Genomic DNA, 288,358 nt, shown 5'->3' with positions numbered 1-288,358 from the left:
TGCCATCTCCATAAAGATGGAAGTATCTACTCCATCATGTGTATAAACACGGAAATATTTACACCACCCTCTGTGTAAACATGGAAATATCAACACCGCTATCTGCATAAACATGGAAATATCTACACAGCCATCTGCATGTCCATGGAAATATCTACTCCACCATCTGTATAAACATGGAAATATCTACACAGCCATCTGTGTATAGATGGAAATATCAACACCGCCATCTGTACAAACATGGAAATATCTACACCGCTATCTCTATAAACATGGAAATATCTGCACTGCCATCTGTAAAAACATGGAAATACGTATAGAGTCATCTGTATAAACATGGAAATATCTACAATGTCATCTGTATACACATGGAAATATCTACACAGCCATCTGTATAAACATGTAAATATCTACACTGCTATCTCTATAAACATGGAAACATCTACACCGCCATCTCTATAAACATGAAAATATCCACACTGCCATCTCCTTAAACATGGAACTAACTACTCCGCCATCTGTATAAACATGGAAACATCTACACCGCCATCTGTGTGAATAAGGAAATATCTACAATGCCATCTGTATAAAGATATAAATATCTGCACCGCGAGCTGTAGAAACATGGAAATATCTACATCGCTATCTGTATAAACGTGGAAATACCAACACCGCTATCGGTACAAACATGGAAAAATCTACAACGCCATCTATATAAACATGGAAATATCTACACCGCTATGTCTATAAACGTGGAAATACCTACACCGCTATCTCTATAAACAGGGAAATATCTACACCGCTATCTGTATAAACATGGAAATATCTACACCGCTATCTGTATAAACATGGAAATATCTACACCGCGATCTGTATAAATAAGGAAATATCTACACCACGATCTGTATAAACATGGAAATATCTTCACCATGATCTGTATAAACATGGAAATATCTACACCGCTATCTGTATAAACATGGTAATATCTACACCACCATCTATATAAACATGGAAATATCTACACAACCATCTGTATAAACATGGAAATATCTACAATGCCATCTGTAGAAAGATGGAAATATCTACACCGCAATCTGTGTAAACATGGAAATATCTACAACGATATCTGTAAAAACATGGAAATATCTACACTGCTATCTGTATAAACATGGAAATATCTACACCACGATCTGTATAAACATGGAAATATCTACACCGCGATCTGTATAAACATGGAAATATCTACACCGCTATCTGTATAAACATGGAAATATCTACACAGCTATCTCTATAAACATGGAAATATCTACACCGCCATCTGTAAAAACATGGAAATACTTACAAAGTTATCTGTATAAACATGGAAATATCTACACCGCTATCTGTATAAACATGGAAATATCTACACAGCCATGTGTATATACATGGAAATATCTACACCGCTATCTATATAAACATGGAAATAACTACACCGCTATCTGTATAAACATGGAAATATCTACACCGCTATCAGTATAAACATGGAAATATCTACACCGCTATCTCCATAAACATGGAAATATCTACACCGCCATCTGTGTAAACATGGAAATACCTATACAGTCATCTGTGTAAACTTGGAAATATCTACAATGCCATCTGTATACACATGGAAATACCTACAATACCATCTGTTTACACATGGAAATATCTACACAGACATCTGTATAAATATGGAAATATCTACACCACCATCTGTATAAACATGGAAATAACTACACTGCCATCTGTAGAAAGATGGAAATATCTACACTGCTATCTCTATAAATATGGAAATATCTACACCGCCATCTCTATGAACATGAAAATATCTACACTGCCATCTCCATAAAGATGGAAGTATCTACTCCATCATGTGTATAAACACGGAAATATCTACACCACCCTCTGTGTAAACATGGAAATATCAACACCGCTATCTGCATAAACATGGAAATATCTACACAGCCATCTGCATGTCCATGGAAATATCTACTCCGCCATCTGTATAAACATGGAAATATCTACACAGCCATCTGTGTATAGATGGAAATATCAACACCGCCATCTGTACAAACATGGAAATATCTACACCGCTATCTCTATAAACATGGAAATATCTGCACTGCCATCTGTAAAAACATGGAAATACGTATAGAGTCATCTGTATAAACATGGAAATATCTACAATGTCATCTGTATACACATGGAAATATCTACACAGCCATCTGTATAAACATGTAAATATCTACACTGCTATCTCTATAAACATGGAAACATCTACACCGCCATCTCTATAAACATGAAAATATCCACACTGCCATCTCCTTAAACATGGAACTAACTACTCCGCCATCTGTATAAACATGGAAACATCTACACCGCCATCTGTGTGAATAATGAAATATCTACAATGCCATCTGTATAAAGATATAAATATCTGCACCGCGAGCTGTATAAACATGGAAATATCTACATCGCTATCTGTATAAACGTGGAAATACCAACACCGCTATCGGTATAAACATGGAAAAATCTACAACGTCATCTATATAAACATGGAAATATCTACACCGCTATGTCTATAAACGTGGAAATACCTACACCGCTATCTCTATAAACATGGAAATAGCTACACCGCTATCTGTATAAACATGGAAATATCTACACCGCGATCTGTATAAACAAGGAAATATCTACACCGCGATCTGTATAAACATGGAAATACCTTCACCATGATCTGTATAAACATGGAAATATCTACACCGCTATCTGTATAAAGATGGTAATATCTACACCACCATCTATATAAACATGGAAATATCTACACAACCATCTGTATAAACATGGAAATACCTACAATGCCATCTGTAGAAAGATGGAAATATCTACACCGCAATCTGTGTAAACATGGAAATATCTACACCGATATCTGGAAAAACATGGAAATATCTACACCGCTATCTGTATAAACATGGAAATATCTACACCACGATCTGTATAAACAAGGAAATATGTACACCGCGATCTGTATAAACATGGAAATATCTACACCGCTATCTGTATAAACATGGAAATATCTACACAGCTATCTCTATAAACATGGAAATATCTACACCGCCATCTGTAAAAACATGGAAATACTTACAAAGTTATCTGTATAAACATGGAAATATCTACACCGCTATCTGTATAAACATGGAAATATCTACACAGCCATGTGTATATACATGGAAATATCTACACCGCTATCTATATAAACATGGAAATAACTACACCGCTATCTGTATAAACATGGAAATATCTACACCGCTATCAGTATAAACATGGAAATATCTACACCGCTATCTCTATAAACATGGAAATATCTACACCGCCATCTGTATAAACATGGAAATACCTATACAGTCATCTGTGTAAACTTGGAAATATCTACAATGCCATCTGTAAAAACATGGAAATACTTACAAAGTTATCTGTAGAAACATGGAAATATCTACACCGCTATCTGTATAAACATGGAAATATCTACACAGCCATGTGTATATACATGGAAATATCTACACCGCTATCTATATAAACATGGAAATAACTACACCGTTATCTGTATAAACATGGAATATCTACACTGCTATCTGTATAAACATGGAAATACATATACAGTCATCTGTGTAAACTTGGAAATATCTACAATGCCATCTGCATACACATGGAAATACCTACACGGCAATCTGTGTATAGATGGAAACATCAACACCGCCATCTGTACAAACATGGAAATATCTACACAGTTATCTCTATAAACATGGAAATCACTACACGGCAATCTGTGTATAGATGGAAACATCAACACCGCCATGTGTACAAACATGGAAATATCTACACAGTTATCTCTATAAACATGGAAATCTCTACACTGTGGTCTGTATAAACATGGAAATATCTACACCCGTATCTGTATAAACATGGAAATATCTACACCACGATCTGTATAAAGATGGAAATATATACACCGCTATCTCTATAAATATGGAAATATCTGCACTGCTATCTCTATAAACATGGAAATATCTACAAAGCCATCTGTAGAAACATGGAAATACCTACACAGTCATGTGTAGGAACATGGAAATATCTACACTGCCATCTGCATAAACATAGAAATATCTACACAGCCCTCTGTATAAATATGGAAATATCTGCATAGGCATCTGTATAAACATGGAAATATCTGCACCGCTATCTGAATAAACATGGAAATACCTACACCGCTGTCTCTATAAACATGGAAATATGTACACCGCTATGTGTATAAACATGGAAATATCTGCACTGCTCTCTGTATAAACATGGAAATATCTCCACCGTTATCTGTATAAACATGGAAATATGTACAGTGCCATCTCTATAATCATTGAAATATCAACACTGCCATCTGTAAAACATGGAAATATCTACACAGTCATGTGAATAAACATGGACATATCTACACCACCATCTGTATAAACATGGAAATACCTACAATACCATCTGTATACACATGGAAATATATAGACAGACATCTGTATAAATATGGAAATATCTACAACGCCAGCTGTATAAACATGGAAATATCTACACTGCCATCTGTAGAAAGATGGAAACATCTACACCGCTATCTCTATAAATATGGACATATCTACACCGCCATCTCTATAAAGATGAAAATATCTACACTGCCGTCAACATAAAGATGGAAGTATCTACTCCGCCATGTGTATAAACTCGGAAATATCTACACCACCATCTGTGTAAACATGGAAAAATCTACACCGCCATCTGTATAAACATGGAAGTATCTACAATGCCATCTGTAGAAAGATGGAAATATCTACACTGCAATCTGTGTAAACATGGAAATATCTACACCGATATCTGTATAAACATGGAAATAACTACAATGCCATCTGTAGAAAGATGGAAATATCTACACCGCAATCTGTGTAAACATGGAAATATCTACACCGATATCTGTAAAAACATGGAAACATCTACACCGCTATCTTAATAAACATGGAAATATCTACACCTCTATCTGTATAAACATGGAAATATCTACACAGCTATCTCTGTAAACATGGAAATATCTACACCGCCATCTGTATAAACATGGAAATACATACAAAGTCATCTGTATCAACATGGAAATATCTACAAAGCCATCTGTAAAAACATGGAAATATCTACACAACCATCTGTATATACATGGAAATATCTACACCAGTATCTGTATAAACATGGAAGTAACTACACCGCTATTTGAATAAACAAGGAAACATCTACACCGTGATCTGTTTAAACATGGAAATATATACACAGATATCTCTTTATACATGGAAATATCTACACCGCTATCTGTATAAACATGCTAATAACTACACCGCTATCTGTATAAATGTGGAAATATTTGCACCGCTATCCCTATAAACATGGTAATATCAACACCACGATCTGTATAAACATGGAAATATCTACACAATGATCTGTGTAAACATGGAAATATCTACACCGCGATCGGTATAAACATGGAAATATCTACACCGTGATCTGTAGAAACATGGAAATATCTACACCGCCATCTCTATAAACATGGAAATATCTACACCAGTATCTGTATAAACATGGAAATATCCACACAGCTATCTCTATAAACATGGAAAAATAAACACCGCTATCTCTATGAACATGGGAATATCTAAAACGCCATCTCTGTAAACATGGAAATATCTACACCGCGATCAGTATAAACATGGAAATATCTACACCGCTATCTGTATAAACATGGAAATATCTCCACTGCTATCTCTATAAACATCGAAATATCTACACCGCCATCGGTATAAACATGGAAATAATTACAAAGTTATCTGTATAAACATGGAAATATCTACACCGCCATCTGTATAAACATGGAAATATCTACACAGCCATGTGTATATACATGGAAATATCTACACCGCTATCTATATAAACATGGAAAGAACTACACCGCAATCTGTATAAACATGGAAATATCTCCACTGCTATCTCTATAAACATCGAAATATCTACACCGCCATCTCTATAAACATGGAAATACTTACAAATTTATCTGTATAAACATGTAAATATCTACACCGCCATCTCTATAAACATGGAAATATCTACACAGCCATGTGTACATACATGGAAATATCTACACCGCTCTCTATATAAACATGGAAATAAGTACAGCGCTATCTGTATATACATGGAAATATCTACATCACCATCTAAATATCCATAGAAATATCTGCGCTGCCATCTGTATAAACATGGAAATATCTACATGGTCATCTGTGTATAGATGGAAATATCAACACCGCAATCTGTACAAACCTGGAAATATCTGCACCGCTATCTGTATAAACATGGAAATATCTACACCGCGGTCTGTATAAACATGGAAATATCTACACCGCTATCTGTATAAACATGGAAATATCTGCACCGCTATCTCTATAAACATGGAAATATCTACAAAGCCATCTGTAGAAACATGGAAAAACCTACACAGTCATGTGTAGGAACATGGAAATATCTACACTGCCATCTGTATAAACATAGAAATATCTACACAGCCCTCTGTATAAATATGGAAATATCTGCATAGGCATCTGTATAAACATGGAAATATCTGCACCGCTATCTGAATAAACATGGAAATACCTAAACCGCTGTCTCTATAAACATGGAAATATGTACACCGCTATGTTTATAAACATGGAAATATCTCCACCGATATCTGTATAAACATGGAAATATCTACAGTGCCATCTCTATAAACATTGAAATATCTACACTGCCATCTGTAAAAACATGGAAATATCTACACAGTCATCAGAATAAACATGGAAATATCTACGCCACCATCTGTATAAACATGGAAATACCTACAATACGATCTGTTTACTCATGGAATTATCTAAACAGACATCTGTATAAATATGGAAATATCTACACCGCCAGCTGTGTAAACATGGAAATATCTACACTGCCATCTGTAGAAAAATGGAAATATCTACACCGCTATCTCTATAAATATGGAAATATCTACACCGCCATCTCTATAAACATGAAAATATCTACACTGCCATCACCATAAAGATGGAAGTATCTACTCCGCCATGTGTATAAACACGGAAATATGTACACCACCCTCTGTGTAAACACGGAAATATCTACACCACCTTCTGTGTAAACATGGAAATATCTACATCGCTATCTCTATAAACGTGGAAATACCAACACCGCTATCGGTTTAAACATGGAAATATCTACAACACCATCTATATAAACATGGAAGTATCTACACCGCTATGTCTACAAACATCGAAATACCTACACCGCTATCTCTATAAACATGGAAATATCTACACCGCTATCTGTATAAACATGGAAATATCTACACCGCTATCTGTATAAACATGGAAATATCTACACCGCGATATGTATAAACATGGAAATATCTACACCGCTATCTGTATAAACATGGAAATATCTACACAACTATCTCTATAAACATGGAAATATCTACACCGCCACCTGTATAAACATGGAAATACCTACAAAGTCATCTGTATAAACATGGAAATATCTACACAGCCATCTGTATAAACATGGAAATATCTACAAAGCCATCTGTATATACATGGAAATATCTATACCGCTATCTGTATAAACATGGAAATATCTACACCGCTATTTGTATAAACAAGGAAATATGTACAACGTGATCTGAATAAACATGGAAATATCTACACCGCTATTTGTATAAACAAGGAAATATCTACACCGCTATCTGTATAAGCATGGAAATAACTACACCGCTATTTGTAAAAACAAGGAAATATCTACACCGTGATCTCTATAAACATGGAAATATCTACACCGCTATTTGTATAAAAAAGGAAATATCTACAAGGCCATCTGTACAAACATGAAAATATCTGCACCCCTATCTGTATAAACATGGAAATATCTACACCGCTAGCTCTACAAACATGGAAATATCTACACCGTGATCTATATAAACATGGAAATATTTACCACGCTATCTGTATAAACATGGAAATTTCTACACCGTTATCTGTATAAATATGGAAATATCTACAACGCCATCTGTATAAACATGGAAATATCTACACCGCTATTTGTATAAACATGGAAATATCTGCACCGCTATCTGTATAAACATGGTAATATCTACACCACCATCTATATAAACATGGAAATATCTACACCGCCATCTGTATAAACATGGAAATATCTTCAATGCCATCTGTAGAAAGATGGAAATATCTACACCGCAATCTGTGTAAACATGGAAATATCTTCACCAATATTTGTAAAAACATGGAAATATCTACACCGCTATCTGTATAAACATGGAACTATATACACCGTGATCGGTATAAACATGGAAATATCTACACCTCTATCTGTATAAACATAGAAATATCTCCACCGTTATCTGTATAAACATGGAAATATCTACACCGCTATCTGTATAAACTTGGAAATATTTACACTGCGATCTGTATAAACATGGAAATATCTACACCGCGATCTGTATAAACATGGAAATATCTTCACCACGATCTGTATAAACATGGAAATATTTACACCGCTATCTGTATAAACATGATAATTTCGACACCAACATCTATATAAACATGGAAATATCTACACCGCCATGTGTATAAACATAGAAATATCTACACCGCCATCTGTATAAACATGGAAATACCTACACCGCAATCTGGGCAAACATGGAAATATCTACACCAATATCTGTAAAAACATGGAAATAACTACACCGCTATCTGTATAAACATGGAAATATCTACACCGCGATCTGTATAAACATGGAAATATCTACACCGCCATCTGTATATACATGGAAATATCTACAGCGCTATCTCTATAAACATGGAAACATCTACACAGCTATCTCTATAAACATGGAAATATCTACACCGCCATCTGCATAAACATGGAAATACCTACAAAGTCATCTGTATAAACATGGAAATATCTACACAGCCATCTGTATATACATGGAAATATCTACACCGCTATCTGTATAAACATGGAAATATCTACACCGCTATCTGTATTAACGTGGAAATACCAACACCGCTATCGGTATAAACATGGAAATATCTACAACGCCATCTACATAAACATGGAAATATCTACACCGCTATGTCTATAAACATGGAAATACCTACACCGCTATCTCTATAAACATGGAAATATCTACACCGCTATGTCTACAAACATCGAAATACCTACACCGCTATCTCTATAAACATGGAAATATCTACACCGCTATCTGTATAAACATGGAAATATCTACACCGCTATCTGTATAAACATGGAAATATCTACACCGCGATATGTATAAACATGGAAATATCTACACCGCTATCTGTATAAACATGGAAATATCTACACAACTATCTCTATAAACATGGAAATATCTACACCGCCACCTGTATAAACATGGAAATACCTACAAAGTCATCTGTATAAACATGGAAATATCTACACAGCCATCTGTATAAACATGGAAATATCTACAAAGCCATCTGTATATACATGGAAATATCTATACCGCTATCTGTATAAACATGGAAATATCTACACCGCTGTTTGTATAAACAAGGAAATATGTACAACGTGATCTGAATAAACATGGAAATATCTACACCGCTATTTGTATAAACAAGGAAATATCTACACCGCTATCTATATAAGCATGGAAATAACTACACCGCTATTTGTAAAAACAAGGAAATATCTACACCGTGATCTCTATAAACATGGAAATATCTACACCGCTATTTGTATAAAAAAGGAAATATCTACAAGGCCATCTGTACAAACATGAAAATATCTGCACCCCTATCTGTATAAACATGGAAATATCTACACCGCTATCTCTACAAACATGGAAATATCTACACCGTGATCTATATAAACATGGAAATATTTACAACGCTATCTGTATAAACATGGAAATTTCTACACCGTTATCTGTATAAATATGGAAATATCTACAACGCCATCTGTATAAACATGGAAATATCTACACCGCTATCTGTATAAACATGGAAATATCTGCACCGCTATTTGTATAAACATGGTAATATCTACACCACCATCTATATAAACATGGAAATATCTACACCGCCATCTGTATAAACATGGAAATATCTTCAATGCCATCTGTAGAAAGATGGAAATATCTACACCGCAATCTGTGTAAACATGGAAATATCTACACCAATATTTGTAAAAACATGGAAATATCTACACCGCTATGTGTATAAACATGGAACTATATACACCGTGATCGGTATAAACATGGAAATATCTACACCTCTATCTGTATAAACATAGAAATATCTCCACCGTTATCTGTATAAACATGGAAATATCTACACCGCTATCTGTATAAACATGGAAATATTTACACTGCGATCTGTATAAACATGGAAATATCTACACCGCGATCTGTATAAACATGGAAATATCTTCACCACGATCTGTATAAACATGGAAATATTTACACCGCTATCTGTATAAACATGATAATTTCTACACCAACATCTATATAAACACGGAAATATCTACACCGCCATGTGTATAAACATGGAAATATCTACACCGCCATCTGTATAAACATGGAAATACCTACACCGCAATCTGGGCAAACATGGAAATATCTACACCAATATCTGTAAAAACATGGAAATAACTACACCGCTATCTGTATAAACATGGAAATATCTACACCGCGATCTGTATAAACATGGAAATATCTACTATGCCATCTGTATATACATGGAAATATCTACACCGCTATCTGTGTAAACATGGAAATATCCACACAGCTATCTCTACAAACATGGAAATATCTACACTGCCATCTGTATAAACATGGAAATACCTACACCGCTACCTGTATAAATATGGAAATGTCTACACTGCTATCTCTATAAACATGGAAATACCTACACCACTTGCACTATACACATGGAAATATCTACACCGCAATCTCTGTAAACGTGGAAATATCTACAACGCCATCTATGTAAACATGAAAATATCTACACTGCCATATTCAGAAACATGGCTGTATCTACACCGCCATCTGTATAAACATGGAAATATCTACACCACTATCTGTATAAAGATGGAAATATTTAAACCGCTATCTCTATAAACATGGAAATATCTACACCGCTATCTTTATAAACATGGAAATATCTACACCGCCATCTGTATTAACATGGAAATATCTACACAGTCATCTGTATAACCCTGGAAATATCTACACTGTCATCTATATAAACATGGAAATAGATAAAGAGAACTCTGTATAAACATGGAAATATCGGCACAGCAATCTGTATAAACATGGAAATATCTACACCGCTATCTGTATAAACATGGAAATATCTACACCGTTCTGTGTATTAACGTGGAAATATCTCCATTGCAATCTGTATAAACATGGACAAATACCCACCGCAATATATATAAACATGAAAATATCTACACCGTTATCTCTATACACATGGAAATATCTACACTGCCATCTGTACAAACATGGAAATATCTACACAGTCATCTGTAGAAACATGGAAATATCTACACCGCTATCTCTGTAAACATGGAAATAACTACACCGCTATCTCTATAAACATGGAAGTATCTACACCGTGAACTGTATAAACGTGGAAATATCAAAACCGCTATCTGTGTAAACATGGAAATATCTACACTGCAATCTGTATAAACATGGAAATATCTAAACCGCTATCTGTGTAAACATGGAAATATCCACAAAGCTATCTCTACAAACATGGAAATATCTACACCGCCATCTGTATAAACATGGAAATACATACAAAGTCATCTGTATAAACATGTAAATATCTAAACAGCCATCTGTATAAACATGGAAATATCTACAGAGCCATCTGTATATACATGGAAATATCTACACAGCCATCTGTATACACATGGAAGTATCTACACCGCTATCTGTATAAACATGGAAATATCTACACCGCTATTTCTATAAACAAGGAAATATCTACACCGCCATCTGTTTAAACATGGAAATATATACACAGACATCTGTTTATACATGGAATTATCTACACCGCTATCTGTATAAACATGCTAATAACTACACCGCTATCTGTATAAATATGGAAATATTTGCACCGCTATCCCTATAAACATGGTAATATCATTACCGCGATCTGTATAAACATGGAAATATCTACACCATGATTTGTATAAGCATGGAAATATCTACACCGCGATCTGTATAAACATGGAAATGTCTACACCGTGATCTGTATAAACATGGAAATATCTACAGCGCCATCTCTATAAACATGGAAATATCTACACCCCTATCTGTATAAACATGGAAATATCCACACAGCTATCTCTATAAACATGGAAAAATCAACACCGCTATCTCTATGAACATGGAAATATATACACCGTCAACTCTATAAACATTGAAATACCTACAGCGCGATCAGTATAAACATGGAAATATCTACACCGCTATCTGCATAAACATGGAAATATCTCCACTGCTATCTCTATAAAAATCGAAATATCTACACCGCCATCTGTATAAACATGGAAATACTTACAAAGTTATCTGTACAAACATGGAAATATTTACACCGCCATCTGATAAACATGGAAATATCTACACAGCCATGTGTATATACATGGAAATATCTACACCGCTATCTATATAAACTTGGAAATAACTACACTGCTATCTGTGTAAACATGGAAATATCTACACCGCCATCTACATATCCTAAGAAATATCTGTTCCGCCATCTGTATACACATGGAAATATCTACACGGTTATCTGTGTATAGATGGAAATATCAACACCGCCATCTGTACAAACATGGAAATATCTGCACTGCTATCTGTAAAAACATGGAGATATCTACACCGCAATCTGTATAAACATGGAAATATCTACACCGCTATCTGTATAAACATGGAAATATCTACACCGCTATCTCTATAAACATGGAAATATCTACAAATCCATTTGTATAAACATGGAAATACCTACACAGTTATGTGTAGGAACATGGAAATATCTACACTGCCATCTGTATAAACATGGAAATACCTACACAGCCCTCTGTATAAATATGGAAATATCTGCATAGGCATCTGTATAAACATGGAAATATCTGCACCGCTATCTGTATAAACATGGAAATACCAACACCGCTGTCTCTATAAACATGGAAATATGTACACCGCTATGTGTATAAACATGGAAATATCTCCACTGCTGTCTGTATAAACATGGAAATATCTACACAGCGATCTGTATAAACATGGAAATATCTACACCGTTATCTGTATAAACATGGAAATAACTGCACAGCTATCTCTATAAACATGGAAACACCTACACCGCCATCTGTATAAACATGGAAATACCTACAAAGTCATCTGTATAAACATGGAAATATCTACACAGCCATCTGTATATACATGGAAATATCTACACCGCTATCTGTATAAACATGGAAATAACTACACCGCTATTTGTATAAACAAGGAAATATCTACACCGCCATCTGTCTAAACATGGAAATATATACACAGACGTCTGTTTATACATGGAAATATCTACACCGCTATCTGTATAAACATGCTAATAACTACACCGCTATCTGTATAAATGTGTAAATATTTGCACCGCTATCCCTATAAACATGGTAATATCAACACAGCGATCTGTATAAACATGGAAATATCTACACCATGATCTGTATAAACATGGAAATATCTACACCGCGATCTGTATAAACATGGAAATATCTACACCGTTATCTGTATAACCATGGAAATATGTACACCGCCATCTCTAAAAAAATGGAAATATCTACACCCCTATCTGTATAAACATGGAAATATCCACACAGCTATCTCTATAAACATGGAAAAATCAACACCGCTATCTCTATGAACATGGAAATATCTACACCGCCATCTCTATAAACATGGAAATATCTACACCGCGATCAGTATAAACATGGAAATATCTACACCGCTATCTGTATAAACATGGAAATATCTCCATTACTATCTCTATAAACATCGAAATACCTACACCGCCATCTGTATCAGCATGGAAATAATTGCAAAGTTATCTGTATGAACATGGAAATATATACAACGCCATCTGTATAAACATGGAAATATCTACAGAGCCATCTGTATTTACATGGAAATATCTACACCGCTATCTATATAAACATGGAAATAACTACACCGCTATCTGTATAAACATGGAAATATCTACACCGCCATCTACATAACCATGGAAATATCTGCACCACCGTCTGTATAAACATGGAAATATCTACACGTTCATCTGTGCATAGATGGAAATATCAACACCGCCATCTGTACAAACATGGAAATATCTGCACTGCTATCTGTATAAACATGGAAATACCTATAGGGTCATCTGTGTAAACATGGAAATATCTACACCACCATCTGTATAAACATGGAAATATCTACAATGCCATCTGTATACACATGGAAATATCTACACAGACATCTGAATAAATATGGAAATATCTACAATGCCATCTGTATACACATGGAAATATCTACACAGACATCTGTATAAATATGGAAATATCTACACCGCCATCTGTATAAACATGGAAATATCTACACTGCCATCTGTAGAAAGATGGAAATATCTACACCACTATCTCTATAAATATGGAAATATCTACACCGCCATCTCTGTAAACATGAGAATATCTACACTGCCATCTCCATAAAGTTGGAAGTATCTACTCTGCAATGTGTATAAACACGGAAATATCTACACCAACATCTGTGTAAACATGGAAATATCTACAATGCCATCTGTATAAACATGTCAATATCTACACTGCTATCTCTATAAACATGGAAATATCTACACCACCATCTCTATAAACATGAAAATATCTACACTGCCATCTCCATAAACATGGAACTAACAACTTCGCAATCTGTATAAACATGGAAACAACTACACCGCCATCTGTGTGAATAAGGAAATATCTACAATGCCATCTGTATAAAGATATAAATATCTGCACCGCGAGCTGTACAAACATGGAAATATCTACATCGCAATCTGTATAAACGTGGAAATAACAACACCGCTATCGGTATAAACATGGAAATGTCTACAACGCCATCTATATAAACATGGAAATATCTTCACCGCTATCTGTATAAACATGGTAATATCTACACCACCATCTATATAAACATGGAAATATCTGCACCGCCATCTGTATAAACATGGAAATATCTTCAATGCCATCTGTAGAAAGACGGAAATATCTACACCGCAATGTGTGTAAACATGGAAATATCTACACCGATATCTGAAAAAACATGGAAATATCTACACCGCTATCTGTATAAAAATGGAAATATCTACACCGCGATCTGTATAAACATGGAAATATCTACACCGCGATCTGTATAAACATGGAAATATCTACACCGCTATCTGTATAAACATGGAAATATCTACACAGCTATCACTATAAACATGGAAATATCTACACCGCCATCTGTATAAACATGGAAATACCTACAAAGTGATCTGTATAAACATGGAAATATCTACACAGCCATCTGTATAAACTTGGAAATATCTACACCGCCATCTGGATATACATGGAAATATCTACACCGCTATCTGTATAAACATGGAAATAACTACACCGCTATTTGTATAAACAAGGAAATAGCTACTCTGTGATCTGTATAAACATTGAAATATCTACACACGTATCTGTATAAACATGGAAGTATCCACACCGCTATCTCTATAAACATGGAAAAAACACCGCTATGTCTATGAACATGGAAATATCTACAACGCCATCTCTATAAACATGGAAATATCTACACCACGATCAGTATAAACATCGAAATATCTACACCGCTATCTGTATAAACATGGAAATGTCTCCACTGCTATCTCTATAAACAGCGAAATATCTACAACGCCATCTGTCTAAACATGGAAATACTTACAAAGTTGTCTGTATAAACATGGAAATATCTATACCGCCATCTGAATAAATATGGAAATATCTACACAGCCATGTGTACATACATGGAAATAACTACACCGCTATCTGTATAAACATGGAAATATCTACAACGCCATGTCTATAAACATGGAAATAACTACACCGCTATGTCTATAAACATGGAAATATCTACACCGCTATCTGTATAAACATGGAAACATCTACACGGCTATCTGTACAAACATGGAAATAACTACACCGTGATCTGTAAACATGGAAATATCTACACAGCTAACACTATAAACATGGAAATATCTACACCGCCATCTGTATAAACATGGAAATATCTACACAGCCATCTGTATATAGATGGAAATATCTACACCAATATCTGTATAAACATGGAAATAACAACACCGCTATTTGTATAAACAAGGAAATATCTACACCGTGACTTGTATAAACATGGAAATATCTACACCGCTATCTGTATATACATGGAAATTTCTACACTGTTATCTGTATAAAGATGGAAATATCTACACCGCTATCTGTATAAACATGGAAATATCTGCACCGCTATCTCTATAGACATGGAAATATCTACAAAGCCATCTGTATAAACTTGGAAATACCTACACAGTCATGTGTAGGAACATGGAAATATCTACACAGCCATCTGTATAAACATAGAAATATCTACACAGCCCTCTGTATAAATATGGAGATATCTGCATAGGCATCTGTATAAACATGGAAATATCTGCACCGCTGTCTGTATAAACATGGAAATACCGACACCGCTGTCTCTATAAACATGGAAATATGTACACGGCTATGTGTATAAACATGGAAATATCTCCACTGCTGTCTGTATAAACATGGAAATATCTCCACCGTTATCTGTATAAACATGGAAACATCTACAGCGCCATCTCTATAAACATTGAAATATCTACACTGCCATCTGTAAAAACATGGAAATATCTACACAGTCATCTGAATAAACATGGAAATATCTACACCACCATCTGTATAAACATGGAAATACCTACAATACCATCTGTATACCCATGGAAATATCTACACAGACATCTGTATAAATATGGAAATATCTATGCCGCCATCTGTATAAACATGGAAATATCTACACGGCCATCCGTGTATAGATGGAAATATCTACACCGCCATCTGTACAAACATGGAAATATCTACACCGCTATCTCTAAAAACATGGAAATATCTGCACTGCCATCTGTAAAAACATGGAAATACCTATACAGTCATCTGTATAAACATGGAAATATCTACAATGCCATCTGTATACACATGGAAATATCTACACCGCCATCTGTATAAACATGTAAATATCTACACTGCTATCTCTATAAACATGGAAATATCTACACCGCCATCTCTATAAACATGAAAATATCTACACTGCCATCCCCATAAACATGGAACTAACTACTCCGCCATCTGCATAAATACGGAAACAACTACACCGCCATCTGTGTGAATAAGGAAATATCTACAAAGCCATCTGTATAAAGATATAAATATCTGCACCGCGAGCTGTATAAACATGGAAATATCTACATCGCTATCTGTATAAACATGGAAATACCAACACCGCTATCGGTATAAACATGGAAATATCTACAACGCCATCTATATAAACATGGAAATATCTACACTGCTATGTCTATAAACATGGAAATACCTTCACCGCTATCTCTATAAACATGGAAATATATACACCGCTATCTGTATAAACATGGAAATATCTACACCGCCATCTGTATAAACATGGAAATATCTACAATGCCATCTGTAGAAAGATGGAAATACGTACACCGCAATCTGTGTAAACATGGAAATATCTACACCGATATCTGTGTAAACATGGAAATATCTACACCGATATCTGTAAAAACATGGAAATATCTACACCGCGATCTGTATAAACATGGAAGTATCTACACCGCGATCTGTATAAACATGGAAATATCTACACCGCGATCTGTATAAACATGGAAATATCTACACCGCGATCTGTATAAACATGGAAATATCTACACATCTATCTCTATAAACATGGAAATATCTACACTGCCATCTGTATAAACATGGAAATACCTACAAAGCCATCTGTATAAACATGGAAATATCTACACAGCCATCTGTATAAACATGGAAATATCTACACAGCCATCTGTATATACATGGAAATATCTACAACGCTATCTGTATAAACATGGAAATAACTACACCGCTATTTGTATAAACAAGGAAATATCTACACTGTGATCTGTATGAACATGGAAATATTTACACCGCTATCTGTATAAACATGGAAATTTCTACACCGTTATCTGTATAAATATGGAAATATCTACACCGCTATATCTATAAACATGGAAATACCTACACTGCCATCTGTATAAACATGGAAATACCTATACAGTCATCTGTGTAAACATGGAAATATCTACACCACCATCTGTATAAACATGGAAATATCTACAATGCCATCTGTATACACATGGAACTACCTACACGGCAATCTGTGTATAGATGGAAACATCAACACCGCCATCTGTACCAACTTGGAAATATCTACACTGCTATCTCTATAAACATGGAAATATCTACACCGTGGTCTGTATAAACATGGAAATATCTACACCGGTATCTGTATAAACATGGAAATATCTACATCACGATCTGTATAAAGATGGAAATATCTACACCGCTATCTGTATAAACATGGAAATATCTGCACCGCTATCTCTATAGACATGGAAATATCTACAAAGCCATCTGTATAAACTTGGAAATACCTACACAGTCATGTGTAGGAACATGGAAATATCTACACAGCCATCTGTATAAACATAGAAATATCTACACAGCCCTCTGTATAAATATGGAGATATCTGCATAGGCATCTGTATAAACATGGAAATATCTGCACCGCTGTCTGTATAAACATGGAAATACCGACACCGCTGTCTCTATAAACATGGAAATATGTACACGGCTATGTGTATAAACATGGAAATATCTCCACTGCTGTCTGTATAAACATGGAAATATCTCCACCGTTATCTGTATAAACATGGAAACATCTACAGCGCCATCTCTATAAACATTGAAATATCTACACTGACATCTGTAAAAACATGGAAATATCTACAGTCATCTGAATAAACATGGAAATATCTACACCACCATCTGTATAAACATGGAAATACCTTCAATACCATCTGTATACCCATGGAAATATCTACACAGACATCTGTATAAATATGGAAATATCTATGCCGCCATCTGTATAAACATGGAAATATCTACACGGCCATCCGTGTATAGATGGAAATATCTACACCGCCATCTGTACAAACATGGAAATATCTACACCGCTATCTCTATAAACATGGAAATATCTGCACTGCCATGTGTAAAAACATGGAAATACCTATACAGTCATCTGTATAAACATGGAAATATCTACAATGCCATCTGTATACACATGGAAATATCTACACCGCCATCTGTATAAACATGTAAATATCTACACTGCTATCTCTATAAACATGGAAATATCTACACCGCCATCTCTATAAACATGAAAATATCTACACTGCCATCCCCATAAACATGGAACTAACTACTCCGCCATCTGCATAAACACGGAAACAACTACACCGCCATCTGTGTGAATAAGGAAATATCTACAAAGCCATCTGTATAAAGATATAAATATCTGCACCGCGAGCTGTATAAACATGGAAATATCTACATCGCTATCTGTATAAACATGGAAATATCTACACTGCTATGTCTATAAACATGGAAATACCTTCACCGCTATCTCTATAAACATGGAAATATATACACCGCTATCTGTATAAACATGGAAATATCTACACCGCCATCTGTATAAACATGGAAATATCTACAATGCCATCTGTAGAAAGATGGAAATACGTACACCGCAATCTGTGTAAACATGGAAATATCTACACCGATATCTGTAAAAACATGGAAATATCTACACCGCTATCTGTATAAACATGGAAGTATCTACACCGCGATCTGTATAAACATGGAAATATCTACACCGCGATCTGTATAAACATGGAAATATCTACACCGCGATCTGTATAAACATGGAAATATCTACACAGCTATCTCTATAAACATGGAAATATCTACACTGCCATCTGTATAAACATGGAAATACCTACAAAGCCATCTGTATAAACATGGAAATATCTACACAGCCATCTGTATAAACATGGAAATATCTACACAGCCATCTGTATATACATGGAAATATCTACAACGCTATCTGTATAAACATGGAAATAACTACACCGCTATTTGTATAAACAAGGAAATATCTACACTGTGATCTGTATGAACATGGAAATATTTACACCGCTATCTGTATAAACATGGAAATTTCTACACCGTTATCTGTATAAATATGGAAATATCTACACCGCTATATCTATAAACATGGAAATACCTACACCGCCATCTGTATAAACATGGAAATACCTATACAGTCATCTGTGTAAACATGGAAATATCTACACCACCATCTGTATAAACATGGAAATATCTACAATGCCATCTGTATACACATGGAACTACCTACACGGCAATCTGTGTATAGATGGAAACATCAACACCGCCATCTGTACCAACTTGGAAATATCTACACTGCTATCTCTATAAACATGGAAATATCTGCACTGTGGTCTGTATAAACATGGAAATATCTACACCGGTATCTGTATAAACATGGAAATATCTACATCACGATCTGTATAAAGATGGAAATATATACACCGCTATCTGTATAAACATGGAAATATCTGCACCGCTATCTCTATAGACATGGAAATATCTACAAAGCCATCTGTATAAACTTGGAAATACCTACACAGTCATGTGTAGGAACATGGAAATATCTACACAGCCATCTGTATAAACATAGAAATATCTACACAGCCCTCTGTATAAATATGGAGATATCTGCATAGGCATCTGTATAAACATGGAAATATCTGCACCGCTGTCTGTATAAACATGGAAATACCGACACCGCTGTCTCTATAAACATGGAAATATGTACACGGCTATGTGTATAAACATGGAAATATCTCCACTGCTGTCTGTATAAACATGGAAATATCTCCACCGTTATCTGTATAAACATGGAAACATCTACAGCGCCATCTCTATAAACATTGAAATATCTACACTGACATCTGTAAAAACATGGAAATATCTACAGTCATCTGAATAAACATGGAAATATCTACACCACCATCTGTATAAACATGGAAATACCTTCAATACCATCTGTATACCCATGGAAATATCTACACAGACATCTGTATAAATATGGAAATATCTATGCCGCCATCTGTATAAACATGGAAATATCTACACGGCCATCCGTGTATAGATGGAAATATCTACACCGCCATCTGTACAAACATGGAAATATCTACACCGCTATCTCTATAAACATGGAAATATCTGCACTGCCATGTGTAAAAACATGGAAATACCTATACAGTCATCTGTATAAACATGGAAATATCTACAATGCCATCTGTATACACATGGAAATATCTACACCGCCATCTGTATAAACATGTAAATATCTACACTGCTATCTCTATAAACATGGAAATATCTACACCGCCATCTCTATAAACATGAAAGTATCTACACTGCCGTTACCATAAACATGGAACTAACTACTCCGCCAAATGCATACACACGGAAACAACTACACCGCCATCTGTGTGAATAAGGAAATATCTACAAAGCCATCTGTATAAAGATATAAATATCTGCACCGCGAGCTGTATAAACATGGAAATATCTACATCGCTATCTGTATAAACATGGAAATACCAACACCGCTATCGGTATAAACATGGAAATATCTACGACGCCATCTATATAAACATGGAAATATCTACACTGCTATGTCTATAAACATGGAAATACCTTCACCGCTATCTCTATAAACATGGAAATATATACACCGCTATCTGTATAAACATGGAAATATCTACACCGCCATCTGTATAAACATGGAAATATCTACAATGCCATCTGTAGAAAGATGGAAATACGTACACCGCAATCTGTGTAAACATGGAAATATCTACACCGATATCTGTAAAAACATGGAAATATCTACACCGCTATCTGTATAAACATGGAAGTATCTACACCGCGATCTGTATAAACATGGAAATATCTACACCGCGATCTGTATAAACATGGAAATATCTACACCGCGATCTGTATAAACATGGAAATATCTACACAGCTATCTCTATAAACATGGAAATATCTACACTGCCATCTGTATAAACATGGAAATACCTACAAAGTCATCTGTATAAACATGGAAATATCTACAAAGCCATCTGTATGAACACGGAAATATCTACACAGCCATCTGTATAAACATGGAAATATCTACACAGCCATCTGTATATACATGGAAATATCTACAACGCTATCTGTATAAACATGGAAATAACTACACCGCTATTTGTATAAACAAGGAAATATCTACACTGTGATCTGTATGAACATGGAAATATTTACACCGCTATCTGTATAAACATGGAAATTTCTACACCGTTATCTGTATAAATATGGAAATATCTACACCGCTATATCTATAAACATGGAAATACCTACACTGCCATCTGTATAAACATGGAAATACCTATACAGTCATCTGTGTAAACATGGAAATATCTACACCACCATCTGTATAAACATGGAAATATCTACAATGCCATCTATATACACATGGAACTACCTACACGGCAATCTGTGTATAGATGGAAACATCAACACCGCCATCTGTACCAACTTGGAAATATCTACACTGCTATCTCTATAAACATGGAAATATCTACACTGTGGTCTGTATAAACATGGAAATATCTACACCGGTATCTGTATAAACATGGAAATATCTACATCACGATCTGTACAAAGATGGAAATATATACACCGCTATCTGTATAAACATGGAAATATCTGCACCGCTATCTCTATAGACATGGAAATATCTACAAAGCCATCTGTATAAACTTGGAAATACCTACACAGTCATGTGTAGGAACATGGAAATATCTACACAGCCATCTGTATAAACATAGAAATATCTACACAGCCCTCTGTATAAATATGGAGATATCTGCATAGGCATCTGTATAAACATGGAAATATCTGCACCGCTGTCTGTATAAACATGGAAATACCGACACCGCTGTCTCTATAAACATGGAAATATGTACACGGCTATGTGTATAAACATGGAAATATCTCCACTGCTGTCTGTATAAACATGGAAATATCTCCACCGTTATCTGTATAAACATGGAAACATCTACAGCGCCATCTCTATAAACATTGAAATATCTACACTGACATCTGTAAAAACATGGAAATATCTACAGTCATCTGAATAAACATGGAAATATCTACACCACCATCTGTATAAACATGGAAATACCTTCAATACCATCTGTATACCCATGGAAATATCTACACAGACATCTGTATAAATATGGAAATATCTATGCCGCCATCTGTATAAACATGGAAATATCTACACGGCCATCCGTGTATAGATGGAAATATCTACACCGCCATCTGTACAAACATGGAAATATCTACACCGCTATCTCTATAAACATGGAAATATCTGCACTGCCATGTGTAAAAACATGGAAATACCTATACAGTCATCTGTATAAACATGGAAATATCTACAATGCCATCTGTATACACATGGAAATATCTACACCGCCATCTGTATAAACATGTAAATATCTACACTGCTATCTCTATAAACATGGAAATATCTACACCGCCATCTCTATAAACATGAAAATATCTACACTGCCATTACCATAAACATGGAACTAACTACTCCGCCAAATGCATACACACGGAAACAACTACACCGCCATCTGTGTGAATAAGGAAATATCTACAAAGCCATCTGTATAAAGATATAAATATCTGCACCGCGAGCTGTATAAACATGAAAATATCTACATCGCTATCTGTATAAACATGGAAATACCAACACCGCTATCGGTATAAACATGGAAATATCTACAACGCCATCTATATAAACATGGAAATATCTACACTGCTATGTCTATAAACATGGAAATACCTTCACCGCTATCTCTATAAACATGGAAATATATACACCGCTATCTGTATAAACATGGAAATATCTACACCGCCATCTGTATAAACATGGAAATATCTACAATGCCATCTGTAGAAAGATGGAAATACGTACACCGCAATCTGTGTAAACATGGAAATATCTACACCGATATCTGTAAAAACATGGAAATATCTACACCGCTATCTGTATAAACATGGAAGTATCTACACCGCGATCTGTATAAACATGGAAATATCTACACCGCGATCTGTATAAACATGGAAATAGCTACACCGCGATCTGTATAAACATGGAAATATCTACACAGCTATCTCTATAAACATGGAAATATCTACACTGCCATCTGTATAAACATGGAAATACCTACAAAGTCATCTGTATAAACATGGAAATATCTACAAAGCCATCTGTATGAACACGGAAATATCTACACAGCCATCTGTATAAACATGGAAATATCTACACAGCCATCTGTATATACATGGAAATATCTACAACGCTATCTGTATAAACATGGAAATAACTACACCGCTATTTGTATAAACAAGGAAATATCTACACTGTGATCTGTATGAACATGGAAATATTTACACCGCTATCTGTATAAACATGGAAATTTCTACACCGTTATCTGTATAAATATGGAAATATCTACACCGCTATATCTATAAACATGGAAATACCTACACTGCCATCTGTATAAACATGGAAATACCTATACAGTCATCTGTGTAAACATGGAAATATCTACACCACCATCTGTATAAACATGGAAATATCTACAATGCCATCTGTATACACATGGAACTACCTACACGGCAATCTGTGTATAGATGGAAACAGCAACACCGCCATCTGTACCAACTTGGAAATATCTACACTGCTATCTCTATAAACATGGAAATATCTACACTGTGGTCTGTATAAACATGGAAATATCTACACCGGTATCTGTATAAACATGGAAATATCTACATCACGATCTGTACAAAGATGGAAATATATACACCGCTATCTGTATAAACATGGAAATATCTGCACCGCTATCTCTATAGACATGGAAATATCTACAAAGCCATCTGTATAAACTTGGAAATACCTACACAGTCATGTGTAGGAACATGGAAATATCTACACAGCCATCTGTATAAACATAGAAATATCTACACAGCCCTCTGTATAAATATGGAGATATCTGCATAGGCATCTGTATAAACATGGAAATATCTGCACCGCTGTCTGTATAAACATGGAAATACCGACACCGCTGTCTCTATAAACATGGAAATATGTACACGGCTATGTGTATAAACATGGAAATATCTCCACTGCTGTCTGTATAAACATGGAAATATCTCCACCGTTATCTGTATAAACATGGAAACATCTACAGCGCCATCTCTATAAACATTGAAATATCTACACTGACATCTGTAAAAACATGGAAATATCTACAGTCATCTGAGTAAACATGGAAATATCTACACCACCATCTGTATAAACATGGAAATACCTTCAATACCATCTGTATACCCATGGAAATATCTACACAGACATCTGTATAAATATGGAAATATCTATGCCGCCATCTGTATAAACATGGAAATATCTACACGGCCATCCGTGTATAGATGGAAATATCTACACCGCCATCTGTACAAACATGGAAATATCTACACCGCTATCTCTATAAACATGGAAATATCTGCACTGCCATGTGTAAAAACATGGAAATACCTATACAGTCATCTGTATAAACATGGAAATATCTACAATGCCATCTGTATACACATGGAAATACCTACACCGCCATCTGTATAAACATGTAAATATCTACACTGCTATCTCTATAAACATGGAAATATCTACACCGCCATCTCTATAAACATGAAAATATCTACACTGCCATTACCATAAACATGGAACTAACTACTCCGCCATCTGCATAAACACGGAAACAACTACATCGCCATCTGTGTGAATAAGGAAATATCTACAAAGCCATCTGTATAAAGATATAAATATCTGCACCGCGAGCTGTATAAACATGGAAATATCTACATCGCTATCTGTATAAACATGGAAATACCAACACCGCTATCGGTATAAACATGGAAATATCTACAACGCCATCTATATAAACATGGAAATATCTACACCGCTATGTCTATAAACATGGAAATACCTTCACCGCTATCTCTATAAACATGGAAATATATACACCGCTATCTGTATAAACATGGAAATATCTACACCGCCATCTGTATAAACATGGAAATATCTACAATGCCATCTGTAGAAAGATGGAAATACGTACACCGCAATCTGTGTAAACATGGAAATATCTACACCGATATCAGTAAAAAGATGGAAATATCTACACCGCTATCTGTATAAACATGGAAATATCTACACCACGATCTGTATAAACATGGAAATATCTACACCGCGATCTGTATAAACATGGAAATATCTACACCGCGATCTGTATAAACATGGAAATATCTACACAGCTATCTCTATAAACATGGAAATATCTACACTGCCATCTGTATAAACATGGAAATACCTACAAAGTCATCTGTATAAACATGGAAATATCTACAAAGCCATCTGTATAAACATGGAAATATCTACACAGCCATCTGTATATACATGGAAATATCTACAACGCTATCGGTATAAACATGGAAATAACTACACCGCTATTTGTATAAACAAGGAAATATCTACACTGTGATCTCTATGAACATGGAAATATTTACACCGCTATCTGTATAAACATGGAAATTTCTACACCGTTATCTGTATAAATATGGAAATATCTACACCGCTATCTCTATAAACATGGAAATAACTACACCGCCATCTGTAAAAACATGGAAATACCTATACAGTCATCTGTGTAAACATGGAAATATCTACACCACCATCTGTATAAACATGGAAATATCTACAATGCCATCTGTATACACATGGAACTACCTACACGGCAATCTGTGTATAGATGGAAACATCAACACCGCCATCTGTACCAACTTGGAAATATCTACACTGCTATCTCTATAAACATGGAAATATCTACACTGTGGTCTGTATAAACATGGAAATATCTACACCGGTATCTGTATAAACATGGAAATATCTACATCACGATCTGTACAAAGATGGAAATATATACACCGCTATCTGTATAAACATGGAAATATCTGCACCGCTATCTCTATAGACATGGAAATATCTACAAAGCCATCTGTATAAACTTGGAAATACCTACACAGTCATGTGTAGGAACATGGAAATATCTACACAGCCATCTGTATAAACATAGAAATATCTACACAGCCCTCTGTATAAATATGGAGATATCTGCATAGGCATCTGTATAAACATGGAAATATCTGCACCGCTGTCTGTATAAACATGGAAATACCGACACCGCTGTCTCTATAAACATGGAAATATGTACACGGCTATGTGTATAAACATGGAAATATCTCCACTGCTGTCTGTATAAACATGGAAATATCTCCACCGTTATCTGTATAAACATGGAAACATCTACAGCGCCATCTCTATAAACATTGAAATATCTACACTGACATCTGTAAAAACATGGAAATATCTACAGTCATCTGAATAAACATGGAAATATCTACACCACCATCTGTATAAACATGGAAATACCTTCAATACCATCTGTATACCCATGGAAATATCTACACAGACATCTGTATAAATATGGAAATAACTATGCGGCCATCTGTATAAACATGGAAATATCTACACGGCCATCCGTGTATAGATGGAAATATCTACACCGCCATCTGTACAAACATGGAAATATCTACACCGCTATCTCTATAAACATGGAAATATCTGCACTGCCATGTGTAAAAACATGGAAATACCTATACAGTCATCTGTATAAACATGGAAATATCTACAATGCCATCTGTATACACATGGAAATACCTACACCGCCATCTGTATAAACATGTAAATATCTACACTGCTATCTCTATAAACATGGAAATATCTACACCGCCATCTCTATAAACATGAAAATATCTACACTGCCATTACCATAAACATGGAACTAACTACTCCGCCATCTGCATAAACACGGAAACAACTACATCGCCATCTGTGTGAATAAGGAAATATCTACAAAGCCATCTGTATAAAGATATAAATATCTGCACCGCGAGCTGTATAAACATGGAAATATCTACATCGCTATCTGTATAAACATGGAAATACCAACACCGCTATCGGTATAAACATGGAAATATCTACAACGCCATCTATATAAATATGGAAATATCTACACCGCTATGTCTATAAACATGGAAATACCTTCACCGCTATCTCTATAAACATGGAAATATATACACCGGTATCTGTATAAACATGGAAATATCTACACCGCCATCTGTATAAACATGGAAATATCTACAATGCCATCTGTAGAAAGATGGAAATACGTACACCGCAATCTATGTAAACATGGAAATATCTACACCGATATCAGTAAAAACATGGAAATATCTACACCGCTATCTGTATAAACATGGAAATATCTACACCGCGATCTGTATAAACATGGAAATATCTACACCGCGATCTGTATAAACATGGAAATATCTACACCGCGATCTGTATAAACATGGAAATATCTACACAGCTATCTCTATAAACATGGAAATATCTACACTGCCATCTGTATAAACATGGAAATACCTACAAAGTCATCTGTATAAACATGGAAATATCTACAAAGCCATCTGTATAAACATGGAAATATCTACACAGCCATCTGTATATACATGGAAATATCTACAACGCTATCGGTATAAACATGGAAATAACTACACCGCTATTTGTATAAACAAGGAAATATCTACACTGTGATCTCTATGAACATGGAAATATTTACACCGCTATCTGTATAAACATGGAAATTTCTACACCGTTATCTGTATAAATATGGAAATATCTACACCGCTATCTCTATAAACATGGAAATAACTACACCGCCATCTGTAAAAACATGGAAATACCTATACAGTCATCTGTGTAAACATGGAAATATCTACACCACCATCTGTATAAACATGGAAATATCTACAATGCCATCTGTATACACATGGAACTACCTACACGGCAATCTGTGTATAGATGGAAACATCAACACCGCCATCTGTACCAACTTGGAAATATCTACACTGCTATCTCTATAAACATGGAAATATCTACACCGTGGTCTGTATAAACATGGAAATATCTACACCGGTATCTGTATAAACATGAAAATATCTACATCACGATCTGTATAAAGATGGAAATATATACACCGCTATCTGTATAAACATGGAAATATCTGCACCGCTATCTCTATAGACATGGAAATATCTACAAAGCCATCTGTATAAACTTGGAAATACCTACACAGTCATGTGTAGGAACATGGAAATATCTACACAGCCATCTGTATAAACATAGAAATATCTACACAGCCCTCTGTATAAATATGGAGATATCTGCATAGGCATCTGTATAAACATGGAAATATCTGCACCGCTGTCTGTATAAACATGGAAATACCGACACCGCTGTCTCTATAAACATGGAAATATGTACACGGCTATGTGTATAAACATGGAAATATCTCCACTGCTGTCTGTATAAACATGGAAATATCTCCACCGTTATCTGTATAAACATGGAAACATCTACAGCGCCATCTCTATAAACATTGAAATATCTACACTGCCATCTGTAAAAACATGGAAATATCTACACAGTCATCTGAATAAACATGGAAATATCTACACCACCATCTGTATAAACATGGAAATACCTACAATACCATCTGTATACCCATGGAAATATCTACACAGACATCTGTATAAATATGGAAATATCTATGCCGCCATCTGTATAAACATGGAAATATCTACACGGCCATCTGTGTATAGATGGAAATATCTACACCGCCATCTGTACAAACATGGAAATATCTACACCGCTATCTCTATAAACATGGACATATCTGCACTGCCATCTGTAAAAACATGGAAATACCTATACAGTCATCTGTATAAACATGGAAATATCTACAATGCCATCTGTATACACATGGAAATATCTACACCGCCATCTGTATAAACATGTAAATATCTACACTGCTATCTCTATAAACATGGAAATATCTACACCACCATCTCTATAAACATGAAAATATCTACACTGCCATCCCCATAAACATGGAACTAACTACTCCGCCATCTGCATAAACACGGAAACAACTACACCGCCATCTGTGTGAATAAGGAAATATCTACAAAGCCATCTGTATAAAGATATAAATATCTGCACCGCGAGCTGTATAAACATGGAAATATCTACATCGCTATCTGTATAAACATGGAAATACCAACACCGCTATCGGTATAAACATGGAAATATCTACAACGCCATCTATATAAACATGGAAATATCTACACCGCTATGTCTATAAACATGGAAATACCTTCACCGCTATCTCTATAAACATGGAAATATATACACCGCTATCTGTATAAACATGGAAATATCTACACCGCCATCTGTATAAACATGGAAATATCTACAATGCCATCTGTAGAAAGATGGAAATACGTACACCGCAATCTGTGTAAACATGGAAATATCTACACCGATATCTGTAAAAACATGGAAATATCTACACCGCTATCTGTATAAACATGGAAGTATCTACACCGCGATCTGTATAAACATGGAAATATCTTCACCGCGATCTGTGTAAACATGGAAATATCTACACCGCGATCTGTATAAACATGGAAATATCTACACAGCTATCTCTATAAACATGGAAATATCTACACTGCCATCTGTATAAACATGGAAATACCTACAAAGTCATCTGTATAAACATGGAAATATCTACAAAGTCATCTGTATAAACATGGAAATATCTACACAGCCATCTGTATATACATGGAAATATCTACAACGCTATCTGTATAAACATGGAAATAACTACACCGCTATTTGTATAAACAAGGAAATATCTACACTGTGATCTGTATGAACATGGAAATATTTACACCGCTATCTGTATAAACATGGAAATTTCTACACCGTTATCTGTATAAATATGGAAATATCTACACCGCTATATCTATAAACATGGAAATACCTACACCGCCATCTGTATAAACATGGAAATACCTATACAGTCATCTGTGTAAACATGGAAATATCTACACCACCATCTGTATAAACATGGAAATATCTACAATGCCATCTGTATACACATGGAACTACCTACACGGCAATCTGTGTATAGATGGAAACATCAACACCGCCATCTGTAACAACTTGGAAATATCTACACTGCTATCTCTATAAACATGGAAATATCTACACTGTGGTCTGTATAAACATGGAAATATCTACACCGGTATCTGTATAAACATGGAAATATCTACATCACGATCTGTATAAAGATGGAAATATATACACCGCTATCTGTATAAACATGGAAATATCTGCACCGCTATCTCTATAGACATGGAAATATCTACAAAGCCATCTGTATAAACTTGGAAATACCTACACAGTCATGTGTAGGAACATGGAAATATCTACACAGCCATCTGTATAAACATAGAAATATCTACACAGCCCTCTGTATAAATATGGAGATATCTGCATAGGCATCTGTATAAACATGGAAATATCTGCACCGCTGTCTGTATAAACATGGAAATACCGACACCGCTGTCTCTATAAACATGGAAATATGTACACGGCTATGTGTATAAACATGGAAATATCTCCACTGCTGTCTGTATAAACATGGAAATATCTCCACCGTTATCTGTATAAACATGGAAACATCTACAGCGCCATCTCTATAAACATTGAAATATCTACACTGCCATCTGTAAAAACATGGAAATATCTACACAGTCATCTGAATAAACATGGAAATATCTACACCACCATCTGTATAAACATGGAAATACCTACAATACCATCTGTATACCCATGGAAATATCTACACAGACATCTGTATAAATATGGAAATATCTATGCCGCCATCTGTATAAACATGGAAATATCTACACGGCCATCTGTGTATAGATGGAAATATCTACACCGCCATCTGTACAAACATGGAAATATCTACACCGCTATCTCTATAAACATGGACATATCTGCACTGCCATCTGTAAAAACATGGAAATACCTATACAGTCATCTGTATAAACATGGAAATATCTACAATGCCATCTGTATACACATGGAAATATCTACACCGCCATCTGTATAAACATGTAAATATCTACACTGCTATCTCTATAAACATGGAAATATCTACACCGCCATCTCTATAAACATGAAAATATCTACACTGCCATCCCCATAAACATGGAACTAACTACTCCGCCATCTGCATAAACACGGAAACAACTACACCGCCATCTGTGTGAATAAGGAAATATCTACAAAGCCATCTGTATAAAGATATAAATATCTGCACCGCGAGCTGTATAAACATGGAAATATCTACATCGCTATCTGTATAAACATGGAAATACCAACACCGCTATCGGTATAAACATGGAAATATCTACAACGCCATCTATATAAACATGGAAATATCTACACTGCTATGTCTGTAAACATGGAAATACCTTCACCGCTATCTCTATAAACATGGAAATATATACACCGCTATCTGTATAAACATGGAAATATCTACACCGCCATCTGTATAAACATGGAAATATCTACAATGCCATCTGTAGAAAGATGGAAATACGTACACCGCAATCTGTGTAAACATGGAAATATGTACACCGATATCTGTAAAAACATGGAAATATCTACACCGCTATCTGTATAAAGATGGAAGTATCTAAACCGCGATCTGTATAAACATGGAAATATCTACACCGCGATCTGTATAAACATGGAAATATCTACACCGCGATCTGTATAAACATGGAAATATCTACACAGCTATCTCTATAAACATGGAAATACCTACACCGCCATCTGTATAAACATGGAAATACCTACAAAGTCATCTGTATAAACATGGAAATATCTACAAAGCCATCTGTATAAACATGGAAATATCTACAATGCCATCTGTATACACATGGAACTACCTACACGGCAATCTGTGTATAGATGGAAACATCAACACCGCCATCTGTACCAACTTGGAAATATCTACACTGCTATCTCTATAAACATGGAAATATCTACACTGTGGTCTGTATAAACATGGAAATATCTACACCGGTATCTGTATAAACATGGAAATATCTACATCACGATCTGTATAAAGATGGAAATATATACACCGCTATCTGTATAAACATGGAAATATCTGCACCGCTATCTCTATAGACATGGAAATATCTACAAAGCCATCTGTATAAACTTGGAAATACCTACACAGTCATGTGTAGGAACATGGAAATATCTACACAGCCATCTGTATAAACATAGAAATATCTACACAGCCCTCTGTATAAATATGGAGATATCTGCATATGCATCTGTATAAACATGGAAATATCTGCACCGCTGTCTGTATAAACATGGAAATACCGACACCGCTGTCTCTATAAACATGGAAATATGTACACGGCTATGTGTATAAACATGGAAATATCTCCACTGCTGTCTGTATAAACATGGAAATATCTCCACCGTTATCTGTATAAACATGGAAACATCTACAGCGCCATCTCTATAAACATTGAAATATCTACACTGACATCTGTAAAAACATGGAAATATCTACACAGTCATCTGAATAAACATGGAAATATCTACACCACCATCTGTATAAACATGGAAATACCTACAATACCATCTGTACACCCATGGAAATATTTACACAGACATCTGTATAAATATGGAAATATCTATGCCGCCATCTGTATAAACATGGAAATATCTACACGGCCATCTGTGTATAGATGGAAATATCTACACCGCCATCTGTACAAACATGGAAATATCTACACCGCTATCTCTATAAACATGGAAATATCTGCACTGCCATCTGTAGAAACATGGAAATACCTATACAGTCATCTGTATAAACATGGAAATATCTACAATGCCATCTGTATACACATGGAAATATCTACACCGCCATCTGTATAAACATGTAAATATCTACACTGCTATCTCTATAAACATGGAAATATCTACACCGCCATCTCTATAAACATGAAAATATCTACACTGCCATCCCCATAAACATGGAACTAACTACTCCGCCATCTGCATAAACACGGAAACAACTACACCGCCATCTGTGTGAATAAGGAAATATCTACAAAGCCATCTGTATAAAGATATAAATATCTGCACCGCGAGCTGTATAAACATGGAAATATCTACATCGCTATCTGTATAAACATGGAAATACCAACACCGCTATCGGTATAAACATGGAAATATCTACAACGCCATCTATATAAACATGGAAATATCTACACCGCTATGTCTATAAACATGGAAATACCTTCACCGCTATCTCTATAAACATGGAAATATATACACCGCTATCTGTATAAACATGGAAATATCTACACCGCCATCTGTATAAACATGGAAATATCTACAATGCCATCTGTAGAAAGATGGAAATACGTACACCGCAATCTGTGTAAACATGGAAATATCTACACCGATATCAGTAAAAAGATGGAAATATCTACACCGCTATCTGTATAAACATGGAAATATCTACACCGCGATCAGTATAAACATGGAAATATCTACACCGCGATCTGTATAAACATGGAAATATCTACACCGCGATCTGTATAAACATGGAAATATCTACACAGCTATCTCTATAAACATGGAAATATCTACACTGCCATCTGTATAAACATGGAAATACCTACAAAGTCATCTGTATAAACATGGAAATATCTACAAAGCCATCTGTATAAACATGGAAATATCTACACAGCCATCTGTATATACATGGAAATATCTACAACGCTATCGGTATAAACATGGAAATAACTACACCGCTATTTGTATAAACAAGGAAATATCTACACTGTGATCTCTATGAACATGGAAATATTTACACCGCTATCTGTATAAACATGGAAATTTCTACACCGTTATCTGTATAAATATGGAAATATCTACACCGCTATCTCTATAAACATGGAAATAACTACACCGCCATCTGTAAAAACATGGAAATACCTATACAGTCATCTGTGTAAACATGGAAATATCTACACCACCATCTGTATAAACATGGAAATATCTACAATGCCATCTGTATACACATGGAACTACCTACACGGCAATCTGTGTATAGATGGAAACATCAACACCGCCATCTGTACCAACTTGGAAATATCTACACTGCTATCTCTATAAACATGGAAATATCTACACTGTGGTCTGTATAAACATGGAAATATCTACACCGGTATCTGTATAAACATGGAAATATCTACATCACGATCTGTACAAAGATGGAAATATATACACCGCTATCTGTATAAACATGGAAATATCTGCACCGCTATCTCTATAGACATGGAAATATCTACAAAGCCATCTGTATAAACTTGGAAATACCTACACAGTCATGTGTAGGAACATGGAAATATCTACACAGCCATCTGTATAAACATAGAAATATCTACACAGCCCTCTGTATAAATATGGAGATATCTGCATAGGCATCTGTATAAACATGGAAATATCTGCACCGCTGTCTGTATAAACATGGAAATACCGACACCGCTGTCTCTATAAACATGGAAATATGTACACGGCTATGTGTATAAACATGGAAATATCTCCACTGCTGTCTGTATAAACATGGAAATATCTCCACCGTTATCTGTATAAACATGGAAACATCTACAGCGCCATCTCTATAAACATTGAAATATCTACACTGACATCTGTAAAAACATGGAAATATCTACAGTCATCTGAATAAACATGGAAATATCTACACCACCATCTGTATAAACATGGAAATACCTTCAATACCATCTGTATACCCATGGAAATATCTACACAGACATCTGTATAAATATGGAAATAACTATGCGGCCATCTGTATAAACATGGAAATATCTACACGGCCATCCGTGTATAGATGGAAATATCTACACCGCCATCTGTACAAACATGGAAATATCTACACCGCTATCTCTATAAACATGGAAATATCTGCACTGCCATGTGTAAAAACATGGAAATACCTATACAGTCATCTGTATAAACATGGAAATATCTACAATGCCATCTGTATACACATGGAAATACCTACACCGCCATCTGTATAAACATGTAAATATCTACACTGCTATCTCTATAAACATGGAAATATCTACACCGCCATCTCTATAAACATGAAAATATCTACACTGCCATTACCATAAACATGGAACTAACTACTCCGCCATCTGCATAAACACGGAAACAACTACATCGCCATCTGTGTGAATAAGGAAATATCTACAAAGCCATCTGTATAAAGATATAAATATCTGCACCGCGAGCTGTATAAACATGGAAATATCTACATCGCTATCTGTATAAACATGGAAATACCAACACCGCTATCGGTATAAACATGGAAATATCTACAACGCCATCTATATAAATATGGAAATATCTACACCGCTATGTCTATAAACATGGAAATACCTTCACCGCTATCTCTATAAACATGGAAATATATACACCGGTATCTGTATAAACATGGAAATATCTACACCGCCATCTGTATAAACATGGAAATATCTACAATGCCATCTGTAGAAAGATGGAAATACGTACACCGCAATCTGTGTAAACATGGAAATATCTACACCGATATCAGTAAAAACATGGAAATATCTACACCGCTATCTGTATAAACATGGAAATATCTACACCGCGATCTGTATAAACATGGAAATATCTACACCGCGATCTGTATAAACATGGAAATATCTACACCGCGATCTGTATAAACATGGAAATATCTACACAGCTATCTCTATAAACATGGAAATATCTACACTGCCATCTGTATAAACATGGAAATACCTACAAAGTCATCTGTATAAACATGGAAATATCTACAAAGCCATCTGTATAAACATGGAAATATCTACACAGCCATCTGTATATACATGGAAATATCTACAACGCTATCGGTATAAACATGGAAATAACTACACCGCTATTTGTATAAACAAGGAAATATCTACACTGTGATCTCTATGAACATGGAAATATTTACACCGCTATCTGTATAAACATGGAAATTTCTACACCGTTATCTGTATAAATATGGAAATATCTACACCGCTATCTCTATAAACATGGAAATAACTACACCGCCATCTGTAAAAACATGGAAATACCTATACAGTCATCTGTGTAAACATGGAAATATCTACACCACCATCTGTATAAACATGGAAATATCTACAATGCCATCTGTATACACATGGAACTACCTACACGGCAATCTGTGTATAGATGGAAACATCAACACCGCCATCTGTACCAACTTGGAAATATCTACACTGCTATCTCTATAAACATGGAAATATCTACACCGTGGTCTGTATAAACATGGAAATATCTACACCGGTATCTGTATAAACATGAAAATATCTACATCACGATCTGTATAAAGATGGAAATATATACACCGCTATCTGTATAAACATGGAAATATCTGCACCGCTATCTCTATAGACATGGAAATATCTACAAAGCCATCTGTATAAACTTGGAAATACCTACACAGTCATGTGTAGGAACATGGAAATATCTACACAGCCATCTGTATAAACATAGAAATATCTACACAGCCCTCTGTATAAATATGGAGATATCTGCATAGGCATCTGTATAAACATGGAAATATCTGCACCGCTGTCTGTATAAACATGGAAATACCGACACCGCTGTCTCTATAAACATGGAAATATGTACACGGCTATGTGTATAAACATGGAAATATCTCCACTGCTGTCTGTATAAACATGGAAATATCTCCACCGTTATCTGTATAAACATGGAAACATCTACAGCGCCATCTCTATAAACATTGAAATATCTACACTGCCATCTGTAAAAACATGGAAATATCTACACAGTCATCTGAATAAACATGGAAATATCTACACCACCATCTGTATAAACATGGAAATACCTACAATACCATCTGTATACCCATGGAAATATCTACACAGACATCTGTATAAATATGGAAATATCTATGCCGCCATCTGTATAAACATGGAAATATCTACACGGCCATCTGTGTATAGATGGAAATATCTACACCGCCATCTGTACAAACATGGAAATATCTACACCGCTATCTCTATAAACATGGACATATCTGCACTGCCATCTGTAAAAACATGGAAATACCTATACAGTCATCTGTATAAACATGGAAATATCTACAATGCCATCTGTATACACATGGAAATATCTACACCGCCATCTGTATAAACATGTAAATATCTACACTGCTATCTCTATAAACATGGAAATATCTACACCACCATCTCTATAAACATGAAAATATCTACACTGCCATCCCCATAAACATGGAACTAACTACTCCGCCATCTGCATAAACACGGAAACAACTACACCGCCATCTGTGTGAATAAGGAAATATCTACAAAGCCATCTGTATAAAGATATAAATATCTGCACCGCGAGCTGTATAAACATGGAAATATCTACATCGCTATCTGTATAAACATGGAAATACCAACACCGCTATCGGTATAAACATGGAAATATCTACAACGCCATCTATATAAACATGGAAATATCTACACCGCTATGTCTATAAACATGGAAATACCTTCACCGCTATCTCTATAAACATGGAAATATATACACCGCTATCTGTATAAACATGGAAATATCTACACCGCCATCTGTATAAACATGGAAATATCTACAATGCCATCTGTAGAAAGATGGAAATACGTACACCGCAATCTGTGTAAACATGGAAATATCTACACCGATATCTGTAAAAACATGGAAATATCTACACCGCTATCTGTATAAACATGGAAGTATCTACACCGCGATCTGTATAAACATGGAAATATCTTCACCGCGATCTGTGTAAACATGGAAATATCTACACCGCGATCTGTATAAACATGGAAATATCTACACAGCTATCTCTATAAACATGGAAATATCTACACTGCCATCTGTATAAACATGGAAATACCTACAAAGTCATCTGTATAAACATGGAAATATCTACAAAGTCATCTGTATAAACATGGAAATATCTACACAGCCATCTGTATATACATGGAAATATCTACAACGCTATCTGTATAAACATGGAAATAACTACACCGCTATTTGTATAAACAAGGAAATATCTACACTGTGATCTGTATGAACATGGAAATATTTACACCGCTATCTGTATAAACATGGAAATTTCTACACCGTTATCTGTATAAATATGGAAATATCTACACCGCTATATCTATAAACATGGAAATACCTACACCGCCATCTGTATAAACATGGAAATACCTATACAGTCATCTGTGTAAACATGGAAATATCTACACCACCATCTGTATAAACATGGAAATATCTACAATGCCATCTGTATACACATGGAACTACCTACACGGCAATCTGTGTATAGATGGAAACATCAACACCGCCATCTGTAACAACTTGGAAATATCTACACTGCTATCTCTATAAACATGGAAATATCTACACTGTGGTCTGTATAAACATGGAAATATCTACACCGGTATCTGTATAAACATGGAAATATCTACATCACGATCTGTATAAAGATGGAAATATATACACCGCTATCTGTATAAACATGGAAATATCTGCACCGCTATCTCTATAGACATGGAAATATCTACAAAGCCATCTGTATAAACTTGGAAATACCTACACAGTCATGTGTAGGAACATGGAAATATCTACACAGCCATCTGTATAAACATAGAAATATCTACACAGCCCTCTGTATAAATATGGAGATATCTGCATAGGCATCTGTATAAACATGGAAATATCTGCACCGCTGTCTGTATAAACATGGAAATACCGACACCGCTGTCTCTATAAACATGGAAATATGTACACGGCTATGTGTATAAACATGGAAATATCTCCACTGCTGTCTGTATAAACATGGAAATATCTCCACCGTTATCTGTATAAACATGGAAACATCTACAGCGCCATCTCTATAAACATTGAAATATCTACACTGCCATCTGTAAAAACATGGAAATATCTACACAGTCATCTGAATAAACATGGAAATATCTACACCACCATCTGTATAAACATGGAAATACCTACAATACCATCTGTATACCCATGGAAATATCTACACAGACATCTGTATAAATATGGAAATATCTATGCCGCCATCTGTATAAACATGGAAATATCTACACGGCCATCTGTGTATAGATGGAAATATCTACACCGCCATCTGTACAAACATGGAAATATCTACACCGCTATCTCTATAAACATGGACATATCTGCACTGCCATCTGTAAAAACATGGAAATACCTATACAGTCATCTGTATAAACATGGAAATATCTACAATGCCATCTGTATACACATGGAAATATCTACACCGCCATCTGTATAAACATGTAAATATCTACACTGCTATCTCTATAAACATGGAAATATCTACACCGCCATCTCTATAAACATGAAAATATCTACACTGCCATCCCCATAAACATGGAACTAACTACTCCGCCATCTGCATAAACACGGAAACAACTACACCGCCATCTGTGTGAATAAGGAAATATCTACAAAGCCATCTGTATAAAGATATAAATATCTGCACCGCGAGCTGTATAAACATGGAAATATCTACATCGCTATCTGTATAAACATGGAAATACCAACACCGCTATCGGTATAAACATGGAAATATCTACAACGCCATCTATATAAACATGGAAATATCTACACTGCTATGTCTGTAAACATGGAAATACCTTCACCGCTATCTCTATAAACATGGAAATATATACACCGCTATCTGTATAAACATGGAAATATCTACACCGCCATCTGTATAAACATGGAAATATCTACAATGCCATCTGTAGAAAGATGGAAATACGTACACCGCAATCTGTGTAAACATGGAAATATGTACACCGATATCTGTAAAAACATGGAAATATCTACACCGCTATCTGTATAAAGATGGAAGTATCTAAACCGCGATCTGTATAAACATGGAAATATCTACACCGCGATCTGTATAAACATGGAAATATCTACACCGCGATCTGTATAAACATGGAAATATCTACACAGCTATCTCTATAAACATGGAAATACCTACACCGCCATCTGTATAAACATGGAAATACCTACAAAGTCATCTGTATAAACATGGAAATATCTACAAAGCCATCTGTATAAACATGGAAATATCTACAATGCCATCTGTATACACATGGAACTACCTACACGGCAATCTGTGTATAGATGGAAACATCAACACCGCCATCTGTACCAACTTGGAAATATCTACACTGCTATCTCTATAAACATGGAAATATCTACACTGTGGTCTGTATAAACATGGAAATATCTACACCGGTATCTGTATAAACATGGAAATATCTACATCACGATCTGTATAAAGATGGAAATATATACACCGCTATCTGTATAAACATGGAAATATCTGCACCGCTATCTCTATAGACATGGAAATATCTACAAAGCCATCTGTATAAACTTGGAAATACCTACACAGTCATGTGTAGGAACATGGAAATATCTACACAGCCATCTGTATAAACATAGAAATATCTACACAGCCCTCTGTATAAATATGGAGATATCTGCATATGCATCTGTATAAACATGGAAATATCTGCACCGCTGTCTGTATAAACATGGAAATACCGACACCGCTGTCTCTATAAACATGGAAATATGTACACGGCTATGTGTATAAACATGGAAATATCTCCACTGCTGTCTGTATAAACATGGAAATATCTCCACCGTTATCTGTATAAACATGGAAACATCTACAGCGCCATCTCTATAAACATTGAAATATCTACACTGACATCTGTAAAAACATGGAAATATCTACACAGTCATCTGAATAAACATGGAAATATCTACACCACCATCTGTATAAACATGGAAATACCTACAATACCATCTGTACACCCATGGAAATATCTACACAGACATCTGTATAAATATGGAAATATCTATGCCGCCATCTGTATAAACATCGAAATATCTACACGGCCATCTGTGTATAGATGGAAATATCTACACCGCCATCTGTACAAACATGGAAATATCTACACCGCTATCTCTATAAACATGGAAATATCTGCACTGCCATCTGTAGAAACATGGAAATACCTATACAGTCATCTGTATAAACATGGAAATATCTACAATGCCATCTGTATACACATGGAAATATCTACACCGCCATCTGTATAAACATGTAAATATCTACACTGCTATCTCTATAAACATGGAAATATCTACACCGCCATCTCTATAAACATGAAAATATCTACACTGCCATCCCCATAAACATGGAACTAACTACTCCGCCATCTGCATAAACACGGAAACAACTACACCGCCATCTGTGTGAATAAGGAAACATCTACAAAGCCATCTGTATAAAGATATAAATATCTGCACCGCGAGCTGTATAAACATGGAAATATCTACATCGCTATCTGTATAAACATGGAAATACCAACACCGCTATCGGTATAAACATGGAAATATCTACAACGCCATCTATATAAACATGGAAATATCTACACCGCTATGTCTATAAACATGGAAATACCTTCACCGCTATCTCTATAAACATGGAAATATATACACCGCTATCTGTATAAACATGGAAATATCTACACCGCCATCTGTATAAACATGGAAATATCTACACAGCTATCTCTATAAACATGGAAATATCTACACTGCCATCTGTATAAACATGGAAATACCTACAAAGTCATCTGTATAAACATGGAAATATCTACAAAGCCATCTGTATAAACATGGAAATATCTACACAGCCATCTGTATATACATGGAAATATCTACAACGCTATCTGTATAAACATGGAAATAACTACACCGCTATTTGTATAAACAAGGACATATCTATACTGTGATCTGTATGAACATGGAAATATTTACACCGCTATCTGTCTAAACATGGAAATTTCTACACCGTTATCGGTATAAATATGGAAATATCTACACCGCTATATCTATAAACATGGAAATACCTACACCGCCATCTGTATAAACATGGAAATACCTATACAGTCATCTGTGTAAACATGGAAATATCTACACCACCATCTGTATAAACATGGAAATATCTACAATGCCATCTGTATACACATGGAACTACCTACACGGCAATCTGTGTATAGATGGAAACATCAACACCGCCATCTGTACCAACTTGGAAATATCTACACTGCTATCTCTATAAACATGGAAATATCTACACTGTGGTCTGTATAAACATGGAAATATCCACACCGGTATCTGTATAAACATGGAAATATCTACATCACGATCTGTATAAAGATGGAAATATATACACCACTATCTGTATAAACATGGAAATATCTGCACCGCTATCTCTATAGACATGGAAATATCTACAAAGCCATCTGTATAAACTTGGAAATACCTACACAGTCATGTGTAGGAACATGGAAATATCTACACAGCCATCTGTATAAACATAGAAATATCTACACAGCCCTCTGTATAAATATGGAGATATCTGCATAGGCATCTGTATAAACATGGAAATATCTGCACCGCTGTCTGTATAAACATGGAAATACCGACACCGCTGTCTCTATAAACATGGAAATATGTACACGGCTATGTGTATAAACATGGAAATATCTCCACTGCTGTCTGTATAAACATGGAAATATCTCCACCGTTATCTGTATAAACATGGAAACATCTACAGCGCCATCTCTATAAACATTGAAATATCTACACTGCCATCTGTAAAAACATGGAAATATCTACACAGTCATCTGAATAAACATGGAAATATCTACACCACCATCTGTATAAACATGGAAATACCTACAATACCATCTGTACACCCATGGAAATATCTACACAGACATCTGTATAAATATGGAAATATCTATGCCGCCATCTGTATAAACATGGAAATATCTACACGGCCATCTGTGTATAGATGGAAATATCTACACCGCCATCTGTACAAACATGGAAATATCTACACCGCTATCTCTATAAACATGGAAATATCTGCACTGCCATCTGTAAAAACATGGAAATACCTATACAGTCATCTGTATAAACATGGAAATATCTACAATGCCATCTGTATACACATGGAAATATCTACACCGCCATCTGTATAAACATGTAAATATCTACACTGCTATCTCTATAAACATGGAAATATCTACACCGCCATCTCTATAAACATGAAAATATCTACACTGCCATCCCCATAAACATGGAACTAACTACTCCGCCATCTGCATAAACACAGAAACAACTACACCGCCATCTGTGTGAATAAGAAAATATCTACAAAGCCATCTGTATAAAGATATAAATATCTGCACCGCGAGCTGTATAAACATGGAAATATCTACATCGCTATCTGTATAAACATGGAAATACCAACACCGCTATCGGTATAAACATGGAAATATCTACAACGCCATCTATATAAACATGGAAATATCTACACCGCTATGTCTATAAACATGGAAATACCTTCACCGCTATCTCTATAAACATGGAAATATATACACCGCTATCTGTATAAACATGGAAATATCTACACCGCCATCTGTATAAACATGGAAATATCTACAATGCCATCTGTAGAAAGATGGAAATACGTACACCGCAATCTGTGTAAACATGGAAATATCTACACCGATATCTGTAAAAACATGGAAATATCTACACCGCTATCTGTATAAACATGGAAGTATCTACACCGCGATCTGTATAAACATGGAAATATCTACACCGCGATCTGTATAAACATGGAAATAGCTACACCGCGATCTGTATAAACATGGAAATATCTACACAGCTATCTCTATAAACATGGAAATATCTACACTGCCATCTGTATAAACATGGAAATACCTACAAAGTCATCTGTATAAACATGGAAATATCTACACAGCCATCTGTATATACATGGAAATATCTACAACGCTATCTGTATAAACATGGAAATAACTACACCGCTATTTGTATAAACAAGGAAATATCTACACTGTGATCTGTATGAACATGGAAATATTTACACCGCTATCTGTATAAACATGGAAATTTCTACACCGTTATCTGTATAAATATGGAAATATCTACACCGCTATATCTATAAACATGGAAATACCTACACCGCCATCTGTATAAACATGGAAATACCTATACAGTCATCTGTGTAAACATGGAAATATCTACACCACCATCTGTATAAACATGGAAGTATCTACAATGCCATCTGTATACACATGGAACTACCTACACGGCAATCTGTGTATAGATGGAAACATCAACACCGCCATCTGTACCAACTTGGAAATATCTACACTGCTATCTCTATAAACATGGAAATATCTACACTGTGGTCTGTATAAACATGGAAATATCTACACCGGTATCTGTATAAACATGGAAATATCTACATCACGATCTGTATAAAGATAGAAATATATACACCGCTATCTGTATAAACATGGAAATATCTGCACCGCTATCTCTATAGACATGGAAATATCTACAAAGCCATCTGTATAAACTTGGAAATACCTACACAGTCATGTGTAGGAACATGGAAATATCTACACAGCCATCTGTATAAACATAGAAATATCTACACAGCCCTCTGTATAAATATGGAGATATCTGCATAGGCATCTGTATAAACATGGAAATATCTGCACCGCTGTCTGTATAAACATGGAAATACCGACACCGCTGTCTCTATAAACATGGAAATATGTACACGGCTATGTGTATAAACATGGAAATATCTCCACTGCTGTCTGTATAAACATGGAAATATCTCCACCGTTATCTGTATAAACATGGAAACATCTACAGCGCCATCTCTATAAACATTGAAATATCTACACTGACATCTGTAAAAACATGGAAATATCTACAGTCATCTGAATAAACATGGAAATATCTACACCACCATCTGTATAAACATGGAAATACCTTCAATACCATCTGTATACCCATGGAAATATCTACACAGACATCTGTATAAATATGGAAATATCTATGCCGCCATCTGTATAAACATGGAAATATCTACACGGCCATCCGTGTATAGATGGAAATATCTACACCGCCATCTGTACAAACATGGAAATATCTACACCGCTATCTCTATAAACATGGAAATATCTGCACTGCCATGTGTAAAAACATGGAAATACCTATACAGTCATCTGTATAAACATGGAAATATCTACAATGCCATCTGTATACACATGGAAATATCTACACCGCCATCTGTATAAACATGTAAATATCTACACTGCTATCTCTATAAACATGGAAATATCTACACCGCCATCTCTATAAACATGAAAATATCTACACTGCCATCTGTATAAACATGGAAATACCTACAATACCATCTGTACACCCATGGAAATATCTACACAGACATCTGTATAAATATGGAAATATCTATGCCGCCATCTGTATAAACATCGAAATATCTACACGGCCATCTGTGTATAGATGGAAATATCTACACCGCCATCTGTACAAACATGGAAATATCTACACCGCTATCTCTATAAACATGGAAATATCTGCACTGCCATCTGTAGAAACATGGAAATACCTATACAGTCATCTGTATAAACATGGAAATATCTACAATGCCATCTGTATACACATGGAAATATCTACACCGCCATCTGTATAAACATGTAAATATCTACACTGCTATCTCTATAAACATGGAAATATCTACACCGCCATCTCTATAAACATGAAAATATCTACACTGCCATCCCCATAAACATGGAACTAACTACTCCGCCATCTGCATAAACACGGAAACAACTACACCGCCATCTGTGTGAATAAGGAAATATCTACAAAGCCATCTGTATAAAGATATAAATATCTGCACCGCGAGCTGTATAAACATGGAAATATCTACATCGCTATCTGTATAAACATGGAAATACCAACACCGCTATCGGTATAAACATGGAAATATCTACAACGCCATCTATATAAACATGGAAATATCTACACCGCTATGTCTATAAACATGGAAATACCTTCACCGCTATCTCTATAAACATGGAAATATATACACCGCTATCTGTATAAACATGGAAATATCTACACCGCCATCTGTATAAACATGGAAATATCTACAATGCCATCTGTAGAAAGATGGAAATACGTACACCGCAATCTGTGTAAACATGGAAATATCTACACCGATATCTGTAAAAACATGGAAATATCTACACCGCTATCTGTATAAACATGGAAGTATCTACACCGCGATCTGTATAAACATGGAAATATCTTCACCACGATCTGTATAAACATGGAAATATCTACACCGCGATCTGTATAAACATGGAAATATCTACACAGCTATCTCTATAAACATGGAAATATCTACACTGCCATCTGTATAAACATGGAAATACCTACAAAGTCATCTGTATAAACATGGAAATATCTACAAAGCCATCTGTATAAACATGGAAATATCTACACAGCCATCTGTATATACATGGAAATATCTACAACGCTATCTGTATAAACATGGAAATAACTACACCGCTATTTGTATAAACAAGGAAATATCTATACTGTGATCTGTATGAACATGGAAATATTTACACCGCTATCTGTCTAAACATGGAAATTTCTACACCGTTATCGGTATAAATATGGAAATATCTACACCGCTATATCTATAAACATGGAAATACCTACACCGCCATCTGTATAAACATGGAAATACCTATACAGTCATCTGTGTAAACATGGAAATATCTACACCACCATCTGTATAAACATGGAAATATCTACAATGCCATCTGTATACACATGGAACTACCTACACGGCAATCTGTGTATAGATGGAAACATCAACACCGCCATCTGTACCAACTTGGAAATATCTACACTGCTATCTCTATAAACATGGAAATATCTACACTGTGGTCTGTATAAACATGGAAATATCCACACCGGTATCTGTATAAACATGGAAATATCTACATCACGATCTGTATAAAGATGGAAATATATACACCGCTATCTGTATAAACATGGAAATATCTGCACCGCTATCTCTATAGACATGGAAATATCTACAAAGCCATCTGTATAAACTTGGAAATACCTACACAGTCATGTGTAGGAACATGGAAATATCTACACAGCCATCTGTATAAACATAGAAATATCTACACAGCCCTCTGTATAAATATGGAGATATCTGCATAGGCATCTGTATAAACATGGAAATATCTGCACCGCTGTCTGTATAAACATGGAAATACCGACACCGCTGTCTCTATAAACATGGAAATATGTACACGGCTATGTGTATAAACATGGAAATATCTCCACTGCTGTCTGTATAAACATGGAAATATCTCCACCGTTATCTGTATAAACATGGAAACATCTACAGCGCCATCTCTATAAACATTGAAATATCTACACTGCCATCTGTAAAAACATGGAAATATCTACACAGTCATCTGAATAAACATGGAAATATCTACACCACCATCTGTATAAACATGGAAATACCTACAATACCATCTGTACACCCATGGAAATATCTACACAGACATCTGTATAAATATGGAAATATCTATGCCGCCATCTGTATAAACATGGAAATATCTACACGGCCATCTGTGTATAGATGGAAATATCTACACCGCCATCTGTACAAACATGGAAATATCTACACCGCTATCTCTATAAACATGGAAATATCTGCACTGCCATCTGTAAAAACATGGAAATACCTATACAGTCATCTGTATAAACATGGAAATATCTACAATGCCATCTGTATACACATGGAAATATCTACACCGCCATCTGTATAAACATGTAAATATCTACACTGCTATCTCTATAAACATGGAAATATCTACACCGCCATCTCTATAAACATGAAAATATCTACACTGCCATCCCCATAAACATGGAACTAACTACTCCGCCATCTGCATAAACACAGAAACAACTACACCGCCATCTGTGTGAATAAGAAAATATCTACAAAGCCATCTGTATAAAGATATAAATATCTGCACCGCGAGCTGTATAAACATGGAAATATCTACATCGCTATCTGTATAAACATGGAAATACCAACACCGCTATCGGTATAAACATGGAAATATCTACAACGCCATCTATATAAACATGGAAATATCTACACCGCTATGTCTATAAACATGGAAATACCTTCACCGCTATCTCTATAAACATGGAAATATATACACCGCCATCTGTATAAACATGGAAATATCTACAATGCCATCTGTAGAAAGATGGAAATACGTACACCGCAATCTGTGTAAACATGGAAATATCTACACCGATATCTGTAAAAACATGGAAATATCTACACCGCTATCTGTATAAACATGGAAGTATCTACACCGCGATCTGTATAAACATGGAAATATCTACACCGCGATCTGTATAAACATGGAAATAGCTACACCGCGATCTGTATAAACATGGAAATATCTACACAGCTATCTCTATAAACATGGAAATATCTACACTGCCATCTGTATAAACATGGAAATACCTACAAAGTCATCTGTATAAACATGGAAATATCTACACAGCCATCTGTATATACATGGAAATATCTACAACGCTATCTGTATAAACATGGAAATAACTACACCGCTATTTGTATAAACAAGGAAATATCTACACTGTGATCTGTATGAACATGGAAATATTTACACCGCTATCTGTATAAACATGGAAATTTCTACACCGTTATCTGTATAAATATGGAAATATCTACACCGCTATATCTATAAACATGGAAATACCTACACCGCCATCTGTATAAACATGGAAATACCTATACAGTCATCTGTGTAAACATGGAAATATCTACACCACCATCTGTATAAACATGGAAGTATCTACAATGCCATCTGTATACACATGGAACTACCTACACGGCAATCTGTGTATAGATGGAAACATCAACACCGCCATCTGTACCAACTTGGAAATATCTACACTGCTATCTCTATAAACATGGAAATATCTACACTGTGGTCTGTATAAACATGGAAATATCTACACCGGTATCTGTATAAACATGGAAATATCTACATCACGATCTGTATAAAGATAGAAATATATACACCGCTATCTGTATAAACATGGAAATATCTGCACCGCTATCTCTATAGACATGGAAATATCTACAAAGCCATCTGTATAAACTTGGAAATACCTACACAGTCATGTGTAGGAACATGGAAATATCTACACAGCCATCTGTATAAACATAGAAATATCTACACAGCCCTCTGTATAAATATGGAGATATCTGCATAGGCATCTGTATAAACATGGAAATATCTGCACCGCTGTCTGTATAAACATGGAAATACCGACACCGCTGTCTCTATAAACATGGAAATATGTACACGGCTAAGTGTATAAACATGGAAATATCTCCACTGCTGTCTGTGTAAACATGGAAATATCTCCACCGTTATCTGTATAAACATGGAAACATCTACAGCGCCATCTCTATAAACATTGAAATATCTACACTGACATCTGTAAAAACATGGAAATATCTACAGTCATCTGAATAAACATGGAAATATCTACACCACCATCTGTATAAACATGGAAATACCTTCAATACCATCTGTATACCCATGGAAATATCTACACAGACATCTGTATAAATATGGAAATATCTATGCCGCCATCTGTATAAACATGGAAATATCTACACGGCCATCCGTGTATAGATGGAAATATCTACACCGCCATCTGTACAAACATGGAAATATCTACACCGCTATCTCTATAAACATGGAAATATCTGCACTGCCATGTGTAAAAACATGGAAATACCTATACAGTCATCTGTATAAACATGGAAATATCTACAATGCCATCTGTATACACATGGAAATATCTACACCGCCATCTGTATAAACATGTAAATATCTACACTGCTATCTCTATAAACATGGAAATATCTACACCGCCATCTCTATAAACATGAAAATATCTACACTGCCATTACCATAAACATGGAACTAACTACTCCGCCAAATGCATACACACGGAAACAACTACACCGCCATCTGTGTGAATAAGGAAATATCTACAAAGCCATCTGTATAAAGATATAAATATCTGCACCGCGAGCTGTATAAACATGGAAATATCTACATCGCTATCTGTATAAACATGGAAATACCAACACCGCTATCGGTATAAACATGGAAATATCTACAACGCCATCTATATAAACATGGAAATATCTACACTGCTATGTCTATAAACATGGAAATACCTTCACCGCTATCTCTATAAACATGGAAATATATACACCGCTATCTGTATAAACATGGAAATATCTACACCGCCATCTGTATAAACATGGAAATATCTACAATGCCATCTGTAGAAAGATGGAAATACGTACACCGCAATGTGTGTAAACATGGAAATATCTACACCGATATCTGTAAAAACATGGAAATATCTACACCGCTATCTGTATAAACATGGAAGTATCTACACCGCGATCTGTATAAACATGGAAATATCTACACCGCGATCTGTATAAACATGGAAATATCTACACCGCGATCTGTATAAACATGGAAATATCTACACAGCTATCTCTATAAACATGGAAATATCTACACTGCCATCTGTATAAACATGGAAATACCTACAAAGTCATCTGTATAAACATGGAAATATCTACAAAGCCATCTGTATGAACACGGAAATATCTACACAGCCATCTGTATAAACATGGAAATATCTACACAGCCATCTGTATATACATGGAAATATCTACAACGCTATCTGTATAAACATGGAAATAACTACACCGCTATTTGTATAAACAAGGAAATATCTACACTGTGATCTGTATGAACATGGAAATATTTACACCGCTATCTGTATAAACATGGAAATTTCTACACCGTTATCTGTATAAATATGGAAATATCTACACCGCTATATCTATAAACATGGAAATACCTACACTGCCATCTGTATAAACATGGAAATACCTATACAGTCATCTGTGTAAACATGGAAATATCTACACCACCATCTCTATAAACATGGAAATATCTACAATGCCATCTGTATACACATGGAACTACCTACACGGCAATCTGTGTATAGATGGAAACATCAACACCGCCATCTGTACCAACTTGGAAATATCTACACTGCTATCTCTATAAACATGGAAATATCTACACTGTGGTCTGTATAAACATGGAAATATCTACACCGGTATCTGTATAAACATGGAAATATCTACATCACGATCTGTATAAAGATGGAAATATATACACCGCTATCTGTATAAACATGGAAATATCTGCACCGCTATCTCTATAGACATGGAAATATCTACAAAGCCATCTGTATAAACTTGGAAATACCTACACAGTCATGTGTAGGAACATGGAAATATCTACACAGCCATCTGTATAAACATAGAAATATCTACACAGCCCTCTGTATAAATATGGAGATATCTGCATAGGCATCTGTATAAACATGGAAATATCTGCACCGCTGTCTGTATAAACATGGAAATACCGACACCGCTGTCTCTATAAACATGGAAATATGTACACGGCTATGTGTATAAACATGGAAATATCTCCACTGCTGTCTGTATAAACATGGAAATATCTCCACCGTTATCTGTATAAACATGGAAACATCTACAGCGCCATCTCTATAAACATTGAAATATCTACACTGCCATCTGTAAAAACATGGAAATATCTACACAGTCATCTGAACAAACATGGAAATATCTACACCACCATCTGTATAAACATGGAAATACCTTCAATACCATCCGTATACCCATGGAAATATCTACACAGACATCTGTATAAATATGGAAATATCTATGCCGCCATCTGTATAAACATGGAAATACCTACACGGCCATCCGTGTATAGATGGAAATATCTACACCGCCATCTGTATAAACATGGAAATATCTACACCGCTATCTCTATAAACATGGAAATATCTGCACTGCCATCTGTAAAAACATGGAAATACCTATACAGTCATCTGTATAAACATGGAAATATCTACAATGCCATCTGTATGCACATGGAAATATCTACACTGCCATCTCTATAAACATGTAAATATCTACACTGCTATCTCTATAAACATGGAAATATCTACACCGCCATCTCTATAAACATGAAAATATCTACACTGCCATCCCCATAAACATGGAACTAACTACTCCGCCATCTGCATAAACACGGAAACAACTACACTGCCATCTGTGTGAATAAGGAAATATCTACAAAGCCATCTGTATAAAGATATAAATATCTGCACCGCGAGCTGTATAAACATGGAAATATCTACATCGCTATCTGTATAAACATGGAAATACCAACACCGCTATCGGTATAAACATGGAAATATCTACAACGCCATCTATATAAACATGGAAATATCTACACCGCTATGTCTATAAACATGGAAATACCTTCACCGCTATCTCTATAAACATGGAAATATATACACCGCTATCTGTATAAACATGGAAATATCTACACCGCCACCTGTATAAACATGGAAATATCTACAATGCCATCTGTAGAAAGATGGAAATACGTACACCGCAATCTGTGTAAACATGGAAATATCTACACCGATATCTGTGTAAACATGGAAATATCTACACCGATATCTGTAAAAACATGGAAATATCTACACCGCGATCTGTATAAACATGGAAGTATCTACACCGCGATCTGTATAAACATGGAAATATCTACACCGCGATCTGTATAAACATGGAAATATCTACACCGCGATCTGTATAAACATGGAAATATCTACACAGCTATCTCTATAAACATGGAAATATCTACACTGCCATCTGTATAAACATGGAAATACCTACAAAGCCATCTGTATAAACATGGAAATATCTACACAGCCATCTGTATAAACATGGAAATATCTACACAGCCATCTGTATATACATGGAAATATCTACAACGCTATCTGTATAAACATGGAAATAACTACACCGCTATTTGTATAAACAAGGAAATATCTACACTGTGATCTGTATGAACATGGAAATATTTACACCGCTATCTGTATAAACATGGAAATTTCTACACCGTTATCTGTATAAATATGGAAATATCTACACCGCTATATCTATAAACATGGAAATACCTACACCGCCATCTGTATAAACATGGAAATACCTATACAGTCATCTGTGTAAACATGGAAATATCTACACCACCATCTGTATAAACATGGAAATATCTACAATGCCATCTGTATACACATGGAACTACCTACACGGCAATCTGTGTATAGATGGAAACATCAACACCGCCATCTGTACCAACTTGGAAATATCTACACTGCTATCTCTATAAACATGGAAATATCTACACCGTGGTCTGTATAAACATGGAAATATCTACACCGGTATCTGTATAAACATGGAAATATCTACATCACGATCTGTATAAAGATGGAAATATCTACACCGCTATCTGTATAAACATGGAAATATCTGCACCGCTATCTCTATAGACATGGAAATATCTACAAAGCCATCTGTATAAACTTGGAAATACCTACACAGTCATGTGTAGGAACATGGAAATATCTACACAGCCATCTGTATAAACATAGAAATATCTACACAGCCCTCTGTATAAATATGGAGATATCTGCATAGGCATCTGTATAAACATGGAAATATCTGCACCGCTGTCTGTATAAACATGGAAATACCGACACCGCTGTCTCTATAAACATGGAAATATGTACACGGCTATGTGTATAAACATGGAAATATCTCCACTGCTGTCTGTATAAACATGGAAATATCTCCACCGTTATCTGTATAAACATGGAAACATCTACAGCGCCATCTCTATAAACATTGAAATATCTACACTGACATCTGTAAAAACATGGAAATATCTACAGTCATCTGAATAAACATGGAAATATCTACACCACCATCTGTATAAACATGGAAATACCTTCAATACCATCTGTATACCCATGGAAATATCTACACAGACATCTGTATAAATATGGAAATATCTATGCCGCCATCTGTATAAACATGGAAATATCTACACGGCCATCCGTGTATAGATGGAAATATCTACACCGCCATCTGTACAAACATGGAAATATCTACACCGCTATCTCTATAAACATGGAAATATCTGCACTGCCATGTGTAAAAACATGGAAATACCTATACAGTCATCTGTATAAACATGGAAATATCTACAATGCCATCTGTATACACATGGAAATATCTACACCGCCATCTGTATAAACATGTAAATATCTACACTGCTATCTCTATAAACATGGAAATATCTACACCGCCATCTCTATAAACATGAAAATATCTACACTGCCATCCCCATAAACATGGAACTAACTACTCCGCCATCTGCATAAACACGGAAACAACTACACCGCCATCTGTGTGAATAAGGAAATATCTACAAAGCCATCTGTATAAAGATATAAATATCTGCACCGCGAGCTGTATAAACATGGAAATATCTACATCGCTATCTGTATAAACATGGAAATACCAACACCGCTATCGGTATAAACATGGAAATATCTACAACGCCATCTATATAAACATGGAAATATCTACACTGCTATGTCTATAAACATGGAAATACCTTCACCGCTATCTCTATAAACATGGAAATATATACACCGCTATCTGTATAAACATGGAAATATCTACACCGCCATCTGTATAAACATGGAAATATCTACAATGCCATCTGTAGAAAGATGGAAATACGTACACCGCAATCTGTGTAAACATGGAAATATCTACACCGATATCTGTAAAAACATGGAAATATCTACACCGCTATCTGTATAAACATGGAAGTATCTACACCGCGATCTGTATAAACATGGAAATATCTACACCGCGATCTGTATAAACATGGAAATATCTACACCGCGATCTGTATAAACATGGAAATATCTACACAGCTATCTCTATAAACATGGAAATATCTACACTGCCATCTGTATAAACATGGAAATACCTACAAAGCCATCTGTATAAACATGGAAATATCTACACAGCCATCTGTATAAACATGGAAATATCTACACAGCCATCTGTATATACATGGAAATATCTACAACGCTATCTGTATAAACATGGAAATAACTACACCGCTATTTGTATAAACAAGGAAATATCTACACTGTGATCTGTATGAACATGGAAATATTTACACCGCTATCTGTATAAACATGGAAATTTCTACACCGTTATCTGTATAAATATGGAAATATCTACACCGCTATATCTATAAACATGGAAATACCTACACCGCCATCTGTATAAACATGGAAATACCTATACAGTCATCTGTGTAAACATCGAAATATCTACACCACCATCTGTATAAACATGGAAATATCTACAATGCCATCTGTATACACATGGAACTACCTACACGGCAATCTGTGTATAGATGGAAACATCAACACCGCCATCTGTACCAACTTGGAAATATCTACACTGCTATCTCTATAAACATGGAAATATCTACACTGTGGTCTGTATAAACATGGAAATATCTACACCGGTATCTGTATAAACATGGAAATATCTACATCACGATCTGTATAAAGATGGAAATATATACACCGCTATCTGTATAAACATGGAAATATCTGCACCGCTATCTCTATAGACATGGAAATATCTACAAAGCCATCTGTATAAACTTGGAAATACCTACACAGTCATGTGTAGGAACATGGAAATATCTACACAGCCATCTGTATAAACATAGAAATATCTACACAGCCCTCTGTATAAATATGGAGATATCTGCATAGGCATCTGTATAAACATGGAAATATCTGCACCGCTGTCTGTATAAACATGGAAATACCGACACCGCTGTCTCTATAAACATGGAAATATGTACACGGCTATGTGTATAAACATGGAAATATCTCCACTGCTGTCTGTATAAACATGGAAATATCTCCACCGTTATCTGTATAAACATGGAAACATCTACAGCGCCATCTCTATAAACATTGAAATATCTACACTGACATCTGTAAAAACATGGAAATATCTACAGTCATCTGAATAAACATGGAAATATCTACACCACCATCTGTATAAACATGGAAATACCTTCAATACCATCTGTATACCCATGGAAATATCTACACAGACATCTGTATAAATATGGAAATATCTATGCCGCCATCTGTATAAACATGGAAATATCTACACGGCCATCCGTGTATAGATGGAAATATCTACACCGCCATCTGTACAAACATGGAAATATCTACACCGCTATCTCTATAAACATGGAAATATCTGCACTGCCATATGTAAAAACATGGAAATACCTATACAGTCATCTGTATAAACATGGAAATATCTACAATGCCATCTGTATACACATGGAAATATCTACACCGCCATCTGTATAAACATGTAAATATCTACACTGCTATCTCTATAAACATGGAAATATCTACACCGCCATCTCTATAAACATGAAAATATCTACACTGCCATTACCATAAACATGGACCTAACTACTCCGCCAAATGCATACACACGGAAACAACTACACCGCCATCTGTGTGAATAAGGAAATATCTACAAAGCCATCTGTATAAAGATATAAATATCTGCACCGCGAGCTGTATAAACATGGAAATATCTACATCGCTATCTGTATAAACATGGAAATACCAACACCGCTATCGGTATAAACATGGAAATATCTACAACGCCATCTATATAAACATGGAAATATCTACACTGCTATGTCTATAAACATGGAAATACCTTCACCGCTATCTCTATAAACATGGAAATATATACACCGCTATCTGTATAAACATGGAAATATCTACACCGCCATCTGTATAAACATGGAAATATCTACAATGCCATCTGTAGAAAGATGGAAATACGTACACCGCAATCTGTGTAAACATGGAAATATCTACACCGATATCTGTAAAAACATGGAAATATCTACACCGCTATCTGTATAAACATGGAAGTATCTACACCGCGATCTGTATAAACATGGAAATATCTACACCGCGATCTGTATAAACATGGAAATATCTACACCGCGATCTGTATAAACATGGAAATATCTACACAGCTATCTCTATAAACATGGAAATATCTACACTGCCATCTGTATAAACATGGAAATACCTACAAAGTCATCTGTATAAACATGGAAATATCTACAAAGCCATCTGTATGAACACGGAAATATCTACACAGCCATCTGTATAAACATGGAAATATCTACACAGCCATCTGTATATACATGGAAATATCTACAACGCTATCTGTATAAACATGGAAATAACTACACCGCTATTTGTATAAACAAGGAAATATCTACACTGTGATCTGTATGAACATGGAAATATTTACACCGCTATCTGTATAAACATGGAAATTTCTACACCGTTATCTGTATAAATATGGAAATATCTACACCGCTATATCTATAAACATGGAAATACCTACACTGCCATCTGTATAAACATGGAAATACCTATACAGTCATCTGTGTAAACATGGAAATATCTACACCACCATCTGTATAAACATGGAAATATCTACAATGCCATCTGTATACACATGGAACTACCTACACGGCAATCTGTGTATAGATGGAAACATCAACACCGCCATCTGTACCAACTTGGAAATATCTACACTGCTATCTCTATAAACATGGAAATATCTACACCGTGGTCTGTATAAACATGGAAATATCTACACCGGTATCTGTATAAACATGGAAATATCTACATCACGATCTGTATAAAGATGGAAATATCTACACCGCTATCTGTATAAACATGGAAATATCTGCACCGCTATCTCTATAGACATGGAAATATCTACAAAGCCATCTGTATAAACTTGGAAATACCTACACAGTCATGTGTAGGAACATGGAAATATCTACACAGCCATCTGTATAAACATAGAAATATCTACACAGCCCTCTGTATAAATATGGAGATATCTGCATAGGCATCTGTATAAACATGGAAATATCTGCACCGCTGTCTGTATAAACATGGAAATACCGACACCGCTGTCTCTATAAACATGGAAATATGTACACGGCTATGTGTATAAACATGGAAATATCTCCACTGCTGTCTGTATAAACATGGAAATATCTCCACCGTTATCTGTATAAACATGGAAACATCTACAGCGCCATCTCTATAAACATTGAAATATCTACACTGACATCTGTAAAAACATGGAAATATCTACAGTCATCTGAATAAACATGGAAATATCTACACCACCATCTGTATAAACATGGAAATACCTTCAATACCATCTGTATACCCATGGAAATATCTACACAGACATCTGTATAAATATGGAAATATCTATGCCGCCATCTGTATAAACATGGAAATATCTACACGGCCATCCGTGTATAGATGGAAATATCTACACCGCCATCTGTACAAACATGGAAATATCTACACCGCTATCTCTATAAACATGGAAATATCTGCACTGCCATGTGTAAAAACATGGAAATACCTATACAGTCATCTGTATAAACATGGAAATATCTACAATGCCATCTGTATACACATGGAAATATCTACACCGCCATCTGTATAAACATGTAAATATCTACACTGCTATCTCTATAAACATGGAAATATCTACACCGCCATCTCTATAAACATGAAAATATCTACACTGCCATCCCCATAAACATGGAACTAACTACTCCGCCATCTGCATAAACACGGAAACAACTACACCGCCATCTGTGTGAATAAGGAAATATCTACAAAGCCATCTGTATAAAGATATAAATATCTGCACCGCGAGCTGTATAAACATGGAAATATCTACATCGCTATCTGTATAAACATGGAAATACCAACACTGCTATCGGTATAAACATGGAAATATCTACAACGCCATCTATATAAACATGGAAATATCTACACTGCTATGTCTATAAACATGGAAATACCTTCACCGCTATCTCTATAAACATGGAAATATATACACCGCTATCTGTATAAACATGGAAATATCTACACCGCCATCTGTATAAACATGGAAATATCTACAATGCCATCTGTAGAAAGATGGAAATACGTACACCGCAATCTGTGTAAACATGGAAATATCTACACCGATATCTGTAAAAACATGGAAATATCTACACCGCTATCTGTATAAACATGGAAGTATCTACACCGCGATCTGTATAAACATGGAAATATCTACACCGCGATCTGTATAAACATGGAAATATCTACACCGCGATCTGTATAAACATGGAAATATCTACACAGCTATCTCTATAAACATGGAAATATCTACACTGCCATCTGTATAAACATGGAAATACCTACAAAGCCATCTGTATAAACATGGAAATATCTACACAGCCATCTGTATAAACATGGAAATATCTACACAGCCATCTGTATATACATGGAAATATCTACAACGCTATCTGTATAAACATGGAAATAACTACACCGCTATTTGTATAAACAAGGAAATATCTACACTGTGATCTGTATGAACATGGAAATATTTACACCGCTATCTGTATAAACATGGAAATTTCTACACCGTTATCTGTATAAATATGGAAATATCTACACCGCTATATCTATAAACATGGAAATACCTACACCGCCATCTGTATAAACATGGAAATACCTATACAGTCATCTGTGTAAACATGGAAATATCTACACCACCATCTGTATAAACATGGAAATATCTACAATGCCATCTGTATACACATGGAACTACCTACACGGCAATCTGTGTATAGATGGAAACATCAACACCGCCATCTGTACCAACTTGGAAATATCTACACTGCTATCTCTATAAACATGGAAATATCTACACTGTGGTCTGTATAAACATGGAAATATCTACACCGGTATCTGTATAAACATGGAAATATCTACATCACGATCTGTATAAAGATGGAAATATATACACCGCTATCTGTATAAACATGGAAATATCTGCACCGCTATCTCTATAGACATGGAAATATCTACAAAGCCATCTGTATAAACTTGGAAATACCTACACAGTCATGTGTAGGAACATGGAAATATCTACACAGCCATCTGTATAAACATAGAAATATCTACACAGCCCTCTGTATAAATATGGAGATATCTGCATAGGCATCTGTATAAACATGGAAATATCTGCACCGCTGTCTGTATAAACATGGAAATACCGACACCGCTGTCTCTATAAACATGGAAATATGTACACGGCTATGTGTATAAACATGGAAATATCTCCACTGCTGTCTGTATAAACATGGAAATATCTCCACCGTTATCTGTATAAACATGGAAACATCTACAGCGCCATCTCTATAAACATTGAAATATCTACACTGACATCTGTAAAAACATGGAAATATCTACAGTCATCTGAATAAACATGGAAATATCTACACCACCATCTGTATAAACATGGAAATACCTTCAATACCATCTGTATACCCATGGAAATATCTACACAGACATCTGTATAAATATGGAAATATCTATGCCGCCATCTGTATAAACATGGAAATATCTACACGGCCATCCGTGTATAGATGGAAATATCTACACCGCCATCTGTACAAACATGGAAATATCTACACCGCTATCTCTATAAACATGGAAATATCTGCACTGCCATGTGTAAAAACATGGAAATACCTATACAGTCATCTGTATAAACATGGAAATATCTACAATGCCATCTGTATACACATGGAAATATCTACACCGCCATCTGTATAAACATGTAAATATCTACACTGCTATCTCTATAAACATGGAAATATCTACACCGCCATCTCTATAAACATGAAAATATCTACACTGCCATTACCATAAACATGGACCTAACTACTCCGCCAAATGCATACACACGGAAACAACTACACCGCCATCTGTGTGAATAAGGAAATATCTACAAAGCCATCTGTATAAAGATATAAATATCTGCACCGCGAGCTGTATAAACATGGAAATATCTACATCGCTATCTGTATAAACATGGAAATACCAACACCGCTATCGGTATAAACATGGAAATATCTACAACGCCATCTATATAAACATGGAAATATCTACACTGCTATGTCTATAAACATGGAAATACCTTCACCGCTATCTCTATAAACATGGAAATATATACACCGCTATCTGTATAAACATGGAAATATCTACACCGCCATCTGTATAAACATGGAAATATCTACAATGCCATCTGTAGAAAGATGGAAATACGTACACCGCAATCTGTGTAAACATGGAAATATCTACACCGATATCTGTAAAAACATGGAAATATCTACACCGCTATCTGTATAAACATGGAAGTATCTACACCGCGATCTGTATAAACATGGAAATATCTACACCGCGATCTGTATAAACATGGAAATATCTACACCGCGATCTGTATAAACATGGAAATATCTACACAGCTATCTCTATAAACATGGAAATATCTACACTGCCATCTGTATAAACATGGAAATACCTACAAAGTCATCTGTATAAACATGGAAATATCTACAAAGCCATCTGTATGAACACGGAAATATCTACACAGCCATCTGTATAAACATGGAAATATCTACACAGCCATCTGTATATACATGGAAATATCTACAACGCTATCTGTATAAACATGGAAATAACTACACCGCTATTTGTATAAACAAGGAAATATCTACACTGTGATCTGTATGAACATGGAAATATTTACACCGCTATCTGTATAAACATGGAAATTTCTACACCGTTATCTGTATAAATATGGAAATATCTACACCGCTATATCTATAAACATGGAAATACCTACACTGCCATCTGTATAAACATGGAAATACCTATACAGTCATCTGTGTAAACATGGAAATATCTACACCACCATCTGTATAAACATGGAAATATCTACAATGCCATCTGTATACACATGGAACTACCTACACGGCAATCTGTGTATAGATGGAAACATCAACACCGCCATCTGTACCAACTTGGAAATATCTACACTGCTATCTCTATAAACATGGAAATATCTACACTGTGGTCTGTATAAACATGGAAATATCTACACCGGTATCTGTATAAACATGGAAATATCTACATCACGATCTGTACAAAGATGGAAATATATACACCGCTATCTGTATAAACATGGAAATATCTGCACCGCTATCTCTATAGACATGGAAATATCTACAAAGCCATCTGTATAAACTTGGAAATACCTACACAGTCATGTGTAGGAACATGGAAATATCTACACAGCCATCTGTATAAACATAGAAATATCTACACAGCCCTCTGTATAAATATGGAGATATCTGCATAGGCATCTGTATAAACATGGAAATATCTGCACCGCTGTCTGTATAAACATGGAAATACCGACACCGCTGTCTCTATAAACATGGAAATATGTACACGGCTATGTGTATAAACATGGAAATATCTCCACTGCTGTCTGTATAAACATGGAAATATCTCCACCGTTATCTGTATAAACATGGAAACATCTACAGCGCCATCTCTATAAACATTGAAATATCTACACTGACATCTGTAAAAACATGGAAATATCTACAGTCATCTGAATAAACATGGAAATATCTACACCACCATCTGTATAAACATGGAAATACCTTCAATACCATCTGTATACCCATGGAAATATCTACACAGACATCTGTATAAATATGGAAATATCTATGCCGCCATCTGTATAAACATGGAAATATCTACACGGCCATCCGTGTATAGATGGAAATATCTACACCGCCATCTGTACAAACATGGAAATATCTACACCGCTATCTCTATAAACATGGAAATATCTGCACTGCCATGTGTAAAAACATGGAAATACCTATACAGTCATCTGTATAAACATGGAAATATCTACAATGCCATCTGTATACACATGGAAATACCTACACCGCCATCTGTATAAACATGTAAATATCTACACTGCTATCTCTATAAACATGGAAATATCTACACCGCCATCTCTATAAACATGAAAATATCTACACTGCCATTACCATAAACATGGAACTAACTACTCCGCCATCTGCATAAACACGGAAACAACTACATCGCCATCTGTGTGAATAAGGAAATATCTACAAAGCCATCTGTATAAAGATATAAATATCTGCACCGCGAGCTGTATAAACATGGAAATATCTACATCGCTATCTGTATAAACATGGAAATACCAACACCGCTATCGGTATAAACATGGAAATATCTACAATGCCATCTATATAAACATGGAAATATCTACACCGCTATGTCTATAAACATGGAAATACCTTCACCGCTATCTCTATAAACATGGAAATATATACACCGTTATCTGTATAAACATGGAAATATCTACACCGCCATCTGTATAAACATGGAAATATCTACAATGCCATCTGTAGAAAGATGGAAATACGTACACCGCAATCTGTGTAAACATGGAAATATCTACACCGATATCAGTAAAAACATGGAAATATCTACACCGCTATCTGTATAAACATGGAAATATCTACACCGCGATCTGTATAAACATGGAAATATCTACACCGCGATCTGTATAAACATGGAAATATCTACACCGCGATCTGTATAAACATGGAAATATCTACACAGCTATCTCTATAAACATGGAAATATCTACACTGCCATCTGTATAAACATGGAAATTCCTACAAAGTCATCTGTATAAACATGGAAATATCTACAAAGCCATCTGTATAAACATGGAAATATCTACACAGCCATCTGTATATACATGGAAATATCTACAACGCTATCGGTATAAACATGGAAATAACTACACCGCTATTTGTATAAACAAGGAAATATCTACACTGTGATCTCTATGAACATGGAAATATTTACACCGCTATCTGTATAAACATGGAAATTTCTACACCGTTATCTGTATAAATATGGAAATATCTACACCGCTATCTCTATAAACATGGAAATAACTACACCGCCATCTGTAAAAACATGGAAATACCTATACAGTCATCTGTGTAAACATGGAAATATCTACACCACCATCTGTATAAACATGGAAATATCTACAATGCCATCTGTATACACATGGAACTACCTACACGGCAATCTGTGTATAGATGGAAACATCAACACCGCCATCTGTACCAACTTGGAAATATCTACACTGCTATCTCTATAAACATGGAAATATCTACACCGTGGTCTGTATAAACATGGAAATATCTACACTGGTATCTGTATAAACATGAAAATATCTACATCACGATCTGTATAAAGATGGAAATATATACACCGCTATCTGTATAAACATGGAAATATCTGCACCGCTATCTCTATAGACATGGAAATATCTACAAAGCCATCTGTATAAACTTGGAAATACCTACACAGTCATGTGTAGGAACATGGAAATATCTACACAGCCATCTGTATAAACATAGAAATATCTACACAGCCCTCTGTATAAATATGGAGATATCTGCATAGGCATCTGTATAAACATGGAAATATCTGCACCGCTGTCTGTATAAACATGGAAATACCGACACCGCTGTCTCTATAAACATGGAAATATGTACACGGCTATGTGTATAAACATGGAAATATCTCCACTGCTGTCTGTATAAACATGGAAATATCTCCACCGTTATCTGTATAAACATGGAAACATCTACAGCGCCATCTCTATAAACATTGAAATATCTACACTGCCATCTGTAAAAACATGGAAATATCTACACAGTCATCTGAATAAACATGGAAATATCTACACCACCATCTGTATAAACATGGAAATACCTACAATACCATCTGTATACCCATGGAAATATCTACACAGACATCTGTATAAATATGGAAATATCTATGCCGCCATCTGTATAAACATGGAAATATCTACACGGCCATCTGTGTATAGATGGAAATATCTACACCGCCATCTGTACAAACATGGAAATATCTACACCGCTATCTCTATAAACATGGAAATATCTGCACTGCCATCTGTAAAAACATGGAAATACCTATACAGTCATCTGTATAAACATGGAAATATCTACAATGCCATCTGTATACACATGGAAATATCTACACCGCCATCTGTATAAACATGTAAATATCTACACTGCTATCTCTATAAACATGGAAATATCTACACCGCCATCTCTATAAACATGAAAATATCTACACTGCCATCCCCATAAACATGGAACTAACTACTCCGCCATCTGCATAAACACGGAAACAACTACACCGCCATCTGTGTGAATAAGGAAATATCTACAAAGCCATCTGTATAAAGATATAAATATCTGCACCGCGAGCTGTATAAACATGGAAATATCTACATCGCTATCTGTATAAACATGGAAATACCAACACCGCTATCGGTATAAACATGGAAATATCTACAACGCCATCTATATAAACATGGAAATATCTACACCGCTATGTCTATAAACATGGAAATACCTTCACCGCTATCTCTATAAACATGGAAATATATACACCGCTATCTGTATAAACATGGAAATATCTACACCGCCATCTGTATAAACATGGAAATATCTACAATGCCATCTGTAGAAAGATGGAAATACGTACACCGCAATCTGTGTAAACATGGAAATATCTACACCGATATCTGTAAAAACATGGAAATATCTACACCGCTATCTGTATAAACATGGAAGTATCTACACCGCGATCTGTATAAACATGGAAATATCTACACCGCGATCTGTATAAACATGAAAATATCTACACCGCGATCTGTATAAACATGGAAATATCTACACAGCTATCTCTATAAACATGGAAATATCTACACTGCCATCTGTATAAACATGGAAATACCTACAAAGTCATCTGTATAAACATGGAAATATCTACAAAGCCATCTGTATAAACATGGAAATATCTACACAGCCATCTGTATATACATGGAAATATCTACAACGCTATCTGTATAAACATGGAAATAACTACACCGCTATTTGTATAAACAAGGAAATATCTACACTGTGATCTGTATGAACATGGAAATATTTACACCGCTATCTGTATAAACATGGAAATTTCTACACCGTTATCTGTATAAATATGGAAATATCTACACCGCTATATCTATAAACATGGAAATACCTACACCGCCATCTGTATAAACATGGAAATACCTATACAGTCATCTGTGTAAACATGGAAATATCTACACCACCATCTGTATAAACATGGAAATATCTACAATGCCATCTGTATACACATGGAACTACCTACACGGCAATCTGTGTATAGATGGAAACATCAACACCGCCATCTGTAACAACTTGGAAATATCTACACTGCTATCTCTATAAACATGGAAATATCTACACTGTGGTCTGTATAAACATGGAAATATCTACACCGGTATCTGTATAAACATGGAAATATCTACATCACGATCTGTATAAAGATGGAAATATATACACCGCTATCTGTATAAACATGGAAATATCTGCACCGCTATCTCTATAGACATGGAAATATCTACAAAGCCATCTGTATAAACTTGGAAATACCTACACAGTCATGTGTAGGAACATGGAAATATCTACACAGCCATCTGTATAAACATAGAAATATCTACACAGCCCTCTGTATAAATATGGAGATATCTGCATAGGCATCTGTATAAACATGGAAATATCTGCACCGCTGTCTGTATAAACATGGAAATACCGACACCGCTGTCTCTATAAACATGGAAATATGTACACGGCTATGTGTATAAACATGGAAATATCTCCACTGCTGTCTGTATAAACATGGAAATATCTCCACCGTTATCTGTATAAACATGGAAACATCTACAGCGCCATCTCTATAAACATTGAAATATCTACACTGCCATCTGTAAAAACATGGAAATATCTACACAGTCATCTGAATAAACATGGAAATATCTACACCACCATCTGTATAAACATGGAAATAGCTACAATACCATCTGTATACCCATGGAAATATCTACACAGACATCTGTATAAATATGGAAATATCTATGCCGCCATCTGTATAAACATGGAAATATCTACACGGCCATCTGTGTATAGATGGAAATATCCACACCGCCATCTGTACAAACATGGAAATATCTACACCGCTATCTCTATAAACATGGACATATCTGCACTGCCATCTGTAAAAACATGGAAATACCTATACAGTCATCTGTATAAACATGGAAATATCTACAATGCCATCTGTATACACATGGAAATATCTACACCGCCATCTGTATAAACATGTAAATATCTACACTGCTATCTCTATAAACATGGAAATATCTACACCGCCATCTCTATAAACATGAAAATATCTACACTGCCATCCCCATAAACATGGAACTAACTACTCCGCCATCTGCATAAACACGGAAACAAATACATCGCCATCTGTGTGAATAAGGAAATATCTACAAAGCCATCTGTATAAAGATATAAATATCTGCACCGCGAGCTGTATAAACATGGAAATATCTACATCGCTATCTGTATAAACATGGAAATACCAACACCGCTATCGGTATAAACATGGAAATATCTACAACGCCATCTATATAAACATGGAAATATCTACTCTGCTATGTCTGTAAACATGGAAATACCTTCACCGCTATCTCTATAAACATGGAAATATATACACCGCTATCTGTATAAACATGGAAATATCTACACCGCCATCTGTATAAACATGGAAATATCTACAATGCCATCTGTAGAAAGATGGAAATACGTACACCGCAATCTGTGTAAACATGGAAATATGTACACCGATATCTGTAAAAACATGGAAATATCTACACCGCTATCTGTATAAAGATGGAAGTATCTAAACCGCGATCTGTATAAACATGGAAGTATCTACACCGCGATCTGTATAAACATGGAAATATCTACACCGCGATCTGTATAAACATGGAAATATCTACACAGCTATCTCTATAAACATGGAAATACCTACACCGCCATCTGTATAAACATGGAAATACCTACAAAGTCATCTGTATAAACATGGAAATATCTACAAAGCCATCTGTATAAACATGGAAATATCTACAATGCCATCTGTATACACATGGAACTACCTACACGGCAATCTGTGTATAGATGGAAACATCAACACCGCCATCTGTACCAACTTGGAAATATCTACACTGCTATCTCTATAAACATGGAAATATCTACACTGTGGTCTGTATAAACATGGAAATATCTACACCGGTATCTGTATAAACATGGAAATATCTACATCACGATCTGTATAAAGATGGAAATATATACACCGCTATCTGTATAAACATGGAAATATCTGCACCGCTATCTCTATAGACATGGAAATATCTACAAAGCCATCTGTATAAACTTGGAAATACCTACACAGTCATGTGTAGGAACATGGAAATATCTACACAGCCATCTGTATAAACATAGAAATATCTACACAGCCCTCTGTATAAATATGGAGATATCTGCATAGGCATCTGTATAAACATGGAAATATCTGCACCGCTGTCTGTATAAACATGGAAATACCGACACCGCTGTCTCTATAAACATGGAAATATGTACACGGCTATGTGTATAAACATGGAAATATCTCCAATGCTGTCTGTATAAACATGGAAATATCTCCACCGTTATCTGTATAAACATGGAAACATCTACAGCGCCATCTCTATAAACATTGAAATATCTACACTGACATCTGTAAAAACATGGAAATATCTACACAGTCATCTGAATAAACATGGAAATATCTACACCACCATCTGTATAAACATGGAAATACCTACAATACCATCTGTACACCCATGGAAATATCTACACAGACATCTGTATAAATATGGAAATATCTATGCCGCCATCTGTATAAACATCGAAATATCTACACGGCCATCTGTGTATAGATGGAAATATCTACACCGCCATCTGTACAAACATGGAAATATCTACACCGCTATCTCTATAAACATGGAAATATCTGCACTGCCATCTGTAGAAACATGGAAATACCTATACAGTCATCTGTATAAACATGGAAATATCTACAATGCCATCTGTATACACATGGAAATATCTACACCGCCATCTGTATAAACATGTAAATATCTACACTGCTATCTCTATAAACATGGAAATATCTACACCGCCATCTCTATAAACATGAAAATATCTACACTGCCATCCCCATAAACATGGAACTAACTACTCCGCCATCTGCATAAACACGGAAACAACTACACCGCCATCTGTGTGAATAAGGAAATATCTACAAAGCCATCTGTATAAAGATATAAATATCTGCACCGCGAGCTGTATAAACATGGAAATATCTACATCGCTATCTGTATAAACATGGAAATACCAACACCGCTATCGGTATAAACATGGAAATATCTACAACGCCATCTATATAAACATGGAAATATCTACACCGCTATGTCTATAAACATGGAAATACCTTCACCGCTATCTCTATAAACATGGAAATATATACACCGCTATCTGTATAAACATGGAAATATCTACACCGCCATCTGTATAAACATGGAAATATCTACAATGCCATCTGTAGAAAGATGGAAATACGTACACCGCAATCTGTGTAAACATGGAAATATCTACACCGATATCTGTAAAAACATGGAAATATCTACACCGCTATCTGTATAAACATGGAAGTATCTACACCGCGATCTGTATAAACATGGAAATATCTTCACCGCGATCTGTATAAACATGGAAATATCTACACCGCGATCTGTATAAACATGGAAATATCTACACAGCTATCTCTATAAACATGGAAATATCTACACTGCCATCTGTATAAACATGGAAATACCTACAAAGTCATCTGTATAAACATGGAAATATCTACAAAGCCATCTGTATAAACATGGAAATATCTACACAGCCATCTGTATATACATGGAAATATCTACAACGCTATCTGTATAAACATGGAAATAACTACACCGCTATTTGTATAAACAAGGAAATATCTATACTGTGATCTGTATGAACATGGAAATATTTACACCGCTATCTGTCTAAACATGGAAATTTCTACACCGTTATCGGTATAAATATGGAAATATCTACACCGCTATATCTATAAACATGGAAATACCTACACCGCCATCTGTATAAACATGGAAATACCTATACAGTCATCTGTGTAAACATGGAAATATCTACACCACCATCTGTATAAACATGGAAATATCTACAATGCCATCTGTATACACATGGAACTACCTACACGGCAATCTGTGTATAGATGGAAACATCAACACCGCCATCTGTACCAACTTGGAAATATCTACACTGCTATCTCTATAAACATGGAAATATCTACACTGTGGTCTGTATAAACATGGAAATATCCACACCGGTATCTGTATAAACATGGAAATATCTACATCACGATCTGTATAAAGATGGAAATATATACACCGCTATCTGTATAAACATGGAAATATCTGCACCGCTATCTCTATAGACATGGAAATATCTACAAAGCCATCTGTATAAACTTGGAAATACCTACACAGTCATGTGTAGGAACATGGAAATATCTACACAGCCATCTGTATAAACATAGAAATATCTACACAGCCCTCTGTATAAATATGGAGATATCTGCATAGGCATCTGTATAAACATGGAAATATCTGCACCGCTGTCTGTATAAACATGGAAATACCGACACCGCTGTCTCTATAAACATGGAAATATGTACACGGCTATGTGTATAAACATGGAAATATCTCCACTGCTGTCTGTATAAACATGGAAATATCTCCACCGTTATCTGTATAAACATGGAAACATCTACAGCGCCATCTCTATAAACATTGAAATATCTACACTGCCATCTGTAAAAACATGGAAATATCTACACAGTCATCTGAATAAACATGGAAATATCTACACCACCATCTGTATAAACATGGAAATACCTACAATACCATCTGTACACCCATGGAAATATCTACACAGACATCTGTATAAATATGGAAATATCTATGCCGCCATCTGTATAAACATGGAAATATCTACATGGCCATCTGTGTATAGATGGAAATATCTACACCGCCATCTGTACAAACATGGAAATATCTACACCGCTATCTCTATAAACATGGAAATATCTGCACTGCCATCTGTAAAAACATGGAAATACCTATACAGTCATCTGTATAAACATGGAAATATCTACAATGCCATCTGTATACACATGGAAATATCTACACCGCCATCTGTATAAACATGTAAATATCTACACTGCTATCTCTATAAACATGGAAATATCTACACCGCCATCTCTATAAACATGAAAATATCTACACTGCCATCCCCATAAACATGGAACTAACTACTCCGCCATCTGCATAAACACAGAAACAACTACACCGCCATCTGTGTGAATAAGGAAATATCTACAAAGCCATCTGTATAAAGATATAAATATCTGCACCGCGAGCTGTATAAACATGGAAATATCTACATCGCTATCTGTATAAACATGGAAATACCAACACCGCTATCGGTATAAACATGGAAATATCTACAACGCCATCTATATAAACATGGAAATATCTACACCGCTATGTCTATAAACATGGAAATACCTTCACCGCTATCTCTATAAACATGGAAATATATACACCGCTATCTGTATAAACATGGAAATATCTACACCGCCATCTGTATAAACATGGAAATATCTACAATGCCATCTGTAGAAAGATGGAAATACGTACACCGCAATCTGTGTAAACATGGAAATATCTACACCGATATCTGTAAAAACATGGAAATATCTACACCGCTATCTGTATAAACATGGAAGTATCTACACCGCGATCTGTATAAACATGGAAATATCTACACCGCGATCTGTATAAACATGGAAATAGCTACACCGCGATCTGTATAAACATGGAAATATCTACACAGCTATCTCTATAAACATGGAAATATCTACACTGCCATCTGTATAAACATGGAAATACCTACAAAGTCATCTGTATAAACATGGAAATATCTACAAAGCCATCTGTATAAACATGGAAATATCTACACAGCCATCTGTATATACATGGAAATATCTACAACGCTATCTGTATAAACATGGAAATAACTACACCGCTATTTGTATAAACAAGGAAATATCTACACTGTGATCTGTATGAACATGGAAATATTTACACCGCTATCTCTATAAACATGGAAATTTCTACACCGTTATCTGTATAAATATGGAAATATCTACACCGCTATATCTATAAACATGGAAATACCTACACCGCCATCTGTATAAACATGGAAATACCTATACAGTCATCTGTGTAAACATGGAAATATCTACACCACCATCTGTATAAACATGGAAATATCTACAATGCCATCTGTATACACATGGAACTACCTACACGGCAATCTGTGTATAGATGGAAACATCAACACCGCCATCTGTACCAACTTGGAAATATCTACACTGCTATCTCTATAAACATGGAAATATCTACACTGTGGTCTGTATAAACATGGAAATATCTACACCGGTATCTGTATAAACATGGAAATATCTACATCACGATCTGTATAAAGATAGAAATATATACACCGCTATCTGTATAAACATGGAAATATCTGCACCGCTATCTCTATAGACATGGAAATATCTACAAAGCCATCTGTATAAACTTGGAAATACCTACACAGTCATGTGTAGGAACATGGAAATATCTACACAGCCATCTGTATAAACATAGAAATATCTACACAGCCCTCTGTATAAATATGGAGATATCTGCATAGGCATCTGTATAAACATGGAAATATCTGCACCGCTGTCTGTATAAACATGGAAATACCGACACCGCTGTCTCTATAAACATGGAAATATGTACACGGCTATGTGTATAAACATGGAAATATCTCCACTGCTGTCTGTATAAACATGGAAATATCTCCACCGTTATCTGTATAAACATGGAAACATCTACAGCGCCATCTCTATAAACATTGAAATATCTACACTGCCATCTGTAAAAACATGGAAATATCTACACAGTCATCTGAACAAACATGGAAATATCTACACCACCATCTGTATAAACATGGAAATACCTACAATACCATCCGTATACCCATGGAAATATCTACACAGACATCTGTATAAATATGGAAATATCTATGCCGCCATCTGTATAAACATGGAAATACCTACACGGCCATCCGTGTATAGATGGAAATATCTACACCGCCATCTGTATAAACATGGAAATATCTACACCGCTATCTCTATAAACATGGAAATATCTGCACTGCCATCTGTAAAAACATGGAAATACCTATACAGTCATCTGTATAAACATGGAAATATCTACAATGCCATCTGTATACACATGGAAATATCTACACTGCCATCTCTATAAACATGTAAATATCTACACTGCTATCTCTATAAACATGGAAATATCTACACCGCCATCTCTATAAACATGAAAATATCTACACTGCCATCCCCATAAACATGGAACTAACTACTCCGCCATCTGCATAAACACGGAAACAACTACACTGCCATCTGTGTGAATAAGGAAATATCTACAAAGCCATCTGTATAAAGATATAAATATCTGCACCGCGAGCTGTATAAACATGGAAATATCTACATCGCTATCTGTATAAACATGGAAATACCAACACCGCTATCGGTATAAACATGGAAATATCTACAACGCCATCTATATAAACATGGAAATATCTACACCGCTATGTCTATAAACATGGAAATACCTTCACCGCTATCTCTATAAACATGGAAATATATACACCGCTATCTGTATAAACATGGAAATATCTACACCGCCATCTGTATAAACATGGAAATATCTACAATGCCATCTGTAGAAAGATGGAAATACGTACACCGCAATCTGTGTAAACATGGAAATATCTACACCGATATCTGTAAAAACATGGAAATATCTACACCGCTATCTGTATAAACATGGAAGTATCTACACCGCGATCTGTATAAACATGGAAATATCTACACCGCGATCTGTATAAACATGGAAATATCTACACCGCGATCTGTATAAACATGGAAATATCTACTCAGCTATCTCTATAAACATGGAAATATCTACACTGCCATCTGTATAAACATGGAAATACCTACAAAGTCATCTGTATAAACATGGAAATATCTACAAAGCCATCTGTATAAACATGTAAATATCTACACAGCCATCTGTATATACATGGAAATATCTACAACGCTATCTGTATAAACATGGAAATAACTACACCGCTATCTGTATAAACTAGGAAATATCTACACTGTGATCTGTATGAACATGGAAATATTTACACCGCTATCTGTATAAATATGGAAATTTCTACACCGTTATCTGTATAAATATGGAAATATCTACACCGCTATATCTATAAACATGGAAATACCTACACCGCCATCTGTATAAACATGGAAATACCTATACAGTCATCTGTGTAAACATGGAAAGATCTACACCACCATCTGTATAAACATGGAAATATCTACAATGCCATCTGTATACACATGGAACTACCTACACGGCAATCTGTGTATAGATGGAAACATCAACACCGCCATCTGTACCAACTTGGAAATATCTACACTGCTATCTCTATAAACATGGAAATATCTACACTGTGGTCTGTATAAACATGGAAATATCTACACCGGTATCTGTATAAACATGGAAATATCTACATCACGATCTGTATAAAGATGGAAATATATACACCGCTATCTGTATAAACATGGAAATATCTGCACCGCTATCTCTATAGACATGGAAATATCTACAAAGCCATCTGTATAAACTTGGAAATACCTACACAGTCATGTGTAGGAACATGGAAATATCTACACAGCCATCTGTATAAACATAGAAATATCTACACAGCCCTCTGTATAAATATGGAGATATCTGCATAGGCATCTGTATAAACATGGAAATATCTGCACCGCTGTCTGTATAAACATGGAAATACCGACACCGCTGTCTCTATAAACATGGAAATATGTACACGGCTATGTGTATAAACATGGAAATATCTCCACTGCTGTCTGTATAAACATGGAAATATCTCCACCGTTATCTGTATAAACATGGAAACATCTACAGCGCCATCTCTATAAACATTGAAATATCTACACTGACATCTGTAAAAACATGGAAATATCTACACAGTCATCTGAATAAACATGGAAATATCTACACCACCATCTGTATAAACATGGAAATACCTACAATACCATCTGTACACCCATGGAAATATCTACACAGACATCTGTATAAATATGGAAATATCTATGCCGCCATCTGTATAAACATGGAAATATCTACACGGCCATCCGTGTATAGATGGAAATATCTACACCGCCATCTGTACAAACATGGAAATATCTACACCGCTATCTCTATAAACATGGAAATATCTGCACTGCCATCTGTAAAAACATGGAAATACCTATACAGTCATCTGTATAAACATGGAAATATCTACAATGCCATCTGTATACACATGGAAATATCTACACCGCCATCTGTATAAACATGTAATTATCTACACTGCTATCTCTATAAACATGGAAATATCTACACCGCCATCTCTATAAACATGAAAATATCTACACTGCCATCCCCATAAACATGGAACTAACTACTCCGCCATCTGCATAAACACGGAAACAACTACACCGCCATCTGTGTGAATAAGGAAATATCTACAAAGCCATCTGTATAAAGATATAAAGATCTGCACCGCGAGATGTATAAACATGGAAATATCTACATCGCTATCTGAATAAACATGGAAATACCAACACCGCTATCGGTATAAACATGGAAATATCTACAACGCCATCTATATAAACATGGAAATATCTACACCGCTATGTCTATAAACATGGAAATACCTTCACCGCTATCTCTATAAACATGGAAATATATACACCGCTATCTGTATAAACATGGAAATATCTACACCGCCATCTGTATAAACATGGAAATATCTACAATGCCATCTGTAGAAAGATGGAAATACGTACACCGCAATCTGTGTAAACATGGAAATATCTACACCGATATCTGTAAAAACATGGAAATATCTACACCGCTATCTGTATAAACATGGAAGTATCTACACCGCGATCTGTATAAACATGGAAATATCTACACCGCGATCTGTATAAACATGGAAATATCTACACCGCGATCTGTATAAACATGGAAATACCTACACAGCTATCTCTATAAACATGGAAATATCTACACTGCCATCTGTATAAACATGGAAATACCTACAAAGTCATCTGTACAAACATGGAAATAACGACACCGCTATTTGTATAAACAAGGAAATATCTACACTGTGATCTGTATGAACATGGAAATATTTACACCGCTATCTGTATAAACATGGAAATTTCTACACCGTTATCTGTATAAATATGGAAATATCTACACCGCTATATCTATAAACATGGAAATACCTACACCGCCATCTGTATAAACATGGAAATACCTATACAGTCATCTGTGTAAACATGGAAATATCTACACCACCATCTGTATAAACATGGAAATATCTACAATGCCATCTGTATACACATGGAACTACCTACACGGCAATCTGTGTATAGATGGAAACATCAACACCGCCATCTGTACCAACTTGGAAATATCTACACTGCTATCTCTATAAACATGGAAATATCTACACTGTGGTCTGTATAAACATGGAAATATCTACACCGGTATCTGTATAAACATGGAAATATCTACATCACGATCTGTATAAAGATGGAAATATATACACCGCTATCTGTATAAACATGGAAATATCTGCACCGCTATCTCTATAGACATGGAAATATCTACAAAGCCATCTGTATAAACTTGGAAATACCTACACAGTCATGTGTAGGAACATGGAAATATCTACACAGCCATCTGTATAAACATAGAAATATCTACACAGCCCTCTGTATAAATATGGAGATATCTGCATAGGCATCTGTATAAACATGGAAATATCTGCACCGCTGTCTGTATAAACATGGAAATACCGACACCGCTGTCTCTATAAACATGGAAATATGTACACGGCTATGTGTATAAACATGGAAATATCTCCACTGCGGTCTGTATAAACATGGAAATATCTCCACCGTTATCTGTATAAACATGGAAACATCTACAGCGCCATCTCTATAAACATTGAAATATCTACACTGCCATCTGTAAAAACATGGAAATATCTACACAGTCATCTGAATAAACATGGAAATATCTACACCACCATCTGTATAAACATGGAAATACCTACAATACCATCTGTATACCCATGGAAATATCTACACAGACATCTGTATAAATATGGAAATATCTATGCCGCCATCTGTATAAACATGGAAATATCTACACGGCCATCTGTGTATAGATGGAAATATCTACACCGCCATCTGTACAAACATGGAAATATCTACACCGCTATCTCTATAAACATGGAAATATCTGCACTGCCATCTGTAAAAACATGGAAATACCTATACAGTCATCTGTATAAACATGGAAATATCTACAATGCCATCTGTATACACATGGAAATATCTACACCGCCATCTGTATAAACATGTAAATATCTACACTGCTATCTCTATAAACATGGAAATATCTACACCGCCATCTCTATAAACATGAAAATATCTACACTGCCATCCCCATAAACATGGAACTAACTACTCCGCCATCTGCATAAACACGGAAACAACTACACCGCCATCTGTGTGAATAAGGAAATATCTACAAAGCCATCTGTATAAAGATATAAATATCTGCACCGCGAGCTGTATAAACATGGAAATATCTACATCGCTATCTGTATAAACATGGAAATACCAACACCGCTATCGGTATAAACATGGAAATATCTACAACGCCATCTATATAAACATGGAAATATCTACACCGCTATGTCTATAAACATGGAAATACCTTCACCGCTATCTCTATAAACATGGAAATATATACACCGCTATCTGTATAAACATGGAAATATCTACACCGCCATCTGTATAAACATGGAAATATCTACAATGCCATCTGTAGAAAGATGGAAATACGTACACCGCAATCTGTGTAAACATGGAAATATCTACACCGATATCTGTAAAAACATGGAAATATCTACACCGCTATCTGTATAAACATGGAAGTATCTACACCGCGATCTGTATAAACATGGAAATATCTACACCGCGATCTGTATAAACATGGAAATATCTACACCGCGATCTGTATAAACATGGAAATATCTACTCAGCTATCTCTATAAACATGGAAATATCTACACTGCCATCTGTATAAACATGGAAATACCTACAAAGTCATCTGTATAAACATGGAAATATCTACAAAGCCATCTGTATAAACATGGAAATATCTACACAGCCATCTGTATATACATGGAAATATCTACAACGCTATCTGTATAAACATGGAAATAACTACACCGCTATTTGTATAAACAAGGAAATATCTACACTGTGATCTGTATGAACATGGAAATATTTACACCGCTATCTGTATAAACATGGAAATTTCTACACCGTTATCTGTATAAATATGGAAATATCTACACCGCTATATCTATAAACATGGAAATACCTACACCGCCATCTGTATAAACATGGAAATACCTATACAGTCATCTGTGTAAACATGGAAATATCTACACCACCATCTGTATAAACATGGAAATATCTACAATGCCATCTGTATACACATGGAACTACCTACACGGCAATCTGTGTATAGATGGAAACATCAACACCGCCATCTGTACCAACTTGGAAATATCTACACTGCTATCTCTATAAACATGGAAATATCTACACTGTGGTCTGTATAAACATGGAAATATCTACACCGGTATCTGTATAAACATGGAAATATCTACATCACGATCTGTATAAAGATGGAAATATATACACCGCTATCTGTATAAACATGGAAATATCTGCACCGCTATCTCTATAGACATGGAAATATCTACAAAGCCATCTGTATAAACTTGGAAATACCTACACAGTCATGTGTAGGAACATGGAAATATCTACACAGCCATCTGTATAAACATAGAAATATCTACACAGCCCTCTTTATAAATATGGAGATATCTGCATAGGCATCTGTATAAACATGGAAATATCTGCACCGCTGTCTGTATAAACATGGAAATACCGACACCGCTGTCTCTATAAACATGGAAATATGTACACGGCTATGTGTATAAACATGGAAATATCTCCACTGCTGTCTGTATAAACATGGAAATATCTGCACCGTTATCTGTATAAACATGGAAACATCTACAGCGCCATCTCTATAAACATTGAAATATCTACACTGCCATCTGTAAAAACATGGAAATATCTACACAGTCATCTGAATAAACATGGAAATATCTACACCACCATCTGTATAAACATGGAAATACCTTCAATACCATCTGTATACCCATGGAAATATCTACACAGACATCTGTATAAATATGGAAATATCTATGCCGCCATCTGTATAAACATGGAAATATCTACACGGCCATCCGTGTATAGATGGAAATATCTACACCGCCATCTGTACAGACATGGAAATATCTACACCGCTATCTCTATAAACATGGAAATATCTGCACTGCCATGTGTAAAAACATGGAAATAACTATACAGTCATCTGTATAAACATGGAAATATCTACAATGATATCTGTATACACATGGAAATATCTACAGCGCCATCTGTATAAACATGTAAATATCTACACTGCTATCTCTATAAACATGGAAATATCTACACTGTGGTCTGTATAAACATGGAAATATCTACACCGGTATCTGTATAAACATGGAAATATCTACATCACGGTCTGTATAAAGATGGAAATATATACACCGCTATCTGTATAAACATGGAAATATCTGCACCGCTATCTCTATAGACATGGAAATATCTACAAAGCCATCTGTATAAACTTGGAAATACCCACACAGTCATGTGTAGGAACATGGAAATATCTACACAGCCATCTGTATAAACATAGAAATATCTACACAGCCCTCTGTATAAATATGGAGATATCTGCATAGGAATCTGTATAAACATGGAAATATCTGCACCGCTGTCTGTATAAACATGGAAATATCTCCACCGTTATCTGTATAAACATGGAAACATCTACAGCGCCATCTCTATAAACATTGAAATATCTACACTGCCATCTGTAAAAACATGGAAATATCTACACAGTCATGTGAATAAACATGGAAATATCTACACCACCATCTGTATAAACATGGAAATACCTACAATACCATCTGTATACCCATGGAAATATCTACACAGACATCTGTATAAATATGGAAATATCTATGCCGCCATCTGTATAAACATCGAAATATCTACACGGCCATCTGTGTATAGATGGATATATCTACACCGCCATCTGTACAAACATGGAAATATCTACACCGCTATCTCTATAAACATGGAAATATCTACACCGCTATCTCTATAAACATGGAAATATCTGCACTGCCATCTGTAAAAACATGGAAATACCTATACAGTCATCTGTATAAACATGGAAATATCTACAATGCCATCTGTATACACATGGAAATATCTACACCGCCATCTGTATAAACATGTAAATATCTACACTGCTATCTCTATAAACATGTAAATACCTACACCTCCATCTCTATAAACATGAAAATATCTACACTGCCATCCCCATAAACATGGAACTAACTACTCCGCCATCTGCATAAACACGGAAACAACTACACCGCCATCTGTGTGAATAAGGAAATATCTACAAAGCCATCTGTATAAAGATATAAATATCTGCACCGCGAGCTGTATAAACATGGAAATATCTACATCGCTATCTGTATAAACATGGAAATACCAACACCGCTATCGGTATAAACATGGAAATATCTACAACGCCATCTATATAAACATGGAAATATCTACACCGCTATGTCTATAAACATGGAAATACCTTCACTGCTATCTCTATAAACATGGAAATATATACACCGCTATCTGTATAAACATGGAAATATCTACACCGCCATCTGTATAAACATGGAAATATCTACAATGCCATCTGTAGAAAGATGGAAATACGTACACCGCAATCTGTGTAAACATGGAAATATCTACACAGATATCTGTAAAAACATGGAAATATCTACACCGCTATCTGTATAAACATGGAAGTATCTACACCACGATCTGTATAAACATGGAAATATCTACACCGCGATCTGTATAAACATGGAAATATCTACACAGCTATCTCTATAAACATGGAAATATCTACACATCTATCTCTATAAACATGGAAATATCTACACTGCCATCTGTATAAACATGGAAATACCTACAAAGTCATCTGTATAAACATGGAAATATCTACAAAGCCATCTGTATAAACATGGAAATATCTACACAGCCATCTGTATATACATGGAAATATCTACAACGCTATCGGTATAAACATGGAAATAACTACACCGCTATTTGTATAAACAAGGAAATATCTACACTGTGATCTGTATGAACATGGAAATATTTACACCGCTATCTGTATAAACATGGAAATTTCTACACCATTATCTGTATAAATATGGAAATATCTACACCGCTATATCTATAAACATGGAAATACCTACACCGCCATCTGTATAAACATGGAAATACCTATACAGTCATCTGTGTAAACATGGAAATATCTACACCACCATCTGTATAAACATGGAAATATCTACAATGCCATCTGTATACACATGGAACTACCTACACGGCAATCTGTGTATAGATGGAAACATCAACACCGCCATCTGTACCTACTTGGAAATATCTACACTGCTATCTCTATAAACATGGAAATATCTACACTGTGGTCTGTATAAACATGGAAATATCTACACCGGTATCTGTATAAACATGGAAATATCTACATCACGATCTGTATAAAGATGGAAATATATACACCGCTATCTGTATAAACATGGAAATATCTGCACCGCTATCTCTATAGACATGGAAATATCTACAAAGCCATCTGTATAAACTTGGAAATACCTACACAGACATGTGCAGGAACATGGAAATATCTACACAGCCATCTGTATAAACATAGAAATATCTACACAGCCCTGTGTATAAATATGGAGATATCTGCATAGGCATCTGTATAAACATGGAAATATCTGCACCGCTGTCTGTATAAACATGGAAATACCGACACCGCTGTCTCTATAAACATGGAAATATGTACACGGCTATGTGTATAAACATGGAAATATCTCCACTGCTGTCTGTATAAACATGGAAATATCTCCACCGTTATCTGTATAAACATGGAAACATCTACAGCGCCATCTCTATAAAAATTGAAATATCTACACTGCCATCTGTAAAAACATGGAAATATCTACACAGTCATCTGAATAAACATGGAAATATCTACACCACCATCTGTATAAACATGGAAATACCTACAATACCAGCTGTATACCCATGGAAATATCTACACAGACATCTGTATAAATATGGAAATATCTATGCCGCCATCTGTATAAACATCGAAATATCTACACGGCCATCTGTGTATAGATGGAAATTTCTACACCGCCATCTGTACAAACATGGAAATATCTACACCGCTATCTCTATAAACATGGAAATATCTGCACTGCCATCTGTAAAAACATGGAAATACCTATACAGTCATCTGTATAAACATGGAAATATCTACAATGCCATCTGTATACACATGGAAATATCTACACCGCCATCTGTATAAACATGTAAATATCTACACTGCTATCTCTATAAACATGGAAATATCTACACCGCCATCTCTATAAACATGAAAATATCTACACTGCCATCCCCATAAACATGGAACTAACTACTCCGCCATCTGCATAAACACGGAAACAACTATACCGCCATCTGTGTGAATAAGGAAATATCTACAAAGCCATCTGTATAAAGATATAAATATCTGCACCGCGAGCTGTATAAACATGGAAATATCTACATCGCTATCTGTATAAACATGGAAATACCAACACCGCTATCGGTATAAACATGGAAATATCTACAACGCCATCTATATAAACATGGAAATATCTACACCGCTATGTCTATAAACATGGAAATACCTTCACCGCTATCTCTATAAACATGGAAATATATACACCGCTATCTGTATAAACATGGAAATATCTACACCGCCATCTGTATAAACATGGAGATATCTACAATGCCATCTGTAGAAAGATGGAAATACGTACACCGCAATCTGTGTAAACATGGAAATATCTACACCGATATCTGTAAAAACATGGAAATATCTACACCGCTATCTGTATAAACATGGAAGTATCTACACCGCGATCTGTATAAACATGGAAATATCTACACCGCGATCTGTATAAACATGGAAATATCTACACCGCGATCTGTATAAACATGGAAATATCTACACAGCTATCTCTATAAACATGGAAATACCTACACTGCCATCTGTATAAACATGGAAATACCTACAAAGTCATCTGTATAAACATGGAAATATCTACAAAGCCATCTGTATAAACTTGGAAATATCTACACAGCCATCTGTATATACATGGAAATATCTACAACGCTATCTGTATAAACATGGAAATAACTACACCGATATTTGTATAAACAAGGAAATATCTACACTGTGATCTGTATGAACATGGAAATATTTACACCGCTATCTGTATAAACATGGAAATTTCTACACCGTTATCTGTATAAATATGGAAATATCTACACCGCTATATCTATAAACATGGAAATACCTACACCGCCATCTGTATAAACATGGAAATACCTATACAGTCATCTGTGTAAACATGGAAATATCTACACCACCATCTGTATAAACATGGAAATATCTACAATGCCATCTGTATACACATGGAACTACCTACACGGCAATCTGTGTATAGATGGAAACATCAACACCACCATCTGTACCAACTTGGAAATATCTACACTGCTATCTCTATAAACATGGAAATATCTACACTGTGGTCTGTATAAACATGGAAATATCTACACCGGTATCTGTATAAACATGGAAATATCTACATCACGATCTGTATAAAGATGGAAATACATACACCGCTATCTGTATAAACATGGAAATATCTGCACCGCTATCTCTATAGACATGGAAATATCTACAAAGCCATCTGTATAAACTTGGAAATACCCACACAGTCATGTGTAGGAACATGGAAATATCTACACAGCCATCTGTATAAACATAGAAATATCTACACAGCCCTCTGTATAAATATGGAGATATCTGCATAGGCATCTGTATAAACATGGAAATATCTGCACCGCTGTCTGTATAAACATGGAAATATCTCCACCGTTATCTGTATAAACATGGAAACATCTACAGCGCCATCTCTATAAACATTGAAATATCTACACTGCCATCTGTAAAAACATGGAAATATCTACACAGTCATCTGAATAAACATGGAAATATCTACACCACCATCTGTATAAACATGGAAATACCTACAATACCATCTGTATACCCATGGAAATATCTACACAGACATCTGTATAAATATGGAAATATCTATGCCGCCATCTGTATAAACATCGAAATATCTACACGGCCATCTGTGTATAGATGGAAATATCTACACCGCCATCTGTACAAACATGGAAATATCTACACCGCTATCTCTATAAACATGGAAATATCTACACCGCTATCTCTATAAACATGGAAATATCTGCACTGCCATCTGTAAAAACATGGAAATACCTATACAGTCATCTGTATAAACATGGAAATATCTACAATGCCATCTGTATACACATGGAAATGTCTACACCGCCATCTGTATAAACATGTAAATAGCTACACTGCTATCTCTATAAACATGTAAATACCTACACCTCCATCTCTATAAACATGAAAATATCTACACTGCCATCCCCATAAACATGGAACTAACTACTCCGCCATCTGCATAAACACGGAAACAACTACACCGCCATCTGTGTGAATAAGGAAATATCTACAAAGCCATCTGTATAAAGATATAAATATCTGCACCGCGAGCTGTATAAACATGGAAATATCTACATCGCTATCTGTATAAACATGGAAATACCAACACCGCTATCGGTATAAACATGGAAATATCTACAACGCCATCTATATAAACATGGAAATATCTACACCGCTATGTCTATAAACATGGAAATACCTTCACTGCTATCTCTATAAACATGGAAATATATACACCGCTATCTGTATAAACATGGAAATATCTACACCGCCATCTGTATAAACATGGAAATATCTACAATGCCATCTGTAGAAAGATGGAAATACGTACACCGCAATCTGTGTAAACATGGAAATATCTACACAGATATCTGTAAAAACATGGAAATATCTACACCGCTATCTGTATAAACATGGAAGTATCTACACCACGATCTGTATAAACATGGAAATATCTACACCGCGATCTGTATAAACATGGAAATATCTACACAGCTATCTCTATAAACATGGAAATATCTACACTGCCATCTGTATAAACATGGAAATACCTACAAAGTCATCTGTATAAACATGGAAATATCTACAAAGCCATCTGTATAAACATGGAAATATCTACACAGCCATCTGTATATACATGGAAATATCTACAACGCTATCTGTATAAACATGGAAATAACTACACCGCTATTTGTATAAACAAGGAAATATCTACACTGTGATCTGTATGAACATGGAAATATTTACACCGCTATCTGTATAAACATGGAAATTTCTACACCGTTATCTGTATAAATATGGAAATATCTACACCGCTATATCTATAAACATGGAAATACCTACACCGCCATCTGTATAAACATGGAAATACCTATACAGTCATCTGTGTAAACATGGAAATATCTACACCACCATCTGTATAAACATGGAAATATCTACAATGCCATCTGTATACACATGGAACTACCTACACGGCAATCTGTGTATAGATGGAAACATCAACACCGCCATCTGTACCAACTTGGAAATATCTACACTGCTATCTCTATAAACATGGAAATATCTACACTGTGGTCTGTATAAACATGGAAATATCTACACCGGTATCTGTATAAACATGGAAATATCTACATCACGATCTGTATAAAGATGGAAATATATACACCGCTATCTGTATAAACATGGAAATATCTGCACCGCTATCTCTATAGACATGGAAATATCTACAAAGCCATCTGTATAAACTTGGAAATACCTACACAGTCATGTGTAGGAACATGGAAATATCTACACAGCCATCTGTATAAACATAGAAATATCTACACAGCCCTCTGTATAAATATGGAGATATCTGCATAGGCATCTGTAGAAACATGGAAATATCTGCACCGCTGTCTGTATAAACATGGAAATACCGACACCGCTGTCTCTATAAACATGGAAATATGTACACGGCTATGTGTATAAACATGGAAATATCTCCACTGCTGTCTGTATAAACATGGAAATATCTCCACCGTTATCTGTATAAACATGGAAACATCTACAGCGCCATCTCTATAAACATTGAAATATCTACACTGCCATCTGTAAAAACATGGAAATATCTACACAGTCATCTGAATAAACATGGAAATATCTACACCACCATCTGTATAAACATGGAAATACCTACAATACCATCTGTATACCCATGGAAATATCTACACAGACATCTGTATAAATATGGAAATATCTATGCCGCCATCTGTATAAACATCGAAATATCTACACGGCCATCTGTGTATAGATGGAAATATCTACACCGCCATCTGTACAAACATGGAAATATCTACACCGCTATCTCTATAAACATGGAAATATCTGCACTGCCATCTGTAAAAACATGGAAATACCTATACAGTCATCTGTATAAACATGGAAATATCTACAATGCCATCTGTATACACATGGAAATATCTACACCGCCATCTGTATAAACATGTAAATATCTACACTGCTATCTCTATAAACATGGAAATATCTACACCGCCATCTCTATAAACATGAAAATATCTACACTGCCATCCCCATAAACATGGAACTAACTACTCCGCCATCTGCATAAACACGGAAACAACTACACCGCCATCTGTGTGAATAAGGAAATATCTACAAAGCCATCTGTATAAAGATATAAATATCTGCACCGCGAGCTGTATAAACATGGAAATATCTACATCGCTATCTGTATAAACATGGAAATACCAACACCGCTATCGGTATAAACATGGAAATATCTACAACGCCATCTATATAAACATGGAAATATCTACACCGCTATGTCTATAAACATGGAAATACCTTCACCGCTATCTCTATAAACATGGAAATATATACACCGCTATCTGTATAAACATGGAAATATCTACACCGCCATCTGTATAAACATGGAGATATCTACAATGCCATCTGTAGAAAGATGGAAATACGTACACCGCAATCTGTGTAAACATGGAAATATCTACACCGATATCTGTAAAAACATGGAAATATCTACACCGCTATCTGTATAAACATGGAAGTATCTACACCGCGATCTGTATAAACATGGAAATATCTACACCGCGATCTGTATAAACATGGAAATATCTACACCGCGATCTGTATAAACATGGAAATATCTACACAGCTATCTCTATAAACATGGAAATACCTACACTGCCATCTGTATAAACATGGAAATACCTACAAAGTCATCTGTATAAACATGGAAATATCTACAAAGCCATCTGTATAAACATGGAAATATCTACACAGCCATCTGTATATACATGGAAATATCTACAACGCTATCTGTATAAACATGGAAATAACTACACCGCTATTTGTATAAACAAGGAAATATCTACACTGTGATCTGTATGAACATGGAAATATTTACACCGCTATCTGTATAAACATGGAAATTTCTACACCGTTATCTGTATAAATATGGAAATATCTACACCGCTATATCTATAAACATGGAAATACCTACACCGCCATCTGTATAAACATGGAAATACCTATACAGTCATCTGTGTAAACATGGAAATATCTACACCACCATCTGTATAAACATGGAAATATCTACAATGTCATCTGTATACACATGGAACTACCTACACGGCAATCTGTGTATAGATGGAAACATCAACACCGCCATCTGTACCAACTTGGAAATATCTACACTGCTATCTCTATAAACATGGAAATATCTACACTGTGGTCTGTATAAACATGGAAATATCTACACCGGTATCTGTATAAACATGGAAATATCTACATCACGATCTGTATAAAGATGGAAATATATACACCGCTATCTGTATAAACATGGAAATATCTGCACCGCTATCTCTATAGACATGGAAATATCTACAAAGCCATCTGTATAAACTTGGAAATACCTACACAGTCATGTGTAGGAACATGGAAATATCTACACAGCCATCTGTATAAACATAGAAATATCTACACAGCCCTCTGTATAAATATGGAGATATCTGCATAGGCATCTGTATAAACATGGAAATATCTGCACCGCTGTCTGTATAAACATGGAAATATCTCCACCGTTATCTGTATAAACATGGAAACATCTACAGCGCCATCTCTATAAACATTGAAATATCTACACTGCCATCTGTAAAAACATGGAAATATCTACACAGTCATCTGAATAAACATGGAAATATCTACACCACCATCTGTATAAACATGGAAATACCTACAATACCATCTGTATACCCATGGAAATATCTACACAGACATCTGTATAAATATGGAAATATCTATGCCGCCATCTGTATAAACATCGAAATATCTACACGGCCATCTGTGTATAGATGGAAATATCTACACCGCCATCTGTACAAACATGGAAATATCTACACCGCTATCTCTATAAACATGGAAATATCTACACCGCTATCTCTATAAACATGGAAATATCTGCACTGCCATCTGTAAAAACATGGAAATACCTATACAGTCATCTGTATAAACATGGAAATATCTACAATGCCATCTGTATACACATGGAAATATCTACACCGCCATCTGTATAAACATGTAAATATCTACACTGCTATCTCTATAAACATGTAAATACCTACACCTCCATCTCTATAAACATGAAAATATCTACACTGCCATCCCCATAAACATGGAACTAACTACTCCGCCATCTGCATAAACACGGAAACAACTACACCGCCATCTGTGTGAATAAGGAAATATCTACAAAGCCATCTGTATAAAGATATATATATCTGCACCGCGAGCTGTATAAACATGGAAATATCTACATCGCTATCTGTATAAACATGGAAATACCAACACCGCTATCGGTATAAACATGGAAATATCTACAACGCCATCTATATAAACATGGAAATATCTACACCGCTATGTCTATAAACATGGAAATACCTTCACTGCTATCTCTATAAACATGGAAATATATACACCGCTATCTGTATAAACATGGAAATATCTACACCGCCATCTGTATAAACATGGAAATATCTACAATGCCATCTGTAGAAAGATGGAAATACGTACACCGCAATCTGTGTAAACATGGAAATATCTACACAGATATCTGTAAAAACATGGAAATATCTACACCGCGATCTGTATAAACATGGAAATATCTACACCGCGATCTGTATAAACATGGAAATATCTACACCGCGATCTGTATAAACATGGAAATATCTACACAGCTATCTCTATAAACATGGAAATATCTACACTGCCATCTGTATAAACATGGAAATACCTACAAAGTCATCTGTATAAACATGGAAATATCTACAAAGCCATCTGTATAAACATGGAAATATCTACAGAGCCATCTGTATATACATGGAAATATCTACAACGCTATCTGTATAAACATGGAAATAACTACACCGCTATTTGTATAAACAAGGAAATATCTACACTGTGATCTGTATGAACATGGAAATATTTACACCGCTATCTGTATAAACATGGAAATTTCTACACCGTTATCTGTATAAATATGGAAATATCTACACCGCTATATCTATAAACATGGAAATACCTACACCGCCATCTGTATAAACATGGAAATACCTATACAGTCATCTGTGTAAACATGGAAAGATCTACACCACCATCTGTACAAACATGGAAATATCTACAATGCCATCTGTATACACATGGAACTACCTACACGGCAATCTGTGTATAGATGGAAACATCAACACCGCCATCTGTACCAACTTGGAAATATCTACACTGCTATCTCTATAAACATGGAAATATCTACACTGTGGTCTGTATAAACATGGAAATATCTACACCGGTATCTGTATAAACATGGAAATATCTACATCACGATCTGTATAAAGATGGAAATATATACACCGCTATCTGTATAAACATGGAAATATCTGCACCGCTATCTCTATAGACATGGAAATATCTACAAAGCCATCTGTATAAACTTGGAAATACCTACACAGTCATGTGTAGGAACATGGAAATATCTACACAGCCATCTGTATAAACATAGAAATATCTACACAGCCCTCTGTATAAATATGGAGATATCTGCATAGGCATCTGTATAAACATGGAAATATCTGCACCGCTGTCTGTATAAACATGGAAATACCGACACCGCTGTCTCTATAAACATGGAAATATGTACACGGCTATGTGTATAAACATGGAAATATCTCCACTGCTGTCTGTATAAACATGGAAATATCTCCACCGTTATCTGTATAAACATGGAAACATCTACAGCGCCATCTCTATAAACATTGAAATATCTACACTGCCATCTGTAAAAACATGGAAATATCTACACAGTCATCTGAATAAACATGGAAATATCTACACCACCATCTGTATAAACATGGAAATACCTACAATACCATCTGTATACCCATGGAAATATCTACACAGACATCTGTATAAATATGGAAATATCTATGCCGCCATCTGTATAAACATCGAAATATCTACACGGCCATCTGTGTATAGATGGAAATATCTACACCGCCATCTGTACAAACATGGAAATATCTACACCGCTATCTCTATAAACATGGAAATATCTGCACTGCCATCTGTAAAAACATGGAAATACCTATACAGTCATCTGTATAAACATGGAAATATCTACAATGCCATGTGTATACACATGGAAATATCTACACCGCCATCTGTATAAACATGTAAATATCTACACTGCTATCTCTATAAACATGGAAATATCTACACGGCCATCTCTATAAACATGAAAATACACTGCCATCCCCATAAACATGGAACTAACTACTCCGCCATCTGCATAAACACGGAAACAACTACACCGCCATCTGTGTGAATAAGGAAATATCTACAAAGCCATCTGTATAAAGATATAAATATCTGCACCGCGAGCTGTATAAACATGGAAATATCTACATCGCTATCTGTATAAACATGGAAATACCAACACCGCTATCGGTATAAACATGGAAATATCTACAACGCCATCTATATAAACATGGAAATATCTACACCGCTATGTCTATAAACATGGAAATACCTTCACCGCTATCTCTATAAACATGGAAATATATACACCGCTATCTGTATAAACATGGAAATATCTACACCGCCATCTGTATAAACATGGAAATATCTACAATGCCATCTGTAGAAAGATGGAAATACGTACACCGCAATCAGTGTAAACATGGAAATATCTACACCGATATCTGTAAAAACATGGAAATATCTACACCGCTATCTGTATAAACATGGAAGTATCTACACCGCGATCTGTATAAACATGGAAATATCTACACCGCGATCTGTATAAACATGGAAATATCTACACCGCGATCTGTATAAACATGGAAATATCTACACAGCTATCTCTATAAACATGGAAATATCTACACTGCCATCTGTATAAACATGGAAATACCTACAAAGTCATCTGTATAAACATGGAAATATCTACAAAGCCATGTGTATAAACATGGAAATATCTACACAGCCATCTGTATATACATGGAAATATCTACAACGCTATCTGTATAAACATGGAAATAACTACACCGCTATTTGTATAAACAAGGAAATATCTACACTGTGATCTGTATGAACATGGAAATATTTACACCGCTATCTGTATAAACATGGAAATTTCTACACCGTTATCTGTATAAATATGGAAATATCTACACCGCTATATCTATAAACATGGAAATACCTACACCGCCATCTGTATAAACATGGAAATACCTATACAGTCATCTGTGTAAACATGGAAATATCTACACCACCATCTGTATAAACATGGAAATATCTACAATGCCATCTGTATACACATGGAACTACCTACACGGCAATCTGTGTATAGATGGAAACATCAACACCGCCATCTGTACCAACTTGGAAATATCTACACTGCTATCTCTATAAACATGGAAATATCTACACTGTGGTCTGTATAAACATGGAAATATCTACACCGGTATCTGTATAAACATGGAAATATCTACATCACGATCTGTATAAAGATGGAAATATATACACCGCTATCTGTATAAACATGGAAATATCTGCACCGCTATCTCTATAGACATGGAAATATCTACAAAGCCATCTGTATAAACTTGGAAATACCTACACAGTCATGTGTAGGAACATGGAAATATCTACACAGCCATCTGTATAAACATAGAAATATCTACACAGCCCTCTGTATAAATATGGAGATATCTGCATAGGCATCTGTATAAACATGGAAATATCTGCACCGCTGTCTGTATAAACATGGAAATACCGACACCGCTGTCTCTATAAACATGGAAATATGTACACGGCTATATGTATAAACATGGAAATATATCCACTGCTGTCTGTATAAACATGGAAATATCTCCACCGTTATCTGTATAAACATGGAAACATCTACAGCGCCATCTCTATAAACATTGAAATATCTACACTGCCATCTGTAAAAACATGGAAATATCTACACAGTCATCTGAATAAACATGGAAATATCTACACCACCATCTGTATAAACATGGAAATACCTACAATACCATCTGTATACCCATGGAAATATCTACACAGACATCTGTATAAATATGGAAATATCTATGCCGCCATCTGTATAAACATGGAAATATCTACCCGGCCATCTGTGTATAGATGGAAATATCTACACCGCCATCTGTACAAACATGGAAATATCTACACCGCTATCTCTATAAACATGGAAATATCTGCACTGCCGTCTGTAAAAACATGGAAATACCTATACTGTCATCTGTATAAACATGGAAATATCTACAATGCCATCTGTATACACATGGAAATATCTACACCGCCATCTGTATAAACATGTAAATATCTACACTGCTATCTCTATAAACATGGAAATATCTACACCGCCATCTCTATAAACATGAAAATATCTACACTGCCATCCCCATAAACATGGAACTAACTACTCCGCCATCTGCATAAACACGGAAACAACTACACCGCCATCTGTGTGAATAAGGAAATATCTACAAAGCCATCTGTATAAAGATATAAATGTGTGCACCGCGAGCTGCATAAACATGGAAATATCTACATCGCTATCTGTATAAACATGGAAATACCAACACCGCTATCGGTATAAACATGGAAATATCTACAACACCATCTATATAAACATGGAAATATCTACACCGCTATGTCTATAAACATGTTAATACCCTCACCGCTATCTCTATAAACATGGAAATATATACACCGCTATCTGTATAAACATGGAAATATCTACACCGCCATCTGTATAAACATGGAAATATCTACAATGCCATCTGTAGAAAGATGGAAATACGTACACCGCAATCTGTGTAAACATGGAAATATCTACACCGATATCTGTAAAAACATGGAAATATCTACACCGCTATCTGTATAAACATGGAAGTATCTACACCGCGATCTGTATAAACATGGAAATATCTACACCGCGATCTGTATAAACATGGAAATATCTACACCGCGATCTGTATAAACATGGAAATATCTACACAGCTATCTCTATAAACATGGAAATATCTACACTGCCATCTGTATAAACATGGAAATACCTACAAAGTCATCTGTATAAACATGGAAATATCTACAAAGCCATCTGTATAAACATGGAAATATCTACAGAGCCATCTGTATATACATGGAAATATCTACAACGCTATCTGTATAAACATGGAAATAACTACACCGCTATTTGTATAAACAAGGAAATATCTACACTGTGATCTGTATGAACATGGAAATATTTACACCGCTATCTGTATAAACATGGAAATTTCTACACCGTTATCTGTATAAATATGGAAATATCTACACCGCTATATCTATAAACATGGAAATACCTACACCGCCATCTGTATAAACATGGAAATACCTATACAGTCATCTGTGTAAACATGGAAAGATCTACACCACCATCTGTACAAACATGGAAATATCTACAATGCCATCTGTATACACATGGAACTACCTACACGGCAATCTGTGTATAGATGGAAACATCAACACCGCCATCTGTACCAACTTGGAAATATCTACACTGCTATCTCTATAAACATGGAAATATCTACACTGTGGTCTGTATAAACATGGAAATATCTACACCGGTATCTGTATAAACATGGAAATATCTACATCACGATCTGTATAAAGATGGAAATATATACACCGCTATCTGTATAAACATGGAAATATCTGCACCGCTATCTCTATAGACATGGAAATATCTACAAAGCCATCTGTATAAACTTGGAAATACCTACACAGTCATGTGTAGGAACATGGAAATATCTACACAGCCATCTGTATAAACATAGAAATATCTACACAGCCCTCTGTATAAATATGGAGATATCTGCATAGGAATCTGTATAAACATGGAAATATCTGCACCGCTGTCTGTATAAACATGGAAATACCGACACCGCTGTCTCTATAAACATGGAAATATGTATACGGCTATGTGTATAAACATGGAAATATCTCCACTGCTGTCTGTATAACCATGGAAATATCTCCACCGTTATCTGTATAAACATGGAAACATCTACAGCGCCATCTCTATAAACATTGAAATATCTACACTGCCATCTGTAAAAACATGGAAATATCTACACAGTCATCTGAATAAACATGGAAATATCTACACCACCATCTGTATAAACATGGAAATACCTACAATACCATCTGTATACCCATGGAAATATCTACACAGACATCTGTATAAATATGGAAATATCTATGCCGCCATCTGTATAAACATGGAAATATCTACACGGCCATCCGTGTATAGATGGAAATATCTACACCGCCATCTGTACAAACATGGAAATATCTACACCGCTATCTCTATAAACATGGAAATATCTGCACTGCCATGTGTAAAAACATGGAAATAACTATACAGTCATCTGTATAAACATGGAAATATCTACAATGATATCTGTATACACATGGAAATATCTACAGCGCCATCTGTATAAACATGTAAATATCTACACTGCTATCTCTATAAACATGGAAATATCTACACCGCCATCTCTATAAACATGAAAATATCTACACTGCCATCACCATAAACATGGAACTAACTACTCCGCCATCTGCATAAACACGGAAACAACTACACCGCCATCTGTGTGAATAAGGAAATATCTACAAAGCCATCTGTATAAAGATATAAATATCTGCACCGCGAGCTGTATAAACATGGAAATATCTACATCGCTATCTGTATAAACATGGAAATACCAACACCGCTATCGGTATAAACATGGAAATATCTACAACGCCATCTATATAAACATGGAAATATCTACACCGCTATGTCTATAAACATGGAAATACCTTCACCGCTATCTCTATAAACATGGAAATATATACACCGCTATCTGTATAAACATGGAAATATCTACACCGCCATCTGTATAAACATGGAAATATCTACAATGCCATCTGTAGAAAGATGGAAATACGTACACCGCAATCTGTGTAAACATGGAAATATCTACACTGATATCAGTAAAAACATGGAAATATCTACACCGCTATCTGTATAAACATGGAAATATCTACACCGCGATCTGTATAAACATGGAAATATCTACACCGCGATCTGTATAAACATGGAAATATCTACACAGCTATCTCTATAAACATGGAAATATCTACACAGCTATCTCTATAAACATGGAAATATCTACACTGCCATCTGTATAAACATGGAAATACCTACAAAGTCATCTGTATAAACATGGAAATATCTACAAAGCCATCTGTATAAACATGGAAATATCTACACAGCCATCTGTATATACATGGAAATATCTACAACGCTATCTGTATAAACATGGAAATAACTACACCGCTATTTGTATAAACAAGGAAATATCTACACTGTGATCTGTATGAACATGGAAATATTTACACCGCTATCTGTATAAACATGGAAATTTCTACACCGTTATCTGTATAAATATGGAAATATCTACACCGCTATATCTATAAACATGGAAATACCTACACCGCCATCTGTATAAACATGGAAATACCTATACAGTCATCTGTGTAAACATGGAAATATCTACACCACCATCTGTATAAACATGGAAATATCTACAATGCCATCTGTATACACATGGAACTACCTACACGGCAATCTGTGTATAGATGGAAACATCAACACCGCCATCTGTACCAACTTGGAAATATCTACACTGCTATCTCTATAAACATGGAAATATCTACACTGTGGTCTGTATAAACATGGAAATATCTACACCGGTATCTGTATAAACATGGAAATATCTACATCACGATCTGTATAAAGATGGAAATATATACACCGCTATCTGTATAAACATGGAAATATCTGCACCGCTATCTCTATAGACATGGAAATATCTACAAAGCCATCTGTATAAACTTGGAAATACCTACACAGTCATGTGTAGGAACATGGAAATATCTACACAGCCATCTGTATAAACATAGAAATATCTACACAGCCCTCTGTATAAATATGGAGATATCTGCATAGGCATCTGTATAAACATGGAAATATCTGCACCGCTGTCTGTATAAACATGGAAATACCGACACCGCTGTCTCTATAAACATGGAAATATGTACACGGCTATGTGTATAAACATGGAAATATCTCCACTGCTGTCTGTATAAACATGGAAATATCTCCACCGTTATCTGTATAAACATGGAAACATCTACAGCGCCATCTCTATAAACATTGAAATATCTACACTGCCATCTGTAAAAACATGGAAATATCTACACAGTCATCTGAATAAACACGGAAATATCTACACCACCATCTGTATAAACATGGAAATACCTACAATACCATCTGTATACCCATGGAAATATCTACACAGACATCTGTATAAATATGGAAATACCTATGCCGCCATCTGTATAAACATCGAAATATCTACACGGCCATCCGTGTATAGATGGAAATATCTACACCGCCATCTGTACAAACATGGAAATATCTACACCGCTATCTCTATAAACATGGAAATATCTGCACTGCCATCTGTAAAAACATGGAAATACCTATACAGTCATCTGTATAAACATGGAAATATCTACAATGCCATCTGTATACACATGGAAATATCTACACCGCCATCTGTATAAACATGTAAATATCTACACTGCTATCTCTATAAACATGGAAATATCTACACCGCCATCTCTATAAACATGAAAATATCTACACTGCCATTACCATAAACATGGAACTAACTACTCCGCCATCTGCATAAACACGGAAACAACTATACCGCCATCTGTGTGAATAAGGAAATATCTACAAAGCCATCTGTATAAAGATATAAATATCTGCACCGCGAGCTGTATAAACATGGAAATATCTACATCGCTATCTGTATAAACATGGAAATACCAACACCGCTATCGGTATAAACATGGAAATATCTACAACGCCATCTATATAAACATGGAAATATCTACACCGCTATGTCTATAAACATGGAAATACCTTCACCGCTATCTCTATAAACATGGAAATATATACACCGCTATCTGTATAAACATGGAAATATCTACACCGCCATCTGTATAAACATGGAAATATCTACAATGCCATCTGTAGAAAGATGGAAATACGTACACCGCAATCTGTGTAAACATGGAAATATCTACACCGATATCTGTAAAAACATGGAAATATCTACACCGCTATCTGTATAAACATGGAAGTATCTACACCGCGATCTGTATAAACATGGAAATATCTACACCGCGATCTGTATAAACATGGAAATATCTACACCGCGATCTGTATAAACATGGAAATATCTACACAGCTATCTCTATAAACATGGAAATATCTACACTGCCATCTGTATAAACATGGAAATACCTACAAAGTCATCTGTATAAACATGGAAATATCTACAAAGCCATCTGTATAAACATGGAAATATCTACACAGCCATCTGTATATACATGGAAATATCTACAACGCTATCTGTATAAACATGGAAATAACTACACCGCTATTTGTATAAACAAGGAAATATCTACACTGTGATCTGTATGAACATGGAAATATTTACACCGCTATCTGTATAAACATGGAAATTTCTACACCGTTATCTGTATAAATATGGAAATATCTACACCGCTATATCTATAAACATGGAAATACCTACACCGCCATCTGTATAAACATGGAAATACCTATACAGTCATCTGTGTAAACATGGAAATATCTACACCACCATCTGTATAAACATGGAAATATCTACAATGCCATCTGTATACACATGGAACTACCTACACGGCAATCTGTGTATAGATGGAAACATCAACACCGCCATCTGTACCAACTTGGAAATATCTACACTGCTATCTCTATAAACATGGAAATATCTACACTGTGGTCTGTATAAACATGGAAATATCTACACCGGTATCTGTATAAACATGGAAATATCTACATCACGATCTGTATAAAGATGGAAATATATACACCGCTATCTGTATAAACATGGAAATATCTGCACCGCTATCTCTATAGACATGGAAATATCTACAAAGCCATCTGTATAAACTTGGAAATACCCACACAGTCATGTGTAGGAACATGGAAATATCTACACAGCCATCTGTATAAACATAGAAATATCTACACAGCCCTCTGTATAAATATGGAGATATCTGCATAGGCATCTGTATAAACATGGAAATATCTGCACCGCTGTCTGTATAAACATGGAAATATCTCCACCGTTATCTGTATAAACATGGAAACATCTACAGCGCCATCTCTATAAACATTGAAATATCTACACTGCCATCTGTAAAAACATGGAAATATCTACACAGTCATCTGAATAAACATGGAAATATCTACACCACCATCTGTATAAACATGGAAATACCTACAATACCATCTGTATACCCATGGAAATATCTACACAGACATCTGTATAAATATGGAAATATCTATGCCGCCATCTGTATAAACATCGAAATATCTACACGGCCATCTGTGTATAGATGGAAATATCTACACCGCCATCTGTACAAACATGGAAATATGTACACCGCTATCTCTATAAACATGGAAATATCTACACCGCTATCTCTATAAACATGGAAATATCTGCACTGCCATCTGTAAAAACATGGAAATACCTATACAGTCATCTGTATAAACATGGAAATATCTACAATGCCATCTGTATACACATGGAAATATCTACACCGCCATCTGTATAAACATGTAAATATCTACACTGCTATCTCTATAAACATGTAAATACCTACACCTCCATCTCTATAAACATGAAAATATCTACACTGCCATCCCCATAAACATGGAACTAACTACTCCGCCATCTGCATAAACACGGAAACAACTACACCGCCATCTGTGTGAATAAGGAAATATCTACAAAGCCATCTGTATAAAGATATAAATATCTGCACCGCGAGCTGTATAAACATGGAAATATCTACATCGCTATCTGTATAAACATGGAAATACCAACACCGCTATCGGTATAAACATGGAAATATCTACAACGCCATCTATATAAACATGGAAATATCTACACCGCTATGTCTATAAACATGGAAATACCTTCACTGCTATCTCTATAAACATGGAAATATATACACCGCTATCTGTATAAACATGGAAATATCTACACCGCCATCTGTATAAACATGGAAATATCTACAATGCCATCTGTAGAAAGATGGAAATACGTACACCGCAATCTGTGTAAACATGGAAATATCTACACAGATATCTGTAAAAACATGGAAATATCTACACCGCTATCTGTATAAACATGGAAGTATCTACACCACGATCTGTATAAACATGGAAATATCTACACCGCGATCTGTATAAACATGGAAATATCTACACAGCTATCTCTATAAACATGGAAATATCTACACTGCCATCTGTATAAACATGGAAATACCTACAAAGTCATCTGTATAAACATGGAAATATCTACAAAGCCATCTGTATAAACATGGAAATATCTACACAGCCATCTGTATATACATGGAAATATCTACAACGCTATCTGTATAAACATGGAAATAACTACACCGCTATTTGTATAAACAAGGAAATATCTACACTGTGATCTGTATGAACATGGAAATATTTACACCGCTATCTGTATAAACATGGAAATTTCTACACCGTTATCTGTATAAATATGGAAATATCTACACCGCTATATCTATAAACATGGAAATACCTACACCGCCATCTGTATAAACATGGAAATACCTATACAGTCATCTGTGTAAACATGGAAATATCTACACCACCATCTGTATAAACATGGAAATATCTACAATGCCATCTGTATACACATGGAACTACCTACACGGCAATCTGTGTATAGATGGAAACATCAACACCGCCATCTGTACCAACTTGGAAATATCTACACTGCTATCTCTATAAACATGGAAATATCTACACTGTGGTCTGTATAAACATGGAAATATCTACACCGGTATCTGTATAAACATGGAAATATCTACATCACGATCTGTATAAAGATGGAAATATATACACCGCTATCTGTATAAACATGGAAATATCTGCACCGCTATCTCTATAGACATGGAAATATCTACAAAGCCATCTGTATAAACTTGGAAATACCTACACAGTCATGTGTAGGAACATGGAAATATCTACACAGCCATCTGTATAAACATAGAAATATCTACACAGCCCTCTGTATAAATATGGAGATATCTGCATAGGCATCTGTAGAAACATGGAAATATCTGCACCGCTGTCTGTATAAACATGGAAATACCGACACCGCTGTCTCTATAAACATGGAAATATGTACACGGCTATGTGTATAAACATGGAAATATCTCCACTGCTGTCTGTATAAACATGGAAATATCTCCACCGTTATCTGTATAAACATGGAAACATCTACAGCGCCATCTCTATAAACATTGAAATATCTACACTGCCATCTGTAAAAACATGGAAATATCTACACAGTCATCTGAATAAACATGGAAATATCTACACCACCATCTGTATAAACATGGAAATACCTACAATACCATCTGTATACCCATGGAAATATCTACACAGACATCTGTATAAATATGGAAATATCTATGCCGCCATCTGTATAAACATCGAAATATCTACACGGCCATCTGTGTATAGATGGAAATATCTACACCGCCATCTGTACAAACATGGAAATATCTACACCGCTATCTCTATAAACATGGAAATATCTGCACTGCCATCTGTAAAAACATGGAAATACCTATACAGTCATCTGTATAAACATGGAAATACCTACAATGCCATCTGTATACACATGGAAATATCTACACCGCCATCTGTATAAACATGTAAATATCTACACTGCTATCTCTATAAACATGGAAATATCTACACGGCCATCTCTATAAACATGAAAATACACTGCCATACCCATAAACATGGAACTAACTACTCCGCCATCTGCATAAACACGGAAACAACTACACCGCCATCTGTGTGAATAAGGAAATATCTACAAAGCCATCTGTATAAAGATATAAATATCTGCACCGCGAGCTGTATAAACATGGAAATATCTACATCGCTATCTGTATAAACATGGAAATACCAACACCGCTATCGGTATAAACATGGAAATATCTACAACGCCATCTATATAAACATGGAAATATCTACACCGCTATGTCTATAAACATGGAAATACCTTCACCGCTATCTCTATAAACATGGAAATATATACACCGCTATCTGTATAAACATGGAAATATCTACACCGCCATCTGTATAAACATGGAAATATCTACAATGCCATCTGTAGAAAGATGGAAATACGTACACCGCAATCTGTGTAAACATGGAAATATCTACACCGATATCTGTAAAAACATGGAAATATCTACACCGCTATCTGTATAAACATGGAAGTATCTACACCGCGATCTGTATAAACATGGAAATATCTACACCGCGATCTGTATAAACATGGAAATATCTACACCGCGATCTGTATAAACATGGAAATATCTACACAGCTATCTCTATAAACATGGAAATATCTACACTGCCATCTGTATAAACATGGAAATACCTACAAAGTCATCTGTATAAACATGGAAATATCTACAAAGCCATGTGTATAAACATGGAAATATCTACACAGCCATCTGTATATACATGGAAATATCTACAACGCTATCTGTATAAACATGGAAATAACTACACCGCTATTTGTATAAACAAGGAAATATCTACACTGTGATCTGTATGAACATGGAAATATTTACACCGCTATCTGTATAAACATGGAAATTTCTACACCGTTATCTGTATAAATATGGAAATATCTACACCGCTATATCTATAAACATGGAAATACCTACACCGCCATCTGTATAAACATGGAAATACCTATACAGTCATCTGTGTAAACATGGAAATATCTACACCACCATCTGTATAAACATGGAAATATCTACAATGCCATCTGTATACACATGGAACTACCTACACGGCAATCTGTGTATAGATGGAAACAACAACACCGCCATCTGTACCAACTTGGAAATATCTACACTGTTATCTCTATAAACATGGAAATATCTACACTGTGGTCTGTATAAACATGGAAATATCTACACCGGTATCTGTATAAACATGGAAATATCTACATCACGATCTGTATAAAGATGGAAATATATACACCGCTATCTGTATAAACATGGAAATATCTGCACCGCTATCTCTATAGACATGGAAATATCTACAAAGCCATCTGTATAAACTTGGAAATACCCACACAGTCATGTGTAGGAACATGGAAATATCTACACAGCCATCTGTATAAACATAGAAATATCTACACAGCCCTCTGTATAAATATGGAGATATCTGCATAGGCATCTGTATAAACATGGAAATATCTGCACCGCTGTCTGTATAAACATGGAAATATCTCCACCGTTATCTGTATAAACATGGAAACATCTACAGCGCCATCTCTATAAACATTGAAATATCTACACTGCCATCTGTAAAAACATGGAAATATCTACACAGTCATCTGAATAAACATGGAAATATCTACACCACCATCTGTATAAACATGGAAATACCTACAATACCATCTGTATACCCATGGAAATATCTACACAGCCATCTGTATAAATATGGAAATATCTATGCCGCCATCTGTATAAACATGGAAATATCTACACGGCCATCTGTGTATAGATGGAAATATCTACACCGCCATCTGTACAAACATGGAAATATCTACACCGCTATCTCTATAAACATGGAAATATCTGCACTGCCATCTGTAAAAACATGGAAATACCTATACAGTCATCTGTATAAACATGGAAATATCTACAATGCCATCTGTATACACATGGAAATATCTACACCGCCATCTGTATAAACATGTAAATATCTACACTGCTATCTCTATAAACATGTAAATACCTACACCTCCATCTCTATAAACATGAAAATATCTACACTGCCATCCCCATAAACATGGAACTAACTACTCCGCCATCTGCATAAACACGGAAACAACTACACCGCCATCTGTGTGAATAAGGAAATATCTACAAAGCCATCTGTATAAAGATATAAAGATCTGCACCGCGAGATGTATAAACATGGAAATATCTACATCGCTATCTGTATAAACATGGAAATACCAACACCGCTATCGGTATAAACATGGAAATATCTACAACGCCATCTATATAAACATGGAAATATCTACACCGCTATGTCTATAAACATGGAAATACCTTCACTGCTATCTCTATAAACATGGAAATATATACACCGCTATCTGTATAAACATGGAAATATCTACACCGCCATCTGTATAAACATGGAAATATCTACAATGCCATCTGTAGAAAGATGGAAATACGTACACCGCAATCTGTGTAAACATGGAAATATCTACACAGATATCTGTAAAAACATGGAAATATCTACACCGCTATCTGTATAAACATGGAAGTATCTACACCACGATCTGTATAAACATGGAAATATCTACACCGCGATCTGTATAAACATGGAAATATCTACACAGCTATCTCTATAAACATGGAAATATCTACACTGCCATCTGTATAAACATGGAAATACCTACAAAGTCATCTGTATAAACATGGAAATATCTACAAAGCCATCTGTATAAACATGGAAATATCTACACAGCCATCTGTATATACATGGAAATATCTACAACGCTATCTGTATAAACATGGAAATAACTACACCGCTATTTGTATAAACAAGGAAATATCTACACTGTGATCTGTATGAACATGGAAATATTTACACCGCTATCTGTATAAACATGGAAATTTCTACACCGTTATCTGTATAAATATGGAAATATCTACACCGCTATATCTATAAACATGGAAATACCTACACCGCCATCTGTATAAACATGGAAATACCTATACAGTCATCTGTGTAAACATGGAAATATCTACACCACCATCTGTATAAACATGGAAATATCTACAATGCCATCTGTATACACATGGAACTACCTACACGGCAATCTGTGTATAGATGGAAACATCAACACCGCCATCTGTACCAACTTGGAAATATCTACACTGCTATCTCTATAAACATGGAAATATCTACACTGTGGTCTGTATAAACATGGAAATATCTACACCGGTATCTGTATAAACATGGAAATATCTACATCACGATCTGTATAAAGATGGAAATATATACACCGCTATCTGTATAAACATGGAAATATCTGCACCGCTATCTCTATAGACATGGAAATATCTACAAAGCCATCTGTATAAACTTGGAAATACCTACACAGTCATGTGTAGGAACATGGAAATATCTACACAGCCATTTGTATAAACATAGAAATATCTACACAGCCCTCTGTATAAATATGGAGATATCTGCATAGGCATCTGTATAAACATGGAAATATCTGCACCGCTGTCTGTATAAACATGGAAATACCGACACCGCTGACTCTATAAACATGGAAATATGTACACGGCTATGTGTATAAACATGGAAATATCTCCACTGCTGTCTGTATAAACATGGAAATATCTCCACCGTTATCTGTATAAACATGGAAACATCTACAGCGCCATCTCTATAAACATTGAAATATCTACACTGCCATCTGTAAAAACATGGAAATATCTACACAGTCATCTGAATAAACATGGAAATATCTACACCACCATCTGTATAAACATGGAAATACCTACAATACCATCTGTATACCCATGGAAATATCTACACAGACATCTGTATAAATATGGAAATATCTATGCCGCCATCTGTATAAACATCGAAATATCTACACGGCCATCTGTGTATAGATGGAAATATCTACACCGCCATCTGTACAAACATGGAAATATCTACACCGCTATCTCTATAAACATGGAAATATCTGCACTGCCATCTGTAAAAACATGGAAATACCTATACAGTCATCTGTATAAACATGGAAATATCTACAATGCCATCTGTATACACATGGAAATATCTACACCGCCATCTGTATAAACATGTAAATATCTACACTGCTATCTCTATAAACATGGAAATATCTACACGGCCATCTCTATAAACATGAAAATACACTGCCATCCCCATAAACATGGAACTAACTACTCCGCCATCTGCATAAACACGGAAACAACTACACCGCCATCTGTGTGAATAAGGAAATATCTACAAAGCCATCTGTATAAAGATATAAATATCAGCACCGCGAGATGCATAAACATGGAAATATCTACATCGCTATCTGTATAAACATGGAAATACCAACACCGCTATCGGTATAAACATGGAAATATCTACAACGCCATCTATATAAACATGGAAATATCTACACCGCTATGTCTATAAACATGGAAATACCTTCACCGCTATCTCTATAAACATGGAAATATATACACCGCTATCTGTATAAACATGGAAATATCTACACCGCCATCTGTATAAACATGGAAATATCTACAATGCCATCTGTAGAAAGATGGAAATACGTACACCGCAATCAGTGTAAACATGGAAATATCTACACCGATATCTGTAAAAACATGGAAATATCTACACCGCTATCTGTATAAACATGGAAGTATCTACACCGCGATCTGTATAAACATGGAAATATCTACACCGCGATCTGTATAAACATGGAAATATCTACACAGCTATCTCTATAAACATGGAAATATCTACACTGCCATCTGTATAAACATGGAAATACCTACAAAGTCATCTGTATAAACATGGAAATATCTACAAAGCCATCTGTATAAACATGGAAATATCTACACAGCCATCTGTATATACATGGAAATATCTACAACGCTATCTGTATAAACATGGAAATAACTACACCGCTATTTGTATAAACAAGGAAATATCTACACTGTGATCTGTATGAACATGGAAATATTTACACCGCTATCTGTATAAACATGGAAATTTCTACACCGTTATCTGTATAAATATGGAAATATCTACACCGCTATATCTATAAACATGGAAATACCTACACCGCCATCTGTATAAACATGGAAATACCTATACAGTCATCTGTGTAAACATGGAAATATCTACACCACCATCTGTATAAACATGGAAATATCTACAATGCCATCTGTATACACATGGAACTACCTACACGGCAATCTGTGTATAGATGGAAACATCAACACCGCCATCTGTACCAACTTGGAAATATCTACACTGCTATCTCTATAAACATGGAAATATCTACACTGTGGTCTGTATAAACATGGAAATATCTACACCGGTATCTGTATAAACATGGAAATATCTACATCACGATCTGTATAAAGATGGAAATATATACACCGCTATCTGTATAAACATGGAAATATCTGCACCGCTATCTCTATAGACATGGAAATATCTACAAAGCCATCTGTATAAACTTGGAAATACCTACACAGTCATGTGTAGGAACATGGAAATATTTACACAGCCATCTGTATAAACATAGAAATATCTACACAGCCCTCTGTATAAATATGGAGATATCTGCATAGGCATCTGTATAAACATGGAAATATCTGCACCGCTGTCTGTATAAACATGGAAATACCGACACCGCTGTCTCTATAAACATGGAAATATGTACACGGCTATATGTATAAACATGGAAATATATCCACTGCTGTCTGTATAAACATGGAAATATCTCCACCGTTATCTGTATAAACATGGAAACATCTACAGCGCCATCTCTATAAACATTGAAATATCTACACTGCCATCTGTAAAAACATGGAAATATCTACACAGTCATCTGAATAAACATGGAAATATCTACACCACCATCTGTATAAACATGGAAATACCTACAATACCATCTGTATACCCATGGAAATATCTACACAGACATCTGTATAAATATGGAAATATCTATGCCGCCATCTGTATAAACATGGAAATATCTACCCGGCCATCTGTGTATAGATGGAAATATCTACACCGCCATCTGTACAAACATGGAAATATCTACACCGCTATCTCTATAAACATGGAAATATCTGCACTGCCATCTGTAAAAACATGGAAATACCTATACAGTCATCTGTATAAACATGGAAATATCTACAATGCCATCTGTATACACATGGAAATATCTACACCGCCATCTGTATAAACATGTAAATATCTACACTGCTATCTCTATAAACATGGAAATATCTACACCGCCATCTCTATAAACATGAAAATATCTACACTGCCATCCCCATAAACATGGAACTAACTACTCCGCCATCTGCATAAACACGGAAACAACTACACCGCCATCTGTGTGAATAAGGAAATATCTACAAAGCCATCTGTATAAAGATATAAATGTGTGCACCGCGAGCTGCATAAACATGGAAATATCTACATCGCTATCTGTATAAACATGGAAATACCAACACCGCTATCGGTATAAACATGGAAATATCTACAACGCCATCTATATAAACATGGAAATATCTACACCGCTATGTCTATAAACATGGAAATACCTTCACCGCTATCTCTATAAACATGGAAATATATACACCGCTATCTGTATAAACATGGAAATGTCTACACCGCCATCTGTATAAACATGGAAATATCTACAATGCCATCTGTAGAAAGATGGAAATACGTACACCGCAATCTGTGTAAACATGGAAATATCTACACCGATATCTGTAAAAACATGGAAATATCTACACCGCTATCTGTATAAACATGGAAGTATCTACACCGCGATCTGTATAAACATGGAAATATCTACACCGCGATCTGTATAAACATGGAAATATCTACACCGCGATCTGTATAAACATGGAAATATCTACACAGCTATCTCTATAAACATGGAAATATCTACACTGCCATCTGTATAAACATGGAAATACCTACAAAGTCATCTGCATAAACATGGAAATATCTACATAGCCATCTGTATAAACATGGAAATATCTACACAGCCATCTGTATATACATGGAAATATCTACAACGCTATCTGTATAAACATGGAAATAACTACACCGCTATTTGTATAAACAAGGAAATATCTACACTGTGATCTGTATGAACATGGAAATATTTACACCGCTATCTGTATAAACATGGAAATTTCTACACCGTTATCTGTATAAATATGGAAATATCTACCCCGCTATATCTATAAACATGGAAATACCTACACCGCCATCTGTATAAACATGGAAATACCTATACAGTCATCTGTGTAAACATGGAAAGATCTACACCACCATCTGTATAAACATGGAAATATCTACAATGCCATCTGTATACACATGGAACTACCTACACGGCAATCTGTGTATAGATGGAAACATCAACACCGCCATCTGTACCAACTTGGAAATATCTACACTGCTATCTCTATAAACATGGAAATATCTACACTGTGGTCTGTATAAACATGGAAATATCTACACCGGTATCTGTATAAACATGGAAATATCTACATCACGATCTGTATAAAGATGGAAATATATACACCGCTATCTGTATAAACATGGAAATATCTGCACCGCTATCTCTATAGACATGGAAATATCTACAAAGCCATCTGTATAAACTTGGAAATACCTACACAGTCATGTGTAGGAACATGGAAATATCTACACAGCCATCTGTATAAACATAGAAATATCTACACAGCCCTCTGTATAAATATGGAGATATCTGCATAGGCATCTGTATAAACATGGAAATATCTGCACCGCTGTCTGTATAAACATGGAAATACCGACACCGCTGTCTCTATAAACATGGAAATATGTATACGGCTATGTGTATAAACATGGAAATATCTCCACTGATGTCTGTATAAACATGGAAATATCTCCACCGTCATCTGTATAAACATGGAAACATCTACAGCGCCATCTCTATAAACATTGAAATATCTACACTGCCATCTGTAAAAACATGGAAATATCTACACAGTCATCTGAATAAACATGGAAATATCTACACCACCATCTGTATAAACATGGAAATACCTACAATACCATCTGTATACCCATGGAAATATCTACACAGACATCTGTATAAATATGGAAATATCTATGCCGCCATCTGTATAAACATGGAAATATCTACACGGCCATCTGTGTATAGATGGAAATATCTACACCGCCATCTGTACAAACATGGAAATATCTACACCGCTATCTCTATAAACATGGAAATATCTGCACTGCCATCTGTAAAAACATGGAAATACCTATACAGTCATCTGTATAAACATGGAAATATCTACAATGCCATCTGTATACACATGGAAATATCTACACCGCCATCTGTATAAACATGTAAATATCTACACTGCTATCTCTATAAACATGGAAATATCTACACCGCCATCTCTATAAACATGAAAATATCTACACTGCCATCCCCATAAACATGGAACTAACTACTCCGCCATCTGCATAAACACGGAAACAACTACACCGCCATCTGTGTGAATAAGGAAATATCTACAAAGCCATCTGTAAAAAGATATAAATGTGTGCACCGCGAGCTGCATAAACATGGAAATATCTACATCGCTATCTGTATAAACATGGAAATACCAACACCGCTATCGGTATAAACATGGAAATATCTACAACGCCATCTATATAAACATGGAAATATCTACACCGCTATGTCTATAAACATGGAAATACCTTCACCGCTATCTCTATAAACATGGAAATATATACACCGCTATCTGTATAAACATGGAAATATCTACATCACGATCTGTATAAAGATGGAAATATATACACCGCTATCTGTATAAACATGGAAATATCTGCACCGCTATCTCTATAGACATGGAAATATCTACAAAGCCATCTGTATAAACTTGGAAATACCTACACAGTCATGTGTAGGAACATGGAAATATCTACACAGCCATCTGTATAAACATAGAAATATCTACACAGCCCTCTGTATAAATATGGAGATATCTGCATAGGCATCTGTATAAACATGGAAATATCTGCACCGCTGTCTGTATAAACATGGAAATACCGACACCGCTGTCTCTATAAACATGGAAATATGTACACGGCTATGTGTATAAACATGGAAATATCTCCACTGCTGTCTGTATAAACATGGAAATATCTCCACCGTTATCTGTATAAACATGGAAACATCTACAGCGCCATCTCTATAAACATTGAAATATCTACACTGCCATCTGTAAAAACATGGAAATATCTACACAGTCATCTGAATAAACATGGAAATATCTACACCACCATCTGTATAAACATGGAAATACCTACAATACCATCTGTATACCCATGGAAATATCTACACAGACATCTGTATAAATATGGAAATATCTATGCCGCCATCTGTATAAACATCGAAATATCTACACGGCCATCTGTGTATAGATGGAAATATCTACACCGCCATCTGTACAAACATGGAAATATCTACACCGCTATCTCTATAAACATGGAAATATCTGCACTGCCATCTGTAAAAACATGGAAATACCTATACAGTCATCTGTATAAACATGGAAATATCTACAATGCCATCTGTATACACATGGAAATATCTACACCGCCATCTGTATAAACATGTAAATATCTACACTGCTATCTCTATAAACATGGAAATATCTACACGGCCATCTCTATAAACATGAAAATACACTGCCATCCCCATAAACATGGAACTAACTACTCCGCCATCTGCATAAACACGGAAACAACTACACCGCCATCTGTGTGAATAAGGAAATATCTACAAAGCCATCTGTATAAAGATATAAATATCTGCACCGCGAGCTGTATAAACATGGAAATATCTACATCGCTATCTGTATAAACATGGAAATACCAACACCGCTATCGGTATAAACATGGAAATATCTACAACGCCATCTATATAAACATGGAAATATCTACACCGCTATGTCTATAAACATGGAAATACCTTCACCGCTATCTCTATAAACATGGAAATATATACACCGCTATCTGTATAAACATGGAAATATCTACACCGCCATCTGTATAAACATGGAAATATCTACAATGCCATCTGTAGAAAGATGGAAATACGTACACCGCAATCAGTGTAAACATGGAAATATCTACACCGATATCTGTAAAAACATGGAAATATCTACACCGCTATCTGTATAAACATGGAAGTATCTACACCGCGATCTGTATAAACATGGAAATATCTACACCGCGATCTGTATAAACATGGAAATATCTACACAGCTATCTCTATAAACATGGAAATATCTACACTGCCATCTGTATAAACATGGAAATACCTACAAAGTCATCTGTATAAACATGGAAATATCTACAAAGCCATCTGTATAAACATGGAAATATCTACACAGCCATCTGTATATACATGGAAATATCTACAACGCTATCTGTATAAACATGGAAATAACTACACCGCTATTTGTATAAACAAGGAAATATCTACACTGTGATCTGTATGAACATGGAAATATTTACACCGCTATCTGTATAAACATGGAAATTTCTACACCGTTATCTGTATAAATATGGAAATATCTACACCGCTATATCTATAAACATGGAAATACCTACACCGCCATCTGTATAAACATGGAAATACCTATACAGTCATCTGTGTAAACATGGAAATATCTACACCACCATCTGTATAAACATGGAAATATCTACAATGCCATCTGTATACACATGGAACTACCTACACGGCAATCTGTGTATAGATGGAAACATCAACACCGCCATCTGTACCAACTTGGAAATATCTACACTGCTATCTCTATAAACATGGAAATATCTACACTGTGGTCTGTATAAACATGGAAATATCTACACCGGTATCTGTATAAACATGGAAATATCTACATCACGATCTGTATAAAGATGGAAATATATACACCGCTATCTGTATAAACATGGAAATATCTGCACCGCTATCTCTATAGACATGGAAATATCTACAAAGCCATCTGTATAAACTTGGAAATACCTACACAGTCATGTGTAGGAACATGGAAATATCTACACAGCCATCTGTATAAACATAGAAATATCTACACAGCCCTCTGTATAAATATGGAGATATCTGCATAGGCATCTGTATAAACATGGAAATATCTGCACCGCTGTCTGTATAAACATGGAAATACCGACACCGCTGTCTCTATAAACATGGAAATATGTACACGGCTATATGTATAAACATGGAAATATATCCACTGCTGTCTGTATAAACATGGAAATATCTCCACCGTTATCTGTATAAACATGGAAACATCTACAGCGCCATCTCTATAAACATTGAAATATCTACACTGCCATCTGTAAAAACATGGAAATATCTACACAGTCATCTGAATAAACACGGAAATATCTACACCACCATCTGTATAAACATGGAAATACCTACAATACCATCTGTATACCCATGGAAATATCTACACAGACATCTGTATAAATATGGAAATATCTATGCCGCCATCTGTATAAACATGGAAATATCTACCCGGCCATCTGTGTATAGATGGAAATATCTACACCGCCATCTGTACAAACATGGAAATATCTACACCGCTATCTCTATAAACATGGAAATATCTGCACTGCCATCTGTAAAAACATGGAAATACCTATACAGTCATCTGTATAAACATGGAAATATCTACAATGCCATCTGTATACACATGGAAATATCTACACCGCCATCTGTATAAACATGTAAATATCTACACTGCTATCTCTATAAACATGGAAATATCTACACCGCCATCTCTATAAACATGAAAATATCTACACTGCCATCCCCATAAACATGGAACTAACTACTCCGCCATCTGCATAAACACGGAAACAACTACACCGCCATCTGTGTGAATAAGGAAATATCTACAAAGCCATCTGTATAAAGATATAAATGTGTGCACCGCGAGCTGCATAAACATGGAAATATCTACATCGCTATCTGTATAAACATGGAAATACCAACACCGCTATCGGTATAAACATGGAAATATCTACAACGCCATCTATATAAACATGGAAATATCTACACCGCTATGTCTATAAACATGGAAATACCTTCACCGCTATCTCTATAAACATGGAAATATATACACCGCTATCTGTATAAACATGGAAATGTCTACACCGCCATCTGTATAAACATGGAAATATCTACAATGCCATCTGTAGAAAGATGGAAATACGTACACCGCAATCTGTGTAAACATGGAAATATCTACACCGATATCTGTAAAAACATGGAAATATCTACACCGCTATCTGTATAAACATGGAAGTATCTACACCGCGATCTGTATAAACATGGAAATATCTACACCGCGATCTGTATAAACATGGAAATATCTACACCGCGATCTGTATAAACATGGAAATATCTACACAGCTATCTCTATAAACATGGAAATATCTACACTGCCATCTGTATAAACATGGAAATACCTACAAAGTCATCTGCATAAACATGGAAATATCTACATAGCCATCTGTATAAACATGGAAATATCTACACAGCCATCTGTATATACATGGAAATATCTACAACGCTATCTGTATAAACATGGAAATAACTACACCGCTATTTGTATAAACAAGGAAATATCTACACTGTGATCTGTATGAACATGGAAATATTTACACCGCTATCTGTATAAACATGGAAATTTCTACACCGTTATCTGTATAAATATGGAAATATCTACCCCGCTATATCTATAAACATGGAAATACCTACACCGCCATCTGTATAAACATGGAAATACCTATACAGTCATCTGTGTAAACATAGAAAGATCTACACCACCATCTGTATAAACATGGAAATATCTACAATGCCATCTGTATACACATGGAACTACCTACACGGCAATCTGTGTATAGATGGAAACATCAACACCGCCATCTGTACCAACTTGGAAATATCTACACTGCTATCTCTATAAACATGGAAATATCTACACTGTGGTCTGTATAAACATGGAAATATCTACACCGGTATCTGTATAAACATGGAAATATCTACATCACGATCTGTATAAAGATGGAAATATATACACCGCTATCTGTATAAACATGGAAATATCTGCACCGCTATCTCTATAGACATGGAAATATCTACAAAGCCATCTGTATAAACTTGGAAATACCTACACAGTCATGTGTAGGAACATGGAAATATCTACACAGCCATCTGTATAAACATAGAAATATCTACACAGCCCTCTGTATAAATATGGAGATATCTGCATAGGAATCTGTATAAACATGGAAATATCTGCACCGCTGTCTGTATAAACATGGAAATACCGACACCGCTGTCTCTATAAACATGGAAATATGTATACGGCTATGTGTATAAACATGGAAATATCTCCACTGATGTCTGTATAAACATGGAAATATCTCCACCGTCATCTGTATAAACATGGAAACATCTACAGCGCCATCTCTATAAACATTGAAATATCTACACTGCCATCTGTAAAAACATGGAAATATCTACACAGTCATCTGAATAAACATGGAAATATCTACACCACCATCTGTATAAACATGGAAATACCTACAATACCAGCTGTATACCCATGGAAATATCTACACAGACATCTGTATAAATATGGAAATATCTATGCCGCCATCTGTATAAACATGGAAATATCTACACGGCCATCTGTGTATAGATGGAAATATCTACACCGCCATCTGTACAAACATGGAAATATCTACACCGCTATCTCTATAAACATGGAAATATCTGCACTGCCATCTGTAAAAACATGGAAATACCTATACAGTCATCTGTATAAACATGGAAATATCTACAATGCCATCTGTATACACATGGAAATATCTACACCGCCATCTGTATAAACATGTAAATATCTACACTGCTATCTCTATAAACATGGAAATATCTACACCGCCATCTCTATAAACATGAAAATATCTACACTGCCATCCCCATAAACATGGAACTAACTACTCCGCCATCTGCATAAACACGGAAACAACTACACCGCCATCTGTGTGAATAAGGAAATATCTACAAAGCCATCTGTAAAAAGATATAAATGTGTGCACCGCGAGCTGCATAAACATGGAAATATCTACATCGCTATCTGTATAAACATGGAAATACCAACACCGCTATCGGTATAAACATGGAAATATCTACAACGCCATCTATATAAACATGGAAATATCTACACCGCTATGTCTATAAACATGGAAATACCTTCACCGCTATCTCTATAAACATGGAAATATATACACCGCTATCTGTATAAACATGGAAATATCTACATCACGATCTGTATAAAGATGGAAATATATACACCGCTATCTGTATAAACATGGAAATATCTGCACCGCTATCTCTATAGACATGGAAATATCTACAAAGCCATCTGTATAAACTTGGAAATACCTACACAGTCATGTGTAGGAACATGGAAATATCTACACAGCCATCTGTATAAACATAGAAATATCTACACAGCCCTCTGTATAAATATGGAGATATCTGCATAGGCATCTGTGTAAACATGGAAATATCTGCACCGCTGTCTGTATAAACATGGAAATACCGACACCGCTGTCTCTATAAACATGGAAATATGTACACGGCTATGTGTATAAACATGGAAATATCTCCACTGCTGTCTGTATAAACATGGAAATATCTCCACCGTTATCTGTATAAACATGGAAACATCTACAGCGCCATCTCTATAAACATTGAAATATCTACACTGCCATCTGTAAAAACATGGAAATATCTACACAGTCATCTGAATAAACATGGAAATATCTACACCACCATCTGTATAAACATGGAAATACCTACAATACCATCTGTATACCCATGGAAATATCTACACAGACATCTGTATAAATATGGAAATATCTATGCCGCCATCTGTATAAACATCGAAATATCTACACGGCCATCTGTGTATAGATGGAAATATCTACACCGCCATCTGTACAAACATGGAAATATCTACACCGCTATCTCTATAAACATGGAAATATCTGCACTGCCATCTGTAAAAACATGGAAATACCTATACAGTCATCTGTATAAACATGGAAATATCTACAATGCCATCTGTATACACATGGAAATATCTACACCGCCATCTGTATAAACATGTAAATATCTACACTGCTATCTCTATAAACATGGAAATATCTACACGGCCATCTCTATAAACATGAAAATACACTGCCATACCCATAAACATGGAACTAACTACTCCGCCATCTGCATAAACACGGAAACAACTACACCGCCATCTGTGTGAATAAGGAAATATCTACAAAGCCATCTGTATAAAGATATAAATATCTGCACCGCGAGCTGTATAAACATGGAAATATCTACATCGCTATCTGTATAAACATGGAAATACCAACACCGCTATCGGTATAAACATGGAAATATCTACAACGCCATCTATATAAACATGGAAATATCTACACCGCTATGTCTATAAACATGGAAATACCTTCACCGCTATCTCTATAAACATGGAAATATATACACCGCTATCTGTATAAACATGGAAATATCTACACCGCCATCTGTATAAACATGGAAATATCTACAATGCCATCTGTAGAAAGATGGAAATACGTACACCGCAATCAGTGTAAACATGGAAAAATCTACACCGATATCTGTATAAACATGGAAGTATCTACACCGCGATCTGTATAAACATGGAAATATCTACACCGCGATCTGTATAAACATGGAAATATCTACACCGCGATCTGTATAAACATGGAAATATCTACACAGCTATCTCTATAAACATGGAAATATCTACACTGCCATCTGTATAAACATGGAAATACCTACAAAGTCATCTGTATAAACATGGAAATATCTACAAAGCCATCTGTATAAACATGGAAATATCTACACAGCCATCTGTATATACATGGAAATATCTACAACGCTATCTGTATAAACATGGAAATAACTACACCGCTATTTGTATAAACAAGGAAATATCTACACTGTGATCTGTATGAACATGGAAATATTTACACCGCTATCTGTATAAACATGGAAATTTCTACACCGTTATCTGTATAAATATGGAAATATCTACACCGCTATATCTATAAACATGGAAATACCTACACCGCCATCTGTATAAACATGGAAATACCTATACAGTCATCTGTGTAAACATGGAAAGATCTACACCACCATCTGTATAAACATGGAAATATCTACAATGCCATCTGTATACACATGGAACTACCTACACGGCAATCTGTGTATAGATGGAAACATCAACACCGCCATCTGTACCAACTTGGAAATATCTACACTGCTATCTCTATAAACATGGAAATATCTACACTGTGGTCTGTATAAACATGGAAATATCTACACCGGTATCTGTATAAACATGGAAATATCTACATCACGATCTGTATAAAGATGGAAATATATACACCGCTATCTGTATAAACATGGAAATATCTGCACCGCTATCTCTATAGACATGGAAATATCTACAAAGCCATCTGTATAAACTTGGAAATACCTACACAGTCATGTGTAGGAACATGGAAATATCTACACAGCCATCTGTATAAACATAGAAATATCTACACAGCCCTCTGTATAAATATGGAGATATCTGCATAGGCATCTGTATAAACATGGAAATATCTGCACCGCTGTCTGTATAAACATGGAAATACCGACACCGCTGTCTCTATAAACATGGAAATATGTACACGGCTATATGTATAAACATGGAAATATATCCACTGCTGTCTGTATAAACATGGAAATATCTCCACCGTTATCTGTATAAACATGGAAACATCTACAGCGCCATCTCTATAAACATTGAAATATCTACACTGCCATCTGTAAAAACATGGAAATATCTACACAGTCATCTGAATAAACATGGAAATATCTACACCACCATCTGTATAAACATGGAAATACCTACAATACCATCTGTATACCCATGGAAATATCTACACAGACATCTGTATAAATATGGAAATATCTATGCCGCCATCTGTATAAACATGGAAATATCTACCCGGCCATCTGTGTATAGATGGAAATATCTACACCGCCATCTGTACAAACATGGAAATATCTACACCGCTATCTCTATAAACATGGAAATATCTGCACTGCCATCTGTAAAAACATGGAAATACCTATACAGTCATCTGTATAAACATGGAAATATCTACAATGCCATCTGTATACACATGGAAATATCTACACCGCCATCTGTATAAACATGTAAATATCTACACTGCTATCTCTATAAACATGGAAATATCTACACCGCCATCTCTATAAACATGAAAATATCTACACTGCCATCCCCATAAACATGGAACTAACTACTCCGCCATCTGCATAAACACGGAAACAACTACACCGCCATCTGTGTGAATAAGGAAATATCTACAAAGCCATCTGTATAAAGATATAAATGTGTGCACCGCGAGCTGCATAAACATGGAAATATCTACATCGCTATCTGTATAAACATGGAAATACCAACACCGCTATCGGTATAAACATGGAAATATCTACAACGCCATCTATATAAACATGGAAATATCTACACCGCTATGTCTATAAACATGGAAATACCTTCACCGCTATCTCTATAAACATGGAAATATATACACCGCTATCTGTATAAACATGGAAATGTCTACACCGCCATCTGTATAAACATGGAAATATCTACAATGCCATCTGTAGAAAGATGGAAATACGTACACCGCAATCTGTGTAAACATGGAAATATCTACACCGATATCTGTAAAAACATGGAAATATCTACACCGCTATCTGTATAAACATGGAAGTATCTACACCGCGATCTGTATAAACATGGAAATATCTACACCGCGATCTGTATAAACATGGAAATATCTACACCGCGATCTGTATAAACATGGAAATATCTACACAGCTATCTCTATAAACATGGAAATATCTACACTGCCATCTGTATAAACATGGAAATACCTACAAAGTCATCTGCATAAACATGGAAATATCTACATAGCCATCTGTATAAACATGGAAATATCTACACAGCCATCTGTATATACATGGAAATATCTACAACGCTATCTGTATAAACATGGAAATAACTACACCGCTATTTGTATAAACAAGAAAATATCTACACTGTGATCTGTATGAACATGGAAATATTTACACCGCTATCTGTATAAACATGGAAATTTCTACACCGTTATCTGTATAAATATGGAAATATCTACCCCGCTATATCTATAAACATGGAAATACCTACACCGCCATCTGTATAAACATGGAAATACCTATACAGTCATCTGTGTAAACATGGAAAGATCTACACCACCATCTGTATAAACATGGAAATATCTACAATGCCATCTGTATACACATGGAACTACCTACACGGCAATCTGTGTATAGATGGAAACATCAACACCGCCATCTGTACCAACTTGGAAATATCTACACTGCTATCTCTATAAACATGGAAATATCTACACTGTGGTCTGTATAAACATGGAAATATCTACACCGGTATCTGTATAAACATGGAAATATCTACATCACGATCTGTATAAAGATGGAAATATATACACCGCTATCTGTATAAACATGGAAATATCTGCACCGCTATCTCTATAGACATGGAAATATCTACAAAGCCATCTGTATAAACTTGGAAATACCTACACAGTCATGTGTAGGAACATGGAAATATCTACACAGCCATCTGTATAAACATAGAAATATCTACACAGCCCTCTGTATAAATATGGAGATATCTGCATAGGAATCTGTATAAACATGGAAATATCTGCACCGCTGTCTGTATAAACATGGAAATACCGACACCGCTGTCTCTATAAACATGGAAATATGTATACGGCTATGTGTATAAACATGGAAATATCTCCACTGATGTCTGTATAAACATGGAAATATCTCCACCGTCATCTGTATAAACATGGAAACATCTACAGCGCCATCTCTATAAACATTGAAATATCTACACTGCCATCTGTAAAAACATGGAAATATCTACACAGTCATCTGAATAAACATGGAAATATCTACACCACCATCTGTATAAACATGGAAATACCTACAATACCAGCTGTATACCCATGGAAATATCTACACAGACATCTGTATAAATATGGAAATATCTATGCCGCCATCTGTATAAACATGGAAATATCTACACGGCCATCTGTGTATAGATGGGAATATCTACACCGCCATCTGTACAAACATGGAAATATCTACACCGCTATCTCTATAAACATGGAAATATCTGCACTGCCATCTGTAAAAACATGGAAATACCTATACAGTCATCTGTATAAACATGGAAATATCTACAATGCCATCTGTATACACATGGAAATATCTACACCGCCATCTGTATAAACATGTAAATATCTACACTGCTATCTCTATAAACATGGAAATATCTACACCGCCATCTCTATAAACATGAAAATATCTACACTGCCATCCCCATAAACATGGAACTAACTACTCCGCCATCTGCATAAACACGGAAACAACTACACCGCCATCTGTGTGAATAAGGAAATATCTACAAAGCCATCTGTATAAAGATATAAATGTGTGCACCGCGAGCTGCATAAACATGGAAATATCTACATCGCTATCTGTATAAACATGGAAATACCAACACCGCTATCGGTATAAACATGGAAATATCTACAACGCCATCTATATAAACATGGAAATATCTACACCGCTATGTCTATAAACATGGAAATACCTTCACCGCTATCTCTATAAACATGGAAATATATACACCGCTATCTGTATAAACATGGAAATATCTACACCGCCATCTGTATAAACATGGAAATATCTACAATGCCATCTGTAGAAAGATGGAAATACGTACACCGCAATCTGTGTAAACATGGAAATATCTACACCGATATCTGTAAAAACATGGAAATATCTACACCGCTATCTGTATAAACATGGAAGTATCTACACCGCGATCTGTATAAACATGGAAATATCTACACCGCGATCTGTATAAACATGGAAATATCTACACCGCGATCTGTATAAACATGGAAATATCTACACAGCTATCTCTATAAACATGGAAATATCTACACTGCCATCTGTATAAACATGGAAATACCTACAAAGTCATCTGTATAAACATGGAAATATCTACAAAGCCATCTGTATAAACATGGAAATATCTACACAGCCATCTGTATATACATGGAAATATCTACAACGCTATCTGTATAAACATGGAAATAACTACACCGCTATTTGTATAAACAAGGAAATATCTACACTGTGATCTGTATGAACATGGAAATATTTACACCGCTATCTGTATAAACATGGAAATTTCTACACCGTTATCTGTATAAATATGGAAATATCTACACCGCTATATCTATAAACATGGAAATACCTACACCGCCATCTGTATAAACATGGAAATACCTATACAGTCATCTGTGTAAACATGGAAATATCTACACCACCATCTGTATAAACATGGAAATATCTACAATGCCATCTGTATACACATGGAACTACCTACACGGCAATCTGTGTATAGATGGAAACATCAACACCGCCATCTGTACCAACTTGGAAATATCTACACTGCTATCTCTATAAACATGGAAATATCTACACTGTGGTCTGTATAAACATGGAAATATCTACACCGGTATCTGTATAAACATGGAAATATCTACATCACGATCTGTATAAAGATGGAAATATATACACCGCTATCTGTATAAACATGGAAATATCTGCACCGCTATCTCTATAGACATGGAAATATCTACAAAGCCATCTGTATAAACTTGGAAATACCTACACAGTCATGTGTAGGAACATGGAAATATCTACACAGCCATCTGTATAAACATAGAAATATCTACACAGCCCTCTGTATAAATATGGAGATATCTGCATAGGCATCTGTATAAACATGGAAATATCTGCACCGCTGTCTGTATAAACATGGAAATACCGACACCGCTGTCTCTATAAACATGGAAATATGTACACGGCTATATGTATAAACATGGAAATATATCCACTGCTGTCTGTATAAACATGGAAATATCTCCACCGTTATCTGTATAAACATGGAAACATCTACAGCGCCATCTCTATAAACATTGAAATATCTACACTGCCATCTGTAAAAACATGGAAATATCTACACAGTCATCTGAATAAACATGGAAATATCTACACCACCATCTGTATAAACATGGAAATACCTACAATACCATCTGTATACCCATGGAAATATCTACACAGACATCTGTATAAATATGGAAATATCTATGCCGCCATCTGTATAAACATGGAAATATCTACCCGGCCATCTGTGTATAGATGGAAATATCTACACCGCCATCTGTACAAACATGGAAATATCTACACCGCTATCTCTATAAACATGGAAATATCTGCACTGCCATCTGTAAAAACATGGAAATACCTATACAGTCATCTGTATAAACATGGAAATATCTACAATGCCATCTGTATACACATGGAAATATCTACACCGCCATCTGTATAAACATGTAAATATCTACACTGCTATCTCTATAAACATGGAAATATCTACACCGCCATCTCTATAAACATGAAAATATCTACACTGCCATCCCCATAAACATGGAACTAACTACTCCGCCATCTGCATAAACACGGAAACAACTACACCGCCATCTGTGTGAATAAGGAAATATCTACAAAGCCATCTGTATAAAGATATAAATGTGTGCACCGCGAGCTGCATAAACATGGAAATATCTACATCGCTATCTGTATAAACATGGAAATACCAACACCGCTATCGGTATAAACATGGAAATATCTACAACGCCATCTATATAAACATGGAAATATCTACACCGCTATGTCTATAAACATGGAAATACCTTCACCGCTATCTCTATAAACATGGAAATATATACACCGCTATCTGTATAAACATGGAAATGTCTACACCGCCATCTGTATAAACATGGAAATATCTACAATGCCATCTGTAGAAAGATGGAAATACGTACACCGCAATCTGTGTAAACATGGAAATATCTACACCGATATCTGTAAAAACATGGAAATATCTACACCGCTATCTGTATAAACATGGAAGTATCTACACCGCGATCTGTATAAACATGGAAATATCTACACCGCGATCTGTATAAACATGGAAATATCTACACCGCGATCTGTATAAACATGGAAATATCTACACAGCTATCTCTATAAACATGGAAATATCTACACTGCCATCTGTATAAACATGGAAATACCTACAAAGTCATCTGCATAAACATGGAAATATCTACATAGCCATCTGTATAAACATGGAAATATCTACACAGCCATCTGTATATACATGGAAATATCTACAACGCTATCTGTATAAACATGGAAATAACTACACCGCTATTTGTATAAACAAGAAAATATCTACACTGTGATCTGTATGAACATGGAAATATTTACACCGCTATCTGTATAAACATGGAAATTTCTACACCGTTATCTGTATAAATATGGAAATATCTACCCCGCTATATCTATAAACATGGAAATACCTACACCGCCATCTGTATAAACATGGAAATACCTATACAGTCATCTGTGTAAACATGGAAAGATCTACACCACCATCTGTATAAACATGGAAATATCTACAATGCCATCTGTATACACATGGAACTACCTACACGGCAATCTGTGTATAGATGGAAACATCAACACCGCCATCTGTACCAACTTGGAAATATCTACACTGCTATCTCTATAAACATGGAAATATCTACACTGTGGTCTGTATAAACATGGAAATATCTACACCGGTATCTGTATAAACATGGAAATATCTACATCACGATCTGTATAAAGATGGAAATATATACACCGCTATCTGTATAAACATGGAAATATCTGCACCGCTATCTCTATAGACATGGAAATATCTACAAAGCCATCTGTATAAACTTGGAAATACCTACACAGTCATGTGTAGGAACATGGAAATATCTACACAGCCATCTGTATAAACATAGAAATATCTACACAGCCCTCTGTATAAATATGGAGATATCTGCATAGGAATCTGTATAAACATGGAAATATCTGCACCGCTGTCTGTATAAACATGGAAATACCGACACCGCTGTCTCTATAAACATGGAAATATGTATACGGCTATGTGTATAAACATGGAAATATCTCCACTGATGTCTGTATAAACATGGAAATATCTCCACCGTCATCTGTATAAACATGGAAACATCTACAGCGCCATCTCTATAAACATTGAAATATCTACACTGCCATCTGTAAAAACATGGAAATATCTACACAGTCATCTGAATAAACATGGAAATATCTACACCACCATCTGTATAAACATGGAAATACCTACAATACCAGCTGTATACCCATGGAAATATCTACACAGACATCTGTATAAATATGGAAATATCTATGCCGCCATCTGTATAAACATGGAAATATCTACACGGCCATCTGTGTATAGATGGGAATATCTACACCGCCATCTGTACAAACATGGAAATATCTACACCGCTATCTCTATAAACATGGAAATATCTGCACTGCCATCTGTAAAAACATGGAAATACCTATACAGTCATCTGTATAAACATGGAAATATCTACAATGCCATCTGTATACACATGGAAATATCTACACCGCCATCTGTATAAACATGTAAATATCTACACTGCTATCTCTATAAACATGGAAATATCTACACCGCCATCTCTATAAACATGAAAATATCTACACTGCCATCCCCATAAACATGGAACTAACTACTCCGCCATCTGCATAAACACGGAAACAACTACACCGCCATCTGTGTGAATAAGGAAATATCTACAAAGCCATCTGTATAAAGATATAAATGTGTGCACCGCGAGCTGCATAAACATGGAAATATCTACATCGCTATCTGTATAAACATGGAAATACCAACACCGCTATCGGTATAAACATGGAAATATCTACAACGCCATCTATATAAACATGGAAATATCTACACCGCTATGTCTATAAACATGGAAATACCTTCACCGCTATCTCTATAAACATGGAAATATATACACCGCTATCTGTATAAACATGGAAATATCTACACCGCCATCTGTATAAACATGGAAATATCTACAATGCCATCTGTAGAAAGATGGAAATACGTACACCGCAATCTGTGTAAACATGGAAATATCTACACCGATATCTGTAAAAACATGGAAATATCTACACCGCTATCTGTATAAACATGGAAGTATCTACACCGCGATCTGTATAAACATGGAAATATCTACACCGCGATCTGTATAAACATGGAAATATCTACACCGCGATCTGTATAAACATGGAAATATCTACACAGCTATCTCTATAAACATGGAAATATCTACACTGCCATCTGTATAAACATGGAAATACCTACAAAGTCATCTGTATAAACATGGAAATATCTACAAAGCCATCTGTATAAACATGGAAATATCTACACAGCCATCTGTATATACATGGAAATATCTACAACGCTATCTGTATAAACATGGAAATAACTACACCGCTATTTGTATAAACAAGGAAATATCTACACTGTGATCTGTATGAACATGGAAATATTTACACCGCTATCTGTATAAACATGGAAATTTCTACACCGTTATCTGTATAAATATGGAAATATCTACACCGCTATATCTATAAACATGGAAATACCTACACCGCCATCTGTATAAACATGGAAATACCTATACAGTCATCTGTGTAAACATGGAAATATCTACACCACCATCTGTATAAACATGGAAATATCTACAATGCCATCTGTATACACATGGAACTACCTACACGGCAATCTGTGTATAGATGGAAACATCAACACCGCCATCTGTACCAACTTGGAAATATCTACACTGCTATCTCTATAAACATGGAAATATCTACACTGTGGTCTGTATAAACATGGAAATATCTACACCGGTATCTGTATAAACATGGAAATATCTACATCACGATCTGTATAAAGATGGAAATATATACACCGCTATCTGTATAAACATGGAAATATCTGCACCGCTATCTCTATAGACATGGAAATATCTACAAAGCCATCTGTATAAACTTGGAAATACCTACACAGTCATGTGTAGGAACATGGAAATATCTACACAGCCATCTGTATAAACATAGAAATATCTACACAGCCCTCTGTATAAATATGGAGATATCTGCATAGGCATCTGTATAAACATGGAAATATCTGCACCGCTGTCTGTATAAACATGGAAATACCGACACCGCTGTCTCTATAAACATGGAAATATGTATACGGCTATGTGTATAAACATGGAAATATCTCCACTGATGTCTGTATAAACATGGAAATATCTCCACCGTCATCTGTATAAACATGGAAACATCTACAGCGCCATCTCTATAAACATTGAAATATCTACACTGCCATCTGTAAAAACATGGAAATATCTACACAGTCATCTGAATAAACATGGAAATATCTACACCACCATCTGTATAAACATGGAAATACCTACAATACCATCTGTATACCCATGGAAATATCTACACAGACATCTGTATAAATATGGAAATATCTATGCCGCCATCTGTATAAACATGGAAATATCTACACGGCCATCTGTGTATAGATGGAAATATCTACACCGCCATCTGTACAAACATGGAAATATCTACACCGCTATCTCTATAAACATGGAAATATCTGCACTGCCATCTGTAAAAACATGGAAATACCTATACAGTCATCTGTATAAACATGGAAATATCTACAATGCCATCTGTATACACATGGAAATATCTACACCGCCATCTGTATAAACATGTAAATATCTACACTGCTATCTCTATAAACATGGAAATATCTACACCGCCATCTCTATAAACATGAAAATATCTACACTGCCATCCCCATAAACATGGAACTAACTACTCCGCCATCTGCATAAACACGGAAACAACTACACCGCCATCTGTGTGAATAAGGAAATATCTACAAAGCCATCTGTAAAAAGATATAAATGTGTGCACCGCGAGCTGCATAAACATGGAAATATCTACATCGCTATCTGTATAAACATGGAAATACCAACACCGCTATCGGTATAAACATGGAAATATCTACAACGCCATCTATATAAACATGGAAATATCTACACCGCTATGTCTATAAACATGGAAATACCTTCACCGCTATCTCTATAAACATGGAAATATATACACCGCTATCTGTATAAACATGGAAATATCTACATCACGATCTGTATAAAGATGGAAATATATACACCGCTATCTGTATAAACATGGAAATATCTGCACCGCTATCTCTATAGACATGGAAATATCTACAAAGCCATCTGTATAAACTTGGAAATACCTACACAGTCATGTGTAGGAACATGGAAATATCTACACAGCCATCTGTATAAACATAGAAATATCTACACAGCCCTCTGTATAAATATGGAGATATCTGCATAGGCATCTGTATAAACATGGAAATATCTGCACCGCTGTCTGTATAAACATGGAAATACCGACACCGCTGTCTCTATAAACATGGAAATATGTACACGGCTATGTGTATAAACATGGAAATATCTCCACTGCTGTCTGTATAAACATGGAAATATCTCCACCGTTATCTGTATAAACATGGAAACATCTACAGCGCCATCTCTATAAACATTGAAATATCTACACTGCCATCTGTAAAAACATGGAAATATCTACACAGTCATCTGAATAAACATGGAAATATCTACACCACCATCTGTATAAACATGGAAATACCTACAATACCATCTGTATACCCATGGAAATATCTACACAGACATCTGTATAAATATGGAAATATCTATGCCGCCATCTGTATAAACATCGAAATATCTACACGGCCATCTGTGTATAGATGGAAATATCTACACCGCCATCTGTACAAACATGGAAATATCTACACCGCTATCTCTATAAACATGGAAATATCTGCACTGCCATCTGTAAAAACATGGAAATACCTATACAGTCATCTGTATAAACATGGAAATATCTACAATGCCATCTGTATACACATGGAAATATCTACACCGCCATCTGTATAAACATGTAAATATCTACACTGCTATCTCTATAAACATGGAAATATCTACACCGCCATCTCTATAAACATGAAAATATCTACACTGCCATCCCCATAAACATGGAACTAACTACTCCGCCATCTGCATAAACACGGAAACAACTACACCGCCATCTGTGTGAATAAGGAAATATCTACAAAGCCATCTGTAAAAAGATATAAATGTGTGCACCGCGAGCTGCATAAACATGGAAATATCTACATCGCTATCTGTATAAACATGGAAATACCAACACCGCTATCGGTATAAACATGGAAATATCTACAACGCCATCTATATAAACATGGAAATATCTACACCGCTATGTCTATAAACATGGAAATACCTTCACCGCTATCTCTATAAACATGGAAATATATACACCGCTATCTGTATAAACATGGAAATATCTACATCACGATCTGTATAAAGATGGAAATATATACACCGCTATCTGTATAAACATGGAAATATCTGCACCGCTATCTCTATAGACATGGAAATATCTACAAAGCCATCTGTATAAACTTGGAAATACCTACACAGTCATGTGTAGGAACATGGAAATATCTACACAGCCATCTGTATAAACATAGAAATATCTACACAGCCCTCTGTATAAATATGGAGATATCTGCATAGGCATCTGTATAAACATGGAAATATCTGCACCGCTGTCTGTATAAACATGGAAATACCGACACCGCTGTCTCTATAAACATGGAAATATGTACACGGCTATGTGTATAAACATGGAAATATCTCCACTGCTGTCTGTATAAACATGGAAATATCTCCACCGTTATCTGTATAAACATGGAAACATCTACAGCGCCATCTCTATAAACATTGAAATATCTACACTGCCATCTGTAAAAACATGGAAATATCTACACAGTCATCTGAATAAACATGGAAATATCTACACCACCATCTGTATAAACATGGAAATACCTACAATACCATCTGTATACCCATGGAAATATCTACACAGACATCTGTATAAATATGGAAATATCTATGCCGCCATCTGTATAAACATCGAAATATCTACACGGCCATCTGTGTATAGATGGAAATATCTACACCGCCATCTGTACAAACATGGAAATATCTACACCGCTATCTCTATAAACATGGAAATATCTGCACTGCCATCTGTAAAAACATGGAAATACCTATACAGTCATCTGTATAAACATGGAAATATCTACAATGCCATCTGTATACACATGGAAATATCTACACCGCCATCTGTATAAACATGTAAATATCTACACTGCTATCTCTATAAACATGGAAATATCTACACGGCCATCTCTATAAACATGAAAATACACTGCCATACCCATAAACATGGAACTAACTACTCCGCCATCTGCATAAACACGGAAACAACTACACCGCCATCTGTGTGAATAAGGAAATATCTACAAAGCCATCTGTATAAAGATATAAATATCTGCACCGCGAGCTGTATAAACATGGAAATATCTACATCGCTATCTGTATAAACATGGAAATACCAACACCGCTATCGGTATAAACATGGAAATATCTACAACGCCATCTATATAAACATGGAAATATCTACACCGCTATGTCTATAAACATGGAAATACCTTCACCGCTATCTCTATAAACATGGAAATATATACACCGCTATCTGTATAAACATGGAAATATCTACACCGCCATCTGTATAAACATGGAAATATCTACAATGCCATCTGTAGAAAGATGGAAATACGTACACCGCAATCAGTGTAAACATGGAAATATCTACACCGATATCTGTAAAAACATGGAAATATCTACACCGCTATCTGTATAAACATGGAAGTATCTACACCGCGATCTGTATAAACATGGAAATATCTACACAGCTATCTCTATAAACATGGAAATATCTACACTGCCATCTGTATAAACATGGAAATACCTACAAAGTCATCTGTATAAACATGGAAATATCTACAAAGCCATCTGTATAAACATGGAAATATCTACACAGCCATCTGTATATACATGGAAATATCTACAACGCTATCTGTATAAACATGGAAATAACTACACCGCTATTTGTATAAACAAGGAAATATCTACACTGTGATCTGTATGAACATGGAAATATTTACACCGCTATCTGTATAAACATGGAAATTTCTACACCGTTATCTGTATAAATATGGAAATATCTACACCGCTATATCTATAAACATGGAAATACCTACACCGCCATCTGTATAAACGTGGAAATACCTATACAGTCATCTGTGTAAACATGGAAAGATCTACACCACCATCTGTATAAACATGGAAATATCTACAATGCCATCTGTATACACATGGAACTACCTACACGGCAATCTGTGTATAGATGGAAACATCAACACCGCCATCTGTACCAACTTGGAAATATCTACACTGCTATCTCTATAAACATGGAAATATCTACACTGTGGTCTGTATAAACATGGAAATATCTACACCGGTATCTGTATAAACATGGAAATATCTACATCACGATCTGTATAAAGATGGAAATATATACACCGCTATCTGTATAAACATGGAAATATCTGCACCGCTATCTCTATAGACATGGAAATATCTACAAAGCCATCTGTATAAACTTGGAAATACCTACACAGTCATGTGTAGGAACATGGAAATATCTACACAGCCATCTGTATAAACATAGAAATATCTACACAGCCCTCTGTATAAATATGGAGATATCTGCATAGGAATCTGTATAAACATGGAAATATCTGCACCGCTGTCTGTATAAACATGGAAATACCGACACCGCTGTCTCTATAAACATGGAAATATGTATACGGCTATGTGTATAAACATGGAAATATCTCCACTGATGTCTGTATAAACATGGAAATATCTCCACCGTCATCTGTATAAACATGGAAACATCTACAGCGCCATCTCTATAAACATTGAAATATCTACACTGCCATCTGTAAAAACATGGAAATATCTACACAGTCATCTGAATAAACATGGAAATATCTACACCACCATCTGTATAAACATGGAAATACCTACAATACCATCTGTATACCCATGGAAATATCTACACAGACATCTGTATAAATATGGAAATATCTATGCCGCCATCTGTATAAACATGGAAATATCTACACGGCCATCTGTGTATAGATGGAAATATCTACACCGCCATCTGTACAAACATGGAAATATCTACACCGCTATCTCTATAAACATGGAAATATCTGCACTGCCATCTGTAAAAACATGGAAATACCTATACAGTCATCTGTATAAACATGGAAATATCTACAATGCCATCTGTATACACATGGAAATATCTACACCGCCATCTGTATAAACATGTAAATATCTACACTGCTATCTCTATAAACATGGAAATATCTACACCGCCATCTCTATAAACATGAAAATATCTACACTGCCATCCCCATAAACATGGAACTAACTACTCCGCCATCTGCATAAACACGGAAACAACTACACCGCCATCTGTGTGAATAAGGAAATATCTACAAAGCCATCTGTAAAAAGATATAAATGTGTGCACCGCGAGCTGCATAAACATGGAAATATCTACATCGCTATCTGTATAAACATGGAAATACCAACACCGCTATCGGTATAAACATGGAAATATCTACAACGCCATCTATATAAACATGGAAATATCTACACCGCTATGTCTATAAACATGGAAATACCTTCACCGCTATCTCTATAAACATGGAAATATATACACCGCTATCTGTATAAACATGGAAATATCTACATCACGATCTGTATAAAGATGGAAATATATACACCGCTATCTGTATAAACATGGAAATATCTGCACCGCTATCTCTATAGACATGGAAATATCTACAAAGCCATCTGTATAAACTTGGAAATACCTACACAGTCATGTGTAGGAACATGGAAATATCTACACAGCCATCTGTATAAACATAGAAATATCTACACAGCCCTCTGTATAAATATGGAGATATCTGCATAGGCATCTGTATAAACATGGAAATATCTGCACCGCTGTCTGTATAAACATGGAAATACCGACACCGCTGTCTCTATAAACATGGAAATATGTACACGGCTATGTGTATAAACATGGAAATATCTCCACTGCTGTCTGTATAAACATGGAAATATCTCCACCGTTATCTGTATAAACATGGAAACATCTACAGCGCCATCTCTATAAACATTGAAATATCTACACTGCCATCTGTAAAAACATGGAAATATCTACACAGTCATCTGAATAAACATGGAAATATCTACACCACCATCTGTATAAACATGGAAATACCTACAATACCATCTGTATACCCATGGAAATATCTACACAGACATCTGTATAAATATGGAAATATCTATGCCGCCATCTGTATAAACATGGAAATATCTACACGGCCATCTGTGTATAGATGGAAATATCTACACCGCCATCTGTACAAACATGGAAATATCTACACCGCTATCTCTATAAACATGGAAATATCTGCACTGCCATCTGTAAAAACATGGAAATACCTATACAGTCATCTGTATAAACATGGAAATATCTACAATGCCATCTGTATACACATGGAAATATCTACACCGCCATCTGTATAAACATGTAAATATCTACACTGCTATCTCTATAAACATGGAAATATCTACACCGCCATCTCTATAAACATGAAAATATCTACACTGCCATCCCCATAAACATGGAACTAACTACTCCGCCATCTGCATAAACACGGAAACAACTACACCGCCATCTGTGTGAATAAGGAAATATCTACAAAGCCATCTGTATAAAGATATAAATGTGTGCACCGCGAGCTGCATAAACATGGAAATATTTACATCGCTATCTGTATAAACATGGAAATACCAACACCGCTATCGGTATAAACATGGAAATATCTACAACGCCATCTATATAAACATGGAAATATCTACACCGCTATGTCTATAAACATGGAAATACCTTCACCGCTATCTCTATAAACATGGAAATATATACACCGCTATCTGTATAAACATGGAAATATCTACACCGCCATCTGTATAAACATGGAAATATCTACAATGCCATCTGTAGAAAGATGGAAATACGTACACCGCAATCTGTGTAAACATGGAAATATCTACACCGATATCTGTAAAAACATGGAAATATCTACACCGCTATCTGTATAAACATGGAAGTATCTACACCGCGATCTGTATAAACATGGAAATATCTACACCGCGATCTGTATAAACATGGAAATATCTACACCGCGATCTGTATAAACATGGAAATATCTACACAGCTATCTCTATAAACATGGAAATATCTACACTGCCATCTGTATAAACATGGAAATACCTACAAAGTCATCTGTATAAACATGGAAATATCTACAAAGCCATCTGTATAAACATGGAAATATCTACACAGCCATCTGTATATACATGGAAATATCTACAACGCTATCTGTATAAACATGGAAATAACTACACCGCTATTTGTATAAACAAGGAAATATCTACACTGTGATCTGTATGAACATGGAAATATTTACACCGCTATCTGTATAAACATGGAAATTTCTACACCGTTATCTGTATAAATATGGAAATATCTACACCGCTATATCTATAAACATGGAAATACCTACACCGCCATCTGTATAAACATGGAAATACCTATACAGTCATCTGTGTAAACATGGAAATATCTACACCACCATCTGTATAAACATGGAAATATCTACAATGCCATCTGTATACACATGGAACTACCTACACGGCAATCTGTGTATAGATGGAAACATCAACACCGCCATCTGTACCAACTTGGAAATATCTACACTGCTATCTCTATAAACATGGAAATATCTACACTGTGGTCTGTATAAACATGGAAATATCTACACCGGTATCTGTATAAACATGGAAATATCTACATCACGATCTGTATAAAGATGGAAATATATACACCGCTATCTGTATAAACATGGAAATATCTGCACCGCTATCTCTATAGACATGGAAATATCTACAAAGCCATCTGTATAAACTTGGAAATACCTACACAGTCATGTGTAGGAACATGGAAATATCTACACAGCCATCTGTATAAACATAGAAATATCTACACAGCCCTCTGTATAAATATGGAGATATCTGCATAGGCATCTGTATAAACATGGAAATATCTGCACCGCTGTCTGTATAAACATGGAAATACCGACACCGCTGTCTCTATAAACATGGAAATATGTATACGGCTATGTGTATAAACATGGAAATATCTCCACTGATGTCTGTATAAACATGGAAATATCTCCACCGTCATCTGTATAAACATGGAAACATCTACAGCGCCATCTCTATAAACATTGAAATATCTACACTGCCATCTGTAAAAACATGGAAATATCTACACAGTCATCTGAATAAACATGGAAATATCTACACCACCATCTGTATAAACATGGAAATACCTACAATACCATCTGTATACCCATGGAAATATCTACACAGACATCTGTATAAATATGGAAATATCTATGCCGCCATCTGTATAAACATGGAAATATCTACACGGCCATCTGTGTATAGATGGAAATATCTACACCGCCATCTGTACAAACATGGAAATATCTACACCGCTATCTCTATAAACATGGAAATATCTGCACTGCCATCTGTAAAAACATGGAAATACCTATACAGTCATCTGTATAAACATGGAAATATCTACAATGCCATCTGTATACACATGGAAATATCTACACCGCCATCTGTATAAACATGTAAATATCTACACTGCTATCTCTATAAACATGGAAATATCTACACCGCCATCTCTATAAACATGAAAATATCTACACTGCCATCCCCATAAACATGGAACTAACTACTCCGCCATCTGCATAAACACGGAAACAACTACACCGCCATCTGTGTGAATAAGGAAATATCTACAAAGCCATCTGTAAAAAGATATAAATGTGTGCACCGCGAGCTGCATAAACATGGAAATATCTACATCGCTATCTGTATAAACATGGAAATACCAACACCGCTATCGGTATAAACATGGAAATATCTACAACGCCATCTATATAAACATGGAAATATCTACACCGCTATGTCTATAAACATGGAAATACCTTCACCGCTATCTCTATAAACATGGAAATATATACACCGCTATCTGTATAAACATGGAAATATCTACATCACGATCTGTATAAAGATGGAAATATATACACCGCTATCTGTATAAACATGGAAATATCTGCACCGCTATCTCTATAGACATGGAAATATCTACAAAGCCATCTGTATAAACTTGGAAATACCTACACAGTCATGTGTAGGAACATGGAAATATCTACACAGCCATCTGTATAAACATAGAAATATCTACACAGCCCTCTGTATAAATATGGAGATATCTGCATAGGCATCTGTATAAACATGGAAATATCTGCACCGCTGTCTGTATAAACATGGAAATACCGACACCGCTGTCTCTATAAACATGGAAATATGTACACGGCTATGTGTATAAACATGGAAATATCTCCACTGCTGTCTGTATAAACATGGAAATATCTCCACCGTTATCTGTATAAACATGGAAACATCTACAGCGCCATCTCTATAAACATTGAAATATCTACACTGCCATCTGTAAAAACATGGAAATATCTACACAGTCATCTGAATAAACATGGAAATATCTACACCACCATCTGTATAAACATGGAAATACCTACAATACCATCTGTATACCCATGGAAATATCTACACAGACATCTGTATAAATATGGAAATATCTATGCCGCCATCTGTATAAACATCGAAATATCTACACGGCCATCTGTGTATAGATGGAAATATCTACACCGCCATCTGTACAAACATGGAAATATCTACACCGCTATCTCTATAAACATGGAAATATCTGCACTGCCATCTGTAAAAACATGGAAATACCTATACAGTCATCTGTATAAACATGGAAATATCTACAATGCCATCTGTATACACATGGAAATATCTACACCGCCATCTGTATAAACATGTAAATATCTACACTGCTATCTCTATAAACATGGAAATATCTACACGGCCATCTCTATAAACATGAAAATACACTGCCATACCCATAAACATGGAACTAACTACTCCGCCATCTGCATAAACACGGAAACAACTACACCGCCATCTGTGTGAATAAGGAAATATCTACAAAGCCATCTGTATAAAGATATAAATATCTGCACCGCGAGCTGTATAAACATGGAAATATCTACATCGCTATCTGTATAAACATGGAAATACCAACACCGCTATCGGTATAAACATGGAAATATCTACAACGCCATCTATATAAACATGGAAATATCTACACCGCTATGTCTATAAACATGGAAATACCTTCACCGCTATCTCTATAAACATGGAAATATATACACCGCTATCTGTATAAACATGGAAATATCTACACCGCCATCTGTATAAACATGGAAATATCTACAATGCCATCTGTAGAAAGATGGAAATACGTACACCGCAATCAGTGTAAACATGGAAATATCTACACCGATATCTGTAAAAACATGGAAATATCTACACCGCTATCTGTATAAACATGGAAGTATCTACACCGCGATCTGTATAAACATGGAAATATCTACACAGCTATCTCTATAAACATGGAAATATCTACACTGCCATCTGTATAAACATGGAAATACCTACAAAGTCATCTGTATAAACATGGAAATATCTACAAAGCCATCTGTATAAACATGGAAATATCTACACAGCCATCTGTATATACATGGAAATATCTACAACGCTATCTGTATAAACATGGAAATAACTACACCGCTATTTGTATAAACAAGGAAATATCTACACTGTGATCTGTATGAACATGGAAATATTTACACCGCTATCTGTATAAACATGGAAATTTCTACACCGTTATCTGTATAAATATGGAAATATCTACACCGCTATATCTATAAACATGGAAATACCTACACCGCCATCTGTATAAACGTGGAAATACCTATACAGTCATCTGTGTAAACATGGAAAGATCTACACCACCATCTGTATAAACATGGAAATATCTACAATGCCATCTGTATACACATGGAACTACCTACACGGCAATCTGTGTATAGATGGAAACATCAACACCGCCATCTGTACCAACTTGGAAATATCTACACTGCTATCTCTATAAACATGGAAATATCTACACTGTGGTCTGTATAAACATGGAAATATCTACACCGGTATCTGTATAAACATGGAAATATCTACATCACGATCTGTATAAAGATGGAAATATATACACCGCTATCTGTATAAACATGGAAATATCTGCACCGCTATCTCTATAGACATGGAAATATCTACAAAGCCATCTGTATAAACTTGGAAATACCTACACAGTCATGTGTAGGAACATGGAAATATCTACACAGCCATCTGTATAAACATAGAAATATCTACACAGCCCTCTGTATAAATATGGAGATATCTGCATAGGAATCTGTATAAACATGGAAATATCTGCACCGCTGTCTGTATAAACATGGAAATACCGACACCGCTGTCTCTATAAACATGGAAATATGTATACGGCTATGTGTATAAACATGGAAATATCTCCACTGATGTCTGTATAAACATGGAAATATCTCCACCGTCATCTGTATAAACATGGAAACATCTACAGCGCCATCTCTATAAACATTGAAATATCTACACTGCCATCTGTAAAAACATGGAAATATCTACACAGTCATCTGAATAAACATGGAAATATCTACACCACCATCTGTATAAACATGGAAATACCTACAATACCATCTGTATACCCATGGAAATATCTACACAGACATCTGTATAAATATGGAAATATCTATGCCGCCATCTGTATAAACATGGAAATATCTACACGGCCATCTGTGTATAGATGGAAATATCTACACCGCCATCTGTACAAACATGGAAATATCTACACCGCTATCTCTATAAACATGGAAATATCTGCACTGCCATCTGTAAAAACATGGAAATACCTATACAGTCATCTGTATAAACATGGAAATATCTACAATGCCATCTGTATACACATGGAAATATCTACACCGCCATCTGTATAAACATGTAAATATCTACACTGCTATCTCTATAAACATGGAAATATCTACACCGCCATCTCTATAAACATGAAAATATCTACACTGCCATCCCCATAAACATGGAACTAACTACTCCGCCATCTGCATAAACACGGAAACAACTACACCGCCATCTGTGTGAATAAGGAAATATCTACAAAGCCATCTGTAAAAAGATATAAATGTGTGCACCGCGAGCTGCATAAACATGGAAATATCTACATCGCTATCTGTATAAACATGGAAATACCAACACCGCTATCGGTATAAACATGGAAATATCTACAACGCCATCTATATAAACATGGAAATATCTACACCGCTATGTCTATAAACATGGAAATACCTTCACCGCTATCTCTATAAACATGGAAATATATACACCGCTATCTGTATAAACATGGAAATATCTACATCACGATCTGTATAAAGATGGAAATATATACACCGCTATCTGTATAAACATGGAAATATCTGCACCGCTATCTCTATAGACATGGAAATATCTACAAAGCCATCTGTATAAACTTGGAAATACCTACACAGTCATGTGTAGGAACATGGAAATATCTACACAGCCATCTGTATAAACATAGAAATATCTACACAGCCCTCTGTATAAATATGGAGATATCTGCATAGGCATCTGTATAAACATGGAAATATCTGCACCGCTGTCTGTATAAACATGGAAATACCGACACCGCTGTCTCTATAAACATGGAAATATGTACACGGCTATGTGTATAAACATGGAAATATCTCCACTGCTGTCTGTATAAACATGGAAATATCTCCACCGTTATCTGTATAAACATGGAAACATCTACAGCGCCATCTCTATAAACATTGAAATATCTACACTGCCATCTGTAAAAACATGGAAATATCTACACAGTCATCTGAATAAACATGGAAATATCTACACCACCATCTGTATAAACATGGAAATACCTACAATACCATCTGTATACCCATGGAAATATCTACACAGACATCTGTATAAATATGGAAATATCTATGCCGCCATCTGTATAAACATCGAAATATCTACACGGCCATCTGTGTATAGATGGAAATATCTACACCGCCATCTGTACAAACATGGAAATATCTACACCGCTATCTCTATAAACATGGAAATATCTGCACTGCCATCTGTAAAAACATGGAAATACCTATACAGTCATCTGTATAAACATGGAAATATCTACAATGCCATCTGTATACACATGGAAATATCTACACCGCCATCTGTATAAACATGTAAATATCTACACTGCTATCTCTATAAACATGGAAATATCTACACGGCCATCTCTATAAACATGAAAATACACTGCCATACCCATAAACATGGAACTAACTACTCCGCCATCTGCATAAACACGGAAACAACTACACCGCCATCTGTGTGAATAAGGAAATATCTACAAAGCCATCTGTATAAAGATATAAATATCTGCACCGCGAGCTGTATAAACATGGAAATATCTACATCGCTATCTGTATAAACATGGAAATACCAACACCGCTATCGGTATAAACATGGAAATATCTACAACGCCATCTATATAAACATGGAAATATCTACACCGCTATGTCTATAAACATGGAAATACCTTCACCGCTATCTCTATAAACATGGAAATATATACACCGCTATCTGTATAAACATGGAAATATCTACACCGCCATCTGTATAAACATGGAAATATCTACAATGCCATCTGTAGAAAGATGGAAATACGTACACCGCAATCAGTGTAAACATGGAAATATCTACACCGATATCTGTAAAAACATGGAAATATCTACACCGCTATCTGTATAAACATGGAAGTATCTACACCGCGATCTGTATAAACATGGAAATATCTACACAGCTATCTCTATAAACATGGAAATATCTACACTGCCATCTGTATAAACATGGAAATACCTACAAAGTCATCTGTATAAACATGGAAATATCTACAAAGCCATCTGTATAAACATGGAAATATCTACACAGCCATCTGTATATACATGGAAATATCTACAACGCTATCTGTATAAACATGGAAATAACTACACCGCTATTTGTATAAACAAGGAAATATCTACACTGTGATCTGTATGAACATGGAAATATTTACACCGCTATCTGTATAAACATGGAAATTTCTACACCGTTATCTGTATAAATATGGAAATATCTACACCGCTATATCTATAAACATGGAAATACCTACACCGCCATCTGTATAAACGTGGAAATACCTATACAGTCATCTGTGTAAACATGGAAAGATCTACACCACCATCTGTATAAACATGGAAATATCTACAATGCCATCTGTATACACATGGAACTACCTACACGGCAATCTGTGTATAGATGGAAACATCAACACCGCCATCTGTACCAACTTGGAAATATCTACACTGCTATCTCTATAAACATGGAAATATCTACACTGTGGTCTGTATAAACATGGAAATATCTACACCGGTATCTGTATAAACATGGAAATATCTACATCACGATCTGTATAAAGATGGAAATATATACACCGCTATCTGTATAAACATGGAAATATCTGCACCGCTATCTCTATAGACATGGAAATATCTACAAAGCCATCTGTATAAACTTGGAAATACCTACACAGTCATGTGTAGGAACATGGAAATATCTACACAGCCATCTGTATAAACATAGAAATATCTACACAGCCCTCTGTATAAATATGGAGATATCTGCATAGGAATCTGTATAAACATGGAAATATCTGCACCGCTGTCTGTATAAACATGGAAATACCGACACCGCTGTCTCTATAAACATGGAAATATGTATACGGCTATGTGTATAAACATGGAAATATCTCCACTGATGTCTGTATAAACATGGAAATATCTCCACCGTCATCTGTATAAACATGGAAACATCTACAGCGCCATCTCTATAAACATTGAAATATCTACACTGCCATCTGTAAAAACATGGAAATATCTACACAGTCATCTGAATAAACATGGAAATATCTACACCACCATCTGTATAAACATGGAAATACCTACAATACCATCTGTATACCCATGGAAATATCTACACAGACATCTGTATAAATATGGAAATATCTATGCCGCCATCTGTATAAACATGGAAATATCTACACGGCCATCTGTGTATAGATGGAAATATCTACACCGCCATCTGTACAAACATGGAAATATCTACACCGCTATCTCTATAAACATGGAAATATCTGCACTGCCATCTGTAAAAACATGGAAATACCTATACAGTCATCTGTATAAACATGGAAATATCTACAATGCCATCTGTATACACATGGAAATATCTACACCGCCATCTGTATAAACATGTAAATATCTACACTGCTATCTCTATAAACATGGAAATATCTACACCGCCATCTCTATAAACATGAAAATATCTACACTGCCATCCCCATAAACATGGAACTAACTACTCCGCCATCTGCATAAACACGGAAACAACTACACCGCCATCTGTGTGAATAAGGAAATATCTACAAAGAAATCTGTAAAAAGATATAAATGTGTGCACCGCGAGCTGCATAAACATGGAAATATCTACATCGCTATCTGTATAAACATGGAAATACCAACACCGCTATCGGTATAAACATGGAAATATCTACAACGCCATCTATATAAACATGGAAATATCTACACCGCTATGTCTATAAACATGGAAATACCTTCACCGCTATCTCTATAAACATGGAAATATATACACCGCTATCTGTATAAACATGGAAATATCTACATCACGATCTGTATAAAGATGGAAATATATACACCGCTATCTGTATAAACATGGAAATATCTGCACCGCTATCTCTATAGACATGGAAATATCTACAAAGCCATCTGTATAAACTTGGAAATACCTACACAGTCATGTGTAGGAACATGGAAATATCTACACAGCCATCTGTATAAACATAGAAATATCTACACAGCCCTCTGTATAAATATGGAGATATCTGCATAGGCATCTGTATAAACATGGAAATATCTGCACCGCTGTCTGTATAAACATGGAAATACCGACACCGCTGTCTCTATAAACATGGAAATATGTACACGGCTATGTGTATAAACATGGAAATATCTCCACTGCTGTCTGTATAAACATGGAAATATCTCCACCGTTATCTGTATAAACATGGAAACATCTACAGCGCCATCTCTATAAACATTGAAATATCTACACTGCCATCTGTAAAAACATGGAAATATCTACACAGTCATCTGAATAAACATGGAAATATCTACACCACCATCTGTATAAACATGGAAATACCTACAATACCATCTGTATACCCATGGAAATATCTACACAGACATCTGTATAAATATGGAAATATCTATGCCGCCATCTGTATAAACATCGAAATATCTACACGGCCATCTGTGTATAGATGGAAATATCTACACCGCCATCTGTACAAACATGGAAATATCTACACCGCTATCTCTATAAACATGGAAATATCTGCACTGCCATCTGTAAAAACATGGAAATACCTATACAGTCATCTGTATAAACATGGAAATATCTACAATGCCATCTGTATACACATGGAAATATCTACACCGCCATCTGTATAAACATGTAAATATCTACACTGCTATCTCTATAAACATGGAAATATCTACACGGCCATCTCTATAAACATGAAAATACACTGCCATACCCATAAACATGGAACTAACTACTCCGCCATCTGCATAAACACGGAAACAACTACACCGCCATCTGTGTGAATAAGGAAATATCTACAAAGCCATCTGTATAAAGATATAAATATCTGCACCGCGAGCTGTATAAACATGGAAATATCTACATCGCTATCTGTATAAACATGGAAATACCAACACCGCTATCGGTATAAACATGGAAATATCTACAACGCCATCTATATAAACATGGAAATATCTACACCGCTATGTCTATAAACATGGAAATACCTTCACCGCTATCTCTATAAACATGGAAATATATACACCGCTATCTGTATAAACATGGAAATATCTACACCGCCATCTGTATAAACATGGAAATATCTACAATGCCATCTGTAGAAAGATGGAAATACGTACACCGCAATCAGTGTAAACATGGAAATATCTACACCGATATCTGTAAAAACATGGAAATATCTACACCGCTATCTGTATAAACATGGAAGTATCTACACCGCGATCTGTATAAACATGGAAATATCTACACAGCTATCTCTATAAACATGGAAATATCTACACTGCCATCTGTATAAACATGGAAATACCTACAAAGTCATCTGTATAAACATGGAAATATCTACAAAGCCATCTGTATAAACATGGAAATATCTACACAGCCATCTGTATATACATGGAAATATCTACAACGCTATCTGTATAAACATGGAAATAACTACACCGCTATTTGTATAAACAAGGAAATATCTACACTGTGATCTGTATGAAGATGGAAATATTTACACCGCTATCTGTATAAACATGGAAATTTCTACACCGTTATCTGTATAAATATGGAAATATCTACACCGCTATATCTATAAACATGGAAATACCTACACCGCCATCTGTATAAACGTGGAAATACCTATACAGTCATCTGTGTAAACATGGAAAGATCTACACCACCATCTGTATAAACATGGAAATATCTACAATGCCATCTGTATACACATGGAACTACCTACACGGCAATCTGTGTATAGATGGAAACATCAACACCGCCATCTGTACCAACTTGGAAATATCTACACTGCTATCTCTATAAACATGGAAATATCTACACTGTGGTCTGTATAAACATGGAAATATCTACACCGGTATCTGTATAAACATGGAAATATCTACATCACGATCTGTATAAAGATGGAAATATATACACCGCTATCTGTATAAACATGGAAATATCTGCACCGCTATCTCTATAGACATGGAAATATCTACAAAGCCATCTGTATAAACTTGGAAATACCTACACAGTCATGTGTAGGAACATGGAAATATCTACACAGCCATCTGTATAAACATAGAAATATCTACACAGCCCTCTGTATAAATATGGAGATATCTGCATAGGAATCTGTATAAACATGGAAATATCTGCACCGCTGTCTGTATAAACATGGAAATACCGACACCGCTGTCTCTATAAACATGGAAATATGTATACGGCTATGTGTATAAACATGGAAATATCTCCACTGATGTCTGTATAAACATGGAAATATCTCCACCGTCATCTGTATAAACATGGAAACATCTACAGCGCCATCTCTATAAACATTGAAATATCTACACTGCCATCTGTAAAAACATGGAAATATCTACACAGTCATCTGAATAAACATGGAAATATCTACACCACCATCTGTATAAACATGGAAATACCTACAATACCATCTGTATACCCATGGAAATATCTACACAGACATCTGTATAAATATGGAAATATCTATGCCGCCATCTGTATAAACATGGAAATATCTACACGGCCATCTGTGTATAGATGGAAATATCTACACCGCCATCTGTACAAACATGGAAATATCTACACCGCTATCTCTATAAACATGGAAATATCTGCACTGCCATCTGTAAAAACATGGAAATACCTATACAGTCATCTGTATAAACATGGAAATATCTACAATGCCATCTGTATACACATGGAAATATCTACACCGCCATCTGTATAAACATGTAAATATCTACACTGCTATCTCTATAAACATGGAAATATCTACACCGCCATCTCTATAAACATGAAAATATCTACACTGCCATCCCCATAAACATGGAACTAACTACTCCGCCATCTGCATAAACACGGAAACAACTACACCGCCATCTGTGTGAATAAGGAAATATCTACAAAGCCATCTGTAAAAAGATATAAATGTGTGCACCGCGAGCTGCATAAACATGGAAATATCTACATCGCTATCTGTATAAACATGGAAATACCAACACCGCTATCGGTATAAACATGGAAATATCTACAACGCCATCTATATAAACATGGAAATATCTACACCGCTATGTCTATAAACATGGAAATACCTTCACCGCTATCTCTATAAACATGGAAATATATACACCGCTATCTGTATAAACATGGAAATATCTACATCACGATCTGTATAAAGATTGAAATATATACACCGCTATCTGTATAAACATGGAAATATCTGCACCGCTATCTCTATAGACATGGAAATATCTACAAAGCCATCTGTATAAACTTGGAAATACCTACACAGTCATGTGTAGGAACATGGAAATATCTACACAGCCATCTGTATAAACATAGAAATATCTACACAGCCCTCTGTATAAATATGGAGATATCTGCATAGGCATCTGTATAAACATGGAAATATCTGCACCGCTGTCTGTATAAACATGGAAATACCGACACCGCTGTCTCTATAAACATGGAAATATGTACACGGCTATGTGTATAAACATGGAAATATCTCCACTGCTGTCTGTATAAACATGGAAATATCTCCACCGTTATCTGTATAAACATGGAAACATCTACAGCGCCATCTCTATAAACATTGAAATATCTACACTGCCATCTGTAAAAACATGGAAATATCTACACAGTCATCTGAATAAACATGGAAATATCTACACCACCATCTGTATAAACATGGAAATACCTACAATACCATCTGTATACCCATGGAAATATCTACACAGACATCTGTATAAATATGGAAATATCTATGCCGCCATCTGTATAAACATCGAAATATCTACACGGCCATCTGTGTATAGATGGAAATATCTACACCGCCATCTGTACAAACATGGAAATATCTACACCGCTATCTCTATAAACATGGAAATATCTGCACTGCCATCTGTAAAAACATGGAAATACCTATACAGTCATCTGTATAAACATGGAAATATCTACAATGCCATCTGTATACACATGGAAATATCTACACCGCCATCTGTATAAACATGTAAATATCTACACTGCTATCTCTATAAACATGGAAATATCTACACGGCCATCTCTATAAACATGAAAATACACTGCCATACCCATAAACATGGAACTAACTACTCCGCCATCTGCATAAACACGGAAACAACTACACCGCCATCTGTGTGAATAAGGAAATATCTACAAAGCCATCTGTATAAAGATATAAATATCTGCACCGCGAGCTGTATAAACATGGAAATATCTACATCGCTATCTGTATAAACATGGAAATACCAACACCGCTATCGGTATAAACATGGAAATATCTACAACGCCATCTATATAAACATGGAAATATCTACACCGCTATGTCTATAAACATGGAAATACCTTCACCGCTATCTCTATAAACATGGAAATATATACACCGCTATCTGTATAAACATGGAAATATCTACACCGCCATCTGTATAAACATGGAAATATCTACAATGCCATCTGTAGAAAGATGGAAATACGTACACCGCAATCAGTGTAAACATGGAAATATCTACACCGATATCTGTAAAAACATGGAAATATCTACACCGCTATCTGTATAAACATGGAAGTATCTACACCGCGATCTGTATAAACATGGAAATATCTACACAGCTATCTCTATAAACATGGAAATATCTACACTGCCATCTGTATAAACATGGAAATACCTACAAAGTCATCTGTATAAACATGGAAATATCTACAAAGCCATCTGTATAAACATGGAAATATCTACACAGCCATCTGTATATACATGGAAATATCTACAACGCTATCTGTATAAACATGGAAATAACTACACCGCTATTTGTATAAACAAGGAAATATCTACACTGTGATCTGTATGAACATGGAAATATTTACACCGCTATCTGTATAAACATGGAAATTTCTACACCGTTATCTGTATAAATATGGAAATATCTACACCGCTATATCTATAAACATGGAAATACCTACACCGCCATCTGTATAAACATGGAAATACCTATACAGTCATCTGTGTAAACATGGAAAGATCTACACCACCATCTGTATAAACATGGAAATATCTACAATGCCATCTGTATACACATGGAACTACCTACACGGCAATCTGTGTATAGATGGAAACATCAACACCGCCATCTGTACCAACTTGGAAATATCTACACTGCTATCTCTATAAACATGGAAATATCTACACTGTGGTCTGTATAAACATGGAAATATCTACACCGGTATCTGTATAAACATGGAAATATCTACATCACGATCTGTATAAAGATGGAAATATATACACCGCTATCTGTATAAACATGGAAATAGCTGCACCGCTATCTCTATAGACATGGAAATATCTACAAAGCCATCTGTATAAACTTGGAAATACCTACACAGTCATGTGTAGGAACATGGAAATATCTACACAGCCATCTGTATAAACATAGAAATATCTACACAGCCCTCTGTATAAATATGGAGATATCTGCATAGGCATCTGTATAAACATGGAAATATCTGCACCGCTGTCTGTATAAACATGGAAATACCGACACCGCTGTCTCTATAAACATGGAAATATGTACACGGCTATATGTATAAACATGGAAATATATCCACTGCTGTCTGTATAAACATGGAAATATCTCCACCGTTATCTGTATAAACATGGAAACATCTACAGCGCCATCTCTATAAACATTGAAATATCTACACTGCCATCTGTAAAAACATGGAAATATCTACACAGTCATCTGAATAAACATGGAAATATCTACACCACCATCTGTATAAACATGGAAATACCTACAATACCATCTGTATACCCATGGAAATATCTACACAGACATCTGTATAAATATGGAAATATCTATGCCGCCATCTGTATAAACATGGAAATATCTACCCGGCCATCTGTGTATAGATGGAAATATCTACACCGCCATCTGTACAAACATGGAAATATCTACACCGCTATCTCTATAAACATGGAAATATCTGCACTGCCATCTGTAAAAACATGGAAATACCTATACAGTCATCTGTATAAACATGGAAATATCTACAATGCCATCTGTATACACATGGAAATATCTACACCGCCATCTGTATAAACATGTAAATATCTACACTGCTATCTCTATAAACATGGAAATATCTACACCGCCATCTCTATAAACATGAAAATATCTACACTGCCATCCCCATAAACATGGAACTAACTACTCCGCCATCTGCATAAACACGGAAACAACTACACCGCCATCTGTGTGAATAAGGAAATATCTACAAAGCCATCTGTATAAAGATATAAATGTGTGCACCGCGAGCTGCATAAACATGGAAATATCTACATCGCTATCTGTATAAACATGGAAATACCAACACCGCTATCGGTATAAACATGGAAATATCTACAACGCCATCTATATAAACATGGAAATATCTACACCGCTATGTCTATAAACATGGAAATACCTTCACCGCTATCTCTATAAACATGGAAATATATACACCGCTATCTGTATAAACATGGAAATATCTACACCGCCATCTGTATAAACATGGAAATATCTACAATGCCATCTGTAGAAAGATGGAAATACGTACACCGCAATCTGTGTAAACATGGAAATATCTACACCGATATCTGTAAAAACATGGAAATATCTACACCGCTATCTGTATAAACATGGAAGTATCTACACCGCGATCTGTATAAACATGGAAATATCTACACCGCGATCTGTATAAACATGGAAATATCTACACCGCGATCTGTATAAACATGGAAATATCTACACAGCTATCTCTATAAACATGGAAATATCTACACTGCCATCTGTATAAACATGGAAATACCTACAAAGTCATCTGTATAAACATGGAAATATCTACAAAGCCATCTGTATAAACATGGAAATATCTACACAGCCATCTGTATATACATGGAAATATCTACAACGCTATCTGTATAAACATGGAAATAACTACACCGCTATTTGTATAAACAAGGAAATATCTACACTGTGATCTGTATGAACATGGAAATATTTACACCGCTATCTGTATAAACATGGAAATTTCTACACCGTTATCTGTATAAATATGGAAATATCTACCCCGCTATATCTATAAACATGGAAATACCTACACCGCCATCTGTATAAACATGGAAATACCTATACAGTCATCTGTGTAAACATGGAAAGATCTACACCACCATCTGTATAAACATGGAAATATCTACAATGCCATCTGTATACACATGGAACTACCTACACGGCAATCTGTGTATAGATGGAAACATCAACACCGCCATCTGTACCAACTTGGAAATATCTACACTGCTATCTCTATAAACATGGAAATATCTACACTGTGGTCTGTATAAACATGGAAATATCTACACCGGTATCTGTATAAACATGGAAATATCTACATCACGATCTGTATAAAGATGGAAATATATACACCGCTATCTGTATAAACATGGAAATATCTGCACCGCTATCTCTATAGACATGGAAATATCTACAAAGCCATCTGTATAAACTTGGAAATACCTACACAGTCATGTGTAGGAACATGGAAATATCTACACAGCCATCTGTATAAACATAGAAATATCTACACAGCCCTCTGTATAAATATGGAGATATCTGCATAGGAATCTGTATAAACATGGAAATATCTGCACCGCTGTCTGTATAAACATGGAAATACCGACACCGCTGTCTCTATAAACATGGAAATATGTATACGGCTATGTGTATAAACATGGAAATATCTCCACTGATGTCTGTATAAACATGGAAATATCTCCACCGTCATCTGTATAAACATGGAAACATCTACAGCGCCATCTTTATAAACATTGAAATATCTACACTGCCATCTGTAAAAACATGGAAATATCTACACAGTCATCTGAATAAACATGGAAATATCTACACCACCATCTGTATAAACATGGAAATACCTACAATACCATCTGTATACCCATGGAAATATCTACACAGACATCTGTATAAATATGGAAATATCTATGCCGCCATCTGTATAAACATGGAAATATCTACACGGCCATCTGTGTATAGATGGAAATATCTACACCGCCATCTGTACAAACATGGAAATATCTACACCGCTATCTCTATAAACATGGAAATATCTGCACTGCCATCTGTAAAAACATGGAAATACCTATACAGTCATCTGTATAAACATGGAAATATCTACAATGCCATCTGTATACACATGGAAATATCTACACCGCCATCTGTATAAACATGTAAATATCTACACTGCTATCTCTATAAACATGGAAATATCTACACCGCCATCTCTATAAACATGAAAATATCTACACTGCCATCCCCATAAACATGGAACTAACTACTCCGCCATCTGCATAAACACGGAAACAACTACACCGCCATCTGTGTGAATAAGGAAATATCTACAAAGCCATCTGTATAAAGATATAAATGTGTGCACCGCGAGCTGCATAAACATGGAAATATCTACATCGCTATCTGTATAAACATGGAAATACCAACACCGCTATCGGTATAAACATGGAAATATCTACAACGCCATCTATATAAACATGGAAATATCTACACCGCTATGTCTATAAACATGGAAATACCTTCACCGCTATCTCTATAAACATGGAAATATATACACCGCTATCTGTATAAACATGGAAATATCTACACCGCCATCTGTATAAACATGGAAATATCTACAATGCCATCTGTAGAAAGATGGAAATACGTACACCGCAATCTGTGTAAACATGGAAATATCTACACCGATATCTGTAAAAACATGGAAATATATACACCGCTATCTGTATAAACATGGAAGTATCTACACCGCGATCTCTATAAACATGGAAATATCTACACCGCGATCTGTATAAACATGGAAATATCTACACCGCGATCTGTATAAACATGGAAATATCTACACAGCTATCTCTATAAACATGGAAATATCTACACTGCCATCTGTATAAACATGGAAATACCTACAAAGTCATCTGTATAAACATGGAAATATCTACAAAGCCATCTGTATAAACATGGAAATATCTACACAGCCATCTGTATATACATGGAAATATCTACAACGCTATCTGTATAAACATGGAAATAACTACACCGCTATTTGTATAAACAAGGAAATATCTACACTGTGATCTGTATGAACATGGAAATATTTACACCGCTATCTGTATAAACATGGAAATTTCTACACCGTTATCTGTATAAATATGGAAATATCTACACCGCTATATCTATAAACATGGAAATACCTACACCGCCATCTGTATAAACATGGAAATACCTATACAGTCATCTGTGTAAACATGGAAATATCTACACCACCATCTGTATAAACATGGAAATATCTACAATGCCATCTGTATACACATGGAACTACCTACACGGCAATCTGTGTATAGATGGAAACATCAACACCGCCATCTGTACCAACTTGGAAATATCTACACTGCTATCTCTATAAACATGGAAATATCTACACTGTGGTCTGTATAAACATGGAAATATCTACACCGGTATCTGTATAAACATGGAAATATCTACATCACGATCTGTATAAAGATGGAAATATATACACCGCTATCTGTATAAACATGGAAATATCTGCACCGCTATCTCTATAGACATGGAAATATCTACAAAGCCATCTGTATAAACTTGGAAATACCTACACAGTCATGTGTAGGAACATGGAAATATCTACACAGCCATCTGTATAAACATAGAAATATCTACACAGCCCTCTGTATAAATATGGAGATATCTGCATAGGCATCTGTATAAACATGGAAATATCTGCACCGCTGTCTGTATAAACATGGAAATACCGACACCGCTGTCTCTATAAACATGGAAATATGTACACGGCTATATGTATAAACATGGAAATATATCCACTGCTGTCTGTATAAACATGGAAATATCTCCACCGTTATCTGTATAAACATGGAAACATCTACAGCGCCATCTCTATAAACATTGAAATATCTACACTGCCATCTGTAAAAACATGGAAATATCTACACAGTCATCTGAATAAACATGGAAATATCTACACCACCATCTGTATAAACATGGAAATACCTACAATACCATCTGTATACCCATGGAAATATCTACACAGACATCTGTATAAATATGGAAATATCTATGCCGCCATCTGTATAAACATGGAAATATCTACCCGGCCATCTGTGTATAGATGGAAATATCTACACCGCCATCTGTACAAACATGGAAATATCTACACCGCTATCTCTATAAACATGGAAATATCTGCACTGCCATCTGTAAAAACATGGAAATACCTATACAGTCATCTGTATAAACATGGAAATATCTACAATGCCATCTGTATACACATGGAAATATCTACACCGCCATCTGTATAAACATGTAAATATCTACACTGCTATCTCTATAAACATGGAAATATCTACACCGCCATCTCTATAAACATGAAAATATCTACACTGCCATCCCCATAAACATGGAACTAACTACTCCGCCATCTGCATAAACACGGAAACAACTACACCGCCATCTGTGTGAATAAGGAAATATCTACAAAGCCATCTGTATAAAGATATAAATGTGTGCACCGCGAGCTGCATAAACATGGAAATATCTACATCGCTATCTGTATAAACATGGAAATACCAACACCGCTATCGGTATAAACATGGAAATATCTACAACACCATCTATATAAACATGGAAATATCTACACCGCTATGTCTATAAATATGGAAATACCTTCACCGCTATCTCTATAAACATGGAAATATATACACCGCTATCTGTATAAACATGGAAATATCTACACCGCCATCTGTATAAACATGGAAATATCTACAATGCCATCTGTAGAAAGATGGAAATACGTACACCGCAATCTGTGTAAACATGGAAATATCTACACCGATATCTGTAAAAACATGGAAATATCTACACCGCTATCTGTATAAACATGGAAGTATCTACACCGCGATCTGTATAAACATGGAAATATCTACACCGCGATCTGTATAAACATGGAAATATCTACACCGCGATCTGTATAAACATGGAAATATCTACACAGCTATCTCTATAAACATGGAAATATCTACACTGCCATCTGTATAAACATGGAAATACCTACAAAGTCATCTGTATAAACATGGAAATATCTACAAAGCCATCTGTATAAACATGGAAATATCTACAGAGCCATCTGTATATACATGGAAATATCTACAACGCTATCTGTATAAACATGGAAATAACTACACCGCTATTTGTATAAACAAGGAAATATCTACACTGTGATCTGTATGAACATGGAAATATTTACACCGCTATCTGTATAAACATGGAAATTTCTACACCGTTATCTGTATAAATATGGAAATATCTACACCTCTATATCTATAAACATGGAAATACCTACACCGCCATCTGTATAAACATGGAAATACCTATACAGTCATCTGTGTAAACATGGAAAGATCTACACCACCATCTGTATAAACATGGAAATATCTACAATGCCATCTGTATACACATGGAACTACCTACACGGCAATCTGTGTATAGATGGAAACATCAACACCGCCATCTGTACCAACTTGGAAATATCTACACTGCTATCTCTATAAACATGGAAATATCTACACTGTGGTCTGTATAAACATGGAAATATCTACACCGGTATCTGTATAAACATGGAAATATCTACATCACGATCTGTATAAAGATGGAAATATATACACCGCTATCTGTATAAACATGGAAATATCTGCACCGCTATCTCTATAGACATGGAAATATCTACAAAGCCATCTGTATAAACTTGGAAATACCTACACAGTCATGTGTAGGAACATGGAAATATCTACACAGCCATCTGTATAAACATAGAAATATCTACACAGCCCTCTGTATAAATATGGAGATATCTGCATAGGAATCTGTATAAACATGGAAATATCTGCACCGCTGTCTGTATAAACATGGAAATACCGACACCGCTGTCTCTATAAACATGGAAATATGTATACGGCTATGTGTATAAACATGGAAATATCTCCACTGATGTCTGTATAAACATGGAAATATCTCCACCGTCATCTGTATAAACATGGAGACATCTACAGCGCCATCTCTATAAACATTGAAATATCTACACTGCCATCTGTAAAAACATGGAAATATCTACACAGTCATCTGAATAAACATGGAAATATCTACACCACCATCTGTATAAACATGGAAATACCTACAATACCATCTGTATACCCATGGAAATATCTACACAGACATCTGTATAAATATGGAAATATCTATGCCGCCCTCTGTATAAACATGGAAATATCTACACGGCCATCTGTGTATAGATGGAAATATCTACACCGCCATCTGTACAAACATGGAAATATCTACACCGCTATCTCTATAAACATGGAAATATCTGCACTGCCATCTGTAAAAACATGGAAATACCTATACAGTCATCTGTATAAACATGGAAATATCTACAATGCCATCTGTATACACATGGAAATATCTACACCGCCATCTGTATAAACATGTAAATATCTACACTGCTATCTCTATAAACATGGAAATATCTACACCGCCATCTCTATAAACATGAAAATATCTACACTGCCATCCCCATAAACATGGAACTAACTACTCCGCCATCTGCATAAACACGGAAACAACTACACCGCCATCTGTGTGAATAAGGAAATATCTACAAAGCCATCTGTATAAAGATATAAATGTGTGCACCGCGAGCTGCATAAACATGGAAATATCTACATCGCTATCTGTATAAACATGGAAATACCAACACCGCTATCGGTATAAACATGGAAATATCTACAACGCCATCTATATAAACATGGAAATATCTACACCGCTATGTCTATAAACATGGAAATACCTTCACCGCTATCTCTATAAACATGGAAATATATACACCGCTATCTGTATAAACATGGAAATATCTACACCGCCATCTGTATAAACATGGAAATATCTACAATGCCATCTGTAGAAAGATGGAAATACGTACACCGCAATCTGTGTAAACATGGAAATATCTACACCGATATCTGTAAAAACATGGAAATATCTACACCGCTATCTGTATAAACATGGAAGTATCTACACCGCGATCTGTATAAACATGGAAATATCTACACCGCGATCTGTATAAACATGGAAATATCTACACCGCGATCTGTATAAACATGGAAATATCTACACAGCTATCTCTATAAACATGGAAATATCTACACTGCCATCTGTATAAACATGGAAATACCTACAAAGTCATCTGTATAAACATGGAAATATCTACACTGCCATCTGTATAAACATGGAAATATCTACAGAGCCATCTGTATATACATGGAAATATCTACAACGCTATCTGTATAAACATGGAAATAACTACACCGCTATTTGTATAAACAAGGAAATATCTACACTGTGATCTGTATGAACATGGAAATATTTACACCGCTATCTGTATAAACATGGAAATTTCTACACCGTTATCTGTATAAATATGGAAATATCTACCCCGCTATATCTATAAACATGGAAATACCTACACCGCCATCTGTATAAACATGGAAATACCTATACAGTCATCTGTGTAAACATGGAAAGATCTACACCACCATCTGTATAAACATGGAAATATCTACAATGCCATCTGTATACACATGGAACTACCTACACGGCAATCTGTGTATAGATGGAAACATCAACACCGCCATCTGTACCAACTTGGAAATATCTACACTGCTATCTCTATAAACATGGAAATATCTACACTGTGGTCTGTATAAACATGGAAATATCTACACCGGTATCTGTATAAACATGGAAATATCTACATCACGATCTGTATAAAGATGGAAATATATACACCGCTATCTGTATAAACATGGAAATATCTGCACCGCTATCTCTATAGACATGGAAATATCTACAAAGCCATCTGTATAAACTTGGAAATACCTACACAGTCATGTGTAGGAACATGGAAATATCTACACAGCCATCTGTATAAACATAGAAATATCTACACAGCCCTCTGTATAAATATGGAGATATCTGCATAGGAATCTGTATAAACATGGAAATATCTGCACCGCTGTCTGTATAAACATGGAAATACCGACACCGCTGTCTCTATAAACATGGAAATATGTATACGGCTATGTGTATAAACATGGAAATATCTCCACTGATGTCTGTATAAACATGGAAATATCTCCACCGTCATCTGTATAAACATGGAGACATCTACAGCGCCATCTCTATAAACATTGAAATATCTACACTGCCATCTGTAAAAACATGGAAATATCTACACAGTCATCTGAATAAACATGGAAATATCTACACCACCATCTGTATAAACATGGAAATACCTACAATACCATCTGTATACCCATGGAAATATCTACACAGACATCTGTATAAATATGGAAATATCTATGCCGCCCTCTGTATAAACATGGAAATATCTACACGGCCATCTGTGTATAGATGGAAATATCTACACCGCCATCTGTACAAACATGGAAATATCTACACCGCTATCTCTATAAACATGGAAATATCTGCACTGCCATCTGTAAAAACATGGAAATACCTATACAGTCATCTGTATAAACATGGAAATATCTACAATGCCATCTGTATACACATGGAAATATCTACACCGCCATCTGTATAAACATGTAAATATCTACACTGCTATCTCTATAAACATGGAAATATCTACACCGCCATCTCTATAAACATGAAAATATCTACACTGCCATCCCCATAAACATGGAACTAACTACTCCGCCATCTGCATAAACACGGAAACAACTACACCGCCATCTGTGTGAATAAGGAAATATCTACAAAGCCATCTGTATAAAGATATAAATGTGTGCACCGCGAGCTGCATAAACATGGAAATATCTACATCGCTATCTGTATAAACATGGAAATACCAACACCGCTATCGGTATAAACATGGAAATATCTACAACGCCATCTATATAAACATGGAAATATCTACACCGCTATGTCTATAAACATGGAAATACCTTCACCGCTATCTCTATAAACATGGAAATATATACACCGCTATCTGTATAAACATGGAAATATCTACACCGCCATCTGTATAAACATGGAAATATCTACAATGCCATCTGTAGAAAGATGGAAATACGTACACCGCAATCTGTGTAAACATGGAAATATCTACACCGATATCTGTAAAAACATGGAAATATCTACACCGCTATCTGTATAAACATGGAAGTATCTACACCGCGATCTGTATAAACATGGAAATATCTACACCGCGATCTGTATAAACATGGAAATATCTACACCGCGATCTGTATAAACATGGAAATATCTACACAGCTATCTCTATAAACATGGAAATATCTACACTGCCATCTGTATAAACATGGAAATACCTACAAAGTCATCTGTATAAACATGGAAATATCTACACTGCCATCTGTATAAACATGGAAATATCTACAGAGCCATCTGTATATACATGGAAATATCTACAACGCTATCTGTATAAACATGGAAATAACTACACCGCTATTTGTATAAACAAGGAAATATCTACACTGTGATCTGTATGAACATGGAAATATTTACACCGCTATCTGTATAAACATGGAAATTTCTACACCGTTATCTGTATAAATATGGAAATATCTACCCCGCTATATCTATAAACATGGAAATACCTACACCGCCATCTGTATAAACATGGAAATACCTATACAGTCATCTGTGTAAACATGGAAAGATCTACACCACCATCTGTATAAACATGGAAATATCTACAATGCCATCTGTATACACATGGAACTACCTACACGGCAATCTGTGTATAGATGGAAACATCAACACCGCCATCTGTACCAACTTGGAAATATCTACACTGCTATCTCTATAAACATGGAAATATCTACACTGTGGTCTGTATAAACATGGAAATATCTACACCGGTATCTGTATAAACATGGAAATATCTACATCACGATCTGTATAAAGATGGAAATATATACACCGCTATCTGTATAAACATGGAAATATCTGCACCGCTATCTCTATAGACATGGAAATATCTACAAAGCCATCTGTATAAACTTGGAAATACCTACACAGTCATGTGTAGGAACATGGAAATATCTACACAGCCATCTGTATAAACATAGAAATATCTACACAGCCCTCTGTATAAATATGGAGATATCTGCATAGGAATCTGTATAAACATGGAAATATCTGCACCGCTGTCTGTATAAACATGGAAATACCGACACCGCTGTCTCTATAAACATGGAAATATGTATACGGCTATGTGTATAAACATGGAAATATCTCCACTGATGTCTGTATAAACATGGAAATATCTCCACCGTCATCTGTATAAACATGGAGACATCTACAGCGCCATCTCTATAAACATTGAAATATCTACACTGCCATCTGTAAAAACATGGAAATATCTACACAGTCATCTGAATAAACATGGAAATATCTACACCACCATCTGTATAAACATGGAAATACCTACAATACCATCTGTATACCCATGGAAATATCTACACAGACATCTGTATAAATATGGAAATATCTATGCCGCCATCTGTATAAACATCGAAATATCTACACGGCCATCTGTGTATAGATGGAAATATCTACACCGCCATCTGTACAAACATGGAAATATCTACACCGCTATCTCTATAAACATGGAAATATCTGCACTGCCATCTGTAAAAACATGGAAATACCTATACAGTCATCTGTATAAACATGGAAATATCTACAATGCCATCTGTATACACATGGAAATATCTACACCGCCATCTGTATAAACATGTAAATATCTACACTGCTATCTCTATAAACATGGAAATATCTACACCGCCATCTCTATAAACATGAAAATATCTACACTGCCATCCCCATAAACATGGAACTAACTACTCCGCCATCTGCATAAACACGGAAACAACTACACCGCCATCTGTGTGAATAAGGAAATATCTACAAAGCCATCTGTATAAAGATATAAATGTGTGCACCGCGAGCTGCATAAACATGGAAATATCTACATCGCTATCTGTATAAACATGGAAATACCAACACCGCTATCGGTATAAACATGGAAATATCTACAACGCCATCTATATAAACATGGAAATATCTACACCGCTATGTCTATAAACATGGAAATACCTTCACCGCTATCTCTATAAACATGGAAATATATACACCGCTATCTGTATAAACATGGAAATATCTACACCGCCATCTGTATAAACATGGAAATATCTACAATGCCATCTGTAGAAAGATGGAAATACGTACACCGCAATCTGTGTAAACATGGAAATATCTACACCGATATCTGTAAAAACATGGAAATATCTACACCGCTATCTGTATAAACATGGAAGTATCTACACCGCGATCTGTATAAACATGGAAATATCTACACCGCGATCTGTATAAACATGGAAATATCTACACCGCGATCTGTATAAACATGGAAATATCTACACAGCTATCTCTATAAACATGGAAATATCTACACTGCCATCTGTATAAACATGGAAATACCTACAAAGTCATCTGTATAAACATGGAAATATCTACACTGCCATCTGTATAAACATGGAAATATCTACACAGCCATCTGTATATACATGGAAATATCTACAACGCTATCTGTATAAACATGGAAATAACTACACCGCTATTTGTATAAACAAGGAAATATCTACACTGTGATCTGTATGAACATGGAAATATTTACACCGCTATCTGTATAAACATGGAAATTTCTACACCGTTATCTGTATAAATATGGAAATATCTACCCCGCTATATCTATAAACATGGAAATACCTACACCGCCATCTGTATAAACATGGAAATACCTATACAGTCATCTGTGTAAACATGGAAATATCTACACCACCATCTGTATAAACATGGAAATATCTACAATGCCATCTGTATACACATGGAACTACCTACACGGCAATCTGTGTATAGATGGAAACATCAACACCGCCATCTGTACCAACTTGGAAATATCTACACTGCTATCTCTATAAACATGGAAATATCTACACTGTGGTCTGTATAAACATGGAAATATCTACACCGGTATCTGTATAAACATGGAAATATCTACATCACGATCTGTATAAAGATGGAAATATATACACCGCTATCTGTATAAACATGGAAATATCTGCACCGCTATCTCTATAGACATGGAAATATCTACAAAGCCATCTGTATAAACTTGGAAATACCTACACAGTCATGTGTAGGAACATGGAAATATCTACACAGCCATCTGTATAAACATAGAAATATCTACACAGCCCTCTGTATAAATATGGAGATATCTGCATAGGAATCTGTATAAACATGGAAATATCTGCACCGCTGTCTGTATAAACATGGAAATACCGACACCGCTGTCTCTATAAACATGGAAATATGTATACGGCTATGTGTATAAACATGGAAATATCTCCACTGATGTCTGTATAAACATGGAAATATCTCCACCGTCATCTGTATAAACATGGAAACATCTACAGCGCCATCTCTATAAACATTGAAATATCTACACTGCCATCTGTAAAAACATGGAAATATCTACACAGTCATCTGAATAAACATGGAAATATCTACACCACCATCTGTATAAACATGGAAATACCTACAATACCATCTGTATACCCATGGAAATATCTACACAGACATCTGTATAAATATGGAAATATCTATGCCGCCATCTGTATAAACATGGAAATATCTACACGGCCATCTGTGTATAGATGGAAATATCTACACCGCCATCTGTACAAACATGGAAATATCTACACCGCTATCTCTATAAACATGGAAATATCTGCACTGCCATCTGTAAAAACATGGAAATACCTATACAGTCATCTGTATAAACATGGAAATATCTACAATGCCATCTGTATACACATGGAAATATCTACACCGCCATCTGTATAAACATGTAAATATCTACACTGCTATCTCTATAAACATGGAAATATCTACACCGCCATCTCTATAAACATGAAAATATCTACACTGCCATCCCCATAAACATGGAACTAACTACTCCGCCATCTGCATAAACACGGAAACAACTACACCGCCATCTGTGTGAATAAGGAAATATCTACAAAGCCATCTGTATAAAGATATAAATGTGTGCACCGCGAGCTGCATAAACATGGAAATATCTACATCGCTATCTGTATAAACATGGAAATACCAACACCGCTATCGGTATAAACATGGAAATATCTACAACGCCATCTATATAAACATGGAAATATCTACACCGCTATGTCTATAAACATGGAAATACCTTCACCGCTATCTCTATAAACATGGAAATATATACACCGCTATCTGTATAAACATGGAAATATCTACACCGCCATCTGTATAAACATGGAAATATCTACAATGCCATCTGTAGAAAGATGGAAATACGTACACCGCAATCTGTGTAAACATGGAAATATCTACACCGATATCTGTAAAAACATGGAAATATCTACACCGCTATCTGTATAAACATGGAAGTATCTACACCGCGATCTGTATAAACATGGAAATATCTACACCGCGATCTGTATAAACATGGAAATATCTACACCGCGATCTGTATAAACATGGAAATATCTACACAGCTATCTCTATAAACATGGAAATATCTACACTGCCATCTGTATAAACATGGAAATACCTACAAAGTCATCTGTATAAACATGGAAATATCTACACTGCCATCTGTATAAACATGGAAATATCTACACAGCCATCTGTATATACATGGAAATATCTACAACGCTATCTGTATAAACATGGAAATAACTACACCGCTATTTGTATAAACAAGGAAATATCTACACTGTGATCTGTATGAACATGGAAATATTTACACCGCTATCTGTATAAACATGGAAATTTCTACACCGTTATCTGTATAAATATGGAAATATCTACCCCGCTATATCTATAAACATGGAAATACCTACACCGCCATCTGTATAAACATGGAAATACCTATACAGTCATCTGTGTAAACATGGAAATATCTACACCACCATCTGTATAAACATGGAAATATCTACAATGCCATCTGTATACACATGGAACTACCTACACGGCAATCTGTGTATAGATGGAAACATCAACACCGCCATCTGTACCAACTTGGAAATATCTACACTGCTATCTCTATAAACATGGAAATATCTACACTGTGGTCTGTATAAACATGGAAATATCTACACCGGTATCTGTATAAACATGGAAATATCTACATCACGATCTGTATAAAGATGGAAATATATACACCGCTATCTGTATAAACATGGAAATATCTGCACCGCTATCTCTATAGACATGGAAATATCTACAAAGCCATCTGTATAAACTTGGAAATACCTACACAGTCATGTGTAGGAACATGGAAATATCTACACAGCCATCTGTATAAACATAGAAATATCTACACAGCCCTCTGTATAAATATGGAGATATCTGCATAGGAATCTGTATAAACATGGAAATATCTGCACCGCTGTCTGTATAAACATGGAAATACCGACACCGCTGTCTCTATAAACATGGAAATATGTATACGGCTATGTGTATAAACATGGAAATATCTCCACTGATGTCTGTATAAACATGGAAATATCTCCACCGTCATCTGTATAAACATGGAAACATCTACAGCGCCATCTCTATAAACATTGAAATATCTACACTGCCATCTGTAAAAACATGGAAATATCTACACAGTCATCTGAATAAACATGGAAATATCTACACCACCATCTGTATAAACATGGAAATACCTACAATACCATCTGTATACCCATGGAAATATCTACACAGACATCTGTATAAATATGGAAATATCTATGCCGCCATCTGTATAAACATGGAAATATCTACACGGCCATCTGTGTATAGATGGAAATATCTACACCGCCATCTGTACAAACATGGAAATATCTACACCGCTATCTCTATAAACATGGAAATATCTGCACTGCCATCTGTAAAAACATGGAAATACCTATACAGTCATCTGTATAAACATGGAAATATCTACAATGCCATCTGTATACACATGGAAATATCTACACCGCCATCTGTATAAACATGTAAATATCTACACTGCTATCTCTATAAACATGGAAATATCTACACCGCCATCTCTATAAACATGAAAATATCTACACTGCCATCCCCATAAACATGGAACTAACTACTCCGCCATCTGCATAAACACGGAAACAACTACACCGCCATCTGTGTGAATAAGGAAATATCTACAAAGCCATCTGTATAAAGATATAAATGTGTGCACCGCGAGCTGCATAAACATGGAAATATCTACATCGCTATCTGTATAAACATGGAAATACCAACACCGCTATCGGTATAAACATGGAAATATCTACAACGCCATCTATATAAACATGGAAATATCTACACCGCTATGTCTATAAACATGGAAATACCTTCACCGCTATCTCTATAAACATGGAAATATATACACCGCTATCTGTATAAACATGGAAATATCTACACCGCCATCTGTATAAACATGGAAATATCTACAATGCCATCTGTAGAAAGATGGAAATACGTACACCGCAATCTGTGTAAACATGGAAATATCTACACCGATATCTGTAAAAACATGGAAATATATACACCGCTATCTGTATAAACATGGAAGTATCTACACCGCGATCTGTATAAACATGGAAATATCTACACCGCGATCTGTATAAACATGGAAATATCTACACCGCGATCTGTATAAACATGGAAATATCTACAGAGCTATCTCTATAAACATGGAAATATCTACACTGCCATCTGTATAAACATGGAAATACCTACAAAGTCATCTGTATAAACATGGAAATATCTACAAAGCCATCTGTATAAACATGGAAATATCTACAGAGCCATCTGTATATACATGGAAATATCTACAACGCTATCTGTATAAACATGGAAATAACTACACCGCTATTTGTATAAACAAGGAAATATCTACACTGTGATCTGTATGAACATGGAAATATTTACACCGCTATCTGTATAAACATGGAAATTTCTACACCGTTATCTGTATAAATATGGAAATATCTACACCGCTATATCTATAAACATGGAAATACCTACACCGCCATCTGTATAAACATGGAAATACCTATACAGTCATCTGTGTAAACATGGAAATATCTACACCACCATCTGTATAAACATGGAAATATCTACAATGCCATCTGTATACACATGGAACTACCTACACGGCAATCTGTGTATAGATGGAAACATCAACACCGCCATCTGTACCAACTTGGAAATATCTACACTGCTATCTCTATAAACATGGAAATATCTACACTGTGGTCTGTATAAACATGGAAATATCTACACCGGTATCTGTATAAACATGGAAATATCTACATCACGATCTGTATAAAGATGGAAATATATACACCGCTATCTGTATAAACATGGAAATATCTGCACCGCTATCTCTATAGACATGGAAATATCTACAAAGCCATCTGTATAAACTTGGAAATACCTACACAGTCATGTGTAGGAACATGGAAATATCTACACAGCCATCTGTATAAACATAGAAATATCTACACAGCCCTCTGTATAAATATGGAGATATCTGCATAGGCATCTGTATAAACATGGAAATATCTGCACCGCTGTCTGTATAAACATGGAAATACCGACACCGCTGTCTCTATAAACATGGAAATATGTACACGGCTATATGTATAAACATGGAAATATATCCACTGCTGTCTGTATAAACATGGAAATATCTCCACCGTTATCTGTATAAACATGGAAACATCTACAGCGCCATCTCTATAAACATTGAAATATCTACACTGCCATCTGTAAAAACATGGAAATATCTACACAGTCATCTGAATAAACATGGAAATATCTACACCACCATCTGTATAAACATGGAAATACCTACAATACCATCTGTATACCCATGGAAATATCTACACAGACATCTGTATAAATATGGAAATATCTATGCCGCCATCTGTATAAACATGGAAATATCTACCCGGCCATCTGTGTATAGATGGAAATATCTACACCGCCATCTGTACAAACATGGAAATATCTACACCGCTATCTCTATAAACATGGAAATATCTGCACTGCCATCTGTAAAAACATGGAAATACCTATACAGTCATCTGTATAAACATGGAAATATCTACAATGCCATCTGTATACACATGGAAATATCTACAGCGCCATCTGTATAAACATGTAAATATCTACACTGCTATCTCTATAAACATGGAAATATCTACACCGCCATCTCTATAAACATGAAAATATCTACACTGCAATCACCATAAACATGGAACTAACTACTCCGCCATCTGCATAAACACGGAAACAACTACATCGCCATCTGTGTGAATAAGGAAATATCTACAAAGCCATCTGTATAAAGATATAAATATCTGCACCGCGAGCTGTATAAACATGGAAATATCTACATCGCTATCTGTATAAACATGGAAATACCAACACCGCTATCGGTATAAACATGGAAATATCTACAACGCCATCTATATAAACATGGAAATATCTACACCGCTATGTCTATAAACATGGAAATACCTTCACCGCTATCTCTATAAACATGGAAATATATACACCGCTATCTGTATAAACATGGAAATATCTACACCGCCATCTGTATAAACATGGAAATATCTACAATGCCATCTGTAGAAAGATGGAAATACGTACACCGCAATCTGTGTAAACATGGAAATATCTACACCGATATCAGTAAAAACATGGAAATATCTACACCGCTATCTGTATAAACATGGAAATATCTACACCGCGATCTGTATAAACATGGAAATATCTACACCGCGATCTGTATAAACATGGAAATATCTACACCGCGATCTGTATAAACATGGAAATATCTACACAGCTATCTCTATAAACATGGAAATATCTACACTGCCATCTGTATAAACATGGAAATACCTACAAAGTCATCTGTATAAACATGGAAATATCTACAAAGCCATCTGTATAAACATGGAAATATCTACACAGCCATCTGTATATACATGGAAATATCTACAACGCTATCGGTATAAACATGGAAATAACTACACCGCTATTTGTATAAACAAGGAAATATCTACACTGTGATCTGTATGAACATGGAAATATTTACACCGCTATCTGTATAAACATGGAAATTTCTACACCGTTATCTGTATAAATATGGAAATATCTACACCGCTATATCTATAAACATGGAAATACCTACACCGCCATCTGTATAAACATGGAAATACCTATACAGTCATCTGTGTAAACATGGAAATATCTACACCACCATCTGTATAAACATGGAAATATCTACAATGCCATCTGTATACACATGGAACTACCTACACGGCAATCTGTGTATAGATGGAAACATCAACACCGCCATCTGTACCAACTTGGAAATATCTACACTGCTATCTCTATAAACATGGAAATATCTACACTGTGGTCTGTATAAACATGGAAATATCTACACCGGTATCTGTATAAACATGGAAATATCTACATCACGATCTGTATAAAGATGGAAATATATACACCGCTATCTGTATAAACATGGAAATATCTGCACCGCTATCTCTATAGACATGGAAATATCTACAAAGCCATCTGTATAAACTTGGAAATACCTACACAGTCATGTGTAGGAACATGGAAATATCTACACAGCCATCTGTATAAACATAGAAATATCTACACAGCCCTCTGTATAAATATGGAGATATCTGCATAGGCATCTGTATAAACATGGAAATATCTGCACCGCTGTCTGTATAAACATGGAAATACCGACACCGCTGTCTCTATAAACATGGAAATATGTACACGGCTATGTGTATAAACATGGAAATATCTCCACTGCTGTCTGTATAAACATGGAAATATCTCCACCGTTATCTGTATAAACATGGAAACATCTACAGCGCCATCTCTATAAACATTGAAATATCTACACTGCCATCTGTAAAAACATGGAAATATCTACACAGTCATCTGAATAAACACGGAAATATCTACACCACCATCTGTATAAACATGGAAATACCTACAATACCATCTGTATACCCATGGAAATATCTACACAGACATCTGTATAAATATGGAAATACCTATGCCGCCATCTGTATAAACATCGAAATATCTACACGGCCATCCGTGTATAGATGGAAATATCTACACCGCCATCTGTACAAACATGGAAATATCTACACCGCTATCTCTATAAACATGGAAATATCTGCACTGCCATCTGTAAAAACATGGAAATACCTATACAGTCATCTGTATAAACATGGAAATATCTACAATGCCATCTGTATACACATGGAAATATCTACACCGCCATCTGTATAAACATGTAAATATCTACACTGCTATCTCTATAAACATGGAAATATCTACACCGCCATCTCTATAAACATGAAAATATCTACACTGCCATTACCATAAACATGGAACTAACTACTCCACCATCTGCATAAACACGGAAACAACTATACCGCCATCTGTGTGAATAAGGAAATATCTACAAAGCCATCTGTATAAAGATATAAATATCTGCACCGCGAGCTGTATAAACATGGAAATATCTACATCGCTATCTGTATAAACATGGAAATACCAACACCGCTATCGGTATAAACATGGAAATATCTACAACGCCATCTATATAAACATGGAAATATCTACACCGCTATGTCTATAAACATGGAAATACCTTCACCGCTATCTCTATAAACATGGAAATATATACACCGCTATCTGTATAAACATGGAAATATCTACACCGCCATCTGTATAAACATGGAAATATCTACAATGCCATCTGTAGAAAGATGGAAATACGTACACTGCAATCTGTGTAAACATGGAAATATCTACACCGATATCTGTAAAAACATGGAAATATCTACACCGCTATCTGTATAAACATGGAAGTATCTACACCGCGATCTGTATAAACATGGAAATATCTACACCGCGATCTGTATAAACATGGAAATATCTACACCGCGATCTGTATAAACATGGAAATATCTACACAGCTATCTCTATAAACATGGAAATATCTACACTGCCATCTGTATAAACATGGAAATACCTACAAAGTCATCTGTATAAACATGGAAATATCTACAAAGCCATCTGTATAAACATGGAAATATCTACACAGCCATCTGTATATACATGGAAATATCTACAACGCTATCTGTATAAACATGGAAATAACTACACCGCTATTTGTATAAACAAGGAAATATCTACACTGTGATCTGTATGAACATGGAAATATTTACACCGCTATCTGTATAAACATGGAAATTTCTACACCGTTATCTGTATAAATATGGAAATATCTACACCGCTATATCTATAAACATGGAAATACCTACACCGCCATCTGTATAAACATGGAAATACCTATACAGTCATCTGTGTAAACATGGAAATATCTACACCACCATCTGTATAAACATGGAAATATCTACAATGCCATCTGTATACACATGGAACTACCTACACGGCAATCTGTGTATAGATGGAAACATCAACACCGCCATCTGTACCAACTTGGAAATATCTACACTGCTATCTCTATAAACATGGAAATATCTACACTGTGGTCTGTATAAACATGGAAATATCTACACCGGTATCTGTATAAACATGGAAATATCTACATCACGATCTGTATAAAGATGGAAATATATACACCGCTATCTGTATAAACATGGAAATATCTGCACCGCTATCTCTATAGACATGGAAATATCTACAAAGCCATCTGTATAAACTTGGAAATACCCACACAGTCATGTGTAGGAACATGGAAATATCTACACAGCCATCTGTATAAACATAGAAATATCTACACAGCCCTCTGTATAAATATGGAGATATCTGCATAGGCATCTGTATAAACATGGAAATATCTGCACCGCTGTCTGTATAAACATGGAAATATCTCCACCGTTATCTGTATAAACATGGAAACATCTACAGCGCCATCTCTATAAACATTGAAATATCTACACTGCCATCTGTAAAAACATGGAAATATCTACACAGTCATCTGAATAAACATGGAAATATCTACACCACCATCTGTATAAACATGGAAATACCTACAATACCATCTGTATACCCATGGAAATATCTACATAGACTTCTGTATAAATATGGAAATATCTATGCCGCCATCTGTATAAACATCGAAATATCTACACGGCCATCTGTGTATAGATGGAAATATCTACACCGCCATCTGTACAAACATGGAAATATGTACACCGCTATCTCTATAAACATGGAAATATCTACAACGCTATCTCTATAAACATGGAAATATCTGCACTGCCATCTGTAAAAACATGGAAATACCTATACAGTCATCTGTATAAACATGGAAATATCTACAATGCCATCTGTATACACATGGAAGTATCTACACCGCCATCTGTATAAACATGTAAATATCTACACTGCTATCTCTATAAACATGTAAATACCTACACCTCCATCTCTATAAACATGAAAATATCTACACTGCCATCCCCATAAACATGGAACTAACTACTCCGCCATCTGCATAAACACGGAAACAACTACACCGCCATCTGTGTGAATAAGGAAATATCTACAAAGCCATCTGTATAAAGATATAAATATCTGCACCGCGAGCTGTATAAACATGGAAATATCTACATCGCTATCTGTATAAACATGGAAATACCAACACCGCTATCGGTATAAACATGGAAATATCTACAACGCCATCTATATAAACATGGAAATATCTACACCGCTATGTCTATAAACATGGAAATACCTTCACTGCTATCTCTATAAACATGGAAATATATACACCGCTATCTGTATAAACATGGAAATATCTACACCGCCATCTGTATAAACATGGAAATATCTACAATGCCATCTGTAGAAAGATGGAAATACGTACACCGCAATCTGTGTAAACATGGAAATATCTACACAGATATCTGTAAAAACATGGAAATATCTACACCGCTATCTGTATAAACATGGAAGTATCTACACCACGATCTGTATAAACATGGAAATATCTACACCGCGATCTGTATAAACATGGAAATATCTACACAGCTATCTCTATAAACATGGAAATATCTACACTGCCATCTGTATAAACATGGAAATACCTACAAAGTCATCTGTATAAACATGGAAATATCTACAAAGCCATCTGTATAAACATGGAAATATCTACACAGCCATCTGTATATACATGGAAATATCTACAACGCTATCTGTATAAACATGGAAATAACTACACCGCTATTTGTATAAACAAGGAAATATCTACACTGTGATCTGTATGAACATGGAAATATTTACACCGCTATCTGTATAAACATGGAAATTTCTACACCGTTATCTGTATAAATATGGAAATATCTACACCGCTATATCTATAAACATGGAAATACCTACACCGCCATCTGTATAAACATGGAAATACCTATACAGTCATCTGTGTAAACATGGAAATATCTACACCACCATCTGTATAAACATGGAAATATCTACAATGCCATCTGTATACACATGGAACTACCTACACGGCAATCTGTGTATAGATGGAAACATCAACACCGCCATCTGTACCAACTTGGAAATATCTACACTGCTATCTCTATAAACATGGAAATATCTACACTGTGGTCTGTATAAACATGGAAATATCTACACCGGTATCTGTATAAACATGGAAATATCTACATCACGATCTGTATAAAGATGGAAATATATACACCGCTATCTGTATAAACATGGAAATATCTGCACCGCTATCTCTATAGACATGGAAATATCTACAAAGCCATCTGTATAAACTTGGAAATACCTACACAGTCATGTGTAGGAACATGGAAATATCTACACAGCCATCTGTATAAACATAGAAATATCTACACAGCCCTCTGTATAAATATGGAGATATCTGCATAGGCATCTGTATAAACATGGAAATATCTGCACCGCTGTCTGTATAAACATGGAAATACCGACACCGCTGTCTCTATAAACATGGAAATATGTACACGGCTATGTGTATAAACATGGAAATATCTCCACTGATGTCTGTATAAACATGGAAATATCTCCACCGTTATCTGTATAAACATGGAAACATCTACAGCGCCATCTCTATAAACATTGAAATATCTACACTGCCATCTGTAAAAACAGGGAAATATCTACACAGTCATCTGAATAAACATGGAAATATCTACACCACCATCTGTATAAACATGGAAATACCTACAATACCATCTGTATACCCATGGAAATATCTACACAGACATCTGTATAAATATGGAAATATCTATGCCGCCATCTGTATAAACATCGAAATATCTACACGGCCATCTGTGTATAGATGGAAATATCTACACCGCCATCTGTACAAACATGGAAATATCTACACCGCTATCTCTATAAACATGGAAATATCTGCACTGCCATCTGTAAAAACATGGAAATACCTATACAGTCATCTGTATAAACATGGAAATATCTACAATGCCATCTGTATACACATGGAAATATCTACAGCGCCATCTGTATAAACATGTAAATATCTACACTGCTATCTCTATAAACATGGAAATATCTACACCGCCATCTCTATAAACATGAAAATATCTACACTGCCATTACCATAAACATGGAACTAACTACTCCGCCATCTGCATAAACACGGAAACAACTACACCGCCATCTGTGTGAATAAGGAAATATCTACAAAGCCATCTGTATAAAGATATAAATATCTGCACCGCGAGCTGTATAAACATGGAAATATCTACATCGCTATCTGTATAAACATGGAAATACCAACACCGCTATCGGTATAAACATGGAAATATCTACAACGCCATCTATATAAACATGGAAATATCTACACCGCTATGTCTATAAACATGGAAATACCTTCACCGCTATCTCTATAAACATGGAAATATATACACCGCTATCTGTATAAACATGGAAATATCTACACCGCCATCTGTATAAACATGGAAATATCTACAATGCCATCTGTAGAAAGATGGAAATACGTACACCGCAATCTGTGTAAACATGGAAAAATCTACACCGATATCTGTAAAAACATGGAAATATCTACACCGCTATCTGTATAAACATGGAAGTATCTACACCGCGATCTGTATAAACATGGAAATATCTACACCGCGATCTGTATAAACATGGAAATATCTACACCGCGATCTGTATAAACATGGAAATATCTACTCAGCTATCTCTATAAACATGGAAATATCTACACTGCCATCTGTATAAACATGGAAATACCTACAAAGTCATCTGTATAAACATGGAAATATCTACAAAGCCATCTGTATAAACATGGAAATATCTACACAGCCATCTGTATATACATGGAAATATCTACAACGCTATCTGTATAAACATGGAAATAACTACACCGCTATTTGTATAAACAAGGAAATATCTACACTGTGATCTGTATGAACATGGAAATATCTACACCGGTATCTGTATAAACATGGAAATATCTACATCACGATCTGTATAAAGATGGAAATATATACACCGCTATCTGTATAAACATGGAAATATCTGCACCGCTATCTCTATAGACATGGAAATATCTACAAAGCCATCTGTATAAACTTGGAAATACCTACACAGTCATGTGTAGGAACATGGAAATATCTACACAGCCATCTGTATAAACATAGAAATATCTACACAGCCCTCTGTATAAATATGGAGATATCTGCATAGGCATCTGTATAAACATGGAAATATCTGCACCGCTGTCTGTATAAACATGGAAATACCGACACCGCTGTCTCTATAAACATGGAAATATGTACACGGCTATATGTATAAACATGGAAATATATCCACTGCTGTCTGTATAAACATGGAAATATCTCCACCGTTATCTGTATAAACATGGAAACATCTACAGCGCCATCTCTATAAACATTGAAATATCTACACTGCCATCTGTAAAAACATGGAAATATCTACACAGTCATCTGAATAAACATGGAAATATCTACACCACCATCTGTATAAACATGGAAATACCTACAATACCATCTGTATACCCATGGAAATATCTACACAGACATCTGTATAAATATGGAAATATCTATGCCGCCATCTGTATAAACATGGAAATATCTACCCGGCCATCTGTGTATAGATGGAAATATCTACACCGCCATCTGTACAAACATGGAAATATCTACACCGCTATCTCTATAAACATGGAAATATCTGCACTGCCATCTGTAAAAACATGGAAATACCTATACAGTCATCTGTATAAACATGGAAATATCTACAATGCCATCTGTATACACATGGAAATATCTACACCGCCATCTGTATAAACATGTAAATATCTACACTGCTATCTCTATAAACATGGAAATATCTACACCGCCATCTCTATAAACATGAAAATATCTACACTGCCATCCCCATAAACATGGAACTAACTACTCCGCCATCTGCATAAACACGGAAACAACTACACCGCCATCTGTGTGAATAAGGAAATATCTACAAAGCCATCTGTATAAAGATATAAATGTGTGCACCGCGAGCTGCATAAACATGGAAATATCTACATCGCTATCTGTATAAACATGGAAATACCAACACCGCTATCGGTATAAACATGGAAATATCTACAACACCATCTATATAAACATGGAAATATCTACACCGCTATGTCTATAAACATGGAAATACCTTCACCGCTATCTCTATAAACATGGAAATATATACACCGCTATCTGTATAAACATGGAAATATCTACACCGCCATCTGTATAAACATGGAAATATCTACAATGCCATCTGTAGAAAGATGGAAATACGTACACCGCAATCTGTGTAAACATGGAAATATCTACACCGATATCTGTAAAAACATGGAAATATATACACCGCTATCTGTATAAACATGGAAGTATCTACACCGCGATGTGTATAAACATGGAAATATCTACACCGCGATCTGTATAAACATGGAAATATCTACACCGCGATCTGTATAAACATGGAAATATCTACACAGCTATCTCTATAAACATGGAAATATCTACACTGCCATCTGTATAAACATGGAAATACCTACAAAGTCATCTGTATAAACATGGAAATATCTACAAAGCCATCTGTATAAACATGGAAATATCTACAGAGCCATCTGTATATACATGGAAATATCTACAACGCTATCTGTATAAACATGGAAATAACTACACCGCTATTTGTATAAACAAGGAAATATCTACACTGTGATCTGTATGAACATGGAAATATTTACACCGCTATCTGTATAAACATGGAAATTTCTACACCGTTATCTGTATAAATATGGAAATATCTACCCCGCTATATCTATAAACATGGAAATACCTACACCGCCATCTGTATAAACATGGAAATACCTATACAGTCATCTGTGTAAACATGGAAAGATCTACACCACCATCTGTATAAACATGGAAATATCTACAATGCCATCTGTATACACATGGAACTACCTACACGGCAATCTGTGTATAGATGGAAACATCAACACCGCCATCTGTACCAACTTGGAAATATCTACACTGCTATCTCTATAAACATGGAAATATCTACACTGTGGTCTGTATAAACATGGAAATATCTACACCGGTATCTGTATAAACATGGAAATATCTACATCACGATCTGTATAAAGATGGAAATATATACACCGCTATCTGTATAAACATGGAAATATCTGCACCGCTATCTCTATAGACATGGAAATATCTACAAAGCCATCTGTATAAACTTGGAAATACCTACACAGTCATGTGTAGGAACATGGAAATATCTACACAGCCATCTGTATAAACATAGAAATATCTACACAGCCCTCTGTATAAATATGGAGATATCTGCATAGGAATCTGTATAAACATGGAAATATCTGCACCGCTGTCTGTATAAACATGGAAATACCGACACCGCTGTCTCTATAAACATGGAAATATGTATACGGCTATGTGTATAAACATGAAAATATCTCCACTGCTGTCTGTATAACCATGGAAATATCTCCACCGTTATCTGTATAAACATGGAAACATCTACAGCGCCATCTCTATAAACATTGAAATATCTACACTGCCATCTGTAAAAACATGGAAATATCTACACAGTCATCTGAATAAACATGGAAATATCTACACCACCATCTGTATAAACATGGAAATACCTACAATACCATCTGTATACCCATGGAAATATCTACACAGACATCTGTATAAATATGGAAATATCTATGCCGCCATCTGTATAAACATGGAAATATCTACACGGCCATCTGTGTATAGATGGAAATATCTACACCGCCATCTGTACAAACATGGAAATATCTACACCGCTATCTCTATAAACATGGAAATATCTGCACTGCCATCTGTAAAAACATGGAAATACCTATACAGTCATCTGTATAAACATGGAAATATCTACAATGCCATCTGTATACACATGGAAATATCTACACCGCCATCTGTATAAACATGTAAATATCTACACTGCTATCTCTATAAACATGGAAATATCTACACCGCCATCTCTATAAACATGAAAATATCTACACTGCCATCCCCATAAACATGGAACTAACTACTCCGCCATCTGCATAAACACGGAAACAACTACACCGCCATCTGTGTGAATAAGGAAATATCTACAAAGCCATCTGTATAAAGATATAAATATCTGCACCGCGAGCTGTATAAACATGGAAATATCTACATCGCTATCTGTATAAACATGGAAATACCAACACCGCTATCGGTATAAACATGGAAATATCTACAACGCCATCTATATAAACATGGAAATATCTACACCGCTATGTCTATAAACATGGAAATACCTTCACCGCTATCTCTATAAACATGGAAATATATACACCGCTATCTGTATAAACATGGAAATATCTACACCGCCATCTGTATAAACATGGAAATATCTACAATGCCATCTGTAGAAAGATGGAAATACGTACACCGCAATCTGTGTAAACATGTTAATATCTACACCGATATCTGTAAAAACATGGAAATATCTACACCGCTATCTGTATAAACATGGAAGTATCTACACCGCGATCTGTATAAACATGGAAATATCTACACCGCGATCTGTATAAACATGGAAATATCTACACCGCGATCTGTATAAACATGGAAATATCTACTCAGCTATCTCTATAAACATGGAAATATCTACACTGCCATCTGTATAAACATGGAAATACCTACAAAGTCATCTGTATAAACATGGAAATATCTACAAAGCCATCTGTATAAACATGGAAATATCTACACAGCCATCTGTATATACATGGAAATATCTACAACGCTATCTGTATAAACATGGAAATAACTACACCGCTATTTGTATAAACAAGGAAATATCTACACTGTGATCTGTATGAACATGGAAATATTTACACCGCTATCTGTATAAACATGGAAATTTCTACACCGTTATCTGTATAAATATGGAAATATCTACCCCGCTATATCTATAAACATGGAAATACCTACACCGCCATCTGTATAAACATGGAAATACCTATACAGTCATCTGTGTAAACATGGAAAGATCTACACCACCATCTGTATAAACATGGAAATATCTACAATGCCATCTGTATACACATGGAACTACCTACACGGCAATCTGTGTATAGATGGAAACATCAACACCGCCATCTGTAACAACTTGGAAATATCTACACTGCTATCTCTATAAACATGGAAATATCTACACTGTGGTCTGTATAAACATGGAAATATCTACACCGGTATCTGTATAAACATGGAAATATCTACATCACGATCTGTATAAAGATGGAAATATATACACCGCTATCTGTATAAACATGGAAATATCTGCACCGCTATCTCTATAGACATGGAAATATCTACAAAGCCATCTGTATAAACTTGGAAATACCTACACAGTCATGTGTAGGAACATGGAAATATCTACACAGCCATCTGTATAAACATAGAAATATCTACACAGCCCTCTGTATAAATATGGAGATATCTGCATAGGAATCTGTATAAACATGGAAATATCTGCACCGCTGTCTGTATAAACATGGAAATACCGACACCGCTGTCTCTATAAACATGGAAATATGTATACGGCTATGTGTATAAACATGAAAATATCTCCACTGCTGTCTGTATAACCATGGAAATATCTCCACCGTTATCTGTATAAACATGGAAACATCTACAGCGCCATCTCTATAAACATTGAAATATCTACACTGCCATCTGTAAAAACATGGAAATATCTACACAGTCATCTGAATAAACATGGAAATATCTACACCACCATCTGTATAAACATGGAAATACCTACAATACCATCTGTATACCCATGGAAATATCTACACAGACATCTGTATAAATATGGAAATATCTATGCCGCCATCTGTATAAACATGGAAATATCTACACGGCCATCTGTGTATAGATGGAAATATCTACACCGCCATCTGTACAAACATGGAAATATCTACACCGCTATCTCTATAAACATGGAAATATCTGCACTGCCATCTGTAAAAACATGGAAATACCTATACAGTCATCTGTATAAACATGGAAATATCTACAATGCCATCTGTATACACATGGAAATATCTACACCGCCATCTGTATAAACATGTAAATATCTACACTGCTATCTCTATAAACATGGAAATATCTACACCGCCATCTCTATAAACATGAAAATATCTACACTGCCATCCCCATAAACATGGAACTAACTACTCCGCCATCTGCATAAACACGGAAACAACTACACCGCCATCTGTGTGAATAAGGAAATATCTACAAAGCCATCTGTATAAAGATATAAATATCTGCACCGCGAGCTGTATAAACATGGAAATATCTACATCGCTATCTGTATAAACATGGAAATACCAACACCGCTATCGGTATAAACATGGAAATATCTACAACGCCATCTATATAAACATGGAAATATCTACACCGCTATGTCTATAAACATGGAAATACCTTCACCGCTATCTCTATAAACATGGAAATATATACACCGCTATCTGTATAAACATGGAAATATCTACACCGCCATCTGTATAAACATGGAAATATCTACAATGCCATCTGTAGAAAGATGGAAATACGTACACCGCAATCTGTGTAAACATGTTAATATCTACACCGATATCTGTAAAAACATGGAAATATCTACACCGCTATCTGTATAAACATGGAAGTATCTACACCGCGATCTGTATAAACATGGAAATATCTACACCGCGATCTGTATAAACATGGAAATATCTACACCGCGATCTGTATAAACATGGAAATATCTACTCAGCTATCTCTATAAACATGGAAATATCTACACTGCCATCTGTATAAACATGGAAATACCTACAAAGTCATCTGTATAAACATGGAAATATCTACAAAGCCATCTGTATAAACATGGAAATATCTACACAGCCATCTGTATATACATGGAAATATCTACAACGCTATCTGTATAAACATGGAAATAACTACACCGCTATTTGTATAAACAAGGAAATATCTACACTGTGATCTGTATGAACATGGAAATATTTACACCGCTATCTGTATAAACATGGAAATTTCTACACCGTTATCTGTATAAATATGGAAATATCTACCCCGCTATATCTATAAACATGGAAATACCTACACCGCCATCTGTATAAACATGGAAATACCTATACAGTCATCTGTGTAAACATGGAAAGATCTACACCACCATCTGTATAAACATGGAAATATCTACAATGCCATCTGTATACACATGGAACTACCTACACGGCAATCTGTGTATAGATGGAAACATCAACACCGCCATCTGTAACAACTTGGAAATATCTACACTGCTATCTCTATAAACATGGAAATATCTACACTGTGGTCTGTATAAACATGGAAATATCTACACCGGTATCTGTATAAACATGGAAATATCTACATCACGATCTGTATAAAGATGGAAATATATACACCGCTATCTGTATAAACATGGAAATATCTGCACCGCTATCTCTATAGACATGGAAATATCTACAAAGCCATCTGTATAAACTTGGAAATACCTACACAGTCATGTGTAGGAACATGGAAATATCTACACAGCCATCTGTATAAACATAGAAATATCTACACAGCCCTCTGTATAAATATGGAGATATCTGCATAGGAATCTGTATAAACATGGAAATATCTGCACCGCTGTCTGTATAAACATGGAAATACCGACACCGCTGTCTCTATAAACATGGAAATATGTATACGGCTATGTGTATAAACATGAAAATATCTCCACTGCTGTCTGTATAACCATGGAAATATCTCCACCGTTATCTGTATAAACATGGAAACATCTACAGCGCCATCTCTATAAACATTGAAATATCTACACTGCCATCTGTAAAAACATGGAAATATCTACACAGTCATCTGAATAAACATGGAAATATCTACACCACCATCTGTATAAACATGGAAATACCTACAATACCATCTGTATACCCATGGAAATATCTACACAGACATCTGTATAAATATGGAAATATCTATGCCGCCATCTGTATAAACATGGAAATATCTACACGGCCATCTGTGTATAGATGGAAATATCTACACCGCCATCTGTACAAACATGGAAATATCTACACCGCTATCTCTATAAACATGGAAATATCTGCACTGCCATCTGTAAAAACATGGAAATACCTATACAGTCATCTGTATAAACATGGAAATATCTACAATGCCATCTGTATACACATGGAAATATCTACACCGCCATCTGTATAAACATGTAAATATCTACACTGCTATCTCTATAAACATGGAAATATCTACACCGCCATCTCTATAAACATGAAAATATCTACACTGCCATCCCCATAAACATGGAACTAACTACTCCGCCATCTGCATAAACACGGAAACAACTACACCGCCATCTGTGTGAATAAGGAAATATCTACAAAGCCATCTGTATAAAGATATAAATATCTGCACCGCGAGCTGTATAAACATGGAAATATCTACATCGCTATCTGTATAAACATGGAAATACCAACACCGCTATCGGTATAAACATGGAAATATCTACAACGCCATCTATATAAACATGGAAATATCTACACCGCTATGTCTATAAACATGGAAATACCTTCACCGCTATCTCTATAAACATGGAAATATATACACCGCTATCTGTATAAACATGGAAATATCTACACCGCCATCTGTATAAACATGGAAATATCTACAATGCCATCTGTAGAAAGATGGAAATACGTACACCGCAATCTGTGTAAACATGTTAATATCTACACCGATATCTGTAAAAACATGGAAATATCTACACCGCTATCTGTATAAACATGGAAGTATCTACACCGCGATCTGTATAAACATGGAAATATCTACACCGCGATCTGTATAAACATGGAAATATCTACACCGCGATCTGTATAAACATGGAAATATCTACTCAGCTATCTCTATAAACATGGAAATATCTACACTGCCATCTGTATAAACATGGAAATACCTACAAAGTCATCTGTATAAACATGGAAATATCTACAAAGCCATCTGTATAAACATGGAAATATCTACACAGCCATCTGTATATACATGGAAATATCTACAACGCTATCTGTATAAACATGGAAATAACTACACCGCTATTTGTATAAACAAGGAAATATCTACACTGTGATCTGTATGAACATGGAAATATTTACACCGCTATCTGTATAAACATGGAAATTTCTACACCGTTATCTGTATAAATATGGAAATATCTACACCGCTATATCTATAAACATGGAAATACCTACACCGCCATCTGTATAAACATGGAAATACCTATACAGTCATCTGTGTAAACATGGAAAGATCTACACCACCATCTGTATAAACATGGAAATATCTACAATGCCATCTGTATACACATGGAACTACCTACACGGCAATCTGTGTATAGATGGAAACATCAACACCGCCATCTGTACCAACTTGGAAATATCTACACTGCTATCTCTATAAACATGGAAATATCTACACTGTGGTCTGTATAAACATGGAAATATCTACACCGGTATCTGTATAAACATGGAAATATCTACATCACGATCTGTATAAAGATGGAAATATATACACCGCTATCTGTATAAACATGGAAATATCTGCACCGCTATCTCTATAGACATGGAAATATCTACAAAGCCATCGGTATAAACTTGGAAATACCTACACAGTCATGTGTAGGAACATGGAAATATCTACACAGCCATCTGTATAAACATAGAAATATCTACACAGCCCTCTTTATAAATATGGAGATATCTGCATAGGCATCTGTATAAACATGGAAATATCTGCACCGCTGTCTGTATAAACATGGAAATACCGACACCGCTGTCTCTATAAACATGGAAATATGTACACGGCTATGTGTATAAACATGGAAATATCTCCACTGCTGTCTGTATAACCATGGAAATATCTGCACCATTATCTGTATAAACATGGAAACATCTACAGCGCCATCTCTATAAACATTGAAATATCTACACTGCCATCTGTAAAAACATGGAAATATCTACACAGTCATCTGAATAAACATGGAAATATCTACACCACCATCTGTATAAACATGGAAATACCTTCAATACCATCTGTATACCCATGGAAATATCTACACAGACATCTGTATAAATATGGAAATATCTATGCCGCCATCTGTATAAACATCGAAATATCTACACGGCCATCTGTGTATAGATGGAAATATCTACACCGCCATCTGTACAAACATGGAAATATCTACACCGCTATCTCTATAAACATGGAAATATCTGCACTGCCATCTGTAAAAACATGGAAATACCTATACAGTCATCTGTATAAACATGGAAATATCTACAATGCCATCTGTATACACATGGAAATATCTACAGCGCCATCTGTATAAACATGTAAATATCTACACTGCTATCTCTATAAACATGGAAATATCTACACCGCCATCTCTATAAACATGAAAATATCTACACTGCCATTACCATAAACATGGAACTAACTACTCCGCCATCTGCATAAACACGGAAACAACTACACCGCCATCTGTGTGAATAAGGAAATATCTACAAAGCCATCTGTATAAAGATATAAATATCTGCACCGCGAGCTGTATAAACATGGAAATATCTACATCGCTATCTGTATAAACATGGAAATACCAACACCGCTATCGGTATAAACATGGAAATATCTACAACGCCATCTATATAAACATGGAAATATCTACACCGCTATGTCTATAAACATGGAAATACCTTCACCGCTATCTCTATAAACATGGAAATATATACACCGCTATCTGTATAAACATGGAAATATCTACACCGCCATCTGTATAAACATGGAAATATCTACAATGCCATCTGTAGAAAGATGGAAATACGTACACCGCAATCTGTGTAAACATGGAAAAATCTACACCGATATCTGTAAAAACATGGAAATATCTACACCGCTATCTGTATAAACATGGAAGTATCTACACCGCGATCTGTATAAACATGGAAATATCTACACCGCGATCTGTATAAACATGGAAATATCTACACCGCGATCTGTATAAACATGGAAATATCTACTCAGCTATCTCTATAAACATGGAAATATCTACACTGCCATCTGTATAAACATGGAAATACCTACAAAGTCATCTGTATAAACATGGAAATATCTACAAAGCCATCTGTATAAACATGGAAATATCTACACAGCCATCTGTATATACATGGAAATATCTACAACGCTATCTGTATAAACATGGAAATAACTACACCGCTATTTGTATAAACAAGGAAATATCTACACTGTGATCTGTATGAACATGGAAATATCTACACCGGTATCTGTATAAACATGGAAATATCTACATCACGATCTGTATAAAGATGGAAATATATACACCGCTATCTGTATAAACATGGAAATATCTGCACCGCTATCTCTATAGACATGGAAATATCTACAAAGCCATCTGTATAAACTTGGAAATACCTACACAGTCATGTGTAGGAACATGGAAATATCTACACAGCCATCTGTATAAACATAGAAATATCTACACAGCCCTCTGTATAAATATGGAGATATCTGCATAGGCATCTGTATAAACATGGAAATATCTGCACCGCTGTCTGTATAAACATGGAAATACCGACACCGCTGTCTCTATAAACATGGAAATATGTACACGGCTATATGTATAAACATGGAAATATATCCACTGCTGTCTGTATAAACATGGAAATATCTCCACCGTTATCTGTATAAACATGGAAACATCTACAGCGCCATCTCTATAAACATTGAAATATCTACACTGCCATCTGTAAAAACATGGAAATATCTACACAGTCATCTGAATAAACATGGAAATATCTACACCACCATCTGTATAAACATGGAAATACCTACAATACCATCTGTATACCCATGGAAATATCTACACAGACATCTGTATAAATATGGAAATATCTATGCCGCCATCTGTATAAACATGGAAATATCTACCCGGCCATCTGTGTATAGATGGAAATATCTACACCGCCATCTGTACAAACATGGAAATATCTACACCGCTATCTCTATAAACATGGAAATATCTGCACTGCCATCTGTAAAAACATGGAAATACCTATACAGTCATCTGTATAAACATGGAAATATCTACAATGCCATCTGTATACACATGGAAATATCTACACCGCCATCTGTATAAACATGTAAATATCTACACTGCTATCTCTATAAACATGGAAATATCTACACCGCCATCTCTATAAACATGAAAATATCTACACTGCCATCCCCATAAACATGGAACTAACTACTCCGCCATCTGCATAAACACGGAAACAACTACACCGCCATCTGTGTGAATAAGGAAATATCTACAAAGCCATCTGTATAAAGATATAAATGTGTGCACCGCGAGCTGCATAAACATGGAAATATCTACATCGCTATCTGTATAAACATGGAAATACCAACACCGCTATCGGTATAAACATGGAAATATCTACAACACCATCTATATAAACATGGAAATATCTACACCGCTATGTCTATAAACATGGAAATACCTTCACCGCTATCTCTATAAACATGGAAATATATACACCGCTATCTGTAAAAACATGGAAATATCTACACCGCCATCTGTATAAACATGGAAATATCTACAATGCCATCTGTAGAAAGATGGAAATACGTACACCGCAATCTGTGTAAACATGGAAATATCTACACCGATATCTGTAAAAACATGGAAATATATACACCGCTATCTGTATAAACATGGAAGTATCTACACCGCGATGTGTATAAACATGGAAATATCTACACCGCGATCTGTATAAACATGGAAATATCTACACCGCGATCTGTATAAACATGGAAATATCTACACAGCTATCTCTATAAACATGGAAATATCTACACTGCCATCTGTATAAACATGGAAATACCTACAAAGTCATCTGTATAAACATGGAAATATCTACAAAGCCATCTGTATAAACATGGAAATATCTACAGAGCCATCTGTATATACATGGAAATATCTACAACGCTATCTGTATAAACATGGAAATAACTACACCGCTATTTGTATAAACAAGGAAATATCTACACTGTGATCTGTATGAACATGGAAATATTTACACCGCTATCTGTATAAACATGGAAATTTCTACACCGTTATCTGTATAAATATGGAAATATCTACCCCGCTATATCTATAAACATGGAAATACCTACACCGCCATCTGTATAAACATGGAAATACCTATACAGTCATCTGTGTAAACATGGAAAGATCTACACCACCATCTGTATAAACATGGAAATATCTACAATGCCATCTGTATACACATGGAACTACCTACACGGCAATCTGTGTATAGATGGAAACATCAACACCGCCATCTGTACCAACTTGGAAATATCTACACTGCTATCTCTATAAACATGGAAATATCTACACTGTGGTCTGTATAAACATGGAAATATCTACACCGGTATCTGTATAAACATGGAAATATCTACATCACGATCTGTATAAAGATGGAAATATATACACCGCTATCTGTATAAACATGGAAATATCTGCACCGCTATCTCTATAGACATGGAAATATCTACAAAGCCATCTGTATAAACTTGGAAATACCTACACAGTCATGTGTAGGAACATGGAAATATCTACACAGCCATCTGTATAAACATAGAAATATCTACACAGCCCTCTGTATAAATATGGAGATATCTGCATAGGAATCTGTATAAACATGGAAATATCTGCACCGCTGTCTGTATAAACATGGAAATACCGACACCGCTGTCTCTATAAACATGGAAATATGTATACGGCTATGTGTATAAACATGAAAATATCTCCACTGCTGTCTGTATAACCATGGAAATATCTCCACCGTTATCTGTATAAACATGGAAACATCTACAGCGCCATCTCTATAAACATTGAAATATCTACACTGCCATCTGTAAAAACATGGAAATATCTACACAGTCATCTGAATAAACATGGAAATATCTACACCACCATCTGTATAAACATGGAAATACCTACAATACCATCTGTATACCCATGGAAATATCTACACAGACATCTGTATAAATATGGAAATATCTATGCCGCCATCTGTATAAACATGGAAATATCTACACGGCCATCTGTGTATAGATGGAAATATCTACACCGCCATCTGTACAAACATGGAAATATCTACACCGCTATCTCTATAAACATGGAAATATCTGCACTGCCATCTGTAAAAACATGGAAATACCTATACAGTCATCTGTATAAACATGGAAATATCTACAATGCCATCTGTATACACATGGAAATATCTACACCGCCATCTGTATAAACATGTAAATATCTACACTGCTATCTCTATAAACATGGAAATATCTACACCGCCATCTCTATAAACATGAAAATATCTACACTGCCATCCCCATAAACATGGAACTAACTACTCCGCCATCTGCATAAACACGGAAACAACTACACCGCCATCTGTGTGAATAAGGAAATATCTACAAAGCCATCTGTATAAAGATATAAATATCTGCACCGCGAGCTGTATAAACATGGAAATATCTACATCGCTATCTGTATAAACATGGAAATACCAACACCGCTATCGGTATAAACATGGAAATATCTACAACGCCATCTATATAAACATGGAAATATCTACACCGCTATGTCTATAAACATGGAAATACCTTCACCGCTATCTCTATAAACATGGAAATATATACACCGCTATCTGTATAAACATGGAAATATCTACACCGCCATCTGTATAAACATGGAAATATCTACAATGCCATCTGTAGAAAGATGGAAATACGTACACCGCAATCTGTGTAAACATGTTAATATCTACACCGATATCTGTAAAAACATGGAAATATCTACACCGCTATCTGTATAAACATGGAAGTATCTACACCGCGATCTGTATAAACATGGAAATATCTACACCGCGATCTGTATAAACATGGAAATATCTACACCGCGATCTGTATAAACATGGAAATATCTACTCAGCTATCTCTATAAACATGGAAATATCTACACTGCCATCTGTATAAACATGGAAATACCTACAAAGTCATCTGTATAAACATGGAAATATCTACAAAGCCATCTGTATAAACATGGAAATATCTACACAGCCATCTGTATATACATGGAAATATCTACAACGCTATCTGTATAAACATGGAAATAACTACACCGCTATTTGTATAAACAAGGAAATATCTACACTGTGATCTGTATGAACATGGAAATATTTACACCGCTATCTGTATAAACATGGAAATTTCTACACCGTTATCTGTATAAATATGGAAATATCTACCCCGCTATATCTATAAACATGGAAATACCTACACCGCCATCTGTATAAACATGGAAATACCTATACAGTCATCTGTGTAAACATGGAAAGATCTACACCACCATCTGTATAAACATGGAAATATCTACAATGCCATCTGTATACACATGGAACTACCTACACGGCAATCTGTGTATAGATGGAAACATCAACACCGCCATCTGTACCAACTTGGAAATATCTACACTGCTATCTCTATAAACATGGAAATATCTACACTGTGGTCTGTATAAACATGGAAATATCTACACCGGTATCTGTATAAACATGGAAATATCTACATCACGATCTGTATAAAGATGGAAATATATACACCGCTATCTGTATAAACATGGAAATATCTGCACCGCTATCTCTATAGACATGGAAATATCTACAAAGCCATCTGTATAAACTTGGAAATACCTACACAGTCATGTGTAGGAACATGGAAATATCTACACAGCCATCTGTATAAACATAGAAATATCTACACAGCCCTCTGTATAAATATGGAGATATCTGCATAGGAATCTGTATAAACATGGAAATATCTGCACCGCTGTCTGTATAAACATGGAAATACCGACACCGCTGTCTCTATAAACATGGAAATATGTATACGGCTATGTGTATAAACATGAAAATATCTCCACTGCTGTCTGTATAACCATGGAAATATCTCCACCGTTATCTGTATAAACATGGAAACATCTACAGCGCCATCTCTATAAACATTGAAATATCTACACTGCCATCTGTAAAAACATGGAAATATCTACACAGTCATCTGAATAAACATGGAAATATCTACACCACCATCTGTATAAACATGGAAATACCTACAATACCATCTGTATACCCATGGAAATATCTACACAGACATCTGTATAAATATGGAAATATCTATGCCGCCATCTGTATAAACATGGAAATATCTACACGGCCATCTGTGTATAGATGGAAATATCTACACCGCCATCTGTACAAACATGGAAATATCTACACCGCTATCTCTATAAACATGGAAATATCTGCACTGCCATCTGTAAAAACATGGAAATACCTATACAGTCATCTGTATAAACATGGAAATATCTACAATGCCATCTGTATACACATGGAAATATCTACACCGCCATCTGTATAAACATGTAAATATCTACACTGCTATCTCTATAAACATGGAAATATCTACACCGCCATCTCTATAAACATGAAAATATCTACACTGCCATCCCCATAAACATGGAACTAACTACTCCGCCATCTGCATAAACACGGAAACAACTACACCGCCATCTGTGTGAATAAGGAAATATCTACAAAGCCATCTGTATAAAGATATAAATATCTGCACCGCGAGCTGTATAAACATGGAAATATCTACATCGCTATCTGTATAAACATGGAAATACCAACACCGCTATCGGTATAAACATGGAAATATCTACAACGCCATCTATATAAACATGGAAATATCTACACCGCTATGTCTATAAACATGGAAATACCTTCACCGCTATCTCTATAAACATGGAAATATATACACCGCTATCTGTATAAACATGGAAATATCTACACCGCCATCTGTATAAACATGGAAATATCTACAATGCCATCTGTAGAAAGATGGAAATACGTACACCGCAATCTGTGTAAACATGTTAATATCTACACCGATATCTGTAAAAACATGGAAATATCTACACCGCTATCTGTATAAACATGGAAGTATCTACACCGCGATCTGTATAAACATGGAAATATCTACACCGCGATCTGTATAAACATGGAAATATCTACACCGCGATCTGTATAAACATGGAAATATCTACTCAGCTATCTCTATAAACATGGAAATATCTACACTGCCATCTGTATAAACATGGAAATACCTACAAAGTCATCTGTATAAACATGGAAATATCTACAAAGCCATCTGTATAAACATGGAAATATCTACACAGCCATCTGTATATACATGGAAATATCTACAACGCTATCTGTATAAACATGGAAATAACTACACCGCTATTTGTATAAACAAGGAAATATCTACACTGTGATCTGTATGAACATGGAAATATTTACACCGCTATCTGTATAAACATGGAAATTTCTACACCGTTATCTGTATAAATATGGAAATATCTACCCCGCTATATCTATAAACATGGAAATACCTACACCGCCATCTGTATAAACATGGAAATACCTATACAGTCATCTGTGTAAACATGGAAAGATCTACACCACCATCTGTATAAACATGGAAATATCTACAATGCCATCTGTATACACATGGAACTACCTACACGGCAATCTGTGTATAGATGGAAACATCAACACCGCCATCTGTACCAACTTGGAAATATCTACACTGCTATCTCTATAAACATGGAAATATCTACACTGTGGTCTGTATAAACATGGAAATATCTACACCGGTATCTGTATAAACATGGAAATATCTACATCACGATCTGTATAAAGATGGAAATATATACACCGCTATCTGTATAAACATGGAAATATCTGCACCGCTATCTCTATAGACATGGAAATATCTACAAAGCCATCTGTATAAACTTGGAAATACCTACACAGTCATGTGTAGGAACATGGAAATATCTACACAGCCATCTGTATAAACATAGAAATATCTACACAGCCCTCTGTATAAATATGGAGATATCTGCATAGGAATCTGTATAAACATGGAAATATCTGCACCGCTGTCTGTATAAACATGGAAATACCGACACCGCTGTCTCTATAAACATGGAAATATGTATACGGCTATGTGTATAAACATGAAAATATCTCCACTGCTGTCTGTATAACCATGGAAATATCTCCACCGTTATCTGTATAAACATGGAAACATCTACAGCGCCATCTCTATAAACATTGAAATATCTACACTGCCATCTGTAAAAACATGGAAATATCTACACAGTCATCTGAATAAACATGGAAATATCTACACCACCATCTGTATAAACATGGAAATACCTACAATACCATCTGTATACCCATGGAAATATCTACACAGACATCTGTATAAATATGGAAATATCTATGCCGCCATCTGTATAAACATGGAAATATCTACACGGCCATCTGTGTATAGATGGAAATATCTACACCGCCATCTGTACAAACATGGAAATATCTACACCGCTATCTCTATAAACATGGAAATATCTGCACTGCCATCTGTAAAAACATGGAAATACCTATACAGTCATCTGTATAAACATGGAAATATCTACAATGCCATCTGTATACACATGGAAATATCTACACCGCCATCTGTATAAACATGTAAATATCTACACTGCTATCTCTATAAACATGGAAATATCTACACCGCCATCTCTATAAACATGAAAATATCTACACTGCCATCCCCATAAACATGGAACTAACTACTCCGCCATCTGCATAAACACGGAAACAACTACACCGCCATCTGTGTGAATAAGGAAATATCTACAAAGCCATCTGTATAAAGATATAAATATCTGCACCGCGAGCTGTATAAACATGGAAATATCTACATCGCTATCTGTATAAACATGGAAATACCAACACCGCTATCGGTATAAACATGGAAATATCTACAACGCCATCTATATAAACATGGAAATATCTACACCGCTATGTCTATAAACATGGAAATACCTTCACCGCTATCTCTATAAACATGGAAATATATACACCGCTATCTGTATAAACATGGAAATATCTACACCGCCATCTGTATAAACATGGAAATATCTACAATGCCATCTGTAGAAAGATGGAAATACGTACACCGCAATCTGTGTAAACATGTTAATATCTACACCGATATCTGTAAAAACATGGAAATATCTACACCGCTATCTGTATAAACATGGAAGTATCTACACCGCGATCTGTATAAACATGGAAATATCTACACCGCGATCTGTATAAACATGGAAATATCTACACCGCGATCTGTATAAACATGGAAATATCTACTCAGCTATCTCTATAAACATGGAAATATCTACACTGCCATCTGTATAAACATGGAAATACCTACAAAGTCATCTGTATAAACATGGAAATATCTACAAAGCCATCTGTATAAACATGGAAATATCTACACAGCCATCTGTATATACATGGAAATATCTACAACGCTATCTGTATAAACATGGAAATAACTACACCGCTATTTGTATAAACAAGGAAATATCTACACTGTGATCTGTATGAACATGGAAATATTTACACCGCTATCTGTATAAACATGGAAATTTCTACACCGTTATCTGTATAAATATGGAAATATCTACACCGCTATATCTATAAACATGGAAATACCTACACCGCCATCTGTATAAACATGGAAATACCTATACAGTCATCTGTGTAAACATGGAAAGATCTACACCACCATCTGTATAAACATGGAAATATCTACAATGCCATCTGTATACACATGGAACTACCTACACGGCAATCTGTGTATAGATGGAAACATCAACACCGCCATCTGTACCAACTTGGAAATATCTACACTGCTATCACTATAAACATGGAAATATCTACACTGTGGTCTGTATAAACATGGAAATATCTACACCGGTATCTGTATAAACATGGAAATATCTACATCACGATCTGTATAAAGATGGAAATATATACACCGCTATCTGTATAAACATGGAAATATCTGCACCGCTATCTCTATAGACATGGAAATATCTACAAAGCCATCGGTATAAACTTGGAAATACCTACACAGTCATGTGTAGGAACATGGAAATATCTACACAGCCATCTGTATAAACATAGAAATATCTACACAGCCCTCTTTATAAATATGGAGATATCTGCATAGGCATCTGTATAAACATGGAAATATCTGCACCGCTGTCTGTATAAACATGGAAATACCGACACCGCTGTCTCTATAAACATGGAAATATGTACACGGCTATGTGTATAAACATGGAAATATCTCCACTGCTGTCTGTATAAACATGGAAATATCTGCACCATTATCTGTATAAACATGGAAACATCTACAGCGCCATCTCTATAAACATTGAAATATCTACACTGCCATCTGTAAAAACATGGAAATATCTACACAGTCATCTGAATAAACATGGAAATATCTACACCACCATCTGTATAAACATGGAAATACCTTCAATACCATCTGTATACCCATGGAAATATCTACACAGACATCTGTATAAATATGGAAATATCTATGCCGCCATCTGTATAAACATGGAAATATCTACACGGCCATCCGTGTATAGATGGAAATATCTACACCGCCATCTGTACAAACATGGAAATATCTACACCGCTATCTCTATAAACATGGAAATATCTTCACTGCCATGTGTAAAAACATGGAAATAACTATACAGTCATCTGTATAAACATGGAAATATCTACAATGATATCTGTATACACATGGAAATATCTACAGCGCCATCTGTATAAACATGTAAATATCTACACTGCTATCTCTATAAACATGGAAATATCTACACCGCCATCTCTATAAACATGAAAATATCTACACTGCCATCACCATAAACATGGAACTAACTACTCCGCCATCTGCATAAACACGGAAACAACTACATCGCCATCTGTGTGAATAAGGAAATATCTACAAAGCCATCTGTATAAAGATATAAATATCTGCACCGCGAGCTGTATAAACATGGAAATATCTACATCGCTATCTGTATAAACATGGAAATACCAACACCGCTATCGGTATAAACATGGAAATATCTACAACGCCATCTATATAAACATGGAAATATCTACACCGCTATGTCTATAAACATGGAAATACCTTCACCGCTATCTCTATAAACATGGAAATATATACACCGCTATCTGTATAAACATGGAAATATCTACACCGCCATCTGTATAAACATGGAAATATCTACAATGCCATCTGTAGAAAGATGGAAATACGTACACCGCAATCTGTGTAAACATGGAAATATCTACACCGATATCAGTAAAAACATGGAAATATCTACACCGCTATCTGTATAAACATGGAAATATCTACACCGCGATCTGTATAAACATGGAAATATCTACACCGCGATCTGTATAAACATGGAAATATCTACACAGCTATCTCTATAAACATGGAAATATCTACACAGCTATCTCTATAAACATGGAAATATCTACACTGCCATCTGTATAAACATGGAAATACCTACAAAGTCATCTGTATAAACATGGAAATATCTACAAAGCCATCTGTATAAACATGGAAATATCTACACAGCCATCTGTATATACATGGAAATATCTACAACGCTATCGGTATAAACATGGAAATAACTACACCGCTATTTGTATAAACAAGGAAATATCTACACTGTGATCTGTATGAACATGGAAATATTTACACCGCTATCTGTATAAACATGGAAATTTCTACACCGTTATCTGTATAAATATGGAAATATCTACACCGCTATATCTATAAACATGGAAATACCTACACCGCCATCTGTATAAACATGGAAATACCTATACAGTCATCTGTGTAAACATGGAAATATCTACACCACCATCTGTATAAACATGGAAATATCTACAATGCCATCTGTATACACATGGAACTACCTACACGGCAATCTGTGTATAGATGGAAACATCAACACCGCCATCTATACCAACTTGGAAATATCTACACTGCTATCTCTATAAACATGGAAATATCTACACTGTGGTCTGTATAAACATGGAAATATCTACACCGGTATCTGTATAAACATGGAAATATCTACATCACGATCTGTATAAAGATGGAAATATATACACCGCTATCTGTATAAACATGGAAATATCTGCACCGCTATCTCTATAGACATGGAAATATCTACAAAGCCATCTGTATAAACTTGGAAATACCTACACAGTCATGTGTAGGAACATGGAAATATCTACACAGCCATCTGTATAAACATAGAAATATCTACACAGCCCTCTGTATAAATATGGAGATATCTGCATAGGCATCTGTATAAACATGGAAATATCTGCACCGCTGTCTGTATAAACATGGAAATACCGACACCGCTGTCTCTATAAACATGGAAATATGTACACGGCTATGTGTATAAACATGGAAATATCTCCACTGCTGTCTGTATAAACATGGAAATATCTCCACCGTTATCTGTATAAACATGGAAACATCTACAGCGCCATCTCTATAAACATTGAAATATCTACACTGCCATCTGTAAAAACATGGAAATATCTACACAGTCATCTGAATAAACACGGAAATATCTACACCACCATCTGTATAAACATGGAAATACCTACAATACCATCTGTATACCCATGGAAATATCTACACAGACATCTGTATAAATATGGAAATACCTATGCCGCCATCTGTATAAACATCGAAATATCTACACGGCCATCCGTGTATAGATGGAAATATCTACACCGCCATCTGTACAAACATGGAAATATCTACACCGCTATCTCTATAAACATGGAAATATCTGCACTGCCATCTGTAAAAACATGGAAATACCTATACAGTCATCTGTATAAACATGGAAATATCTACAATGCCATCTGTATACACATGGAAATATCTACACCGCCATCTGTATAAACATGTAAATATCTACACTGCTATCTCTATAAACATGGAAATATCTACACCGCCATCTCTATAAACATGAAAATATCTACACTGCCATTACCATAAACATGGAACTAACTACTCCACCATCTGCATAAACACGGAAACAACTATACCGCCATCTGTGTGAATAAGGAAATATCTACAAAGCCATCTGTATAAAGATATAAATATCTGCACCGCGAGCTGTATAAACATGGAAATATCTACATCGCTATCTGTATAAACATGGAAATACCAACACCGCTATCGGTATAAACATGGAAATATCTACAACGCCATCTATATAAACATGGAAATATCTACACCGCTATGTCTATAAACATGGAAATACCTTCACCGCTATCTCTATAAACATGGAAATATATACACCGCTATCTGTATAAACATGGAAATATCTACACCGCCATCTGTATAAACATGGAAATATCTACAATGCCATCTGTAGAAAGATGGAAATACGTACACCGCAATCTGTGTAAACATGGAAATATCTACACCGATATCTGTAAAAACATGGAAATATCTACACCGCTATCTGTATAAACATGGAAGTATCTACACCGCGATCTGTATAAACATGGAAATATCTACACCGCGATCTGTATAAACATGGAAATATCTACACCGCGATCTGTATAAACATGGAAATATCTACACAGCTATCTCTATAAACATGGAAATATCTACACTGCCATCTGTATAAACATGGAAATACCTACAAAGTCATCTGTATAAACATGGAAATATCTACAAAGCCATCTGTATAAACATGGAAATATCTACACAGCCATCTGTATATACATGGAAATATCTACAACGCTATCTGTATAAACATGGAAATAACTACACCGCTATTTGTATAAACAAGGAAATATCTACACTGTGATCTGTATGAACATGGAAATATTTACACCGCTATCTGTATAAACATGGAAATTTCTACACCGTTATCTGTATAAATATGGAAATATCTACACCGCTATATCTATAAACATGGAAATACCTACACCGCCATCTGTATAAACATGGAAATACCTATACAGTCATCTGTGTAAACATGGAAATATCTACACCACCATCTGTATAAACATGGAAATATCTACAATGCCATCTGTATACACATGGAACTACCTACACGGCAATCTGTGTATAGATGGAAACATCAACACCGCCATCTGTACCAACTTGGAAATATCTACACTGCTATCTCTATAAACATGGAAATATCTACACTGTGGTCTGTATAAACATGGAAATATCTACACCGGTATCTGTATAAACATGGAAATATCTACATCACGATCTGTATAAAGATGGAAATATATACACCGCTATCTGTATAAACATGGAAATATCTGCACCGCTATCTCTATAGACATGGAAATATCTACAAAGCCATCTGTATAAACTTGGAAATACCCACACAGTCATGTGTAGGAACATGGAAATATCTACACAGCCATCTGTATAAACATAGAAATATCTACACAGCCCTCTGTATAAATATGGAGATATCTGCATAGGCATCTGTATAAACATGGAAATATCTGCACCGCTGTCTGTATAAACATGGAAATATCTCCACCGTTATCTGTATAAACATGGAAACATCTACAGCGCCATCTCTATAAACATTGAAATATCTACACTGCCATCTGTAAAAACATGGAAATATCTACACAGTCATCTGAATAAACATGGAAATATCTACACCACCATCTGTATAAACATGGAAATACCTACAATACCATCTGTATACCCATGGAAATATCTACACAGACATCTGTATAAATATGGAAATATCTATGCCGCCATCTGTATAAACATCGAAATATCTACACGGCCATCTGTGTATAGATGGAAATATCTACACCGCCATCTGTACAAACATGGAAATATGTACACCGCTATCTCTATAAACATGGAAATATCTACAACGCTATCTCTATAAACATGGAAATATCTGCACTGCCATCTGTAAAAGATGGAAATACCTATACAGTCATCTGTATAAACATGGAAATATCTACAATGCCATCTGTATACACATGGAAGTATCTACACCGCCATCTGTATAAACATGTAAATATCTACACTGCTATCTCTATAAACATGTAAATACCTACACCTCCATCTCTATAAACATGAAAATATCTACACTGCCATCCCCATAAACATGGAACTAACTACTCCGCCATCTGCATAAACACGGAAACAACTACACCGCCATCTGTGTGAATAAGGAAATATCTACAAAGCCATCTGTATAAAGATATAAATATCTGCACCGCGAGCTGTATAAACATGGAAATATCTACATCGCTATCTGTATAAACATGGAAATACCAACACCGCTATCGGTATAAACATGGAAATATCTACAACGCCATCTATATAAACATGGAAATATCTACACCGCTATGTCTATAAACATGGAAATACCTTCACTGCTATCTCTATAAACATGGAAATATATACACCGCTATCTGTATAAACATGGAAATATCTACACCGCCATCTGTATAAACATGGAAATATCTACAATGCCATCTGTAGAAAGATGGAAATACGTACACCGCAATCTGTGTAAACATGGAAATATCTACACAGATATCTGTAAAAACATGGAAATATCTACACCGCTATCTGTATAAACATGGAAGTATCTACACCACGATCTGTATAAACATGGAAATATCTACACCGCGATCTGTATAAACATGGAAATATCTACACAGCTATCTCTATAAACATGGAAATATCTACACTGCCATCTGTATAAACATGGAAATACCTACAAAGTCATCTGTATAAACATGGAAATATCTACAAAGCCATCTGTATAAACATGGAAATATCTACACAGCCATCTGTATATACATGGAAATATCTACAACGCTATCTGTATAAACATGGAAATAACTACACCGCTATTTGTATAAACAAGGAAATATCTACACTGTGATCTGTATGAACATGGAAATATTTACACCGCTATCTGTATAAACATGGAAATTTCTACACCGTTATCTGTATAAATATGGAAATATCTACACCGCTATATCTATAAACATGGAAATACCTACACCGCCATCTGTATAAACATGGAAATACCTATACAGTCATCTGTGTAAACATGGAAATATCTACACCACCATCTGTATAAACATGGAAATATCTACAATGCCATCTGTATACACATGGAACTACCTACACGGCAATCTGTGTATAGATGGAAACATCAACACCGCCATCTGTACCAACTTGGAAATATCTACACTGCTATCTCTATAAACATGGAAATATCTACACTGTGGTCTGTATAAACATGGAAATATCTACACCGGTATCTGTATAAACATGGAAATATCTACATCACGATCTGTATAAAGATGGAAATATATACACCGCTATCTGTATAAACATGGAAATATCTGCACCGCTATCTCTATAGACATGGAAATATCTACAAAGCCATCTGTATAAACTTGGAAATACCTACACAGTCATGTGTAGGAACATGGAAATATCTACACAGCCATCTGTATAAACATAGAAATATCTACACAGCCCTCTGTATAAATATGGAGATATCTGCATAGGCATCTGTATAAACATGGAAATATCTGCACCGCTGTCTGTATAAACATGGAAATACCGACACCGCTGTCTCTATAAACATGGAAATATGTACACGGCTATGTGTATAAACATGGAAATATCTCCACTGCTGTCTGTATAAACATGGAAATATCTCCACCGTTATCTGTATAAACATGGAAACATCTACAGCGCCATCTCTATAAACATTGAAATATCTACACTGCCATCTGTAAAAACATGGAAATATCTACACAGTCATCTGAATAAACATGGAAATATCTACACCACCATCTGTATAAACATGGAAATACCTACAATACCATCTGTATACCCATGGAAATATCTACACAGACATCTGTATAAATATGGAAATATCTATGCCGCCATCTGTATAAACATCGAAATATCTACACGGCCATCTGTGTATAGATGGAAATATCTACACCGCCATCTGTACAAACATGGAAATATCTACACCGCTATCTCTATAAACATGGAAATATCTGCACTGCCATCTGTAAAAACATGGAAATACCTATACAGTCATCTGTATAAACATGGAAATATCTACAATGCCATCTGTATACACATGGAAATATCTACAGCGCCATCTGTATAAACATGTAAATATCTACACTGCTATCTCTATAAACATGGAAATATCTACACCGCCATCTCTATAAACATGAAAATATCTACACTGCCATTACCATAAACATGGAACTAACTACTCCGCCATCTGCATAAACACGGAAACAACTACACCGCCATCTGTGTGAATAAGGATATATCTACAAAGCCATCTGTATAAAGATATAAATATCTGCACCGCGAGCTGTATAAACATGGAAATATCTACATCGCTATCTGTATAAACATGGAAATACCAACACCGCTATCGGTATAAACATGGAAATATCTACAACGCCATCTATATAAACATGGAAATATCTACACCGCTATGTCTATAAACATGGAAATACCTTCACCGCTATCTCTATAAACATGGAAATATATACACCGCTATCTGTATAAACATGGAAATATCTACACCGCCATCTGTATAAACATGGAAATATCTACAATGCCATCTGTAGAAAGATGGAAATACGTACACCGCAATCTGTGTAAACATGGAAAAATCTACACCGATATCTGTAAAAACATGGAAATATCTACACCGCTATCTGTATAAACATGGAAGTATCTACACCGCGATCTGTATAAACATGGAAATATCTACACCGCGATCTGTATAAACATGGAAATATCTACACCGCGATCTGTATAAACATGGAAATATCTACTCAGCTATCTCTATAAACATGGAAATATCTACACTGCCATCTGTATAAACATGGAAATACCTACAAAGTCATCTGTATAAACATGGAAATATCTACAAAGCCATCTGTATAAACATGGAAATATCTACACAGCCATCTGTATATACATGGAAATATCTACAACGCTATCTGTATAAACATGGAAATAACTACACCGCTATTTGTATAAACAAGGAAATATCTACACTGTGATCTGTATGAACATGGAAATATTTACACCGCTATCTGTATAAACATGGAAATTTCTACACCGTTATCTGTATAAATATGGAAATATCTACACCGCTATATCTATAAACATGGAAATACCTACACCGCCATCTGTATAAACATGGAAATACCTATACAGTCATCTGTGTAAACATGGAAATATCTACACCACCATCTGTATAAACATGGAAATATCTACAATGCCATCTGTATACACATGGAACTACCTACACGGCAATCTGTGTATAGATGGAAACAGCAACACCGCCATCTGTACCAACTTGGAAATATCTACACTGCTATCTCTATAAACATGGAAATATCTACACTGTGGTCTGTATAAACATGGAAATATCTACACCGGTATCTGTATAAACATGGAAATATCTACATCACGATCTGTATAAAGATGGAAATATATACACCGCTATCTGTATAAACATGGAAATATCTGCACCGCTATCTCTATAGACATGGAAATATATACAAAGCCATCTGTATAAACTTGGAAATACCTACACAGTCATGTGTAGGAACATGGAAATATCTACACAGCCATCTGTATAAACATAGAAATATCTACACAGCCCTCTGTATAAATATGGAGATATCTGCATAGGCATCTGTATAAACATGGAAATATCTGCACCGCTGTCTGTATAAACATGGAAATACCGACACCGCTGTCTCTATAAACATGGAAATATGTACACGGCTATATGTATAAACATGGAAATATATCCACTGCTGTCTGTATAAACATGGAAATATCTCCACCGTTATCTGTATAAACATGGAAACATCTACAGCGCCATCTCTATAAACATTGAAATATCTACACTGCCATCTGTAAAAACATGGAAATATCTACACAGTCATCTGAATAAACATGGAAATATCTACACCACCATCTGTATAAACATGGAAATACCTACAATACCATCTGTATACCCATGGAAATATCTACACAGACATCTGTATAAATATGGAAATATCTATGCCGCCATCTGTATAAACATGGAAATATCTACCCGGCCATCTGTGTATAGATGGAAATATCTACACCGCCATCTGTACAAACATGGAAATATCTACACCGCTATCTCTATAAACATGGAAATATCTGCACTGCCATCTGTAAAAACATGGAAATACCTATACAGTCATCTGTATAAACATGGAAATATCTACAATGCCATCTGTACACACATGGAAATATCTACACCGCCATCTGTATAAACATGTAAATATCTACACTGCTATCTCTATAAACATGGAAATATCTACACCGCCATCTCTATAAACATGAAAATATCTACACTGCCATCCCCATAAACATGGAACTAACTACTCCGCCATCTGCATAAACACGGAAACAACTACACCGCCATCTGTGTGAATAAGGAAATATCTACAAAGCCATCTGTATAAAGATATAAATGTGTGCACCGCGAGCTGCATAAACATGGAAATATCTACATCGCTATCTGTATAAACATGGAAATACCAACACCGCTATCGGTATAAACATGGAAATATCTACAACACCATCTATATAAACATGGAAATATCTACACCGCTATGTCTATAAACATGGAAATACCTTCACCGCTATCTCTATAAACATGGAAATATATACACCGCTATCTGTATAAACATGGAAATATCTACACCGCCATCTGTATAAACATGGAAATATCTACAATGCCATCTGTAGAAAGATGGAAATACGTACACCGCAATCTGTGTAAACATGGAAATATCTACACCGATATCTGTAAAAACATGGAAATATATACACCGCTATCTGTATAAACATGGAAGTATCTACACCGCGATGTGTATAAACATGGAAATATCTACACCGCGATCTGTATAAACATGGAAATATCTACACCGCGATCTGTATAAACATGGAAATATCTACACAGCTATCTCTATAAACATGGAAATATCTACACTGCCATCTGTATAAACATGGAAATACCTACAAAGTCATCTGTATAAACATGGAAATATCTACAAAGCCATCTGTATAAACATGGAAATATCTACAGAGCCATCTGTATATACATGGAAATATCTACAACGCTATCTGTATAAACATGGAAATAACTACACCGCTATTTGTATAAACAAGGAAATATCTACACTGTGATCTGTATGAACATGGAAATATTTACACCGCTATCTGTATAAACATGGAAATTTCTACACCGTTATCTGTATAAATATGGAAATATCTACCCCGCTATATCTATAAACATGGAAATACCTACACCGCCATCTGTATAAACATGGAAATACCTATACAGTCATCTGTGTAAACATGGAAAGATCTACACCACCATCTGTATAAACATGGAAATATCTACAATGCCATCTGTATACACATGGAACTACCTACACGGCAATCTGTGTATAGATGGAAACATCAACACCGCCATCTGTACCAACTTGGAAATATCTACACTGCTATCTCTATAAACATGGAAATATCTACACTGTGGTCTGTATAAACATGGAAATATCTACACCGGTATCTGTATAAACATGGAAATATCTACATCACGATCTGTATAAAGATGGAAATATATACACCGCTATCTGTATAAACATGGAAATATCTGCACCGCTATCTCTATAGACATGGAAATATCTACAAAGCCATCTGTATAAACTTGGAAATACCTACACAGTCATGTGTAGGAACATGGAAATATCTACACAGCCATCTGTATAAACATAGAAATATCTACACAGCCCTCTGTATAAATATGGAGATATCTGCATAGGAATCTGTATAAACATGGAAATATCTGCACCGCTGTCTGTATAAACATGGAAATACCGACACCGCTGTCTCTATAAACATGGAAATATGTATACGGCTATGTGTATAAACATGAAAATATCTCCACTGCTGTCTGTATAACCATGGAAATATCTCCACCGTTATCTGTATAAACATGGAAACATCTACAGCGCCATCTCTATAAACATTGAAATATCTACACTGCCATCTGTAAAAACATGGAAATATCTACACAGTCATCTGAATAAACATGGAAATATCTACACCACCATCTGTATAAACATGGAAATACCTACAATACCATCTGTATACCCATGGAAATATCTACACAGACATCTGTATAAATATGGAAATATCTATGCCGCCATCTGTATAAACATGGAAATATCTACACGGCCATCTGTGTATAGATGGAAATATCTACACCGCCATCTGTACAAACATGGAAATATCTACACCGCTATCTCTATAAACATGGAAATATCTGCACTGCCATCTGTAAAAACATGGAAATACCTATACAGTCATCTGTATAAACATGGAAATATCTACAATGCCATCTGTATACACATGGAAATATCTACACCGCCATCTGTATAAACATGTAAATATCTACACTGCTATCTCTATAAACATGGAAATATCTACACCGCCATCTCTATAAACATGAAAATATCTACACTGCCATCCCCATAAACATGGAACTAACTACTCCGCCATCTGCATAAACACGGAAACAACTACACCGCCATCTGTGTGAATAAGGAAATATCTACAAAGCCATCTGTATAAAGATATAAATATCTGCACCGCGAGCTGTATAAACATGGAAATATCTACATCGCTATCTGTATAAACATGGAAATACCAACACCGCTATCGGTATAAACATGGAAATATCTACAACGCCATCTATATAAACATGGAAATATCTACACCGCTATGTCTATAAACATGGAAATACCTTCACCGCTATCTCTATAAACATGGAAATATATACACCGCTATCTGTATAAACATGGAAATATCTACACCGCCATCTGTATAAACATGGAAATATCTACAATGCCATCTGTAGAAAGATGGAAATACGTACACCGCAATCTGTGTAAACATGTTAATATCTACACCGATATCTGTAAAAACATGGAAATATCTACACCGCTATCTGTATAAACATGGAAGTATCTACACCGCGATCTGTATAAACATGGAAATATCTACACCGCGATCTGTATAAACATGGAAATATCTACACCGCGATCTGTATAAACATGGAAATATCTACTCAGCTATCTCTATAAACATGGAAATATCTACACTGCCATCTGTATAAACATGGAAATACCTACAAAGTCATCTGTATAAACATGGAAATATCTACAAAGCCATCTGTATAAACATGGAAATATCTACACAGCCATCTGTATATACATGGAAATATCTACAACGCTATCTGTATAAACATGGAAATAACTACACCGCTATTTGTATAAACAAGGAAATATCTACACTGTGATCTGTATGAACATGGAAATATTTACACCGCTATCTGTATAAACATGGAAATTTCTACACCGTTATCTGTATAAATATGGAAATATCTACACCGCTATATCTATAAACATGGAAATACCTACACCGCCATCTGTATAAACATGGAAATACCTATACAGTCATCTGTGTAAACATGGAAATATCTACACCACCATCTGTATAAACATGGAAATATCTACAATGCCATCTGTATACACATGGAACTACCTACACGGCAATCTGTGTATAGATGGAAACATCAACACCGCCATCTGTACCAACTTGGAAATATCTACACTGCTATCTCTATAAACATGGAAATATCTACACTGTGGTCTGTATAAACATGGAAATATCTACACCGGTATCTGTATAAACATGGAAATATCTACATCACGATCTGTATAAAGATGGAAATATATACACCGCTATCTGTATAAACATGGAAATATCTGCACCGCTATCTCTATAGACATGGAAATATCTACAAAGCCATCGGTATAAACTTGGAAATACCTACACAGTCATGTGTAGGAACATGGAAATATCTACACAGCCATCTGTATAAACATAGAAATATCTACACAGCCCTCTTTATAAATATGGAGATATCTGCATAGGCATCTGTATAAACATGGAAATATCTGCACCGCTGTCTGTATAAACATGGAAATACCGACACCGCTGTCTCTATAAACATGGAAATATGTACACGGCTATGTGTATAAACATGGAAATATCTCCACTGCTGTCTGTATAAACATGGAAATATCTGCACCATTATCTGTATAAACATGGAAACATCTACAGCGCCATCTCTATAAACATTGAAATATCTACACTGCCATCTGTAAAAACATGGAAATATCTACACAGTCATCTGAATAAACATGGAAATATCTACACCACCATCTGTATAAACATGGAAATACCTTCAATACCATCTGTATACCCATGGAAATATCTACACAGACATCTGTATAAATATGGAAATATCTATGCCGCCATCTGTATAAACATGGAAATATCTACACGGCCATCCGTGTATAGATGGAAATATCTACACCGCCATCTGTACAAACATGGAAATATCTACACCGCTATCTCTATAAACATGGAAATATCTGCACTGCCATGTGTAAAAACATGGAAATAACTATACAGTCATCTGTATAAACATGGAAATATCTACAATGATATCTGTATACACATGGAAATATCTACAGCGCCATCTGTATAAACATGTAAATATCTACACTGCTATCTCTATAAACATGGAAATATCTACACCGCCATCTCTATAAACATGAAAATATCTACACTGCCATCACCATAAACATGGAACTAACTACTCCGCCATCTGCATAAACACGGAAACAACTACATCGCCATCTGTGTGAATAAGGAAATATCTACAAAGCCATCTGTATAAAGATATAAATATCTGCACCGCGAGCTGTATAAACATGGAAATATCTACATCGCTATCTGTATAAACATGGAAATACCAACACCGCTATCGGTATAAACATGGAAATATCTACAACGCCATCTATATAAACATGGAAATATCTACACCGCTATGTCTATAAACATGGAAATACCTTCACCGCTATCTCTATAAACATGGAAATATATACACCGCTATCTGTATAAACATGGAAATATCTACACCGCCATCTGTATAAACATGGAAATATCTACAATGCCATCTGTAGAAAGATGGAAATACGTACACCGCAATCTGTGTAAACATGGAAATATCTACACCGATATCAGTAAAAACATGGAAATATCTACACCGCTATCTGTATAAACATGGAAATATCTACACCGCGATCTGTATAAACATGGAAATATCTACACCGCGATCTGTATAAACATGGAAATATCTACACAGCTATCTCTATAAACATGGAAATATCTACACAGCTATCTCTATAAACATGGAAATATCTACACTGCCATCTGTATAAACATGGAAATACCTACAAAGTCATCTGTATAAACATGGAAATATCTACAAAGCCATCTGTATAAACATGGAAATATCTACACAGCCATCTGTATATACATGGAAATATCTACAACGCTATCGGTATAAACATGGAAATAACTACACCGCTATTTGTATAAACAAGGAAATATCTACACTGTGATCTGTATGAACATGGAAATATTTACACCGCTATCTGTATAAACATGGAAATTTCTACACCGTTATCTGTATAAATATGGAAATATCTACACCGCTATATCTATAAACATGGAAATACCTACACCGCCATCTGTATAAACATGGAAATACCTATACAGTCATCTGTGTAAACATGGAAATATCTACACCACCATCTGTATAAACATGGAAATATCTACAATGCCATCTGTATACACATGGAACTACCTACACGGCAATCTGTGTATAGATGGAAACATCAACACCACCATCTGTACCAACTTGGAAATATCTACACTGCTATCTCTATAAACATGGAAATATCTACACTGTGGTCTGTATAAACATGGAAATATCTACACCGGTATCTGTATAAACATGGAAATATCTACATCACGATCTGTATAAAGATGGAAATATATACACCGCTATCTGTATAAACATGGAAATATCTGCACCGCTATCTCTATAGACATGGAAATATCTACAAAGCCATCTGTATAAACTTGGAAATACCTACACAGTCATGTGTAGGAACATGGAAATATCTACACAGCCATCTGTATAAACATAGAAATATCTACACAGCCCTCTGTATAAATATGGAGATATCTGCATAGGCATCTGTATAAACATGGAAATATCTGCACCGCTGTCTGTATAAACATGGAAATACCGACACCGCTGTCTCTATAAACATGGAAATATGTACACGGCTATGTGTATAAACATGGAAATATCTCCACTGCTGTCTGTATAAACATGGAAATATCTCCACCGTTATCTGTATAAACATGGAAACATCTACAGCGCCATCTCTATAAACATTGAAATATCTACACTGCCATCTGTAAAAACATGGAAATATCTACACAGTCATCTGAATAAACACGGAAATATCTACACCACCATCTGTATAAACATGGAAATACCTACAATACCATCTGTATACCCATGGAAATATCTACACAGACATCTGTATAAATATGGAAATACCTATGCCGCCATCTGTATAAACATCGAAATATCTACACGGCCATCCGTGTATAGATGGAAATATCTACACCGCCATCTGTACAAACATGGAAATATCTACACCGCTATCTCTATAAACATGGAAATATCTGCACTGCCATCTGTAAAAACATGGAAATACCTATACAGTCATCTGTATAAACATGGAAATATCTACAATGCCATCTGTATACACATGGAAATATCTACACCGCCATCTGTATAAACATGTAAATATCTACACTGCTATCTCTATAAACATGGAAATATCTACACCGCCATCTCTATAAACATGAAAATATCTACACTGCCATTACCATAAACATGGAACTAACTACTCCACCATCTGCATAAACACGGAAACAACTATACCGCCATCTGTGTGAATAAGGAAATATCTACAAAGCCATCTGTATAAAGATATACATATCTGCACCGCGAGCTGTATAAACATGGAAATATCTACATCGCTATCTGTATAAACATGGAAATACCAACACCGCTATCGGTATAAACATGGAAATATCTACAACGCCATCTATATAAACATGGAAATATCTACACCGCTATGTCTATAAACATGGAAATACCTTCACCGCTATCTCTATAAACATGGAAATATATACACCGCTATCTGTATAAACATGGAAATATCTACACCGCCATCTGTATAAACATGGAAATATCTACAATGCCATCTGTAGAAAGATGGAAATACGTACACCGCAATCTGTGTAAACATGGAAATATCTACACCGATATCTGTAAAAACATGGAAATATCTACACCGCTATCTGTATAAACATGGAAGTATCTACACCGCGATCTGTATAAACATGGAAATATCTACACCGCGATCTGTATAAACATGGAAATATCTACACCGCGATCTGTATAAACATGGAAATATCTACACAGCTATCTCTATAAACATGGAAATATCTACACTGCCATCTGTATAAACATGGAAATACCTACAAAGTCATCTGTATAAACATGGAAATATCTACAAAGCCATCTGTATAAACATGGAAATATCTACACAGCCATCTGTATATACATGGAAATATCTACAACGCTATCTGTATAAACATGGAAATAACTACACCGCTATTTGTATAAACAAGGAAATATCTACACTGTGATCTGTATGAACATGGAAATATTTACACCGCTATCTGTATAAACATGGAAATTTCTACACCGTTATCTGTATAAATATGGAAATATCTACACCGCTATATCTATAAACATGGAAATACCTACACCGCCATCTGTATAAACATGGAAATACCTATACAGTCATCTGTGTAAACATGGAAATATCTACACCACCATCTGTATAAACATGGAAATATCTACAATGCCATCTGTATACACATGGAACTACCTACACGGCAATCTGTGTATAGATGGAAACATCAACACCGCCATCTGTACCAACTTGGAAATATCTACACTGCTATCTCTATAAACATGGAAATATCTACACTGTGGTCTGTATAAACATGGAAATATCTACACCGGTATCTGTATAAACATGGAAATATCTACATCACGATCTGTATAAAGATGGAAATATATACACCGCTATCTGTATAAACATGGAAATATCTGCACCGCTATCTCTATAGACATGGAAATATCTACAAAGCCATCTGTATAAACTTGGAAATACCCACACAGTCATGTGTAGGAACATGGAAATATCTACACAGCCATCTGTATAAACATAGAAATATCTACACAGCCCTCTGTATAAATATGGAGATATCTGCATAGGCATCTGTATAAACATGGAAATATCTGCACCGCTGTCTGTATAAACATGGAAATATCTCCACCGTTATCTGTATAAACATGGAAACATCTACAGCGCCATCTCTATAAACATTGAAATATCTACACTGCCATCTGTAAAAACATGGAAATATCTACACAGTCATCTGAATAAACATGGAAATATCTACACCACCATCTGTATAAACATGGAAATACCTACAATACCATCTGTATACCCATGGAAATATCTACACAGACATCTGTATAAATATGGAAATATCTATGCCGCCATCTGTATAAACATGGAAATATCTACACGGCCATCTGTGTATAGATGGAAATATCTACACCGCCATCTGTACAAACATGGAAATATGTACACCGCTATCTCTATAAACATGGAAATATCTACAACGCTATCTCTATAAACATGGAAATATCTGCACTGCCATCTGTAAAAACATGGAAATACCTATACAGTCATCTGTATAAACATGGAAATATCTACAATGCCATCTGTATACACATGGAAGTATCTACACCGCCATCTGTATAAACATGTAAATATCTACACTGCTATCTCTATAAACATGTAAATACCTACAACTCCATCTCTATAAACATGAAAATATCTACACTGCCATCCCCATAAACATTGAACTAACTACTCCGCCATCTGCATAAACACGGAAACAACTACACCGCCATCTGTGTGAATAAGGAAATATCTACAAAGCCATCTGTATAAAGATATAAATATCTGCACCGCGAGCTGTATAAACATGGAAATATCTACATCGCTATCTGTATAAACATGGAAATACCAACACCGCTATCGGTATAAACATGGAAATATCTACAACGCCATCTATATAAACATGGAAATATCTACACCGCTATGTCTATAAACATGGAAATACCTTCACTGCTATCTCTATAAACATGGAAATATATACACCGCTATCTGTATAAACATGGAAATATCTACACCGCCATCTGTATAAACATGGAAATATCTACAATGCCATCTGTAGAAAGATGGAAATACGTACAACGCAATCTGTGTAAACATGGAAATATCTACACAGATATCTGTAAAAACATGGAAATATCTACACCGCTATCTGTATAAACATGGAAGTATCTACACCACGATCTGTATAAACATGGAAATATCTACACCGCGATCTGTATAAACATGGAAATATCTACACAGCTATCTCTATAAACATGGAAATATCTACACTGCCATCTGTATAAACATGGAAATACCTACAAAGTCATCTGTATAAACATGGAAATATCTACAAAGCCATCTGTATAAACATGGAAATATCTACACAGCCATCTGTATATACATGGAAATATCTACAACGCTATCTGTATAAACATGGAAATAACTACACCGCTATTTGTATAAACAAGGAAATATCTACACTGTGATCTGTATGAACATGGAAATATTTACACCGCTATCTGTATAAACATGGAAATTTCTACACCGTTATCTGTATAAATATGGAAATATCTACACCGCTATATCTATAAACATGGAAATACCTACACCGCCATCTGTATAAACATGGAAATACCTATACAGTCATCTGTGTAAACATGGAAATATCTACACCACCATCTGTATAAACATGGAAATATCTACAATGCCATCTGTATACACATGGAACTACCTACACGGCAATCTGTGTATAGATGGAAACATCAACACCGCCATCTGTACCAACTTGGAAATATCTACACTGCTATCTCTATAAACATGGAAATATCTACACTGTGGTCTGTATAAACATGGAAATATCTACACCGGTATCTGTATAAACATGGAAATATCTACATCACGATCTGTATAAAGATGGAAATATATACACCGCTATCTGTATAAACATGGAAATATCTGCACCGCTATCTCTATAGACATGGAAATATCTACAAAGCCATCTGTATAAACTTGGAAATACCTACACAGTCATGTGTAGGAACATGGAAATATCTACACAGCCATCTGTATAAACATAGAAATATCTACACAGCCCTCTGTATAAATATGGAGATATCTGCATAGGCATCTGTAGAAACATGGAAATATCTGCACCGCTGTCTGTATAAACATGGAAATACCGACACCGCTGTCTCTATAAACATGGAAATATGTACACGGCTATGTGTATAAACATGGAAATATCTCCACTGCTGTCTGTATAAACATGGAAATATCTCCACCGTTATCTGTATAAACATGGAAACATCTACAGCGCCATCTCTATAAACATTGAAATATCTACACTGCCATCTGTAAAAACATGGAAATATCTACACAGTCATCTGAATAAACATGGAAATATCTACACCACCATCTGTATAAACATGGAAATACCTACAATACCATCTGTATACCCATGGAAATATCTACACAGACATCTGTATAAATATGGAAATATCTATGCCGCCATCTGTATAAACATCGAAATATCTACAAGGCCATCTGTGTATAGATGGAAATATCTACACCGCCATCTGTACAAACATGGAAATATCTACACCGCTATCTCTATAAACATGGAAATATCTGCACTGCCATCTGTAAAAACATGGAAATACCTATACAGTCATCTGTATAAACATGGAAATATCTACAATGCCATCTGTATACACATGGAAATATCTACACCGCCATCTGTATAAACATGTAAATATCTACACTGCTATCTCTATAAACATGGAAATATCTACACGGCCATCTCTATAAACATGAAAATACACTGCCATACCCATAAACATGGAACTAACTACTCCGCCATCTGCATAAACACGGAAACAACTACACCGCCCTCTGTGTGAATAAGGAAATATCTACAAAGCCATCTGTATAAAGATATAAATATCTGCACCACGAGCTGTATAAACATGGAAATATCTACATCGCTATCTGTATAAACATGGAAATACCAACACCGCTATCGGTATAAACATGGAAATATCTACAACGCCATCTATATAAACATGGAAATATCTACACCGCTATGTCTATAAACATGGAAATACCTTCACCGCTATCTCTATAAACATGGAAATATATACACCGCTATCTGTATAAACATGGAAATATCTACACCGCCATCTGTATAAACATGGAAATATCTACAATGCCATCTGTAGAAAGATGGAAATACGTACACCACAATCAGTGTAAACATGGAAATATCTACACCGATATCTGTAAAAACATGGAAATATCTACACCGCTATCTGTATAAACATGGAAGTATCTACACCGCGATCTGTATAAACATGGAAATATCTACACCGCGATCTGTATAAACATGGAAATATCTACACCGCGATCTGTATAAACATGGAAATATCTACACAGCTATCTCTATAAACATGGAAATATCTACACTGCCATCTGTATAAACATGGAAATACCTACAAAGTCATCTGTATAAACATGGAAATATCTACAAAGCCATGTGTATAAACATGGAAATATCTACACAGCCATCTGTATATACATGGAAATATCTACAACGCTATCTGTATAAACATGGAAATAACTACACCGCTATTTGTATAAACAAGGAAATATCTACACTGTGATCTGTATGAACATGGAAATATTTACACCGCTATCTGTATAAACATGGAAATTTCTACACCGTTATCTGTATAAATATGGAAATATCTACACCGCTATATCTATAAACATGGAAATACCTACACCGCCATCTGTATAAACATGGAAATACCTATACAGTCATCTGTGTAAACATGGAAATATCTACACCACCATCTGTATAAACATGGAAATATCTACAATGCCATCTGTATACACATGGAACTACCTACACGGCAATCTGTGTATAGATGGAAACAGCAACACCGCCATCTGTACCAACTTGGAAATATCTACACTGCTATCTCTATAAACTTGGAAATATCTACACTGTGGTCTGTATAAACATGGAAATATCTACACCGGTATCTGTATAAACATGGAAATATCTACATCACGATCTGTATAAAGATGGAAATATATACACCGCTATCTGTATAAACATGGAAATATCTGCACCGCTATCTCTATAGACATGGAAATATCTACAAAGCCATCTGTATAAACTTGGAAATACCTACACAGTCATGTGTAGGAACATGGAAATATCTACACAGCCATCTGTATAAACATAGAAATATCTACACAGCCCTCTGTATAAATATGGAGATATCTGCATAGGCATCTGTATAAACATGGAAATATCTGCACCGCTGTCTGTATAAACATGGAAATACCGACACCGCTGTCTCTATAAACATGGAAATATGTACACGGCTATGTGTATAAACATGGAAATATCTCCACTGCTGTCTGTATAAACATGGAAATATCTCCACCGTTATCTGTATAAACATGGAAACATCTACAGCGCCATCTCTATAAACATTGAAATATCTACACTGCCATCTGTAAAAACATGGAAATATCTACACAGTCATCTGAATAAACATGGAAATATCTACACCACCATCTGTATAAACATGGAAATACCTACAATACCATCTGTATACCCATGGAAATATCTACACAGACATCTGTATAAATATGGAAATATCTATGCCGCCATCTGTATAAACATCGAAATATCTACACGGCCATCTGTGTATAGATGGAAATATCTACACCGCCATCTGTACAAACATGGAAATATCTACACCGCTATCTCTATAAACATGGAAATATCTGCACTGCCATCTGTAAAAACATGGAAATACCTATACAGTCATCTGTATAAACATGGAAATATCTACAATGCCATCTGTATACACATGGAAATATCTACACCGCCATCTGTATAAACATGTAAATATCTACACTGCTATCTCTATAAACATGGAAATATCTACACGGCCATCTCTATAAACATGAAAATACACTGCCATACCCATAAACATGGAACTAACTACTCCGCCATCTGCATAAACACGGAAACAACTACACCGCCATCTGTGTGAATAAGGAAATATCTACAAAGCCATCTGTATAAAGATATAAATATCTGCACCACGAGCTGTATAAACATGGAAATATCTACATCGCTATCTGTATAAACATGGAAATACCAACACCGCTATCGGTATAAACATGGAAATATCTACAACGCCATCTATATAAACATGGAAATATCTACACCGCTATGTCTATAAACATGGAAATACCTTCACCGCTATCTCTATAAACATGGAAATATATACACCGCTATCTGTATAAACATGGAAATATCTACACCGCCATCTGTATAAACATGGAAATATCTACAATGCCATCTGTAGAAAGATGGAAATACGTACACCGCAATCAGTGTAAACATGGAAATATCTACACCGATATCTGTAAAAACATGGAAATATCTACACCGCTATCTGTATAAACATGGAAGTATCTACACCGCGATCTGTATAAACATGGAAATATCTACACCGCGATCTGTATAAACATGGAAATATCTACACCGCGATCTGTATAAACATGGAAATATCTACACAGCTATCTCTATAAACATGGAAATATCTACACTGCCATCTGTATAAACATGGAAATACCTACAAAGTCATCTGTATAAACATGGAAATATCTACAAAGCCATCTGTATAAACATGGAAATATCTACACAGCCATCTGTATATACATGGAAATATCTACAACGCTATCTGTATAAACATGGAAATAACTACACCGCTATTTGTATAAACAAGGAAATATCTACACTGTGATCTGTATGAACATGGAAATATTTACACCGCTATCTGTATAAACATGGAAATTTCTACACCGTTATCTGTATAAATATGGAAATATCTACACCGCTATATCTATAAACATGGAAATACCTACACCGCCATCTGTATAAACATGGAAATACCTATACAGTCATCTGTGTAAACATGGAAATATCTACACCACCATCTGTATAAACATGGAAATATCTACAATGCCATCTGTATACACATGGAACTACCTACACGGCAATCTGTGTATAGATGGAAACATCAACACCGCCATCTGTACCAACTTGGAAATATCTACACTGCTATCTCTATAAACATGGAAATATCTACACTGTGGTCTGTATAAACATGGAAATATCTACACCGGTATCTGTATAAACATGGAAATATCTACATCACGATCTGTATAAAGATGGAAATATATACACCGCTATCTGTATAAACATGGAAATATCTGCACCGCTATCTCTATAGACATGGAAATATCTACAAAGCCATCTGTATAAACTTGGAAATACCTACACAGTCATGTGTAGGAACATGGAAATATCTACACAGCCATCTGTATAAACATAGAAATATCTACACAGCCCTCTGTATAAATATGGAGATATCTGCATAGGAATCTGTATAAACATGGAAATATCTGCACCGCTGTCTGTATAAACATGGAAATACCGACACCGCTGTCTCTATAAACATGGAAATATGTATACGGCTATGTGTATAAACATGGAAATATCTCCACTGATGTCTGTATAAACATGGAAATATCTCCACCGTCATCTGTATAAACATGGAAACATCTACAGCGCCATCTCTATAAACATTGAAATATCTACACTGCCATCTGTAAAAACATGGAAATATCTACACAGTCATCTGAATAAACATGGAAATATCTACACCACCATCTGTATAAACATGGAAATACCTACAATACCATCTGTATACCCATGGAAATATCTACACAGACATCTGTATAAATATGGAAATATCTATGCCGCCATCTGTATAAACATGGAAATATCTACCCGGCCATCTGTGTATAGATGGAAATATCTACACCGCCATCTGTACAAACATGGAAATATCTACACCGCTATCTCTATAAACATGGAAATATCTGCACTGCCATCTGTAAAAACATGGAAATACCTATACAGTCATCTGTATAAACATGGAAATATCTACAATGCCATCTGTATACACATGGAAATATCTACACCGCCATCTGTATAAACATGTAAATATCTACACTGCTATCTCTATAAACATGGAAATATCTACACCGCCATCTCTATAAACATGAAAATATCTACACTGCCATCCCCATAAACATGGAACTAACTACTCCGCCATCTGCATAAACACGGAAACAACTACACCACCATCTGTGTGAATAAGGAAATATCTACAAAGCCATCTGTATAAAGATATAAATGTGTGCACCGCGAGCTGCATAAACATGGAAATATCTACATCGCTATCTGTATAAACATGGAAATACCAACACCGCTATCGGTATAAACATGGAAATATCTACAACGCCATCTATATAAACATGGAAATATCTACACCGCTATGTCTATAAACATGGAAATACCTTCACCGCTATCTCTATAAACATGGAAATATATACACCGCTATCTGTATAAACATGGAAATATCTACACCGCCATCTGTATAAACATGGAAATATCTACAATGCCATCTGTAGAAAGATGGAAATACGTACACCGCAATCTGTGTAAACATGGAAATATCTACACCGATATCTGTAAAAACATGGAAATATCTACACCGCTATCTGTATAAACATGGAAGTATCTACACCGCGATCTGTATAAACATGGAAATATCTACACCGCGATCTGTATAAACATGGAAATATCTACACCGCGATCTGTATAAACATGGAAATATCTACACAGCTATCTCTATAAACATGGAAATATCTACACTGCCATCTGTATAAACATGGAAATACCTACAAAGTCATCTGTATAAACATGGAAATATCTACAAAGCCATCTGTATAAACATGGAAATATCTACAGAGCCATCTGTATATACATGGAAATATCTACAACGCTATCTGTATAAACATGGAAATAACTACACCGCTATTTGTATAAACAAGGAAATATCTACACTGTGATCTGTATGAACATGGAAATATTTACACCGCTATCTGTATAAACATGGAAATTTCTACACCGTTATCTGTATAAATATGGAAATATCTACCCCGCTATATCTATAAACATGGAAATACCTACACCGCCATCTGTATAAACATGGAAATACCTATACAGTCATCTGTGTAAACATGGAAAGATCTACACCACCATCTGTATAAACATGGAAATATCTACAATGCCATCTGTATACACATGGAACTACCTACACGGCAATCTGTGTATAGATGGAAACATCAACACCGCCATCTGTACCAACTTGGAAATATCTACACTGCTATCTCTATAAACATGGAAATATCTACACTGTGGTCTGTATAAACATGGAAATATCTACACCGGTATCTGTATAAACATGGAAATATCTACATCACGATCTGTATAAAGATGGAAATATATACACCGCTATCTGTATAAACATGGAAATATCTGCACCGCTATCTCTATAGACATGGAAATATCTACAAAGCCATCTGTATAAACTTGGAAATACCTACACAGTCATGTGTAGGAACATGGAAATATCTACACAGCCATCTGTATAAACATAGAAATATCTACACAGCCCTCTGTATAAATATGGAGATATCTGCATAGGAATCTGTATAAACATGGAAATATCTGCACCGCTGTCTGTATAAACATGGAAATACCGACACCGCTGTCTCTATAAACATGGAAATATGTATACGGCTATGTGTATAAACATGGAAATATCTCCACTGATGTCTGTATAAACATGGAAATATCTCCACCGTCATCTGTATAAACATGGAAACATCTACAGCGCCATCTCTATAAACATTGAAATATCTACACTGCCATCTGTAAAAACATGGAAATATCTACACAGTCATCTGAATAAACATGGAAATATCTACACCACCATCTGTATAAACATGGAAATACCTACAATACCATCTGTATACCCATGGAAATATCTACACAGACATCTGTATAAATATGGAAATATCTATGCCGCCATCTGTATAAACATGGAAATATCTACACGGCCATCTGTGTATAGATGGAAATATCTACACCGCCATCTGTACAAACATGGAAATATCTACACCGCTATCTCTATAAACATGGAAATATCTGCACTGCCATCTGTAAAAACATGGAAATACCTATACAGTCATCTGTATAAACATGGAAATATCTACAATGCCATCTGTATACACATGGAAATATCTACACCGCCATCTGTATAAACATGTAAATATCTACACTGCTATCTCTATAAACATGGAAATATCTACACCGCCATCTCTATAAACATGAAAATATCTACACTGCCATCCCCATAAACATGGAACTAACTACTCCGCCATCTGCATAAACACGGAAACAACTACACCGCCATCTGTGTGAATAAGGAAATATCTACAAAGCCATCTGTATAAAGATATAAATGTGTGCATCGCGAGCTGCATAAACATGGAAATATCTACATCGCTATCTGTATAAACATGGAAATACCAACACCGCTATCGGTATAAACATGGAAATATCTACAACGCCATCTATATAAACATGGAAATATCTACACCGCTATGTCTATAAACATGGAAATACCTTCACCGCTATCTCTATAAACATGGAAATATATACACCGCTATCTGTATAAACATGGAAATATCTACACCGCCATCTGTATAAACATGGAAATATCTACAATGCCATCTGTAGAAAGATGGAAATACGTACACCGCAATCTGTGTAAACATGGAAATATCTACACCGATATCTGTAAAAACATGGAAATATCTACACCGCTATCTGTATAAACATGGAAGTATCTACACCGCGATCTGTATAAACATGGAAATATCTACACCGCGATCTGTATAAACATGGAAATATCTACACCGCGATCTGTATAAACATGGAAATATCTACACAGCTATCTCTATAAACATGGAAATATCTACACTGCCATCTGTATAAACATGGAAATACCTACAAAGTCATCTGTATAAACATGGAAATATCTACAAAGCCATCTGTATAAACATGGAAATATCTACAGAGCCATCTGTATATACATGGAAATATCTACAACGCTATCTGTATAAACATGGAAATAACTACACCGCTATTTGTATAAACAAGGAAATATCTACACTGTGATCTGTATGAACATGGAAATATTTACACCGCTATCTGTATAAACATGGAAATTTCTACACCGTTATCTGTATAAATATGGAAATATCTACCCCGCTATATCTATAAACATGGAAATACCTACACCGCCATCTGTATAAACATGGAAATACCTATACAGTCATCTGTGTAAACATGGAAAGATCTACACCACCATCTGTATAAACATGGAAATATCTACAATGCCATCTGTATACACATGGAACTACCTACACGGCAATCTGTGTATAGATGGAAACATCAACACCGCCATCTGTACCAACTTGGAAATATCTACACTGCTATCTCTATAAACATGGAAATATCTACACTGTGGTCTGTATAAACATGGAAATATCTACACCGGTATCTGTATAAACATGGAAATATCTACATCACGATCTGTATAAAGATGGAAATATATACACCGCTATCTGTATAAACATGGAAATATCTGCACCGCTATCTCTATAGACATGGAAATATCTACAAAGCCATCTGTATAAACTTGGAAATACCTACACAGTCATGTGTAGGAACATGGAAATATCTACACAGCCATCTGTATAAACATAGAAATATCTACACAGCCCTCTGTATAAATATGGAGATATCTGCATAGGAATCTGTATAAACATGGAAATATCTGCACCGCTGTCTGTATAAACATGGAAATACCGACACCGCTGTCTCTATAAACATGGAAATATGTATACGGCTATGTGTATAAACATGGAAATATCTCCACTGATGTCTGTATAAACATGGAAATATCTCCACCGTCATCTGTATAAACATGGAAACATCTACAGCGCCATCTCTATAAACATTGAAATATCTACACTGCCATCTGTAAAAACATGGAAATATCTACACAGTCATCTGAATAAACATGGAAATATCTACACCACCATCTGTATAAACATGGAAATACCTACAATACCATCTGTATACCCATGGAAATATCTACACAGACATCTGTATAAATATGGAAATATCTATGCCGCCATCTGTATAAACATGGAAATATCTACACGGCCATCTGTGTATAGATGGAAATATCTACACCGCCATCTGTACAAACATGGAAATATCTACACCGCTATCTCTATAAACATGGAAATATCTGCACTGCCATCTGTAAAAACATGGAAATACCTATACAGTCATCTGTATAAACATGGAAATATCTACAATGCCATCTGTATACACATGGAAATATCTACACCGCCATCTGTATAAACATGTAAATATCTACACTGCTATCTCTATAAACATGGAAATATCTACACCGCCATCTCTATAAACATGAAAATATCTACACTGCCATCCCCATAAACATGGAACTAACTACTCCGCCATCTGCATAAACACGGAAACAACTACACCGCCATCTGTGTGAATAAGGAAATATCTACAAAGCCATCTGTATAAAGATATAAATGTGTGCACCGCGAGCTGCATAAACATGGAAATATCTACATCGCTATCTGTATAAACATGGAAATACCAACACCGCTATCGGTATAAACATGGAAATATCTACAACGCCATCTATATAAACATGGAAATATCTACACCGCTATGTCTATAAACATGGAAATACCTTCACCGCTATCTCTATAAACATGGAAATATATACACCGCTATCTGTATAAACATGGAAATATCTACACCGCCATCTGTATAAACATGGAAATATCTACAATGCCATCTGTAGAAAGATGGAAATACGTACACCGCAATCTGTGTAAACATGGAAATATCTACACCGATATCTGTAAAAACATGGAAATATCTACACCGCTATCTGTATAAACATGGAAGTATCTACACCGCGATCTGTATAAACATGGAAATATCTACACCGCGATCTGTATAAACATGGAAATATCTACACCGCGATCTGTATAAACATGGAAATATCTACACAGCTATCTCTATAAACATGGAAATATCTACACTGCCATCTGTATAAACATGGAAATACCTACAAAGTCATCTGTATAAACATGGAAATATCTACAAAGCCATCTGTATAAACATGGAAATATCTACAGAGCCATCTGTATATACATGGAAATATCTACAACGCTATCTGTATAAACATGGAAATAACTACACCGCTATTTGTATAAACAAGGAAATATCTACACTGTGATCTGTATGAACATGGAAATATTTACACCGCTATCTGTATAAACATGGAAATTTCTACACCGTTATCTGTATAAATATGGAAATATCTACACCGCTATATCTATAAACATGGAAATACCTACACCGCCATCTGTATAAACATGGAAATACCTATACAGTCATCTGTGTAAACATGGAAAGATCTACACCACCATCTGTATAAACATGGAAATATCTACAATGCCATCTGTATACACATGGAACTACCTACACGGCAATCTGTGTATAGATGGAAACATCAACACCGCCATCTGTACCAACTTGGAAATATCTACACTGCTATCTCTATAAACATGGAAATATCTACACTGTGGTCTGTATAAACATGGAAATATCTACACCGGTATCTGTATAAACATGGAAATATCTACATCACGATCTGTATAAAGATGGAAATATATACACCGCTATCTGTATAAACATGGAAATATCTGCACCGCTATCTCTATAGACATGGAAATATCTACAAAGCCATCTGTATAAACTTGGAAATACCTACACAGTCATGTGTAGGAACATGGAAATATCTACACAGCCATCTGTATAAACATAGAAATATCTACACAGCCCTCTGTATAAATATGGAGATATCTGCATAGGAATCTGTATAAACATGGAAATATCTGCACCGCTGTCTGTATAAACATGGAAATACCGACACCGCTGTCTCTATAAACATGGAAATATGTATACGGCTATGTGTATAAACATGGAAATATCTCCACTGATGTCTGTATAAACATGGAAATATCTCCACCGTCATCTGTATAAACATGGAAACATCTACAGCGCCATCTCTATAAACATTGAAATATCTACACTGCCATCTGTAAAAACATGGAAATATCTACACAGTCATCTGAATAAACATGGAAATATCTACACCACCATCTGTATAAACATGGAAATACCTACAATACCATCTGTATACCCATGGAAATATCTACACAGACATCTGTATAAATATGGAAATATCTATGCCGCCATCTGTATAAACATGGAAATATCTACACGGCCATCTGTGTATAGATGGAAATATCTACACCGCCATCTGTACAAACATGGAAATATCTACACCGCTATCTCTATAAACATGGAAATATCTGCACTGCCATCTGTAAAAACATGGAAATACCTATACAGTCATCTGTATAAACATGGAAATATCTACAATGCCATCTGTATACACATGGAAATATCTACACCGCCATCTGTATAAACATGTAAATATCTACACTGCTATCTCTATAAACATGGAAATATCTACACCGCCATCTCTATAAACATGAAAATATCTACACTGCCATCCCCATAAACATGGAACTAACTACTCCGCCATCTGCATAAACACGGAAACAACTACACCGCCATCTGTGTGAATAAGGAAATATCTACAAAGCCATCTGTATAAAGATATAAATGTGTGCACCGCGAGCTGCATAAACATGGAAATATCTACATCGCTATCTGTATAAACATGGAAATACCAACACCGCTATCGGTATAAACATGGAAATATCTACAACGCCATCTATATAAACATGGAAATATCTACACCGCTATGTCTATAAACATGGAAATACCTTCACCGCTATCTCTATAAACATGGAAATATATACACCGCTATCTGTATAAACATGGAAATATCTACACCGCCATCTGTATAAACATGGAAATATCTACAATGCCATCTGTAGAAAGATGGAAATACGTACACCGCAATCTGTGTAAACATGGAAATATCTACACCGATATCTGTAAAAATATGGAAATATCTACACCGCTATCTGTATAAACATGGAAGTATCTACACCGCGATCTGTATAAACATGGAAATATCTACACCGCGATCTGTATAAACATGGAAATATCTACACCGCGATCTGTATAAACATGGAAATATCTACACAGCTATCTCTATAAACATGGAAATATCTACACTGCCATCTGTATAAACATGGAAATACCTACAAAGTCATCTGTATAAACATGGAAATATCTACAAAGCCATCTGTATAAACATGGAAATATCTACACAGCCATCTGTATATACATGGAAATATCTACAACGCTATCTGTATAAACATGGAAATAACTACACCGCTATTTGTATAAACAAGGAAATATCTACACTGTGATCTGTATGAACATGGAAATATTTACACCGCTATCTGTATAAACATGGAAATTTCTACACCGTTATCTGTATAAATATGGAAATATCTACACCGCTATATCTATAAACATGGAAATACCTACACCGCCATCTGTATAAACATGGAAATACCTATACAGTCATCTGTGTAAACATGGAAAGATCTACACCACCATCTGTATAAACATGGAAATATCTACAATGCCATCTGTATACACATGGAACTACCTACACGGCAATCTGTGTATAGATGGAAACATCAACACCGCCATCTGTACCAACTTGGAAATATCTACACTGCTATCTCTATAAACATGGAAATATCTACACTGTGGTCTGTATAAACATGGAAATATCTACACCGGTATCTGTATAAACATGGAAATATCTACATCACGATCTGTATAAAGATGGAAATATATACACCGCTATCTGTATAAACATGGAAATATCTGCACCGCTATCTCTATAGACATGGAAATATCTACAAAGCCATCTGTATAAACTTGGAAATACCTACACAGTCATGTGTAGGAACATGGAAATATCTACACAGCCATCTGTATAAACATAGAAATATCTACACAGCCCTCTGTATAAATATGGAGATATCTGCATAGGAATCTGTATAAACATGGAAATATCTGCACCGCTGTCTGTATAAACATGGAAATACCGACACCGCTGTCTCTATAAACATGGAAATATGTATACGGCTAAGTGTATAAACATGGAAATATCTCCACTGATGTCTGTATAAACATGGAAATATCTCCACCGTCATCTGTATAAACATGGAAACATCTACAGCGCCATCTCTATAAACATTGAAATATCTACACTGCCATCTGTAAAAACATGGAAATATCTACACAGTCATCTGAATAAACATGGAAATATCTACACCACAATCTGTATAAACATGGAAATACCTACAGTACCATCTGTATACCCATGGAAATATCTACACAGACATCTGTATAAATATGGAAATATCTATGCCGCCATCTGTATAAACATGGAAATATCTACACGGCCATCTGTGTATAGATGGAAATATCTACACCGCCATCTGTACAAACATGGAAATATCTACACCGCTATCTCTATAAACATGGAAATATCTGCACTGCCATCTGTAAAAACATGGAAATACCTATACAGTCATCTGTATAAACATGGAAATATCTACAATGCCATCTGTATACACATGGAAATATCTACACCGCCATCTGTATAAACATGTAAATATCTACACTGCTATCTCTATAAACATGGAAATATCTACACCGCCATCTCTATAAACATGAAAATATCTACACTGCCATCCCCATAAACATGGAACTAACTACTCCGCCATCTGCATAAACACGGAAACAACTACACCGCCATCTGTGTGAATAAGGAAATATCTACAAAGCCATCTGTATAAAGATATAAATGTGTGCACCGCGAGCTGCATAAACATGGAAATATCTACATCGCTATCTGTATAAACATGGAAATACCAACACCGCTATCGGTATAAACATGGAAATATCTACAACGCCATCTATATAAACATGGAAATATCTACACCGCTATGTCTATAAACATGGAAATACCTTCACCGCTATCTCTATAAACATGGAAATATATACACCGCTATCTGTATAAACATGGAAATATCTACACCGCCATCTGTATAAACATGGAAATATCTACAATGCCATCTGTAGAAAGATGGAAATACGTACACCGCAATCTGTGTAAACATGGAAATATCTACACCGATATCTGTAAAAACATGGAAATATCTACACCGCTATCTGTATAAACATGGAAGTATCTACACCGCGATCTGTATAAACATGGAAATATCTACACCGCGATCTGTATAAACATGGAAATATCTACACCGCGATCTGTATAAACATGGAAATATCTACACAGCTATCTCTATAAACATGGAAATATCTACACTGCCATCTGTATAAACATGGAAATACCTACAAAGTCATCTGTATAAACATGGAAATATCTACAAAGCCATCTGTATAAACATGGAAATATCTACAGAGCCATCTGTATATACATGGAAATATCTACAACGCTATCTGTATAAACATGGAAATAACTACACCGCTATTTGTATAAACAAGGAAATATCTACACTGTGATCTGTATGAACATGGAAATATTTACACCGCTATCTGTATAAACATGGAAATTTCTACACCGTTATCTGTATAAATATGGAAATATCTACACCGCTATATCTATAAACATGGAAATACCTACACCGCCATCTGTATAAACATGGAAATACCTATACAGTCATCTGTGTAAACATGGAAAGATCTACACCACCATCTGTATAAACATGGAAATATCTACAATGCCATCTGTATACACATGGAACTACCTACACGGCAATCTGTGTATAGATGGAAACATCAACACCGCCATCTGTACCAACTTGGAAATATCTACACTGCTATCTCTATAAACATGGAAATATCTACACTGTGGTCTGTATAAACATGGAAATATCTACACCGGTATCTGTATAAACATGGAAATATCTACATCACGATCTGTATAAAGATGGAAATATATACACCGCTATCTGTATAAACATGGAAATATCTGCACCGCTATCTCTATAGACATGGAAATATCTACAAAGCCATCTGTATAAACTTGGAAATACCTACACAGTCATGTGTAGGAACATGGAAATATCTACACAGCCATCTGTATAAACATAGAAATATCTACACAGCCCTCTGTATAAATATGGAGATATCTGCATAGGAATCTGTATAAACATGGAAATATCTGCACCGCTGTCTGTATAAACATGGAAATACCGACACCGCTGTCTCTATAAACATGGAAATATGTATACGGCTATGTGTATAAACATGGAAATATCTCCACTGATGTCTGTATAAACATGGAAATATCTCCACCGTCATCTGTATAAACATGGAAACATCTACAGCGCCATCTCTATAAACATTGAAATATCTACACTGCCATCTGTAAAAACATGGAAATATCTACACAGTCATCTGAATAAACATGGAAATATCTACACCACCATCTGTATAAACATGGAAATACCTACAATACCATCTGTATACCCATGGAAATATCTACACAGACATCTGTATAAATATGGAAATATCTATGCCGCCATCTGTATAAACATGGAAATATCTACACGGCCATCTGTGTATAGATGGAAATATCTACACCGCCATCTGTACAAACATGGAAATATCTACACCGCTATCTCTATAAACATGGAAATATCTGCACTGCCATCTGTAAAAACATGGAAATACCTATACAGTCATCTGTATAAACATGGAAATATCTACAATGCCATCTGTATACACATGGAAATATCTACACCGCCATCTGTATAAACATGTAAATATCTACACTGCTATCTCTATAAACATGGAAATATCTACACCGCCATCTCTATAAACATGAAAATATCTACACTGCCATCCCCATAAACATGGAACTAACTACTCCGCCATCTGCATAAACACGGAAACAACTACACCGCCATCTGTGTGAATAAGGAAATATCTACAAAGCCATCTGTATAAAGATATAAATGTGTGCACCGCGAGCTGCATAAACATGGAAATATCTACATCGCTATCTGTATAAACATGGAAATACCAACACCGCTATCGGTATAAACATGGAAATATCTACAACGCCATCTATATAAACATGGAAATATCTACACCGCTATGTCTATAAACATGGAAATACCTTCACCGCTATCTCTATAAACATGGAAATATATACACCGCTATCTGTATAAACATGGAAATATCTACACCGCCATCTGTATAAACATGGAAATATCTACAATGCCATCTGTAGAAAGATGGAAATACGTACACCGCAATCTGTGTAAACATGGAAATATCTACACCGATATCTGTAAAAACATGGAAATATCTACACCGCTATCTGTATAAACATGGAAGTATCTACACCGCGATCTGTATAAACATGGAAATATCTACACCGCGATCTGTATAAACATGGAAATATCTACACCGCGATCTGTATAAACATGGAAATATCTACACAGCTATCTCTATAAACATGGAAATATCTACACTGCCATCTGTATAAACATGGAAATACCTACAAAGTCATCTGTATAAACATGGAAATATCTACAAAGCCATCTGTATAAACATGGAAATATCTACAGAGCCATCTGTATATACATGGAAATATCTACAACGCTATCTGTATAAACATGGAAATAACTACACCGCTATTTGTATAAACAAGGAAATATCTACACTGTGATCTGTATGAACATGGAAATATTTACACCGCTATCTGTATAAACATGGAAATTTCTACACCGTTATCTGTATAAATATGGAAATATCTACACCGCTATATCTATAAACATGGAAATACCTACACCGCCATCTGTATAAACATGGAAATACCTATACAGTCATCTGTGTAAACATGGAAAGATCTACACCACCATCTGTATAAACATGGAAATATCTACAATGCCATCTGTATACACATGGAACTACCTACACGGCAATCTGTGTATAGATGGAAACATCAACACCGCCATCTGTACCAACTTGGAAATATCTACACTGCTATCTCTATAAACATGGAAATATCTACACTGTGGTCTGTATAAACATGGAAATATCTACACCGGTATCTGTATAAACATGGAAATATCTACATCACGATCTGTATAAAGATGGAAATATATACACCGCTATCTGTATAAACATGGAAATATCTGCACCGCTATCTCTATAGACATGGAAATATCTACAAAGCCATCTGTATAAACTTGGAAATACCTACACAGTCATGTGTAGGAACATGGAAATATCTACACAGCCATCTGTATAAACATAGAAATATCTACACAGCCCTCTGTATAAATATGGAGATATCTGCATAGGAATCTGTATAAACATGGAAATATCTGCACCGCTGTCTGTATAAACATGGAAATACCGACACCGCTGTCTCTATAAACATGGAAATATGTATACGGCTATGTGTATAAACATGGAAATATCTCCACTGATGTCTGTATAAACATGGAAATATCTCCACCGTCATCTGTATAAACATGGAAACATCTACAGCGCCATCTCTATAAACATTGAAATATCTACACTGCCATCTGTAAAAACATGGAAATATCTACACAGTCATCTGAATAAACATGGAAATATCTACACCACCATCTGTATAAACATGGAAATACCTACAATACCATCTGTATACCCATGGAAATATCTACACAGACATCTGTATAAATATGGAAATATCTATGCCGCCATCTGTATAAACATGGAAATATCTACACGGCCATCTGTGTATGGATGGAAATATCTACACCGCCATCTGTACAAACATGGAAATATCTACACCGCTATCTCTATAAACATGGAAATATCTGCACTGCCATCTGTAAAAACATGGAAATACCTATACAGTCATCTGTATAAACATGGAAATATCTACAATGCCATCTGTATACACATGGAAATATCTACACCGCCATCTGTATAAACATGTAAATATCTACACTGCTATCTCTATAAACATGGAAATATCTACACCGCCATCTCTATAAACATGAAAATATCTACACTGCCATCCCCATAAACATGGAACTAACTACTCCGCCATCTGCATAAACACGGAAACAACTACACCGCCATCTGTGTGAATAAGGAAATATCTACAAAGCCATCTGTATAAAGATATAAATGTGTGCACCGCGAGCTGCATAAACATGGAAATATCTACATCGCTATCTGTATAAACATGGAAATACCAACACCGCTATCGGTATAAACATGGAAATATCTACAACGCCATCTATATAAACATGGAAATATCTACACCGCTATGTCTATAAACATGGAAATACCTTCACCGCTATCTCTATAAACATGGAAATATATACACCGCTATCTGTATAAACATGGAAATATCTACACCGCCATCTGTATAAACATGGAAATATCTACAATGCCATCTGTAGAAAGATGGAAATACGTACACCGCAATCTGTGTAAACATGGAAATATCTACACCGATATCTGTAAAAACATGGAAATATCTACACCGCTATCTGTATAAACATGGAAGTATCTACACCGCGATCTGTATAAACATGGAAATATCTACACCGCGATCTGTATAAACATGGAAATATCTACACAGCTATCTCTATAAACATGGAAATACCTACACTGCCATCTGTATAAACATGGAAATACCTACAAAGTCATCTGTATAAACATGGAAATATCTACAAAGCCATCTGTATAAACATGGAAATATCTACACAGCCATCTGTATATACATGGAAATATCTACAACGCTATCTGTATAAACATGGAAATAACTACACCGCTATTCGTATAAACAAGGAAATATCTACACTGTGATCTGTATGAACATGGAAATATTTACACCGCTATCTGTATAAACATGGAAATTTCTACACCGTTATCTGTATAAATATGGAAATATCTACACCGCTATATCTATAAACATGGAAATACCTACACCGCCATCTGTATAAACATGGAAATACCTATACAGTCATCTGTGTAAACATGGAAATATCTACACCACCATCTGTATAAACATGGAAATATCTACAATGCCATCTGTATACACATGGAACTACCTACACGGCAATCTGTGTATAGATGGAAACATCAACACCGCCATCTGTACCAACTTGGAAATATCTACACTGCTATCTCTATAAACATGGAAATATCTACACTGTGGTCTGTATAAACATGGAAATATCTACACCGGTATCTGTATAAACATGGAAATATCACATCACGATCTGTATAAAGATGGAAATATATACACCGCTATCTGTATAAACATGGAAATATCTGCACCGCTATCTCTATAGACATGGAAATATCTACAAAGCCATCTGTATAAACTTGGAAATACCTACACAGTCATGTGTAGGAACATGGAAATATCTACACAGCCATCTGTATAAACATAGAAATATCTACACAGCCCTCTGTATAAATATGGAGATATCTGCATAGGCATCTGTATAAACATGGAAATATCTGCACCGCTGTCTGTATAAACATGGAAATACCGACACCGCTGTCTCTATAAACATGGAAATATGTACACGGCTATGTGTATAAACATGGAAATATCTCCACTGCTGTCTGTATAAACATGGAAATATCTCCACCGTTATCTGTATAAACATGGAAACATCTACAGCGCCATCTCTATAAACATTGAAATATCTACACTGCCATCTGTAAAAACATGGAAATATCTACACAGTCATCTGAACAAACATGGAAATATCTACACCACCATCTGTATAAACATGGAAATACCTACAATACCATCTGTATACCCATGGAAATATCTACACAGACATCTGTATAAATATGGAAATATCTATGCCGCCATCTGTATAAACATGGAAATACCTACACGGCCATCCGTGTATAGATGGAAATATCTACACCGCCATCTGTATAAACATGGAAATATCTACACCGCTATCTCTATAAACATGGAAATATCTGCACTGCCATCTGTAAAAACATGGAAATACCTATACAGTCATCTGTATAAACATGGAAATATCTACAATGCCATCTGTATACACATGGAAATATCTACACCGCCATCTCTATAAACATGTAAATATCTACACTGCTATCTCTATAAACATGGAAATATCTACACCGCCATCTCTATAAACATGAAAATATCTACACTGCCATCCCCATAAACATGGAACTAACTACTCCGCCATCTGCATAAACACGGAAACAACTACACTGCCATCTGTGTGAATAAGGAAATATCTACAAAGCCATCTGTATAAAGATATAAATATCTGCACCGCGAGCTGTATAAACATGGAAATATCTACATCGCTATCTGTATAAACATGGAAATACCAACACCGCTATCGGTATAAACATGGAAATATCTACAACGCCATCTATATAAACATGGAAATATCTACACCGCTATGTCTATAAACATGGAAATACCTTCACCGCTATCTCTATAAACATGGAAATATATACACCGCTATCTGTATAAACATGGAAATATCTACACCGCCATCTGTATAAACATGGAAATATCTACAATGCCATCTGTAGAAAGATGGAAATACGTACACCGCAATCTGTGTAAACATGGAAAAATCTACACCGATATCTGTAAAAACATGGAAATATCTACACCGCTATCTGTATAAACATGGAAGTATCTACACCGCGATCTGTATAAACATGGAAATATCTACACCGCGATCTGTATAAACATGGAAATATCTACACCGCGATCTGTATAAACATGGAAATATCTACACAGCTATCTCTATAAACATGGAAATATCTACACTGCCATCTGTATAAACATGGAAATACCTACAAAGTCATCTGTATAAACATGGAAATATCTACAAAGCCATCTGTATAAACATGGAAATATCTACACAGCCATCTGTATATACATGGAAATATCTACAACGCTATCTGTATAAACATGGAAATAACTACACCGCTATTTGTATAAACAAGGAAATATCTACACTGTGATCTCTATGAACATGGAAATATTTACACCGCTATCTGTATAAACATGGAAATTTCTACACCGTTATCTGTATAAATATGGAAATATCTACACCGCTATATCTATAAACATGGAAATACCTACACCGCCATCTGTATAAACATGGAAATACCTATACAGTCATCTGTGTAAACATGGAAATATCTACACCACCATCTGTATAAACATGGAAATATCTACAATGCCATCTGTATACACATGGAACTACCTACACGGCAATCTGTGTATAGATGGAAACATCAACACCGCCATCTGTACCAACTTGGAAATATCTACACTGCTATCTCTATAAACATGGAAATATCTACACTGTGGTCTGTATAAACATGGAAATATCTACACCGGTATCTGTATAAACATGGAAATATCTACATCACGATCTGTATAAAGATGGAAATATATACACCGCTATCTGTATAAACGTGGAAATATCTGCACCGCTATCTCTATAGACATGGAAATATCTACAAAGCCATCTGTATAAACTTGGAAATACCTACACAGTCATGTGTAGGAACATGGAAATATCTACACAGCCATCTGTATAAACATAGAAATATCTACACAGCCCTCTGTATAAATATGGAGATATCTGCATAGGCATCTGTATAAACATGGAAATATCTGCACCGCTGTCTGTATAAACATGGAAATACCGACACCGCTGTCTCTATAAACATGGAAATATGTACACGGCTATGTGTATAAACATGGAAATATCTCCACTGCTGTCTGTATAAACATGGAAATATCTCCACCGTTATCTGTATAAACATGGAAACATCTACAGCGCCATCTCTATAAACATTGAAATATCTACACTGCCATCTGTAAAAACATGGAAATATCTACACAGTCATCTGAACAAACATGGAAATATCTACACCACCATCTGTATAAACATGGAAATACCTACAATACCATCTGTATACCCATGGAAATATCTACACAGACATCTGTATAAATATGGGAATATCTATGCCGCCATCTGTATAAACATGGAAATACCTACACGGCCATCCGTGTATAGATGGAAATATCTACACCGCCATCTGTATAAACATGGAAATATCTACACCGCTATCTCTATAAACATGGAAATATCTGCACTGCCATCTGTAAAAACATGGAAATACCTATACAGTCATCTGTATAAACATGGAAATATCTACAATGCCATCTGTATACACATGGAAATATCTACACCGCCATCTCTATAAACATGTAAATATCTACACTGCTATCTCTATAAACATGGAAATATCTACACCGCCATCTCTATAAACATGAAAATATCTACACTGCCATCCCCATAAACATGGAACTAACTACTCCGCCATCTGCATAAACACGGAAACAACTACACTGCCATCTGTGTGAATAAGGAAATATCTACAAAGCCATCTGTATAAAGATATAAATATCTGCACCGCGAGCTGTATAAACATGGAAATATCTACATCGCTATCTGTATAAACATGGAAATACCAACACCGCTATCGGTATAAACATGGAAATATCTACAACGCCATCTATATAAACATGGAAATATCTACACCGCTATGTCTATAAACATGGAAATACCTTCACCGCTATCTCTATAAACATGGAAATATATACACCGCTATCTGTATAAACATGGAAATATCTACACCGCCATCTGTATAAACATGGAAATATCTACAATGCCATCTGTAGAAAGATGGAAATACGTACACCGCAATCTGTGTAAACATGGAAATATCTACACCGATATCTGTAAAAACATGGAAATATCTACACCGCTATCTGTATAAACATGGAAGTATCTACACCGCGATCTGTATAAACATGGAAATATCTACACCGCGATCTGTATAAACATGGAAATATCTACACCGCGATCTGTATAAACATGGGAATATCTACTCAGCTATCTCTATAAACATGGAAATATCTACACTGCCATCTGTATAAACATGGAAATACCTACAAAGTCATCTGTATAAACATGGAAATATCTACAAAGCCATCTGTATAAACATGGAAATATCTACACAGCCATCTGTATATACATGGAAATATCTACAACGCTATCTGTATAAACATGGAAATAACTACACCGCTATTTGTATAAACAAGGAAATATCTACACTGTGATCTGTATGAACATGGAAATATTTACACCGCTATCTGTATAAACATGGAAATTTCTACACCGTTATCTGTATAAATATGGAAATATCTACACCGCTATATCTATAAACATGGAAATACCTACACCGCCATCTGTATAAACATGGAAATACCTATACAGTCATCTGTGTAAACATGGAAATATCTACACCACCATCTGTATAAACATGGAAATATCTACAATGCCATCTGTATACACATGGAACTACCTACACGGCAATCTGTGTATAGATGGAAACATCAACACCGCCATCTGTACCAACTTGGAAATATCTACACTGCTATCTCTATAAACATGGAAATATCTACACTGTGGTCTGTATAAACATGGAAATATCTACACCGGTATCTGTATAAACATGGAAATATCTACATCACGATCTGTATAAAGATGGAAATATATACACCGCTATCTGTATAAACATGGAAATATCTGCACCGCTATCTCTATAGACATGGAAATATCTACAAAGCCATCTGTATAAACTTGGAAATACCTACACAGTCATGTGTAGGAACATGGAAATATCTACACAGCCATCTGTATAAACATAGAAATATCTACACAGCCCTCTGTATAAATATGGAGATATCTGCATAGGCATCTGTATAAACATGGAAATATCTGCACCGCTGTCTGTATAAACATGGAAATACCGACACCGCTGTCTCTATAAACATGGAAATATGTACACGGCTATGTGTATAAACATGGAAATATCTCCACTGCTGTCTGTATAAACATGGAAATATCTGCACCATTATCTGTATAAACATGGAAACATCTACAGCGCCATCTCTATAAACATTGAAATATCTACACTGCCATCTGTAAAAACATGGAAATATCTACACAGTCATCTGAATAAACATGGAAATATCTACACCACCATCTGTATAAACATGGAAATACCTTCAATACCATCTGTACACCCATGGAAATATCTACACAGACATCTGTATAAATATGGAAGTATCTATGCCGCCATCTGTATAAACATGGAAATATCTACACGGCCATCCGTGTATAGATGGAAATATCTACACCGCCATCTGTACAAACATGGAAATATCTACACCGCTATCTCTATAAACATGGAAATATCTGCACTGCCATGTGTAAAAACATGGAAATACCTATACAGTCATCTGTATAAACATGGAAATATCTACAATGCCATCTGTATACACATGGAAATATCTACAGCGCCATCTGTATAAACATGTAAGTATCTACACTGCTATCTCTATAAACATGGAAATATCTACACCGCCATCTCTATAAACATGAAAATATCTACACTGCCATTACCATAAACATGGAACTAACTACTCCGCCATCTGCATAAACACGGAAACAACTACACCGCCATCTGTGTGAATAAGGAAATATCTACAAAGCCATCTGTATAAAGATATAAATATCTGCACCGCGAGCTGTATAAACATGGAAATATCTACATCACTATCTGTATAAACATGGAAATACCAACACCGCTATCGGTATAAACATGGAAATATCTACAACGCCATCTATATAAACATGGAAATATCTACACCGCTATGTCTATAAACATGGAAATACCTTCACCGCTATCTCTATAAACATGGAAATATATACACCGCTATCTGTATAAACATGGAAATATCTACACCGCCATCTGTATAAACATGGAAATATCTACAATGCCATCTGTAGAAAGATGGAAATACGTACACAGCAATCTGTGTAAACATGGAAAAATCTACACCGATATCTGTAAAAACATGGAAATATCTACACCGCTATCTGTATAAACATGGAAGTATCTACACCGCGATCTGTATAAACATGGAAATATCTACACCGCGATCTGTATAAACATGGAAATATCTACACCGCGATCTGTATAAACATGGAAATATCTACACAGCTATCTCTATAAACATGGAAATATCTACACTGCCATCTGTATAAACATGGAAATACCTACAAAGTCATCTGTATAAACATGGAAATATCTACAAAGCCATCTGTATAAACATGGAAATATCTACAGAGCCATCTGTATATACATGGAAATATCTACAACGCTATCTGTATAAACATGGAAATAACTACACCGCTATTTGTATAAACAAGGAAATATCTACACTGTGATCTGTATGAACATGGAAATATTTACACCGCTATCTGTATAAACATGGAAATTTCTACACCGTTATCTGTATAAATATGGAAATATCTACACTGCTATATCTATAAACATGGAAATACCTACACCGCCATCTGTATAAACATGGAAATACCTATACAGTCATCTGTGTAAACATGGAAATATCTACACCACCATCTGTATAAACATGGAAATATCTACAATGCCATCTGTATACACATGGAACTACCTACACGGCAATCTGTGTATAGATGGAAACATCAACACCGCCATCTGTACCAACTTGGAAGTATCTACACTGCTATCTCTATAAACATGGAAATATCTACACTGTGGTCTGTATAAACATGGAAATATCTACACCGGTATCTGTATAAACATGGAAATATCTACATCACGATCTGTATAAAGATGGAAATATATACACCGCTATCTGTATAAACATGGAAATATCTGCACCGCTATCTCTATAGACATGGAAATATCTACAAAGCCATCTGTATAAACTTGGAAATACCTACACAGTCATGTGTAGGAACATGGAAATATCTACACAGCCATCTGTATAAACATAGAAATATCTACACAGCCCTCTGTATAAATATGGAGATATCTGCATAGGCATCTGTATAAACATGGAAATATCTGCACCGCTGTCTGTATAAACATGGAAATACCGACACCGCTGTCTCTATAAACATGGAAATATGTACACGGCTATGTGTATAAACATGGAAATATCTCCACTGCTGTCTGTATAAACATGGAAATATCTGCACCATTATCTGTATAAACATGGAAACATCTACAGCGCCATCTCTATAAACATTGAAATATCTACACTGCCATCTGTAAAAACATGGAAATATCTACACAGTCATCTGAATAAACATGGAAATATCTACACCACCATCTGTATAAACATGGAAATACCTTCAATACCATCTGTACACCCATGGAAATATCTACACAGACATCTGTATAAATATGGAAGTATCTATGCCGCCATCTGTATAAACATGGAAATATCTACACGGCCATCCATGTATAGATGGAAATATCTACACCGCCATCTGTACAAACATGGAAATATCTACACCGCTATCTCTATAAACATGGAAATATCTGCACTGCCATGTGTAAAAACATGGAAATACCTATACAGTCATCTGTATAAACATGGAAATATCTACAATGCCATCTGTATACACATGGAAATATCTACAGCGCCATCTGTATAAACATGTAAGTATCTACACTGCTATCTCTATAAACATGGAAATATCTACACCGCCATCTCTATAAACATGAAAATATCTACACTGCCATTACCATTAACATGGAACTAACTACTCCGCCATCTGCATAAACACGGAAACAACTACACCGCCATCTGTGTGAATAAGGAAATATCTACAAAGCCATCTGTATAAAGATATAAATATCTGCACCGCGAGCTGTATAAACATGGAAATATCTACATCGCTATCTGTATAAACATGGAAATACCAACACCGCTATCGGTATAAACATGGAAATATCTACAACGCCATCTATATAAACATGGAAATATCTACACCGCTATGTCTATAAACATGGAAATACCTTCACCGCTATCTCTATAAACATGGAAATATATACACCGCTATCTGTATAAACATGGAAATATCTACACCGCCATCTGTATAAACATGGAAATATCTACAATGCCATCTGTAGAAAGATGGAAATACGTACACAGCAATCTGTGTAAACATGGAAAAATCTACACCGATATCTGTAAAAACATGGAAATATCTACACCGCTATCTGTATAAACATGGAAGTATCTACACCGCGATCTGTATAAACATGGAAATATCTACACCGCGATCTGTATAAACATGGAAATATCTACACCGCGATCTGTATAAACATGGAAATATCTACACAGCTATCTCTATAAACATGGAAATATCTACACTGCCATCTGTATAAACATGGAAATACCTACAAAGTCATCTGTATAAACATGGAAATATCTACAAAGCCATCTGTATAAACATGGAAATATCTACACAGCCATCTGTATATACATGGAAATATCTACAACGCTATCTGTATAAACATGGAAATAACTACACCGCTATTTGTATAAACAAGGAAATATCTACACTGTGATCTGTATGAACATGGAAATATTTACACCGCTATCTGTATAAACATGGAAATTTCTACACCGTTATCTGTATAAATATGGAAATATCTACACCGCTATATCTATAAACATGGAAATACCTACACCGCCATCTGTATAAACATGGAAATACCTATACAGTCATCTGTGTAAACATGGAAATATCTACACCACCATCTGTATAAACATGGAAATATCTACAATGCCATCTGTATACACATGGAACTACCTACACGGCAATCTGTGTATAGATGGAAACATCAACACCGCCATCTGTACCAACTTGGAAATATCTACACTGCTATCTCTATAAACATGGAAATATCTACACTGTGGTCTGTATAAACATGGAAATATCTACACCGGTATCTGTATAAACATGGAAATATCTACATCACGATCTGTATAAAGATGGAAATATATACACCGCTATCTGTATAAACATGGAAATATCTGCACCGCTATCTCTATAGACATGGAAATATCTACAAAGCCATCTGTATAAACTTGGAAATACCTACACAGTCATGTGTAGGAACATGGAAATATCTACACAGCCATCTGTATAAACATAGAAATATCTACACAGCCCTCTGTATAAATATGGAGATATCTGCATAGGAATCTGTATAAACATGGAAATATCTGCACCGCTGTCTGTATAAACATGGAAATACTGACACCGCTGTCTCTATAAACATGGAAATATGTATACGGCTATGTGTATAAACATGGAAATATCTCCACTGATGTCTGTATAAACATGGAAATATCTCCACCGTCATCTGTATAAACATGGAAACATCTACAGCGCCATCTCTATAAACATTGAAATATCTACACTGCCATCTGTAAAAACATGGAAATATCTACACAGTCATCTGAATAAACATGGAAATATCTACACCACCATCTGTATAAACATGGAAATACCTACAATACCATCTGTATACCCATGGAAATATCTACACAGACATCTGTATAAATATGGAAATATCTATGCCGCCATCTGTATAAACATGGAAATATCTACACGGCCATCTGTGTATAGATGGAAATATCTACACCGCCATCTGTACAAACATGGAAATATCTACACCGCTATCTCTATAAACATGGAAATATCTGCACTGCCATCTGTAAAAACATGGAAATACCTATACAGTCATCTGTATAAACATGGAAATATCTACAATGCCATCTGTATACACATGGAAATATCTACACCGCCATCTGTATAAACATGTAAATATCTACACTGCTATCTCTATAAACATGGAAATATCTACACCGCCATCTCTATAAACATGAAAATATCTACACTGCCATCCCCATAAACATGGAACTAACTACTCCGCCATCTGCATAAACACGGAAACAACTACACCGCCATCTGTGTGAATAAGGAAATATCTACAAAGCCATCTGTATAAAGATATAAATGTGTGCACCGCGAGCTGCATAAACATGGAAATATCTACATCGCTATCTGTATAAACATGGAAATACCAACACCGCTATCGGTATAAACATGGAAATATCTACAACGCCATCTATATAAACATGGAAATATCTACACCGCTATGTCTATAAACATGGAAATACCTTCACCGCTATCTCTATAAACATGGAAATATATACACCGCTATCTGTATAAACATGGAAATATCTACACCGCCATCTGTATAAACATGGAAATATCTACAATGCCATCTGTAGAAAGATGGAAATACGTACACCGCAATCTGTGTAAACATGGAAATATCTACACCGATATCTGTAAAAACATGGAAATATCTACACCGCTATCTGTATAAACATGGAAGTATCTACACCGCGATCTGTATAAACATGGAAATATCTACACCGCGATCTGTATAAACATGGAAATATCTACACCGCGATCTGTATAAACATGGAAATATCTACACAGCTATCTCTATAAACATGGAAATATCTACACTGCCATCTGTATAAACATGGAAATACCTACAAAGTCATCTGTATAAACATGGAAATATCTACAAAGCCATCTGTATAAACATGGAAATATCTACAGAGCCATCTGTATATACATGGAAATATCTACAACGCTATCTGTATAAACATGGAAATAACTACACCGCTATTTGTATAAACAAGGAAATATCTACACTGTGATCTGTATGAACATGGAAATATTTACACCGCTATCTGTATAAACATGGAAATTTCTACACCGTTATCTGTATAAATATGGAAATATCTACACCGCTATATCTATAAACATGGAAATACCTACACCGCCATCTGTATAAACATGGAAATACCTATACAGTCATCTGTGTAAACATGGAAAGATCTACACCACCATCTGTATAAACATGGAAATATCTACAATGCCATCTGTATACACATGGAACTACCTACACGGCAATCTGTGTATAGATGGAAACATCAACACCGCCATCTGTACCAACTTGGAAATATCTACACTGCTATCTCTATAAACATGGAAATATCTACACTGTGGTCTGTATAAACATGGAAATATCTACACCGGTATCTGTATAAACATGGAAATATCTACATCACGATCTGTATAAAGATGGAAATATATACACCGCTATCTGTATAAACATGGAAATATCTGCACCGCTATCTCTATAGACATGGAAATATCTACAAAGCCATCTGTATAAACTTGGAAATACCTACACAGTCATGTGTAGGAACATGGAAATATCTACACAGCCATCTGTATAAACATAGAAATATCTACACAGCCCTCTGTATAAATATGGAGATATCTGCATAGGAATCTGTATAAACATGGAAATATCTGCACCGCTGTCTGTATAAACATGGAAATACCGACACCGCTGTCTCTATAAACATGGAAATATGTATACGGCTATGTGTATAAACATGGAAATATCTCCACTGATGTCTGTATAAACATGGAAATATCTCCACCGTCATCTGTATAAACATGGAAACATCTACAGCGCCATCTCTATAAACATTGAAATATCTACACTGCCATCTGTAAAAACATGGAAATATCTACACAGTCATCTGAATAAACATGGAAATATCTACACCACCATCTGTATAAACATGGAAATACCTACAATACCATCTGTATACCCATGGAAATATCTACACAGACATCTGTATAAATATGGAAATATCTATGCCGCCATCTGTATAAACATGGAAATATCTACACGGCCATCTGTGTATGGATGGAAATATCTACACCGCCATCTGTACAAACATGGAAATATCTACACCGCTATCTCTATAAACATGGAAATATCTGCACTGCCATCTGTAAAAACATGGAAATACCTATACAGTCATCTGTATAAACATGGAAATATCTACAATGCCATCTGTATACACATGGAAATATCTACACCGCCATCTGTATAAACATGTAAATATCTACACTGCTATCTCTATAAACATGGAAATATCTACACCGCCATCTCTATAAACATGAAAATATCTACACTGCCATCCCCATAAACATGGAACTAACTACTCCGCCATCTGCATAAACACGGAAACAACTACACCGCCATCTGTGTGAATAAGGAAATATCTACAAAGCCATCTGTATAAAGATATAAATGTGTGCACCGCGAGCTGCATAAACATGGAAATATCTACATCGCTATCTGTATAAACATGGAAATACCAACACCGCTATCGGTATAAACATGGAAATATCTACAACGCCATCTATATAAACATGGAAATATCTACACCGCTATGTCTATAAACATGGAAATACCTTCACCGCTATCTCTATAAACATGGAAATATATACACCGCTATCTGTATAAACATGGAAATATCTACACCGCCATCTGTATAAACATGGAAATATCTACAATGCCATCTGTAGAAAGATGGAAATACGTACACCGCAATCTGTGTAAACATGGAAATATCTACACCGATATCTGTAAAAACATGGAAATATCTACACCGCTATCTGTATAAACATGGAAGTATCTACACCGCGATCTGTATAAACATGGAAATATCTACACCGCGATCTGTATAAACATGGAAATATCTACACAGCTATCTCTATAAACATGGAAATACCTACACTGCCATCTGTATAAACATGGAAATACCTACAAAGTCATCTGTATAAACATGGAAATATCTACAAAGCCATCTGTATAAACATGGAAATATCTACACAGCCATCTGTATATACATGGAAATATCTACAACGCTATCTGTATAAACATGGAAATAACTACACCGCTATTCGTATAAACAAGGAAATATCTACACTGTGATCTGTATGAACATGGAAATATTTACACCGCTATCTGTATAAACATGGAAATTTCTACACCGTTATCTGTATAAATATGGAAATATCTACACCGCTATATCTATAAACATGGAAATACCTACACCGCCATCTGTATAAACATGGAAATACCTATACAGTCATCTGTGTAAACATGGAAATATCTACACCACCATCTGTATAAACATGGAAATATCTACAATGCCATCTGTATACACATGGAACTACCTACACGGCAATCTGTGTATAGATGGAAACATCAACACCGCCATCTGTACCAACTTGGAAATATCTACACTGCTATCTCTATAAACATGGAAATATCTACACTGTGGTCTGTATAAACATGGAAATATCTACACCGGTATCTGTATAAACATGGAAATATCACATCACGATCTGTATAAAGATGGAAATATATACACCGCTATCTGTATAAACATGGAAATATCTGCACCGCTATCTCTATAGACATGGAAATATCTACAAAGCCATCTGTATAAACTTGGAAATACCTACACAGTCATGTGTAGGAACATGGAAATATCTACACAGCCATCTGTATAAACATAGAAATATCTACACAGCCCTCTGTATAAATATGGAGATATCTGCATAGGCATCTGTATAAACATGGAAATATCTGCACCGCTGTCTGTATAAACATGGAAATACCGACACCGCTGTCTCTATAAACATGGAAATATGTACACGGCTATGTGTATAAACATGGAAATATCTCCACTGCTGTCTGTATAAACATGGAAATATCTCCACCGTTATCTGTATAAACATGGAAACATCTACAGCGCCATCTCTATAAACATTGAAATATCTACACTGCCATCTGTAAAAACATGGAAATATCTACACAGTCATCTGAACAAACATGGAAATATCTACACCACCATCTGTATAAACATGGAAATACCTACAATACCATCTGTATACCCATGGAAATATCTACACAGACATCTGTATAAATATGGAAATATCTATGCCGCCATCTGTATAAACATGGAAATACCTACACGGCCATCCGTGTATAGATGGAAATATCTACACCGCCATCTGTATAAACATGGAAATATCTACACCGCTATCTCTATAAACATGGAAATATCTGCACTGCCATCTGTAAAAACATGGAAATACCTATACAGTCATCTGTATAAACATGGAAATATCTACAATGCCATCTGTATACACATGGAAATATCTACACCGCCATCTCTATAAACATGTAAATATCTACACTGCTATCTCTATAAACATGGAAATATCTACACCGCCATCTCTATAAACATGAAAATATCTACACTGCCATCCCCATAAACATGGAACTAACTACTCCGCCATCTGCATAAACACGGAAACAACTACACTGCCATCTGTGTGAATAAGGAAATATCTACAAAGCCATCTGTATAAAGATATAAATATCTGCACCGCGAGCTGTATAAACATGGAAATATCTACATCGCTATCTGTATAAACATGGAAATACCAACACCGCTATCGGTATAAACATGGAAATATCTACAACGCCATCTATATAAACATGGAAATATCTACACCGCTATGTCTATAAACATGGAAATACCTTCACCGCTATCTCTATAAACATGGAAATATATACACCGCTATCTGTATAAACATGGAAATATCTACACCGCCATCTGTATAAACATGGAAATATCTACAATGCCATCTGTAGAAAGATGGAAATACGTACACCGCAATCTGTGTAAACATGGAAAAATCTACACCGATATCTGTAAAAACATGGAAATATCTACACCGCTATCTGTATAAACATGGAAGTATCTACACCGCGATCTGTATAAACATGGAAATATCTACACCGCGATCTGTATAAACATGGAAATATCTACACCGCGATCTGTATAAACATGGAAATATCTACACAGCTATCTCTATAAACATGGAAATATCTACACTGCCATCTGTATAAACATGGAAATACCTACAAAGTCATCTGTATAAACATGGAAATATCTACAAAGCCATCTGTATAAACATGGAAATATCTACACAGCCATCTGTATATACATGGAAATATCTACAACGCTATCTGTATAAACATGGAAATAACTACACCGCTATTTGTATAAACAAGGAAATATCTACACTGTGATCTCTATGAACATGGAAATATTTACACCGCTATCTGTATAAACATGGAAATTTCTACACCGTTATCTGTATAAATATGGAAATATCTACACCGCTATATCTATAAACATGGAAATACCTACACCGCCATCTGTATAAACATGGAAATACCTATACAGTCATCTGTGTAAACATGGAAATATCTACACCACCATCTGTATAAACATGGAAATATCTACAATGCCATCTGTATACACATGGAACTACCTACACGGCAATCTGTGTATAGATGGAAACATCAACACCGCCATCTGTACCAACTTGGAAATATCTACACTGCTATCTCTATAAACATGGAAATATCTACACTGTGGTCTGTATAAACATGGAAATATCTACACCGGTATCTGTATAAACATGGAAATATCTACATCACGATCTGTATAAAGATGGAAATATATACACCGCTATCTGTATAAACGTGGAAATATCTGCACCGCTATCTCTATAGACATGGAAATATCTACAAAGCCATCTGTATAAACTTGGAAATACCTACACAGTCATGTGTAGGAACATGGAAATATCTACACAGCCATCTGTATAAACATAGAAATATCTACACAGCCCTCTGTATAAATATGGAGATATCTGCATAGGCATCTGTATAAACATGGAAATATCTGCACCGCTGTCTGTATAAACATGGAAATACCGACACCGCTGTCTCTATAAACATGGAAATATGTACACGGCTATGTGTATAAACATGGAAATATCTCCACTGCTGTCTGTATAAACATGGAAATATCTGCACCGTTATCTGTATAAACATGGAAACATCTACAGCGCCATCTCTATAAACATTGAAATATCTACACTGCCATCTGTAAAAACATGGAAATATCTACACAGTCATCTGAACAAACATGGAAATATCTACACCACCATCTGTATAAACATGGAAATACCTACAATACCATCTGTATACCCATGGAAATATCTACACAGACATCTGTATAAATATGGGAATATCTATGCCGCCATCTGTATAAACATGGAAATACCTACACGGCCATCCGTGTATAGATGGAAATATCTACACCGCCATCTGTATAAACATGGAAATATCTACACCGCTATCTCTATAAACATGGAAATATCTGCACTGCCATCTGTAAAAACATGGAAATACCTATACAGTCATCTGTATAAACATGGAAATATCTACAATGCCATCTGTATACACATGGAAATATCTACACCGCCATCTCTATAAACATGTAAATATCTACACTGCTATCTCTATAAACATGGAAATATCTACACCGCCATCTCTATAAACATGAAAATATCTACACTGCCATCCCCATAAACATGGAACTAACTACTCCGCCATCTGCATAAACACGGAAACAACTACACTGCCATCTGTGTGAATAAGGAAATATCTACAAAGCCATCTGTATAAAGATATAAATATCTGCACCGCGAGCTGTATAAACATGGAAATATCTACATCGCTATCTGTATAAACATGGAAATACCAACACCGCTATCGGTATAAACATGGAAATATCTACAACGCCATCTATATAAACATGGAAATATCTACACCGCTATGTCTATAAACATGGAAATACCTTCACCGCTATCTCTATAAACATGGAAATATATACACCGCTATCTGTATAAACATGGAAATATCTACACCGCCATCTGTATAAACATGGAAATATCTACAATGCCATCTGTAGAAAGATGGAAATACGTACACCGCAATCTGTGTAAACATGGAAATATCTACACCGATATCTGTAAAAACATGGAAATATCTACACCGCTATCTGTATAAACATGGAAGTATCTACACCGCGATCTGTATAAACATGGAAATATCTACACCGCGATCTGTATAAACATGGAAATATCTACACCGCGATCTGTATAAACATGGGAATATCTACTCAGCTATCTCTATAAACATGGAAATATCTACACTGCCATCTGTATAAACATGGAAATACCTACAAAGTCATCTGTATAAACATGGAAATATCTACAAAGCCATCTGTATAAACATGGAAATATCTACACAGCCATCTGTATATACATGGAAATATCTACAACGCTATCTGTATAAACATGGAAATAACTACACCGCTATTTGTATAAACAAGGAAATATCTACACTGTGATCTGTATGAACATGGAAATATTTACACCGCTATCTGTATAAACATGGAAATTTCTACACCGTTATCTGTATAAATATGGAAATATCTACACCGCTATATCTATAAACATGGAAATACCTACACCGCCATCTGTATAAACATGGAAATACCTATACAGTCATCTGTGTAAACATGGAAATATCTACACCACCATCTGTATAAACATGGAAATATCTACAATGCCATCTGTATACACATGGAACTACCTACACGGCAATCTGTGTATAGATGGAAACATCAACACCGCCATCTGTACCAACTTGGAAATATCTACACTGCTATCTCTATAAACATGGAAATATCTACACTGTGGTCTGTATAAACATGGAAATATCTACACCGGTATCTGTATAAACATGGAAATATCTACATCACGATCTGTATAAAGATGGAAATATATACACCGCTATCTGTATAAACATGGAAATATCTGCACCGCTATCTCTATAGACATGGAAATATCTACAAAGCCATCTGTATAAACTTGGAAATACCTACACAGTCATGTGTAGGAACATGGAAATATCTACACAGCCATCTGTATAAACATAGAAATATCTACACAGCCCTCTGTATAAATATGGAGATATCTGCATAGGCATCTGTATAAACATGGAAATATCTGCACCGCTGTCTGTATAAACATGGAAATACCGACACCGCTGTCTCTATAAACATGGAAATATGTACACGGCTATGTGTATAAACATGGAAATATCTCCACTGCTGTCTGTATAAACATGGAAATATCTGCACCATTATCTGTATAAACATGGAAACATCTACAGCGCCATCTCTATAAACATTGAAATATCTACACTGCCATCTGTAAAAACATGGAAATATCTACACAGTCATCTGAATAAACATGGAAATATCTACACCACCATCTGTATAAACATGGAAATACCTTCAATACCATCTGTACACCCATGGAAATATCTACACAGACATCTGTATAAATATGGAAGTATCTATGCCGCCATCTGTATAAACATGGAAATATCTACACGGCCATCCGTGTATAGATGGAAATATCTACACCGCCATCTGTACAAACATGGAAATATCTACACCGCTATCTCTATAAACATGGAAATATCTGCACTGCCATGTGTAAAAACATGGAAATACCTATACAGTCATCTGTATAAACATGGAAATATCTACAATGCCATCTGTATACACATGGAAATATCTACAGCGCCATCTGTATAAACATGTAAGTATCTACACTGCTATCTCTATAAACATGGAAATATCTACACCGCCATCTCTATAAACATGAAAATATCTACACTGCCATTACCATAAACATGGAACTAACTACTCCGCCATCTGCATAAACACGGAAACAACTACACCGCCATCTGTGTGAATAAGGAAATATCTACAAAGCCATCTGTATAAAGATATAAATATCTGCACCGCGAGCTGTATAAACATGGAAATATCTACATCACTATCTGTATAAACATGGAAATACCAACACCGCTATCGGTATAAACATGGAAATATCTACAACGCCATCTATATAAACATGGAAATATCTACACCGCTATGTCTATAAACATGGAAATACCTTCACCGCTATCTCTATAAACATGGAAATATATACACCGCTATCTGTATAAACATGGAAATATCTACACCGCCATCTGTATAAACATGGAAATATCTACAATGCCATCTGTAGAAAGATGGAAATACGTACACAGCAATCTGTGTAAACATGGAAAAATCTACACCGATATCTGTAAAAACATGGAAATATCTACACCGCTATCTGTATAAACATGGAAGTATCTACACCGCGATCTGTATAAACATGGAAATATCTACACCGCGATCTGTATAAACATGGAAATATCTACACCGCGATCTGTATAAACATGGAAATATCTACACAGCTATCTCTATAAACATGGAAATATCTACACTGCCATCTGTATAAACATGGAAATACCTACAAAGTCATCTGTATAAACATGGAAATATCTACAAAGCCATCTGTATAAACATGGAAATATCTACAGAGCCATCTGTATATACATGGAAATATCTACAACGCTATCTGTATAAACATGGAAATAACTACACCGCTATTTGTATAAACAAGGAAATATCTACACTGTGATCTGTATGAACATGGAAATATTTACACCGCTATCTGTATAAACATGGAAATTTCTACACCGTTATCTGTATAAATATGGAAATATCTACACTGCTATATCTATAAACATGGAAATACCTACACCGCCATCTGTATAAACATGGAAATACCTATACAGTCATCTGTGTAAACATGGAAATATCTACACCACCATCTGTATAAACATGGAAATATCTACAATGCCATCTGTATACACATGGAACTACCTACACGGCAATCTGTGTATAGATGGAAACATCAACACCGCCATCTGTACCAACTTGGAAGTATCTACACTGCTATCTCTATAAACATGGAAATATCTACACTGTGGTCTGTATAAACATGGAAATATCTACACCGGTATCTGTATAAACATGGAAATATCTACATCACGATCTGTATAAAGATGGAAATATATACACCGCTATCTGTATAAACATGGAAATATCTGCACCGCTATCTCTATAGACATGGAAATATCTACAAAGCCATCTGTATAAACTTGGAAATACCTACACAGTCATGTGTAGGAACATGGAAATATCTACACAGCCATCTGTATAAACATAGAAATATCTACACAGCCCTCTGTATAAATATGGAGATATCTGCATAGGCATCTGTATAAACATGGAAATATCTGCACCGCTGTCTGTATAAACATGGAAATACCGACACCGCTGTCTCTATAAACATGGAAATATGTACACGGCTATGTGTATAAACATGGAAATATCTCCACTGCTGTCTGTATAAACATGGAAATATCTGCACCATTATCTGTATAAACATGGAAACATCTACAGCGCCATCTCTATAAACATTGAAATATCTACACTGCCATCTGTAAAAACATGGAAATATCTACACAGTCATCTGAATAAACATGGAAATATCTACACCACCATCTGTATAAACATGGAAATACCTTCAATACCATCTGTACACCCATGGAAATATCTACACAGACATCTGTATAAATATGGAAGTATCTATGCCGCCATCTGTATAAACATGGAAATATCTACACGGCCATCCATGTATAGATGGAAATATCTACACCGCCATCTGTACAAACATGGAAATATCTACACCGCTATCTCTATAAACATGGAAATATCTGCACTGCCATGTGTAAAAACATGGAAATACCTATACAGTCATCTGTATAAACATGGAAATATCTACAATGCCATCTGTATACACATGGAAATATCTACAGCGCCATCTGTATAAACATGTAAGTATCTACACTGCTATCTCTATAAACATGGAAATATCTACACCGCCATCTCTATAAACATGAAAATATCTACACTGCCATTACCATTAACATGGAACTAACTACTCCGCCATCTGCATAAACACGGAAACAACTACACCGCCATCTGTGTGAATAAGGAAATATCTACAAAGCCATCTGTATAAAGATATAAATATCTGCACCGCGAGCTGTATAAACATGGAAATATCTACATCGCTATCTGTATAAACATGGAAATACCAACACCGCTATCGGTATAAACATGGAAATATCTACAACGCCATCTATATAAACATGGAAATATCTACACCGCTATGTCTATAAACATGGAAATACCTTCACCGCTATCTCTATAAACATGGAAATATATACACCGCTATCTGTATAAACATGGAAATATCTACACCGCCATCTGTATAAACATGGAAATATCTACAATGCCATCTGTAGAAAGATGGAAATACGTACACAGCAATCTGTGTAAACATGGAAAAATCTACACCGATATCTGTAAAAACATGGAAATATCTACACCGCTATCTGTATAAACATGGAAGTATCTACACCGCGATCTGTATAAACATGGAAATATCTACACCGCGATCTGTATAAACATGGAAATATCTACACCGCGATCTGTATAAACATGGAAATATCTACACAGCTATCTCTATAAACATGGAAATATCTACACTGCCATCTGTATAAACATGGAAATACCTACAAAGTCATCTGTATAAACATGGAAATATCTACAAAGCCATCTGTATAAACATGGAAATATCTACAGAGCCATCTGTATATACATGGAAATATCTACAACGCTATCTGTATAAACATGGAAATAACTACACCGCTATTTGTATAAACAAGGAAATATCTACACTGTGATCTGTATGAACATGGAAATATTTACACCGCTATCTGTATAAACATGGAAATTTCTACACCGTTATCTGTATAAATATGGAAATATCTACACCGCTATATCTATAAACATGGAAATACCTACACCGCCATCTGTATAAACATGGAAATACCTATACAGTCATCTGTGTAAACATGGAAAGATCTACACCACCATCTGTATAAACATGGAAATATCTACAATGCCATCTGTATACACATGGAACTACCTACACGGCAATCTGTGTATAGATGGAAACATCAACACCGCCATCTGTACCAACTTGGAAATATCTACACTGCTATCTCTATAAACATGGAAATATCTACACTGTGGTCTGTATAAACATGGAAATATCTACACCGGTATCTGTATAAACATGGAAATATCTACATCACGATCTGTATAAAGATGGAAATATATACACCGCTATCTGTATAAACATGGAAATATCTGCACCGCTATCTCTATAGACATGGAAATATCTACAAAGCCATCTGTATAAACTTGGAAATACCTACACAGTCATGTGTAGGAACATGGAAATATCTACACAGCCATCTGTATAAACATAGAAATATCTACACAGCCCTCTGTATAAATATGGAGATATCTGCATAGGAATCTGTATAAACATGGAAATATCTGCACCGCTGTCTGTATAAACATGGAAATACCGACACCGCTGTCTCTATAAACATGGAAATATGTATACGGCTATGTGTATAAACATGGAAATATCTCCACTGATGTCTGTATAAACATGGAAATATCTCCACCGTCATCTGTATAAACATGGAAACATCTACAGCGCCATCTCTATAAACATTGAAATATCTACACTGCCATCTGTAAAAACATGGAAATATCTACACAGTCATCTGAATAAACATGGAAATATCTACACCACAATCTGTATAAACATGGAAATACCTACAATACCATCTGTATACCCATGGAAATATCTACACAGACATCTGTATAAATATGGAAATATCTATGCCGCCATCTGTATAAACATGGAAATATCTACACGGCCATCTGTGTATAGATGGAAATATCTACACCGCCATCTGTACAAACATGGAAATATCTACACCGCTATCTCTATAAACATGGAAATATCTGCACTGCCATCTGTAAAAACATGGAAATACCTATACAGTCATCTGTATAAACATGGAAATATCTACAATGCCATCTGTATACACATGGAAATATCTACACCGCCATCTGTATAAACATGTAAATATCTACACTGCTATCTCTATAAACATGGAAATATCTACACCGCCATCTCTATAAACATGAAAATATCTACACTGCCATCCCCATAAACATGGAACTAACTACTCCGCCATCTGCATAAACACGGAAACAACTACACCGCCATCTGTGTGAATAAGGAAATATCTACAAAGCCATCTGTATAAAGATATAAATGTGTGCACCGCGAGCTGCATAAACATGGAAATATCTACATCGCTATCTGTATAAACATGGAAATACCAACACCGCTATCGGTATAAACATGGAAATATCTACAACGCCATCTATATAAACATGGAAATATCTACACCGCTATGTCTATAAACATGGAAATACCTTCACCGCTATCTCTATAAACATGGAAATATATACACCGCTATCTGTATAAACATGGAAATATCTACACCGCCATCTGTATAAACATGGAAATATCTACAATGCCATCTGTAGAAAGATGGAAATACGTACACCGCAATCTGTGTAAACATGGAAATATCTACACCGATATCTGTAAAAACATGGAAATATCTACACCGCTATCTGTATAAACATGGAAGTATCTACACCGCGATCTGTATAAACATGGAAATATCTACACCGCGATCTGTATAAACATGGAAATATCTACACCGCGATCTGTATAAACATGGAAATATCTACACAGCTATCTCTATAAACATGGAAATATCTACACTGCCATCTGTATAAACATGGAAATACCTACAAAGTCATCTGTATAAACATGGAAATATCTACAAAGCCATCTGTATAAACATGGAAATATCTACAGAGCCATCTGTATATACATGGAAATATCTACAACGCTATCTGTATAAACATGGAAATAACTACACCGCTATTTGTATAAACAAGGAAATATCTACACTGTGATCTGTATGAACATGGAAATATTTACACCGCTATCTGTATAAACATGGAAATTTCTACACCGTTATCTGTATAAATATGGAAATATCTACACCGCTATATCTATAAACATGGAAATACCTACACCGCCATCTGTATAAACATGGAAATACCTATACAGTCATCTGTGTAAACATGGAAAGATCTACACCACCATCTGTATAAACATGGAAATATCTACAATGCCATCTGTATACACATGGAACTACCTACACGGCAATCTGTGTATAGATGGAAACATCAACACCGCCATCTGTACCAACTTGGAAATATCTACACTGCTATCTCTATAAACATGGAAATATCTACACTGTGGTCTGTATAAACATGGAAATATCTACACCGGTATCTGTATAAACATGGAAATATCTACATCACGATCTGTATAAAGATGGAAATATATACACCGCTATCTGTATAAACATGGAAATATCTGCACCGCTATCTCTATAGACATGGAAATATCTACAAAGCCATCTGTATAAACTTGGAAATACCTACACAGTCATGTGTAGGAACATGGAAATATCTACACAGCCATCTGTATAAACATAGAAATATCTACACAGCCCTCTGTATAAATATGGAGATATCTGCATAGGAATCTGTATAAACATGGAAATATCTGCACCGCTGTCTGTATAAACATGGAAATACCGACACCGCTGTCTCTATAAACATGGAAATATGTATACGGCTATGTGTATAAACATGGAAATATCTCCACTGATGTCTGTATAAACATGGAAATATCTCCTCCGTCATCTGTATAAACATGGAAACATCTACAGCGCCATCTCTATAAACATTGAAATATCTACACTGCCATCTGTAAAAACATGGAAATATCTACACAATCATCTGAATAAACATGGAAATATCTACACCACCATCTGTATAAACATGGAAATACCTACAATACCATCTGTATACCCATGGAAATATCTACACAGACATCTGTATAAATATGGAAATATCTATGCCGCCATCTGTATAAACATGGAAATATCTACACGGCCATCTGTGTATAGATGGAAATATCTACACCGCCATCTGTACAAACATGGAAATATCTACACCGCTATCTCTATAAACATGGAAATATCTGCACTGCCATCTGTAAAAACATGGAAATACCTATACAGTCATCTGTATAAACATGGAAATATCTACAATGCCATCTGTATACACATGGAAATATCTACACCGCCATCTGTATAAACATGTAAATATCTACACTGCTATCTCTATAAACATGGAAATATCTACACCGCCATCTCTATAAACATGAAAATATCTACACTGCCATCCCCATAAACATGGAACTAACTACTCCGCCATCTGCATAAACACGGAAACAACTACACCGCCATCTGTGTGAATAAGGAAATATCTACAAAGCCATCTGTATAAAGATATAAATGTGTGCACCGCGAGCTGCATAAACATGGAAATATCTACATCGCTATCTGTATAAACATGGAAATACCAACACCGCTATCGGTATAAACATGGAAATATCTACAACGCCATCTATATAAACATGGAAATATCTACACCGCTATGTCTATAAACATGGAAATACCTTCACCGCTATCTCTATAAACATGGAAATATATACACCGCTATCTGTATAAACATGGAAATATCTACACCGCCATCTGTATAAACATGGAAATATCTACAATGCCATCTGTAGAAAGATGGAAATACGTACACCGCAATCTGTGTAAACATGGAAATATCTACACCGATATCTGTAAAAATATGGAAATATCTACACCGCTATCTGTATAAACATGGAAGTATCTACACCGCGATCTGTATAAACATGGAAATATCTACACCGCGATCTGTATAAACATGGAAATATCTACACCGCGATCTGTATAAACATGGAAATATCTACACAGCTATCTCTATAAACATGGAAATATCTACACTGCCATCTGTATAAACATGGAAATACCTACAAAGTCATCTGTATAAACATGGAAATATCTACAAAGCCATCTGTATAAACATGGAAATATCTACAGAGCCATCTGTATATACATGGAAATATCTACAACGCTATCTGTATAAACATGGAAATAACTACACCGCTATTTGTATAAACAAGGAAATATCTACACTGTGATCTGTATGAACATGGAAATATTTACACCGCTATCTGTATAAACATGGAAATTTCTACACCGTTATCTGTATAAATATGGAAATATCTACACCGCTATATCTATAAACATGGAAATACCTACACCGCCATCTGTATAAACATGGAAATACCTATACAGTCATCTGTGTAAACATGGAAAGATCTACACCACCATCTGTATAAACATGGAAATATCTACAATGCCATCTGTATACACATGGAACTACCTACACGGCAATCTGTGTATAGATGGAAACATCAACACCGCCATCTGTACCAACTTGGAAATATCTACACTGCTATCTCTATAAACATGGAAATATCTACACTGTGGTCTGTATAAACATGGAAATATCTACACCGGTATCTGTATAAACATGGAAATATCTACATCACGATCTGTATAAAGATGGAAATATATACACCGCTATCTGTATAAACATGGAAATATCTGCACCGCTATCTCTATAGACATGGAAATATCTACAAAGCCATCTGTATAAACTTGGAAATACCTACACAGTCATGTGTAGGAACATGGAAATATCTACACAGCCATCTGTATAAACATAGAAATATCTACACAGCCCTCTGTATAAATATGGAGATATCTGCATAGGAATCTGTATAAACATGGAAATATCTGCACCGCTGTCTGTATAAACATGGAAATACCGACACCGCTGTCTCTATAAACATGGAAATATGTATACGGCTATGTGTATAAACATGGAAATATCTCCACTGATGTCTGTATAAACATGGAAATATCTCCACCGTCATCTGTATAAACATGGAAACATCTACAGCGCCATCTCTATAAACATTGAAATATCTACACTGCCATCTGTAAAAACATGGAAATATCTACACAGTCATCTGAATAAACATGGAAATATCTACACCACCATCTGTATAAACATGGAAATACCTACAATACCATCTGTATACCCATGGAAATATCTACACAGACATGTGTATAAATATGGAAATATCTATGCCGCCATCTGTATAAACATGGAAATATCTACACGGCCATCTGTGTATGGATGGAAATATCTACACCGCCATCTGTACAAACATGGAAATATCTACACCGCTATCTCTATAAACATGGAAATATCTGCACTGCCATCTGTAAAAACATGGAAATACCTATACAGTCATCTGTATAAACATGGAAATATCTACAATGCCATCTGTATACACATGGAAATATCTACACCGCCATCTGTATAAACATGTAAATATCTACACTGCTATCTCTATAAACATGGAAATATCTACACCGCCATCTCTATAAACATGAAAATATCTACACTGCCATCCCCATAAACATGGAACTAACTACTCCGCCATCTGCATAAACACGGAAACAACTACACCGCCATCTGTGTGAATAAGGAAATATCTACAAAGCCATCTGTATAAAGATATAAATGTGTGCACCGCGAGCTGCATAAACATGGAAATATCTACATCGCTATCTGTATAAACATGGAAATACCAACACCGCTATCGGTATAAACATGGAAATATCTACAACGCCATCTATATAAACATGGAAATATCTACACCGCTATGTCTATAAACATGGAAATACCTTCACCGCTATCTCTATAAACATGGAAATATATACACCGCTATCTGTATAAACATGGAAATATCTACACCGCCATCTGTATAAACATGGAAATATCTACAATGCCATCTGTAGAAAGATGGAAATACGTACACCGCAATCTGTGTAAACATGGAAATATCTACACCGATATCTGTAAAAACATGGAAATATCTACACCGCTATCTGTATAAACATGGAAGTATCTACACCGCGATCTGTATAAACATGGAAATATCTACACCGCGATCTGTATAAACATGGAAATATCTACACAGCTATCTCTATAAACATGGAAATACCTACACTGCCATCTGTATAAACATGGAAATACCTACAAAGTCATCTGTATAAACATGGAAATATCTACAAAGCCATCTGTATAAACATGGAAATATCTACACAGCCATCTGTATATACATGGAAATATCTACAACGCTATCTGTATAAACATGGAAATAACTACACCGCTATTCGTATAAACAAGGAAATATCTACACTGTGATCTGTATGAACATGGAAATATTTACACCGCTATCTGTATAAACATGGAAATTTCTACACCGTTATCTGTATAAATATGGAAATATCTACACCGCTATATCTATAAACATGGAAATACCTACACCGCCATCTGTATAAACATGGAAATACCTATACAGTCATCTGTGTAAACATGGAAAGATCTACACCACCATCTGTATAAACATGGAAATATCTACAATGCCATCTGTATACACATGGAACTACCTACACGGCAATCTGTGTATAGATGGAAACATCAACACCGCCATCTGTACCAACTTGGAAATATCTACACTGCTATCTCTATAAACATGGAAATATCTACACTGTGGTCTGTATAAACATGGAAATATCTACACCGGTATCTGTATAAACATGGAAATATCACATCACGATCTGTATAAAGATGGAAATATATACACCGCTATCTGTATAAACATGGAAATATCTGCACCGCTATCTCTATAGACATGGAAATATCTACAAAGCCATCTGTATAAACTTGGAAATACCTACACAGTCATGTGTAGGAACATGGAAATATCTACACAGCCATCTGTATAAACATAGAAATATCTACACAGCCCTCTGTATAAATATGGAGATATCTGCATAGGCATCTGTATAAACATGGAAATATCTGCACCGCTGTCTGTATAAACATGGAAATACCGACACCGCTGTCTCTATAAACATGGAAATATGTACACGGCTATGTGTATAAACATGGAAATATCTCCACTGCTGTCTGTATAAACATGGAAATATCTCCACCGTTATCTGTATAAACATGGAAACATCTACAGCGCCATCTCTATAAACATTGAAATATCTACACTGCCATCTGTAAAAACATGGAAATATCTACACAGTCATCTGAACAAACATGGAAATATCTACACCACCATCTGTATAAACATGGAAATACCTACAATACCATCTGTATACCCATGGAAATATCTACACAGACATCTGTATAAATATGGAAATATCTATGCCGCCATCTGTATAAACATGGAAATACCTACACGGCCATCTGTGTATAGATGGAAATATCTACACCGCCATCTGTATAAACATGGAAATATCTACACCGCCATCTCTATAAACATGGAAATATCTGCACTGCCATCTGTAAAAACATGGAAATACCTATACAGTCATCTGTATAAACATGGAAATATCTACAATGCCATCTGTATACACATGGAAATATCTACACCGCCATCTCTATAAACATGTAAATATCTACACTGCTATCTCTATAAACATGGAAATATCTACACCGCCATCTCTATAAACATGAAAATATCTACACTGCCATCCCCATAAACATGGAACTAACTACTCCGCCATCTGCATAAACACGGAAACAACTACACCGCCATCTGTGTGAATAAGGAAATATCTACAAAGCCATCTGTATAAAGATATAAATATCTGCACCGCGAGCTGTATAAACATGGAAATATCTACATCGCTATCTGTATAAACATGGAAATACCAACACCGCTATCGGTATAAACATGGAAATATCTACAACGCCATCTATATAAACATGGAAATATCTACACCGCTATGTCTATAAACATGGAAATACCTTCACCGCTATCTCTATAAACATGGAAATATATACACCGCTATCTGTATAAACATGGAAATATCTACACCGCCATCTGTATAAACATGGAAATATCTACAATGCCATCTGTAGAAAGATGGAAATACGTACACCGCAATCTGTGTAAACATGGAAAAATCTACACCGATATCTGTAAAAACATGGAAATATCTACACCGCTATCTGTATAAACATGGAAGTATCTACACCGCGATCTGTATAAACATGGAAATATCTACACCGCGATCTGTATAAACATGGAAATATCTACACCGCGATCTGTATAAACATGGAAATATCTACACAGCTATCTCTATAAACATGGAAATATCTACACTGCCATCTGTATAAACATGGAAATACCTACAAAGTCATCTGTATAAACATGGAAATATCTACAAAGCCATCTGTATAAACATGGAAATATCTACACAGCCATCTGTATATACATGGAAATATCTACAACGCTATCTGTATAAACATGGAAATAACTACACCGCTATTTGTATAAACAAGGAAATATCTACACTGTGATCTGTATGAACATGGAAATATTTACACCGCTATCTGTATAAACATGGAAATTTCTACACCGTTATCTGTATAAATATGGAAATATCTACACCGCTATATCTATAAACATGGAAATACCTACACCGCCATCTGTATAAACATGGAAATACCTATACAGTCATCTGTGTAAACATGGAAATATCTACACCACCATCTGTATAAACATGGAAATATCTACAATGCCATCTGTATACACATGGAACTACCTACACGGCAATCTGTGTATAGATGGAAACATCAACACCGCCATCTGTACCAACTTGGAAATATCTACACTGCTATCTCTATAAACATGGAAATATCTACACTGTGGTCTGTATAAACATGGAAATATCTACACCGGTATCTGTATAAACATGGAAATATCTACATCACGATCTGTATAAAGATGGAAATATATACACCGCTATCTGTATAAACATGGAAATATCTGCACCGCTATCTCTATAGACATGGAAATATCTACAAAGCCATCTGTATAAACTTGGAAATACCTACACAGTCATGTGTAGGAACATGGAAATATCTACACAGCCATCTGTATAAACATAGAAATATCTACACAGCCCTCTGTATAAATATGGAGATATCTGCATAGGCATCTGTATAAACATGGAAATATCTGCACCGCTGTCTGTATAAACATGGAAATACCGACACCGCTGTCTCTATAAACATGGAAATATGTACACGGCTATGTGTATAAACATGGAAATATCTCCACTGCTGTCTGTATAAACATGGAAATATCTGCACCATTATCTGTATAAACATGGAAACATCTACAGCGCCATCTCTATAAACATTGAAATATCTACACTGCCATCTGTAAAAACATGGAAATATCTACACAGTCATCTGAATAAACATGGAAATATCTACACCACCATCTGTATAAACATGGAAATACCTTCAATACCATCTGTACACCCATGGAAATATCTACACAGACATCTGTATAAATATGGAAGTATCTATGCCGCCATCTGTATAAACATGGAAATATCTACACGGCCATCCGTGTATAGATGGAAATATCTACACCGCCATCTGTACAAACATGGAAATATCTACACCGCTATCTCTATAAACATGGAAATATCTGCACTGCCATGTGTAAAAACATGGAAATACCTATACAGTCATCTGTATAAACATGGAAATATCTACAATGCCATCTGTATACACATGGAAATATCTACAGCGCCATCTGTATAAACATGTAAGTATCTACACTGCTATCTCTATAAACATGGAAATATCTACACCGCCATCTCTATAAACATGAAAATATCTACACTGCCATTACCATAAACATGGAACTAACTACTCCGCCATCTGCATAAACACGGAAACAACTACACCGCCATCTGTGTGAATAAGGAAATATCTACAAAGCCATCTGTATAAAGATATAAATATCTGCACCGCGAGCTGTATAAACATGGAAATATCTACATCACTATCTGTATAAACATGGAAATACCAACACCGCTATCGGTATAAACATGGAAATATCTACAACGCCATCTATATAAACATGGAAATATCTACACCGCTATGTCTATAAACATGGAAATACCTTCACCGCTATCTCTATAAACATGGAAATATATACACCGCTATCTGTATAAACATGGAAATATCTACACCGCCATCTGTATAAACATGGAAATATCTACAATGCCATCTGTAGAAAGATGGAAATACGTACACAGCAATCTGTGTAAACATGGAAAAATCTACACCGATATCTGTAAAAACATGGAAATATCTACACCGCTATCTGTATAAACATGGAAGTATCTACACCGCGATCTGTATAAACATGGAAATATCTACACTGCGATCTGTATAAACATGGAAATATCTACACCGCGATCTGTATAAACATGGAAATATCTACACAGCTATCTCTATAAACATGGAAATATCTACACTGCCATCTGTATAAACATGGAAATACCTACAAAGTCATCTGTATAAACATGGAAATATCTACAAAGCCATCTGTATAAACATGGAAATATCTACACAGCCATCTGTATATACATGGAAATATCTACAACGCTATCTGTATAAACATGGAAATAACTACACCGCTATTTGTATAAACAAGGAAATATCTACACTGTGATCTGTATGAACATGGAAATATTTACACCGCTATCTGTATAAACATGGAAATTTCTACACCGTTATCTGTATAAATATGGAAATATCTACACTGCTATATCTATAAACATGGAAATACCTACACCGCCATCTGTATAAACATGGAAATACCTATACAGTCATCTGTGTAAACATGGAAATATCTACACCACCATCTGTATAAACATGGAAATATCTACAATGCCATCTGTATACACATGGAACTACCTACACGGCAATCTGTGTATAGATGGAAACATCAACACCGCCATCTGTACCAACTTGGAAGTATCTACACTGCTATCTCTATAAACATGGAAATATCTACACTGTGGTCTGTATAAACATGGAAATATCTACACCGGTATCTGTATAAACATGGAAATATCTACATCACGATCTGTATAAAGATGGAAATATATACACCGCTATCTGTATAAACATGGAAATATCTGCACCGCTATCTCTATAGACATGGAAATATCTACAAAGCCATCTGTATAAACTTGGAAATACCTACACAGTCATGTGTAGGAACATGGAAATATCTACACAGCCATCTGTATAAACATAGAAATATCTACACAGCCCTCTGTATAAATATGGAGATATCTGCATAGGCATCTGTATAAACATGGAAATATCTGCACCGCTGTCTGTATAAACATGGAAATACCGACACCGCTGTCTCTATAAACATGGAAATATGTACACGGCTATGTGTATAAACATGGAAATATCTCCACTGCTGTCTGTATAAACATGGAAATATCTGCACCATTATCTGTATAAACATGGAAACATCTACAGCGCCATCTCTATAAACATTGAAATATCTACACTGCCATCTGTAAAAACATGGAAATATCTACACAGTCATCTGAATAAACATGGAAATATCTACACCACCATCTGTATAAACATGGAAATACCTTCAATACCATCTGTACACCCATGGAAATATCTACACAGACATCTGTATAAATATGGAAGTATCTATGCCGCCATCTGTATAAACATGGAAATATCTACACGGCCATCCATGTATAGATGGAAATATCTACACCGCCATCTGTACAAACATGGAAATATCTACACCGCTATCTCTATAAACATGGAAATATCTGCACTGCCATGTGTAAAAACATGGAAATACCTATACAGTCATCTGTATAAACATGGAAATATCTACAATGCCATCTGTATACACATGGAAATATCTACAGCGCCATCTGTATAAACATGTAAGTATCTACACTGCTATCTCTATAAACATGGAAATATCTACACCGCCATCTCTATAAACATGAAAATATCTACACTGCCATTACCATTAACATGGAACTAACTACTCCGCCATCTGCATAAACACGGAAACAACTACACCGCCATCTGTGTGAATAAGGAAATATCTACAAAGCCATCTGTATAAAGATATAAATATCTGCACCGCGAGCTGTATAAACATGGAAATATCTACATCGCTATCTGTATAAACATGGAAATACCAACACCGCTATCGGTATAAACATGGAAATATCTACAACGCCATCTATATAAACATGGAAATATCTACACCGCTATGTCTATAAACATGGAAATACCTTCACCGCTATCTCTATAAACATGGAAATATATACACCGCTATCTGTATAAACATGGAAATATCTACACCGCCATCTGTATAAACATGGAAATATCTACAATGCCATCTGTAGAAAGATGGAAATACGTACACAGCAATCTGTGTAAACATGGAAAAATCTACACCGATATCTGTAAAAACATGGAAATATCTACACCGCTATCTGTATAAACATGGAAGTATCTACACCGCGATCTGTATAAACATGGAAATATCTACACCGCGATCTGTATAAACATGGAAATATCTACACCGCGATCTGTATAAACATGGAAATATCTACACAGCTATCTCTATAAACATGGAAATATCTACACTGCCATCTGTATAAACATGGAAATACCTACAAAGTCATCTGTATAAACATGGAAATATCTACAAAGCCATCTGTATAAACATGGAAATATCTACAGAGCCATCTGTATATACATGGAAATATCTACAACGCTATCTGTATAAACATGGAAATAACTACACCGCTATTTGTATAAACAAGGAAATATCTACACTGTGATCTGTATGAACATGGAAATATTTACACCGCTATCTGTATAAACATGGAAATTTCTACACCGTTATCTGTATAAATATGGAAATATCTACACCGCTATATCTATAAACATGGAAATACCTACACCGCCATCTGTATAAACATGGAAATACCTATACAGTCATCTGTGTAAACATGGAAATATCTACACCACCATCTGTATAAACATGGAAATATCTACAATGCCATCTGTATACACATGGAACTACCTACACGGCAATCTGTGTATAGATGGAAACATCAACACCGCCATCTGTACCAACTTGGAAATATCTACACTGCTATCTCTATAAACATGGAAATATCTACACTGTGGTCTGTATAAACATGGAAATATCTACACCGGTATCTGTATAAACATGGAAATATCTACATCAGGATCTGTATAAAGATGGAAATATATACACCGCTATCTGTATAAACATGGAAATATCTGCACCGCTATCTCTATAGACATGGAAATATCTACAAAGCCATCTGTATAAACTTGGAAATACCTACACAGTCATGTGTAGGAACATGGAAATATCTACACAACCATCTGTATAAACATAGAAATATCTACACAGACCTCTGTATAAATATGGAGATATCTGCATAGGCATCTGTATAAACATGGAAATATCTGCACCGCTGTCTGTATAAACATGGAAATACCGACACCGCTGTCTCTATAAACATGGAAATATGTACACGGCTATGTGTATAAACATGGAAATATCTCCACTGCTGTCTGTATAAACATGGAAATATCTCCACCGTTATCTGTATAAACATGGAAACATCTACAGCGCCATCTCTATAAACATTGAAATATCTACACTGCCATCTGTAAAAACATGGAAATATCTACACAGTCATCTGAATAAACATGGAAATATCTACACCACCATCTGTATAAACATGGAAATACCTACAATACCATCTGTACACCCATGGAAATATCTACACAGACATCTGTATAAATATGGAAATATCTATGCCGCCATCTGTATAAACATCGAAATATCTACACGGCCATCTGTGTATAGATGGAAATATCTACACCGCCATCTGTACAAACATGGAAATATCTACACCGCTATCTCTATAAACATGGAAATATCTGCACTGCCATCTGTAAAAACATGGAAATACCTATACAGTAATCTGTATAAACATGGAAATATCTACAATGCCATCTGTATACACATGGAAATATCTACACCGCCATCTGTATAAACATGTAAATATCTACACTGCTATCTCTATAAACATGGAAATATCTACACCGCCATCTCTATAAACATGAAAATATCTACACTGCCATCCCCATAAACATGGAACTAACTACTCCGCCATCTGCATAAACACGGAAACAACTACACCGCCATCTGTGTGAATAAGGAAATATCTACAAAGCCATCTGTATAAAGATATAAATATCTGCACCGCGAGCTGTATGAACATGGAAATATCTACATCGCTATCTGTATAAACATGGAAATACCAACACCGCTATCGGTATAAACATGGAAATATCTACAACGCCATCTATATAAACATGGAAATATCTACACCGCTATGTCTATAAACATGGAAATACCTTCACCGCTATCTCTATAAACATGGAAATATATACACCGCTATCTGTATAAACATGGAAATATCTACACCGCCATCTGTATAAACATGGAAATATCTACAATGCCATCTGTAGAAAGATGGAAATACGTACACCGCAATCTGTGTAAACATGGAAATATCTACACCGATATCTGTAAAAACATGGAAATATCTACACCGCTATCTGTATAAACATGGAAGTATCTACACCGCGATCTGTATAAACATGGAAATATCTACACCGCGATCTGTATAAACATGGAAATATCTACACCGCGATCTGTATAAACATGGAAATATCTACACAGCTATCTCTATAAACATGGAAATATCTACACTGCCATCTGTATAAACATGGAAATACCTACAAAGTCATCTGTATAAACATGGAAATATCTACAAAGCCATCTGTATAAACATGGAAATATCTACACAGCCATCTGTATATACATGGAAATATCTACAACGCTATCTGTATAAACATGGAAATAACTACACCGCTATTTGTATAAACAAGGAAATATCTACACTGTGATCTGTATGAACATGGAAATATTTACACCGCTATCTGTATAAACATGGAAATTTCTACACCGTTATCTGTATAAATATGGAAATATCTACACCGCTATATCTATAAACATGGAAATACCTACAAAGCCATCTGTATAAACATGGAAATACCTATACAGTCATCTGTGTAAACATGGAAATATCTACACCACCATCTGTATACACATGGAAATATCTACAATGCCATCTGTATACACATGGAACTAACTACACGGCAATCTGTGTATAGATGGAAACATCAACACCGCCATCTGTACCAACTTGGAAATATCTACACTGCTATCTCTATAAACATGGAAATATCTACACTGTGGTCTGTATAAACATGGAAATATCTACACCGGTATCTGTATAAACATGGAAATATCTACATCACGATCTGTATAAAGATGGAAATATATACACCGCTATCTGTATAAACATGGAAATATCTGCACCGCTATCTCTATAGACATGGAAATATCTACAAAGCCATCTGTATAAACTTGGAAATACCTACACAGTCATGTGTAGGAACATGGAAATATCTACACAGCCATCTGTATAAACGTAGAAATATCTACACAGCCCTCTGTATAAATATGGAGATATCTGCATAGGCATCTGTATAAACATGGAAATATCTGCACCGCTGTCTGTATAAACATGGAAATACCGACACCGCTGTCTCTATAAACATGGAAATATGTACACGGCTATGTGTATAAACATGGAAATATCTCCACTGCTGTCTGTATAAACATGGAAATATCTCCACCGTTATCTGTATAAACATGGAAACATCTACAGCGCCATCTCTATAAACATTGAAATATCTACACTGCCATCTGTAAAAACATGGAAATATCTACACAGTCATCTGAATAAACATGGAAATATCTACACCACCATCTGTATAAACATGGAAATACCTACAATACCATCTGTACACCCATGGAAATATCTACACAGACATCTGTATAAATATGGAAATATCTATGCCGCCATCTGTATAAACATCGAAATATCTACACGGCCATCTGTGTATAGATGGAAATATCTACACCGCCATCTGTACAAACATGGAAATATCTACACCGCTATCTCTATAAACATGGAAATATCTGCACTGCCATCTGTAAAAACATGGAAATACCTATACAGTCATCTGTATAAACATGGAAATATCTACAATGCCATCTGTATACACATGGAAATATCTACACCGCCATCTGTATAAACATGTAAATATCTACACTGCTATCTCTATAAACATGGAAATATCTACACCGCCATCTCTATAAACATGAAAATATCTACACTGCCATCCCCATAATCATGGAACTAACTACTCCGCCATCTGCATAAACACGGAAACAACTACACCGCCATCTGTGTGAATAAGGAAATATCTACAAAGCCATCTGTATAAAGATATAAATATCTGCACCGCGAGCTGTATAAACATGGAAATATCTACATCGCTATCTGTATAAACATGGAAATACCAACACCGCTATCGGTATAAACATGGAAATATCTACAACGCCATCTATATAAACATGGAAATATCTACACCGCTATGTCTATAAACATGGAAATACCTTCACCGCTATCTCTATAAACATGGAAATATATACACCGCTATCTGTATAAACATGGAAATATCTACACCGCCATCTGTATAAACATGGAAATATCTACAATGCCATCTGTAGAAAGATGGAAATACGTACACCGCAATCTGTGTAAACATGGAAATATCTACACCGATATCTGTAAAAACATGGAAATATCTACACCGCTATCTGTATAAACATGGAAGTATCTACACCGCGATCTGTATAAACATGGAAATATCTACACCGCGATCTGTATAAACATGGAAATATCTACACCGCGATCTGTATAAACATGGAAATATCTACACAGCTATCTCTATAAACATGGAAATATCTACACTGCCATCTGTATAAACATGGAAATACCTACAAAGTCATCTGTATAAACATGGAAATATCTACAAAGCCATCTGTATAAACATGGAAATATCTACACAGCCATCTGTATATACATGGAAATATCTACAACGCTATCTGTATAAACATGGAAATAACTACACCGCTATTTGTATAAACAAGGAAATATCTACACTGTGATCTGTATGAACATGGAAATATTTACACCGCTATCTGTATAAACATGGAAATTTCTACACCGTTATCTGTATAAATATGGAAATATCTACACCGCTATATCTATAAACATGGAAATACCTACACCGCCATCTGTATAAACATGGAAATACCTATACAGTCATCTGTGTAAACATGGAAATATCTACACCACCATCTGTATAAACATGGAAATATCTACAATGCCATCTGTATACACATGGAACTACCTACACGGCAATCTGTGTATAGATGGAAACATCAACACCGCCATCTGTACCAACTTGGAAATATCTACACTGCTATCTCTATAAACATGGAAATATCTACACTGTGGTCTGTATAAACATGGAAATATCTACACCGGTATCTGTATAAACATGGAAATATCTACATCACGATCTGTATAAAGATGGAAATATATACACCGATATCTGTATAAACATGGAAATATCTGCACCGCTATCTCTATAGACATGGAAATATCTACAAAGCCATCTGTATAAACTTGGAAATACCTACACAGTCATGTGTAGGAACATGGAAATATCTACACAGCCATCTGTATAAACTTAGAAATATCTACACAGCCCTCTGTATAAATATGGAGATATCTGCATAGGCATCTGTATAAACATGGAAATATCTGCACCGCTGTCTGTATAAACATGGAAATACCGACACCGCTGTCTCTATAAACATGGAAATATGTACACGGCTATGTGTATAAACATGGAAATATCTCCACTGCTGTCTGTATAAACATGGAAATATCTCCACCGTTATCTGTATAAACATGGAAACATCTACAGCGCCATCTCTATAAACATTGAAATATCTACACTGCCATCTGTAAAAACATGGAAATATCTACACAGTCATCTGAATAAACATGGAAATATCTACACCACCATCTGTATAAACATGGAAATACCTACAATACCATCTGTACACCCATGGAAATATCTACACAGACATCTGTATAAATATGGAAATATCTATGCCGCCATCTGTATAAACATCGAAATATCTACACGGCCATCTGTGTATAGATGGAAATATCTACACCGCCATCTGTACAAACATGGAAATATCTACACCGCTATCTCTATAAACATGGAAATATCTGCACTGCCATCTGTAAAAACATGGAAATACCTATACAGTCATCTGTATAAACATGGAAATATCTACAATGCCATCTGTATACACATGGAAATATCTACACCGCCATCTGTATAAACATGTAAATATCTACACTGCTATCTCTATAAACATGGAAATATCTACACCGCCATCTCTATAAACATGAAAATATCTACACTGCCATCCCCATAATCATGGAACTAACTACTCCGCCATCTGCATAAACACGGAAACAACTACACCGCCATCTGTGTGAATAAGGAAATATCTACAAAGCCATCTGTATAAAGATATAAATATCTGCACCGCGAGCTGTATAAACATGGAAATATCTACATCGCTATCTGTATAAACATGGAAATACCAACACCGCTATCGGTATAAACATGGAAATATCTACAACGCCATCTATATAAACATGGAAATATCTACACCGCTATGTCTATAAACATGGAAATACCTTCACCGCTATCTCTATAAACATGGAAATATATACACCGCTATCTGTATAAACATGGAAATATCTACACCGCCATCTGTATAAACATGGAAATATCTACAATGCCATCTGTAGAAAGATGGAAATACGTACACCGCAATCTGTGTAAACATGGAAATATCTACACCGATATCTGTAAAAACATGGAAATATCTACACCGCTATCTGTATAAACATGGAAGTATCTACACCGCGATCTGTATAAACATGGAAATATCTACACCGCGATCTGTATAAACATGGAAATATCTACACCGCGATCTGTATAAACATGGAAATATCTACACAGCTATCTCTATAAACATGGAAATATCTACACTGCCATCTGTATAAACATGGAAATACCTACAAAGTCATCTGTATAAACATGGAAATATCTACAAAGCCATCTGTATAAACATGGAAATATCTACACAGCCATCTGTATATACATGGAAATATCTACAACGCTATCTGTATAAACATGGAAATAACTACACCGCTATTTGTATAAACAAGGAAATATCTACACTGTGATCTGTATGAACATGGAAATATTTACACCGCTATCTGTATAAACATGGAAATTTCTACACCGTTATCTGTATAAATATGGAAATATCTACACCGCTATATCTATAAACATGGAAATACCTACACCGCCATCTGTATAAACATGGAAATACCTATACAGTCATCTGTGTAAACATGGAAATATCTACACCACCATCTGTATAAACATGGAAATATCTACAATGCCATCTGTATACACATGGAACTACCTACACGGCAATCTGTGTATAGATGGAAACATCAACACCGCCATCTGTACCAACTTGGAAATATCTACACTGCTATCTCTATAAACATGGAAATATCTACACTGTGGTCTGTATAAACATGGAAATATCTACACCGGTATCTGTATAAACATGGAAATATCTACATCACGATCTGTATAAAGATGGAAATATATACACCGCTATCTGTATAAACATGGAAATATCTGCACCGCTATCTCTATAGACATGGAAATATCTACAAAGCCATCTGTATAAACTTGGAAATACCTACACAGTCATGTGTAGGAACATGGAAATATCTACACAGCCATCTGTATAAACTTAGAAATATCTACACAGCCCTCTGTATAAATATGGAGATATCTGCATAGGCATCTGTATAAACATGGAAATATCTGCACCGCTGTCTGTATAAACATGGAAATACCGACACCGCTGTCTCTATAAACATGGAAATATGTACACGGCTATGTGTATAAACATGGAAATATCTCCACTGCTGTCTGTATAAACATGGAAATATCTCCACCGTTATCTGTATAAACATGGAAACATCTACAGCGCCATCTCTATAAACATTGAAATATCTACACTGCCATCTGTAAAAACATGGAAATATCTACACAGTCATCTGAATAAACATGGAAATATCTACACCACCATCTGTATAAACATGGAAATACCTACAATACCATCTGTACACCCATGGAAATATCTACACAGACATCTGTATAAATATGGAAATATCTATGCCGCCATCTGTATAAACATCGAAATATCTACACGGCCATCTGTGTATAGATGGAAATATCTACACCGCCATCTGTACAAACATGGAAATATCTACACCGCTATCTCTATAAACATGGAAATATCTGCACTGCCATCTGTAAAAACATGGAAATACCTATACAGTCATCTGTATAAACATGGAAATATCTACAATGCCATCTGTATACACATGGAAATATCTACACCGCCATCTGTATAAACATGTAAATATCTACACTGCTATCTCTATAAACATGGAAATATCTACACCGCCATCTCTATAAACATGAAAATATCTACACTGCCATCCCCATAATCATGGAACTAACTACTCCGCCATCTGCATAAACACGGAAACAACTACACCGCCATCTGTGTGAATAAGGAAATATGTACAAAGCCATCTGTATAAAGATATAAATATCTGCACCGCGAGCTGTATAAACATGGAAATATCTACATCGCTATCTGTATAAACATGGAAATACCAACACCGCTATCGGTATAAACATGGAAATATCTACAACGCCATCTATATAAACATGGAAATATCTACACCGCTATGTCTATAAACATGGAAATACCTTCACCGCTATCTCTATAAACATGGAAATATATACACCGCTATCTGTATAAACATGGAAATATCTACACCGCCATCTGTATAAACATGGAAATATCTACAATGCCATCTGTAGAAAGATGGAAATACGTACACCGCAATCTGTGTAAACATGGAAATATCTACACCGATATCTGTAAAAACATGGAAATATCTACACCGCTATCTGTATAAACATGGAAGTATCTACACCGCGATCTGTATAAACATGGAAATATCTACACCGCGATCTGTATAAACATGGAAATATCTACACCGCGATCTGTATAAACATGGAAATATCTACACAGCTATCTCTATAAACATGGAAATATCTACACTGCCATCTGTATAAACATGGAAATACCTACAAAGTCATCTGTATAAACATGGAAATATCTACAAAGCCATCTGTATAAACATGGAAATATCTACACAGCCATCTGTATATACATGGAAATATCTACAACGCTATCTGTATAAACATGGAAATAACTACACCGCTATTTGTATAAACAAGGAAATATCTACACTGTGATCTGTATGAACATGGAAATATTTACACCGCTATCTGTATAAACATGGAAATTTCTACACCGTTATCTGTATAAATATGGAAATATCTACACCGCTATATCTATAAACATGGAAATACCTACACCGCCATCTGTATAAACATGGAAATACCTATACAGTCATCTGTGTAAACATGGAAAGATCTACACCACCATCTGTATAAACATGGAAATATCTACAATGCCATCTGTATACACATGGAACTACCTACACGGCAATCTGTGTATAGATGGAAACATCAACACCGCCATCTGTACCAACTTGGAAATATCTACACTGCTATCTCTATAAACATGGAAATATCTACACTGTGGTCTGTATAAACATGGAAATATCTACACCGGTATCTGTATAAACATGGAAATATCTACATCACGATCTGTATAAAGATGGAAATATATACACCGCTATCTGTATAAACATGGAAATATCTGCACCGCTATCTCTATAGACATGGAAATATCTACAAAGCCATCTGTATAAACTTGGAAATACCTACACAGTCATGTGTAGGAACATGGAAATATCTACACAGCCATCTGTATAAACTTAGAAATATCTACACAGCCCTCTGTATAAATATGGAGATATCTGCATAGGCATCTGTATAAACATGGAAATATCTGCACCGCTGTCTGTATAAACATGGAAATACCGACACCGCTGTCTCTATAAACATGGAAATATGTACACGGCTATGTGTATAAACATGGAAATATCTCCACTGCTGTCTGTATAAACATGGAAATATCTCCACCGTTATCTGTATAAACATGGAAACATCTACAGCGCCATCTCTATAAACATTGAAATATCTACACTGCCATCTGTAAAAACATGGAAATATCTACACAGTCATCTGAATAAACATGGAAATATCTACACCACCATCTGTATAAACATGGAAATACCTACAATACCATCTGTACACCCATGGAAATATCTACACAGACATCTGTATAAATATGGAAATATCTATGCCGCCATCTGTATAAACATGGAAATATCTACACGGCCATCTGTGTATAGATGGAAATATCTACACCGCCATCTGTACAAACATGGAAATATCTACACCGCTATCTCTATAAACATGGAAATATCTGCACTGCCATCTGTAAAAACATGGAAATACCTATACAGTCATCTGTATAAACATGGAAATATCTACAATGCCATCTGTATACACATGGAAATATCTACACCGCCATCTGTATAAACATGTAAATATCTACACTGCTATCTCTATAAACATGGAAATATCTACACCGCCATCTCTATAAACATGAAAATATCTACACTGCCATCCCCATAAACATGGAACTAACTACTCCGCCATCTGCATAAACACGGAAACAACTACACCGCCATCTGTGTGAATAAGGAAATATCTACAAAGCCATCTGTATAAAGATATAAATATCTGCACCGCGAGCTGTATAAACATGGAAATATCTACATCGCTATCTGTATAAACATGGAAATACCAACACCGCTATCGGTATAAACATGGAAATATCTACAACGCCATCTATATAAACATGGAAATATCTACACCGCTATGTCTATAAACATGGAAATACCTTCACCGCTATCTCTATAAACATGGAAATATATACACCGCTATCTGTATAAACATGGAAATATCTACACCGCCATCTGTATAAACATGGAAATATCTACAATGCCATCTGTAGAAAGATGGAAATACGTACACCGCAATCTGTGTAAACATGGAAATATCTACACCGATATCTGTAAAAACATGGAAATATCTACACCGCTATCTGTATAAACATGGAAGTATCTACACCGCGATCTGTATAAACATGGAAATATCTACACCGCGATCTGTATAAACATGGAAATATCTACACCGCGATCTGTATAAACATGGAAATATCTACACAGCTATCTCTATAAACATGGAAATATCTACACTGCCATCTGTATAAACATGGAAATACCTACAAAGTCATCTGTATAAACATGGAAATATCTACAAAGCCATCTGTATAAACATGGAAATATCTACACAGCCATCTGTATATACATGGAAATATCTACAACGCTATCTGTATAAACATGGAAATAACTACACCGCTATTTGTATAAACAAGGAGATATCTACACTGTGATCTGTATGAACATGGAAATATTTACACCGCTATCTGTATAAACATGGAAATTTCTACACCGTTATCTGTATAAATATGGAAATATCTACACCGCTATATCTATAAACATGGAAATACCTACACCGCCATCTGTATAAACATGGAAATACCTATACAGTCATCTGTGTAAACATGGAAATATCTACACCACCATCTGTATAAACATGGAAATATCTACAATGCCATCTGTATACACATGGAACTACCTACACGGCAATCTGTGTATAGATGGAAACATCAACACCGCCATCTGTACCAACTTGGAAATATCTACACTGCTATCTCTATAAACATGGAAATATCTACACTGTGGTCTGTATAAACATGGAAATATCTACACCGGTATCTGTATAAACATGGAAATATCTACATCACGATCTGTATAAAGATGGAAATATATACACCGCTATCTGTATAAACATGGAAATATCTGCACCGCTATCTCTATAGACATGGAAATATCTACAAAGCCATCTGTATAAACTTGGAAATACCTACACAGTCATGTGTAGGAACATGGAAATATCTACACAGCCATCTGTATAAACATAGAAATATCTACACAGCCCTCTGTAAAAATATGGAGATATCTGCATAGGCATCTGTATAAACATGTAAATATCTGCACCGCTGTCTGTATAAACATGGAAATACCGACACCGCTGTCTCTATAAACATGGAAATATGTACACGGCTATGTGTATAAACATGGAAATATCTCCACTGCTGTCTGTATAAACATGGAAATATCTCCACCGTTATCTGTATAAACATGGAAACATCTACAGCGCCATCTCTATAAACATTGAAATATCTACACTGCCATCTGTAAAAACATGGAAATATCTACACAGTCATCTGAATAAACATGGAAATATCTACACCACCATCTGTATAAACATGGAAATACCTACAATACCATCTGTATACCCATGGAAATATCTACACAGACATCTGTATAAATATGGAAATATCTATGCCGCCATCTGTATAAACATGGAAATATCTACACGGCCATCTGTGTATAGATGGAAATATCTACACCGCCATCTGTACAAACATGGAAATATCTACACCGCTATCTCTATAAACATGGAAATATCTACACCGCTATCTCTATAAACATGGAAATATCTGCACTGCCATCTGTAAAAACATGGAAATACCTATACAGTCATCTGTATAAACATGGAAATATCTATAATGCCATCTGTATACACATGGAAATATCTACACCGCCATCTGTATAAACATGTAAATATCTACACTGCTATCTCTATAAACATGTAAATATCTACACCTCCATCTCTATAAACATGAAAATATCTACACTGCCATCCCCATAAACATGGAACTAACTACTCCGCCATCTGCATAAACACGGAAACAACTACACCGCCATCTGTGTGAATAAGGAAATATCTACAAAGCCATCTGTATAAAGATATAAATATCTGCACCGCGAGCTGTATAAACATGGAAATATCTACATCGCTATCTGTATAAACATGGAAATACCAACACCGCTATCGGTATAAACATGGAAATATCTACAACGCCATCTATATAAACATGGAAATATCTACACCGCTATGTCTATAAACATGGAAATACCTTCACCGCTATCTCTATAAACATGGAAATATATACACCGCTATCTGTATAAACATGGAAATATCTACACCGCCATCTGTATAAACATGGAAATATCTACAATGCCATCTGTAGAAAGATGGAAATACGTACACCGCAATCTGTGTAAACATGGAAATATCTACACCGATATCTGTAAAAACATGGAAATATCTACACCGCTATCTGTATAAACATGGAAGTATCTACACCGCGATCTGTATAAACATGGAAATATCTACACCGCGATCTGTATAAACATGGAAATATCTACACAGCTATCTCTATAAACATGGAAATATCTACACTGCCATCTGTATAAACATGGAAATACCTACACAGCCATCTGTATAAACATGGAAATATCTACACAGCCATCTGTATATACACGGAAATATCTACAACGCTATCTGTATAAACATGGAAATAACTACACCGCTATTTGTATAAACAAGGAAATATCTACACTGTGATCTGTATGAACATGGAAATATTTACACCGCTATCTGTATAAACATGGAAATTTCTACACCGTTATCTGTATAAATATGGAAATATCTACACCGCTATATCTATAAACATGGAAATACCTACACCGCCATCTGTATAAACATGGAAATACCTATACAGTCATCTGTGTAAACATGGAAATATCTACACCACCATCTGTATAAACATGGAAATATCTACACAGCCATCTGTATATACATGGAAATATCTACAACGCTATCTGTATAAACATGGAAATAACTACACCGCTATTTGTATAAACAAGGAGATATCTACACTGTGATCTGTATGAACATGGAAATATTTGCACCGCTATCTGTATAAACATGGAAATTTCTACACCGTTATCTGTATAAATATGGAAATATCTACACCGCTATATCTATAAACATGGAAATACCTACACCGCCATCTGTATAAACATGGAAATACCTATACAGTCATCTGTGTAAACATGGAAATATCTACACCACCATCTGTATAAACATGGAAATATCTACAATGCCATCTGTATACACATGGAACTACCTACACGGCAATCTGTGTATAGATGGAAACATCAACACCGCCATCTGTACCAACTTGGAAATATCTACACTGCTATCTCTATAAACATGGAAATATCTACACTGTGGTCTGTATAAACATGGAAATATCTACACCGGTATCTGTATAAACATGGAAATATCTACATCACGATCTGTATAAAGATGGAAATATATACACCGCTATCTGTATAAACATGGAAATATCTGCACCGCTATCTCTATAGACATGGAAATATCTACAAAGCCATCTGTATAAACTTGGAAATACCTACACAGTCATGTGTAGGAACATGGAAATATCTACACAGCCATCTGTATAAACATAGAAATATCTACACAGCCCTCTGTATAAATATGGAGATATCTGCATAGGCATCTGTATAAACATGGAAATATCTGCACCGCTGTCTGTATAAACATGGAAATACCGACACCGCTGTCTCTATAAACATGGAAATATGTACACGGCTATGTGTATAAACATGGAAATATCTCCACTGCAGTCTGTATAAACATCGAAATATCTCCACCGTTATCTGTATAAACATGGAAACATCTACAGCGCCATCTCTATAAACATTGAAATATCTACACTGCCATCTGTAAAAACATGGAAATATCTACACAGTCATCTGAATAAACATGGAAATATCTACACCACCATCTGTATAAACATGGAAATACCTACAATACCATCTGTATACCCATGGAAATATCTACACAGACATCTGTATAAATATGGAAATATCTATGCCGCCATCTGTATAAACATTTAAATATCTACACGGCCATCTGTGTATAGATGGAAATATCTACACCGCCATCTGTACAAACATGGAAATATCTACACCGCTATCTCTATAAACATGGAAATATCTGCACTGCCATCTGTAAAAACATGGAAATACCTATACAGTCATCTGTATAAACATGGAAATATCTACAATGCCATCTGTATACACATGGAAATATCTACACCGCCATCTGTATAAACATGTAAATATCTACACTGCTATCTCTATAAACATGGCAATATCTACACCGCCATCTCTATAAACATGAAAATATCTACACTGCCATCCCCATAAACATGGAACTAACTACTCCGCCATCTGCATAAACACGGAAACAACTATACCACCATCTGTGTGAATAAGGAAATATCTACAAAGCCATCTGTATAAAGATATAAATATCTGCACCGCGAGCTGTATAAACATGGAAATATCTACATCGCTATCTGTATAAACATGGAAATACCAACACCGCTATCGGTATAAACATGGAAATATCTACAACGCCATCTATATAAACATGGAAATATCTACACCGCTATGTCTATAAACATGGAAATACCTTCACCGCTATCTCTATAAACATGGAAATATATACACCGCTATCTGTATAAACATGGAAATATCTACACCGCCATCTGTATAAACATGGAAATATCTACAATGCCATCTGTAGAAAGATGGAAATACGTACACCGCAATCTGTGTAAACATGGAAATATCTACACCGATATCTGTAAAAACATGGAAATATCTACACCGCTATCTGTATAAACATGGAAGTATCTACACCGCGATCTGTATAAACATGGAAGTATCTACACCGCGATCTGTATAAACATGGAAATATCTACACCGCGATCTGTATAAACATGGAAATATCTACACAGCTATCTCTATAAACATGGAAATATCTACACTGCCATCTGTATAAACATGGAAATATCTACACCGCGATCTGTATAAACATGGAAATATCTACACCGCGATCTGTATAAACATGGAAATATCTACACAGCTATCTCTATAAACATGGAAATATCTACACTGCCATCTGTATAAACATGGAAATACCTACAAAGTCATCTGTATAAACATGGAAATATCTACAAAGCCATCTGTGTAAACATGGAAATATCTACAAAGCCATCTGTATATACATGGAAATATCTACAACGCTATCTGTATAAACATGGAAATAACTACACCGCTATTTGTATAAACAAGGAAATATCTACACTGTGATCTGTATGAACATGGAAATATTTACACCGCTATCTGTATAAACATGGAAATTTCTACACCGTTATCTGTATAAATATGGAAATATCTACCCCGCTATATCTATAAACATGGAAATACCTACACCGCCATCTGTATAAACATGGAATTACCTATACAGTCATCTGTGTAAACATGGAAATAACTACACCACCATCTGTATAAACATGGAAATATCTACAATGCCATCTGTATACACATGGAACTACCTACACGGCAATCTGTGTATAGATGGAAACATCAACATCGCCATCTGTACCAACTTGGAAATATCTACACTGCTATCTCTATAAACATGGAAATATCTACACTGTTGTCTGTATAAACATGGAAATATCTACACCGGTATCTGTATAAACATGGAAATATCTACATCACGATCTGTATATAGATGGAAATATATACACCGCTATCTGTATAAACATGGAAATATCTGCACCGCTATCTCTATAGACATGGAAATATCTACAAAGCCATCTGTATAAACTTGGAAATACCTACACAGTCATGTGTAGGAACATGGAAATATCTACACAGCCATCTGTATAAACATAGAAATATCTACACAGCCCTCTGTATAAATATGGAGATATCTGCATAGGCATCTGTATAAACATGGAAATATCTGCACCGCTGTCTGTATAAACATGGAAATACCGACACCGCTGTCTCTATAAACATGGAAATATGTACACGGCTATGTGTATAAACATGGAAATATCTCCACTGCTGTCTGTATAAACATGGAAATATCTCCACCGTTATCTGTATAAACATGGAAACATCTACAGCGCCATCTCTATAAACATTGAAATATCTACACTGCCATCTGTAAAAACATGGAAATATCTACACAGTCATCTGAATAAACATGGAAATATCTACACCACCATCTGTATAAACATGGAAATACCTACAATACCATCTGTATACCCATGGAAATATCTACACAGACATCTGTATAAATATGGAAATATCTATGCCGCCATCTGTATAAACATGGAAATATCTACCCGGCCATCTGTGTATAGATGGAAATATCTACACCGCCATCTGTACAAACATGGAAATATCTACACCGCTATCTCTATAAACATGGAAATATCTACACCGCTATCTCTATAAACATGGAAATATCTGCACTGCCATCTGTAAAAACATGGAAATACCTATACAGTCATCTGTATAAACATGGAAATATCTACAATGCCATCTGTATACACATGGAAATATCTACACCGCCATCTGTATAAACATGTAAATATCTACACTGCTATCTCTATAAACATGTAAATATCTACACCTCCATCTCTATAAACATGAAAATATCTACACTGCCATCCCCATAAACATGGAACTAACTACTCCGCCATCTGCATAAACACGGAAACAACTACACCGCCATCTGTGTGAATAAGGAAATATCTACAAAGCCATCTGTATAAAGATATAAATATCTGCACCGCGAGCTGTATAAACATGGAAATATCTACATCGCTATCTGTATAAACATGGAAATACCAACACCGCTATCGGTATAAACATGGAAATATCTACAACGCCATCTATATAAACATGGAAATATCTACACCGCTATGTCTATAAACATGGAAATACCTTCACCGCTATCTCTATAAACATGGAAATATCTGCACTGCCATCTGTAAAAACATGGAAATACCTATACAGTCATCTGTATAAACATGGAAATATCTACAATGCCATCTGTATACACATGGAAATATCTACACCGCCATCTGTATAAACATGTAAATATCTACACTGCTATCTCTATAAACATGTAAATATCTACACCTCCATCTCTATAAACATGAAAATATCTACACTGCCATCCCCATAAACATGGAACTAACTACTCCGCCATCTGCATAAACACGGAAACAACTACACCGCCATCTGTGTGAATAAGGAAATATCTACAAAGCCATCTGTATAAAGATATAAATATCTGCACCGCGAGCTGTATAAACATGGAAATATCTACATCGCTATCTGTATAAACATGGAAATACCAACACCGCTATCGGTATAAACATGGAAATATCTACAACGCCATCTATATAAACATGGAAATATCTACACCGCTATGTCTATAAACATGGAAATACCTTCACCGCTATCTCTATAAACATGGAAATATATACACCGCTATCTGTATAAACATGGAAATATCTACACCGCCATCTGTATAAACATGGAAATATCTACAATGCCATCTGTAGAAAGATGGAAATACGTACACCGCAATCTGTGTAAACATGGAAATATCTACACCGATATCTGTAAAAACATGGAAATATCTACACCGCTATCTGTATAAACATGGAAGTATCTACACCGCGATCTGTATAAACATGGAAATATCTACACCGCGATCTGTATAAACATGGAAATATCTACACAGCTATCTCTATAAACATGGAAATATCTACACTGCCATCTGTATAAACATGGAAATACCTACAAAGTCATCTGTATAAACATGGAAATATCTACAAAGCCATCTGTATAAACATGGAAATATCTACACAGCCATCTGTATATACATGGAAATATCTACAACGCTATCTGTATAAACATGGAAATAACTACACCGCTATTTGTATAAACAAGGAAATATCTACACTGTGATCTGTATGAACATGGAAATATTTACACCGCTATCTGTATAAACATGGAAATTTCTACACCGTTATCTGTATAAATATGGAAATATCTACACCGCTATATCTATAAACATGGAAATACCTACACCGCCATCTGTATAAACATGGAAATACCTATACAGTCATCTGTGTAAACATGGAAATATCTACACCACCATCTGTATAAACATGGAAATATCTACACAGCCATCTGTATATACATGGAAATATCTACAACGCTATCTGTATAAACATGGAAATAACTACACCGCTATTTGTATAAACAAGGAGATATCTACACTGTGATCTGTATGAACATGGAAATATTTGCACCGCTATCTGTATAAACATGGAAATTTCT

The sequence above is a fragment of the Pan paniscus genome, chromosome 22, assembly GCF_029289425.2.
Source record: "Pan paniscus chromosome 22, NHGRI_mPanPan1-v2.0_pri, whole genome shotgun sequence".
NCBI lineage: Eukaryota > Metazoa > Chordata > Mammalia > Primates > Hominidae > Pan > Pan paniscus.
This window is presented reverse-complemented; position numbering follows the sequence as displayed.